The sequence below is a fragment of the Arvicanthis niloticus genome, chromosome 3 (assembly GCF_011762505.2).
Source record: "Arvicanthis niloticus isolate mArvNil1 chromosome 3, mArvNil1.pat.X, whole genome shotgun sequence".
In the NCBI taxonomy this organism is placed as follows: Eukaryota; Metazoa; Chordata; class Mammalia; order Rodentia; family Muridae; genus Arvicanthis; species Arvicanthis niloticus.
Window position 1 is genome coordinate 52,634,661 of NC_047660.1, and position 288,358 is coordinate 52,923,018.

The 288,358-nt window shown below is 43.0% G+C and overlaps 1 protein-coding gene and 1 long non-coding RNA gene across 7 annotated transcripts; one reads left to right on the forward strand and one right to left on the reverse strand.

Annotated features, from left to right (window-relative positions):
* Positions 1-10,631: 10,631 nt before the first annotated feature.
* On the forward strand, positions 10,632-226,456 carry LOC143441583 (uncharacterized). Its single transcript, XR_013109144.1, has 3 exons — positions 10,632-11,193; positions 225,263-225,375; positions 226,194-226,456. It is a non-coding gene; the product is annotated as an uncharacterized LOC143441583 (long non-coding RNA).
* On the reverse strand, positions 76,097-161,118 carry Adra1a (adrenoceptor alpha 1A). Of its 6 annotated transcripts, none has more exons than XM_076930817.1 (5): positions 160,801-161,118; positions 157,966-159,437; positions 80,156-80,394; positions 80,009-80,062; positions 76,097-76,322 (listed from the first exon to the last, which is right to left on the reverse strand). In XM_076930817.1, exons 2-5 carry the CDS (start codon positions 158,846-158,848, stop codon positions 76,308-76,310), a joined length of 1,191 nt encoding a protein of 396 aa, XP_076786932.1. In that variant the 5' UTR covers positions 158,849-159,437; positions 160,801-161,118; the 3' UTR covers positions 76,097-76,307. The 6 variants fall into 6 exon arrangements, with proteins under 6 accessions (XP_076786932.1, XP_076786930.1, XP_076786929.1 ...); XM_076930815.1 differs by having other exon boundaries at positions 79,840-80,062; XM_076930814.1 differs by having other exon boundaries at positions 79,840-80,394; positions 160,937-161,118.
* Positions 226,457-288,358: the final 61,902 nt, after the last annotated feature.

Below are 288,358 nucleotides of genomic sequence, written 5' to 3' on the forward strand. Positions count from 1 at the left end.
TCCCAGAGTGCCAAGCCAAATTTGAACCTGGGGTTCGAGTAGGGCCCGCAGAAGGCGAGGTGGGGTTTACATGGACATGCTGGGCTTGCTTCTCACATGTTTACCCTGGGAAATCTCACTACATGGGTGCAGGAGAGAAAAGAGATTGCTTAGCATGTCCTGACACCTCAGTGGAGGTGCTGCCAAAATCAGGACCAAGCCCTAGGCTTCCACCCGTAGCTCAGGATGAAGGATAATGGGGGTAAGTCATGCTGGGTTTCTGGCTATTGGTTTGCAGTTCCTTGCTTTGAGTGGCATTGGTTCTGAATGAAGAAGGTGTGTGCTTTGGGTGCCCTGTGTCTATCATATGTTAGGGCCGGTTTACCCCCCCCCCACACACACATCTTATCATTACCATCACTATTTATTATTGTCCAAACTGTATATGAGGTAACATGCAGAATTACGCAGGCCCAGCCTGGTGGTTCACAGGGGCAAATGCCAAGCACTCAGGAGGCTGAAGTAAGACTGGGTGACATAATGAGATCATTCAAAAAAAAAAAAAAAAAAAAAAACCCAGTGAAAAGAAAAAGATGATGTCATCATTAAAGCAAAGAGAGGGAAAGGAAGAGCAGGAGGCTGCAAGGCTTAGACCAAGAGATAGCCGCTTAGTTCCTTCACACACTCAACTCAGCATGACCTTCTATGGCCAGTTACGACATTCACCCTGGTTAAGGATGAAATAAAATAGACTCTGGATCCAGATGGGAAAGCCTGGCTTCTTCTGGGAGCCGTAATGTAGAGTGTAGGGATGGCTTTGTGGTCAGAGTCAAACGTATGTGGGGAAGGGGAACACTCAGTCTTCAACCTTGAGGAACCTGTGTGAGAACAACGAAGACCTCAGATTCATCCCATCATCCCCCGGACTCCCTCCACACCAAGAAGGGCCTGTGCACCCTGTAGCTTACGACTCCACATCCACTGGACCCCTTGGAGGTTGTTTTTGTTGCAGGCTATCCCAGAGAGGCCCACGCAAGGCACTGGGAGGTGGATCTACTTGAGCAGGCACTTAAAGTGATCCAGGTATCCTAGCTTGAAGTCCATGCTCTGGCTGGTAGTGTCTCGTCAGCTGTCAGCTACTCCTCTTAAATGGCAAGAGGAAAGCTGGAGGAGGCAGAGGAGGTATGGTCTACCATACCTGAAGGTGGACCAGGTAGCTGGTGGCATGGTTAAGGCCAGCCAGCTGTGTCACTGTTGGTATGTTTTAGTCTACACACATGCATACAAGCCCAAGGAGGCCAGAAGGGAAAAGCTAGGAAATGTCTGAGGCATGCCTTGCTTGGAGGATGTGCATAAGCCTCACACTGTTCTGAGCAGAAGGCTCCATCCTCAGGCAAGGCTCTGTAGCATGCATTCTGTTAGCAGAGCAAAGCTGTCTTTTCTCCCATCAGCTGGATGGGGGTCTGCTCCAAGGTGCTACTAAGCAGGAGTGTATTGAGAAAACCTAGCTCTCAGGGTGGGACCAGGCAGTGTCTCCTGGTTTACTCCTCAGCTTTCTTGTCCTTTGGTGAATGACAAGCCAGGAAAGAAGTATGGATGGGGCAGAGAAAGTGCAAAGGGACACCAGGAAGCTGCCAGCAACAGTGTCCCCCATGTCTCTCCTAAGAACTAAGCATCAAGAAATGATTGGTAATCACCCAAGGTCTTTGGTAGATTGCAGAGACTGTTGGTGATGTAGGAGATTGCTGGAGATGGCATCCATTGTTTCCAAACAATCTGTTGGTTAAAGTCACATGACTGACAGCTAACATTCACTATGACACACCAGGCACTGTGCTATGTAAGACCTTTGTGCCCATTAACTGAGCTAAACTTTGCAAAAAGTTGTGAAGAAGGTGCCATTGTGCTGGCTAGTAGATAGGGAGGAACAGCTCAGAGTCAAGTCTGTGTGTGTATGTATTGTAGCTATTACTCATAATATATTTATAGGATATATTATCACATATAATTATTATTAATAATATAATATATTATGCATTTATGATTTAATATTGCAAAAATGCCCAAGAAGGCCAGAAGGAGGTATCAGATCCCCTGGAACTGTAGTTACAGTTGACTGTGAGCCACCGTGCAGGAGGTGATGGAAGTGAACCTGGGTCCTCTGCAAGAGCAGCAAATTCTCCTCACCACTTAACCACTGATCCCTTGCTCCATTCTTCAAATATATTTGCTTTTTGGAAGCACTGTTTCCCTAGGTATCTCAGCCTAGCCTTGAACTCATGATTCTTCTTCCTCAGTTTCCTGAATGCTGAAATTACAGGCATATGCCATCCCACCCAATCCAGAAAGTCTGTGGAGAAAAGAAAAATGAAAAAGGCAAACTGGATTTTCCACACATAAAGCCTGATACACGACCAATTAAGAGAGATAGCAATATAAGTAAAGTAGTCAGTGGAAAGGAAAGAAGAATCTAGAATGGATCCGTAATAGATGCAGAAGATGCCCTCTTCCCTGGCTAACTGGCTGAGAAGCACTTGAGGGAAAGGCTGCATTACTTAATGCATAGAGCAAGCAGTAGGTGAACCTCCAATTGCCATTATCCACAGTCTCTTATGAGAACGTTCCTGTTTGGAAGGGTGGGGGTGAGAGGATGGGGAGCACCAGGGAAACAGACCGTGCAGCTCATCCAGCATGAAGAAAATGTAGGCAAGCAGAGAGTGTGTAGGATGACCATGTCATACATATCACACGTATGTAAATGCTAGTCAGGAGACCAGACAGTATGTACTACACACAAAAATCCAGGGAAATGGTGGTCTAGGAGATGATGACAGTTGTCAGGAAAATAGTATTTTGAAGATGCTCAGTTTTCCAAAGAAGGTTTGGGAAATACATGTTGGGATGGTAGAAAAGGACCATGTGTGTATATACCCAAGTTACACGTAATTAATTCTTACAAGGATGTAGGTAAAATAATGTCCATGAGAATCATTTGCAAAAATAATCTTTTGAAAACGGGGAAAGTGACCTAGATATTAAATGCATTGCTAGTTGATTACCCTTTAGTACCAGGATAGGGCAGACAAGGAGAGCCCTGAGCACCGGGAGAGGGCTAGTGCCCACTTAGTGACCGACAAGTGGAGCCCTGAGCTCCGGGGTTTTGCTAAAGCTGGAGGAAGCGCAGCTTTGGCTCAAGGCTACACTTAGTCTGAGGGCTCATGAGAGGAACACTACAAGGACTGGAGAAGACCAAGCACCAGGGTTTATCAAGTCTTATGTTTAAATAATACATGACAGCTTCATGTGGTGAGCTTTGCTAAGCTTCATCGCTGTTACATATACAGAAACTAGCTTTGTCCTAACAAACCCATCATCCCATGCAGGACCTTCAGCCATCTTGGCTTGTTCAATAGGAAGAGATGGAGGGCAGAGAAGACAGCTATCTAGTCCACCAGCCTTGACCTTGCCCATGGCTTGTTAGGGTTTGGTTTATTGCTATGTATTCAAATGCTAAATTCTGTATCCCAAGCTCTGGTGGCCTCCAGATGAGCAGATTCTCAAGTGCACAGCCTTTGTTTTGTAAAGCTTACCCCCAACTATCCCTAATTGGTTAATAAAAGTTGCTGACAGCCTGTAGCTGGGCAGACCAGGCAGAGGTTCCCAGGCTTGCAGTCTCATGTAGGGACCACAAGGGAAGGGGGGAGGAAGAAGAAAGTTGCCATGGGGTAGTGTGGACCATGAGCATCTGGCCATGAGGGCTGGCCTGACAAAGCAGGAACAGCACAAGGGGAACAGATGCAAGTATTTATGGGGATTTTGTCAGGGAAGCAGACGAGATAGCTTAGAGGGTTAATGTCTGCTGGCTGTGATGTTGTAAGGCTTGTCATGAATCTAAAGGTCTCTGTCTTTTATTTGGAAAATAGCCAGTCAAGGAATAACTGCTACCATAATGATCTCCTGTATTAATTAATATATACAGAATATTAGTCAACATTTTACAAGGATCATACCACACACACACACACACACACACACACACACACACATGTATATATAATTGAATGTGCTCTGGATGCACTCAAAATCTTTGTTTCCTGTTACACTTTTTCTAAGTGCGGACTCCAGATGTAGTGTCTCTGTGTCTCTGTCTGTCTTTCTGTCTGTGTCTCTGTCTGTGTCTCTGTCTGTGTCTGTGTCTCTGTCTGTGTCTCTGTCTGTCTCTCTCTCTCTCTCTCTCTCTCTCTCTCTCTCTCTGTCTCTCTCTCTCTCGTGTGTGTGTGTGAGTGTGTGCAAAAGCCAACCTTGGGTATCATTCCTCAGGATGGCCTCTTCCTTTTTTTCTCCCCCTTTGAGAGAGGGTCTTCCATTGGCTGGGAGCCCGCTGATCAGGCTCTGTTTTCTGGTTGGCCATCCAGCCCCGAGGAGCCTCCTGTCTTTGTCTCCTCAACAGCAGAATCAGAAGGCTTTTTACACAGGTTCTGGGTACTGAACTCAACAGACGCTTAGACAACAAACACGTTTGTGACTGAGCCATTTCCTAAGCTTTCCCACTCTAAGGGTCGTCTTGCTTAGGTTTCCCTGTCACTCCATAGATGCCTTTATTGCCCGTCTGGAGATGTCTAGGGGAGAAAGGGCTGCTCTTCCTCACCACTCTGTGATGCTGTGCACCCTCTGCTGGGAGAAGATGCATCTTTCCTCTCATGTACTGAAAGCAGTGGTGAGGAGGCTGGGAATGAAGTCTCGGTGGCTTCGTCAAAAGTCCGAACAGGAAGAGGAGGTCAAGCCTTGACGGAGCCAAGTGCTCCATCTCACGGGAGGAAAGGAAGACAGATGCACAGCCTTATCTTCCCAACTGCTTTCTCCCTTCTTCCATCCTTCCCTCCCTCCCTCCCTCCCTCCCTCCCTCCCTCCCTCCCTCCCTCCCTCCCTCCCTCCTACTCACACCTTCCATCCTGTGCTCTCCAGCTGTATTAGCCACCCCATAGCTTTCCCTGTACCCACAGGATCAAGTGATAGGCACTTTAACTTTCTGAACAGGTCTCATAATTTTCTCCAACACAAGCCTTCCCCTTGAACCTGAAGAACTGCCCTGACTATGGCATCTGTGCTGGTTGAATAGGTTTGGACCCCATAGACTCATGTGTTTGAATGCTTGGCCCATAGGGAATGGCATTATTAGGAGGTGTGGCCTTGTTGGAGTAGATGTGGTCTTGTTGGAAGAAGTGTTGTCACTGTGGGGCCAGGATTTGAGGTTTCCTATGCTCAAGCTCCACCTAGTGTGGAATGCAGTCTCTTCATAGCACCCTTCAGATCAAGGTGTAGAACTCTTGGCTCCTCCAGCACCATGCTTGACTGCATGCTGCCATGCTTCCTACCATGATGATAATGGACTAAAGCTCTGAATCTGTAAGCCAACCCCGATGGAATGTTTGCCTTTATAAGAGTTGCCTCGGTCATGGTGTCTCTTCACAGCAATAAAACCCTAAGACCGAATCCCTGCTAACCAGCAGCCCTGCTCCACAGTCTGAACCCAGAGGTCAATTCCACAGGGGGCAGTTGACCTGTCTTGTCTTGATGGTTAACTAGTAATCCATGCTAGTGTAAGACCCTAACTACTGAGTGGAAATCATGGCCCAGTCATAGCTTCCTAGCTTCTCTCGAGGCAATGCTGAATTCGTTGCCACCCGCGTGCTACTGTGCAAAGTTGCCATGGCAACCCAGTGGGCCACACTTATCTTCCTCTCCTGTCCATTTGAATCCACACTGCCCTGTGCTTTTTTTCGAGTGGACCTCTCAGACCCACGCTCTGTAGATGTGCTTATGATCCACCCACTATTCAATATGCTCCTGTCTCCACTGCGTAGTATCTACCTTCTCCAGGGAGGTCCTGCCTCATCTCAGCCTGCACGGTCTTTATGATGACAGAGGGTTGATTGTCCCCAAGTCCCAGTACTGATTTTGTATTTGTCAGCATTGCAGGACGGCAACCAAACACTAGAGGCAGACACCTCATAACGAGAAAAGGTCTATTTAAATGATAGGTTTGAAGGTTTAAATTCACAGTCCAGCAGCTATGTTTGTTTAATTTCTGACGAGGCTGGCTGGCAGCAGGGATCTATAGCAAGAGTGTTTACACTCACATCTAGTATGAAAGAGGTGCGCGCGTGCGTGCGTGCGTGAGTGCGCGCGTGCGTGTGCGTGTGTGTGTGCGCGCGTGTGTGCGTGTGCGTGTGCGTGTGCATGTGCGTGTGTTTTCTAGGTCTTGCCTTCAGTGAGCTATCGGCCTTCTAACAGGTCGTGTGATAGTTAATCCTCATTGTCAACTTGACTGGATTTGGACTCACATAGAAGACATACCCCAGGGCTCTCTTTGCAGGCATTTATTTCCCTGGAGAGCCCTCTGAAATGAGATTACCCGTGCTCAGTATGAATGACATGATCCCGTGAACTAGGAGCTCAGACTGGAGGGAAAAGGGGGAGAAAAAGAGGAAGGCAACTGGGTACCAGGGTTCATTGCTCTCTGCTTCCCTGTTGCAAGCACCACATGACCAGCTGCCTCCTGCTCTGTCATCATGCCCTCCTTTGTCACCATAGACTGAGCCCTCAAACCATAAGCCCCAACAACCTGCTTTTTCCCTTAAATTGATTTTTCAGGTGTTCTATTACAGAAACATTACTAATAAAGGCCCCTCCCAGTACCACCATCTTTGTACAATGACTGCTGGGGACAGTCACCACGCCTTTCAAGCCACAACATCATGGTTACACAGAATGATCACCTGCTACAAAATCCAAGGGCTGTTTCCATCTGTCTCTTGACTGACTTCCCTCTGTGCAGGGTTGTCATGCCCCTGCCTCATCAACACGCCCTGGCAGCCACCTTCTCCAGATTTTGGTATTTAGAACCCATAGAAGATCTGTCACTCGGGCCTCTTATGTCACTGCCCTGCACCTGTGCTCCTAGGCAAGCTCCTCCACATTTAGTTCTTATGTGCTACATACTGTCAAGAGGCCACGATCTCAAAACACAAAACAAAACGAAACACCAGAAGAAAACCCCAAATGAAAAACAAACAAAATCCTCTTCAAGGCCAAAGTTGTATATCTAACCTTTCCTTCAACTTCACTTCGTAGTTTGTGATCACAAATATTACTCTTCTCCCGTTCACACATATGTCTCAGTGTTCAGTGTTTGATAACCTAGAACCCAAAGGGCCTTTAGTCACTGCAAGCCAACAATCAAGTGATGAACAACCCGCAGCTGCTCCTCACCCACTCTGCATAAACACCTCCCTGTTAGCTCGGCTGCATCAGTGTCTCCCAACCTGCCAGCGTCTCTCCATCCATGCTATTCTCGTCTCTCTTGCTTTTTGTCCTAAGTGCCATCATCACCCTCCTTATGGGCTCACAGTGAATCACTTCCTCCAGGGAGGCTCTACTTCCTCTATGGAGGTTCCACTTCCTAATGGTTCCCTTCTTCCTGGCTGGGAACACATGCTGTCTCACACTCCTGTTGCCATGCCTCTGATGATGGACTGTAAACTCCACCTGGGAACAATATAACCTTCCTCCTGTACGTTACTTATTGTCCAGCAAAGGGAATAGTTACCAAAATGAGCTATCCCCCTCCTCATTGCCTTTTGACTATAACAAAACAGTACCTCTTAGGTCTACCCAAATACTAACCTCAGAATTCTGTCCATACCTAAAAAAAAAAAAAAAAAAAAAAAAAAAAAAAAAAAAAACAACAACAAAAAAAAAAAACAAAAACAACCAAAAACCACCACCACCACCAAACCTAACTGTGGTAGCTGGCTACAAGGTTTCATCCAAACATTCTTCCATAGAACCGAAACCAGTCAAAATAGAAATTAAGTTCTGCGAAAGGAGTATGAAAGAGGACACAGAAGCAACTGGACTAGAGTGGATTCTCCCTGTTTGCTGTCTCTAGTCCCTGAGCCTGCATCTCACTGATTCTTGAAAGCGTTACCTGCAAGAATATATTTATCTTGGATAAGATGAGGTTTACCTCAGTTGAGTCCAGAAAGTTTTTGAGGCAGCTCTTGTTACTAGATGGAGACTATAAGGAAGACGATAGAGTCTCCAAGGGCTCAGGAAAAAGTGGACAAAGATTTGGATATCAACATTTCACAGTGGTTTCACATAACCCCGAGATGTATCAGGCCTATTTTTCTCATTGCCTGACTACTGTATTATCTCCCTCCCAGAATCCAATGAGAACCATTAGGGTTGCTTACAGCAGCATGGGGTGGCTAGGCCACTGGAGAAAACATCTTCTGGTTGGCTCAGCAGTTACAGGCACTTGTACAAGCCTGGCAGCCTGAGTTTCATCACCTGAACCCACAGAGAGATAAAAAGAGAGAACTGACTCCACAAAGTGCCCCGATGTCCTACACACTCGCATCTTGCAACCATTACCCCTCCACACCAAATAAATAAATAAGTAAATAAAAAAAAAAAAACAAAAGACAGCATCTCTCCTTCTCCAAGGAAACCGCTGCCAGTAGATGCTCAGGGAAGTGTGGGGCTTTATGAGCCCCTTCCCCTTTCACACTGGAATGCTGACTGACTCCATACTGTATGGGTTTTGTGCAGATAATCACAGCTGCTGGTTGTTCAAGACTGTAAAATCTGTTATGCTCTGAGGACAGAATCTCCCAACTCCACCACGACTCCCAGCTCTTAAGACTTTTTCTGCCTTTTTTCCTCACAGTTTTGCTGAGCCACAGAGCAGGGGACCTTGATGCTCTGTTTATTGTTGGACATTGAACAATCTGTTGACTTTTAGCACTTTGACCAGTTATGGGTCTCTGCAGGAGCCACCTCCTGCTGCCAAAGCAGACAGCGGAACTAATCTATGGGCTTGAAATACGTATTTAGAAGGTAATTTGGACAGGTACATCCTGTCCAGTTAGCAAATCACAGCAGTAGCATCCGTATTAAAGTCAGAGGTTTGCAGTACCACATGACTTTCTGTGCAATGAACCACAAATACCATTATAATGTAGTTGGCTACTCTCAAAAAGCCATGCTTTGCACTCCCCTTGCATTAGTGGGCACATCTTGCCTGGCAGGCCAACAGTATAGCACCCCAAATCCATAGTTTAGAAAAACTGTTTACGACAATTCTATTCCAGTGGCCTCCATAGACCCTCTCGGCACCTTTGAAAAGTAGTTACCTCAGTTCCAGTTTAGCTTCTCTTAGCTTAGTGTCTTGCAAGCTAAGAGTGACCTTCATTTGCTTTGTCCCACCCTATCTCTGATATTTAGTGTTGGGTATCAACCGCACTGAATCTAGAATTATCCTGTAGATTATGATGGCCTCTGGCCATGTCTACAAAGACTTATCTTTATCATGTTAGTTGATCTAGGAAGACCCAAGCTAAAAGTAGTCTACACCAATCCACCTTTTTCTCCAGTTGCTGTCAGTCTAAATGTTTCCACTTTTCCCCAGTTGCTGTCAATCTAAATGTATCCACTTTTTCTCAGTGGCTTTTGTCAGGTTATTTTATCACAGACAAAGAAACCAACACACTCTCTTCCTCCCAGGTAAAAGGTATCTTTTGGCAACTTAAGGCGTTGGTTTATGCCTTAGGAAGTGGCCCACCCAGGAGATGATATATGTATCCTTTCCCTATTTTGTAGGTGTTTTGCTCTGATGAAGAGATAGATCCATCTTAAATGATGGGCGAAGGCCATGGTCAGTGTTGTTTGCTAGATAACTGAAGCACAGCGAGCTTGGCAGGGTGAAGGCAACGCCCTGAAGTTAGAGGAGATGGGAGAGGGTTGGGTTAGGAACTTCAGGAGGAAGACAAGAAAGTCTCCACTGAGAGAAAGATCAAGGGTGTTATCATTTGCTGACTCGGTGAGGTGAGTTATTCCTCGTAGCTCCGAGGCCCCGAAGCCAGTTACACATCTCAGGATTTCTACCCCATAGTGTCTGTTTGAAATGCCCTCCTCTATCCCTGTTTGTCTTAGTGGCAAATGATCATTTTCTCTTATACACTACATCCCGAAAAAAGTTCCCCTCCTTCCTCCCCTCCCCTCCCCTCCCAACCTCACCTCCCCTCCCTTCTCCCCTAGATTCACTCCTCCTCTGTTTCTTTTCAGAAAGTAAAAGGGCAGGCCGCCTAGAGATATCAACTAAACATGGCATAACAAGTCACAGTAAGACCAGACACAAACCCTCATATCAGGGCTGGGCGAGGTAAACCAATAGGAGGAAAAGTGTCCCAGGACCAGGCAATAGTCAGAGGCAGCCTGCTTCCACTCTTAGGAGTCCTCCGAGAACACCAAACTACACATGTATGCACAGGGCCTAGCTCAGAGTCAGGCAGGCTCTGTGATTGTCGTTTCGGTCTCTGTGAGCCCCTGTGAGTCCTGCTTAGTTGACTCTGTGGACCTTGTTCTCCTAGTGTGCTTGACCCCTCTGGCTCCTATAACCCTTCCTCCCATTCCCTTCTAGGGGGTTCCTTTGACTCTGCCTAGTGTTTGCCTGTGGGTCTCTGCATCTGCTGCCATCCGTTGTAGCTAATGAGTACATGAGTACTAATAATATCATCACTGTGAAGAAAGGCAGGTAGTGTGATCTCTAATTATGGAGAAACAGCCTAAGTAAGAGTCAAGTCTTTTAAAAATTATTTTTATTTTATGTGTATGTGTGAGGGCCCGCATGTATGTTTGAACAGTCCATGTGTGCTGGTGTCCAGAGAGGTCCGAAGATGATGTCAGAATTGTAATTATAAGTGGTTATAAGCCACTCAGTGTGGGTGCTGGGAGCTGAATCCAGGTTCTCTGTATAGCAAGGAAGGCTATGAACTGCCGAGCCATCTCTCCAACTCAAGTCTTATATTCCCAGTAAATGACAAAGTTTGAAATGCATGGGTCCTCTCTTGGACTTTTTTTTTTTTGCTAGTCACAAGACAATAAAGAAGTCAGTGTATGTGGTGGTTTCAGTGGTTCTAATTAGGAGGTGTGGCCTTGTTGGAGGAAGTGTGGCCTTATTGGAGGAAGTGTGGCCTTGTTGGAGGAAGTGTGTCACTGTGGGGGTTGTCTCTTAGACCCTCCTCCTAGCTGCTAGTCTTCCACTAGCAGCCTTCAGATCAAGATGTAGAACTCTTAGCTCCTTCGGCACCATGCCTGCCTGGATGCTGCCATGCTCCTGCCTTGATAATGGACTGAACCTCTGAATCTGTAAGCCAGCCCCAACTAAATGTTGTCCTTTATAGGAGTTGCCTTGGTAATGGTGTCTGGTCACAGCAATGGAAACCCTAAGACAGTGCGGATGAGCGTGGGCTCTGTGGCCATGCACAGATGTGTATTTGTTACTGGAATTTTTGGACAAAGGCTGGTCTTCAGCAACCCCAAGAGGCTAGAGTGGGCCACTTGCTATAACACACCAATTGAAGAGATGTGTAATGGTAGAAACCAGGGTGGGAGATCTTTTCCTGTGCTCACTGTGGGAAGAGGAACACATCTAGGAGTTCAGTGTTGCCCCAAGTCTTCTCATCGAGGTTCTGACATAAGGTTTAAACTTATAGAAGAAGAATCGGGGCAGGCGGTGAGAGGTGTTCATGGTTGAGCAGCCGCCGTCATGGGATTGTCTGGCGGGCCACTGTTGCAGGTCATGCAGAATGGCTGGAAGGAGTCCTGGTATTTATCATCACTTAGGGAGACCAGTCTGGCTCTTAGGAGATACTTACTTCAGGATGCAGCCTTGCTATACTGGATGGCTGTTCTCTGGGAAGTTGTAAAGGGCAGTCTGTCTTGAGAGGTTCAAGGTGTCTGAAGGTTTACGTTGATAACTGATTTGTGTTTCCAGCCTTGAAGGAGGGATGAAGTGGGGTCACACAGACATTCCTGAAGTGACTGACATATCCATGTGTAGAGTTAGGTAGGTAGCCCCAAAGTAAAGGAGACAGACAATGGTTCCAACCCTGCATTTGGTTACCTGGTGAGGAATCAATGCTTTGTATTAATAACTGGTCTATGTCCCTGCTCACCGCTAGCCTATCTCTGAGCTGAGTGTGCAGGCTGTTTGTGGAAACTCTCAGCTTTTCCCTCTGAAGGGTAGTCATGTGAGGTCCAGATGAGTTGGCTTATAGAGTGTACCAGGATCCACACCCGCATAGGAACTTTCCAGGGGGTACCATTAGCCTTTGCTCTCCATGTCTAGTGGGCGTTAGTAGTAGCGTGATCTCATTTTATATGTGACTATCAGATCCTTGAGGACAGAAACGTGTTTTATTCCTTGCCCATAGCACTTAACAGTTTCTTCCACTAACAAGTGTTAAGTGTCCATGGGTCTGCCTTATAAAACATAGTGTGGCATCGAAGAACAGAAATAATGGCACTTCTCACATTTCCAGAATGAGCATCCTAGCCCCTAGGGTCATCCTGAGAACAACAGCCCTTTGCCTGGTGTCCTTAACTTCACTTTCACAAAGACCTGGTGGACAGAAGTGAGAGCTGTCCTTTAGGGAATTCAGAACGAATGGCCCTTGGCTGTGCAGTGTGCGCAGTTTGCCGGTAGATGGCGGCATTGCACGAGCCTGAGAAGAAGACAGCCAGCGTGCTGGAGGCACGCTGGAGCATAAGGTTTCTGCTGATCTGGAGCCAGTAGCACCTAGCTGTGGGTTCAAAAACAAACAAACAAACAAACAAACAACAAAAACAAAACAAAAGAACCAACCAAAACCCCTGGAAGTTCAGGGACATTGTGTGATCCAGAAGTAGGTTGTTCAGCTAAGAAGTCACCGAGTACATCAAGCCGTTTGGCCCAGAGTCTTAGCTTGTTCTCCAACAGGATGCATACAGTGTTACTAAGGCGGGTGGGGAGGATTGGGAGGAGAAAACATGATCAAAATATATGGATAAAAACATTCTTAAATGCCAAAAAGGTTAGGAACTGGTGATGTCCTGTGGTCAGATAGTCTCTCTCCCCCCTCCTTCCCTTTCCTTCCATCCGGTCCTCTCCTGCCTTTCCCCTTAGTTTTCTCCTCCCCCTCTCCCTCCCCAAGTTCCCTTCCCTCCCCTCCTTTCTCAGTCTTCCTAGTATCCCCCCACTCTTCCTCCTTCTCCCTTCCTGCTCTCCCTCCTTAGTCTTTCCCACCACCCCTCCCCTTCCTCTTCTTCCCTCCCAGTATTTTTTCGGTTCTGTTGATCGGGACTGGGTCCTCACGCTTGTGTGGCTAATGATTAACCACGAACCATCTCTGTGGTCTAATGTGCGTCACTTGTTTATCTTGGTCACTTAGCTGAGGAAGTGGTTATCAGATTTTTTTTAAAAAATAAAATTACTGTGTCTCATTTCTTTGAACAGTATGCTTTTGAAATGAGGGTAGGTAGGGTTTTTTGTCTTAACAGAGTGGAGCATATACATTTTAATGTGCTGGTAGTAAATGTCCTTTCAGATTTATTTGTAGCTCTTATTTTAATGCTATTCTAAGTTTCATTGCATACATAATCATATGACTTAATGTTTAGAGCATACTGCTATTTAATTTTTAATTTTGTTTATATATTATGTTTTGAAGAGTTATTTTATGCACATAAATGTTTTTTTGCCTGCATTTTTGTATGTGCGGTACATGCATGTTATGCCTATGGTGGCCAGAAGAGGGAGTCGGCTCCCCTGAGCTGAAGTAAAGGTGATTATGAGCTGCCATTTTGATGCTGGGAACCAAACCCAGATCCTCTGTGGAAGAAGCAGATGTTCTTTTTGGGTTGTTTGCTTTTTATGAGACAGGATTTCTCTGTGTTGCCTTGCTTTTTATGAGACAGGATTTCTCTGTGTTGCCCTGGCTGGCTTGGAATTCTCTCTGTAGACCAGGCTGGGCTTGAACTTACATGATCCACTGAAGCAAGTGCTCTCAACCACTGAGCTAGCTCCTCAGAACCCTTATTTATTTGTGGTGTGTGTGTGTGTCTGTCTGTATGTGTGTCTGTATGTGTGTGTGTCTGTGTGTAGGTCAGAGGACAACCCTCAAAGCTGGTTCTCTCCTTCCACCATGTAGGTTCTGGGAGTGGAATTCAGGTCATCAGGCCTGACGGTAGCACCTTCACCTGCTGAGCCATCCCTATACCTCTACACATTATTTCTATATACTGATTTTGTAGCCCTGCTAATCTTCCACTACTTTTTCCCAAGCCCTCCTGGAATTACATGTAGACAATCAGGTTGTCTGCAAATGAAGACATTTTTATTTCCTTCTTTTTGGCAACTATGCTATTCTAGCCTTATCACATTGACTGCTTTGCTAGAGCAGTTCAGAAGTGGAACGAGAGTTTATGCGCAAAGCATCCAGGCTGTGTGGATTCCCAGTATCTTTGGTAGACTATGTTTTACAGCGTGCAGATTCATTATAGCTTTTGTAGACTACATGTTACAGTGTGGATTCACTGTATCCTTTTTATTCTTTTAATTTATTTTATTTATATGAGTACACTATAGCCATCTTCAGACATACCAGAAGAGGGCATCAGACAACCACCATGTGGTTGCTGGGAATTGAACTCAGGACCTTTGGAAGATCAGTCAGTGCTGTTAACTGCTGAGCCACTTCTCCAGCCCCTTGTTGTGTCTTTTGTAGACTACGCGTTACCATGTGAATTCACTGTATCTTTTGTAGAGTGCACCATGTTTTACAAAGTTGAGGGGTTCCCTCCACTCATTGCTTTCTGAGAATTTAAAAAAATGGTAAAAGACTTTGGATTTTATTCAATACACTTTCTTTGCCTATCGAGATGAATTTTTAAAAATTTAAAAAAATGTGTTAATATAGTCAAATGCTAACCCAACTTTGCATTGCTGGGTGAACCAATCTTGGTCGTGGCATAGTATCCTTCTCTCATGTTATTTGGTTCAATCCGCTAAACCTTTTAGAATTTCCTTTTTTACATCTATTTATGAAGACCATAGAGTTCAGCGCTAATGTCTTTAGCAATGAATCAATGTAGTATTGAGTTCATAGCATATCTGGTTATCAGATTTTCTTTCCCATATTTTGAAAGAGTGCGTGCAGACTTGGTGTGACTTTTTCTTTACCTGTGGTTAATTCACCACTGCGGCAGTTGAGTCCTGGAGTTCAGTTTGTGGGAAGGCCTTTTAGGAAGTATCGTCTTTCAAAAAACTAATTTTTTTTTACAAATAAAACTTGTATTTACAAATGAAACTCTTGTTCACTTCACCCCAAGGCTGTAGGAAGAATGCGTCTTAGTTTCCAGTGAGGGGGTCCGCAGATCTTGCCAGTGTGATTTCTGTATGGTTAGAGAACACGTTTCCAGTGAGGGGTCCGCAGATCTTGCCAGTGTGATTTCTGTATGGTTAGAGAACACGTTTACTGTAACTTAACCTCCATTTATTGACACTTGTTTGATGGCCCTAAAGACGGTCCATCTTGGACTGTGTCCCCAGCACTCCGGAGAAGAGATGTCATTGTTGGTGGACAGAATGTTGTATGAGTGACGGTAGGTGAAGCTGTCAGCAATTCAAACCTCCTAAGGTCCACTCTTCCCCTGTGTTAGGTGAGGAGTTTTAAGTCTGGACTGGTAGGGCAATGTCATAAAGGAGCCAGCAGCAATTTCTCCTTCTCTCCCATTGTTAGGAGCCGATCGCTACTACACTCCCTAAAGCAGATTTCAATAAAGTGCTTTCTGGTGGGCCACCTTATGGAAGCATTGTCCTGTATGTCACATGGGCAGGGGACATGGGGGTGTTACAGTGTGTGATCGTGCATACAGTTATTTCATTTGTTTGATTAATCATGTCTCACATTTATTCAAAACTTAAGAGTTTGAACCTTACATGGTTCTTACTAATAATATCGTACTAATAAAAATCAGAAAGACACTATTTGGAATATGTTTCCAGAAATACAAAGTAGATATAATACTGACTCTAGGGTTATCACTTTAGGACAGTATAATTTTGGCGGGGGAGATATCCCAGTGTGTAACGTCACTTGTGGCTAAGCCTGACAACCTGAGTTTGATCCCTACAATCCATGTGGTAGAAGGAGAGAAACAACTCATATAAGTTGCCCTCTGACCTCCATACCTGCTGTGGCATGCATGCCCACCCCCAAATAAATGTAAAAATTAAATGTAAAAATTTTTAGTAAACATAAAAATGCTAGTTTTTTCTTTTTAAAGAAGAGATACTTAATTTCAACAAATCTTATTGGAACAACTATCTAGCTTTTTTACCCATGAAAGAGACAAACTCTAGCTGCATGCACTGCCTGGTTGTGTGAATTTGACACAAATGTCACCTGGGAAGAGAGACTCTCAGTTGAGGAATTGGCTCTATCAGATTGGCCTATAAGCAAATCTGGGGGTGCACTTTCTTAATTGATGATTGGTGTGGGAGGGTTCAGCTCACCGTGGGTAATGCCACCCCAGGAATGTGGTCCAGGATTGAATAAGAAAAGCAAACTGAGGGTCTCTAACAACTGGAGTGGGAGGGGGCTGTCTCAGAATTTGTTGCCTGCCTGAGGTATCTTGTCTGGCCTCAGTGGGAGAAGATGTGCCTAGTTCTGCAGAGACTTCATGTGCCAGGATGGGGTGATACCCAGGAAGGGTCTTTCCCCTTTCAGAGAAGAAGGGGATGCGGGATGGGAGAGGGACTGTGTGAGGTGGGGCAGGGAGGATGTGAGGCAGTGATTGGGATGTAAAGTGAATCAATCAATAAATTAATCAAAACAAAAAGAAAAGAAAAGTAAATGGAGTAAGCTATGAGCAGCAAGCCCGTAACCAGCATTCCTCCACAATCTTCTTATGCTCTGGCCTTGGCTTTCCTGGATGATGTAATGTATGTAACCTATAGGCCAAATAACTTTTCCCTCCCCCATGTTGGTTTTTGTCCCTGTTGGTTACAGTAGCAGAAAAGCAAGCTAGATCACAGCATCAGTATTATTTGTAAGACAAAATTGATACCTTGTTTTGATTTTGTTTTTTATTTTGAGCAGTGTTTACACCTGGTCTAGCTCTAAGTATCTTCTGATGTATATGTTAGTTTTGTATCTATAAAGTGGCCTGTTAAATCAGTTGGGGCCTGTGTCCATATGCTCTGGGCTGCAGAGTGATTTACTTACATAGCAGAAGAACTGTCTATTTGAAAATCTAAATGGACTCACCCATAAAACTGTCCGAGCCTGGAGCCGTTACTGGTTATAAATATGTCCAATTAAAGGAATTTGATTTATTTCATATATGAAGAGTGAAAAAAAAAAGAGTTAAAAGTTGGGCATGTTGACGAAGTCTCCTTAAGATGCTAAAGCCCCCTAACAATTATAAGAAAACATGGATGTCCTTCGTTCGGGGTTGTCACATGCCCCTCAGCTCAGCTTCTATTTGGGGAATGGAGAGTGGATTTCGTTGCACAAAATTGTGAATGCACATAGTGCCACTGAAATGTACACTTAGAAATGTGTAAAATGGAAACTCTTAGACTGTGTGGATTCTCCTGCAGTGAGTGAGGAGCAGCCAGGGAAACCACGTCTACACAGTGAAGAGCAGCTGCGGAACCATGTCTACACAGCCAATAGAAGGGGCAGTGATGGGTGACTCAAGGGGAAGTGGGGAGGAAAGAAGAAGCAGGACAAAGGGACTCTAAGGAGGTGTCCTAGTCAGGGTTTCTGTTGCTTCGATGAAACACCATGGCCAAAAAGCAAGTTGGGGAGAAAAGGGTCTCTTTGGCTTACATTTCCATATTGCTTTTCATTATTGAAGGAACTCAAGCAGGGCAGGACCCTGGAGGCAGGAGCTGATGCAGAGGTCATGGAGGGGTAGGGTCTGCTTACTGGCTTGCTCCCATGGCTTGCTCAGACTGCCTTCTTATAGAACCCCTGACCACAGTTCAGGGTTGAGAAAATGCCTTACAGCTGGATCTCATGGAGGTATTTCCTCAACTGAAGCTTTTTTCTCTGTGATGATTCCTGCCTGTGTCAAGTTGACACAAAACCAGCCAGTACAGGCTGTAAAATGATTCTGTCATGGGGGCTAAATGACATCCAATGTTTGGAGAAATCTCAGAACTATACAGTTTGGACTGAGGTGTGCCTTATATGGACTTTAGTGACAATAATACATTAATACGAATTCATCCACTGCAACAAACACACCACACCACTGCAAGATGTGAAGCATAGGAAACAGAGGAGGGAGAAGACACCTCTACATGCCTTGCTTATTTTTTTTCTGCAAACTTAAAATTTCTTGAAAACAAAGTCTATTAATTTTTGTTTAAAAAGCCACCAGAAGAAGACATGTGAGCAAAAAACAAATGTAAGAATGTTGGCACAAGAAGACCGTGGAGGGAGACCCAGAGGGAAAAATTCTAGGTAAAGATTTAACAACAACAACAACAACAACAATAGATGTTTTTGAAAATAAAAAATCAAAATACATATGCAGAATTCTTCAGACATGAAATGCTGAGAGAATGTATTGATAGTATTCTCATTCTGCAGAAGTGTCAAAGCAAATCCCTTTGCTGGGAAGAAAATGATACCAGATGGAACTATGAATGCAGAGGGATAGAGATAAAGATAGTTTCGAGGGGCACCTCAAAATAAAAAAAAACTAAGTGGGGTGTTTCAAAGGCTCATACTAGGCCAGATTCAGTTCTGCATGGGGTAGACCAAGCAGAACTGAGTTGGTTATATCAGTGGTTTTTGACCTTCCTAATGCTGCAACCCTTTAACACAGCTCTTCATGCTGTAGTGACCCCCAAACATAAAATTATTTTCACTGCCACTTCACAACTACAATTTTGCTACTGTTACAAACCATAATGTAAATAGTTTGGGAGATAGAGGTTTGCCAAAGGGGTTGTGACCCACAGATTGAGAACTGCTTGTTTAGATGCTAGCTTCTTACTTAATCAGCTAAGGTAAGGCATTGCTATGGGTGTGCTGGTCAGCCTGGGTTCGCATAACAATGTTCTGGATTGGTTCTAATGTTATCTGTGTTAATTCAGCTCCCCAGATTATAGTGGAACCAGCATGTCTGCCTGTAAGACAATGAGGGTCCCTGCTCCCAGTTGGCTTTGGTTGATGAAATAAAGTTGTCTGCAGCCAATGGCTGGGCAGGGAGACAGAGGCGGGACTTTCAATTTCCTGGGCAAGGGAGGAGAAGAAAGAAGCAGTTTTTAGAATGGCCATAATGGTGAAGCACAGAGATTAGACTTGAGGGAGTAGGAAAAAAAGCATCCATCCATCCATCCATCATCCATCCATCCATCCATCCATCTGTCCATCCATCCATCCATCCATCTGTCCATCCATCATCCATCCATCCATCATCCATCTGTCCATCCATCCATCCATCCATCCATCCATCTGTCCATCCATCATCCATCCATCCATCCATCATCCATCCATCATCCATCCATCCATCCATCCATCTGTCCATCCATCCATCCATCATCCATCTGTTCATCCCAATTTGATCTGGGGTAGCAGAGATGAAATATAGATTTTAGAAAGTAGTATTTCAGGGATGTCAGAAGGGAGAGCGTGCTAGCTATGGGGAGGTTTGGAAGTGCCCAGCAATTGAGCTGTTTAAGGTATTTAAAACATAAGGCTGAGTATATGTGTCTGTCTTTTGGAAATCCAGAGCATTTGGCGAGCGGTAACGAGAAGCACATGCCACCTTTGGGGAGTTCAGAATGGATTAGCAACTTACCATTTCATAACAACATCATGACTCCAGCCTCACACTCAGTTATTTTCTCAGTGGCTGCAGGCTAAATATTCAAGGTCAATATCCCACTTCTGGTGAGGACTTTCTAGCTGGTATGAATATGGCTGCTTCCTATGTACTCCTATAGACTTTCTGGGCACATATCTTTGGTGTCTTTTCTTCAAAAAACTTGACTTTTTTTTTTTTGCTTTTTATATATTATTAATTAGTTTATACGTGTGCATGCATGTGTCTGTATATATGTGTGTGTGTACAGTGCACATGTGGAAGTCAGAGGACAACTTGTTCAAGCCAGTGTTTCCTTTCATCACTGGGACCAGGATTTAAATTCAGGTCATCAGGCTTGGTATCAGGCATCTTACCCACTCAGCCATTTTCCTGGCCCAGTTTTTTTTTTTTCCTAAGAATAAATTTTAGAGCAGAGATTTCCATGATGACCTCATGAATCATAACTATTTCTTTAGATAGACAATCTCAAAATACAACCACTCGGGAGTTAGAATGTCAATACAACAATTTTGAAGAAGTGAGTCTAAGGTAGGAGGATTGCTGTGAATTCCAGGCCAGCCTGGGCTACATACTGAGTCACAGTCTAATCTGAACTACCTCGTGAATGGTATGCTTCAGAAGAACATTTTTGGAGCATGGCTTTGTGTGTGGGGGAGTACTGGCTATATTTTATCAAGAAGGAAACCATAAGGATCTTGTGTCTGCTGTTTCATGCAGGGAGTGGTGTGGTTAGCATTTAGAACTATGGGATCCAGGCTAGGCTGTCTCCACTAAGGCACACCGCCACATGCTCCTTACAGGGAATTCTTTGTCTATCTCAGTTCATTCAGCACAGAAGACCTGGTAAGAACTTGGGTCCCAGTTCTGTCTAGAAAAAGTATTCTTCTCAAGTGGGATCTTAGCATGAGGGACTGTAACCAAAGAACTCAAACTATTAGTTTGATGAGGTCTCCATAGTAAAACACCACAGACTAGGTTAAGGACCAGAAACTGAGGCCAACAAAGAGGCTCAATGGGTAAAAACACCTGTTCCTAAGCCGGATGACCTGAGTTTGATCTCTGGGATCCACATGGTGGAGTGAGAGGACCAGCTTCAGAAATGTGTTCCCTGACCTCCACATGTGCTGTGGTACACAACCCTTCCTGCATAAATAAATAAAAATGCAATGAAAATCCACAGGAAATTATCTTATCATATCTCTGGATAGTCAACTCTGAAACTGAGTCCCTGGCTCGGTGGGATCCTTTTGAGTCTCCATAATGGTGCATGGTTTGTCTCCCATGTTTTTCTTCTGTCTGTGCCCGTTTGCTTCATCGTCAAAGGACACTAGACATATTAGATTAGAGCCCATCCTAAAGATCTCATTTTAGCATAAAGCAGTCACAGTCAGAGGGGCTGGGAGTTGGGTCTTCAAAACACACTTTGGGTGGGTCAGTTTAAAGCTATTCCGGCAGTCTGCAGTGTGCTCTGCATTCTGACCAGCAGAGGGCGCTGAAAGCTTCTGGGAGCCCAGCTTGCTTTTCTTATGTACACCCAAGTTTCCTTGTCTTGTGTACACTACTTTTTTACACATGGTAAGAAATAAACGGTCATAATATTTGTGTGTGTGTGTGTGTGTGTGTGTGTGTGTGTGTGAGAGAGAGAGAGAGAGAGAGAGAGAGAGAGAGAGAGAGAGAGAGAGAGAGAGAGAGAGAGAGAGAGAACATTCGGATACACATGCATACAGGCCAGAGGTTTATGCTGTGTCCACTTGTGGCTCTCTGTCTTAGCTCCCCACTGAGCCTCTACTTCACAGATTAGGTAGGTTAGACTGGCTGGCTAGAGATTGCTGGGGGTCCACCTGTGTCTCCTCCACTCTAGCACAGGGGTTACAGGTAAGTGGTCATTACTCACCCTTTACACAGGTGTTGGGGATCCAGACCCAGGTTCTCATGTTTGTTCGGCAAGCACTTGACCTACTGAGTCATCACTTCACTTTCTATATGTGGGCGCTTCTAATGTAGTCAAATGTGTCTGCTGTCTTTGAACCCTGCAATAGCCTTTGCTGTTTCCAGAAAACATTTCTCCCTAGATACTATCTCTCTCAGGATTCTGTTTACTCTCTCTTCCAGCAATTCGCACACTGTCTCCGCCCACCTGGCAATTACCAATAAGTTACATAAATTGGTCTCCTTACCTATCATTGCCTGTGGGAGGCAGTTTGCCCTGGGTACATACTGTCCTCCGCAAAGGACAGAGGCTTATGAAATCCTGTCATGGCAGGACTTCAGGAGTCCTGGAAGACAGAAAAGAAAGCCCCTGTGAGCATGCCCCACCAAAGCAACTGCTTTCAGTTTGCAGATGGCTTCTCATTTCTTAGTTGCATGCTTATGTTTTACTTCTGTATCTGTGAGGAATCCAAGCAAGAAAGCACAGGCAATGCGTGTGGACAATGGTGTCATGTAGAGATCAGGCTGCACATGACACTGTAAAAGCATGTAATGTAATGTAATGTAATGTAATGTAATGTAATGTAATGTAATGCTGGCTCTGGAAGTTTGGAAAGAGTCTAGAAGCTGAAGTAACTGCAGCCACTATGGTGAAGGGTCATTGTTATACGTGGCTGGCAGGAAGGAGGGGCCAGACTCCTCCATCCAGCTGATCTCCCTCTACTGCCTCCTACTGGCAGAAGCTAGCAGCAAGTTCACTGACAAAGGAGAAATTGCATTTTCAGGAGTCGAGTTCTTACACTGTAGATAGAGCCCAGGATGGAAAGGGAGGTTTTGGAGATGACAGATAATAGCTTAATAAGTTACCATTTACTCAGCGTCCACATTTCATGTGTGAGCATCCAAATATCCACAGTATTAACTGTTAGTTTTTGGCCTCATCAGATGACACCATCTTCATATAAATAAGCTCCAGACTCTCCCCATGAAAGACAAAGAAGCTGCAGTAGCTCCCCATGGACAAAAAGGGGACAATGGGAAGTACAAAATGAGTAAGCACAACTTGAACTAGCCGATATATATATTTTCTTTTTGAGGTTATGTTCAACTATGTAGCCTGGGCTAACCTGAACAGACTATGTAATCTAGGCTGTCCTGGAACTTGCAGAGCTCCACTCGTCTCTGCCTTTGAGTGCTGGGACAAAAGGTTTGCAGTGCTATGTCGTTGTGTGACTATTCCTGGGGAGAGATGGACATATGTGCACACTCACCCTGGATGATGACCATTGTCATTAGTAAAGACACCGCCGAAGTTCACTTTGGTGAACTAATGAGATCATTGGTCTCACTTACAGGAATATAAGCAAGAGGTTACTTACAGGAGCAGTAATGACTCAAGGACAGCTATGTCACCAAAAGCCCACCCCAGCATGGATGACAGCTCACAAAGCTGGGAACCTGCAGCATGCTACACAGCCTGCAGGCAGTTCAATAGGTTGGAGAGTGTCTCTTCCAGGCACTTAGTAGGTCTGAGATTTGTCTGGGCAGCCTGAGTGGTCTCTGCCACTTTTGGGCAGCTCAGCTTCTCTCAGAGTGTTTCGCTTCTATTCACCTGGGGAGGGAGGGATCTAGAATATTTAGTCATTTTCAGGGACTTCCTGAAGTCATTGAATTGTTTACTTTGAGATCGGTGAGCTTCCTTGAAGGATGGAATGTTTACTTCCCTTTAGAACATCCCATGTCTTAGTGAGCTTCCCTCCAATATGGGAGATTCTATCTGGGAGGAAATTTCTGTCCAATACACAATTGACTACTTTTTAATTACAACTCAAAACACAGATGAAGCCCCACTGAAGGACAGGTGATTAATAGATGTGAACACAGCTCTTTTTAGTCCGTTTCCATTTCCATGCATATGCATGCACATTCATATTCCTGTGTGTGTGCACATTCATGGATGCCCAAGGTCGATGTTAGGAATTCTCCTCCATTACTCTTCCACCTTGTCAGCTGAGGCTGGATCTCGCCATTAAACCCACAGCTTGCTAATATGTCTAGTCTCCCTAGTCAACTTGCTCTGGAATCTCCTTGTCTCCTCCTTCCTGAGGCAGGAGTTACAGGAGAGCTCCTCTGATTACACACTCTGCTGCCATCTATTTGGGTCCTTAGGCTTTGACCATGTGGCAATCACTTTAATGGATGAGCTATCCTCCAGCTGATGATGGCTCTTCTTACAGAGCAATTCCTGATGGCATATGTGGACCCTAGCCACCTCTTGAGAGGAAGCACACCATTCGACACTATCCTTTAAGGTGGATCTGGACTTTGGGACTCAATTCAAATGAACACACAGCGAAAAGAAAACAGTAGCAGCTTGGCAGTGGTGAAACTGGTTGCACATGACCTTAACCAGGAGATGAAGGGTAACATCCATCACTAGTGATACCACGTGGTGGCTCTGTCCCCTGTGATAATGCTATGACAAGAAGGACACTTGGTAGCATTCTTTCTTAAACCCACAACTCCAGGAGAGAACATCCAAGTTTAAACATGAAGACACTGGTGAAGTACTTGCATACAGAGAGTGTAATTCATTTCTATATTGTGAGGTTAAATTCATGACTCCTTTTTTTTTGTGGGAGAGGTCAAGACTAATGAACGACAACCAGATAGTTGCTAATATCCCCAGGGAGAAGTCCCATGATTCATGTCCAATGTTGGTCTTTGTGTTGAGAGATTAAATAGGGATGGTAGCTAGACCCATTAATGGATGCATGTAGCACCTCCACCCCCAGTATTCAAGCTTCTTTTGCTTGATAGGCAACACCTACCTAACCACCCAGAGCCTCTGTGGTGGAGGAAACCCAGTCACATGCATACATGTCTCCACACCTATCAGTATTCGCAGATCTACCCTCATATCTGCTTGCTAATCTCCCAATCCTTTTCTCTCCAAGTACCTGACCATCTGCTGTGACATTATCACCTCTACGAAAATCAGTTGAAGTCTCTGCCTCTGACTACCTCTTCCCAGAAGACAGACAGTGTGTTGATTGAAGTTCTCTTCTGTCTTTCAGAGCACCACTGAGTGGGCTATTAACCCATTTCCTGTTCCTGTTTTGCTTGGAACCACCCACCCACAGGGTCAGAGTCCATTTCTCTCTTTATCAGTGGCTGACAAGGAATCCCCACTAGGTAGCTGTGGTCATTGCTATTTGTCAACTTGACACAAACTAAAGACATCCAGCGAGAGAAAGCCTCAACTCGCCTCCATCAGATTGGCCTGTAAGCAAGTCTATGGGGACTGGGTAGTGCTTTCTTGATTAATAATTGATGGGGGAGCCCAGACCACTGTATTCAGTGCTACCCTCGAGCAGGTGGTTATGGATTGCATAAGAGAATAAAATCCGAGTCAAGCACGAAGAGCAAAGAACAAGCCAGTAAGCAGTCCTTCTCCGTGGCCTTTGCATTAGTTCCTGTCTCCAGGTTACTGTCTTGAGTTTCAGCCCTGACTTCCCTCAGTGATGAACTGTAAGCCAAACCAAATCCATGGTGTGCCTCAGGAAGACAGAAAATAGACTAGGTTAGTTTTAAAGGTTGGCTTGAGGCCGGGAATGCAAAGATGAAGAGGGTTGGGTGTTGGCGAGCCTGAGGCATCTGCATGGGTGTGTTGTGTCTTTGAAGCTGCTCAGCTTGGATTCAGTATACCGTTAGTACATATAAACATACATCTCAGACCTTGCAGTTCCAAACCCTGGGAGGTACTGTCTCCTACCACATCCCCTTCAAAATGGCAGCTCAGGCCACAGGCAGCTATGGCCCCAGGATGTGCCATGGTCAGGTGCTCGGTCTTCAGCAGGCCCAGCTGTAAGCTGGGAGCCATTTCTGCAGTGGAGAAATGTTTGGCTGACAGCAAGGACAGTGCTCTGTTCTGAAGCTTCCCAGCCCTGCAGGATGCTGCCTCCACTGAAGCATGTCAGAGTCTTCACACAATCCTGCTGGTTTCCATGGAGATTTCATGCATCATGGATATTCTGGGTCAGAAGGCCCAAGTGACAGAGCAGTTTGCTTTGGGGTCTTAGCTTGCCACAGTCACTTCCTTATCCCCAGTCTTCATTTAGATAAGCAAATTGGTCAGAACTGCACATTTTATTTTATTTTGGTTATTTGAGGCAGAATATCATGCAGTGCAAGCTAGCCCTGAACGTGCTATGAAGCTGCAGATGACATCTGCATTCTGCCACTTGGGACATAGTATAGTTTGACGTTCACTGTCTGAGCAGAGTAAAGATGTTGGGCTCAATCTTTCTTAAAACAGTAGCTCTGTGTGCCAGAGAGCCAGTGTGGAATTCTGTCATTGAGTGGCAACATTCTATTGTTTATTCAGGGCGCGGGGAAGAAATGGGTAGTCATTTTCCTTGTACCGTTTGGGCTCACTGTAATCTGGACTTGAGCTGCTTTGCTAGTTGATTGACACAACCCCCTTCCCCTGTGATGACTATTAGACCACAAAGAGGATTTGAATCCTTAGAAATCAGATGAATTCTGAGGTGGCGTTGATAATCCCCCAAAGGTCCAGGCATTCTCCTAGTAGTGATGGTTGGTCTCATTCCCAAGTTGATTGGATTTGAAATCAATTAAGAGACACAGCTCTGGGTGGGTCTGTGATGTCATTTTCAAAGTGGAATGACTGTGGGGAGCCCCACCTCCAGAGCAGGTGGCACTTTCTGACAGCAGTCAGACATAAAAGAATCCAAGCATTGCTTCTTTGCCTGCTTAAGTTCCCTCTTGCCATTGCCTCATCTACCCTGTTGTTATTGCTGCTGCCACTGCTGCCACTGCCATCCTTTGCTGATACTGAGATGAAGATTCCTGGATCTTCCAAAGGTGTCTATGTATGTATACCACAAGTATGCAGTCAGCCATGCAGTGCCTGAAGAGGCCAGAAGAGGGTTCTGGATCCCCTGAAACTGGAGTTCCAGTTGCAGTGTCTGCAGTCAGACTCTTGACGGTTGTTACTCTCCGTGCTTCCCATCATTCCCCAGTAATTCTCACACCACACCAACCATTGCCTCCCAAGAATAGAGCACACATAGCTCCATACCGAGCTGCAGTAATTCTGCTTGTCTACAGGATAAATCAGTAGGGGCTTATTAGTATTTGGATGTTCTGGGGTGGAAAGCATTTGAGTATGTAATCTATCCTTTAGTGGAGAGAGCAGTGCTGAGTGCCTTAGCACGCACATGCACACATACCATGATTTGCATGTGGAGGTCAGGAGACAATCTTGGATGTTGACCCTTGATTTCTACCCTATTTAAGACAGGGTCTCTTGTTCACTGTGTATGCTGAGATGATTGGCCTGTGAGCTTCTAGGTGTGCTCCTGATTCTACCTTCCAAACCTTGCTCCAGGAGCCCTGAGGTTATAGATATGTGCTACCAGGCCCGTGTTTATGTAATTCTGGGAATCAGAACTTGAGTCCTCATGCTTCTGTAGCCAGTGCTTTACCTTCTGAGCCATCATCCCAGTCCTGGAAGGTCTGATACTTTAAAGGAAATTTGAATGAAGTTGCTGAAGGGTACTTTCCAAGGCTTGAATGATAACCCAGAGCTTTGAAGCTAGCTCTGTGCAGTGCACGACAACATCTTTGGATGCTGATTGTCCAGCACTGTGACTGGCCTCTTTATATCTGCCATGGGGATCAAAACAAGAGCAGAAAATGCCCCTTGGTCAAGGGAAGCATAATAACGGCAATTGGTTCAAGTAACATTGGAGTCACCAATGTTAATGCTTTGAGTAAAGTCCTTGGACAGTGATGGTATGACAGTTGCAAAATCCTGTCTATGTAACCTAACTATGTGTCTATGTAGCCTAACTATGTAAGTGCATTGTTCTTGTTATAGGGTCACACACAGTGCTGCTTCCTGTCTATTAGTGGAGATAGACCCTCTGAGGGTAAAGGTCAGGCAGGCCCTCTACAGCATTGAGGTGAATGGAGACAGCCCCCCTCTTGCAATACTGTTGCATGAAAGCCCTGAGCTCCTTTTGCAAACTCCAGATGGTTTATGAGATCCAGAGTTGCATCGGTGTCTGGGCTGAGTTCTCTGAACCTGAGAGAATCAAACTGTTTAACATCTAGTTAAATAAAGGGTTTACGCTTTGGTCCTGCTCCCGGGTGATGCAAGTTTTTATCTGAATGCCTCTGTGAAGCCTTGTCATCCCAGCTCTGAGTGTAGGCAGTTCACCTACCTATGGGCTATGGTTGGGGAACTGGAGAGGCCAAAAAGCTTCAGGTCAGTTGTTTGCTTTTGTGAATTCTCAGGTGGGACTTAATGTCCAGTTCTAGGAAACAGCTTTCTCCATAAGCTCTTGTAAGTACTTGAGCAAACCAGGATGTGTGTTCAAGTCAGAGTGCCTCCAGTTTGAATGAACAACTACCTCCCCTCTCTTAATGGTAAGCCTCTGCCTTACTCATCCTCACAATTGAAGGAGCATCAGTGATATCAACATTTGCAAGCTAAGGTGCTCTGTTATACAGGGTTAAAGGGTGCATGCACCCTACCTCATGGACACACGTGCTTCTGATAAGAATAGGAACCATGCCCATCAATGAGTGAATGGATGAAGGAGATGCGGTGTTAGTTCCCCTATGGGGTTTTACGTAGCTGTGAATTAGAGCAAAATGTTGTCATTTCCAAGAAGACAGAAGACATTGGGGAACATCCTGCCATGTGAATAAAGCAAAGTCAGAAAGACAAACAGTACAACTTTTCTTTTGTGTGCATCAGAATCTAGACTTGTGTACACACAGAGACACACACAGACACACACAGACACATACACACACAGACACACTCACATATGTGACATAAAAGCAGACAAAGCACTATAGGAAGGAAAAAGGAGATTAGGAGGAGAGAAAGAATGAGTGGATAATGGAGGAAAGAAGTCCAGATTTTACATTTGTTTTCATATGTGGAATCTATCTATCTATCATCTATCTATCTATCTATCTATCTATCTATCTATCTATCTATCTCTTTATCTATCATCTATCTATCTATCTATCTATCTATCTATCTATCTATCTATCTATCATCTATCTACCTATCTATCTATTGAAGAGGTCAGCTCAGGAACTTTGAAACACTTGTCCCTACAGAAGGGAGAGACTAATTAACATTTCTGGTCAGCTCAGGAATGGCTCCAGAAGAGAGAGGCTAACCATTATTCCTCAGACAACAGGGGAGAAAACCAACCTGCAGGGTTGAGGCACATTCCACAGGACTACCTTCGGCCACCCATAGACAAGGGAAGTCCTTGCCACCTCATTCCCTAAAGACCAATCAGTTTAAAAGTCACACTGTTCTGCCAATTATATCATGCCTAGTTGTTGTTTCTCTATTATACCCCTGAAAACTGTATAAAAACTGACCAAATGGGTCTCCTCTCCTTTGGGTGCAGGATGACCTCAATGCATTGGAACAATAAATTCCTCTTGCTTTTTGCATCTATTCTTGGCTCCTTGTGGTTCACTCAGGGGGTCCCCAGTAAGCTAAGGCTCACCAGAGTCTCTATCTATCTATCTATCTATCTATCTATCTATCTATCTATCCATCCATAAGTGTAAAGGGAGTTGTTTAGAGACAAGAAGGGAACCAACAGGTAGGGGAGGAGAGTCAAGAAGAGGTAGTGTGGGGTGAATAAGCACTGTACATGATGATGTCATGGTGGAACCCATCTATTATCTTGTATACTAACAAAAATTAATACACAAGAAAAAACTGAATCTTGTCTTAGTGCCTCTCACCAAAATTAAAGTTGATTATAGTCAAGTGCACAGATTGACCTATATTTGCTCTTGGGCCCTATCGTATGAGGTTTTCAAAGATGTATAAAGAGATCAGCTATTCAGCCCAGTCACAGAGGGCCCCAACAAAGCAAAGGATTCCATTCCAGTTCAGCATGGTGAACCAATGAGTCTGTTGAGGTTACTCACAGAAGCATGGGTGACTAACAGGGAGATATACCACTAGAAGTCCCCTGTGTGACTTGTGGGCAGATACACCATGAGGGGTCCCACTACAGACTGCTGTTCACCTCTTATGTATTGGGGATTGGACTCTTGGGGAGGAGAGGGTCCAAGAGGCTCTTATGAAGGCCTCATGTAAGACTCATCACCCTCCCTCTTCCCTCTGTGGAAGCATTACTACTCAATGGGTCCAATGCTGTGACGTCCTGACCTGGGTCTTCACAGCTATTTGGTTCTAGATGGTGATGGTCATGTCCAGCCTGGACGAAGTGGCTGCATTACAGACTGCTCCTTTGGAGTGTCTAAGAAGGGGCTGGTGTGAATCCTGTGATATTTACATTAAAACAAACCCCACAGACAGGGTATATCTAGATATTCTCAGAAATATCTATGACTTTCTCTGTCATAGATGCACAGACACAAGAGGCATTTAGTTTTATTTATTTTTATGTTTTTAAAAGATTTACTTATTTTATTTATATGGGCATACCATCCCTATCTTCTGACACAACAGAAGAGGGCATTGGATCCTATTACAGATGGTTGTGAGCCACCATGTAGTTGCTGGAAATTGAACTCAAGACCTCTAGAAGTATAGACAGTGCTCTTAACCACTGAGCCATCTCGCCAGCCCTATTTTTACATTTTGAAATTAATCATTTTATGATGTATGTATTTGTGTATGGAATATGTGCATGTTCCAGTGGGTGTATGAATGTGTAGGTGGGTGCGTTTATATATCTGCATGTACCTATGGAGTTTAGAGGTCAATGTTCAGTGTCTTCTTTAATTAAGCTTTACCTTTGAAATTTAATTCAATTGTTTTTAAAAGACAGGGTCTCATGGATCTCAGGCTAGCTTGGAAGTAACTATGTAGCCAGTGATGAACTTGAACTCCTGATCCTCCTGTCTCCCGCACCTCCTGGAGTGTTGGGATTATAGCTGGGCCACACTATGTCTGCTTTTCCAACTTCTTGGAGGTAGGTCTCTTGTGGATCATCACCTCAGCTGTGCTGGCTGGGCAGTGAACTCCATGGGTCTGTCTTCCCACTCCCATCACCCCTGCTGTGTCTCACCACACTTGGCTTTTTTCTTCTTCTTTGTGCTGGGCATCTGAACTCAACTCATGATTGCACAGTAGGCATCCCACCGACTGACTGGGTCACCATTGCAGTCCTTAGCCAAGTTTTATACTTATTTCATCAACCCCCTTGCTACACACTACAATCTCATATCCAGAAGCAAAAGGCAGTAGCTCTTAACTGCACTTTTCTCTGATTGCGGTGGAGTGCAGCATGCAAATAGCAATTCTGCTTCCTCAGATTCGAGCTGAGGTCCCGAGGACTGTTTTGGTCTGTCTTCTTTCTAAGAACTCATTTAAATCGATTCAGATCTACTTCCTGTAAACAAATTATATCTTGATGATGAGATCTGCAGACACCCCAACAAAGTATCCATTATTGAATGGCAAGCAATTTAGTAGCAGCTGTCCCAAGCGCAGCAGAGACCTCTGAAGTGTCCAGTACTACAGTCTAAGAGTTTGCTAAGTGGTTTCCTGGAAAATGTCAAGGAATCAAACCAGCTACATGCTCCTATATTCTATTTTCAAGAAGACAGTAGAGCGGTGCTATTTCTCTGAGCTGGGGGAAGAAAAAGAAACCCAAAGAGTCAGTAGGAAGATACTCCTGGTTTTGCTCAAGCACAGGGTTTTGATAGCCTGGCCCAGCCCTTGCTGTCACTGCCTACTATGTGCATTTAGTCCTGTGGATGTGGACTTGGTTATCCCGAGAACTCAGAGGAATCGTCACTCACATCTCCTCCTGTCCTTTCAGGAGACTAAAGCTTTGCAGCCAGAGAGCCGAGGGTGAGGGAAAGAAAGAGTTTGCCCTGGGTATCAGTTCTTTTTCTCACCTTTGGGGAAAATACTCAATGGAATGACTTAGGTAGGGGGAGATATATTTCCTTCATAGTGTCATGTCAGGGATGCCGTGGCAGCTGGGGCCTCACTAGCTGTTTGTGTGACCTGCAACATCCCCAAAGCGAAGAACCTTCTTCTTTTTCACATGGTGGCTCACAACCATCTGTAATGAGAACTGATGCCCTCTTATGGGGTGTCTGAAGACAGCTACAGTGTACTTACATTAAATAAATAAACTTTAAAAAAAGAAGAAACTAGGGATGCTATATATTGCCCTCTGAGACCAGAAGAGGGTGTCAGAACCCCTGGGGCCAGAGTTACAAGCAGTTGTGAGGCTAACTGGGATCTAAACTCAGGCCCTCTGCAAGAGCAGTACACTCTCTTCACCTCAGCCATCTGCCCAGTCCACTATTTTCTTCTTTTATCTCCTTGAAGGAGGAATCTGTCCCATTAGATGCTAATATAATAAAACGTTGTTAAATTTTTTCCTGGTTGGTCTTGAACACATCACAAGTGTGATGTCTTTTTCAGTCAGCAGGGAGGCAAGCAGAGAATTAGAGATTTTACTTTTAAAGTTATTTAAAGAAAGTTAATGACTGTCATTGATATTTTTACATTTAAAATCAACCTTTGCACTTAAAACCATATCACAATTAATATGAATGCCTAGACAGTGATTTAGAGTTTTTTTTCAACAAAAATAGGTGGCCAACATTTTCTGGCTCTCTGTTGGCTCATGGTTTGAGGGACTACAGTTCATCATGGCAGGGAGGGGCTGGAGGTTTAAATGTAAAACTGTTCACCTTACCCACACTTCTAGCCAGGCAACATCAGCAGTGGGTCTGGGTTGTAACCGCAAGGTGTCCCCTTGCTTCTAGTGACCTACTTCCTCCAGCAACACCACAACTGTAAAAGCTCCATGACCTCTCAAAACAGAGCCACCAGCTGGAGACCAAGTATTCAAACCCATGAGCCTGCAGTGCACACGCTGCATTCAGACTAGAACTGCAGTCTCTTCCTCAAACGAGGTCACTAACTCCATGCTGAGGGCCCCAGCTTCGTCTAAGCCTAATAGTTCCCAATACCATCTTACTGACTGTGCAGCTTCAAAGTGCTGATGCGGGGACACACAGACATGCGCTTCTTTGCAATTCTTTCACATACAAGGTGTTGGGAGAATGTAGGGAAACAAATTGCAGATGATTATTAATTCGAGGTAAGGACAGAAGGTATATTTTCTTTGGCCCACTTGCATTTTGTTTTCAAAGGAAAATGTTCTTTGATGTTAGAGAACACATGGCACTAAACAAAGGCAGCTCATAAGGCTGGGTAATTGCTTCCAAATGTGTGAGGTATGAGACCTTCTCTGTGAATTCCAGGACAAAGAGTTTACCAAACACAGCATCCTTTAAAGCAGAAGAAACACTGGCATTTCAACCGCTCGGAGTGCTGCCTCTGGCCTTTGTGGGAATTGCGAATCAACCAAGCCTAGCTTTCAGTGCAGGCAAGAGAAGTTTCTTTTACACACACAGAATGTAATTATCAAATGGCCAGGCCATCCATCACCCCAAGTTCATTCTAGGTCAAAGCATTGATCATCTTCTCTCCCATTAAAGGACAAGCAGAAGAGGCCACTGGGAATTAACAATTAAGACAGGCATGAATCAAATCTTTGCTCCAACAGTTTCTCTGTTTCTCTTCTCTCTGCCTTTTCTTAAGTCCATCATTTTTAAAAATTAAATTCAGTGCTGGCACGATGCTCTATATTTCCTTTATAAATGTAATAAACTTAAAGAAATAAAAGCTATAGAGTATCTGGATGTGCTACAAAGCATCCAGAATCCTAGCACTTGGGAGGCTGAGGCATGCTGTGAGTTTAAGGTCAGTTTGAGCATTCAGATACAGCCTGGGTATTAGTATGAGTCTGTCTAAAAAAAAAAAAAAAAAAGCAGAAGTTTAAAAGAAACTCTATAGAGTTAGGGAAGTTGCACTGAAGTCTATAGGAGCCTAAAGAAAGAGAAGCAACTTGGAAATTTGCATGGAGAGCAGTTAAGAACAATGAGCTAGGGGGTCAACATATTGCCCATGGGGGGACCATCTATGGTGTGATTGGCATTGCCAAGCATAACAGAGGTTGCACATTTTCCTAGACAAAAAAAGCACATCAACTCAGCACAGAAAGTGACAGTCTAACTTATTAATGGTCAAAAATAAAGATATAAATCCCTGGATGATGTAACCCAGCTCTGTGGACCACATTGAATCTAATCACTGCTGGAGTCTCAGCCTCTTATATCTTGTGGTAAGGAATTCTGTATCAGAACTTGGCTCCCACACACTCTGGATGGGAATCAAAGGCCTTTTCCTAAGAGGATTATCTACACTTTATGGCAGATACTGAAGGCCCCGATGACAACCCAGTTCTTTCTGGAACACCAAAGACAGTGGAAGGCCATGCCCACTCCTCAGTCAGCATCTTGGGAACAGATTTGTGTGAAACTTGATTTCCTGACACGAAGAGTCCTACGGAAGAAGAGCTGGAGTCCACAGACTCTGCCTTTGTGGAAGTGGGTAGATCTCCTCATGGGTTCCTGTGTGTTGCAGAAGCTGGGGCCGTTCACCTTTTTTTTTTTTTTTTTCTTTCTTTATTCGGATGCTTGGCTGTTTTACAGCTCGGGTTTCCTCTGCTCTGGAGCTGTGCCCATGGTTCTATGGGCCCTTTCTCTCCACACCCTTCAAATTCTCTAAGCTATGTAGAGAATGCTTGTCCACAGGCCTCCCTACCAACGTTCTCCTCATCTTCAGAGTCCAAGATGTGTATCATCTTTCTCTCAACACTATTTGCTCTGTCACTGTGATCTAATCTCTACCTTGCCCATTTTATTTCTAACTGTGACTTGTGACAGGTAACAACAGGAGGATCATTCCTTGGAAAACCATTCTTTTGCACTTCACTGGCTTATTGCTAAGGAATCCTCCCTACGCTCCACTTGTATGTTGTGTGCTCAAAGGTGGATGCACAGATGAAGGAGATAAATGCTTCCCTGGGGGGGGGGGGAGCCTAACCTCTAACTGAGAAGCACGGAAGAGCAAAAACAAGCCATCGATAGGGTGATGAAGATGGCCACAAGGAGACATGACAGAATGACATTTTGACATTTGGATATTATGTCAAGACTTCCCAGGGGTTCAGTTCAAGACATCCCATTTGAATTTTATTTGTGAATGTTCTAGTTCTAGAAAGAAAGTAGTCATTTTGTGAAGAACATAACACACATAGAGATTAACACAAGAGTGTCCATGTAACTACCACTGAGGACAAGCACTTGACTAGTGACCCAAATGTCCTTCTAGACTGTACTAGAGAATTTCATAGAAAGACAGTTTATGGGACATCCCTTCCCTTCACATCTGAGAGTAAAGGAGGAAGGGTGGAAAAAAGGAAGAGAGAGGGAGGGAGAGAGGAGATATATATATATATATATATATATATAGATAGATAGATAGATAGATAGATAGAGAGAGAGAGAGAGAGCCCACTTTCTCTTTGCACAATGATGCAATGGTACCCAAACCATCACAGTCCCTTGTAATAGCTCATTTTTAGTATGGCTTACTGTCTTTGAACTTTGACCTACACTAATGAATCTGACGAGCAACTTGTGTTACCGTAGTTTAACTGCTTTGTTGGAGTCAGAAGAGTCTTTAGCTACCATGGCTTAAGGGGAAATGGGTACAAATAGGCATTCATGTCTCTGTAGGAGTGAGCCCCGACTCCCAGGGTGTATATTAAGGGCCTTGTTGCTTTCCAGTCTAGCTTCTCACGTGTATCTGTGAGCAACCTGCAAGACGGTCAATGTTCCCCAGCACTCAATGTCACCTGACTTTCTAGACCTTCTTCCTGCCTGGTACAAAGTAACAGTTTGTGGAATTCTGGCTCTGCATTTCCCTGAACATGAACATCTCCCTATGTTCACCAGTTCTGGGTATGCTCGTCTCTCCACAGGAGAGGACTCATACTCAGAGAGATCACTTCCCTTGTCTGAGGTTATATGAGCATCTTGAGTTATCCAGGGCTTCAGTCTCAAGTCTTTGTGAACAAAACCAATTTTTTCTTTCTATTATAGGCTCCTTCTTCCTGGGGATTTGGGCATTAAAGAAAATTAAACACACCAGGAATCACCGACCCAAACATGCCATGTGTGTTTTTGCAGGGCTTCATCTAGATAGCTCTTTATTCCAAAGCTGAAGTTGCTTTTGACCGCTTGGCAGTTAACCCTCGCAGTTACTACTCTTTACGAGTCTCATTCTTATGACAAAAAATAGTCATATTCAATTTTCTTGTTTTTGGGGGTTCTAAATGCAAATTCCAGATTGTTTATTCATGTTAGAAATCAGACCTACTCCAAGAGATAGCAGCATGTTTCCAGAAACTAAACCTACTCTCAAAATCTGAACACTTCCTGCCACCAAAATGTTGAAGGCAGTATGAGCCACGGGCTCCTATGAGCTGTTTCCCACCTGTGTTCTGCACAGCTCTAGGCTCTGTGATGAGATGCAAGGGTCCCCAGGGAGGAGCAGAGTGCCCTATTAAAACTACACATTCTGTTTCATACATTGGTCTTGCATGCCATATTTATCTTGTAGGAAACAGTTACTAAAACTCAATTTGTAAGATGCCTTCCCGGGATCACTCAGCTTTCTGGGCACTTCCAATCTTCTGATTGCTCTATGCCTCTTAGTCTTAGACATTAACACTTCATTTTCACAGATACTTATGAACTCTCTACCTCTTAGCATGGAAGTTCCTCAAAGGGCACTTTATTACAGACTCACCTGGAGAAGACTTGTACAAAGCAGATGTTTTAGAAACCCTCAATGAAAGACCGAGCAGCCAAATGGTCTGTGCTGTGGCAAGGGCAGATTGGGTCCCTCCTGAACCTGGGTTCCATCTCTGTCCATTGGTTAATAATGAAGACAGAAGGAGTTGGCCAGGGCATATTTCATGGGGAGCTGTTTAACTCATCTCTGCCATTGACCCCCTAAATTATGCACTTTGTGGAAGGTCAGAGACTAAACCCAGTGGGAGTACATTTTGTGGACTGGATTTTGTGTGTGCTTCATCTATTCCAAGTAGCAGAGAGCCATGTCCTGGACACAAAAATTGATTTTACTTTAGCTTCACAGAATCACACCAGACAAAAGCTTTCTAGACATGGAAGTCGATCCTGTTGCTGAATCCAGCAGCTCCTCTCCAGCTGCAAGTTAGGGACAGAAATCCAGCCAGCACTGTAGCAGAGAACATTCAGGGCCAAAGGCAGCCAGCACACCTTGAATTGTAGTAAACCCTAGAGCTGTGCAGAACACAGGTGGGAAACAGCTCATAGGAGCCCGTGGCTCATACTGCCTTCAACATTTTGGTGGCGGGAAGTGTTCAGATTTTGAGAGTAGGTTTAGTTTCTGGAAACATGCTGCTATCTCTTGGAGTAGGTCTGATTTCTAACATGGAAACAATGTTAATCTAAACAAGGAGTCTAGATAGGTATCTTCTCTTTATTGAATCAGTCAACAGAAGATGTTTCACTCTGGGGCTTGTGCGGTCCCACCCCAGCAACAGTGACAGGTAACTCCTGTAGGTTCATCTAGAGGACACACCAGCTCCAATGGAGGCAGAAGGGCATTGAAGAGGTCATTTGCCTGTTTCAGTGACAGAGGGTTAGAAGATTACAAGAAGAGAATGTGCTGCCATAAAGGAAGAGCGTGGGACTCAAAGTTAGAGTGTATAACACAGCAGTTACAGATGCAGCAGCTTCAACTTAAAAAAGGGACAATGGCGGGGGAGGGAGGGAGGGAGGGAGGGAGGGAGGAAGGGAAAGAGGGAGGGACCCTAAGAGGAAGAGTAAACATGAAGGCAGAAAGGAGGATACTGGGGCCTGGGGATGAAGGGGACCAGCAAGAGGTGTCAGAAGAATGGGGGAAGATCAAGACAGAGGAGAAAGAATGAAGTATATTGTTACATAGGAACAGAACAGACTCTTTGTTTCATTGTTGAAGTTAAAAAGTAATTAAAGCAATGCAGTGGGCCCTGCAGGCAGTGACCTGCTGGGTGGGCACACTGGGGTGAGGAAGAAGGAGCCCAATGCAGGAGAGGGAGGACAGCCTGGCACACTTTCCCATCTACTCAGGCAGGGCTGGAGCAACTGAAATTGAGCAGTGGTGAAGCTCTGATTGAACAGGGCTTCAAAGTTTGTTCTATGGCAGATGTGACCACTGAGTTCTAGGAAAATGCCAGGGACGGTTGCCCTCTGTCTCCTGACTGCTTTTATGGTCTCTCTCTCTCTCTCTCTCTTTCTCTCTCTCTCTCTCTCTCTGATGGCTGCTATAAAGAAAGGTGTGTCTCAGAGTGGAAGCATGTTAGGAAGGGCCATGAGCCCCATCACAATCTTTCTAGTCTTAGAAATGTCCAGGAAAAGGGATTTTTGTTATTTTTAAAGCAGTATAACTTAGTGGTAAGAAGTAGCCTCTTGTGTGACATAATTTATGCAATTTTTGAAATGACAAAAATGGAAAAAAAAAACGTAGCTAGGAGTTAAGGAAGAGGCAGAGGAGAGAGGGAAGAGATGATGCTGGCGTTTCCTGTAACATTGTATCAGTTTCTCAAAACTTTACGGAAATTGCTGGAGGACATAGAAAAGCGAATGGCTCAGCAGGCAAAGGCACCTGTAACCAAGCTTGATGATCTGAACCAGTTCCTGTGAGCTGTTACACATATATCATGGCACAGATATACCCATACCCACCCACCCACATACACGTATACAGACATACACTATACAAACATACACACACATAAACACACACACATACACACACATAAACACACACACATACACACATACATACACACATATGCACACATATACACACTCACACTTACATACACATACACAATACACAGATATACACATACACACTCCTACACAGATATACACATACACAGTCAAACACACACTCATATACACACATACACACATGTACACATATACACACTCACATTTATATACACATTCACACCCATGTACACACTCCATAGAAAGTTTTTTTTTCCAAAAAAAAATGAAAGAAAGATTCATTATTTCAGAACTCACCAGAGAAACAGAAAGAGAGAAGAGAGAAGAGAGAAAGAGAGAGGGTGTGTGTAGTTATTTTCTTCAGGAAATTAGTTCAACCAACTCTCTGAAGGCTGAGGATCTCAAGACCGGCCTTGGCAGGTCTGTTCTCACAAGTTCTAGCTGGAGGCTGCAGGCTCTAGACCCGTAGACAGGAAGACGCTGAGGTTTCAGCCTGAGGTCACACAGGAAAGAGAAGCTTCTGTCAGTGAGTGTTTTGTCTGTTTAGGTCTTCAGCTGGTGGGGTGACCTCTTGGGCACTCTGTGGACAAGTCAAATTGACACATAATGCTGACCCTTGAATGTTCTGATCATCTGTGCCTTTTCTTCTCTCTTTTTAAGGATAGGTTTGTTGAACAGTCCATTCAGCTTATCTCCAAATGCATGAGAGTTGTCTTGCTTCCAACTCCCAAGTACTGTGACTAAAACCATGAGCCATGAGACCAGGAAGTCCTCCTATGCCTTTAAAACAATGGGTGTTTGTTAGCTTGTAATCATCTATAGTGGTGGTGGTCCCACAGTGAATTTGAAAACATAGGGTCCTGGTCTACTCTGTGCCTCTTGGGACTACTTCTAGGTTCCTGACTGGGATGCAGTGACAGAAACCACAGTCTCTAAGGAAGTCATTTGGTGAAGACAGTCACAAAACTAGTCCTTTGCCCAAGCTGTGGCAGGTGTGTCCTGACTGACAGAAGTTGCCTCTGGGAACTGAACAGTGAGCTGCTGACAAAACAGCTTTTGATGTAGAACAAACATTACTCACACTCTTGCTCTTGACCTTGACTGCACTCTGGAAACCTTGGGGGAACTTGGGGAAAATACAGATACCTTGTATCTACCCAGAAACTATGAATTGATTAGTTTGGATATGAGTTAGGGTCAGGGATTTAAAGTAAAATATATCATCATACATCCTTCCTCCTCTTCTTTTTCCTCCTCCTCTCCCTCCTCCTCTTCTTCTTCTTCCTCCTCTCCCTCCTCTTCCTTCCCCCTTTCTTGTTCTTCTTTACATGTATGCCGCTGTACTTTGCTCGTCTTTGCCCTCCTCGTGTTACTCTTCCTGTTCCCTTTTCTTGCTGGTCTTTTTCTCTCCCACAATTAATCTCCCTTCTACTTTTGTCACCTCCCGTGCCATCTGGTGCTATTCCACTCCATACCACCATCCATCATTACCACACCATATCAACAATGTTACACACACACACACACACACACACACACACACACACACACACACTCAGGATTCTACATAAGAGAACCCACACAAGATCTGTCTTTCTCCCTTGACATTGCTATCTCTCATTCCCTCCGCCTCTAGATTCTCACGATACCCATCACAGACAGGATACAGAAGAATTCCAATACCCCAGACACTTCTTTGGTGTTGACCATTGGAGTCATTATGGTCAATACCTCAGCAGATATGAGCACTGCTGTCTTCTCAAGTGAACGAGGAGGGACATTGGATAGCAATACAAGAACATTTCAAAAGGAGATCCAGAGAGGCCCAGTGTGGAAACTCAAGGATAAGTCATCTTTTAAGAAAGCACGTGCTGAGAACTGTTGAGAAGCCGTCCAGATAGAAGATATCCTAAAATGGGATTGTTCTAAGAGCTTCAAATCAGGGAACAAGACTTTCTTGGCAAAACAGAACATCCGATGACACATGAGAGCTTCTAATGGCCATACTTGAGGCTTTGCGCACAGGGAGGAAATAAGACACCATTCATCCAGTGCAAATGAGTGAAATGATTATTGCCAGATGTCCCCAGGCAGAAGCAAGGCTGCAGGCAGAGGAGAAGCCTCTCTATTGGGTAGTCATTGCTGAACTAGGACTGCCCTGATGCTGAGGTGCTGAGTAAGGTAGCCAGGAGCCAGACCACTGTAGGGGAACCTCAGAAAGCCCCAAGGACAAACCCTGAGGGTCTTTACAGCATTCCTTTGTGTTGGAGGATTTGGGGAGATTTTTCTGGAAAGTGCCAGCCTTAGCCTTATCTTCTTTATGAGCTGCCTTCTAAGGCAGGATTGTTCTCCTCATGTGTCCCCTCTTCATCTTCTTAATGGACATTTCCCTCTTGCTGTCCCACCCCTCCCACCAGGGAGAACACTGAGACCTGGTGGAGAGTAACTGTGCTGCAGGCCTCAGAATGAGTCTATATCCACAGGCTGTGAACGCTGCTCTGGGGATAGAAGTCCCAGATTACATCCCTGTCCACAGGGCCATGAATGAGCTGTGGGGATGGAGGCCCCAGAACACATCCACATGCCATGGGCACAGATGGGGGCTCCAGAATACATCCACATCTACAAGCCATGAATGTAACTGTGGGGTTGATGGTCCCAGAGTGCATCCACACCCACAGGCTATGAACAGAGCGCTGGGGTTGAGCTTTACAGTAGTGCTCTCTGATGAAAGCAGGAGCTGCCTTCACGGGTGATTCCAGGGGGCCGGGAATGGGAAAGTTAAACTCCAGTATATAATTTAAATGCCTCTTTCCAGTTTGTTGAATACATCTGGAAATTTAGTTATGCTACAGTCCTGGGCTCACTTAAAAATAGCCCAGCTGCAGACCTGAGGATGCAGAAGTGTCTCTCATGTCCTAGGGATGCTAGCTTATGGATGGGAGTGAACATTGTCCCACTAAAAATTGGGAGTAATATCTTGGTTTCCAGGACTCTAGAATGGTCTAACTTCCCGTCTTGAGGGTCTTTATTTGGGATCAAAGTGGGTTGCTTCACTAAGAAACCAAATTTCTTTTTCCTTCCTTCCTTCCTTCCTTCCTTCCTTCCTTCCTTCCTTCCTTCCTTCCTTCCTTCCTTTCCCTTTCTTTTCTTTCCTTTCTTTCCCTCTCTTTATTTCTCTCTTTCCCCTTTTTCTTTTTTCCTTCCTTCCTTCCTCCCTTTCTTTCTTCCTCCCTTTCTTTCTTTCTTTCTTTCTTTCTTTCTTTCTTTCTTTCTTTCTTTCGTTCTTTCATTCTTTCATTCTTTCATTCTTTCTTTCCCTTTCTTTGTGTGTCTCTTCTGGACAGAAGCTGAGACTTTCCACTTTTCATCATAGACAAGCAGTGGACACTGGATTGATAATTAGAAGCTGGAATCAACTGGATTGTTTTTGCAGGGGCCAGGAACATGTTCTAGCCAAGTCAGAAGCCTTCTCTGTGGCTCAGCTTCCAACTATTCTAGCACGGTACCTGGTTAGTTGCAGGCTCAGTTCAGCAGCCTGCCCATTGGTGTTTCTGATGTTCATTCGAGTCTGAGCTCAAGCATCTGAAGAAGCAGGAGCTGTTACAGCCTTGTATGCCTGTGGGTGGCAGTGGCTTAGGACCCAGAAAACACCAGAGCAGGAAAGAAGAGATCTGATGTCTGATGTTCTGGACAAGATTTGGAACTAAATTAGTTTATGATCATCTCTCTCTCTCTCTCTCTCTCTCTCTCTCTCTCTCTCTCTCTCTCTCTCTTGCTCTCTCTCTCCTCTCATGCTTGCAGGCTAATGTGCACCCATGTGTGTGCATTTGTGTGGAGTCCTGAGGCTAAACTCAGGTGTCATTCCTTTGAAGTTGGCTGTGTTGTCTAGTCTGGCTGACTAGGGAGCTCCAGTGATCCTGCTGTCTCTCTGTCCCCAGTGTTAGAATTACAAACAGGTACCACCATGCTTTTTTTCTCCCTAAGTGGGTGGTGGGGATTGAACTCTGGTCCTCATACTTGGTCATGTGGGAATGAATACATTCTCGCGCACTCACGCACACACGCTCAGTTTAGAATCGTAGAGCACATGTTTGAAACATTAACGTGATGGACAGGAAGACCTTTGAGCATGTTCAGCCTACACCATGAAGTTTTAGTTGAAGATAAGGGAAAAGAAACTTTGAAGGATGAATTTTTTCCTGAAGTTGCCTGCTTTGCTTAGTGGCTAGTAAGACCTCCTTCTTAATGTCCATCTCAGACTAATGGTTCCTTATTTTGTAATTTAATATTTTTACCTAATTCTATAAGGACAAGGTTGTAATTCTTTCTTTTAAAAAGATTTATTTTATTTTTAAAAGTTGTGCATGTGCAGTGCCCATGGAGGCTAGAAGAGAGCATAGGAACCCCCTCCCAGCTGGAGTTACAGGCAGTTATGTATTGCCCAGTGTGAGTGCAAAGAGTGGAACTCAGGTCCTCTGGATGAGTAGCAGGTGTTCGTAAGTATGTATGTATGTATGTATGTATGTATGTATTTACTTTATATCCCAATTGCAGCTCCCCCACCAGTCCCCTCCTCACACAATCCCTTCTCTCACTACCTCTCTCTCCTCTGAGAGGGTGGAGATCCCCCTGGGCATCTTCCCACACTAGCATATGAAGTCTCTGCAGGGCTAGGCACATCCTCTTCCACTGAGGCCAGGCAAGGCAGCCCAGTTAGGGGAATGTATTAAGGCAATGTATTAGGGCAAGAGTTTTAGGGATAACCCTCTTCTCCAGTTGTCTGGGGACCCACATGAAAACCAAGCTGCATATCTGCTACATATGTGTTTACAGAGGTGCTAAGTCCATCCCTTGTATATTCTTTGGTTGGTGGTTTAGTCTCTGAGAGCCCCCAAAGGTCCAGGTTAGTTGACCTATTGGCCTTCCTGTGGAGTTCCTGGCCCCTTCAAGATCAGTCCTTCCTCCAACTCTTCTATACGAGTCCCTGAGCTCTGTCCAGTGTTTGGCTGTGGGTATCTGCATCTGTTTCTGTCAGCTGCTGGGTGGAGCCTCTCGGTTACAGCAAGTGCTCTTAACGACTGATTCATCATTTCAGCCTGGTAATTCTTTTGGTTGTTATGTGTACTTGAGCTAAATTGCTTTAGAGAAAGATTCATATCATACTTTTAAAAAATTCCTCTTTACAGGGAATATTTGTTGTATTTTACTATCCAGTAACTGGATCAATTCCCTTCTTACTTTGGGGAAAACTCCATTATATAAGTGTTGGAAGAGGACATGGCCTCCCTAAAGGAAAAGAAAACCTTAGGACCCAGCTTTCTTGTCTTCAAGCCTTACAGATACAGTCATAATCTAAGTTTAGTCATTCTGGAACACTGAATTTGCAGAGTGAGCCCACACACTGCTCAGGGGGATGGTTGTTCAGTTGCTGTGATGGTAATAGAGGAATGAGATGTAGAGGAATTTTAACCCAACAACATGGCTGCTCTGGCAAGGGATTGCATCAAAAGACCTGTATGGCTGTCTAGAATGCAGACATGCCCTGGGTTACAATAGATGTGGCTGGAGTACAGACATACCCTCAGTACACACCTTTAATCCCAAACAATGTAGGCAAAGTCAGTTTGTAGAAGAAGGCAGCCATGTTTAAAAGTGATTGAGGGACAGACCATGTGACAAATGAGAGAAAGACCTGACAGACTGAGTCAGAGGTAGGGTACATCCAACCTTCACAAGGCAGGAATGAGAGGCTACTTAGGAGCAGCACAGGGAGAGTCAGTTCAGTTAAGTGGAGTTTGGTGCAGTTCTGTTGAGTGACTTCTGTGTGGTCGAGTTGAGTCAGTTGGAGTCAGTGCAGTGAGTGCAGTGAGGGCAGTGGAGCTGAGTTCATTCATGAGTTCACACATTTCAGTGCAGGTCAGCAGAGGCAGTTGAAGCCAGGGAGTAAGAAGGAGACAGAAGTTTAGAACAAATTGCCAGAGTTAGTTGAAGCTAAGCAGAGCAATTCAGTAAGAAGCCAAGAGAAGCTGGGTTGAATCAGTCAGTTTGAAGAGGCATTTGAGCCAGAGCACCTGAGTTGAACCAGCCAGCCAGAATTGAGAAACAGCTAGAAAGGTTATTCAACAGTAAGCCTCTGAGAAAACCATTATATCTGGCGAATAAAAGTTTCTTTACAATCAAATCTGGAAATGGTGCTCTCATTTGATAGATGTAAAGTGACTTCAGCTGTGTTCCTTCTGGGGGTCTATTTGACAGACCCTTCTACCATCTTTCACATTCTTGGCAGTTTTGGAAGCTTGCTGATATACTCTTAATACATTTCTAGTTAGCAAGGTGTGGCTTCTGTTGCCTCAAAAAAAAAAAAAAAAAAAAACCAACCCTCAGTTGCATATCACTCTGTCTAGCACATGCTCAGCTCAGTTAAGACTTATTGACTGTCCTTGGATCCACAATAAATGATCATCTCACTACTGTGACCTTGAGCGAAGAGCCAGACTAATGGTCTGAACCAGTACACAGCAACTATATTAACAGTGAAGACCAAACCAATGAATGTGCTTAAAGTTTCTATACAGTTGAGGTGCTGTTCTTTTGAAGTTGACAGCAGTCTAGACCTGTTCAGGTGTATGCTGTGTGTGAGCTTCCCTGCCAGACTCTTCATTATAAGAGAAGTGGGTGATGGGCAATCAGCAGGGAGTTGACTGCTTAACTTCAGAAGTTTTCATTGCATGTTTATCTGTCACAAACAGATTTGGAGGGCTGGCATGGTTTGGAGCTTCTAGTTGTCCAAGGTCAAGTGTAGGATTTCAGTTATGACCTTCTCTGTAAGCTAAGAGGCTGGTCTGTTATTATTTCATGGAACCTAGCCTGGGATGTTTTGTAGCATGTGTGTCTCATGGAATTTGTAGGAAGAGAGAAGAATACTGAGTTAGAGACTGTCCTGATTGTGTCTGTTAACTCCACACAGCCTCAAATCATCTGAGAGGAAAGCCTCAGTTGAGAAATTGTTCAGATCAAATTGGCCTGTGGGCATCTGTTACGGCCCAAGCTACCCCATGCTTGGGGGGCCAGAAATGTTGAGAACTGCACTACCTCATGTTGGGTGTCAAAAATGTTGAGAGCCGCTCTAGCCCACGTTTGGGGGCCAAAATGTCTTGGACTGTTCTGTCAGTGTTGGAACCCACACTACCAAAACCTTGGGGGCTAAACTGTTAGAGCCTGCACTGCCCCAAGCTGTTCCAGTCCGAGGGTCGGGGTTCAGCAAGAAAGAGAGAGTGAGGATGGACTCGAGGAATGGAGACCAGACAGAGTGTGATTCAATCCCGTTTATTCTTCAGTCTTTCTTCCTAGTCCAAGTCCCAAGTCTTGAGTTCCTAGTCCCTAGTTCCTAGTCCCTAGTGCCTCCAAGTTCCAAGTTCCTTCTTCCAAGTGCTAAGTGCCTAATGTCTAATTCCAAGCTCTTCCTCCAAGTGCCAAGACTCAAGTGCCTAATTCCTACTCCAAGTTGTACTCTTTGAAGTGTCTGATTCTCTGTCCTCCAAATTGTTCTGTTCTCTCCTGTCTGCCTCTTGCCTTTTATATGTCTCACTTCTAAACCACGCCTCTAAGTCACGCCTTTAATCATGCCCTTAGGTCTTGTCTCTAAATCTGATCTCTAAGTCACACCCTTAAGTCACACACCTTTAAGTCTCACACACCCAAGGGGAAATCCTGGTTATCTAAAGCAAGATGTTATCCGAGTGTGCTCAGCTGTTGTAGGCTAATGTAATCAAGTCTCTTGTCAGGGTATATGGCTCAAGATGGCTGCAAGGATGATAGCCGCCTTCTGTTGGCTCCCCACAGGCATCCATGTCTATGAGAGATTCTGTTGATTGGTGGTTGATGTAGGCGAGTCCAGCCTACCATGGGCAGTGGTATCCCTAGGCAGGTAGGTGGTCCTGAAGTACATGAGAAAGATAGCTGAGTACCAGAGAGCCTACAAGCCGGCCAGAGGGCAGCATCCTCTATGGTTCCTGCTGTGAAGTGAGCTCCTTGGATGTAATAATGTGTAATACAGCAAGTGGGCTGCCTTCAATCCCTGCTTCAAGTGTCCTGTCCCGATGTCCCTCAGTAGGGACTATCACCTGGAATGCTAAGCTGAACAAACTCTTTTCTTCCATTTGATGCTTTTGATCAGTGATTTAGTTTTTTAATCCCAGGCACAGAAGTGAAGAAGTGAAATTAGAACAGAAACAGAGGGTGCTATGGCACTTTGTATATACTTCAATGATGAGCTATTTTTCTTATGAGGCTGTGCATTTTTGTAAGTGAATTTGGTAACACTGGAAAATTTCTGCACTGCATTCTTCAGGAACTTTAAGATATTTGTGTTAGTTTTTAATCAGGGCCTAGTGTGAAGTAACCTTGATGAGATTTAGAGTCGGCTGCAGAAACAAACCTCTGGGCACATCCAAGTGAAAGGTTTTAGATTGTGTTGAGGTAGAAAGATGTACACCAGATTTGTGTGTCACCGTGCCATAAACTGGGGTCTTGGAGTAAATAATAAATAGGAAAAGTGCAACTTAGGTAAAAGATACAAGGTGTTTATTCTTCATCCAAATATTACCAAGGAAGCACTTTTGCAGAAGCTGGGATTTAATTGGTATCACAAAAGATGAAGAAACTGCAGAGAAAATATTCTAAGGGAAGACATGGGAGATCGCACTGCAGTGGCAGGCTGTTGAACATTCTAGAAGGGGTATTGACTCAATGTAGGGGGAAAAAGAAGGAAGGCTTAAAGATTCAAGTGTGGCTGAGGTCAGATTGATGGTGGGGGACACACACACACACACACAACCAGGCTAAAGAGCCTGCAATGATTCTTAGAGGCTGCATGTTGGTTCTGGAGCATTGCTTTCCAAATACTTGGGAAAAATTAACTCCGTGTGTTTTAGGGTTTGCCTGTGAAGTGTCACTCATGGGATCATGTGTTTGAACAGCTGATCCCAACTGGTAGTGTTGCTTAGAGGAGATTATGGGACCTCACAGGCAAAGGGAGATCATTGGAGGTGGGGCTTTCAGTGTACAGCCTCTCCCCATTTTTAGTCTTGTCTCCACTTCCTGATTCACTGAGATGCAAGGAGTCTCATGTTCCTGTCACCCAGGCACCCAACATCTCCACAGTGTGGTGGATTGAAGCTGTGCCTAAAGTAAGCTGTGCCTCAAGTGGCTTTTCTAAGGCATTTCATCACAGGGAAAGATGAATTAAACACAGAGGAGAGTAGGCTCATGGGTATTTCTCCTTCAGAGATGCACTCAGCACTTCAGAATATGACCACATTTAGAAGAAAAGACTGTGGTTGTTAAGGTTTTAAATGGAGCTTATCTTAAATTAGGTTGGGCCTTGAGTCTAATATCATGTGTAAGTAAACATGTAAGTAAAATAAGACACAAATAGAAACAGAGTCAAGCCATATAGACAGAAACAACACTGGCATGGTACAGCTAAAAGCCAAGGAATACAAGGATTGCTGGTAGCTGGCAGAATATAGCAGGGGTCCCAGAAGGGACTTCCCCTCAGGGAACCTCTCCTATCCACCATGAACAGCTGACAGCTCAATTTTGCACAGGTGGTATTCAGGCCATTACATCTGCCGGGAGTTCACAAGTGCTACTCTGGTCACACCTTAATCTCAGACATCAGGTCTTCAAAATCATGACAGCATATATGTCCATTGCTTTAAGCTGTCACATTTGTTGTATTTTCTCACCGAAGTCTCAGGAAGCTAGCATATTGGGGCATATAGTTAGATTATTTAGTGCAAGGAGTCTGGAGATGGGGCAGCTGGCTCCTTATGGGAGGTTTTGATAACCCAAGTTATTTCTTTCCCTGCCATTACTTCTTTGAGTTCTCCTTTATCAAACGAGGTCTGTAGCATTTCCCTGTGCTGATTTTGCAAGAGCTCCATCTACAAGATATGGATGTTTGTTAGTGTTTCAATGTCCATCAAGGCTTATGCTGAAGTTTAATTCCCATTGTGAGACATTCAGAAGAGAAACTTAACCTTCGATGGGATAGATGTATCACCCCCTCTTCCATGTTCAAGTTGCAGGAGAGGGGGTGACACTAATGTAAGAGTGAGGGGCTAGGAGGGGTGCTGTGAGACACTGCCTTTGAGCCATGACATGACCACTGCACTCACAAACTCACAGTGGGTGTGGTTACCTGCACAAGACCTAGCCCATCAATATGCCAGCCTGGATGGGGAGCTGCCCTACCCACATGCTTGCAAAAAACCCTAATTAAACTACATGTGTCATTAAAAAAGATATGAAAACTGGGAAGGGGAGCATGTGTTGGGACAAAGGAGGGGTTCAGAGGGAGTGAGATAGGGAATCAGGGGAGACTATGGTCCAAGTACACTATATTCCTGTGTATACTAGGTACCTATGTGAAATTCTCAAAGAATAAATAAAACATTACTTAAGAAGTAAGACCTTTAGAAGTAATTAGGTCATGAGACAGAGCCCTTATTAATAAGTTAATCCCTTCAGAGTCTGATGGATTAATGATTATTTCACTGTCTGGATAGTGCATGATACAAAAAACGATTTGATTTTATCATTCTCTTTTATCCCTCTCAGCACTTCATTCCTCATGTCACCAACAAAAAAGCTACCATTAGGTACAGGCTCTTGACCTTGTATCTCCCAATCCATTGAACCGTGAGTTGACTAAACCTTTATTCTTTATAAGGCATCCAGACTCTGGTAAATGGATACAGCAATGAAAATGGACTATGATGAACATTACTGGTTGAAAAAATGTTTTTTCAATAGGTGAGAATTTTAAACATCATGACTTCTGAATCCCAGTGGAAAGTTTAAACATTAAAAGAATAAATAAATTTAGTGAGGTTAAATTCATCCTTCTCAGATGAGTCCCTAAGGACCTGCCCTATACACTAGGTATTCTGTTCCCTCCTTATTTTTGGTGTGGCCTAACCTCTTGATCATTCTTGAAGAATTGACTAGGCTCCCAGGAGCTGAGAAGGATACTTTGTGGAGTGAGCTAGGGAATCTGACCCTACAACAGAAGGTGACCCAGGCCAGTGTTGATGATAGCTACAACTTTTTACAACAACGTTTTAGAGGTCTAGGGATTTTAAACATTCATAAACATCATTGTTCTTTTTTATCCCCAATGACCTTGTGGGGTATATTGTCACCCATGTATCCATAGTACAAAGAGAAACACCTAAGCTTTGGGAGGTTAAGAAACTGAGTGTGGTCTCACAGTTGTTAAAGAGATTTTCAGAATAGGAATCCAAGTTTGAATCTAAATCTTTAGCTAAATCTTGACACCTCATCCTCTTTCCCTACCACGAATAACAACGTAGTCAAAATTGTGGTGTTTAATGTCAGAAATGCTACCACCAGTTTGGGTCAGTTTTGACTGCACACAAGTCCACGCAGTGTGGTCATAGCTGAGACCGAGATCCAGGGTATGTCAGTAAAGATTTTTTTCTAACACATTAGTTTTTTTGCAAAAGAAAAGATGGGTCAGTACAGGGAGTGTCTAATAGCTTTCATTTTTCTCTTAAGAGCAAAGAGTTTTCTAGGAAAAATAGCATTTCAAAGGTTGAGGCTGATTGCTCTGAGAAGAGACAGGAGAGCTTGATTTATAGGGAGAGGCACAGAACATGTGGTACCTGAATGATGGATATGAAGCTAGGAGGCTTGCCGGACTGTGCTCAGTGCTGATTTATGTGAGCCTTGGCCAGGGATGACTGAAGGGAATTGAGTCACCCAGGAACAGTGAGATTGACATTTGAAAGCAGACTAGACAAACACAGAACCAGGAAGGGCAGGAAATTGTGAGCTCTTCCTTAGCATCAGAGCCCACTCAACTTGTTTACATAATCAATGGATATTTTTGCTCTCTTGCTGTGCACTAGGCTTTGTATTAGATGAGAAGACAAACAAATTTTAACAGACATGGTTCCCGCTGCACCAAATGGAGCTCATGTTCTTTTGAGGCAAGCTAACTAAATTTAGCCAGCCCTCAAAATCCATGAGTTCTATACATGTAGTTCTAACCAACCATGGATCAGGCATATTCTGGGAAGGTCTGGGGAGATGGTTCAGAAGATAAAGCACTCGCTCCACAAGCATAAGGACCTGAGTTCAGAACCCCAGGAGCTGTGTAAAATCCCGATGCTGTGGGACACCCCTGTAACCTCAGTGCAGATAGGGCAAAGGCAGGCAAATCCCAGAGGCTTGACGGCAGGCTCATCTAGCCAACATGGTGAACTCCAGGCTGAGTGGGGGACCTCGCCTAACAGATAAGGCAGAGAGTGACAGGGGAAAGATATTTGACATGTACTTCTGATCTCTACAGGCACACACATGCGTAAGCGATCTCCCTCCCAACATGAACACATCCCATGTATATATATATACATATGCACACACACATACTAAAAATGGGGAAACATTTATCAGTACTATACATGTATAGTACTGTCTTTTCTTGTCACTAGGCTTTATACAATAGAGCAGTTGTTCTCAGCCTGTGGGGTGCTATGTCTTTGGGAGTTGAGTAACCCTAGTATCATTTTCATAGGGTTAGTCAAGCCTGTGAAATTAGATATACTGCATATCAGATATTTACATTATGATTCATAATAGAAGTAAAATTACGGTTATGAAGTAGCAATGTAATTTTATGGTTGGGGGTCACTACAACACAAAGAACTGTAATAAATGGTTGAAGCTTTAGGAAGTGTTGGGTTTCAGCCTGGGAGGTGTCTATTTAACATATCAAAGCAGACCTGGCCTCCAGGTTCTCCCAGCATCCCTCAGTCCCTACCTGTTACAAGGTATGGCTGGCATACCCTGAATTTTCCAGGTCTGGGCTTCACCTCTCCCAGAGGCCCCTATACAATCTAGATATTTTGTTCTCATTTGTTCTCTCTCTCTCTCTTACTCTCTCTCCTCTCTCTTTTATTCTCTCTCAGTGTCTCTCCATTTCTCTTTCCCTGTGTGTACTGTGTACATGCGTCCCTTCCCCCTCCCCCATCTCCCTGTCTATTTCCCTGGCCCTGTTCACTGGGACCAGTGAACCTTCCTGAGAGCTGCCCCCAAATAAACCTGATTTTGACTCTCAATTCAGCTTGAATTGGTTTATTTCATCTGCGGTTGAGAACCATTGCAATAGGACATAACAATGACTTACGTTACATTGCATTGTGCTCTGTCTTTTAAGTAATGCAGAGATGATTTGGTGTATACAAGAAGATGTGCAGAGCTAATACACACATGGCATGCTCTTGTAGAGAAGGGACTTGAGCACATCTGGGTTTTGGTATATCCAAGATGGTCCATCCTGGAGCCAGGACCTCCCAGACACAGATATATATATTTACAAATCACACTTTTACTTAACAATCTTGTAAGCACTGCAAGCAATTGGGGGCTGCTATTAGACTATGTACCCAGAAGATCTGACGAAGCCTTGGCATCTGGGAGGGGCAGATGTGGTTCACACGAGGCCTAAGGAAGAGTAGAAAGAGGTTAGAGAGATGGAAAAGCTTTCCCAGCAAGCAGGCAGGAGGATAGTTGGAGGAGCAGAGTCAGCCGTTGAAGATGGCAGAGGGAGTCCAGGTGAGGGCTTGGTGAAGAGGGGATTATAGAGAAAATGGAGATGTCAGTTTTAAGCAGAGAGGAACATGAGTGACTCCACAGAAAAGCAGGGAGCATTTTAGCCCAATCCTCATTTGTCAGGATAATTTATCACTTTCTCAGTTTTGTCCTTTTTGATTAAATGCTTTAGAGACCCTCTCAGAAGCATCTGTGGACAAAATAGAGAGCACGAAGTTTCTAGATGTTGGCCAATCCCCTTCTCCTGAAGCACAGTTGACACCCACACTGCTGGATGTAGAAAAGACGGAGCCAGGGTCTGTGCCAGGTGCTCCAGAGTTTATTTAGTTCTCACCAACCCCACCAGTCACTGAATGCTTTAGTGTTTGGCAAATTCCCATCAGAAGAGACTAGGTGCTTGTGGTAGAAGACGTTTTTAAAGGACAATCAGGTGCCACTAGAGGTGAGCCATCAATTTGAGGACCTGATTGGTATCAGTCAGCCAAATGGCTTGTCTGAATGTACGGTCCCCAGAGAAGCAGGCAGAGCTGGTTCCAAATGGAAGAAAAAGCCAGTTCAAGGGCCCCACCAGATGTGACTCAGATAAAGAGCCTGGTAGCATTTATCACTGTCTCTTTATTCTCCTTTAATTTGGCTCCTTAACCTAGCTGACAGATGGCACTCCAGAAGAATAGAGTTAAGTGGCCTGAGGGTTTATCTCGAATGTCAACTTGATTGGATTGAGAGATGCCTTCGGAGATTTGTAAAGCACACTCCCAGTCTGCCTGTGAGGGCTTGCTAAATATGATTAGATCATGGGGTGCTCACATAACTTGTGTTTTTTTGGACTACTGGTAGCTAGTAAAATGTGAAAAGTAGGATTTAGTTGTTAGAAGAGCATGGTTGTTAGTGTGTGTGTGAGTGTGAGTATGTGTGAGTGCGAGTATGTGTGTGAGTGCGTGAGAGTGTGAGTGTGTGTATGTGTGTGTGCATGGGTGAGTGTGAGTATGTGTATGTGAGTGTGTATGGGTGAGTGTGAGTGTGAGTGTGTGTATGTGTGTGTGAGTGTGTGCATGGGTGAGTGTGAGTATGTGTATGTGTGAGTGTGTGTGTGCATGGGTGAGTGTGTGTATGTGTGTGTGAGTGTGTGTGCATGGGTGAGTGTGAGTATGTATATGTGAGTGTGAGTGAGTGTGTGTGTGTATGTTAAAAGGGTGGATCTTGGTCCTAACTCTTTCCTGCTATTTCTTTCTGCTTCTTGGCTGCCACGAAGCAAGCAGTCTCTGCCGCATACTCCTACCACCGTGATGTTCAGCCTCACCTCAGGCTGAGCAACAGATCCAGATGACAGTGAACTGAAACCATGAGCCCAGGCAAGTCTTTCTTTTCTGTAATTTACATTCTCAGGTATTTATCACAATGGTGATGAGTCTAGCACATGTGGGTATTGCTTTGATAAGGAAATTAAAAACCACCCTAGAGATGCTCCCTGCTTCCACTATGCATATGGAGGTACTGGACAAATGTCAGGAGTGGTTCCTATCCATTCACTGTGACTCAGCAATAGAACTCAGATTATCTCACACACCATTACCCACTGAGCTATCTCACCAGCCCTGGAGAATGCTTCTTAGGACTGACACATGGAGTTTGTGTTATTAAAATGTATTCTGGAGTGACTTTGAGGTACTAGTCACATGAGGGTCAAGAGGAAGGTGAAGATTGAAATTGGTGTTTACAAGTCTTTTGTTATTTAGAAGACATGGAACAAAGCATCATCACAAATGGCCCACAAACTAGGAGAACTACAGTTTACATCACTGCAAGTCATAGGTACTTGTGACTTTTTTGTTTTACAATGTCTCTTTATGAGAGACTCATTAGTTTCTCTAGCTGGTAGATCCCTGTAGGGAGAGAGTGAAGTTCAGAATGGATGTGTATTGTTTGATATGAGCTGGCCATGTCAAAGACTAAGGCTTTAGATGCATCGGACATACTCACACGTCCTTCAGATCAGGCTTGTAAAGGCAAAGCCTCCCTTTGGTCCAAGTGTGAGTGTTTATAAATGATTGGCCAGTGTGCATGCAAACTAGCAATGGCAGCTTCCTCCTCAGGATGTACACATCCTGACACTGCTCACCCACAGATACCTCTTAGTCCTCTGAGCAGGACTAACCACAGCCCCTCCCCCAGCCCCGTATTTAATAAATGCTCTAGTGTTCCATGCTGTTACACCGTTGGTACCACACCATCAAGGTGTGCATAGCCCACCTCACCCCAGCTATTCTGTATGTGTGTCTGTCCTTTCTTTATTTCTGAAATTTCCTTTACAAACTCTGAGGCCAGAGGGAGCATGGAAGTTTGGATAAGTGTGACCTGTGCGAGCTAGAGCTAGTGGGATCTTATTTTACAGGTTCGGTCTTAGTGTATAGTAGCCTGGCTCTGGAGAATGCAGGCTTCAGAGCCAGGCACCTGGAGTGTCTTCTGGATGGAGGAATCTTGGCACATCAAGGAACTTGGAGACATTGGGACCCATGAATTAGTTTTCTATTGCTGTGATAAAACACCATGACCAAGGCAACTTACACAAAGAGAAAGGTTTATTTTGGGCTTATGGTACTAGAAGGATAAGAGGCCATCACCACTAGAGTAGGAAAGGTCCTTGTGCACACAAGTAAGCTCTGGGAATCTGGAATGTTAAAAACACAGAGTTCAAATGAGGAGATGCCTAACCTGTAATCTGCCCAGAAGGCTGGGAGGAGATGTGGTTAATAGCCTGACCTTTACTTAGCTTACATTGCTCCTCAACAAGATTGATGTGTGCTTTCTTGTGCACAGGGAATTGAGTTATCCTTAGGAAAGTTTTCACCAAATTGTGCTATGCTTAAATATGCCTAAAATAAGATAATCAGAGTCAGATCTGAAAGTTTGAACTAATACTGGCTACTTAGGCATATTGAGTTGAAGTATCTTCTTGACTTCCATGGATCCTGGCTCTGCTGACCATGGTAGCTGTGGGGAGCCTGGCAGCATACAGGTATGGCATCAGGGATAGTAGAGAGGTCTCAGTCTCAAACCATATGCAGCAAGGAGAGAGAGAGAAAGAGAGAGAGAGAGAGAGAGAGAGAGAGAGAGAGAGAGAGAGAGAGAGAGAGAGAGAGAGAGAGAGACAGAGAGAAAGAGAGACAGAGAGACAGAGACAGAGAGAGAGACAGAGAGACAAAAAGAAACAGAGAGAGACAGAGAGAGACACACAGAGAGAGACAGAGACAGACTTGGGAATGACACATGGGTTTGGAAACATCAAAGCCTGACCCAGTTATACACCAGTTATACAGTTCCTCTAGCAGGTCCCAACTCTTCACTTTTAAGCCTCACCAGACAGCACCACCAATTGGAGACCAGGTGTTCAAAATCCTGCGAATCAGGATGGGTGTGTGGGGTGTACGACATCTCATCCAAACCACCACACAGTATGGTGTGTATTAGGCTGTCTGGAGACTGGTTTTGTAGACCTCATTTCCTTTATGAGATGAGGAGAGCCTTGCACTGTTGGAAAGGTGAGCTTCAGATATGAAATCTGGGGACACAGCAGCAATAGCTAGTGGATAAAGGGCCTGCTATGCAGTCATGCATACCTGAGTTAGGATGCTCAGCCTTCCTGTAGATGCTGGCATGGTGATGCACACCCACCATCCCAGAACTAGGGGATGGAGATAGGCAGGACCTAGAGGCTCACCCAGTGTGGCTCAGATGGGGAGCTCCAGGATCACCAAGGGACTCTGTCTTGAAAATTAAATGAAAACGGATAGAGGAAGACACCCAGTGTCCACTCTAGCCTTGCCTTGTGCGCAGACTGGGAATATCCTTACACACACACATAGCCATTGGCCCCCCTCCCCAACTAAACAAACTCATGAAATTTCACATGACAAGGAGCTATTTTATATTTGGAATGCACTGAGTTCATTTATCTGTTGCATGTAGATGGATGAGTCAACTGAGTGTAATCAGAAATGGGAAATAAATGAAGTGTCTTCACTTGGTATTTATGGTGACATTGAGATAGATTTAATTTAAGGATCTCTGTAGGGAATGGAAAAGGCATTTGCAAGAGTTATGTAGACGGAATGCCTATGTCATTTACTCCGTGTGGATTTATAGAAGTGGGGCAAGGATGTTGCTGGCTGGATTTGCTGGAATTATCAGATGTTTACTGTGGAAAGAAACAGGGCTTTAATCTTGCAACATATCCGAAACTGAACTCCAGGTTGAAAGCAAAGAGCACACATCCAGCCCGAGTTGAGCATTAGCCACTGGTCTTGTAGCTTCTGTATCAGTCACTTGTCTGATGCTCTGATAAAAGTTTCTTGATGGAAGCAACTTAATGGAGAAGGGGTTTATTTTGGCTCACAGTTCAAAGATACAGTCCATCATGGTGGAGAAGTAATGGTGACAAGAGCGTGAGGTTGGCTGGTCATATTGTATCCACAGTTAAAAGCCATGAAAGTTGATGTTCAGGTAATTTTTTCCTTCAAAATACTAAATCATCATCATCATCAAATGTGTATTCGTAGATGCTAGTGTGTGTGTGTGTGTGTGTGTGTGTGTGTGTGTGTGTGTGTGTAGGCCAGAGGACAACCTTCGGTGTCATTCTCATAAAGGCTGCAGTGCTACAGATCTCCTTTGAGGCAGGGTCTCTCACTGGCCCTGACCACACTGAGTTGGCTAGACAGGCCAGCAAACAAACCCCAGGAATCTTCCTTTCCCTGCCTCCCCAGTGCTGGGATTACAGGCTTGTAATGCCACCACCGGCATTTTTGTAGGAGTGCTGGGAATCAAACTCAGTTCCTCATGCTTGTAAGGAACTGAGTCTTGTCCCCAGCAAGCTTAACCTCAAGCCAACCATAAAGCATGGCTTGTCCAGCAGGGTAATTTTTATCCCTCAAGAACTGAGTATCTCTCAGAACATTTCAGTCCAGAGGCATGCATAGGAACCTTGCTCGTGAGACACGAGGCCCTTGCTTGCTTGCTCTGTCCTAATGCCCTCTCCTGTGCCTCATAACCATAGGGACACTGTGAAGATATGACGACCTGTGTGCTAAGTACAGATGGGAGTCTTTCTCACACCTCCATACCCCTAACTGTCCACAGAATATGGAGCCTGGTAAGAACAGTCCCTCTCTTCTTGTATTAAATATTTATTATAGCCTGACGGGATCCCAAGTACGCTTTGTATGGGGTGCAAGAGAGGATTAAAGAGGTCTCCAGCCAGCGGTCTGGAGTAGCATCAGAGGTATTAACTCTGGTGCTCATTTTGTAGTAATTAAAGAGTATTACTGAACTGAGTTCTGGGAAGAGAGAGTTTTTTTTTTTTTTTCTTCCTGGAAGCAATATTTACTAAGTGTAGTTCCAATGCTGAGTCCCCAAACAGTCTTCTGGCTGGAATTCTGGGGGTAGCTGCAAAAGCCTGGACACTGGGCTGAGTGTCTCCTTGGCTTCTCCTGAGATAGTGAGAAAGTCAGCTGGAATCCGCTCACTCCTGGGACCACGGCATTCATTTGGAAGCTTCTTAATATAGCTGGATGTAGGAGAGCATTTTGCTGATGTTGCTTTCTTGGGAACTGGGGACTAGCACAGTGATGGCAGCCATGTGTCCAGGAATACCCCAGTTCTAAACATCCTCTCTGTTCTAAAACTGTGCACCCCAAGTTTGGATATTGTCCCATGTGGGAAATGGCAGCACTTCAGAGAGAAATCACATTGAACGTTTCACTAAGAACTTTGTTATACACCATGGAGAATTCAAGACGTTGTGGGGCTTCATCATTGTTATCTCAGCAAGTTTCTTTTCCTCTTTGTTAAAAAGTTAGGTTACATGACAGGGAGAGGAGAGATACAACTCTGGGAAGTGATGATGCTTGCTGGGAACACATTTCAGTCTCTGCATCTGTGAAAGGAACATAACGTAGATTTTAAAAGCTGGCTGAGAAGAGATTAGACAGAGGCTAGTTTGGGTGTGAAATGTTCTCCCAAGGCACATCTGATAAAGGTAGGCCTTAGGCCATAACCCTGAGTGGAAAAGGTGAGGAGGGGAGAGTGAGATAGCTTAGCGGGGAGATAGCTGTCTCTGAGTCTCAGGACTTAAGTTTGAGCCCTGAGACTCACATGGTGAAAGCAGAAACTGACTCCCACAACTTTTCCTCTGACCCCCACCCACATGCCATGGCTTATGTGATCCTCTCTCTAACAGATGTCAAAAAGTCAATAAGTAAAACTATAATAATGATAATAATATTAGTAATAAGAGAAATGGGACTAGTTGGAGAGTTGGAGGAAATGAGGCCAGTGAGGACTGGCTTTTGAATTGGACAGAAGGAGCTCAGTCCCTGGTTTCTCTTTGATTTCTCATTTCCACACAGTGAGCAGTGTCTCAAAAGCTTTCACTGTGGTGTTTGCACCATGGCAAGCCCAAAACAACCTGGATGAATGCCCAGGTACTTGAGCCCAAATAAACCTTTCTCTTTTCTTGTTGATCAATTCAGGTCTTTTGTCACAGTAACAGAAGGCTGACTCACACAGGTAGTGTGGGCCAAGGGTCAAGGGGCCTGGTGCATAAAAGTGGTTACAACCGCTTCCCAATTGTTTGGTTTGGGGTTAAGCTTGCCAAAAGAATTGACTCAGTTCCTTACAAGCACGAGGAACTGAATTTGTATCCCCAACACTTATATAAAAATGCCAAACCTGCCAGCCTTGCCTTTTTCCTTTTTTGGCCACTGTCTCCATCTCAGCTATCATTTGGCTCTAGACTGTGGCAATTCAGCCTCTCCATTGTGCTATCATTGGTCTTGGGTACCATGTTGGATTTTTGTTGGCTCTCTCTTGGCTTGTCCTCACCTCCTGTGTATCCATGTTAGAAGGCATGGTGCTTCTTACCCTTTATCTTTTCCTCCATCTCTTTCATGTAGGAATACTTGGATCTGATTGGTGAATCTGGAAAAACAATAATCTGGCAAACTCAGCTCCAAGACTTCAGCTTTCCTCCTCTGGAGCAGACTTCCCCGAGTAGCTGTCAGCTCTGTCACTCCTTGGCAGATGCCCTCTCCCACTTCCTATGCCCTAGATCTGCAGTGTTTGTAGGGAAGAACCTCACAAAGCTCATTTGCCCACAGATGTAAGTCACGTTCCTCAACCTGAGTATTGAGATAACACTAAGTCTAATTCCCAGCAGTTATAGATAAAAATTTTCTTTCCTCACATGTTGAGTAGGTGGGTTAGTGGGAAAAGTACTTACTGCACAAACTCAAGGACCAGAGTTCAGATGAATCCAAGTAAAAATGAGTAAGAGAGTATGTGCTTGTCTAACTCCAGGGAGATGGGGACAGGACTGTCTATCCTGGGGCCATGCTGGCCAGCCAGTCTAGCCAAAACAGAGTTCTAGGTGCAGGGAGAGACCCTGTCTCAAAACATAAGGTAAAGGAATGGTTGAAGAGGACACATGGACTTTAGTCTCTGTCTTTCCATGTATGGCCACATGGATCATCATTCTTGTATATGCATGTGCATGTGCACACACACACACACACACACACACACACACACACACACGATCCTTGAAATAAAAATGACTGGACTCAGATCCCAGACAGGCCATGTGTTAGCGTGTCAATTTTCTAAACTACCAATCCTCACTTAGCTGCAGTTTCTCTTCTTTAAAAAGGGGGAAACAGCAGAGCCCGCTTCACATTCCTGTTGAGAGAATTCTATGAACTAACACATTGAAAGCATTTTAAGTAACACCTGCTCCCACCTAACTATTTGCAGCCACCTAACTCTTCTTTTTTTTTTTTTAAATTTTGTTTTTGTTGTTGTTGTTTTGTTTTGTTTTCGAGGCAGGGTTTCTCTGTGTAGCCCTGGCTATCCTGGAACTCACTATGTAGACTAGGCTGGCCTCGAACTCAGAAATCCTCCTGCCTCTGCCTCCCCAGTGCTGGGATTAAAGGCATGCGCCACCACTGCCCGACTCCACCTAACTCTTCTTACCATTCCTTCAGCCAGTGCCATGGGAAGGTGGATGACGGAGCCCAGCCTTTCACAACCCATTCTGGGCTCTGTTTCTCTGCATCACTTTGTTCATGGAACTCCTTGAACTATTCTACCTGCCTTGTGTGTACTTCCCATGAACACGTGTTCAGGACATATGTGTTACTTGGCTAGTTTTAAAGTTTTGTTTTGTTTTGTTTTGTTTTGTTTTTCAAGACAAGGTTTCTCTGTGTAGTCCTGGCTGTCCTGGGACACGTTTGTTAATTACATATATGTATTTGTATGTGTACATATGTGCAGGTACTTTAGGAAGCCAGAACTGAATTCCCTTATGTGCTCGTAACCACTGAGTTATTGGTTCAGCCCATTACTCCAGCCCCTTTCAAAATACAGTGATTTCTTTGCTGAGGAAGAAGAGAGCAGAAGAAATCCTGAGTGCTGTCACCTTCTTTGTCATCTGTTATTAACCCCTCATGTCCTGGGACTGTGAGCAGTCAGTCAGTCCCTCTGCTTCTTTCAAGTCTTCCTAACAGTCTCCAAGGAAGAATTCTTGCTGATGCTGGCTGTGTTTGGTAAGCAACTTTGGTCTTTGTTTATCCTTTTATCTCTAATAAACTTCAATAAAGCCAAATCGTTCAGTGGTCAACACCAGTAGTCAGGCAGTCCCTCCCTCCTTTGGGAAACTCTCTGTGATTGCCAGCCATGGGTAATGAGCCTATGGCACAGCAAGATGGCTGCCACTCCAGAAGAGGATGAGCCTGGTACAGTGACTCTTAGGAAGGAAGCAGAGACAGGATATGTGCATGGGTAACTGAGTAGCTGGGGTTTGCTCTCTTTCTCACAGCAGGCAATGCCTCCTCCATTTTTCTTTGTTTTGCATATCAGGCATCAGAGTGAAATTTTTATCCAGTAAAACAATGGCACTGATTAAAAATACTTGGGGGCTAGAGAAATGGCTCAGTTTGTAATCCCAGTGCAGGGGAGGTGGAGCCTGCAGATTCCTGGGGCTCTCTCCCTAATCTGCCTAGTATAATTGGAGGGTACCAGGGCAATAAGAGACATTGTCTCAAACATACAAAGAAAAATGGTGCCTGAAGAATGACACTTTAAGCTAACTTATGGTTTACACACACACACACACACACACACGAAAAAGGGAAAAAGCTAAGAAAGAAAAACAAGATGAAGGGGGAAAATAGAGAAAAATCTGTGTAAAGCATTGACCCAATTTTTCCCAGTGAGTTTATTCAGAACAGCTTTTTATAGTGATTTGACCTCTGTGACTTGCATCTGGTTAACAGGATGACAGAGTCATCTGGCCAATACATTGGCAATGGCTACTTGTGGACTCCAACAGCAAAGGCCCTGGAAGCTTCCCCTTGCCCAGAATACTCACACTTCTCATTTGAGAAAGAACGTTTGTGGTCAAGGCTAGTATTATCTGTGGTCAAAAGTAAATAACTGACTTTCAGCGGGGAGCACCACAAATGAATTGGCTCCAAAGGCAATCTCAGAAGAGTTCCAGAAATATTTTGGGCAGTGGCAACACTGTTGAAACAAGTTTATGGCCCTTCAAAACTCTAGAAACTCTAAAATAAGCTCTCAGAGTATGTTTTGTAGGACTCTCAATATTAAACTGTTGTTTTCCAAAGGGCAGGAGACTGGACTTGGCTTTAACTCGGTGGTGTGTTTGTGAAGGCAGAAACACAAGATCTAAGATAACCAGGAATCTCCATTTATTCAGTTGCTGGCCTAGAAGACACATTGAGGACAACCAATCAGGAGATCCAACTTACTCTGCTTTCATAAGGTGATTAAAAAGAGCTGTGGATTTGAATGTGTGTAGACCATTTCTGAAGATGTCTAGCATGGAAGTACCATGGTCCACATCTTTCCCCCACTACACTATTCCTTAATGAATGTCTCGATGATGTCAGTCTGGTATACAGGGGAAATGTGTTGAATGAGTCAGTTAATAAGAACAATGGTTGACTCCTGAGGGTCAGAAGGCTGATAGAATGGGGCCTTCTCAATTTAAATCCTCAGACAGATTTGACATGGAGAGAGTGGGAAGGATGGAATCTTAGTCAGGGTTTCTATTCCTGCAGAAAACATCATGACCAAGAAGCAAGTTGGGGAGGAAAGGGTTTATTCAGCTTACACTTGCTGTTCATCATAAAAGGAAGTCAGGACTGGAACTCAAGCAGGTCAGGAAGCAGGAGCTGATGCAGAGGCCATGGAGGGATGATACTTACTGGCTTGGTCAGCTTGCTTTCTTATAGAACCCAAGACTACCAATCCAGGGAAGGCACCACCCACAATGGGCTGGGCCCTTCTCCCTTGATCACTAATTGAGAAAATGCCTTACAGCTGTAGCTCATGGAGGTATTTTCTCAAGGGAGGCTCTTTTCTCTGTGATAACTCCAGCTTGTGCCAAGTTGACACACAAAACCAACTAGTGCAGATGCTTCCTCCCTCCATGTATCTGAACCTTCATGCATAGAGAGTAAGGACCTTAGATCCTTGTCTTTCCTTCCACTCTTGGCCCTTTTGACTTTCCCATGCCCCTATACCAAGAAGGAAGGTATGGTCTGGCTTGTCTTTAAACCACAAATTCTTAGCATATGAATGCCACCCTTCCTTGTTCACATGCCCTCTCAGTTACTCCGTGGTCAGGGCCAGGCTTGTAGAGTAGGCATGACTATGACTTGCTTCTCATTGTCTTGCATGTGGACTGGATGGATGAGGACATTGGGGTGTTCTTTTGTCAGTCTGGGTTGTTAAATTTTAAAAAGTATAAATTGGTGGCTTCTACTTAATAAAAAATTGTAGGTGTTGAGTTACCCAGAAGCACATTGTCAGGGGCCTGCTCTCTGTGTAGTAGATGGTCTTCTGGATGTACTTCCATAAGGCAGAAGGGGTGAGACAGTTTCCTGAGGTCATTGATTGTGTGTGTGTGGTTACTCTTACCACTTTCTTTATTCTTTATTATGATTATTCGGACATTTTAACTGTACTAGTTACCTTATATGTGGATGGGACAAAATACTTGATGCACAAAACTTAAGGAAAGGAAGGTTTATTCTGCCTCATGGCTCAAGGGTACAGTCCATGAAGGTGAGAATGTCATGACAGAGGCAGGGGACAGCTGGTCACACTGCAATCATAGTGAGGGAGTAGAGAGAGATGGCCTCCAGCCCATGGAATGGTACCACCACATTCAGTGTAACTCTTCACATCTCAATCCACCCAACCAATACTGGTATAGGTAAGCCCAGAGGTTTGTGCTTGTGGTGGTCCTAAATCTCATCAAGTCGGCCATCAAAATAATGTTGTATAAGTTAATAAACATCTCTGGGGCATTTCCACCCATGCACACCATGCTTTGATGGCGTTTACCCACCCTTCAATGCCCTCTAACTATCCTGTATCTTTGGTTTTCCCCAGGCCATAGTTCCCATGAAAGAGGGCTCTCCCTTCATGACTTAATTACCTTCCAAATGCTTCATTCATCCTCAAACACATTCATACTGGAAATTAGATTTCTGCACAGGGATTTTGGAAGGATCTAAACACTCAGTCTACAGTATTCTGCAACCCTGGAAATTTCAGATTCAAGCAAGTCAGATGAGGAAAACTCGAAAGAGTCTGAGGGGCTCAGTAGTGACACCCAGGACGTGGGACACAGTTCTCCTGGGGAATCAATAATAACTGAATGTCACTGACTCGAGTCTGTCTGCATTTGATTCTTGCAGAAGGAAGCAGTTCAGACCCCAGTGTGCATCTCAACCCTAACATGATAATGCATTTAATTGGTTAGCTTTCCGTGTGCATGAATTCTGCTTTAAGTAAGTGTTGGCATCAGAGTAGAATAATGAGGGAGGAGTGAGTACAGAGAGTGGTACTCCCCCGCCCCCATCTACACAATAGTGATTCTTTGTCTGTAAATTCTGTTAGAGGCAATTTACATGTACAAACAGGAGTGATGATAATTGGATGACAGAGTGACATAGCATTTGTTCTCTGTCTGGGAAAACTGGTTCATAGAGTCATTCAATGTTTTGGCTAACATCAGAATGGAAAGGGATAGAATTATCACTCGACCTTTATAACAAATTCAGTGTGGGTGGGAGTAAGGAACCTGTGTTGTGTAATGCCTGAGACATATATCTCTGAGGAAGTATTCCTCAAGAGTTGAGTGTAAAAAAAAAAAAAGACTTGTTCTTTAGATTTTTTTTTATTGGTGAGTGTAATTCATAAAGAATCCTTTCAAGTACAATATATGCTTTGACCATATTTAACTCAATAGCTTTCACTTCCCTTTCTTCCCCTTTCTCCCTGCCCTGACAGTCTCTTCTTCCCTGCTCCCAGCCTCCCTCTGCTTTTGTGTCCTACATATGTAAGTGGACTTACGTATCTCTATAGAATCTAGGATCTATAACCGAGAGAAAGCATGTGATATTTGTTTCCCTGAATGCAGCTTATTTTGCTTAATGTGATGATCTCAGGTTAACCCATTCCCTGGCAAATAACATAATTCCTTTCTTCATGATTCAATAGCACTCCATTATATATGCATGTGCATATGTATATCTCTGGTGCTTCCTTTGTCCATTGTTGATGGATACTTCGGCTGACTCCCAACTTGGCTGCCAGTGTTGCAGTGAGCAAGGCTGCTCAAGTGTGTCTGTGATAGGATGATTCAACATCCTTCCTACTCCGAAGTGGTACAGCAGAGCCAAATGGTAGTTCCACCTTTTGTTTTTTTGACGAACCTCCATGTTGTTTCCCACCATGGCTTGACTAACTTGCACTGCCATCAGCAGTATATAAAGTGTCCCCTCTCCTTACGTCTGGGCCAGTGCTTGCGGTTCTAGTGGCAGCTGTTCTGACCAGGGAGGGAACCTCAATGTGGCTTTCAGTTTCCATAATCGCTAAGGATGTTGAACATTTTTTTTCATATTTTTAAAATAGATTTATTTTATAAGTATAGGTGTTTTACTTGCATGCATGTCTGTGCACCTCATGTGTGCAGTATCCACAGAAACCAAAGGAGGACTTTGAATCCCTTGGAACTGGAGCTACAGTCAGTTGTGGGCTGCTGTGTAGGTGCTGGAAACAGAAGCCGGGTCTGTTAGAAGAACAGTCAGTGCTCTTACCTGCTGAACCGCCTGTCCAGCATCCACCACAGCAAGCTTCTTGGTTATTTGTATGTCATCTTCTGAGGTCTGTTCCTTAGCTCATGTGTTGATTCGCTTTTTTGTTTTTCTTGGTACTCAGCCTTTTGAGTTCTTTAAACACTAGATGGTAATGTTGTGTTTGTGGTATTGTTAATAAAGATTTTCTCTCATTCTGTAGTTTGCCTCTTTACTTAATAATATTTCCCCTGTTGGAAAGTCTTGAATTTCATGTAATCCCACACAATTTCATGTTCTTCCCTACATCTATTTGTGGAAATGTTTCCTAACAGTTTGGGAAGTCTAGGTCTTAGATACATCTGGAATCTATGTTGTGCAGGATAATGGATAGAAATCTAGCTTGTTTTTTTTCACATGTAGACATTCAGTTTATCAGAACTACTGGTTGGAGAGACTGTCTTTCAATAAATGTATGTTTTAGCATCTTTGTAAAGAGCCGGGTGGCTATACTTGGGTGGGTTTAGTGCTGGATCCTCTATTTTGCTGATTTATGTGTCTGCTTTTGTCCTAGCACCATGTTGGTTCTGTAAACATGGTGCTGAAAGTATGACTGTGAAAATCTGGGTCTGGCTTTGTTTCTTTTCAAGACTGCATGTTTCTTAAGGGTGTGTGTGTGTTAGAATATGTGTGACTATATTTTGAATATTGTTACAAATGTAATATTTTGAAGTTATATAGGAAAGCTGCTGGGTTCAGTATGCTGAATTTATATCCTGATATTTTACTGACTTTCTCATACCTAAGAGTTTTCTGGTGGGATCTTTAGGTCTCTCTATATGGGATCATATCATCTGCCTATAGTAGTATTTGGCTTCTTTATTTCCTATTTGTGGTCCTTTTATTTGTTTCTCTTATGTTATTTCTCTAGTAAGACTTCAGATATGCTACAGAATGAGAACAGAGAAGATGGACACCCTGCCCTTGTTTCTAACTTAGTAGTTTTCCCCACTTACTATTCTGCTGGCTGTAGGTCTGGCATATAAAGCCTTTGTCATATTGAGGTAAATCCCTTCCACTCATTGCTTTTTGTTTTTCTAAGTTCTTTGAGGTTTTTAATCATGAAGGGATTTTAAACTTCCTCAAAGACCTTTCTGCATCTGTTGAGATGACCGTGTGATTTCTGCCCTTGCGTGCCTTACTCTGATGTAGCTCATGTATTGATTTGTGCATGTTGAACCATCTCTGTATCACTGGACCAAGCTCACTTGGTCATGGTGAATGATCCTTAGAGGGAACAGGGCTCAAGTGTAACCCTAGGCTTCCGAAGTTCTTACGTTGTGGTCAGAAAATAATCTCTATTGGAGACTTCTCCTTAGACTGGATTGCACGTATCTTTTTCTGATCCCTGTCCCCTCAATCTGCCCAGAACACATTTAATAACCTCCAGATATGATTTCTATGACTTCCTTCTCTTGATACCTTCCTCTAAGCCTGATGACCTGGACATATGGTCTGTGCCTTGAATGTGTCATCATGCACACTGCATGTCCATTCTCCTGTATGCTTCCCTTGCCTCAGTTTCCACTCCATTTATCACCAGCCATGTTAACAACACAGCACAACTGAATAATGAGGGCATTGTGTATTTAGAGAAAGAGGTTTAAAATATTTTATTAAGGGAACACTCATCAATATTGAACAAAGCTTAAATACATGGCGTCAATATGTCTAAGGGCCATATAAATTTTCATCATTGTGACAGACACATTATGAGACAAATAAAATAAATTTATTTTCAACAGTGGGCAAGATTCATAAAGTCTATATTTTAATAATTTATTCATTTTTCTTAGTAGTATGTACATTTATTTTCTTGATAAACAAGAACAACATAAACCCAACACAATTATCTACCATGTCACATCATAAACAAATGGACCTGTAAAAATGCAGTGTAAAAAATTCATACACACTTACATAGCACATGCCAAGGGCATGGAGTCCATTTAAATGGAATCATATGCTTCAAAGCCATTGTAGAAGTCTAGGTGTGGCCTATATGAATTAATACACAACGGTGCACACAATTCAAGTACAACAATGCACACACATGGATACATCATTTTCACATGGGAGAGAATTCTCCCTTATAGAGCATAGAGCACATACCGGACTCTTAGCATGATTTACACGAATTTAAGGAAACATGATCATCAACTTCACCGACCAAAGACCCAACCTGGAGCTGGTGGGCATAGCTCTTAATCGCTGGGCAGTTAGGAACTGTACCTCCTGGGGATGTTACATTTCACATTCGCCAAAGTTATGGGAGAATAATGGCAGCTAAACCCAGCCAGGCAGCCCACATCTACATCTCTGGCAGCATGGAAGTCTTGTGTTTGTATATTCAGCAGCTCTGAGGAAGAGACAGGCAGAAAAGCTGCATCAGGCCAGCGAATGTCAGGGTTCACGCCGGAATAGCAGCAGCTTTAATTTATTTACTGAGACGCACTTTTCCCCAGACTAAGTAAGTGAAGTTGGTAAGCGCCAGCAGGCTGTAAAAGTGTAGTCCAAGTCCTTCGATTTATCTGCTCTTTCCTCTGCTTCCTGGGCTGTGTTTAGTTTGTAATAATCACCAAACACCATTGGCTGAACACTTGTCCTGGCAGAACTGGATACTGTAGGGCATTATAGTGATGCATGCAGTTCACTGCTGTGTTTTTGTTTTTCAAGATAAAACTCCCCCTTTCCTAAACATATTGCACAATATTTCCTTGCTAAAACAGTCTCCCTACTTTAACAGTACAGAACTGCCTTCCCTACAGTTTCCTTACTGAGCCGTCTCAAGCCTTTGGCTATTCTTTTGGATCAAACACCTCATGTTTGAGAAAATGTACAATAAGAAAGAAATAAGATTTTTTTTTTTCTGTACAGACATCTCAGTATAATTTTGTAGAAAGATTTGAGAACAAATACAGCCTACTAGATAACTAATGCTTTTTGATTTTCAATGCTTTTCGATTTTCAGCCAGGGCAAACCTGGTGGTCCTAACTGGAAAAGAGGCCCTATATTCTCTATGAACTGGTTTGTCCAGTGAGTTTTCCACTCAGAAAAGAGAGAGAGATGAGAGAGAGAGAGAGAGAGAGCGAGCGAGAGAGAGAGAGAGAGAGCAGTCCTTTAGGAATCTGGACCCGGGGATGAGGTTTTCTGAGTCAAGGGGCTGCCATAGTTATTTGCCTGACACTCTAAAGGAGGGACAGCCCCGTCCATACTTGGGATGAACTAGCCATAGGTCCTTTTCATGGGTGTTCTCCTTCCTTTCTGGGAGCAACTTCCTTCATTACCTACTATCTTTTTTTCTCAGGATCCAGAAAGGTTAATATTTTTAAGAAGGCTGACTTTGTGATTCATGGGCACTTCCCTCCATACTCCCACACTGGATCCTTCATAACTATTTGACTCACAGATTTATTGATCTGCTCCTGCCCTCCATGGACCACAGATGCTCTGAAGGTGAAGACTGTCTCTGTCACTGTGGTTTTCTACACCTCAGGTCCTAGACAGCCCATACCACATCCTAGATCAGTGATGGTGCCCACAGCTTGATGCAGAGGGAGCTTCCTCAGGAAGAAGGTGGGGATCTGTTTTGTGTGCTGGCTTGCTTCCCTCTACTTCTATGGATATGCTAGGGTTTGAGAGACACTAAAGGAACTTCAGTGTTTAGCTGGGTTTTGTGTGTGTGTGTGTGTGTGTGTGTGTGTGTATGTGTGTGGTGCTGGAGATCAACTCTAGACCATATTCATGTCAGGCCACTGAGCCACACCTTCTACCTTGGGTGTTTAACTTGTAAGAATCCACTGGGAGAAGTTATTTAAGTTTGCTTTATAGATATTGAACTGCTTTTGTCCCACTGTTGAAGGCAATGACATGACTGGGAGATTTGTGTCCCTGTGGGATGATGCTTAGACAAGGGACATGTCCACATATTAGGCAAGACTTAGCATCTCCTGGGGCGATCCCAGAAGGACAGAGGATAATTTGGGGAGCTTAGATCTCAGTCACAGATAGGTATCTGGCTTCCTGTAATAGGCATATGTTTCAATAAAAAGCAGGATAGGTGGACCTTTAGGGAACCATATTATAATTTTTTTAAATGAGCTTTCTTTGTTTGTTTTACATTTATTTATTTATTTATTTTACATATGTGATGCAGCACATGTGTGGAGGTCAGAGAACAACTGGAGGAGTTGGTTCTCTCCTACCATGTGGATCCCAGGGACTGAACTTAGATCTTCAGGCTTGGTGGCAAGTGTTTAGCCTTCTTGCTGCCCCCCACCCCCTGCATTCTGCTTTTAGACTACCAGTACCAGGTATCGATGCAAAAAAAAAAAATGCTGTCTTTTCACAGAGTAGTAATTTTTACTCCAAACCCCAACATCCATTTTTAGAGAGTCAGAACTTGGCAAAGAGGGTTCCCAGAATTGAGACGTATGTCCCCCGTCTGTGGGACAGCCCCGTGATGTCCTCCTGACCTCCGAGGGGTCATGCTCCAGCTTTCTCTCTCCCAGCACCCAGAGAAACAGCCACTTGGGTCAAGGCTCTTCCCTTGGCTCTTTCCATAACCTCACAGCTGCTCCCTAAAATCCAGAACTGAAATAGCCATGGGCGGTGTTTATCTGAAGCACAGTTGGACCAAGAACTTCAGCTCAGAAACTGACTTTTCCCTTCTGCTTAGAGCAAATTTGAGATTTGGAGTCATGAGAGACTGTTGGCAGAGAGATGGTGGCCAATCTCTGCCAGAGCCAGCCTCTCAAATGTGCCAGTCATGCTCAGCCATGCTTGTGGTGTGAACCTTCCCATTAAGTCACCTGTCCACTGGTTCCCAGAGGTCCTTTGAAGGGCTCAGGGTAGTATCTAAGGAGAACATGTGACCTACAGCTCACATGAGAGGCACTCAATTCCATGCCAACTCCAACTGCCCCTGCTAGTAATTGGGAATGGCTGTTTGTCTTGTAAACATTTACTTCTGACAGTTGCCAGGCATTGCTTAGCCCTGATTCCTCAGACAAATTTAAACCGAAGCTCTGTGTTGAGTCCTGTCCCTTGTCCCGCAGTCAGAATGCCTTTTCTTTCTTGTGGCATCTGTTTTACAAACCCATGTGCACCATGCGTGTAGTGACTTTCACAGGACAGCTGTGGCAATATAAAACACTTCCAAGTACCCTGTTGGTAGCTGGGAAAAGCAAAAGCACCACCCTGCCTAGACAGTCCTGGCCTGGTGGAAATCTTCAAAGTAGGTTAGGGAGTTTGACTTAAAAATTGTTAAAGTGCAATTTCCAGGTAAAGGCATCTCTAATCCAAAGAAAATAGCACAGTGGGGGAAGGCTACAGATAACTGAGTCCGAGTCTGAGTTTCGGAGTTCAGTGCCTGGCATGGCACAGCTGATTTCCTTTCTAATCATACAGAAGTCATCTGTGGATGCTGGTGACCCTGCAGTTAGCCTGAGGAGGGATGAAGTGTAAAGGAAAAACTTCCTCTCTCAGTTGTTGTATGTGGAGTGTTCGGGCCTTGCAGGTCCTTAATAACACTCGTCACATGTATGGAAGAGCTGGGAGGGAAAATGGTACAAACAGGGAGTGGCCCGGTGTGTCGCGGAAGCCCACTATGATTGGGTTGGTTTGATCATCTCATGAGGTATCATACCTCCACCCTCATTTCAGATGAAGACATGGGACCAGAGAGGTCAAAGAGCTTGCTCAGAGTCACCGTGAGACAGGAGACACACGGAAGCTCAGGACTGATGGCCCTGTCTATAGCTCTTTTCATACCAGTCTTGACATCTGTGCTGGGGTCTGGGTAGAGCAGAGTAGGTCAGGGTTCAGCATGCCGAGTCTGATTCAGGTTCACACAAGAGAGTTTCAGAGCAATACGTGGGTCAAGTCTAAGGTTTCTATTTCTCGAACTCTTTCCCTGCAGACCTCCTCTCTCCAGATGCCCAAATCTTTGTGCCAGCTTTCTGTGAAAATCTTTCATTTACAATGTGACTATAAAATCTCTCCCCTTAGTACGCCATCGTTTCAAAGTGTGTTAAAGGGCTTAGCTTGGAGCATGTGTTCTAAAAATGTGGCTATGCATGTGTATGTGTGTAGACAAGAGAACAACCTCAGGAAATGTCTCTCAGGAGCTGACCACCTGTCTTTCAGGTACAGTCTTTCACATTTACCTGGAACGCAGTGATTTGACTAGACCCGACAGCCAGCAAGCTCCCAGGGGTCCACCTGTCTGCTCCCCAGTGCTGTGAGCTGCGATCTCTTCCTTTCCTTCCTGTCAGTTTTTCCTTCATTTTTTCTTTCATGGCTTCTGGCAATTTCTTGATGCTTGCAAGGCAAACACATTACCAGTTGGTCTATCCCCACAGACCTAAAAATCTACTTTTTATGACTTAAGCCTTGCTTCTGCACCATCCATCATTCACAGGAAGGAGTGGGATGATCTTGGTGTCTGTAAGCTTGGGTTAAGTCACTATAGTTGTGACTGAAAAGATGCTGTTTGTAACTTATCAGATCCAGAGAATACATTTTTCCCCTTCACGTCTGATGACGAAAGCTTGCATTTTGACTTGGGCTTTCGAAGCTGAGACATGATGACTGTAGCAGACTACCTGCTCTCACTAGTTAGGGATGAGGATTGGGTGCAATACTCAGCCTAGGTTGGCAGGAGCCAGGCTGCCTGCCAGAAACGGAGGTGAGAGCAAGCAAGGGCTTTACATCTTAATTCAATTACTCCCCAATTACTCCCTAGTTCGAGTTTCACTCTTAAAAAAAGTTTGTAGAAAACTGGCAATAAATGGTTACTAAGTATCTAATGTACTTGCAGGTGACCCTTTTTAATAGTCTTTTTTTTATCACTGGATTTTGAGCACCTCTTCTGTAATAGAAAGTTGCTGCTCATGGACTTACTGTTTGCTATTGTGGCCCATGCCTCTGCTTTTTATAACCACTGTCACTTCTGGTATAACACAGGGACCAAGAAGGGGAGACATTACATGGGGAGAAGTCATTATCCCATACTCAAATTTTGATCAGAGAGGAGAAAATCACAGCAGCAGCAGCAGCAGCAGCAACAACAACAACAACAGAAACCTTTAGTGGATCCATCAAGACAGAGACCCACACATTCAGACCTGTTTTGGGGTGACTTCTGGCTCTGAATGCTTCTGTAGGTTTCGATTCCACAATAAATTTTCTTTTCCTCATTTCTAGATTGGACTAATGCTAAATATGTCATGACACTCTAGACAAGGCAATGCACGGTGATGGCACTAGTGACCAGAGACATTTCCCACCTGAGAGGCTCTGGCGTCGGGATAAGGGCAGGAAACTAAAGCATGGATCAGTGCAAGGAAAGCAGAGCAGACTAGAGGAAAGGACTGTGGAAAAGCAGAGGCTTCCTAATGAGGATGGATGGTTTTCCGCTTGACAGGAGGCAGGGCAGAGGAGAAGACATCGCTCTATGCTTGTCACAGTGAGACTGTGAGGACAGTAAATCTGTCTACCATAAGGGCTGGGGTGGATGATGAAGCAGAAGTAGAATTTCCTGGGAAGTAATATAGACAGGATGAGGTGCTCCATGGCCCTGAGGAAGGGCAAAACACATGCCCTTCACTATGGTCCTGGGAGGTGTGGGAAGTAGTGAAGAGACAGGATCCTCAGAGTTCTTCATTGAGATTTCTTTCATCAGGAGTGGCCCTCACGACCTTTGGTCTGATATTTTGATAGATGGGACCTGGGGTGATTACATTGTTCCCACAGGGTCCTACTGATCCAGTTCTCAGGACCGAGGCTGCCATTGTTCCTTTATCCTACCTTCTGCCTCACTCCAAATGTATAATCAAGGGTCTATCCCACTCGGTGCATAAATTTATTAAATTTCTAGAAACTCCAGGTCTCCTAGTCCTTCCAAGTTCTTGTTGTTTTGTTCTCCCAGCCATTTCTTCTCCTCTCCCTCCCTGCCTGGCTGGGGATGGAGGGGCTTTCCTCCCTCAGGGGTGAAGTGTTGCTGTGGGTGTACTGAGTGACTGTCCTTGTCCTTCAGAGATTCTGTTAAAACCCACATAAGATCAATGTTTATGAGGTACCTCTCAAAATATTCTTAAGTATTAAGAGTTTTAAGAGGCACCAGGAAGGATACAAGCAAGTGCATAATTACTTGCTAAATACATTTTCAGACAATTGGCATAAAATTTGCCGGAGTGGAGGATAAACAGAAAGGGCTGAGTTTGAACTTCCTATCCTGGTAAAGAATTATGGATTTTTTAAAAAAATTTTTTTTGGCATGAGAACAAAAGAGAGAGTGTATGGGATCTTTTGAGTTGTGGATGCCTCCTAAATTCCCACTTCAGTGTGAACTCACATTTCCTCACAATGTGACTGTATTTGGAGATAGTCTTTAAAGAGGCAATTTAAGTGCAGTGAGGTTATGGGGGACAGATGTTAATGCAATGTGACCAGTGTCCTTGTAAGAAGTAGACATTCCCACAGGGACTCGTATACACATAGAGAAAAGACCACATGAAAACTCAGGGGGAAGCCAAGGTACACGGAAGAAGAAACAACCAACCAATGCCTTGATTTTGGACTTCTAGCATCCAGGATGTTAAGGAGACCAGTGAATGCTGTGGAAGCCAGGCAAGCCTGCAGATGTGTGTTGGGAGGAACAAGGAACAGAGCCTTGGGGATAACAGCATCCCTATGGATCATTAGCCTGGGATTTGCCTTCTGATGGATTAGTCATCACTCAAGGTAAAGGGGGAACTGAGTTTGATTTACCAAGGCCTTGACAGGTTTCAAGGAACTCTTAAAAGGGAGTCTATACAGGAAAAAAAAAAAAAGGACAAAAGCAAGAGTCACAAGATGATGATGGAGAATCAAAGTTGACTTAGAGAACATGGGAAAGATGTCCAGAGCATGAGAGGTTGAGCAGAACTTCTTCAGAAACCATTCCAAGCAGCAGCTCAAGGGTAAGGGTAGGATTAGGGTCAGGATCAGGGTTGGGGTCCGGGCTTGGATTGGAGTTAGGTTTACAGGTTAGGGCTGGGGTTGAGGTTGGGGTTAGTGTTAGGTTTGGATAGATGTCATGGGGGCAGTTACCTACTAAGCCTGGAAGATTCCTGGCCTCACTGTGCCTTCTGCTCATCTGCCTGTGCCACAGGCTCAGTGGGGAAGTGGCAAGTGCTTCCCTCTGCTATCACTACATGCTGGGCAATCATGACGATATGAACTCGATGTTTCTGAAACAACTCACACAGGTTGGGAACGTTGATTTAGTCCAGTGGATATGCTTGTGGATATGCTATGGATAAAAGCATGCTGATCACCTACAGCCATAGTTCAGTAGTATTGGCTCTATGACATAAACTGGTGGTGGTTTGGATTAGGGATGAAAAATTGTGGCCCATGGAATAAACCTGGAACACACCTTGCTGTCTTTTGAGCTAATGATGGGTCTATATTTTTTAAAGGATTGTCCATGGCCTCCTGCTAAAGAGTCAAAACAGAGACCACACAGTTCATGATGCCTAAAATGTGTATCACCTGGGCATTTACCGAAACAGTTGGCCACCTCCTGGTATACATAGAACAGGTGTTTATTTATTTACTTTTGGTTTCTCTAAGGTCTACCCCCATCCCCATTTGTAACAATGCCTCTCGGGAAAACACATTCTTGACTTCTGAACAGATGAACTCAGAACCCTGCCAGCTCATACACTGGGGACTCTTGTCACCTCTTTGGTTTCATGCCAGGGTGCTGCAGTGAAGAGGGCCCATTTGGGGCTGCTGGTCAGAGTGTGCCCAATGGCCCACAAGTTCCCTTTGAAGCCTTTGTGTTCCTAAGGACCTTAGCGTGATAGTCACAGCTGGCTTTGTCTTTACGTGTCACCCTACTGAGCAAATCAACTAGTGCCCTGACTATTTCCCTGGTTTTGTAGCAGCTTATCTATGGAGAAAGAACAAAATGGCACGTGTCTGTCTGTTAGCCAAGAAAACCAGAACGGGTGGCCATGGACTACAAGTTCGTCCCCATTGTTGGACACTGGTGGGGACATGGAAGCATCACTGATACAGATTAAATATGAGGGTGTTCAAAGAAGTCCTTGACTCATAACTTCTACTTCTTCACATGCCAAAGGTAGATAAAAACAAACAAACAAACAAACAACCCTTCCTTTGCCTTCTCCCACACAGGAGTGAGCTGAAAAAAGATTTGCTAAGTATGTGGCAGTACCCATTAAATGAAATTCATACTGGGATTTCGGTCTGAGCTGCTTCCCCATGACTTCCACACTCACTTATTTTATTCAGCCTGCAGAGATCAGGATGCTCATTGTATTCTTTTCTCTAAATCCAGTGCTGAGTTGCGCTAAGATTTTTTTCCACCTAAGTCTGTATTTTCATGGCTTAACAAATCATCACCTCCAGCTTATAGTGAGATGGCTCTGAGTGTGCTGCAGGGACAGTATGGTAAGGACTCCTAAGCCACATGAAAGAAAGGCCATTATTTTGCTCTTTGAAATGAATAAACCTCCACAGTTTCAGGGCAGTTCCTTGCTTATCAATCTCCGGAAAGCGTGACTAAACCTCCCTGCTTTGAGCCACAGCTTCGGCCGATCTTCCCCTCAATGCTCCCTGCTGCTCCCATGGCCTTTGTAGGTTCAGCAGTGGTGGTTGGAACCATGACATTCTCTTGCAGAGAGCAGGTAAGCCTCTTTCTCAGCTCACTCGGATGACATAGGGGCTGGGAAACATGAAGGAGATCCTGCCAATGGCACTTTTGCCCAAGAGGCTGGCATTGTATGCTGAAATCCTAGCTTGCTTCCCAGCCCAGGGCCCCAACAGTCATGTTCACTCCTTCATCCTGCAGGGACCTTGGAAGGCAAGAAGTCACTGTTGCCATGGCTTTTGGAAGATGCGGCCTCAGCCCAGCTCTTCTGCATTAGTTTGGAGGCCCAGAGTAGGTGAGGTGTTCCAATAGGGCTCTGTCTGTCGCACAGGTGGTTTCATGGATAAAAGCCCTGGGAGTGTAAAAAAGAGACCATAGTGGTAGTGAGTATATCTGATGCCTGCGTGTCTGCTACCCCTGTCTTCTCTTGTCTCCCTGGTTTTCGCTTGCCTTTCATCTGCTTGCTTGAACATTCCTTTGCTGATGAGCCAGTCTCTAATTAACTCAGTAGGCATTCGTTGTAGAGGCAGCATCATATTTTGGCAAGAGGACGGGGACAGAGCTCTCCCCAGAAGCAATTAGGAATGTTTGTTAGCGGTGATTATGGAATGGTGATTAACACATGAACAATTACTTGATCAAGAAAATAGTTCTTAAAATAGTTTCACTCCCAGGCTTTCATCTCAAAACCTGCTGGTCTAGGAGGTCTTCATGATGGCTCATATAAAAAAGGAAGCAAGCTAAGATGTACAGCTACCTATCAATGATCTGTCTTAAAAAATGGTCATGGTCTCTGGTTACCTGGAGACCAGTATTCTGAACCTTCCTCTCTGAGTGGCATCCATGAAAATTAATGTGCCCAGAACATGCCTTGCAATCCCTGGTGGGATGCCTTCACCCTCTTCTGTTCTTGCTAAGTTGTAAATAAAAGTTCGAATGTAGGTGAGTGAGAATGAATGTTGTATTTGTTTGTATATGTTTTTGAAGAGGCATTCTTCCTAAGTGTTCATATAAACCATGACTGGCAATCCAGGAGGAGAGTCAGAAGCCTTGGTGCTCTCCAAAGTGTGTCAAACGCAGAGGGATTTCATACAGAAGCATTTGTAGATGAGGCTATGACAAGGAAAGTGCGTTTCTCACAGTGGATAGCCTGTGGTGTCTTTGTTCCTGTTTTTTTTTTTTTTTTTGTGTGTGTGTGTATTGTTCTGTTTTGTTTTATTTTGTTTCTGAAACAGAGGCTCCAATAGTCTAGGCTGGCTCACACTTACTAAGTATTCAAAGATGACCTTGAATTCTTGATCCTCTTGTTTGCACTTCCCGAAAGCTGAGTTTACAGTCGTGAGCCACCACTCAGGTTTTAAGTGCTACTGGGCAAGTGTGTGACAGGGAAGCACTCCACCAACTGAGCAATGTCTCTGATGCCCTGGAGAAAGTTTTTGAGCAAAGAGATCCGAGGTTCCTCTTCATACAAATGGTCTGAATCTAAGGTGAGATTCGAAATTTGCTACCGTAATGTCGGACTGACTTTGTGACAGAGACAATCCGAAAGCAATAGTTTTGTAGGACACACAAGAGGACATTTTAACTGGGGTTACTCTGGGTAAATTCCTCAAACTCCAAATAGAAGCAGTAAACACGTGAATATAAATATGACAATCATTTGTTTGGCTGCAACCACTTTGGTTTTTGGCACACTCAAACGGTACAGACATTTCTGGTGGATGATTAAAGCACAAGTTCACTTTTAAGTTGTTTACTCCATGTTTGACACTGTGTTTTGGTGACATATTATCAATTTCATATAAAGTTGCTTTGTTTCTATTCAGTGTCCTGCTGTGGGAGTGGAAAAAGCTGCTGGACACTGGGCTCCTTAGAGGGAGGGGTGCCAGCAGAGTGTGTAGGCAACTGTTTATGGAGAACTTTACAAGGTATGACTGTCAAAGTTTTATCTGATGACTCATTTTCTAGTTGGTTTTTTTCTGATTAGAAATGGCACCAATGGTGACTTTTTCGTGTGCCCAAGCTTTCTCACTTTAAATATTTACATTTTATTATCAAGGGTTTTAAAGATGATGAATAACATGGTACCTGCTGAAGAAAAGCTAAGATCCCTCTTCCCTAAGGATGCCCTTCCGTGAGGGGATGACATGGTCACGGGTGGGTTTTAGAATTCAGATTTAGAAGGATGATATTCTGAACAATGAAGCCTATAGAGAAGATGAGCCAGGTTTGCCTTCTGGAGTTCTCTCCAGATGTCAACACACCCACATCTGTTAGAGCTGTTAGGAGCTATGCAGAGAGTCCAAGAGCCTAGAATCCCAGCCAACTTCTCAGTGGCAGAAGCCAAGTTCAGAACACAAGGCTGAGTAATGGCCTATCTGGCCAATAAGAAGGCAGGATCCAGGAAAAGGTAGAGGAAGCAGGTCATGGTCAAAATTCCAAGACAACCAAGCACAACACCCAGCGCTACATGCATACAGCGCCTCCACTGCAAAGTGGGTAGAGATTTGCCCTTAGAAAGGCCAATAGAAAAGAGTTCTGTTTGACGTAACGGAAGAAAGGAAAGGTGCACAGGCCAGGATCCTCACTGTGAAGTTTTCATGGCACCCTGCTCTGAAGCTCTTAGGAGAAATTATGTGAGTGGGGGAAGAAGTTATAAAAAGCATTGGTAGTTGTGATTCTTGTTAGGGTTGGTGCCACAGACATAAACCTTATCTTACAATCTTATGGTGGGATGGTAGGCATGTTTTACTTTTTACATATGATTACCATAGGGACCACTTGTAATAATCTGGATTACTAAGAATGCATGGACTTGGTATATATGAAGCAAAAATAAAATAAAATAAAATAAAATAAAATAAATAGCACATCTTTCTAGGTTTTGCAAAAAGTAGGAATCAATTTGGATAGCTGTTTGGCAATAAAAAGCATTTTAGGGTATGCAACAATATGTTTGAAAGCTCAGGCGGAGGTGCACCTGGACCCTAAGACTGCATACCACAAGTGAACTCCATTCACTATGCATCGGCAAAGCAAGTGGAAGAAAACAGAAGCCAGCATTCTGCCATGCCTGGATTTCCATTATGGAGCTCTGGAAAAGGCAAGTAGCTTGTCACATCAAAGAGGCTTCAGAATAAGCAGGGCATTATTCTGGTGTTAGTACCCACCCTGTTCCAGCCTCTTGCTTTTTAAGGAGATTAAAGAAGGAGCCTTCCTTCACCAGGTCTGGGAGCTGCTGCCCTAGGCACACCTTATTCTCTTGATAAAAGCATGCTGTCCTTGGTTAGTTCTGGCCACACTCTTCAGAGCCAAGAGTGGAAAGTGCACCCCAATTTCAAAAGGGACCCATCAGAGAGAAACCACTGGGAAGCCCCCTTTCCAGGTTCACCCAAGATGAGAACACGGTAGTGTTTCCAAACTTGCTCTAAAAGCATGTCGGCCATTACTTTACACCCCTTTCTGTCTAGGTCCCCTCTCCATAAATGTCAAATGTAGTCGCCAGTAGGTTCAGCCTGAAAATAAAATCCCCTCCCTTCCATCAAGAAATAGCTCCAAACTTAGAGTGTGTGCTCAAAATATTCACAATGAAATCATCATCCTGTATTTATAGTCTTTTGGATTGTGTATGAGATTTTCTTTCCCATGGTATTTCTTGTTGAAAGGGTCAGTCGTGGAAAGCAGGATCAGAGAACGACTGTGGGTTTGCACTGAAGGGAAATGGGCCTCCCATCATTTAGAAGCAGTTAGTTACCCTACATCCTGCCTCTTCCCCTGTGCCCTACCCACTCGCCTGATAAACTGGTACCCCCCCTCCCCTTTCCCTTGTCGAATGGTCCTGGCCTTCCCAGTAGGAAAATCAGCAGTACCTAGTGTCATCCCTTTTCCTGTGACCTTTCCCATCCTCTAGACTTCCTCCCCGTTTTCACCGAGGGAGATGGTGTGGATCTTAATGGTTGGAACTTGGTGATTTTCTTCAGGGCGGGGGGTTGAGGACCCCACACAACAGCAGACCTGCAAAAAGCTTTTACTTCTCACCCGGGCTGTGGTACAGGCAGATTGGTCCTTCGGCACGGTAATCCTGGCCGATCCCTGGGGCATGGAAGAGAAAAACTTCCATTCACAGACTCCATCTGTCTTGGAGATCTTATAGAAAGTCTCTCCCGAGCCCACCGGGATACGCACCATGTCTCTTTGCTGTCCTTCTAGAGCCTGGCTGGGCGGGTGCAGGGTGTAGCCCAGGGCATGCTTGGAAGACTGCCTTCTGCGAAGACACTGGATTCGCAGGACATTCTGAAAAGCTTTCTTGAACTCCTGGCTGGAGCATGGGTATATGATAGGGTTGATGCAACTATTTAGGTACCCGAGCCAAAATACTATTTTGAAAATGGTGTCTGGAGGCTTGAAATTCGGGAAGAAGGACCCTGAAAGAGAACGCAGAGTTACACATATGATTGGCAAGTCAAGAGGCCAATTGGTTAGAATCACAAACCAACACATATCTTTTTTATATTTTTAAAAAGTTTCAAAAATGTCCAGATGCAAATGAATGTCTCACATAGGATGGTGACTCCTTTGCTAGGTTTTCAAAGACCATTTCACACAGATAGGTTTGTACCAGCTCCCTCTCTCAGTGGCAAGGAATCATCTATAGGTTTCTTTGGAGTGTCACAGAGTGAGGCATCACGTTTTGGTAGAGTCTAAACACTCAGTTTTGCCTGAGTGATAAATAAGGTGGGGGTACACTCAAACCCACATACATTAAAATCTGATGACCCTAGCCGAGTGTGGTAGTGCATGCCTTTAATCCTAGCACTCTGAAGGCGGAGTTTGAGGCCAGCCTGGTCTACAGAAGGAATCCCAAGACTTTCTTCCCATATTCTCACCACTTTCCCCTCCCATCCTCATGTATTCTTCCTATAACTCATGGAACACACTTGGTACTGAATGTACACTGGAGCAGGGGCAGCCTATCAGGGGCTGCATTCCTGAAGAAGGCCAATACTCTTGTCTCTTCCAGCAGCTGTCAGTTGCTGATGTGTCCTCAGCTAAGAGGGAGATTTCATGGGCCACCTTCCCTGTCCATGCTGGGAAGACTATGATCTTTATTTTCTTACTTTCTCTTCCATTCTAAGTTGTAGACTCATCAGAGTCAGGATTCTTAACATGCATGCTGGATGCTCTTACACATGACTCCAGTTAACATTATCTGAGTTCAATCAGAGGTAAAACTTACATGCCATGGAAGTCAAAACACACAGCATGGTGGGGCAGTTGGTGGGAACATTTATCACTGAAGCACAATTCTTGTCAAGTTCAATGTGTCTCAAAAAAATCACATACACACATACACATGCACACACAAACACATGATCACTCATGTACATAGACACACACTCATACACATCGGAATTGACAGATGTTTACTCTGAAAAACCATGCAGCTGAGGAAGTTTTATACTTTCGGTTCAAAGTTTTTGGTGCTGTCTAATGATTAAAACAAAGGTAAGAGACACCAATTCTGTCTTGAGTTATTAGGCAGTGTAATTAACTTTTTGCATATAACTATCATTAAGAATAGTGTGAGTTATATGACTTGTGGGCTGGGGAGATAGCTCAATCAGTAAAATGCTTGCCTGGTAGGCCTGAAGACCTGACTTTGGTCACCAGAACTCAGATGAAAAAAATTACAGATATAGTGGCACATGCTCACCTCAGCACTGAGGAGGTAGAGACAGGTAGATTCTTGAAGCTTTCTGGTCAACCAACTGTGCCTACTTAGTGTGTTCTATGTCAGTGAGAGAACTTGTTTCCCATCCCTCCACAAAGTGGGTAGTGCCTCGGGAACAAGACCTGAAATTGTCCTCTGATCTTCACATTCATATGCATCTACACATACATGTGCACCTTTACATAAGCACATGCCCACATAACTAATTACAGGCGTAATACGAACATTTCTATTGTAGCAAAAAAAACCACAAAAAAACAAAAAAACAAAAAAAACCCACAAACCAAACCAAATAGCAAACCCAAACACCCTGTCACTTAATTAGATTGAGTAACTCAACCAAGGTCATTTCCCAAAGTGTCTTGTGTTTGATATACAATCTATTATTCAAGCTAAACTATGTCTATAAATGTAAATAAAAAGAAGGGATAATGGTTCAGTGGTACAGAATGTCTGTCTGTCTGTCTGCCTGTCTGTCTATGTCAGGTAGTCTCTGGCAGGGCTGGGACTTGACATTTCAAATCTAATTTCATGGACTCTTGGGATCTCCTAGACTAACATGTTTCTTGGAAAGAGAATCCATACATGATCAGTGAGATGAGTGGTCAGGGAAAAGCTGAATTAAATTCAAGCTTTTCAGGCTTCATCTGAGAGCAGAAAAAGTGGTCTATGCTAACATGATGAGTGGCTTTGTGCAAATATGGTCAATTCTTGGGGAAAATTCACTTTGCATTCCAATGCCTATATATTGGCCAATATTTCTCTCTCATGGTGACAGCAATGCAATTAAGGCAACTCATTTTTACAAAGCTCTGCCTTTTCCTGGGCTTAATGACTGAGGGAGGCAGAGATGAACTGGGTATGGCAAAATCCACCTCATCTGGAGACTTCATTACAAATAAATCAGCTGGACAGGGGGAGGTATTTTCCTTATTTGAAGAATTTTCAGCTAACAGCAGCAACAACACAGCCCATATGCCCTCTGAACATGAAGCTATGAAAGTGATTTGAGAAATTCCTTCAAGGATCCTGTTTCTGCTGAGAGGTCAGGTTGGCATTCGTGAATCTCACCCTTCCCTTCCACTCCTCAATTTCTGAGCCCGTGTCTTCTCCCCAACCTTACTTCCTTAATCTTGTGTCTAGCTGATCCATGGCTAATTTCATGTGCTCTCTTCCTGTGGTCTCCATGCTGTGTCCACCCTGTCAGCAGGAGAGATGCAGGTATTCTGTTTTGACACCTACCATTCAAAACGTCCTATTTGTTTTTCCTGTAGCTGAAGTATAGGGTAAGAAAAGGAGCTAGTTTTAAAAAGAAACATATTAAGATTTGAATGTAAGATAGTCTCCAGCCTCAATTCTTTAGGGAGATTTTTTTTTTTAAATCCAAGAACATCTCTGAATACTGGCTGTTCAAACAGTGAGTGGGGGATACTTCCAGACCAAAGACTTTTCCATAAACAGCCCCATTTGTAGCCAGTTCAGATATGGAAGGAGATGGGGGAGAAGTTAGGAATTTGAAAGAACGAGAGTAGCAGTGGAGGAGGGGGAACTGAGGGTAGCCACTAGAAAGTCCCATATGCCAGGGACCCAAGCGGTTCCCAGGACCCAACAGGGAGGGCATTAGCCGAAATACTCAACAAAGTGGAGATAGAACCTGTAGAGACCATATCCAGTGGATAGGCACGGCTCCCAGTTGAGGGATGGGGCCACCCACCCACCTCAAGAAAATATTAATCCGGAATTCCTTCTGTCAAAAAGAAGTATAGGGACAAAGAGTGGAGCAAAGACTGAAGGGAAGGCCATCCAGAGACTGCCTCACCTAGGGATCCATGCCATCTACAGACACCAAACCCAGACACTATTGCTGAGGCCAAGAAGTGTTTGTTGACAGGAGCCTGGTATAGCTGTCTCCCAAGAGGCTCTGCCAGAGCCTGACCAATACAGATGCAGATGCTTGCAGCCAATCATCAGACTGAGCACAGAGACCCCAATGGGGGAGTTAGGGGAAGGACTAAAGGAGCTGAAGGGGTTTGCAGCTCCATAGGAAGAACAACAATATCAACCAACCAGACCCCCATAAAGCTCTCAGGGACTAAACCACCAACCAAAGAGTACACAGGGGGTACCCACGGCTCTAGCTGCATATGTAGCAGAGAATTGCTTTATTGGGCATCACTGGGAGGGGAGCCCCTTGGTCCTGTGGAGGCTTGATGCCCCAGAGTAGGGGAATGCTAAGGTGCTGAGGCAGGAGTGGGTGGGCAGGTCAGGGAGCTCCCTCATAGAGACAGGGGGTGGGGAGAGGATAGGGGTTTTGTGGAGGGGGGAAACTGGGAAGGGGATAACATTTGAAATGTCAATAAATAAAAGAGCCAATAAAAAAGAAAGAAACAGCCCCATTTGGTTTATTCCAGTAAGTGTGTGACAGTACTTGGTTGTGTCTCAGCCTAGTGTGGACTTGCCCACTCCCATCCGATGATTTCCCTAGAGGCAGGTGGCTGGATCTCCTCCCTAGCATAGAGCATAGTTCTCACTTTAGAGGGGACACATGTAATTCTATCTGGGAAGCTTCTGAGGGGCTGTGCTTAGGGGAGGATTCAGAATAGATTTCAACCAGTGACTTTTCAGTGGGTGGGGAAAAATAGCGAGGGGTTGTGCTCTCCTTTGAATATTAGCTGTGTCCTCAGCTCTCTTTCTTCACTTCCTTTTTCTGTCTTAGAAAGAGTTCTTGGAGTGGGCAGTAGGCCAATTCCCATCAAAGCTCCTCAGTCCACTGTCTCCTTCCTTGCCCAAATCTTCCCACACGGACTCAGTCTTGTTTGGACTCCCCAAACATATTCTTCCACAAACTCAGTTTTAGCATCAGATCCGTCTCTTCCAGGTTACTGGTGATGCTTTTGAAAGTGTGAGCACAGCTGAAAAAGGTTATCCTTGGGCTTCCATCAATCAGAAGCACCAGGGTGGAACCAGTCATGCTAAGGATGTGTGATGGTTGATTTGATTGTCAACCTGACAGGTCCTAGAATCCCTTAAAAGAGAAATCTCTGGTCACATCTGTGAGAGATTTATAACACGGGTGGCATCATTTCATGGGTTGGGGTTTTGGGCTGGATCAAAAGGATGAGGGGAACAGAGCACCAATCTCCATCCTTCTCTGCCTCCTGGCTGTGGATGCACTGTAACTCGGGGCCTCACACTCCTGCCATCCTGATTTACTCACCAGGACAGACTGTACCTTCTAAAACCATGAGCTAAAGTAAATGCTTTCTTCTTTAAATTGCTACTGTCTCTTATTCTGTCACAGTGACAGAAAAGTAACGAATACAAACTGCAGTTCCCTGACCCGGACAGTAGGGTGTGAGCTCCGCTCAGTCAGGACCTTGCTTTTGTTCATCTCAGAGTTCCAGAGCCCAGCCCAGTGACCTGGGAGGTCAACCGCTATTCCCACTGAGTGGCTGACCTGGTTGAGGATAGCTGTAATTGGCTGATGGCTAAGCCTTTGCTTTCCCTGTGCTTGTGGCTACCCTGTGCCATGCAGTCTTCTTTTCCAACCTCTGTAGCCCCTTTCTTCTCTCCCTGAGCTTTCTCTCTACTGTCTTCCCTCGTCTGTGCACTTTCTTTCTGGTCTTTGGTTGTCATCTGTGTTGGCATTTCTCTCTTGTGCCTCTCCCATTCTGTAGCATTTGCCGTCAAACACCCCAACATTTCTTGTCATGCTTCACAGGAAGAGTAAGGTTTCTGAAACCCCTATGTGTGAGGCGTGGGCCTCTTTTGTCACCATAGTTGGGATTCATCCCCCAGTGACCTCTGTCCTGACTTTGCCTCCAGGGATCCAACAGCAATCAATCAACTTAGTTCCTGGGACATCTTTAGGTCGGGGCGCCTTTTACATGTAAATTTGTCTATTTTAATTCTTGGGCTTTGGAAATTTTTCAATGCTTTGAAGCTTCTTCTTTTAAAAAATATTTATTTATTTATCCTTTCATTCTCAGAGTGGGTTCTCTCTCTCTCTCTCTCTCTCTCTCTCTCTCTCTCTCTCTCTCTTCCTCTGTGTGTATGTGTTTTATGTGTGTTCAACATATTTGTGATGGTCGGAGGAAATGTTTTCCATGGTAGATTCTTTTCTTTTTCCTTGTTGAGGCAGGATGATGATGATGGTGGTGGTGATGATGATGAGTTGTTTGTTCTGCCCTGTTCTATGTATTCTAAGCCAGCTAACCTGTTGATTTTGGATTTTGTCTCTGTCTCCCATCTCACTGTAGGAGTGCCAGGATTATAGATGAATACTACTGCATGCATCTGGCTAAAGGTGAGATTCAGTGACTGAACTTGTTTGCCAGGGTCCGATATAAGGGCTTTTACCTACTGTGCCATCTCCTTGGTCTGGGACAATTTCCATACACTATTAGTTGCTGCAGGTTTTTGGACTCTTTTCTAACCTAAACCCTGTGACCACTTTAAAAACAGCTGGCTAGAGGCAGGTGGAGCAGGTGCTCATGGCCGAAGGCCAACACAAACAATCTTCTTACCTTTGGGGAGTCAGAATCCTCGCTTCCACTGTAGAAGCTTCTAGATTCCAAGAACGCTTCCTCCCAAAGTCAGTGAGAGCAGAAATGGAGTGCTTCAGTTCCAACCCAACGCTGGTATTTAGAGGGCTCCCTTTTCTAGTTCAATGGTTCCTTCCTGAATCAGGGGGACTGAGTATTGAAAGTATGGAATCAGAAAGCTTTCAGCCTCCCAGTTTGTGTGCTTTGCATTAGCTGTCTGAAAGCTTGAAGTCCTGATGACAACCTTAAGAGACCCTAGGTTGTGGTGAGTTCCAGATAAGTGCAGCTATAGAATTTCTAGGCTTTGATGATTGGCAGAACTCCCTCTGCTCTGTAGAGATCAAGACAATTAAACTGAACAGGGCAGTGTTTTCCCCCCGAATTGCATGTCTCTCTTCTGTGAATGTCTCTTCTGTGAATGGGTCAAGACCAGACCCAGATCCTATTTCTCTTTACCCTTGCCCATCCTCAATCTTCATGCCATTTAGCAATCCAATGATAGATAGCACGGGCAGTGTTAGTGACTGTGCAAGCAGCTTCCATTGTATGGCACATTTGAGAAGGAAGAGGGAACTGGTATAGTTAGTACCTGTATTATTTAAAGTTAAAATGTACCGTTCAGAAAGCTTTTCAGAATATTCTTATTATCATGTTTTGAAAAATTAGAGTTTAAATGACTCTAGATTTTTTAAAAAATAAGACTGACTCTAAGGGAGAATCAGATGTTATGTGACCATGGGAGAAAATTACCTTTAATCGTTGATTATTGTTCAACCAGTGGTCTCAGTAGTAGGCCGGGTACATATCCAATGAACATAGAGGAGAAACAATTGGCCAGTTTGCCATGCCAAGGAGCTCTAGTGCCAAGTAACATTCAGGCCAAAGCAGTTGGCTCCTTAATACCAGGAAGAAAAATTGCCTCATCCAATCAAACCCTAGAGAAATGCCATAGGAATGACAGCGTAAGAACAGACTCAAGCTTCTTAGTCTACCAGATGGCCTGTGTTGGGTTCCTAGTTTGGTTGTGTCATAGTGACCTGACTGAGTACCTCATGGGGTCCATCCAGGTCACATTTGGACAGTTCTCATTACCAGAATTCTTCAGAATATTCACATGTAGTGGTGGCCAGGAATCACTAAGAATGCTGCCTGGATTAACCTATACAGGAACTCAAGCTCATAACTCAAGACCCATATAGAGATTCCCTGTGAACTTCAATTCAAGCCTTTGTATATACAGTCTACATTTTCTTGGGGAGAGGCCATCAGTTTCTATTAGGATCTTACAGTGCTCTGTGCTGATGGGGAACATGGCTAAGCCTGGGCAGCCTAGTGAGGAGGACAAGCTGAGCCTTTGCCTGATGCACTTCATTCAGCCCGTGTCTCATGACAGTGCCCAACTTTGGAGTAGGAGTAGCAGATGTGACTTGAGGGCCTTTCTGGAAGGATTTTTCTATTTCCTCCCCTGTCTACCTGTAACTGGAAACTGTATAGTTCTCATTGTATGCTTAAGACAAATGGCCTCTTCTTTGAGAGAGTCAGCATGTTGGGTCTTTTAAGAAATGGCAGGCAGATGAGAAAGGGTTTATTCAAGGGAGGACATGGTGAGTGAAAACAATGTGTGAATTGAATAGAAGGGCGAACTTGGGGTTCCTGGGGGCCTGCCCAGTGTGGAATGGAATGACAGAGTTACTCTCAGATTAGAAAAGGCAAGAAAACAACAAATGGAAGATGAAGTACACTTCACAGCCTTCTCTGCTTGTCCCAGGTTAGCCCTACAGATCCAGAACATTTCCTCCAAATGCATCCAAGTTGCCCAAACCAGAGCTTTTCAAAAGTCCTGTCTCCTCAGCCAACAATGCCAAGAGCATCAATTTTCTCCTTCAAAATGAGAAGCATTTGCCTGATGACATGGGTCACACAGGGTCTTTTTGTTGCTCACAAGACCAGGTCCAAGCTCATCAAATAACATCTGGTCATTTGACACCCTTCATCAAGACCCTGCAGTCATTTCTATACAATCTTCTTTTCCATTTTATTGTTTAATGAATATTTCTTGGAGTCAGGCAGTGTGGTGGGAACTGGAGAGGAGGTGGTCAGAGGCAGGCACATAGGTCCTGCCTGTGGAGCTCAGAGTCTATAACATGCCCAGTCAATGCCTGTGCACATGTGTTATGAGTTTCCAACACACAGGCTTTCTCCTTGACATGGCAGACTTTTACTGTCTCTTCATTGATACACTGAGACCACTACAGCCTCTGAGTTGTGGGTGTGGTTCTTCACTCCATTCTCTTCTCAGTGACCTGCCTCCTACAGATATTTAAAAATAAGTCTATTCGAATTTCCTTTTGTATATTTTCAAAGTTCAACTCAACTATAAGCCCCTCTATGCCTGCAGTCTAACCTGCTTTCTCACACTTTCCACCATTTTAAAGTAGTTATTAGTTTCTTCTCTAGCATCCACTTCTACTTTCATCTAGCTGTCATCTATATGTTTATCCCTCTACCCATCTATCCATCCATCCATCCATCCATCCATTATCCATCCATCATTCATCCACCCACCCACCCACTTATCTATCTATCTATCTATCTATCTATCTATCTATCTATCTATTATTTATTTAGTCCCTAAGAGGACAGAACATTTCAGTTTTGACTCTGCTGCTATATCCCCAACACTAGCAACAGTTTTTTTTAGCATATGTAAGCTCTTGCCAATATTGTGGAATGGTGTCTTTTATCTTTATGACTCTAGTATTCTTGAAGATGCATGCTACTTTGTATCTGTCTTGGTAATGGGCACAGTGCTTAGTGAATGTTTATGGGTCCATGGATGGTCTTTGTTGATGGAAGAAAATGGTATTTTGAATAAAATTCCTCCTTCATCGACTCACAACTATAAATACACTGAGAGAGAGAGAGAGAGAGAGAGAGAGAGAGAGAGAATCTTAACTCATATTCCAAAACTGTTTCTTCCTGATCCCCAAGATTCTCATGTTTACATGAGACTGAGAGCATTCTCCAAGCAATTTTATATAGTTAAGTTGCAGGCACTTCATAAAATTATTACTTCCAGTACTTATAAAAGCATTTTACAGGGTCCTGAAGGAAGAGCTAAAGCCTGTACTTCAGTTGTGATAGCCATCATCCCCACCCATATTTGTGGACATGAGCCTGGAGCCAAATATCATCAATCCAAAGCAGTGACATAAATAACCAAAATCGGTCCTGCCTAGGAGGAAGTGTGGGACTTTTTCAGGACCGTGTGCCTTTGCATTGAGCAGAAAGGCAGAGTGAAGTCTAAGTTCTGGTTTTTGCCAGCAAGGTCATGGGTGAGCTGGCTGATGTTGGGGTAGTGAAAAGTGAACAGGAGAGCCCACAAAAGGGTGTTGGTTCTTGATTCTGTTTAATGCTTTCTGGACGATTTCCCTATTTGGAAACTATGTACCATTTACTTTTTGATGGCTACCAGGTTACCAATAGGCATGTCCTCTGATTCAAGAGCCACCCTTTAGCAGTATGTAAGAATCTGAATAACTGTTTTTCATTCATGGCTCCTGCATGCCAACCTCACCCTCCTGCCCACAAGATCCCAGGATGAGACAGGGCTGGGATTGTCTGTGGCTCCACACACCTTCTTTCCAGCCATAGAGAGAACCAACCTGGGCTTAGGTTATACTGTAGTCCCTGACTTCTACCTGATATGGATATTTTAACTGTCAGAGTAGATACAGCCAAGAGTTTTAATAGCTCATTTAAAAAATGTAGGACATCTTTTGGAATCTATAATATAATTTCTAAGTACAGTGATGCTAGCCAGTTTTAAAATACTATAAGGGATTGGAGCAATGAAATTTTAAAATAGCAATAGTGTATGGTACTGTCTTGATAATGGGCATTGTAAATGAGAATTGTCCATCATAAATGAAATATTTAAGGAGTTCAGCTTTGCTTGATGGAGGCATTTTTAAAAACTCTTCAAACTTAATGAAGTTTTCAGCAGTGTCTCCTGTGAACAGCGTGATACTTACTTTCAGGGAGAAGACTACATTTGGGGCAGGTCATTGATTTAGACTCCTTGACTTTCTTTGACCCATTACTCTCTCACATCCCTAGGCTCGATCTGAAGCTCAAGCTCCTGTTTCCAGTGCATGAATAATGTCAGACCTTTCTTCCTATGGTCACAAACTGTTTCACCCTTAACGAACTAAATCCAACTCATTGTTTCCCATGGAGCCCATGGCTCCTTCTTTTCTATGTACCATCAATGACACCCTTTCCCCTCAGTGACTCAAGCTAGAACCTGCTGGCTGCTACAACTACTCATTCTTGCAACACCTTTGTGACAGCTCACGGGTCCTGACCACTTTCAATCTCCTGTCACTGTCTGTTTCTACTCAGGCCACCATTTCCTTTGGCTGTGACCCTGTGCAGCCCTCTAACTGGTTCCCTGTTGTTGGTTTTACCCCTTCTGTGGTAGCTGTTCTCAGTTGTCAACTTGGCTACATCTGGAATTAACTAAAGCCTCAAAATGGAGGGGCACACCTGTAAGGGATTTTCACTTAATTTGAAATGGGAAGATCGACTAATTTGGATTGTTGAGGTGGGAAGACACACCTTTAATGCTGATCTTTTGATCTGGGAAAACCAACCTCTAATCTGGGCCATGCCTTCCATGGAAGAAGGAAGCTTTGCTCGTTTCCTGCTTGTTATCTCTTTGTTAGCAAGTCTATTCCTTCACTGGTGCTCGAGCCTACTACTTCTGGGATTCCAGTCTATACTGAAGACCAGCTGAGACATCCAGCCGTGTGGACTGAATGAACAGGCACTAAATTCTTGGACCTTCTGTTCACAGGCAGCCATATGTGAATCATACATACATACATTTCTTCTATAAACTCTGTTACTCCAAAGAAACCTGACTTATACACCTTCCAACCTATTTTTCACACCATATCCAGGGAAATTGAGAGAAAGCAAGAAAAACCAATTCTGATTATCTCTCTCTCTGCTTATTAATTAAGCTCAGTGATTCCTCCCTGATGAAGTGCAAATTCGAGGAAACCAAACAGCCTCTTTGTTTGATAACAAGTTAGTTACAGTTTTTTTTTCTCCCAGTGTTCCACCAAAGTCTCTCACAAGTATCAAAGAATAGGAAATTCAATCTGGATTTGAACACAAGTGTGCTTTAAGTCAATGGAGTGGTGGTGCTTTTTCTTCATTGTGATTCATTTAAGGGTAGAATGAATGGTCTATACAGTTGTTGATATGTTTTATTATGGACTAAAAATGTGTTTTCTAGGCAGAAACACATGCACTAAAAGTTTTCTTAAGGCCAAAGAATAGAAATTACTCGGAATGCCCAGCAGCTCCAGTGGAAGTTTTGGCAATGGCTCAGAAAGTTTGGTAAAACCCTAAAGATAGGAAAAGGGAAGATAGAAGGGAAGACAGAAGAAGATATAAGGAAAGATTCATAGGGAGAGTGGTAAGGAAAAATCTAAGACAGCAGCCATGGCATTCAAGGCTCCTTGAAAGATCTAACCTCAGAGCTGGAGAGATGGTCCAGTGGTTAAGAGCATGTGCTGCTCTGGGAGAGGACCTGGGTTCTAGTCCCTTCACCCACATCAGGCAGCTCACGAACATCTCTAACTCCAGTTTAAAGGGATCCAATACCTCCTCTGACCTTCATGTGTACACCTGCGTATGTTTGGTGTACACAGACAATCAGGCGCACACATACAAAGAAATAAAAATAAGTAAAAATTTAAGGAGAAAGATCCAATCCTGAGTTCAGGGTGTCATTTTTCTGTTATTAAGGGCAATCATGTTTGTCAGAAAAGATTGTTCTCCAATGTTGTGATTCCTGCCTGACATGTCAACTGATACCTATTCCCATTAGGACATTGTTTGAAATCACATGACCGGAATCTTACTCATTGTAGAGCATCTTACTGGGGGAAAAAAGGACTATATGAAATTGGCGGGGGGTGGGTTGGGGTACCAGGGAGAGATGGAGTCTGGAGGGCAGTAATGGTCGATGGGTATGATAAAAATACATTGTATAAATGCATGAAATTTTCAAAGAAAAATTACAAATATTAAAATATTAAGTAACAAGCCATGTGAGTGTAGTCCTTGGAAAGTTGATCATTCTACAGTGGAAGACCACATATCCAAGAATATTTTGGCAGCACAAATTGATTTTGAAGGATTAAAAAGGGGGTGGATCTGAGAAGAGTTAGGAGAGGGTGTTAAATATCATCAAAACATGTTTTATGAAAGTCTCAAAGACGTAATAAAATAAGTTAGTAAAACAGTACTCTTTATGAAGCCTCTTAACCCCGAGGCCTTAGAACTTCTTGAGACACAAACAGCGCTGAGGGAGAGCAATTGGTTGTTTTGGCATTTCTGAGACAGGGTTTCTCTGTGTAGCCCTGGCTGTCTTGGAACTTCTCTTCGTAGACCAGGCTGGCCTTGAAGTCAGAGATCCTCCTGTCTCTGCCTCCTGAGTCCTGGGGTTAAATGCATGCACTGCCACACCTGGCTCCAAGTTGGATATTTTCAATGTTTTGCTTTCTTTTTTATATTCTAACAAAGAAATTGTCCACTGGAGGAATTTGAAACGAATGTATAAAATGATATGGGCATATTGTTTGCTATGACAAGTTATTTAGTTTGGCTCATTTGCTTAAATATTTAATTTTAATATTTTGCTTAATATTTTAAGGAATTTACAAATCTTCACAAATTATGATTTGCTCTAAATGATATTGAAGTTATTCACTATCCGTATCACTATTCACTATCCATATCACTATTCATTAACCATATCACTATTCACTATCCATATCACTATTCACTATCTATATCACTATTCACTATCCATATCACTACTCACTATCCATATCACTATTCACTATCCATATCACTATTCACTATCCATATCACTATTCACTATCCATATCACTATTCACTATCCATATCACTACTCACTAACCATATCACTTTCTATAAACCTGTAATGCACAAAGAACCAAGTTGACTGGGCTACAAATAGGTGAGGATGTGACCATCCAGGGAAGTAAGGACCAGACAAGATGCTCTGATTTTCAGATTCCTGGCTCATAAAGCTTCCTGTTAATTAACGTGCTGAAACTTTCATTTGCAATGGTAGAAATTCCCTGGAAGTATTTGGGATCTTTCAGGAAACCTACTCGAGAAAAATGGACACTTTTGAGATGAGCATCTGTAGGTGGCATTTAGCTATCGAGTGTGTGGCCGGGTCCTCAGTGTTTGAACACAGAACTTCATACACATTTCCCCTTCGATGTCACGAGGAGCTTGTACGGTAGGAAAGTCCAAAGCGGCTCCTGTGGCTCTGCTTTCACAGAAAGTACCTTACTGACTGAGGCATCTTCCTAGCCCTTCACTGGGACTTTTAATATGTGACAACATATAAAATATTTTGTAACTCTTATCCCATTTAATTCTACTGACAACCCCATGTAAACACACGGGCAAATCTACTTTACAGGTGAGAAAATGGAGGCACAGGGAGTTTAACTCCTAACTGGAATATCTGGTTGGGTTAAGATGCAAATCCAATTTAGAGTTTGACTATGTTTTACTTTCTAGATTATGTAATCTATGCAGTCTGCCTCTGCTTTTCTGACTCTCTGGTGAACGGGTACACAGTGTTACAGCAGTGTGAGCTCAGAAGTAAGATAGTTATCCGAGAGGACAAGAAAATTAATCACATACCCCTTTGTACTATTTCTTTTCGGAAAGCAGAATTTTATACAATTCTGATCATTAAGAGTGAATAATAAGCATTGACTGTGGATAATTATGTGTTCAGGACAGACATGTTTGGACATTGGGTCAACTGTGCACATTAGGTTCTGTAGAAAACCTCTTATAAAATTTTATTCGTAAAATGTACTTAAAAAGAAGCAGGAGTGAGTCAGAAAGGATGTTCTATCATTTTAAATAAAGCATTGGATGAAGTTCAAGAAGATATTATACAAAGAAGTATATATTGTTTATTTGTCTATATCATCTATCTATCACCTATCTATCTATCTATCTATCTATCATCTATCTTCCAACTACCTCTATATAATCATCTATTTATCACCTATCTCTCTATCATCTATCTTTCCATGCATCTACTAGTATATCATCTACTTAGCTCTCTTTATCAATATATCATTTTTTATGTCTGCCTATCCATATGCCTATCATCTACTTCTTTCTCTCTATCAGCCTATTGTCTGTCCATCAGTATTTAGCTCCATCAAGCCATCATATGTGTGCTCATTTCCATCTGTATATCTGTCTCCTTTGAGGGTCACACTAGGTAGCTCAGCCTGGACTTGACCTTGCAGTCTTTCTGCTTCAGTCTCCACAATGCTGGGATTACAGACATTCCTTTGTGACACATAGCATATTTATCATTTTCCTCTTCCTCTTCTTCTTCCAGTTCCTCCTCCTCCTCCTTCTCTTCTTTTTCTTCTCTTTTTTTAGATGAAAAGGCTTTTAAGAGTTAGAAATAAATTATTTTAAGTTTTTCAAAGTTTTCAAACACCTGTAGGAGTTCTTCAGCATTTTGGGTCATGGTGGTGTCTGCTGACAGCAACTGTGACAGTGTGATTCTTCGGGTGTTTTAACACATTTGTGCTGGCTTCTTACTCTGTGTTACTTAATAAGCTGTCTCATCTCAACCCTAGAAGCTGCATATGGTTTATCCCCATTTTACAGATGAGGAAAATAAGACAGAGGTATTCTGTAATCTTCCAAAGAACAAATAACCAGTAAGAATGAACTGAGTTTAGGTGTATGCTGCTTTGCTTTGGCCCTGCTGTGTAGCCTCAACAGCACACTTGCACTTGCTGAGGGTCTCTGTGTGTAGCCCACGCTCTCCTTGCTATGTGGTATGAATGCAAAACTCAGGTCTTGACTTAGACCGCAAAAACAAAGCAAGTTGAGTCAATGATTAAGACACTTCTAGAAACTCCTCATATAGTAATGCACAGTGACTTTCCTTTAAGAATAAGGGTGCCTGTATCCAGGCACCAAAACCATCTGAAAGCACTTTTATTGTAGCTGGGCTTAAAAATGGCTGTGTTTGAGTTGCAAATGCCAAATATGTACAAGCCGTTAAATCAATTCATCATTGGTGTGTCCCCCCGGTGTGCCTATTTTATGCAATGGATTCTCACACACTCACATGTGTGAGTGTGTATGTGCAGACAGGCACATCACCAACTAAAGTCAATCATGATACTTTAGTCTAGAAATGCAGATGGAATGACCAAGACCTGTCCTTCACTTTCCTTCCTTTGGTCCTCCCCATCCCCTCTCCCCATCCCCTCTCCCCATCCCCTCTCCCCATCCCCTTGGCTAAGACTTTAAAATGCTAAGGAGGAGTCCCACCCTAGAGGGTTAAGGTGTCACAGTTAAATCTTTATTTACTTTTGCCCAGGACATCTGAAGACTTTTGAAATAGCCTGGGCTTTGGGTCTGTTAATGGACATAAGGTTTAACTTACAAAAAACTGCAGTTTTTCAAAGAAGTAATAAAACAACCATGCCCCTTCCTTAAGGAGGAAGACCCCCGAATGCCACAGTACTGCCTGCTTCCCCTTTCCTCCTGTGCCTCTGAGGTCTTGGGGTGGAGCTTTAAGGTGACAGAGCATCTATCTTCTCAAGACATCACACCAGTCTTTGCTCTCCACACGCATCCCCAGAACACTGGCCTTGTTGTGACACCCTGACTTTAATTCTGGTAACAAGAACATGTCATAAACACTGGGATAGTATTTCTAGCACATACTTTTGTGACAAGCCCTTCTTCATTTAAAAACCACAAACATTCTATTTTATTTTTGTTTCAGAAAACATTTTTTATGACAGTATAGTGTTTCTCAAATGAGTAAACAGAAATTTATTTACTCTTGTTAATATGTTTGCTTCTTTGCAAATTCTGTACATTATAAACAACTAAGAAATAATTTTTTTCATTGCTGTTGTTTTTTGGTTTTTATTTTTGTGGCTGGATTTGGAAGGGCATTTTTTTAATATTTTCACAAGATACATTCTTAGAAAAGAACTTATGAATCATATGACATACATTTTTCTAAATGTTTGAGCACACATTTTCACATTTTTATTTGGAGGAAGCATACCTATATCTACTTGTTCCAGGAATGAGAAATAATTGCAGTCCCAGTGAGGGACAATGAGCAGGCACTCAGTGCAAGGCTCCTAAGTTTTCACACCAACAAATGGGTTTTCCAAACTGAGAAATGGTACACTTACTAAATAAGGAGCTATAGTTGTCAAATTTTACACGCTAAACAATAGCAAGTAATGTATATATAGCAAAAATGTATTAGAAACAGTGAAATCTTTCCTCAAAAGTCACTGTCTAAAATATACATCAAATGAAATAGCTACTAATTTTTTTTTTTTTTTTTTTTTTTTTTTTTTTTTTTTTTTTTTTTTTTTTTTTGCAGCTGAAAAATAGCAGTTGTAATGATGTGGGCCAGACAAGATGGCTCAGTGGTACAGGGGCTTGCCACCAAGCCTGACGACCTGAGTTCAATCTCAGGACCCACAGGGTGGAAGGCGAGAACTAACCCATGAAGGTTGTGCTTTCGCCTTTATAGCCATACTGTGGCATGTGCACACCAACACACACATGCACACATAACATACTCGCATGTACACACACACATTCATACACTATACGTACACATTTGGACTCACAAAAAGATCCTTTCAGTGAATCATTTAAAAATAAAACTGCAATGGCAGGCAACTTATAGACACCAACAATGATGGCCTTGTGTAAGAAGCCACAATTGAATCCCACAGAACGTTAGACGCTCCGGGTATAGCCAGGGAAGGCGCAATAGAGGCAACTGATCACTAGACTAAGCAGCCTTGAAAAGACCAAAAACTTAAAATACAGAAAGTAAAAAAAAAAAAAAAAAAATCTGCAATTAGAAAGCAGAAAATTATTAGGCTTAATTGGTAAGTTTACTTTGATTCACTGTCATGACCCCCAGATTGGAAAGTTCTGTGAGAAGCCTAGCTGAACACAGAAGGAGAGCCCAGTTGCCTACCAATAGTGAGAAAAAAATGTAGTTTTAAATGCTTAGAGGATTCAAGGCAACCTTGAGAGAAAACTGTAGCTAGTCTTAAGATCTGGGATAATTTTGTAGATAGTTGTACAGTTGTATTCAAGGAGAGGTAGAACATTTGAAGAACCGAAACGATCAGAATTTATCCTAGCAAGCACTGGGTCCACACTGTTTCTTTGTACTGATGCTATATAAATATTTCTAAAGACCCCAAGTGTGTTCAAAGCTTCCCTGCTTACTCTCTTATTTTTTAAAATTAAAAACCTTTGTTATTAAATATGTTTCAACAAACAAAACAAGAACATAAAACAGTCCACATGAAAATTAACAAGACTCACAGGTGACACTACTCAGTGAGCCTTTGTAGAGGTAGAACAGTCTGCAGGGGAAGCTGTGGAGCTCCCGTTGAGCCTTACACTTTGACTGTTGCATGTATCTTGACATACTTAGCCAGCACGTGATGGAGTAAGAACTAGAGACCAGTGAACTCGATGTCCTCTCCCACAGTTCCTGCTCACTGCTTACACTCAGTCTTTCCCCATCTCCTAGTATTCAGCCTTTCCTGGCCTCTTTTTAACATGCTATTCTGTACCTATATGCGTATCATTAGCTAGATTCTGCATATGATGCATATATATGCAGGATGTTTTCCTTTCTGAGATTGTATAATATCATTTAATGCACATTCTAAGTCCATTTCCTTGTAAATTTTGTGATTACATATTTCTTTAAAGCTGGAATGCATTCATATACATATATGAATTTTGTCTGTTTTTCTCTCTTTATATATATACATACATATATATATATACACACACAAAGTTATGTACACACACACACACACACACACACACACACACACACACAAAGATTCATTGTCCACTCACCAGCTGATGGACAACTAGGTTGATACCAATTCTTTGCAATAGTGAATAAAGCAAATTAAGAGCAATCACTTTTAAAGCCAGCAGGATTCTGATGCCCAAAGTAAGAAAGATTCCCAAGTCAAGGCAAAGGAAATGAGAAATATCAATTATCCTTAACCACCAAAAGAAAAATACCCTAAAACCTTGTAGAATGGCACCAAGTAGAAGACAAGGTTATATAATATTATATTATAATTATATAATAACATTTAATTCATTGAATGTATTTTTTTTAACTGAAGCACAATAGGACCGAGTGTGGCCAAATCTGGCAAATGTGTTTGCATGAAGAGCCAGACAGTGACTATTTCCAGTTTTGCAGGCCCCGGATCTCTGACTGTTCAGCTCTGCCATTGCATGTGAAAGCAACTGTAGGGATGCAAAAGAATGTGTGCGGCTGTGATCCAATAAAACTTTATCTGTAGACACTAACTTTGAACTATAGACAAGATGCCATGAAATACATTATGTTGATTCTTTTCCCTACCCATTTAAAAATTCAAAAATTCTTCCCAACTCATGAGTCATGCACAAAGGGGCAGTGAACTAGTCCAGAACTGACCTAGAGGTCAACAATTCAACAGAAATTACTGTCAGGGAAATTCTTTCTGTTTCCATCATTGCAAACAGAAGACATCTTTTAAATTGCAACCAATTAATAATAACCTAAAAGATTAAGTCAATGCAGTGAAAGAAGAAAAAATGGGAACATGAATAAAGACTATTCTTTCTGAACTATGCACTGATGTGTTGCATGGAGGCATGGTGTATTTAAATCTAATAATATTGTATTTGTGTGTTGGGGGGCTGGTCTCAGAGGACAAGTCTTGTGTGCCATGTCTTTTCTGACACATTGTAGGATCCAGGATTGAACTTAGGTCATCAAATCAGCATGAGAGTGCCTTCATCTTTTGAACAATCCTGCTGTCACTATACTCATGATATATATATATATATATATATATATATATATATATATATATATATATATTACTATATATCACTATACTCATGATATATATATATATATATATATATATATATATATATATATATATATATCTTCTCATTTCCTAAGTTTGGCTTCTAAAAATTCCTTGAAACAACTCTCAGTGCAGTTGTGATGGACATGTCCTAAGATGACGCCTCACTTTCTGAGAGGAACCAACACACTTTTGGAGAAACTGCAGGGCTGTGTAGGAAACCTGAGGTCAGACTTCTTGCCATTGGCAAGGCAGCCATGAGAGACTGCAGGGGCCATGTCACAAGGCCTTAAAACTCACCTGTACAGTCCATTGTCATTGGGCAAAGGTGAGGCAGCGCAAGAGTCAATGGGACTTACAGAGCATGAACAACATAATAAAGATTACCAATGTGCTTAGCTCCTTAAGTTCCTAATGGTCCTCAGGGAAAAGAAACGTTTACTGATTGTCTTTGAAGGCAGATAAATACGCGCCTGATCACTGAGGGATCAGATCAACAGGTAAAGCATCAGCATTAATCCTGCATCATCTACACCTCAAACAGCCCACAGGCAACACCACTTCTTAGAGACTCTTCCAGCTATACAATGAAGACAGAACACAGAGCTAGAATGCTTTGTAACCATCACTAATACATTTTTAATTTAAAAAATTAAAAAGATGTGTGTGTGTGTATGTGTGTGTGTGTGTGTGTGTGTGTGTGTGTGTGTGTGTGATGTGTGTATCTGGAGGTTGTGGGCGTCCAGATGTGTGTGCTGGGAGCTAAACTGTGTCCTCAGGAAGAGCAGTAGTGGATGCTCTTAGCCTCTGAGCTACTTCTCCAGCCCTGTTTCTTCTTTTCTTTTTTTCTTTTCTTGTTTTGTTTTCATTTGGAAAAACACAGTTTCTTTTCACAAAAATATATTCTTTATCTTATCTATATAGGCCTATCATTAGTGTTATTATTACTGATGTTGGATTTGTTTTGTTACTTTAAATGATTTGTACCTAAATATTTTCTTGGTTGAATTACAAATACGGTACATATTGTAAGGTCTAATCTACACAGACAAAGCCTCCTTGGGGTCCTGTGTGATCCTAGCAATGCGGTGGGGACCTGTTAATGGACAACAGGTCTGAAAACCCATTTGGCGAGAAGAACTTCATAAGAAAAGAAGTCAAGACAGAAATAAATAAATAAATCTATTGGTTTTCCTTAAGCACTCCCTGGGCCTGGGGTCTTGGGGTTGAAGCAAGCGAGATAAAGATGTCTTCAAGTTATCAAGTTTGCTTTTTGATTCGACATAACTTCTTTTTAAAATTAAAAATTTCTAATCAGTGTACAAAATAGGGGTTTCATCATGATTTTTTCATGGATGTACTTTACTCATATTCACTCTCACTATGCTCTTCTGTCTGCCCTCCGTCACTGAACCCCCGACATCCATCTAGACAGTGGAAAAATGCCCCCAGTGTCCAGCCAGCCAGACGAGAAAGCTTTATTTTTAAATGATTTATATTTGTGTGTGTGTGTGTGTGTGTGTGTGTGTGTGTGTGTGTGTGTGTGTGTGACAGCTCAAGTATGGAGTTCAAATAACACCTAGAGGAAACTGTTTCTATCTGGCTTCTAATCCGAGGGTCCCAGGGATCAAACTCACGTCATTAGGTTTGGTGGCAAGTACTGTTGTCTACTGAGCCATGTCCTAGGGTCATTTGGGGAGATGATTGAACTTCTTACATTCAGAAAAAGCAGTTTTCTTCACCCAGGTGAAAAGAACTCAGTGTGAAAGGGGCAGAGAACACAGTCAGCAGATTCGTCAAGAATACACTCAGCAGATTCGCCGACAACGTGGTCAGCAGATGCGCATGTGTGTTTCCCTTTGCTCACTGAAGTCAAGAATATCCATGGCTCTTGCCTGCCTCCTGCTCACTTTCATTTACTTTTTATTCCTAGGGCAGTTTTCGTTTCCAAATTATTTTCCCAGGCATAGATAACAATTTTGTTATCTTGACATGCCATTTAATGTCTGTGCGGTGAAAGCAGACTTGCTCGAGTTTCCGGAACCTAATGAAAAATGGAGCTGCGATGATATCCAGAGAAAATACAATTTGTAAGATATATTAAAGTTTACAAAAAGGATATTTGGGGGATTATGTATGTCACATTCTTCATGTGGGGAAAAACCCACATCAACCCATGTTGATAAAAACTGCACCGTCTGTCTGTGCCCTCAGAGGCATTTTGAGCTCCCAATGTCATGTGTATCAGCACTTGCCAGTGTACTGAGCCCCTTTCTGTGACCCCTCCACATCCAGAGAGAGCTTTCCAAAAGACACTGTGACTATTGCCTCTCAACTGTTTCGTGCAGAGGATGTTTCTTTCCATGTACAAACTTCAATACTTGAGTTCTAAGTTACTTAGCCAGAGGTTTCTAAGAGTTCTCTTCATCACATACGCATTTGCTCAAAAGCTTAGTGCTGGGATCCAGACATGGTACAGTGATGGGTTGTGACATACCTTCCTGGTATTAAAAAATAACGATAAAATTAGGCAGTGCACAGTCTTGCTGTTTTCTGCTTTTGGAGTTTCGGGCTCCAAAGGAGAAAACACACAACTTGAGAGAAGCTCAAAGCTTGTGATCTCTCTCCATCAGCATTTTGCATCTGACACCCAGGAAGGGAGGAGCTTGTGCAGAAAGCATACCTTGGGTGGAAGAAGCAGAGATTGTTATTCAGGGATGGAGAGGCAGATGAAATGAAAGGCAAGGTCTGGGGAGGGGACTGTGCAGTCCTCAGACGGGCACTCCTGAACTGGGCTACACATTGGGCTATACAAGCAAGAGGCAAGAACTACAAGAGAACCAAGGAATTTGCTGAGATTCGATGTGAGGTTTCCCACTTCTCCTGAGTTCCTAAGAGGTATTTTCTGGGGTCTCAACTAAGTCTAGGTTATGGGATGAATTTTCCACTCTGCTTTGTTTCACTGTTAATGTGTCCACATGTGTCCTCTTGAATCATTCTTTAAGGCACAGACAGTAAGAGAATATGTTTAATAATTTTCTAATAAATTCGATAATGTAGATGAGCACATTCTTTGAAATAGGTAAGACTTCAAAGCTGACTTAAGAATAAAAACAGTCATCAATTGATTGATTTATATGGATATGCAAATGACCTAGGATTGCTAATGCAAAAGGAAAAACACTGACAAAATTAGACCAACTTCTTGACCTATGAAGAAGATGTAGTGACCAAAGCTGTACTGTTAGCAAGAGAATAAGGAAATGCATGGTTGGAAGAGAAAAGACTCAAGAAGCAGACTGCACAAATGCAGTTAAATTGGATTTTCAACCAAGGTATGAAAGCAATTTAGTGGGGAGAAAAAGAGTGTGTTCAATGAGAGGGAAAGAGAAACTGGCCATCATAACAAAAAGATGACCATAAATTTGTTCTTTATATTATATAGTAAACATTAAATTAATATGGACTTAGGAATGTAAAGGATTAGGCTTTATAGCTTTTTCTTTGTAAACATTTATTTTTTAGGATAGGTATATGAGTGTGTGTCTTTATGTGTGTATGTGTACCATGTGCACATCTGGTGTCCCCAGAGCCAGAGAAGATATTAGATTTCCTGGAATCTGAATTACAGATGGTTGTGAACTACCAAGTACATGGTAGAAATATGACTTGGGTCCTCTGCAAGAGCAGCAAGTACTCATAACTGCTGGGCCACCTCTCCAGCCCCCTGACTACACATTTGTTTATGAGAAGATAGGAAAATATTTTTGTGGTTTTAGGTTAGGAGAATTTTTCATAGGACATAGAAACTGATAAGCACAGAAGTAGATCAACCATCTTGATAAAAGACCCTTAAAAAGGAACAAATAAAATAAAACATAGTAGAGAAGGCAGGCATTATGAATATCTACAGGTGCTTGTGTTTAAAATGCACACGGGGAGGTGACTCCTCAGGAATAAAAGTGCCAAACAGAAGAATAGAAAAGCAATGTGATTAGACACTTTGAATGGAAAGATACACAACTGACTTATAGGTACATGAAAATATACTTAGCATCTGTTAGTCAGCTTTCAATCACTATAACAGAATATTGTACTACAACAGAATATCTGAGGCACTATGCCATCAACTTAAAAAGAAAATAAATGTATTTTGGCTCACGGTTTTGGAAGTTTTGATATGTGAAATGGTTTGAATAAAAATGTTTCCCCATAGATTTAGGTGTACCACCAACTTGGTCCTATTGGTGGTGCTATTTGGGAAGGTTTAGGAGGTGTGGCCTAGTTGAAGGGAGTATTTCACAGGAAGTGGGCTTTGAAAGTTGAAAGAATCCAGCTCCTTCTAGTTGGCTGTCTCTGCTTCATGCTTATGATTCAAGATGTGATCTCTCACCTTTCTGTTCATGTCATAAGATGCTCTTACTCACTAGAACTGTAAACCAAACAAACTCCTTTTTCCTTCAGTTACCTTGGCCATGGTATTTTATCACATCAACAGAAAAGTAGATAATAACACTATGTAATAAACAGGCCTCATGGCTCCTGCTTCATAGTAACAGAGCATGTCACAGAGGGAGTGTGTATAGAAGGAGGCCTGTTTACAACACAGTAAATGCTAGACAAGGGAAAAGAGGAAGAGGCCAGTGTCCCACAATTCCCTTAAAGAGCCTGACCCCTGGTGACCTAAAATCTCATATTAGGCTCCAACTCTTAAAAATTTCTGCCAGATTCCTATAGTATCCTGACCTGGGCACCTTTAGTACACAGGCCTCAGGAGACTCCTTCAGTTCCACACAACAGTGGCATCCGTAATCATCAGGGACATGGAAATTACAACCCAGTGATACTGCTACATACTGCCATCACTTTGCAAGAAAATAAAAATTTGATTTCATAGAAAGTTAAACACATGCCACACGCCTCTCACCTGATGCAGCTGTTTTTCTCCTTGACACTTAAGGGACATACAAATATATAGCCCTATAAAGGCTTGTACGTGCATATCCAAACGTTTTTGTAAAAGTGCCAAATTGGAAACACACACACACACACACACACACACACACACAACTATTCTCTACACACACACAAAGATTTCCAGAATAAAGAAAGGACAAACTTCATGCCTCACGTGGACGCATCTCAATAACACTGTGGTAAGTGAATAAAAGAACAGAGGCATTTGCTGTGCGGCTCTTCTCATGTCCAACGCTAGAAATGTGATTACAGATGTGCTATGGTATCTGCCCACAGACTGAAATCCACATCGCTCTGGATTGCGTGGGCATCTGGTTTTGTTTGGAATCATCTCGACACATATTCTTGTTTAATGAACAAGTGACCATATAAAGTAGAAATCTTTACATGAAAATTTGGGTCTAGGTCCAGAATGACACAGAGCACCTTTATGTGTCACCTTTATGTGTCTACTTGGCAGAACAGAGGATGGCTGTGGTAGAGTCCAAATGAAATGAGTTATGGAAATAATTACAACGCTAAGGTCTGATAGAAATTTAATTTATTCTTATTGTTTGATATTAACAGCTTGAAAGAAGCCACAAAATTGGAATTTCATAGCTCATCAGCAAGCACAGCCGTGGCTTTGTGTTAAAATTGGCTTTGAACACACACACACACACACACACACACACACACACACACACACACACACACACCGATTCTGATTCTAACATCTGAGACAAGGCTGGATTTTTTTCCTAATGCCACTGGCGATTCCAGTGAGCATTGCAGGTTACAAATCAGATCCTAAAAGATCAGGTAGGTGATCTTTTAGTATTTTAGTTCAGTATGTTCATTATGGTCACCAACAAGGAGATCTCAGGCATGTCTAAACCAGTTTGTCCCCTCATTCTCTCTTCCTAGTTTTCCTTAGGCAGTCTCAATATATTCCCATCACCTTAGCATAATAACTAATTGTCATGGTTGGCTTTGTCAACTTGACATATCCTAGAAGCACCTAGGAAGAAAGTCTCAATGAGGGATTATCTCCATCAGGTTAGCCTCTGGTCATGTCTTGGAAGATTGTCTTAATTAAGTTAGTTGGTGTAGGAAGGAAGATCTAGCCCACTGTGAGCGACACCATTCCCTAGGCAGGGGTCCCTGAACTCAATAAGAATGCCTAAGTCAAGTTGAGCACAGCAGGCAAGCAAGTTAACAAGACTGCATTAATTTCTGTCTGTTCTTGATTGTGGATGTGCTGTGACTAGTTGTTTGAAGTTCTTGGCTTACCTTCCTTCCAATGACCGACTGTAACTTAGAATTGTGAGCTGAAACAAACTCTTTCCTAAGTGGCTTTTTGTCAGGATATTTCATCCCAGCAACAGAACACTAAGGGTGGTTTATTTCATTCTCTGTCTATGGTATCACAGCTGGATAATAAATTAACATGAGTAATGGATCTACAAGGTATATTCTGTATCTTCTTTAAAGCAGATCAGCTATGTACTGAACTATCACATTGTTATAATGGAGACCATGACTCAAAGTGAAACAGGATCTAGTAATGACTGTGTGTTCACTCTGTGCTCAGAACTTCTCAAATGCTGTTACTATATCATCTCAGTTAACTCTTTTGAAGAAGTACATCAATAGCTTAGAATTTCAGAGTAGAAAAAGGCATGTGAGGCTAAATTGTCTGCCCCAAACCATATAGGCAGGAGTGGGTATGTCCTCTGGCATCCTGACCTTTTCTCCTATGTTCTGTTCATACAACAAAGTGCTAGGTCCATCTCTGGTTTTCTTCCTTTGAAGAAATAAAGAAAGCCCCTTCCATGGTCCCCTTTCTCCCCATCTCTGCCCTCTCCTCTCTCTAAGCAATACCCTTGCAATGGGGAATTACCACTTCCCTACTTCTAATTTGATCAACATTCATTTAGCCTCCTGTGTATGAATCAAACTCTTTCTCTACAGCCTTCCTGATACAGTTGCTAAGATTTCACCTCTAAGGTGGCCCTCTGTTTTTGCTCTTCCTTGTAGGATAATGAACACCAAGCAGGTGGCAAACCCTTTATCTAGTTCATGGTGACTCTAGGTGGGAGAAAGAGTATAAGTCAAACCTTCTGTGACTTCTGCCCGGGTTTTAGTGGAATGCCAGTGTAACAGCAGAGCCTGACAGAAATGAAAACTCTCCAATGTGCAGGCTCCTGTCTAGGAGGTAAATCACTGCTAAGATGGTTGCCACACACTAGGTGAAAGATGTCAGGCTTGATGCATGGAAACAGAACAGGAGTGCAGGAAGAGCCACAGTTTAAGCCCTAGCTAGATAACTTAAAGAAGGAAGAAGAGGAGGAGGAAGAGAGAAAGAGATCGAGAGCGAGAGAGCGAGAGAGCGAGAGAGCGAGAGAGCGAGAGAGGGAGAGGGAGAGGGAGAGGGAGAGGGAGAGGGAGAGGGAGAGGGAGAGGGAGAGGGAGAGGGAGAGGGAGAGGGAGAGGGAGAGGGAGAGGGAGAGTGAGTGTGTCTATCATGGGAAGGAGGCTCATTTTGGTAGGGTAGTAGCATGGCCCACAGTAGAAATGGCTCAGAAGGTTGGGGGAAGGGCAGAAGAAGGACTGTGGGGGACTGAAGAAGCTAGGGATGTGGCAAAGAGAGAAAGGAAAGCCACCTTCACCCCTCACCTGTGAACTCTGACCCCACCTCTTCCTTTTTAAGCTCTGTATCTTACAGGAAAGAGCTTTCTCTGCCCTCACCTGTTCCTTCCTGGAGACACTCGCTTCCCAAGTCCCTCACAGCAGACTCATGGCTGTGCGTTTAGCACTGACTTGTTTTCCTAAATTCATACTCTGAGTACTTTTTCCTTGGTTAAAAATTAGAATAACATCCACAACACACACTGAGCTGTTTTAGCCTTGACCTCATCTCTCCCTCCCGTTTCCTTCCAGTCCTGTAGGTGACAATTTTTTATTAGTTTTTTTGTTTATTCTTTTACTATTTTATTTCATGGGACTATAAGACATGCATTTATATATTCCTACTTCTGACATCATTTTCTATCAGAAGGTAGCATACTAAATGAATATATATTATATATATATATATATACATATATATATATAATATATATATATATATTTATTATATATATATATATTATATATATATATGTATATATATATATCTGGCCCTCTCATCTCTAACCATGCGTTGTTTTCAACCTTATAGGCATAGGCAGTTGTGTGTGTGTGTGTGTGTGTGTGTTTAATCCATTCCTACTGTTGAGTACCTAGGTTGTTTATTTTTCTTTGTTAAGTATAGCCATGGAGAGTTTGACATTGTGGGCCTTTGCATATTTGTTTTCTTTCCTTTTTGTGGTGACTTGGCTTTTCTTGGACTCCACGGGTCACATCTATGGCAACGGTGAAGCTCTCTTGCTCATGTTTGTCTCTCAGGCTGCTTCTGGATGGCCTTCTGATTTCACAGGGTTGGGAGCTCACAAACATGTCTCTCAGCTACCTCCAAATGCATGTTGGTTGTTCCTTTCATGTCTCTCTGCTATTGTCTCCTCCCAGTAAAATGGCCACACCAGGATGCCACACTGGCTCTTCTCACTGGGCTGAGAAACTTTGCTTGTCTACATCAAATAGAGCAGTAAACTCAGTTTTGTTCCTTCCATAGGTCTTTTCATTCTTGTTTGCTAATACCAACAAACTACTTGGTCTCACTGTGTATCCCTTGGAACTCACTATGGAGACCTGGCTGACTTACAGACTTGTAACTATCCCCCTGCCTCTTTGTCTGAGTGCTGGGACTGTAAGGTATACTACTATGCCTGGCTATACCTAGATATTCATCTAACAATGAAGTTGCTGAGAAAGAAATCATGAAGAGAATTGCAACCGTAAGCATCTCATAAAGAAAAAAAAAAATTGCTTTGTCATAAGCTTAACCAAAGTGACAAAAACTTGTACACTGAAGATCATAAATCACCGAAGAGAGGACAGGATGAAAGGAAAGCTGATGTCCATGGATCAATACTATCAAAATGGGACTGCCACTGAAGACAGTCCACAGACCCAGTACAGTCCCCATCAAAACAGTTACCTTTCTCACAGACCTAAAAAGAAAAAAGTCTTAAAATTCCGTAGTAGCCAAAACAACTGTGAGCAGAGCCAACAACTGATTCAAACCATCACCACAAGACACAAAGCAAACACTAGAGAACCACTGGAGAACAGCTTAGTACTCAAAGACAGCCATCCACAGAAGGGTGCAGGGGGAGTGAGCCTCCAGAAGCAAAGCAGCACAAACACAGCCTCCTGGTTCTCAGCAAGGTGCCGCACATCCCCAGGGGAAAAGCCAGCCTGTGAAGGGTGGTGCATCTGCATTAGAGCTCCATCTCTCACCATGTGCAGAAATCAACTCACAATGGATCAAGAGTTTAGCTAACGGCTTAAAACTCCTGGGAGAGACAGGGACATAGGCATGATTTTCTGAAAAAAGACTCCAATATTGATCTCAGAAACCACATCCAAACCCAAACCTGGCAAATGTGATTGTGTGAAGTAAGAAAACTTTACAGCAAAGAAAACGACTGACCAAGAGAAGAGACAAGTTTACAGAATCAGAAAAATATCTTTGCTAGAAGAATATTCAACAGGACTAATACCTAGAACCTCCAGAGAATTAAAAACACCAACTACCAAGAGATTGAGTTATTCAGTAAATGGACAAATAAATGGAGCTGACAAATCTCAAAAGAAGCCGTGCAAATGGACAGCAAGTGCAGGAGACAAAGCAAGCACGCAACATCCTGAGACACGATTGAAATGCATATCAAAAGCACACTGAGCTTCCATCTCAGCTTAGTCAGAATGGCTGTCACCCAGAAACCACAAAACCACACATGCTGGGAGGAGGGGTTGGGTTAGGGAAAATGAATTCTTCTACATCCATGGTAGGAGAGTAAATTAGTCCAACCACTGTGGAAATCAGTATAGAAAAACATTCTTCAAAGGACAGCAGCACTGTATGATCAAGCCATCCCACTCTTGAGATTCTTAAGGAGTCTAATCAGCCTAGTAAAACAAAGGCGTCTGCTCACCATGTTTCTTGAGGCATCACTTCTGTAAGATCCAGAACCAGACTACGTCCCAGTCAATAGGTGAATGGGTAGTGAAGATGTATAAATATATGTTGTGAGCATAGGAAGATGAGGTGGAGATGCATAATAGAGTATTATTTAGTTACAAGAGAGTATTATTTTTAGGACGATGGCTGGAGCTGCAGGTCCCTGGGACATCTGAACTAAGACAAATACAAGAAGACAGATATTACACATTTTCTCTCTGTGTGGAACTCAAGACAGAAATCGATGGGAAAGTAGACAAGGTGCCAGCAGAGATGAGGGGGCAGGGCGAGAAAGGCGGGCGACCATAAGAAGGGTAAATGTTTCTCAAAGTATGCCATATGGTGTTTCAAAGTGTCATGAGGAAACTGTGTATTTTGTACAATGAATGCATAGTGTCCACAGAAAGCCAGAGAGCGTCCTCAGAAGACAACACAGGAAGTCTCTTAAAGTAAAGGAAGAAAACAATATGCAGCAACCCCAAACCAATAATGAGTGACAACTGATTGTTTTTAAGCCTTTCCCTATGCCTCTACTTCAATTGTGTAAAAAGGTTTCTGGAAGAAAGTTCCCACCCTCTTAGTGGACCATCGTCCCCCTTATTGGGAATGAAGCTCTTGCTGGTAATGAAGACAGGTGTGCTGCTGTTTATAGTGAGAGCCCAAGGGTTCTCCTTGAGAATGATGAGCTCTGACAGACAGGGACCTGGCCCATTCACCATTGTCCCCTTAGAATCTTCCATGATGCAGAACTAGATATGCACCTGCCCAGTATACATTTGCAGAGCTTGCCTCTACAGGGCAACTTTCCAGTCTCACTGTCTGCCACACCCAGACTGAATTTTAATCACGGTCCATTTGAACTACTACCAAAAGGTACATCCTAGCTTTCATGGCTTGGACTATGTAATTTTCTCTGTTTAGAAGACTTTTCTTCTTGACTCTGATCTAAAACCTATCAGTTTCTAAGGTCCAGCATCTCTGAAAGTAATACCTAAGCATCCTAAACTCACCAAAGCCCACAATAAAGCTTCTTTCTCAGCAGATGAACTTGAACCAGAGTCCTGCCATCTCAGCTTCCATGAGCCTGGGCTCAGACAGGGCACCACCATACTGCTTCCCAACAAGCCTGTCAGCTTGCCCTTGGAGGCTGAAATATGAGTGCTTTGTAACTTTATTGGGGAATGGGGAGGCCATGGAACAATCAATATAGTAACAGTTTATAAAATCACAAAGTCTTATATACTTCCGCCAAGCATATAGGGGATGTGCATTCAATTAAAAGAAAGTATAGTAACTTTCATCTTTATATTGAGAAATGTTCTATAAGTGGAAAGTTCTGTTGAAGAGAGAAATGGGGTGGGGAAGGGAGGGAGGGAGAATATGAGAGAGTGAGAGGGGAAGAAGGAGGGAGAGAAAAACAGGGAGATGGGGAAAGAGGGGAGAGAGGGTGGGAGAGAGGGAAGGAGAATAGATTATGGCTACTGATTTAGTCTCAATGCGTGCAGACTAATACCACCTATCCACAGGGCAACAGCAAGGTGTCAGTCCTAGATGCAGCTTATGGCTGCAATCTAGATGCTATAGATGGTTAATGGACGTTCTCTTAGATCACTGCTCCATCTTCAGTACTGACCTCCTGACTTGTCACAGCTGTGGAAGTTCTAAGGAGGTGCTCCTGTGACAAAAGCTGGCTGTTCTCTTACTTCCTGCCTTTCCCTGGACAGAGTTCCATGGGCTCCTACAAGTCTTTTTGTACAGCCAACTACTAGTACTTGAATATGTTCAGAGGTCGTATCCATAATACCAGGCTGTTGATCCAACGTGGTCGCCACCAAAGCAACTTTACAAAGGGGCCGCCGTGCGTGTTCTATTAATCCAGACAAACTTCACTTCGGACTAATTTCATGCTGCATGTCTGAATTCCCACTGAGCCAATCAAGCTTGCAGGAATTTTGTTTTCCTTGCTCCATCTGAAGACTTGGTGACAGGAAACAAGGCTGAAGCAGCTGCTCTGCCTCACTAGGGAGAAAGGCTGCACGTGTTTCCTGAATGGAGTCATCTGCTGGAATCTTCCGACCATGGGCAAAAGGATGAAATAGTGGAGAGTGCTTTCAAGAAGCTCAATTAAAGGCAACAAATTACTCACATAATGTTCCAAAACACTCAAAGAAGAGGGAACGCTTTGGGGCAGCTAAGTGGCACAGAGGGTAAAGGCACTTGCTGCCAAGACTCATGACCCATGTTGTTCCCTGAGACTCAAAAGGTGGAGGGAGAGGACCAGCTTCCACAGGTTGTCCTCTGATCACCACTTATATACCATGGCATGCCTCCTCTCCTTCCAATAAATAAGGTGAACATAAAAAAAAATAAGAAACGTCTTCATACTATTCTATGGTATTCCAATATTCTATGGTACGGTGATGGTGTTCCAGAATGTGCCAGTTTATAGCATGCACTATGGTTTTATACGTAGAAAACCAACTACCCATACATGAAATGGCACAGAAATTCTAGAGCAGTGGTTCTCAACATGTGACCCCTTTGTGGAGGTCAAACGACCCTTTCACAACGGTTGCCTAAGATCATCAGGAAATACAGATATTTGCATTATAATTCATAACAGTAGCAAACATGCATTTATAACATAGAAATGAAAATAACTTTAAGGTTGGGGGTCACCATAACATGAGGCACTGCATTAAAGGGTCACAGCATTAGGAAGGCTCTACAGGACATCCAGAGTCACCTTTTGACATTCATCCTCCTACCCTCGCATGCCCACCTCCATATAATCACATATGCTCTCAGGACTTTGTTCCTTGATTGGCAGGTTCAGCAGCGGATTTATAACAAGCATGTGTCCTATTCTAGTGAGATGAAAACCCCCTAAGTCCCCCACCCCTAAAGAAAACTCAAGATTTGCTTGGTGTGACATTTTAATGTTTCATCCTTTCTCATCAATGTATTCAGCCAGTGTTTAGGGCTAATTAATACACAATCATGGATTTAAAGGAATGCTTTCCATGGCAGATACTGAACTGATTGACAGGCTGGCTGTATCTATCATTATTTTATGGAGTCCTAGGAGAGAAACAATCACACTGAAGGCTGGATCCTGCCTAGGTGAGCTCACTCTCTGGCCGTGTAAAGACACATTCCTGACACTAGTTTTCCCTCATTTACGGGTACTAAGTACCATCCTTTTGGAGCCTACTCCTAAAACACTTCTCAGCCCTTGGGCGACTGTAACTGGTGCTTGGAAATCGACATGGAAGAAGTTCTTTAAAAAGTTAGAAATAGAGCTATAAATACAATCTAGCTATGCCATCCCCAGTTATTTGTCCAAAGGACTCTTTATCCTACCATAGAGACACGTGTGTGTGTTTGTGTGTGTGTGTGTGTGTGCTCATGGCTGCTTCATTGACAATAACTAGGAAATGCAAACAGTCTAGATGCCCTAGAACCGGCTGACAGATAATGAAAATGTGGTCCATAGACACAGTGAGATTTTGTTCGACTGTAAAGAGGAAAAAAATGAAAGGATGAACTAGATGGAACTGGAAAGTCACCAGAAGTGAAACAACCTGGACCTGGAAACACAAACGCTGTGCATTCTCCCTAACATGTGGAGAAAAGCTTTAGTCCTTTAGGTTTGTGGTTTTTGATCATCTCATTTGGGGATGGAGAAAGATGCAAAGTGGATTGGTCTTAAAAGGCTGACGTGGTAATCTTCAGGTGCCACAGATGTGTTTTGTTTGACTAACACAAACATTTTGTGAATTTAATGTATTACCTTCCTTTTCTTCTATTTATTTATTTATTTATTTATTTATTTATTTATTTATTTATTTTGAGATAAGATTTCTCTGTGTAGCCCTGGATGTCCTAAAACTCAATCTATAGACCAGGCTGGCCTTGAACTCAGAGATCCTCCTGAGTCCTGGGATTAAAGGTGTGTACCACCATGCCCTGTACTTGTTGAATTTTAGAGGTAGGCCACTTCCCATACAATTTGAAACAGGCTTATCCTAACAAAAAGAGGGAGTTGAATTTCTTAATTTATTTTTTATTACAATACTCATAATGGGTGTGATTAGATGAGAGCTGAATAACTGGTGGACTTTATTCTTCAGATTTTAAGAAGAGTTTTAAAATCTGAATATCATGATTTGGCAGTGTCATTCCTGAGTGTAAGTTCTTCTGCAGTCAGATCATTTGATATTTCAGTATGGCTCATTCTCCCCCTTTTCATTGGTCAAAATCACTTAGACACATGAGCCAAAATGACAAAAATAATTCCATTATAAAATTTTCACCAAGACATACTGGATTGAGTCACATGGGAGAAGACAAGGAAGAGGAAGTCTTCTAAGACACTTCAGGATCATATTTTAGGCTTCCAGTTTTGGAGAAAGAACAGTCTAGACATTTTAAAATTCTCCTGTGGCAGAGAAGTAGATTGAGCTCTAGGTTTGATTGAGAGACTCTGTTTCCATGAGTAACGTGCCAAAGCAATCTAGGACAGTTCCTGAGAGCAACATTGGGCCTCCACAGGCTAGTGCACACATGTGTGCACACCAGCACATACATGTACAACTACACATGTACTTACATGCACATTCATATTCATGCACATACAACTCCTGCCCTTAATTTAAAGAAAATTAAAAAAAACCCTATTGCTTTTTTAGTCTCTACTAGAAGACTACAGACTGGGAGAAACACACTTTCAAGTTATATGTCTAAAAAATGACTTGCATTCAGAATACACAAAACCCTTCAAATTTTCCAGTAAAGTAATGATTCAATAAAAAGAGTAGTAAAGGATTTTTTTAAAAAAAACTCTGTGTTCACCAATAAATGACAATAGCAAATAAATAGCTGGCTCCATCAGTAGCTATTTGGAAAATGGAGATCAAAACAATGAAATACCATCATACATGCTGTAAAATGGTTAAAAACAACAAAACAGCTTCTCCTCCTTGCCACGGTTTGAATATATGTATCAGGTGTTGAGGGCTTGGTCTGCAGCTAGGTGATGCTATTTGAGAGGTTCTGGAGACTTTATTTACATGGGCATAGCTGGAGGAAGTGTCACTATGGGTGTGTCCTTGGTCACACTCTTATCCTAGTCTTCTCTCTGTGTGTCTCTCTGCTTTCCAGCTGTGGAATGAACAGCCATTGCCACATGTGCTGCCATGATGTGTTGGCTCACTGAGAGCCCACTAAGGACCAAAGACTGACATATCCAAGCTGTGACAAAATACCAGTCCCCTTCTTTCCTGTGTAATGCACCAGACATTACAGTGTCTGGCTAACACATCCCTCCCACCAAAAACCTCCAGACAACTCTATCTGAGTTGTTTATAATAATATAAGACGGCACAGTCACTTTGCAAAGCAGTTTGACAGTGTTTTATGATGTTAAATCTACAACAATCAAAACAACCAGGCAATTAATTCGTAGGTGTTAACTCAAATGAAATAAGATTTCGTGTTCATCCAAAGAACAGCAGCAGAACAAGTAAGAAACGAAAGCTGGGGCTATCACAAATGCCCCTAGGTGGGAATGAAGAGCTGTGGCCTATCCACACAGTGGAATATGCCTCAGCTTTATGTGAAGACTCCTCCACACCACACTGATGGATTTCAAATGTGGATGCTAAGCAAGAGAAGGAAAATGTGGAACTCGGATGCCTCCATGACTGCTTTCCTGTGGCATTCTTAGAAATATAGCATCACAGAGACAGGAAAGTCAGTGATTGCTGGGATGGGGTGGGATGGGGTAGTTATCGGGAGAGGGGGAGGGGAGGATGGATGGAGGTCGAGTGGGCCTAGGGGGAGAGATAGCAAGGTGTGTGGGGTAAGATGGATGGAGGGAGGAAGGGAAGGAGAGAGGGAGAGAACACAAAATCTCTGTGGCTGTCTAAAAAGGAATGTGAAGAAAGGTTTGTGGGTGACAAAACATTTCTACTTCCTACTGTTTTGTTAAGGACTTTTGCATCATATTCATAAGGAATGATTAGATTGTTATTCTTGCTTTTGAAAAAATGGCCACTGGATTTCATACCAGAGAAATATAAACATCATGAAAAATTGTAATGGATTCTACCCTCTAATTCCTGGAAGAAAATGTCTACGATTGTTCTTAACTCTTCCTTTTCTTCGAGTTCTTTAGCGGAGCCATCTGATGCTGGCTATTTCTTTTCTGGCAGTCTTAAAATTCAGTTTTAAACTTGAGTTCAAGCTCTCATAGTTAATTGCAGGTCTGCCAGGCTGTCTATTTGAGGGAGTTATGATACTTTCAGACACCCGTCCACTTTGTCTACGACCTCAAGCTGGCATTAGCTCTTTACCTTTTGATATTTGCATGGCTTGAGGGAATATCTCACCTCACTTCTGATATTTGAACAGTATGTCTTCATTCTTAGTTTCTTTCTCAGACTTGTTGAATATCAATTTTATCGATCTTTCCAAAGAACTAGAACTTTCTGTCAATGATTTTTTTCTCTTTTCAATTTTAATGATTTCTGCTCTCACTTCTTTTTAAAGTTAGTTCTAGTTTGTTCTTCATTTCCTACTCTCTCTTTTTAAATTATTTACTTTTATTTTGTTTGTGTATGAATGTTTGCACCATGTGTATGCAATACCTGTAGATGTCAGAAGAGGGCATGAGAGCCCCTGGGACTGGAACAAGGAACAGAAGTGATAAACTCAGGAGAGATACAGAGGAGCTGGGAAAGACTCAGTGAACTGAAGGACAGACCAATACCAATGATTCAACTGAAATGGAGGAAACAATCACTTTCTTTTTAGGAGCAGAACTTAGCTTCAGGGACCAATATACAGACCAATAAAGGTCTGACATTGTGTCACTAGAGCCCTGGAATGAGAAGAGAACTAAGCTAAACAAAACAAAACCAACCCAGGGAAACAATGGCAGAAGTCTCTCCAAATTTAGCAAAAAGATAAAAAAAAAAAAAAAATACAGACTCTAGAAATTTGGTAAGGGGTTGGAGTGATGGCTCTATGGTTAAAGCACAATGTTTAAGTGTGAAGGCCTGGAAATGGAGACAGAGGTGGCCATGTGGGTGCTGGGAACTGAGCCTGTAAGAGCAGCCAAGCCAGAGGTCTCGGTGAGCCATTTCTTTAGCCACCTAGTCTAGTTGTGGTTGTTGTTTTGAGACAGTCTTATGGTTTTGGTAGAGGATTGGTTTTCAGACTCAAATCCATTGGTTAGGAGGATACTAAAGTCTGGGAATGCTGGAATTCCTTATATAAAAAGGTTCAGTGTCTGTATATCTCCTGTGCACACTTTCTCATTTCTTTCACAGCATGTTTAGAGGATTTTCTAGTACATGATGTAAATGCTGTTATTCCAGGGCTGGAGAGATAGTTTAGCAGTTAAGAGCACTTGCTGCTTTTTCAGAGGACCCGGGTTCAGTTCCCAGCACCCATGTGACAGCCCACAATCACCTGTAACTCCAGTGTCAGGGCCTTTCTGGCCTCTGAGGCACGAGACATTCATGGGGTGCACATACATACAGGCAGGCAAACACTCATATACATAACATGAAAAAATAGGAGTGATTATATCATATTGCTTAACGAATAATCATGGGGCTAGAGAGATAGATGGCATAGTGGTTAAGAGCTCTTACTGCTTTTATAGAGAACCCCTGAGTTCAATTCTTAGCATCTATGCTGGGCAGCTGGCAACCACTTGTAATATGAGCTCCCAAAGACCGGATGCCTCTGGTCTCCGAGGGCACCTATGCTCACATGTGTGTACATCTCCCCTTCCCTCATACACACTTAAAAATTAAAATAAATCTTAAAAAGTAGCCATAAGAAAACATAGTAAGATATAACTCCGTACATGTCCATTAAGATGCAAACACAACACCCTAGTCTAAAAACCCAGTACACATCAGCAGCAACTCACCCTCCCTGACTGGGAGTGGAGAGGGCCCCCTGATAGAAATGGGGTCTGATTTTCTCAGGTGTCTCCATTACGATCATGATGCACACGGTTGCCAGTCAATAGAGGTGAAAATCCCACTCCCTAGACCAGGATCAAGTACCTTACCCAAGCCTGCCAAGGCTGGGAGTCTTGACTCCATACTTCACCTTTGTTGACTTGGGTGGGGCTACATTTTTTTCCTTTACTATTTCCTTTAAGCAGAGGAATCTTTGTGCAAAACTCTGTCCTACTTCATTTGCTCCATCAAGGACATCTGGCTGCAGAAAGCAGCCTTGGCTCACAGTATTTTTTACTGAACCTCAGTTTCTTCATTGCTGGTTTCTTTGGCTCCAACGAAGTGATTGATGTACAAGAAAAAAGGAAATCTCAGGGATGTGACACCAGATCGCTTCTCCGGTCTCTAGGTCTCTAGGTTGGTAGCCAGTCTACTTTTTGTACAGCTTTCAGAATCTTCTCATGTTTATAGTATGAATAATGCCTTGGGGTTTTCTGCTGCGCTTTCAGTGAGAGGAGCAGGTAAAAGGCTGTATACACACCTCCCAGAAGCAGAATTTGCCCAAAGCATTCAGTAAGCATCCTCGTGGCTATCTCTCCGTCCTGAGGACAGTGTGATATGATTCTTCAGAAAGGGGACTCAGGAGCCTGAGTAGTCCAAGTGTTTTTTGTTTACTCTAAATCTCAGAAGCCTCATCTATAAAGCTGTACTTGCTTCTTGGACCATGTTGCTAAGTCTCGTGAAGGCTCAACATAATTACACACATGCACTTACTATTTTATGCTGTTACTGAGAGCTTGAAATACGGCTGGTATGTGAAGAGATGACGCTTTTCAATTACTAGGCTTTGGAGTCATTTTAAGTTAAATAGCCATATCTGGCTGGTGGCTCTTCTATTGGGCAGACACACTTACCTTGCTATAAAATAAGACTCCCATAATCTCTACAGGGCTGATGCAAAGCAAATACAAAGATGTAAATGGGCTTTGGAAAGATTGCTACCTACAAACTAAAGTGAGTTTACAGCCCATATAATAAATAAGGATATTTTGAGAACAGGATGACCTTACCCCTAACTTTAAACTGAGATTCTTTGTTACAGGTGTTGATAGAAAAACCAGAAGTGAACAAGAGGGAAGGGTTGGGGAGATAAACAGTATGGCTGGTCTGTCTTCGAAGTGTGCAGTGTGCCTTTGCCTGTGATACACACTCATGGGACCACATACTGCAGAGCCTGCCTCCCACATTGTCAACTGTTGAGTTTTGCCTAATGTGGTAGCAGGGCTAGGCACTGGTGGTGGGATCTACTCACTCTAAGTCCATTGCAGACAATCAATTTTGGAGGCAGGTGACTAATAAGAATATATTTGGGCATGATTCCCACAGTGAGCCCTGTCTCTAGAACCTTTAAAGGAGCCAAGCAAAGTTAAGTTGGGGACAGGAACTCAAGGCAGGAACCTGGAGGCAGGAACTAATCAGAAGCCATGGAGGGGTGCTGCTTACTGGTCTATTCTTCTTGGCTTGCTTAGGTAGATTTTTACATAACTCAGGATCACCTGCCCAGGGGTGGCACTGCCCACAGTGGTCTTGACCCTCCCACATCATTAGTCAAGAGAACACATCTCAGACTTGCTTATGGCAATCTGATAGAGGCACTTTGTCAATTGAAGACGCTTCCCTCTAGGTGACTTGTGTCAAGTGGACAAAAGACATCTAAGCAGGATAATACCTCCTGCAGATCATAATTGCAGCTGGAGAGGTGACAAGGAGCTAGAGGTATGATAACGTGTCCAGTGAATGCTCCTCACAACAAAACAAACAAACAAACAAAACAAAAAGATGGCAAAGACACAGAAACAGAAAATTTACCTCTTCTTCCCATATCACTCTGAGCTCATTTAGAAGCAAGTGTTGCCCATCTCTAGAAAACACTGTAATGAACAGAACTGCCTCTCTCTCTCTCTCTCTCTCTCTCTCTCTCTGTCACCCTCCCTCCATCTCTCCCCTCTTCACCCTCTGTACCTATCACACCAGCTCTGGTTTGTATGTGAAAGGAAAGAGAAGAGTAACACAAAAGGGAGGAAGCAAGGAAGGGGAGATGCTTAATATCGTCCTCAGACAGAAAAGCACTCAGATGCTCAGCAGAGCCAGCATCAGCAGGACCACGAACAAAGCAAGCAACGCTGAGGAGGCAGAGTGGCAGGGTCCAGGAACCCCAGGTGCATTCAATAGGTTAAACAAGGATGGATGGACACAGCAAGGAGTCAAGGCTGGCTAGAACTCTGGCCAATCTCTCGTTGCTTCCCAGCTAGGAAACCTTGCTCAAGGCAGCCTCTCTGAACTTGCTTTGCTCACCAGTGCGAAGGAGGGCATGATGCCAGTGTTGCAGGGTGTGGGCTAAGGGAGATGAGTGGGCAATGCGGCCATCCAAGGGAAGAGAGTAATAGGAGAGGAAGCTTATTAGTTTGGATGAGAACTCAGTCCGTTTCAAGCAATTCTTTTGACATTATAGCATGTTGTCTCTCCTCTTGCCTCCCACGCCCCCTCCCATGCCAACTGCTCCCTTAAGCCCTCTAATTAGCTAAATAAAGAGTGCAGACAGGACCTGTGTTAAAAAATGATTTCTGAGCCCAGTGAAATCCCCAGGGAAGCAAAGAAAACCACATGGCCAATTACCGTGGCATCTTTTCATTTCCTCGGAGTGACTAATACCCAGAGACAGTCACTTAAACACTAATCACAGGAGAACAGGTAGAAATTATGTTAAATGAGCCCATCTTTATTCCTGAAAGAAAAATCAGCGATGCTCTCTGATCCATGAGCATGCTTACTTCTTAATCGTGGACAGGAAAAGAAGAAGGCGGCTCCCATTTCTGATCAGATGCTGGGGCACAGCTGAATCAGGAGGTTCTCTTAAGAACAGATTTAAATATCTACTCTTTGGGACCCAATCACTATTGTAACAATGAGGCAGCTCTATACTGTCTGCTCTTGTTTTTTTTTTTTTTTAAATCGAGAACTTTATAAAACTAGGGTGCATACATGTTGCAAGGATGCCGCCAAAACCCACACATCCCACACCCACTTGGCTGTAATTTCAAGGCCTTGGTCCATGCATCTGTGTTGAGAGAGAGGTAGGGGAGAGTGCCATTTTCCTGGGATTCTCATCTGCATGCATGCATGCATGCACACACATGTGTGTATATGTGTGTGTGTGTGCACATGCATGTGTGTGTGTCCATGTGACCACACACACCTGTGAGTACAAGTGCACAAATGCCTGTGTATGTGTGTGTGAAGTGGCCACCAGAGGTCAACCTTAGATGTCATGCCTCAATTACTGTCTATCCTGGTTTTTAGAGACAAAGTCTCTTACTGGGACCTGGGGCTCATTGGTTGGCTATGCTGTCTCTGCCTTACTGACATTATAAAATATGTACAACATACCTGGCTTTTAACTTAAGTTCTGGGTGCTCAACTCAGGAAACACTCCCCCACCCCAAACCCCAAGCTATTTCTGGGCCCTGTATGGAATGTTTTGAAATGGATGACTTCTTTACTAATGGCTTCTGTGGGTCATCAATCCCTGACCTGCTTTCTTCTTTCTAGCCCCCTGCAATTTTCTTCTCATTCCTGTTCATTATGCTTCGAAATTTCAAACTCCTTCAGAAGCCATGGCCCCAAAGGTTGGTTTCTCCAGAGAGATGGTGGAAAGTCTGCAAGGTGTGGCTTAACTAAAATTAGAGATCTCTGGAGTCATGTCCTTGAAAGGTGTGTTGAAGCTATGGTTCTTTCTCTCCTCATTGCTTTCTGAAAGTCATGAGGTGAGCAGTTTCTCCTACCATATGATCCATGTCACCCATGATGCATTGCTTTGCTCCAGCCCCAAAGGCAACCAGACCATGTTGCCAGTGGACTGACACCTCTGATACTGAAGGACAAAACAGCCTTTTCCTCATTTTTAAGTTGCCTGGGATGGATAATCCATGATGGAAAGGTACCTGTAGCTCTTCTCCCCTCAAATACTGAGGGTTGGGTTGTTTTAAGAAATGGGAAGGGTGTGGAGAGAAGATGCACTTCATTTTCTCACCTCAGAAGTGGTCATGGCCATTGTGTGTTGGTCATCCTGGGGGCTCTCGATCCCCAAGGCCATATTGACCTGTCAAACTGTTAATCTAATTCTTCTGCCTAAGTCCATCTTCCTCCCATCACCTCTTAGATCTGAAATTAGCTCATCACTTCATCCAAATTGCATCCATCATGCATGCCAGTCCTGACGTGACCATCTTGTGAGAACAGTTCAGCCTTCTGTGGTAGTTACTTGTCTTCTTGCTATAATCAACTAGCTAACAAGACCATCTTAAGGAAGGGAGGGTTTATTTTGGCTCACAGTTCATGCCATCCATCATGGTGGGGAAGGTGTGACTGGAGGAGCTCAGGCAGCTCGTCACATTGTATCTGCAGAAGCAGGGAGACAGAGGAAGGCTCATCTTTCTCCTTTTCAGATAGCCTGGGACCCCAGCCCATGGGGTGGTGTTGTCCACAATCAGGATGGGCCTTCCAATCTCATTTAGCCCAATCTAGAGAACTTCTCTCAGAGATTGGTTTCCTAGCTGGTTCTAGGGCCTGTGGAGTTGACAAACAATGTTAGGCGCCATACCTTCTAACCCTTCAGTGTTCTGCAAAGGCTGTGTAAGCATAGTGCTGGGCAATGTGGATTACCTATGGAACAGCTATTACAGAAAGCTGGCTTCTAAGTGTGCCCACTGTATTTGCATGAGGGAGTAGACTCCATTTCTCGAATTCCTCCAGTGTTCCAGAAACGGAGCTAGGCTCTGGCCATGCCAGAAGCACATTCTTCCCTGTGAACACTGCCTTCCTCTTCCTGTGGTTGAGGTCACCACCCCCACAAGTTGACCTCATTCTCCTTGTGGAGACAGTGACCATGGGCTGGGCTCCAGCTGAGTTACCACTTTCTGCCTGTCATGGTTCAGAGCAGATCGGATTTCTTTCTGTGGCTTCCCTCAGAACTCGTAGCTCTAACACTCTCATTTTGTCAAGGAAAATAGCATGAGAAATGCTAAAGCAATTGGTGAAGGTCACGGATAATCTCTTGAATCTATGTTTGCGATTGACAGTTACGTATACCATAGGAGGGACCTAGACTCCTTCCACCTGTAGTTAGATCACTCCCTAACTGGCTTCAACAGATCAGCATGAAGGAGACCACAGGAGGATAGCATGTGACTTTGTGACTGTTCTAGTTCCTACTACTTTTGCCTTTATGGGACCCTTCTGCTATGTAGAATACTAACAATTATATTTTACAGCTCTTATTGGTACAAAGATGACTTTATTGTGCATCAGTATGCTTTATTTGATATAAGGTTTATTTTTATTCTGATTTTAAAGAAATGGAGCATTTCTATAAGGCCTTCAAAGTGTGGTATAGAGTTGGGGAGATAGCTCAGTGGGTAAGAGCACAAGTGGGAGGATCTGAATTTGGATCTTGTCACCCCAATTGGCTAAATATGCATCTGTAATGTCAACACTGAGGGATGGAGACAGGAGGATTGCCAGAGCTTACTGGCTGCCAGTTCAGCGCTAGGTTCGGTGACTCTGTCTTAGGTGTTCAAGTGTACAGGGTATAGAGGATAAAACAGGGTAGAGAAGATAGAGAAGAACACCTTATAACATCTCCTGTACACACACACACACACACACACACACACACACACACACACACGAGAGAGAGAGAGAGAGAGAGAGAGAGAGAGAGAGAGAGAGAGAGAGAGAAACCTTGCTTCACTGTCACCTTCATGGACATTACCTGCCCCATACACACAGCAACCAGAACACTGTGCTGTTTCTTGTCTAGAGCCAAGGTGCTGTTTGTATGAATGACACGGTCATGCATGATTGAACAAGTTTGTGACTCAGCATCTCCATCTATAAAATGGACTACAAGAACATAATCCTTTTTTTCATGGTAGCACTAGCTGTGACCATGGGTACCCATGTGATTCAGCATAGTGACAACTTGTAATTATGGAGTACCTAGCCTTTCTAAGAACTGTCACAGGACAACAGACAGCAGGCTATAGATTCTGGGGTTCACTGTAGCTGATAGTTTTGGATAGAGGGTGTGGAGGTTTTGTAGAAGTGTTTTGGAGTAAGACTGACATGGATTGAGATGTCAGCTCTGTCACCCACCAGCAAGGTGGTGGGTGGGGCCCATATCATTTCTGTCTTGGTTCATTCAGGCATCTATTAAAGAATAGCTTACTTTACATGGATTATAAGCAATAAAGATTCATGGTTCTAGAGGCTGGGAAGTCCAAGATCAAGGTGCTGGCAGACTCAATGTCTAATGAGTGTCAGTTTCCTGATTCTTGTAGTTGTGTCCCCACAGGTTCGGGCAGTGATCTTGACCATCAGGGCTAGGTTCTCATGACCTCATCACCATCTAAAGTTCTCAGCCCTTGATGCCACCACATTGGTGACAAGGTTTCTTCATAGAGATTTGGGGGTTCAAATATTCAGAGCAAAGCACTGAGATACCTTACCTTCTTATCTGTGAAACTGTGTGAAACTAACATAGGACTTCACACAAGGATCAAAAACCTGCCCCAAGTGTCCCAGACATTCATTCATTCATTCATTCATTCATTCTCTTTCTCATATTAAGGAATATTGCTATCTAAACAAACCCTCCCTACTTATCTGTGAAACTTAATTTCCAAGTCCCTCCCTGGGGACCAGATCTGTTGCTAAGCTCAGATATGCTAGCTCTCTTTCCTTGTTCTCATCTCTTCCTGGAAGAGGTCATGTCCATGTCCTTTGTCAGGCAGTAACACTTTAACCCATAGGTGCTTCTCATTTCCAGAACAATCTGGAGACTGATGGGTGATTTGAGGACGTAGGCAGGGAAAAGGTCGGGGAGGGCAGGTGGGGATGTAAGCTTGGGACAGATGAGGAATTTGGTATGGGTATAAAAATAGGCTGGAGACAAGTAGGGATGTACAGATGTAGGCTTGGTACAAAAGAATTGAGAAAGAGATCTGACTTGGTTTCCTTCTTTCTTTTCTTTCTTTCTCTTTCTTTCTTTCTTTCTTTCTTTCTTTCTTTCTTTCTTTCTTTCTTTCTTCCTTTCTCTCTTCAGTAACACTGACATTTCCATAGCATGACAGAATTGACTTGTTTTCAGAGGCCTTCCTGACCCAAAGAACCTTTTTCTATGAAGCCATGGCTTGGTGCTCCAGTTCTTTCAAGCCCTTGTATTTCCTGAGCTGGTACCTAGTGGAGCTGAACAATAAAAGCAACATAACAAAGCAATGCCTATGGCCTTGTCAGGGACATGTCATAATCAAACACAGAGCATTGCGGGTAGAAGGCCAGGACCTGGCTCAAATTCTGCCTTTCTCGGATGCCAGCTCACACTGCCTTAGGATTTCTGTGCCTCTTCCTTTACAGTGGGAACAATGGAGTGCCTACCTTAGGGGTTGTATGCTCAAGGTTGTGCTTGACAGGTATCCTATGTCTGATATATATAACTTTGCAACAGTAACTTCAGAGCCACGCTAGATTTTGATTTCTGGGATCCCAGACACACTAGTAACAGTAATGGCTTCAACCTGTCACTTGAGTTGGCATTGGGCCATTATCCACAATGACTAATACAGCATAGGCAGCCTGCTTGTCTTAGCCACTGCTAACCCCAGAGTCTGGATAAATCCTGCTCCACACAAGATAGTGTGGAGAGAGGGTTGATGAAAATATGGCCACAGCCAAGGCAAATTCAACTGTGAGCTCGCATTCTCTATCACACAGAACTGCCCCAGCTCACTGACAGTCTTTCTGAAAAGCAAGATAATAGAGATCTATGTACTCCTTAAACAGTATAGAAAAGTGCAGGGGAATGGTGCCGTGGGTCAAGCCATTGCTGCACAAGCACAGGAACCTGAGCTTGGACCCCCCCCCCCCCCCAGTACTCATGTAAAGGACGATTGTGGCCTATGTGTAACTGCAGTGCTGGGCATGGGTCGGGGTGGGAGTGGAGAAGGAGCCAGGGACAGAAACATCACTGATATTTCCTGGCCAGTCAGCCCAGCTATCTGAATCAGTGAGCTCTGGATTCATCGAGAAACCGTGTCTAAAAAAATCATGGTTGAGACTGATACAGACATTCAGTGTGGGCCATTGTCCCCCACTTGCACACAGACAGACAGACAGACAGACAGACAGACACACACACACACACACACACACACACACACACACACACAGACACATGTACACCCCCACACATGAGTAGCAGCAACTGCACACAATACTGCAACAGTTTCTGTGAGGCAATGGGCTGTGAGAGGCAGCTGGGTACCTGGTTGAGTGCAGGCCTCGAACCCCAAAGACCCTAAAGGGATGGTAGGTGTTTGGCCTTGATCCTGGGCCCTGGTTCCTTTCACTTAGGACAGCCCTCTACAGCTCCTCCCAAAGAGAGGGTCGTGTCAGGTAGAACAGGTAGAGGGCGTGACTACAGGCTGCAGAGCCTCAAGAGATCTCCATATTAATGAGATACCTAAAGGCCAGAGGGCATAGCCAATTAAGCATTCCTTCCCAGACCTTCCTCCTACTTGCAAAAGGTATTTAAACTCAGGCCTGTCCTGAGAACACGGGGTACAGCTTCATCCATTTTCTGTCATGACAATAGATGTTTTAAGATCATGGACTTCCTCTTGTCTTTGGGGCCCACCATGGGGGACCGTGGAGAAGGTCTTCAACTAACGAGCCACCACCTAATCTCCCATGGAGGACTTTTCTACGTTCCAGCCGTTCCAGCCATGGAAACCCAGCCAAGTGAGTCACCATGACCAAGAGTCTCATTTCCCTGCAGGGTGCCACTGGAGCTCATCTTCTCCCCCTCCGCCCTTTCGGCTGCGGGTTGCTCTAGCCTGTACACTCCATTTCAACTCTTCCATGCCCTCTCAGTGGCGTCTGGGAGCTCAAGGGTCTGAGACCAGTTTACCCTCGCCCACCTTCTTGCCAGGGTTCCCCAACCCAAGAGCTCTGGCCCACGTGGGACCTCAGACTGGGATCTCCCCATGCCTGAAGTGAAGCTCTGTGGCTTCCCATAGCCAGGCATCCACCCGACGCCCATGAAGTAAATTCAGTCAAATTCCTGTGCTTCTGCCCACTGAGCCATGGTTCCAGCCACCTGGGGCGGCAGACACGAGGGACCCACAATTCAACTCAACAGAACCCACACCTGAGCATGAGCCACAGCCCCACAAGTTTCCACTAATGTCTTCTCATTAACAAACATGTAATTCTAGGGAAATATTCCTAGGTACAAATCAGAAAAGGAGAGAGCCATCAACAAACGAAAACCCAGCAATGTGATAAGATGCTCAATAAGACATTAAAGAGAGACATCTAGATCACATGATTCCACTTCTGACACCATGGTGTTCTTCTTATACTTGTGCTTATTACATAGATAAGTAAAGATAGATTGATGGGATTCAGAGCAGCCTCACAGAAGAGAAAGAACTGAGAGAAGATGAAGACATGCCAAGCAGAAACTTACCCATTTGGGGGGATTATGGATCCTTATTTATAAATGCTGTGTGTGTGTGTGTGTGTGTGTGTGTGTGTGTGTGTGTGTGTGTGTTAGAGGTATACTGGGTTATTTTAGAGTGCAGGAATGTCAAATGCTGAAATGGTATGTGAGGGTGGACAAGACCTTGAGTTTCTATTATATTTAAGTGTGTGACATGTGGCAGATCCAGTGAGGACATCTTCAGGCCGAGAGTCAGGCTTCTGGGGGTATGAACAGGGAATATGTGCATGCAATTCACTTCCTGGGTAATTCTTATTTGTGCTCATCACAGTTTGAGAATTGTCATGTTCTACCCTGAATGTCCCATGTCAACTACTATCAGCACATTTCAAGAAAGCATAAGACTGTAGATACTAGACCAACACTAGAAGAAAACCTGGAGGGCATATTCCTCTTTCAACTGTCATTGAACTTGAACACTGACCTGGACATCCTTGTTTCCAAGAAAAGAGAGAACATGGCTGTGAATGACGGTGTTCCCTAAACTCCTCCTAACAACTGGCTTAAAACGCTGTTCTCTTCTGCCATCTCTAGAACCCCAAACTGAACCTTTTCCTGTGTTAGGATACCACACTTTTGGACCCTTGAGGAAAGACCATAAAAGATGGTATCATAGGAGCTGGGGGAGATGGCTTAGTTAAAAACATGGTTGTTTCAAAAGCATGAAGAACTGAGTTTGAATCCCAGACCCCTGGAACAATGTTAGAAAACAAACAAACAAACAAAAAACTGAATGTGGTAGTGTGTGACTGTGATTACAGCACAAGAGAGGCAGAGATGATGGGTGGTTGATACTTGCTACCCATCCCAACTAGCCTCATGCCTCAAAAAAATGAGACTGGTACCTGAGGAGAAACACATGTGCAAGCACATACACACACACACACACACACACACACACTACACCACAAACACTCACACAGACACTCATGCATATACAAACACATACACATACATGCACACACATGCAGGTGCACATACACATGTGCATGCATGCACACAGATGCACACACACACAGAGATGCACATGCACACATGCACACACGATCACAGATGATACCCTGGAGTCAGTTGACATTCCTTTAATACAGAAAAGGAAGCATTAATGCAAAAGAAGCTCAAAGGAATTTAGTTGGAGTGACAGCACAGTGAACCTTTTCGCTGGTTGTGGATGCAGCAAGAGTCAAATGTGTACATGGGTATCCAGAGGTATGATGGTTTACTTAAGGCATTGGCTAAGAAATGAGCCATATCATTCCATAGTCATTTCTGATGCCAACACCTAGATGATTTTCCTGCTTAGATGATTCTAGAATAACCATCTAAGTTCACAGAGCCATCTCCACCCTTGAATGATGTGGAAACTCCTTCAGGACCTATCAGAGCAGGCCTGCATTGCCACAGCAGGGCCTGAGAGGGGAATAAGGCTGGTGTGTGTGGGTCTCTCTCTTACTTTTTGTTGTTTATCTACTGATTTACACAAGACTGAATGGGTTGTTGAAAGCACAGGCGTCGTTCCATATAAGTGTCTTTGTTCTCCCTTATATGTGGACAATTTCATAGTTTCTCATGGTTAAAGAAATATGCTGGAGAGATGAATCTGGGGTGCAGATGGTGGGGAAGAGGGAAGTTCAGGAGCCTCATATTGTGGAGTTATAACCTAATCACATTTCCTTGGCAGCCACACAGACAGCCCCTGCAGATCTGTCAAACTCACATGGACCTTATGAAGATTAAGATAACAGCATGCCCAACAAAGCTAATGAGGGAGAGCCAAAACAACTGGTAAAAATAGATGGAGTTATGAAATGCTTGTTATGGATAATGACTCTGCCACAAATCAGCCTATAGGGGCAGTTTCATTTCACACACTGATGAGGGGAGAGGAGATGCCAACAATGTCAAGACAGGAACACAGTGGTGATGTTGTGCCCAAGGCTTAAGCAGATAGGCTGGCACTGAGCCCTTCTGAGCCTGCTTGGGAGCCAGCCCCTGACAGTACCTCTTCACTGAGGATGACCAGGTTATGAAAGGTCTATCTGGGGCTCAGGTTATCCCAGCCAAAGTAATATGTAACGGTAAACATGAGGACCTGAGCTTGAACTCATGTAGAAACCCAGCTGTGAGCCTGTACATTTGTAACTCTACCACTGGGGTATGAGCAGTGTCAGAGGCTGAGCACTGGGACTTGTTGGCTTCCAACCCAGCTCTAGCTTTAGTAGAGACCTTGTCTTAAGGGGATAAGACAGAGTGTAATTGTCCAGGATACTTGACATCTTTCTCTGGCCTCTGCATGTACACATTACGTGAACACACACACACGTGCACACACACACACACACACACACACACACACACACACACACACAGTTTAGAGGTCATGGAAATTCCAGGTGACAGTTGGTATCTTAGACATTGGAGGAGGTACATCATACTTAAATAGGCCAAGTGGGTTTCCTTAAATTTAAGACTAGTCATTCTGAGAGGAGAGACATAAATGTCCTTTTCCTGTTCTCTGCTCCCCTCGGATGAGAAGAACATAGTGTCATACTCACAGGGAACTGAGGATCCTTTGGATGCTGCTGCATGATGATTTCTACCTATTTTTTTCTCCATCTTCAATTTCCACCCTCCAGTGCTCCCCACTCCTTTCTGGGGGCTGTCAGCAGTAGTAGCAGCCCATGTACTCTCTGCCTTGGATAGCCCCACACTGCAGGATGGCTCACCTCTGTCTCTGATTTGCAGGCTGAGGAGGGAAGGATGCCTTGCCAGTTCCTCATTTGCTTAGAGGAAGAAGCCATAGGAGCCCAGGTCCTTTCCTTTCTTTGAGATCACCAGCCTTCCCTTTCTCCCGCTAAATTCCTCCTTCCATCTATACAGGAGCAGTGAGAGGTGATGCAGCTGTGAGCCAAGTGGCCTAGCTTGCCCTTTGATTTGCAGGCGGGATGCTTACAGGGCCAAGAAACAGCAGGCTGTTCTCCTTCAGGGCCAGAGAGACATGCTCTAGCCTCCTGAGAAAGGGAGCTGATGGCATCTGTTTTACAATGGAAAACGTGCATGCCCCTTCGTTTGGCACCCTCCAGTTAGAAAGAAGTCTATTTCCCAGTAGTAAAAACACCTTTGCCCAATGAGACACTGTTAGTGGGGTCTAGAACAAGGTATGTGGTGGTTACAGAGGAAGCAAAGCCTTTTTGATGCACTCCGGATAGCTTTCACTGAAAACACAAAGACGAAAAATGCAGGTATAAATCAGGTTGTATGTGGGACAAAAGACTGAGAGAAAGGAAAGCCGGGTAGCTGGAAAGATGGTCCAGTTGGTAGATCCTTGTTTTGCAATTTCAAGGACCTAAGTTTGATCCACAGAACTAATGTGAGAAAAGCCAGGTGTAGTGGCAAGAGCTTGTAAACCCCATACTGGGGAGGCAGAGAAATGCACATCCCTGGGCTCCATGGCAGGGCAGGATAGCCTACTTGGCCAGTTCCAGACCAGTGACACTGCCTTTAAAGACAGCAAGATGGGTGGCATTCGAAGAAAGACAATGAAAGGTGACTTCTAGCTTCCATACGAATGCGCGCGCACACATACACACACACACACACACACACACACACCAAAATATGCATGAATGTATGCATGTACAAACAGTGATGTCAAACAGACTCTCTAGGTTAGGGAAGGAAGCTGAGTTGAAGATTCACCTTTAATCAGTTTATTGGACCTTTCCAATATTATGGCTGTGGGGAGCAAGGCAAGCAGAATGGGGTAAAAGAAAAAGCTGGGCTAAAACAAAGCCAGGACAAAGGCCTAAACCTATCTGTGAATAGCGGGCATCTGTGCTGGCTAGTTTTCTATCAACTTGATGCAAGCTATAGTTATCTGAAAGGAGGGAACCTCAATTGAGAAAATGGCTCCATAACATTCGGCAGTAGGGCATTTTCTTAATTAGTGATTGATGGGAGAGGGCCCAGCCCATTGTGGGAGTTGCTATTCCTACACTAGTGGTCCTGGGTTTTATAAGAAAGGCTGAGCAAGCCATGGTGAGCAAGGGAATAAGAAGTACCCCTCCGTGGCTTCTGTATCAGCTACTGCCTCCCTCCAGGTTCCCGTCTTGCTTGAATCCTGGCCCTCACTGCTTTTGATAATAAACTATATATGGAACTGTGAATAAAGTAAACCATTTCCTCTCCAAGTTGCTTTTGGTCATGGTGTTTCATCACAGCAATAGAAATTGTAGCAAAGAAAGCATTGCTGTGGATATAGGTATCTAATAAGGACATGGATTAACCATTGGGATTTCTGCTCTGATGAAGGAGGTATCTTCCATCTGTAGAGAACAGCCATCAGGGCAGACATTCAGTTACCTGCTGCCAACCATCCACACACTCTGGAGTGGACGTGGGTAGGCAGATGGCTCATTGTAGCACTCAGGGCATGAGTACAGGTTGTGTGTGTCTGTGAAGTGATGGCCATGTGTGCACAATTATACTAGGAAAAGTAAGCTTCTTTGGATCTTGAATTATACAATGCATCAATAACAATAACTCTAAGCTTGGCAGGACTTCTTTTCAATGGAAGACAGACAAGCCCCTGGCTCCTGCTGCTTAGGTGCTGTCTCAGGACCAACGGTTTCCTCTGACCTTGTCCCAAGTGGCAGCAGGTGTGCAGCCTCCTGTCTGAGTGCCTACCAGTTCCTGAGAACAATCTGCTTTCTATTTTTGAATGAGATGAAAATAGAACCAAAGGATAAATTTTATCTCCCTCTGACTTGTCTGGAGTACCTTGAATATGGATTCATAGTTGGCACCAGAATAAAATACAAAGACTCCAGGCAGACACCCCACTGTCTGCCTTCGGCAGAGAGTGACTCAGAGTGCTGAGAAATGAAGGTACATGCTCTGCCTCTGCCCTAAACAAGCATCCCAGTGTGACTCAGGCTCTTCTCTTGAGACTAATTAAGATGCTATAAAAATGGAAGGACCTCATCACTAGATACTTTCTCCCCCAACTGTATCTTCAAAGCAAGTAGAAAGGATGTGTTCAGCCTGTTAGTTCCTCCCAACATCACCACTCAGTGTGAGATTCTGCTTTTATTAATAAGTGTTGGAGGAAGAAGGAAGACTCTCACACAACCTCAAAGTAACCTGATGCTTTTGATATGGAAAGAACAGTTCAGAAGATTGCAGTATGCCAACTGGGTATTTTCAGCAAATATACTATTTTATTTAAATAGAAATATTTAAATATTTCCTCTATACTATTCTATACTATTGCTATGGTGCTTGTGATATTATCACCTGCATAGAGTTTAGAATCACCCAGGAGATAAGCTTTAGGGAGTATCTGTGGGAGATTATTTTTGATTAGTTGGGAAGACCTGCCCACTGTGGGTGGCACCATTCTCTAAGTAACAGATCCTGGAGAGCATAACATAGAGAAAGAAAGCTAAACACTAACAAACATTTATTGTTCTCCAGTCTCCTGGTTATGGATAGAACATGACCAGCAAGCTTTAAGCTCCTGATTCCTTGATTTCCTCACCTGGACTGTCCCCTGAACCATGAGCCAGAATAAGTCCTTTCTCCCTTAAGTTACTTCTGTCAGGGTATTTTATTGTAGCACCAGAGAAAGAAACGAAGACTGGACTGTTGTAGAAATAACAGCCAATTCAGACAGCCAAGAGAAATTCCAGCTATGAGAACTGGAAAGGAGAGACACTAGTAAATTAGGATAGTGTTTATATACTTGAATAATAAACAAGGATTAGCTGGAAGTACTTAGCAGTATAGTAAGAAAGCAGAGACATATCTGGTTAAGCAATAAATCCCTAAAACCTGTGGCTTTATTTAGTAATGACACAACCAGCATTTGACACAACAGAGGACAGAATTCCATTCACTTTAGTAAGAAAAGCATGAAATACCTAGGAATGCAAAAAGGTGTAGATGAGTAACAAGGAAAGCTGCACAAATGGGCTGGCTTATAGCAAACTTACTTTCTTCAAAGGGACATGCCTATACTGTGAATATATCAGGTTTATCCATTTGAGTATATTAGTGAACAGAACTCCAAACCATAGTTTATTAACACTGGCCAAAAACATTCTTATTTTCATCTGGAGGAATCAATATGAATGAAAAGACAGAATGAGGCGGAGCAGGGAATGAATGTTGGCTGGTTAGATTTTAAAAGGTATCTTATAGTTGCATACAGGCGGGCAAGAGGGCTCAGTGGGTAAAAGTGCCGATTGTGAAGGCTGGTCACAAGCATTTGATCCCAGAGCACTCGGAAAGGTGAGAGGAAACAAGGAGATCCACAACCTGTCCCCACCTCTACATATGCACCATGGCATGCACACATCCACACACACTGTACACACACACACACAAAGAATGAAGTTGTGTCCATTTATAAACATTGGTGATAAAATACAGATGGGGCTTTCTTTCAATAACCAGCTAACATTTCTGGACACAGAAATCAGCTCTTGCTCCTCAGGCAACTGTGGGTTCTCATGGACATGCTTTTTGCACAGGGGCTTCCTCTACCCCAGTCCACCAGCCCAGGAGAGCCCCTGTCCTAGAACTACCCGGGCATTGTCTTAGATAAAGCAATGCAGGCGTACAATTTGGACCTGTGTCTATTGACAGCACTGAGAGAATCTGGAGCTCAGTGCACATCCTGTGGCTGGGTCTCCATGACAACAAACATCTGGCAGAGGAGTGACCATCCAGCTGGAACACTGAATGCCTCCCACTTCCTGTGGGCTTCGTGCTATATAGGTGAAAGGCATAGACCCCAACTGTAATGTTTAATGTGTCTACCAGACTTCTGAGGCCTCACATGATGGTGATGGGTGCATCCTTTGTGTGGAGAGCTGCCATTTTCAAATCTGTCAAGTGCTGATTATAAATGTAAGAGAGATCATTGTAAAAATGAAGTAAAGAAGAGAAAGGAGAACAGCAGCTGTTGGTTTTACTATGTTCAACAGCAGACAGGAAGTTGGTCTCCTGTTGCTATCAGTCTCTCCAAACACTTTGCTTTTTTAGGCGGCCCTTGTTGACTGTCGCATAGCTCATCCAAGTCTGCCTTCCTTTGGAGAAGATCCTCCATGGTCTATGCAACACTGTCTTACTTCCATAATGGCTCACTGCTTATGGCATGCAAATCACTTCTCTAATAACTCAACTCTGAGCTCCATGAGGAACTTGTTACAAACCCCATTTTGTGGGTCCATGGCATAGCCTGAGTGAGTGTGTGTGTGTGTGGGTAGTGTCAAAGCTGGAATGTGTTTGGTTGTGTTCTCCTTGGTGATCTTGTGTTCTTCAGACACCTTAATAGAGTCAAGTATGAGTCAATACTAGACTCTGTTACTAGAGTCAAGTAAGAGTCAAGCCTAGTCAATGGACTAGGGCCTCTAATCTACAGCTCAGTAAGCAGAACTGGCTGCTCTGCTGGACACATGCTCACAAATGCCAGGATTCCAATGCCCCTTTCTTGGAGCCAATGCTGAGGCTCCCATACTGTATCAGTATGTGAGAGGGAGTGGCAAGTGACCTGTCAGTCAGAAAGCATGTGTGTTTCAGAAACAAAGAATGTAACGCATTGCTACTAAGTCATTAAAGACTTATTAAATGCTAAGAACACAGAGGTGGCTGGGTATGGTGGTGCATACCTACAATCCTACAGACTGGAAGGCTGAGACAGGAGGATCAAGAGTTTGAGGGTAGCCTGGGCTATAGTAAGACCCATTCACGGTAAAAGCAGAATGAGGGGGGAGGGAAGGGAGGGGAGAGAGAGAGAGAGAGAGAGACAGACAGACAGACAGACAGACAGAACCAAAGCAACTTTTGTAGGTTTAGGAAATGCATGAGTGCATGAAGCCAGCCAGTAGCTCTCCTATTCCAAGTTGCAAACCACAAACAACAGGTCTCAGAACTTTCAAGCAAAACTTCAATGGCTGTTCAAAAGGAGTGTTCCTCCTGTGTTCTGTGCCAGGACCCAGCAGTAGTGTTTGGGTGTGTGGTGAGTCAAGGTTATGTTAAAGTCACACTAGGCAGTGCACAGTTAAATGAGGTTCCAATGGGTGGAGTAGACTACAGAGGTTCATAGCAGATGGGATGAGCCACGCGGTTGGGAACGGCTCTGATGCTAGACTCTGGAGGTCCAGCTTAGAATACAAGCCTAGCCATTCCCTAACTCATGATCCTGTACCTACTGGATGCAAGAAGTATTAGTACAAAATGAGGAAAGGAATTTGACCAACACAGAGGCACTGTGAAACAGTTGACCATGTGAGTTGTAGTAAAACTGATAATACTCACCGACTTCATCTTTCTCTGCTTACATGCTTTTAGCCCCATCTAAAGAGATGGCCATGTCATTTTTGCCCCTATGATTTTCATCCCATGTAGGATAAAAACAGCTTCAGGAGGATAATCTATCTATATCTATGTTAAAAAAGGATATCTATGTTAAAAAAAATTCACCCACAAAGTGATAAAAGGAGAAGCAAGAAGATTCCATTAAAGGCTCTAATATGCATTGGAGAAGACTGCCTGATGCTTCCTGGAGATGTGGTTCCACCCAACTCCAGTTCGGGTGGATGGAGAAGTCTACTTTTAGAGGCTATTCAGATGCCCGCACTGGTGAGCTAGCTTGTTTGCAAAGGGTTCTGTGATTGGACATGTGATTCAGAATGGTCCCAACTTCAATAGTCTCTCTCTCTCTCTCTCTCTCTCTCTCTCTCTCTCTCTCTCTCTCTCACACCCTCCCCCTTCACACAGTCTTTCTTCTCTGTGTCTCTGTGTCTGTCTCTCAGTGTGTGTGTGTGTGTGTGTGTGTGTGTGTGAACATGTAGAAACCAGAAAACAACCTTAGATGCCATTTCTCAGTACTGTCCGTTTCTGGGGTTGGAGGCAGTCCTTTCCCTGGCCTGGAACTTGCCAAGTAGTGTATGCTGTCTGGCCAGAAAGCCTCAGGATAATCTGTCTCTGCTTCCTCAGTGGTGGGATTTTTAACATTTAACATAGCTAAGTGAAGCCTTCAGAGTTGTAAGGCAGACATTTTGCCAATGGAGCCACCTTCCTTTAAAGGAGACCCACTAAAGTGACCTTTAGTGACTTTGACATCTGCCTCTCTGTATTACTTTACTCTTTACAGAAGTACTACGGAAGGCAAGAAAAGAGAATTCAGCAACTTGTTGTAAGCAGGATACACAATCAGAACAATTCAGATTTTTTTTTCCGCTTGGCTTAAGTTGTTCCAGTTGGCTGTCTACACCCAATCACAAGACTCTTGCTTCTCCAAGCTGTATAAAATTAAGCCAAGTAATTGAGTAGAAATCAGGACAAGCAGTTAATCATACAGATGTTTCACCCCATAATTTTTTCCTCCTAGGCATCAAAAGGCTGCTAGGATACATTCTTAAGTTTATATTTAAGCACCTTGGAAAACCAAATTGTTTTTCCAGTGTGTATTCACATATTCAACAACACATGGCCCAAATCCAGCACTTGTCTGAATCTACAGCCTAAGACACCAACATGGACCTACTTAAAGATCAACTCACTACTGTTGGAGTCTAGGTGACAGGCTGAAAATCCAACCTGCTCAGATTAAATAAACCACAGCTGGCCCTGTACTCTCTGATGAAATACAAAGAGACTTTGATTCTTTTTAATTTAATTCAATAAATATTTATTCAGCACTTACTTCTGATGCCTGGGAATTCAAATATGAGTAAGACAGATCCAGGTTAAGACCATAGAATATCCTCTGGGGCTTAAGTGCTGATGGCCTAAGCCATCTCAGTGGTTCTGTTGACAGGGCACCAAGGCCTGGAGACAAGGAAGGGTCTTAGTTAAAGGTATAGAGCAGGGAAGAATTCAGGCAAGTTAAATGTTTGAACTCATGACTGCCATGGGTTATGTAACTACAAAACAAACAAACAAACAAACAAAAATAATGGCAGATAAAATACTAGCCCAAGGTGCTCCTCTGTAGCCCTGTGGCTCAGGGAGCCACCCAGCCCTCTAGACACACATCTTCACTCTGCACAGGGCCACATCCTCTCTGACCTATGTAGCCTATGTGTCCCCAACTATGTCCTCAGAGTATTATCCTAACTGTGTTCTTAGCTCTATTCAGGGAAGTTTGATATTAAACTCAAACTAATAAAGGCCAGGTTTTCACCCTGAGGATCTGCCATTAAAGGATAGATCAAGTTCACCTACATAGAGACATGGGGATCTAAAGTATGTATACAGGGCTGGAGAGCTGGCTCAGTCAATAAAGTGCTTGACATGTAAGTACAAAGACCTGTGTTTAAACCTCAGAATCTACGCTTTTAAAAAAGCCAGATGTGTGGAAAAGCACTCATAATATAAGCACCGGGAAGGCAGAGCCAAACACATCCCAAGAACTCAATGGCCAGCTAGCTTACCCTGATGGTGAGCTTCAGGCTAGAGGAAGACCCTGTCTCAAAACACAAGGTGAAGAGTACTGGAGGAACAGCTCCTGAGACTGACTTCTAACTTCTATAGGCCCACACAGCTACACCCATACCTCCTCTGATGCACACAAAATAAAGATATGGGCCTGGAAGATGGCTCGGTTGACAAAGTGTTTACCACCCAAGCAATAAGACCTGAGTCGAGATGCCTAATACCGTCATAGAAAAGCTGAATATGGTGGCATGTGCTTGTAATCTATGTGCTAGAAGGCAAAGACAAGAGGATCTCTGGGACTTGTTGGCCAGCTAGTCTAGCTGAATCAGTGAGCTCCAGGTCCAGTGAGGGATCCTGTCTCAAAACATAAGGTAGTAAGACGCACAACATTGATGTCTTGTCTCTAAGAGCATGCTCATCCACATGAACACAGAGCACGTGCGCACACACACACACACACACACACTGCTAATTGTCCCGCAAAGTGATAGGCTGTGAGCCTACAGTGATCTCTGACCTTCTTTGCCTCTACCTGTGTGACTGTGAGCCTCATGTTGAACTTGGTCACAGACCAACTGTGAAGGCAGAGTCTTTTAGAATCTGGAACTCACTAAGGTTTCAATATGTTTCTTAGAGATATTCTGAGACTTTGGTCCAGTCTGAGATGGCTTCCTAGAAGAGGTGCACTGGGGTTCATTTTAAGGGATGGGACTGATTTGGTGAAAGGGGCATGTTCTTTTCTCAGTCTTTCCCAGAGACTAGGAATCAGAAGCAGGGAGGGCCTGGGGATGGAGAGAAGGGTATGGGGTTGGGGAGAAAACACAGAAACAGGTCTCATGACTCTCCTAGAACTGGAGGGTCAGGCATGATAAGTTGGCCAAGGTCAAGAGAGAGAACAGGCCTCTTGACACTACCCCATACTATTTGTTCTCCATATGAGACACCTTTGCATGGAACTGCCCACAGACCTTGGACCTGACTTGTATCTTCGAGCCTTGGTGAATCACAGGAGGGCAATATGTAGTTTCTCAAGTTTGTGTTTGGCTCGTGCTGTCAAATCTCCATCTTGACCCTTGCGAAACACTCTTACCCAAGAACACTCAGAGTCAACATTAGTAAGCTAAGAGCTCGTGGCTATGATTCCCTTCCAAGGGACACAGTGGGATGCAGGCATTGGAGTGACTTCGAGAAGAAGGTGATTCTGGGTAGCACTGAGAGGCACCGTTTCCCACGCTGTTACAGAGTGTGGGTAGGTGATGACTGGGATAGTACTGTGCACAGGAGTTTTCTCTCTGGTATTTGTCCCAGGAGATCTATTTGATATTAACACCTGACCTTCAACACACATCCAATTCTTGCCAATGGCTTCCACACAAACATCACGATTCAAATCAGCTGGAATAAAGGTGGTTACCATGGAAACCCCAGATGGCCTTAGAAAGTATATTTACGATGAGCACAGTGAAGGTTTAAAATAATGTACTTTGGGGATATATGTCTCTCTCTCTCTCTCTCTCTCTCTCTCTCTCTCTCTCTCTCTCTCTTTTGGTTTTTGGAGACAGGGTTTCTCTGTGTAGCTCTGGCTGTCCTGGAACTCACTCTGTAGACCAGGCTGGCCTCGAACTCAGAAATTCGCCTGCCTCTCTGCCTCCTAAGTGCTGGGATTAAAGGCATGCATTTGTTCTGATGGTTGGCATTCTCTCTCTCCTCTCTCTCTCTCTCTCTCTCTCTCTCTCTCTCTCTCTCTCTCTCTCTCATTGCCCCATGGAATTTGGCAAAAGAAAAATCTTAAATCAGATTAGAAATATCACCTTCCCAGTTACATAGCTGAAACAGGAGGTCTTGATTTACTCAAACTATATTTGTTTGAAGACAAATTTAACTCCAAATGGAGAAACTGCTCGAAGGTCAAGCTTTTCCTTGGTTACTTTGGAAGAGTTGCTAAAGCACTTTTGTCCCCATGGAGGCTGGGTTGACACCGGGAGGTGTTATTTGTGTTACTTCCCACGCCCATTTTCCACCTCTTAGTAACAAGGGAGAATTATGGTTGAAGAGAGCAAATGAATCCTTATGTGGGCATGGGTACGGCTGAGGACCAGCCAGCCACTCACCACAGCAGAAGTAGACTGGTGCTCTAGCGTGCTGGTCTGGAGGGCATAGAGGACATTGAGGGCATGAGATTTGGCACCGGGGAAATCCAGACTCCAGTTCTTGCTCCACCACATGTCTGTTGCATGACCCTGGGAGAGTTACTTCACCACACTCTGCCACACTATCTTTAAATGAGAATCAAAATGCCCGTTGCTCTAAATGTCTTCATGGAATACATTAGTGACTAGACATAAAGCATCTTGTATCAGACTGCAGCTAATTAAGGTTTAAGAGCAAACCGATCAAAAAGAAGAATCCAAGGGAAGACGGGGAACCAAAGGTGATCAGATGTGCTGGGATGTTTTTGTATTCCTGTCCACTTGTGGCTCCTTTCACCTGAGGTACCAGACTCCATTCTCTCCTCCTGTCATTTCTCATCCATCCAAATGTGAAGGCCATCACTTCTGCGGCTACTGTCATGGGCAATATTGTATAATCTTGACACCATGTAGGGGACGAACATCTGTGTGAGAGTGTTTTTAGAGCTGGATAACCTAGCCCAGAAGACCCAGAGTAAGTGTGTGTGTGTGTGTGTGTGTTGACACTATTCCAAAGGGTGGGGTCTTGGACTGAATGAAAAGGAGAAACCAAATATAAAAATCCATCTCTTTTTGCTTCCTGACAGCAGTTACGATGTTACTAGCTGCCCTGTGTTCTTGCCACCATAGTGGGGCTTCCCCACTATGATGGACAGCAACTTCAAACCGTGAGATGAAGTAAATCCCTTTCTCCCTTCAGTTGCTGCCTAGTTGGTTTCTATTGCTGTGAGAAAAACACCATGACCAAAAGCAGCCTGGGGGGAAAAAGGGAGTTTGTTTCTTATAAATCTGAAGTCACAGTCTATCGTTGAGGAGAGTCAGGGCAGCAATGTGGAGGCAGGGACAGAAGCAGAAGCCATGGAGGAGTTCTCCACCAGCTTGGTCCTCATTGCTTGCTCTACCTGCTTTCTTATACAATCGAGGACCTTTCCATGGGTGGCACTGCCCATGGTGAGCTAGGCCTGCCCCCATCAATTATTAATCAAGACAATACCCAATTGTCTATAGGCCAATCTTATGGAGACCCTTTTCCCAATTGAGAAACCCTTTACAGGTCCTGAATGCTACACAGCCTGAGAACTGGGGCCTTCCTGCCAGCGAGAACTTTTTCCATTCTAAATAGAGATACAAATGACCTCAGCTTACTGACACCATGCTTCTATGGTTTTCTTTCCTTCTAGGCTTAGTTGCTGTGTTTGACTATTGTCTCTTCTTTTCTTATCAGAGTTGTATGCTATCCTAAATGCTCCAGTTGCCTCCAACCTCAGGGGGCTTACATTTGTTGTTCTGTCTCTTCCTTCCAGTTTCCTCCATGTCCTAAAGTTCGTCTTTCAGCCTTTCTTGAGAAATACCCAGTGTCTTATACTCATGGTTTCCTCATCTGCATCCAAAACAGGGAAATGGATTCCTTGTTCTCTCTCTCTTTCAAAGCACCAGTACTGGCTCTTGCTCTCCAAACCATTCTTATTCAAGAGGACTCTTTCAGGAGATGGACTATTTTCTCTCTGTGCTGTCCAATATGTGAGCTACCAGCTCCGTGTAGAGACACAACCCTCAAGATGCGGAGACTCTGACGTTTAGCTTCATCTAATTCAAATTTAATTTGCATGACTCTTGGGAAGTTACCTAATCAGATCCCATGTTTTCAGGGACCATCTTATAGGGCAGCACAATTGCAAAGAATTTCATTTCTACGCCACAGTATCGGGTGGAATATCATCAAACCTCAAGGCTTCTGGGGCCACCTGCCTGTCATCTTTACTATCCTGCCCTCCATGCTTGAATGCTTATGAATTTCACTCTGATTCTCCCACATGTGCATGGCCTCTGACTCCCACTGACCTCTTTGAAATGTTTCTACATCTCCCCTGACTGCTGCATCTCCCTATTGTACACCCATCATCATTGAAATCTAGCAATCCAGCCTGGACCTCTCATCTCTGTACCTGTCTCTGAACTCATGCTAACCTGGTTTCACTGATACTTAGCTGTTCCCCCAAACTCCGAGGGGTTCCTTACTTCTTAGTTCAAGACTCAAATCTTTATCTGGTTTTCAAAAGGACGTTAAGGATAATGTCCCATTAAATATGATCATTGTTTAATTCATAAATTTTTAAGTCTATGCAATACCTCTCCTACATACACATGCACACGCACAGATATGCGCAAGCACACACACAAACATACACACAAACCACTGATTATCTCACTAGGCCATGATCATGCATTTCTTGCTCCCGCCTTGGTGTTTCAGACAAGTTTTCCAATCCTACCTTTCAAGACCCCATTGGAAACTCCTTGCTTCCATGGAGTAGCCTGTGACTACCCAAGCTCTCCCTCCCTGCTACATCTTATCTCTGAACCTCTACCCCATTCCTAACAAACATGACTCCATCCCGATGACTGTTGCTTAGTTTGCAGAACCCAGTCTCTCAAAGTGGCCAGTGATTCTTGTTCCAAGTGCCTCACAAGATGAGCTCAGCTCAGGACTGAGGGCACAGTAAATGCCCAGTGCTTCATACACGCTTTGTGATTGATTAATCAGCAAGTTCAGGGTTAGCACTGGACATGAAAACCCTGGAAAACGCAGTGGACATTAGACCCCAGAGTTAATAAGTTGCTCTCTGCTCCCCCACTTCTCTGCTCTTCATGGCTTTCTCCAGCTTCAAGTCATTTCTCTTCTTCCCTTCATACAGGGGGCAATACGAGCTCTTCATGACAAAGTTAGAACAGAAAATGCAGGATTATCAGTTTTCCTCCTGAAGTCACAGTTAATGCCTGATTTGCCAAAGAAAGTGAACAGGATAGAGAAGAAAAACACGGAGAAAGTTTCTGTCATGTAATAGCTTGGTAATATCTGGTGACTTATTTATCCTCTACGAGCCTCATTTATAGGGGCAGAAAACATGGTGAAAATACTGTCTTAAAGTCTTACTGGTAAGTTATAGAGTGAGTAAAGTAAGCTATGGTATTGGACTGGCTGTACCTGAAGCAGAACATGGCACACCTCAGGGATGGCCTGCACATTTTGGTCTGAAGGGATAATCCAGAAAGGCAAAGCTCGATCAAAGAAACTCATTAAGGTACAAATTTGTTCTTTTGTTTTGTTTATTTTGTTTGGTCAAGTGAGGGTTTGTCTGTGTAGCCTTGGCTGACCTGGAACTAACTCTATAGACCAGGCTGGCCTCAAAACTCACAGATATCCACCTGCCCCTGCCTCCTGAGTGCTGGGATTAATGTCATGTGCCACCACTTCCTGGCCCAAATTTGGAAACTATAGGCTAAGCAGAAGGAGGAGAATTGTCTGGAATCACAGTGGACCCAGGAGGAGCACGACACTCTGGCCAGCAGAGCTCATTGGTGCTGTCAATGTTAGCTGCAGAAAACAAATCTATTCATTATCTTGGTGTGTTTCTAGTTGGAGACTGGAAACCATCAGAGCACCATGAGGAAGCTACCTATAACTCCTTTCCCAAAATCTTGGGAGTTAAATGTATTTGGGAATTTAAATTTTTATAAAGGTAAGAAGTTATATGCTATGTATCGTGTGATATTTCTAGTGCATATGTGCTCAAATAAAATATGAACACTTGTGAAACAACGTTGGATAAGTTTAAAATATACAAATAGGTTCATGAGTTCAAACTGGATTCTCTGCCAAGTGATTTCTCATCAGGTCAGGCTATGGCCCCCGTTATTATTTTAATTATACTTATATATGATGTGCCTCTCAATAACTTACTATGTATAGACACTGAATAATCTTAGCATTTTCATCTCTTGGAACATTTAAAAATAATTTATCAGCACTACAACTTGTTAATAATGTCGAACTTTCTGTTTTGGTAGGTTTTAAAACTGTATATTCCAAAGAAAATAGATTTCCATACTACATTACACAATTTTCTATGAGAAGTAATCATTTTGAAAGCATCCATTTAGCATCCAGAGATGGAAAAAAAATGGCAGGTTGCAATTTCAAAAGGTATTACAAAACTGCAATAGTTCAAACAGTGTGTTTTTAGTGTAGAGATAACAAAACTATGGAATACACAATGGATTCCACGTAGTGGAGTGGAGCCCAGGAGACAGCCGAGGCTGTACAGTACCTGGCAAACAAGTGGGAGGACCTGAGTTCTGATCTCAGGCACTGAGGTTAACAACAAAGGAAAGAAAGCTGAGAGTAGTGCCTCATGTCAGTAAACAGCGCTAGCCCGGCAGAGGCAGACGCAGCCCTGAGGCTGGTTGCCAGCTGGCATAAGCAAAGCGTTGAGCTGTGAATTTAGTGAGAATGTGACTGTACTGTAGACAGCAATGGAGAACACAGCTGAAGTCACCTTTAGGCTTCTGCATGTGCAAATTAACATTGTGTTCGTGTGCCACAGTCGTTCAGTGGGGGAGAGAGAAGTTGCTTCAATAACAGTGCTGAAATAACTGGATTTCCCCATACTGAAAAGTGAGGTGGAACCTTACGTCACCCCAAATACAAAAATTAATTTACAGCCTATCAATAAATTAACTGTAAGAACTGAGGCCACAGAAATCTTAGACATGAACATAGGAATAAATCTTCCTAATCTTGGGTTAGGTAGTGGTTCTGATATATGGCAAGCCAATACAAACAACAAAAGAAAAGATAGACAAGCTTCGCAGTATAAAAATTAAAAGCAGGATGGTGGTGTGTGCCTTTAATGCCAAAAACTCTAAGGAGGCAGAAGTAGGCAAGTCTCTGAGTTTGAGGCCAGCCGGGTCTACAGAGTGAGTACCAGTATAGTCACAGCTACACAGAGAAACCTTATCTCAAATAATAATAATAATAATAATAATAATAATAATAATAATAATAATAATAAATAATAAATAATAATAATAATAATAATAATAATAGATGTTCATCAAAGGACATTATAAAGAAAATGGCGCCTTGTGATAATGTGCCTGACATTCCAGCATTAGGTCTGCTGAGGGGAAACAATGGTGAATTTGAGGTTGAAGGAGGTTATATATAGAAACTACAGAAAGAGGAAGAAGAAATAACAAGAAGAAGAAGGCAAAGGGAGGAAGGAAGGAAAGAACAACCTAAAGAGTAAAAACATCTGCGAATTCATGAAACTGATAAAGATCTAGTATTGGACACAAATAACTCTGAAGACTCAGCAATAAGAGGCAAACAACCCAATTCAAAGTGGGCAAGTGACTCAAGCAGGTAGACACTACTCCAGAGCAGATAAACAAAGGCACCATGAGCACAGAGAAAGGCTCAGGACACCATGAGTCAGGGGGAAATGCCGAGCATCTGAGTACTGCCGCACACTCAGTGTCCACGGCTGGAACCAGCACAGGCAAGAAAAGAAGAAGTGGTGGCTGGGTTGGAAAGAGTGGGTCCTTGTGTGTTGTGCATTGCGTCGGGTGGCTGTAGAAACTGGGGCAGCTGCTGTGGGAAAGTGTTTGGCAGACCCTCTGCAAACTAAACATAGAAGTCTCAGATGATTCAGCAATTCCACTTCTGATTATGGATCCAAATGGACTACGGCAGACATTCAAAGACTGGTACATGAATATTCATCTTGGCAAATATTCAAAACTGGCTCAGAGGTAGAAACCATTCAACTGCCCAGCGGTGGATGGGCAGCTCAGTCAGATATTGTATATCCACACTATGAAATATTAGCCTGTCATGAATGATACGTGTCACAACATGGGTGACTTTCAGAGGAGCAGGACATATGGAAGGACACACGTTGTGTGATTCCTTATGGACGCAGTGTTAAGGACGGGGCAATCATACAGATGAAGGAGGATGGATGGCTGCCAGGGCCAAGAGAGGAATCACTGCTAATGGATACAGTTTCATGTGGAGGAGATGGAGAAGAGCTAATTAGTGGTGGTGGCTGCATAGCACTGTCAAGAGCTGCTGAACTGACACTTTCCAGTGGTTAAAATAGCAAATCATATGTCATGTGAAGGGTCACAATTAAACACACACACACACACACACACACACACAATAGAAAAACTTTTTAAGAACCTTCAGGAATCTGGGAATTTAAAAATTATTATTTAAGATGTGGGAAGCCCAGTAGGTTATGGTGACACATGCCTATCATCCTAGCATTTGGGAGATGGAAGCAGGAGGATCAGACGTACAAGGCTATCCCTCACTCCATAAGGAGGTTGAAGCCAGCGTGGGATGCATGGAATATGGCTCAGGTTTTTCTTTTTTTTCCTCTTTCTCAGATTGCCTATTACTAATTGGCCAGTGTTAGTGAAATCACGAGAAAAGACAAGCCAACACCATTATAGACTGCAGGGGTACTGCTCAAACATTTCTCATAATGAGGGACAGATCTACATGGTCGGTTTGTGAACAGCGGGTTTCTAACTTGCAACCAGAGGGCTGGCAATAAGCTAAATGTGAACAGCACATTAAAAAATAAAAGTGAGCGTGCAAACTGTTCCCTTCTCAAACCCTTTTTGGGCAAAGGCTACTGCTCGGCAGGCATTCCAGAAGAACGACAGCCTGTGAGCTCAGGTCAGCTTCGCCTCCTTCCCTCTGGAAAAGGCAGGCTGCTCTCCTTGCAACAGTCCTCTCAGGGCCATGTACTGAGTCTGGAATTTGATACCCTTGGCGGAAGAGCAACCAGTGTTCTGATCTTGCAGGGCTGCCAACAGGAAGGGGGTGGGTGTGGGTATTGCTTAGTGCTCAGGACTCAGGGTTTCCAGTTGGCTGTCACCAGCAAGGCACCACTCACATCCAGTTTATATCTTGGATATAGTTTGCATAGATTTCTGAAACTTGGTTTGAAAGCTACTATTCTAATGCAAGCCCCTCTTTGGGCAGAATCCAGAAGATGGGCGGCAATCCTGTGGGCTTGGGCTGGGGAATGAAGTCCTTTGCATTTTCTCTCAGATGGCAGTCACACAGGGCCAGTAAAAAAAAAAAATCACTGATTCCCAGTTGGGCCTCAGTTTTCCCGGTTTCCATCAGTGTTGTAGCTTCTACCCTGAAGTCCAAGAATTGAACTAATTCCATAAGTGGCGCCCACACACCAGTGGCTCGGAAGGACATGTGTTCCCCACCGGTATACTGAAGCTCCAGTCTTCAGTGTGGAAGAGTTTGGGTAGGCAGGAAGTAGAATTCAGAGAGGTCATGAGGGTGGAGACTCACGATGGCACTGGTGTCCTTATAAAAAGAAGGGGGTCTAAGTCTCCTTTTACCACATGAAGACCCAGGGAAGGTGACTGTGAGTCTGGAAACTGGTCATACCTCCTCCTGACCAGGAGTCATCAGTCTCAGAGCTGTGAGGAGGACATGATGCCATTTAAGCCACTAATGTGTGCTGCTCTGTGATAGCAGCCTCAGGCTGACAATGACAGCTCTCCATCTCACTACACAGAAGTATCCACAAGCAATTCAGGAGCAGTGGGAGTTCACCAGCCCTCAGAACATTTGACAGACTGGATAATGGATAAGGGCAAAACTGAGAGAAATGAATCATCAGCATAAATCTATTAAACATGAACTCTATCAAGCCTCTGAATTATTGATCATTTATTAATTCTAAAAGCCTCAATTATTTCCATAGCTAAAAATTACTGAGTTTACATTTTTCGATTAGAATGGAGTAAATTAGAATTAATTTTAAGAAACTAGGCAATAAACTAGTAATTATTTTCAAATTAACCACTATCACAAAGACTCTTTGATGTCTATACGGGACAAAAGAAAGAAAAAAAAAAGCAAAATTAGAAATACAGACCAAGCAGATGAAAAAACCGGGGAGTAAAACCTTAGGAGAAGAAATGAGAATCTGCTGAGAGGGAGATGAAAAGCTTTGGTTGTTTCCAATCTTCAACAAGAGAGAACCAAAGCACACAGACACTGTGGTCAAGCTGATACTGAAAAACAAAACTGTAACCAGGAAATGAGAGACAGGAACTTCTAGAGACTAAATCAATTAATCGGAAAACAAATGAGAATAATAAACCCAGATTGTGAATTTTTTGGAAGAAAAAACAAACAAACAAACAAACAAAAGCCAATGAACTCATAAAATGGAGAGTCTTCTAGTTTGTCTCAGTAAACACAGGAAAGGTTTGCGGTATCTAAGGAGGAAGATGAGGAAGACATCCAAGAGAAGAAAAATTATACAATGTGATGCAGAAATCCAAACTGAAATACTCAACTGCAAGGAGAGGGGGAAATAGCAAATAAAATCAAAATTATCAAACCTGACAATCAGAATAGATGAGTATCCATGGAAGGAATAGAAATGAGTCTCAAGGCTTACATCCATAAAAGGAACGGAGCCCAAGTGTTTTATGGGGCAAATTTTTCAAAGCTTCAGGGCACACATAATTCTTATGCTAGTTCAACTGTTACTGATGGTCAAAAAAAAGAAATTCAATGTGTTACAATTTGCTTTATAAAGCTGGTACCCAAAAGGGGTAAAGGTGACAGACTGACTCCGTGTGGAAGCAGAAATACAAACGAGAAGTAAATGTTTAGTGGGGCAGCCTTCTACTCACACAGCACCTAATCCAAGGATGTAAGCTAGAAATAAAATTGATTACATCAATGTCACTAAAAACGATTTTTTTAAAAAAAATCAATGTTTGATGAAATTGTAAATCCAGTTTTGATGAAACTGCATGCCAAAATGGAAATGAATTGAAATGCATTTTAAAACTGGGCCTGAACTATAAACTATAGAAAGATCCTGCCTCAATTTGATGATTTGATGAGGTGTATTGACCCAGAACTGATAGCCACTGGTGTATGTGTGTGTTTTAATGTCACTGTCACAAATGTTTTCTGGGACACCTGTAATCGAATTAGAGCAACAGCAACAGTTTCAAGGTGGGTCTAGAGGCACATTCCGGAGCCTCCCGGGAAGACTGGACATCCGAAAGTGCAAGGCATAATTTTGAAAGGGAGTAATCACTCCTGAGTCATAAGCCAGAAGGTCTTAATGTGACTGGTGTCCTTTACAGTGTGTAGGGAAAACGAAGGGTTAAAGGAAACTGCAGTGTTACAAGGGCACAGTTATTCAATTAATGCGACATCAGTGCTAAAGCAGGGAGACAGATGAATGTGACAGAAATAAAACAGATTCAAAATCCCCTTTACTGTGACAAAAGGCATTTTCAAAGCACCATAGCATCTGATGGATTACTCAATAAATTTATGGAAACATATCTAAAACCATTTCAAAATTAATACAGTTATGTGTCATTTACCAAAATACGAACAAACAACTTTCAGATAGACTATATATGATGCTTTGAAGGAAATAGGCTCTCCGAGTCCCGCTGGGGAAGCGCCTTCAAGTATCCCCAGAAGACACATTCCATGAAAAAACGGATTGAAATATTTGACTGCATAGCTATTTTCTATGTCTACATGACTGAAAACAAACCCCATAAAGATGCAAATAAAAAATGGTCACCAAGTATAAAGATTATATAAATATATGTCCATTCTTCTTTTAAAACCTGGTTTTGTCTCTCAGCAGCCCACCAGCTATGGCTATTTCACAGAATCTGGGTGCCACGCTGGGAAGTGGCAACAAGATTCTCAGCAGAGTCCTATTTATTTGTCAGAGGAAGAGACCTTGTCCCTGTCTACTCAGAGGGACTGTGAAGAGAAGGGACAGAGATGGTGGGAAAAGGCAGGTAGTCACTTGTTCTAAGCTCCTCAGCACAGATGGAGGAGCCATTAAAATTGTCTGAAGACAAGAGAGGGCTGAGGAAGTTTCTCAAACGTTCCATTTCCAGCGTGTGGGGAAGGTGGTCTAGATCTGAGGGCTGTGGAGGTGATCAGGGACAGAAAGCACGTCTTAGGCAGCACACATGTGCATGGAGCCTGCAGACCTCTTTGTGCTGAGCCCAGAATGAAAACACTACTGCAAATTTGGCTCAGGAAGTTACCAAAGGTGGGCAAGGGGACTCTTGATACTGAGTGACGCCCCTGCCCTATGGCAATAGAGCAAGTGGACCTTAGCCATGGGCTAGTGGAATCACAGTCAGACCTTTAGGGTCTGTAGTCGTAGTGAGGATAGGATGTGGCAGGGTCATCAGGGGAGCAGTGGTCTGTGGAAGAGCAGCCTGAGGTTCCTCAGGTGTGAGAGTCAGAGATCATAGATAGCTGAGGACCAACCACTGGGCTAACTGACCTCACCTTGCAGAACACTAGAAACGCACAAACTAATAAGACAGATTTAGGGCCATAGTCTGTGTGCCAAAACATCCTATAGTGGGTTCCATAAAAGCTTGCTACCTAGACCAGCATGCTGGGGACCTTCAGGAGGTGGGGATTTACAGAAGGTCCTAAAGTCACTGAGGGTGAGCTCCAAAGGGGTTAGGGGATTCTTGTTCTCTCATCTCTTGGTTGATTTTCTGGCTCCTGGAGTTAAGTACTTGCTTTGCCACACTCTCCCATCATGGTGCATTGTCTTTATCTGAGGCCCAAAGCAATGAGGCCACCAGACTTTAGACTGCAACCTGCTGAGCCATGCACCAAAACAACCCTTTTTAAATTTATAAGTTAATTACCTCAGACATTTCGTTATAGTATGGAAAGCTGACCAACACAATCTCTTATTTCCTGCCCCTGACAACCCTGGAGTTCTACAAGATCTGGCATAGTCAGTGTGTTTGAGAATTCTGGAAGGCCAAGTCCTCTGCTCTGAGAGTTCATGTCCTCCAAAGTGTGTATGTTGACATCTCAGCCTTCAATAGAATGGTATTAGGAGGGAGGGGCTTTGGGATGGGAGGAGGAAAAGGCCCCCAAAGCTCCATTCTTCCACCTTGAGAGCTAGAACAATGTATGAACCAGAACATAGGGTCTCACTACATGAGTCTGCTGGTGCCTTGATCTTAGACCTACCAGCTTCAGAGCCGTGGGAAGTAAGTTTCTGTTGTTTAGAAATGACCTGGTGTGGAATGGCATCAAAGTGGATCAAGGCACCAAGTCGCGTGAAGGAGACAGGGCAGGTAGGATGATACGAAATGATCAGATCTGAAGGAGCTAATTTGGGATGTTATTAAGTGTGGGAGTGGCTGTGTGTGTGTGTGTGTGTGTGTGTGTGTGTTGCTGTGGAGATCTGAAAGAAAGAGCAGATGTTTCTTTGGAATATAAAGCAGCTGCATCTTCTCAGTCCATCTGAGTTCCGCAGAAGGCAGACAAGCCAGTATTTATGAGTGATTACTGAAGACAATGAAGGAGAAAAGTGCCCTCAAAGCACAGACAAGCAATTTTGTCAAAGGAAAAAAATATATATAAATGACTAACACAAATGTGGGAAGAAATGTTCGAATAGCAGAGAAATCCGCTATTAAAAATGAAAGGCCACTATGTAAGTGTCAGACTGGCAAGCTAAATAGTAGGGTGGGAAGAGAAGAAACTCATTAGACAAAGAAAATGCCTCAGAAGATATTCTCTTCCTCACCTCAAAGTGCTGAGGGAAGGCCACAGCAGCGTGTTCTTAGGTGGTGCCTACAGAGCCAGGCTTTCTCAGCCTAGGAACTTGCCAGACTACATAGGCTTTTAAAGACTCAGCTATCGCTCACAGCACTGCAGGGGTCACAGCCAATAGCTCCCCAGCCTGCAGCATAGTCCTTTGAATATGATGGTATATCTTCAAGACAAATTTGTCTCGTGGAGGGAGCTGAAGTTCATTTAAAGCCAACTGCGGATAGACTATTTGTGATGATGAGGCGTGTTTTCTTGTAAATCAGAGCTCAGAAGGTGCTGACCAAGAAGGAACCCCAGAGGCCTGCAGAACCCTGGAAAGAACACGTGGTACAGATTGTACCTGGCAGGAGAGAGATAGCTTAGCCTGTCCAACGGAAAGGTCTCCCAACTGGTCTAGCCACAATCTTACGTTGATCTTTGAGATGTCGAAATATGAACTTGTCATCTCTGTGCCCTGGCTGTCATTGGATTAAAATATGGCTCTCAAACCTTGCCTGATCCGGCACTTCTCTTTGCAGCTTCATAAGACATGGATTAACTCTGACTGCAGGGACCATCTGGAAAATCCCTGTGGGCATCTGGTTGGCCCTGCCAGGTTCTTTGCACATTCTGTTTCCTCCATCCCCTCCCCGCTTTAGACAAGGTTGGCCCTTGAACGAACTATATAGTGGGTAATGATCTTGAACTGCTGAACCTCCTGCCTCTACCTCAGAGGTTGGGGACTCCAGGTGTTCACCGCCATGTCTGGTTTATTCAGTGCTGGGTATAGAACCTAGGGCTTCAGGCATGCTAGCTAAACACTCTACAACAGAGCTATATACCCAGATCTCCCACTCACTTTTAACCACTAGTGATCAACCAGTTATATAGATATTGGCTCAAAAGTTAGGTCATTCTGGGAGAGAATGCCAGCCCTTAGTGCCTAGGACTACCCTAGACCACTGTATGGGTTTTAAGGTACCATCCAGAGCCACTATCTAGCATTGCATACAATTCAGGGTTGTTTGTGTGGGTCTCACTCGGGAAACTGGAAACCAGCAGGAAGGAAAATAAAGGACTTTGACTGTTGTGGAAAGTCCAGCTTATGGCAAATTCTCGTTGTAGCTGATAGATAGAAGAGAGAGGCTGTTTCACACACTCGGGTCCAGTACTTGGCAGGATCATAATAATCCCTCACCCCTCTATGTATTCATTACTTCTGTATCAAGAGACCGGTCTGCTTCTCCTTCTTTTTGGATTACGTGGGTCTCCTGACCTGCTGTGATCCACAAAGAGAGAGCAGTGATGTTGGGCCAGAGGTGAGTGCAGTCTGCTCCACAGAGGCCTGGTAGCTAAGGCTCTATGACAGAAGACATATGGTCCCCCAATAAGAAATTCGGTTTAGAGTATTGGAAGAAGAGAGGCCACCATGAAGGTCAGCCAGCTCCGACCACCATCCAGGCTGAGTTCTCACTTATGTCCACAGACCCACACACAGTTAAGATGGGCGCTGCCTTTTGCCAGTGTTTCGGGGTGGTTTGTGATGTGGCAGGAATACCTGAAATCCTATCTTTTTATTATCTTAAACCCTAATCACGACTAGATTGCCTTCACACCATGTCTGTAAGACTTCATCCTTTTCTATAGTATCCGTGGGCCTGGTCCCATGTTACCTACAGGAAAGCAATGATTGGCACCTGTTATGCACACATTGAGGAACCAGTCATTAAGTGACATTTAAAAGGCATTCTACGAGTCAGCACTTTGAATTTTCTGTGTTCTCATATATCACTGTCTGAAGCTCTTCTGTGTCTTTAATTGTTCTGACTTGCAGGGATTCATTGCTATTGCCAGTGATTCTCTAGTTGCCTAAAACATAATAGGTAGACTATGAAATTTTATTGAATAAGTAAATTGTTTTTTTCTGCTTCCATTTAGTAAACACCTCGACAGCTCTTCCTTCACCAGAGCATCTCAGCTCAGAACACATTCTCCCTTGCTGCCCTGTCTCCTGCCTTCCTGGAAGCACGATTCTCAAATGTTCTCTGCCCTTATAAGTCAAATTCCAACCCAATTTATTGGTTCCTTTGATGCTGAAGCAATGGTGTAGGTCCAATGGCAATGCCAGGCATTGTATCAAAACAGCGTACTGTACACAGATTTCGGACATGTAATCATATGTTTAATAAATGTCCCCCTTCACTTCTTGTTTTCCGATGCTCTCTCCCTCTCAGGCTTCCAGGGACATCTTCCCTCCATGGCAACAGCCACATACCCATGGCAACAGCCATATGTCAACACATCCGTAATGACCCGTATGAATTCTAATAGGATCAGTAATTGTTGTCATTTGCTCTGAACTAGGCACTACAAGGAAACCTATATGGTGTCCCTTGTTTTATGAAAAAATAGAGCTGAGGTCTAAATCTCAGGCCTCAGGAAGTAATAGGCGACAGACAGACAAGGGGTCAAGTTTCAAAGATGAAATCATGCAGCTGCTGGCCCTTCCTTAGGGCTCAGTCCCCACCCTTCCTTTCCTCAGTGGAAGGCTAACACGTTCCTAGTCTCTCAGCCATCAACACTCACTTTTTACAAGCTGTCACTGCAAAGTCAGAATGGCTGATAGCAGTCACCAGTGTCACCTCCGGCGGCTGAATGACCAAACGTTTGGCTTACAAAAAGGGAACAGGACAAGCAAGACTTAGCTTAGAAAGCAGTCCAGTTAGACTCTCACCCGCAGACACACTGGCCAATCCTGCATGTTCCCTAGGCTCAGTGAAGAAGCTTAGAGGAAAGGGGTGTGTCATACAAAAGGCAGAATACAAAGAAAAATAAAAGCCTCCCCCTGGTCTCCAGTTGGGGACTTCTGAAAGACAGTGTTTCTCAAAGCTCAGACCATTCTCAAACTCATTGTAGTTTGAGTGTAGTACAGCAGAGGGTGACCTTGAACTCTTGATCTCTCTGACACCACCTGTCAAGTGCTGAGGTTATAGGTATGAGCCATCACACCTCAGTGGTCAGGAACTTTTGGTGATGAAATGGAACTCACTCATTTGATTTTCCATAGATAGCCTGCATGTGGGTGTTTCATGTCCCAGCTTGGCATATCCGATTCCCTCTGGACTCTGCTTTATCTCTAATCTTCAATCCTGGGTCACCTAGTGCGGATTGATACCTCTTCTCTTGGGGATTGATAACATAATGGCCTATTTATTTTTCTGCTTATATCCTGTGTGAAAAGAACACTTAAGGCTGCTAATGAAAACAAGTTACATCTCACTGATGGCCCAGCCAAAGTCCTGCTCTCTGAACCTGCTCCATCAGCAATGCTCCTTCTAGAAGCTTCTACAGTGACTTCCAGATGAACTTAACTGCTATATTCCTCAGCACCTGGGACTGATGCTGTTTGAGCATCTCTCTTTCAGGCCTATGTCTTTTTAATTAACTTGCCAGGCCCTGGAAAGCAAGGGTGTGCTGTACGCATCTTTCCATTCTTTCTGCTTTGCTGTGTGGGACTTATCACCTGTCCATACCTCCTGGGAGAAATACCTTCATATTTCTTTGGTATTAAGAGGAAATTGCCAGTCACACATTGGTGAGTTTAGGGGTCTCCTGGTCCACTGAGCAGCCTACTGACACAGTGTGAACTATAGGTTTTCAAGTTTCTTCTGTGTCCATTTACTTACTTACTTACTTTATTAATTTATTTTTAAAATCACAAGTCCCTCTGTCACATCTTTACTCCAGCATTATTAACTTCTTGAGAGTGCGGCACTTAGGAGAAGACTCTAAGTTCCAATCATTCACCTACTCTCAGGACACCAGGATCTGGGTAGTCACACCCCATCTCCTTTGGAGCTCAACCTAAAGTCCCAGGTATCCATCACCTCTGCCTCTTTCCAGCATCTGCTCTGTGTGGGTCCTGATCTGACTCCCTGATGGGTGTCCATCCCTCTGAGATGTCCCCTCCTTATCCTGTTCCCTAGAGTGCCTATCCATCCTCAGCCACACCCTATGTCCCTCAGCTTAGCTCTGGGAGAACATGGTGTAGCCTTCTTCCCTGTTCTGTTTCAGATTCATGACCATAAACTCCAATTAGGCCCTTGGGACACCGGTGTGTCTTGACTAAATTTTTATAATATACAGACTCTCATTCCTAAGGTAGCTCATGTCTTTTTCCTTGCCATCCAATGGACACATTCCTTGTTCCTTCTCTTTGCTTCTTAGTTCACTGGGTATATTGAAGTGCTCTGAGAGCTCTCCAATGCTCTCCTTCTCCTTCTTGCTGTGGTGCTCACATCCCTTGACTGCTTCATCATTTCTTTCTTTTGGGCACTTCTCTTGGCTCCTGCCTATGCCATTGGTGTCCCACTCTATCTGACCTTTCCCATCAGGATATAAACACTTTTGAGAATTGCCCCTGAATCTTTCTCAAGCAACACCCTTTCCTAGTGTCTCTGGCAAAACTCTTCCTAAGAGTTGTCTGCCTTCTCCCATCCCATTTGATCTTCCATTCTCCCTGGAGGATGCACAGTAGGGCTTCTGTTCCCAGCACTCTATAGGAGCTATCAGCCTCACCTGACTGCTGTCCAGCATTAAGGACCATCTCATCACCAAGGCGACTTCCACTTGCTCTTCCTGGGAGCTGTGTGTCACACAATTGACTATTCTTGTTTTTCCCAATTTTCCTCCCACCTCCTGGGTTGCACACACTCTTCCTTTCTTTTGTTGCCTGCTTCCCTCCTTGAGTGACACCTCTGAAGTTTGGTTCTTCTCTGTCTTTTCTCTAGATGCCTCTTGTGCCTCTTGCTGTACACATTGGTGTGCCCATGGTTTTACCCTCAGCCCATGTACCCTCAAAGCTCCAAGTTCACATACCTTCTGCCTACCTGGCAGACACTCAGATGTCTAAGAGACATTCCCAGCATAGTGGGAGAGCTATGCTCGGATGTCCCACTTTCCACAGCACCCCCCACCCTTCTCATTCTCCATTCTTTTCAGTCTCTGTCAAATATATCACCATTTATGTAAATTTTACTTTGACCAAAAAAAAAAAAAAAAAAAAAAAAAAGACTCCACATGACATGATCACGTGATCTTGTCTACTCTTGGCTTATCTACTCTTGCCCTTGCTTGGGCAGGTGAGGCTTTCTCATCTTTGCAGCCACTGTTCTCTCTGTCAACCTGGGATTTTACAAGCTTAGTTCAGTCAAGGCTCTGCTGGAATATCCCCTACACTCTGCAGTACTTCTCAGAACACCTGTTCCATTGTCCTTATGCTACCTGGCCTCTCATTCTGGGGACTTTCTGGCAGTGCTTATTGGTCCTTCACAGTTTTAGGTCATATGTGCACATGTCTATTTCATAAGTAAGGACTTTCTGCCTTGTTCACCCTCAGTGGCTGAAACGAGGGCACAGCAAGCATTTGTGGGGTGAGCAGGTGTAGCTATACTAGTATACTCTCCGGGAGGCAGAAAGAGACAGAGTGTGGGAAGGAAAGGAAGCAGAGTGGCTAGAGTAAACAGTGTTGCTCCAGTAACCTCAAAGCTCCAACATCCTTCCAGAAGAGATAGGAACAGGGACAGGCAGGCACAAGGAAGGCCATGTAGGGTCATCCTCTCCCTGATCCACAGAAATCCTGCAACTGTAGAAATCATCTGTGCCTCTCCTGTCTCAAAATGTAGCTACTGGCCACCGCTGGTCACTGAGTACTTGGAAAGTGGCTAGTGGGATTGAGAGATGGAATTCCGGGATAATTTAGTTTTAGTTTACATTTAAACAGCTACGTGTGGCTGATGGCTATATTGTTGAAAAGTACCTTTCGTCCATGCGTGGTAGCAATGAAAGTTGTTGAAAAGACTGGTCAACATCTGGGGAACAGTTGGTACTCAAAACCTAGACCTGCTATTCTGACACAGAATGGCACTGTAGGACACAGCATGGTACTGTAATTGACACTAGGATCAAAGGAAATTTAGTGGGAACATTAGCTATGATTTTCTGTTTGTTACAGTTGGTGTTAACCAGCATGTGAGTCTGCATTTTAGTTTACAAACTAAAAAAGCAAAGAAGTGCTTCGAAATGGCATGGAAGGCCTTTCCGAGATGGGGGACTGTTCCCAGCGGATTGGCTTGTTGACACTTATAATGAGCTAATTAATTTTGACAACAGCTAATTTTGCATCTGCAAAAATTGGATTTACAACATTGTTGTACTGTTTTCAAGCTGTCATCTGAAACTTCCAGGATGGCTTTGGATAAGAGTGGTGTCTGTTTTCAAACTCACTGCTAAAATGAACGCGTATTTGCTTACTGGAATTTTTAACGGTGGATTCTTTACGGGTTTTTAATGAGTTTGAGCATGAAAAAAAAAAATCTCTTCCACACTGAATTCGGAGAACAAAATGAGCACGGACAAAGCCTAAGCAGACACTATAACACCACAGCGGGGCGAACCAGCTAACCCAATCGGACAGCCACACGTTTGCCCAGAACAAGCATGGTGTGTATTTTTTTCAAGCCAAGAGGACTTTCTTCCCCACCCATAGCAGAACAGGACAAGTATTCAGTAGTCTGCTTCGCGAACTCTAAAGAGACTGACTGGATTTAAGTTAACCAAGCTTAAGGACTTTAAGAAACGGTGACATTCTCCTTAAAGAGACCAACAAATCTGTAGCAGTCAGGCACCTTCTTTACTTCAGCTGATGAAGTAGTTCCTTAGGACCCAACGCAAAGATGGCTGGGATAAAAGAGAAGAAACTCCAGTTCCCACCAGGAGTCCTTCCTGTGCCTTTGAAATGCAGACCCCTCTTCCATCTTAGCGATGGGTCTCCAACGGAGACTCCCCCATTCCCCTCCCTAACAGTTAAACAGTGGGCCAAGAACACTCACCAATGGGCATCACGAGGAAGAATGGTAGCCAGCAGAGGACGAAGCAACCCACCACTATGCCCAGCGTCTTGGCGGCTTTCTTCTCTCGGGAAAACTTGAGTAGCCTCACGGAGAAGTGAGTCTTATTCTTGGCACTGCTTACTCCGCTGCCTTCTGCAGGGACATTTTTACGGTGGATACGGAGCGTCACTTGTTCCGAGTCTGACTTGTCGGTCTTGAGGCCAGACTTGAGGCCCCGGCTTTCTCTCTTGGCTACTACGTAGACTCGACAGTACATAACCAGGATGATGGCCAGTGGCACATAGAAAGAGCCCAGTGCTGAGAACAGCACGTAGCCTGGCTCCTCATTGATCTGGCAGATGGTCTCATCCTCCGGAGCCGGCTGCCTCCAGCCGAACAGGGGTCCGATGGAGATGACCAAGGAAAGCGCCCAGACGCAGAGCAGAGCTCTGACGCCCCTCCTCTGGGTGACAATGGTGGGGTAGCGTAGCGGGTAGCTCACACCAATGTATCGGTCGATGGAGATGATGCAGAGGCCCATGATGGACGCTGTGCAGCATAAGACGTCCACCGCCGCCCAGATGTTGCAGAACACCCTGCCAAAGGCCCAGTAGCCCAGGATCTCAAAGATGGCAGAGAAGGGCAGCACGGTGGAGGTGAGAAGGAGGTCTGCCACAGCCAGGTTGACAATGTAGTAGTGAGTCACCGAGTGCAGATGCCGATGACAGGCCACCGAGAGGATCACTAAAATGTTCCCCAGGACTCCGAAAATGATGAGGCCCCCCAAGATCACCCCAAGCAGAATGGCCTTAGAAATGTTCACTGGTGCTGGCGGATGGGTGCTGTTGGAGCCTTCGGAAGCATTTTCAGAGAGAAGCACCATGGTCCCAGGGAGGGGGCAAGGTCCGGCTTTGGACGGCCACCCTCTGGTGGGGGGCGGAAGCGGGTGTGAGGAAGCCAAGTCAAAAAATCTCAGCTTGGGGGAATCCTGCTAGCTGGGTTGGGCTGGGAGAGGGAGAGAATGCACCTGTTGCAAACCACCAGGGGCAGCCCTGGGAACCCTCAGAGGGCCACGTTAAGGCACAGAGCATTAAAAGTGACATGGCCAGGGGCGCTCTGGGCTTCTGAGAACACCTTCCCCAGGTTTAAAAGGACATGCTGCGAAAGCAACCAGAAATTACAGAACTTCGTTTTTCTGTGCAGTCTGATCCATCCTATGCATCCATACAATTAGAAATTCACAAGTCTTTGCTGAAATGGTAGCTAAGTGTGGCTCAGCCTTCGAAGCTCAAGGCAGGGACGCTGGGCATTTGGGCGCTGCAGTTGACCCGCAGTTACTCTCAACTTGGCCACCCATCTGAGGGATACGGCTAGCGCTAGCTCCAGCTTCTAGGAGTTCTGGCTAGGTGACATAGGTCTAAAATATTTGCTGAGACCGAAGTGACCCTGGAGCTTCGTTTATCCGAATCCAGCTGAAAATAAAAAAACACAAAGAAAAAGGCAGACCGTAAGCCAGGCGCCCTGGACAGCCAGGCCCTGGGGAGCTCGCCCAGTAACCAGAGTCCTGCTGTGAGCCCGCAGTCCATGAGTGGCTTTGTGCGGCCCTGACGTAGGCAACACGGGACAAGGGAGGGGACTGCGTGCTCAGTTCCCCTCTGCAGTCCTCCCCAGCCCTCCCCTCTGGGAAGCTGCCTTCGAATGCTTCACCTCGCCTTGACTGACCAAGTTCAAAATCCGAAACAAAAGCAAGCAAAATAATCAGAACAATCTCCCCACCTCAAATAATGACAACAAAACCACAAGCTGCAGTAGCTGGAAGCTGAATTTCGAGAGATAGGTTGGAGAAAATAAACCCCCCGAAACGCCCCCTTCCTGCACCGCCACCTCAGTTCCACATGAGACTGCAGCTGCAGTTGTCGCACAGAGGCTAGCCAGTGGAATCTGGAGGATCCTCCGTGTCTCACCCTTTGAACAGGTTGCAGCGTAATCACCTGGAGAGGGCGGCCTGGGAGTGCGAACCTCAGAGAGCACGGAACCGCAGGGCCACGCGCACGCTCACTCCCGCGGAATTTGCGCTCGTGGGAGCAGAGCGCGCGGATCTGCCTATCAGCCTAGCCACCCTCGAGAAAGAGCCAGGTTCCCAGCAAAGCCAATACCCAGGGCTAAACAGGGCCCGGATGGATTCAGGCAAGATCTCCAAGGGGCGCCTGCTCTAGGGATTCCAGGCTAGAGCCACACCCGGGCTTTCTGGGAGACCTGGGTGGGAGCTCATTATTCCTCGGACCAGGCTTTGCTAGTAGCAGTCACTGCGGATTCCCTAAGGGACTTAAAAAAAAAAAAAAAGAAAAGAAAAGAAAAGCAAGTCCCCGTGCCAGCAGTCGGGGATGCCTGGGATTTTCTGGGCTAGGGGTCATTATCTACCTAAATAAACCTATTTCTACACCGCAAAAGGACCAGACTAGGAGATACAATACAGAGGTTTGGGAACGTGCATATTTTGTCTTTTGGGGTTGAGCCCTAAGGCAGAGATCTTAGGAGCAGGCTGCTGTAAAAAAAATCACAAGTTCAAGCCCTCACAGGTGATAACCAAACCATGCCACTATTGCGGAACCCGCTTTCTCCCACCCGGGGTTTATATATGGGTTAAAATGACACTTGTTAACGAGAAGGTAACTTCCCATGGCAAATCAGAGAAACCTGGTGGTTTGGGGTGCTGGTATCAAAGCCGGTCCCAAAGCGGAGAGGCGGAGCTAAGTGGAGGTCTTGGGGCACACCGGCCCACCCCACAACCCGGCCCTGCGGGATGCCCGCGCTCCGCACCGCTGCGCTACTCACCTGCTGCGCGGCTGCGGAGGCCCTGGCTCCAGGAGAAGTGGACCTTCAGTCCTTGCAGCGGCGGCTGCTTCTCTGCAGGAGGACAGGGGACAGTTTCCAAAGATCAAGACCCAGTCCTTAACACCCGCTGACTCACCCCACCACGGCCGAGTACTTCAAACTCCGGGCTCGCTTCTGCTTCTCCTGGATCTTTAAAAATAAAGACTGAAAACAGAGAAAAGAAATGACAAATACAGCGAGCCAATAACTCCACGATCACCAGTTTGATATTCAGTTCCTGTACACCAGAAAAGAGAGGCTCGTAACTTTGCTGCTCGGGTTGACGTAGTACAGGCAGGCGGTAGCCTAGCGAGTACCGTAATCTCCAGCTGTTACCGTATTCCTCTGCAGCAACCCGCACAATCTCGTAAAAACGTGTCCTCCTTCTTACTCAGGTTATTGTCCTCCTTCTTACTCAGAAAGTGGATTGTCTCTCCTCCTCTCCGTTTCTCTGTCCCTTTTCGATCTCTCCTCCGCGTCTTCTCTTCCCGTTTACCCCTTCCTCTTTTCTACCCTCCCCCCTTCACTCTTGATTCTGATCCCCCTCCCTCTCCTTCCCTTCTCTGGGTCTCCACCTATCAAAGGCTGATATATACATTAACAAACAAACAAACAAACACAACAACAACAAAAACAGAAACCAACCAATCAAAACCAGACTCCCAAGTTCTTACTGAATAGATAACGTGCTCACAGAAATTCCCCCAAAGGTTACTTTGAAAGTTTAGTCCAACTCCTGTCTTGGGTTTGTTTTAGTCAGGAAGGGTGTGGTTGGTGGTGGCAAATGTGCAGGTGCTTGACATTATTTGCAAATGTTTAAAAAGTACACAAGCCTAGAGAAGATTCCTTAGATTTGATTGCAATAGTTCAAGGAAAATAAAGTCTTTTAAGATATGACCCACCTTTAATTAGGTTACACAGAGTTTTAAAAATTATATGTTCTCAAGGCAGTCTCTCCCACAACTAGTGTCTTTAAGTGCATTTGTTTCCAGTTCTCAAAAGAAAATATAATCTTGGAGGAGAGTTTCTTATCTTTCTTTCTCCCCGCCCCCCCCTTTTTTAAACCTGTTTGAGTGGAGAGTTCACACAACCAATTTTATCTCTTCTGGACAAATTCCATGCTCTGCTTAATTTAGAATTATGTGAATTTCAGAATTTCAGAGAATTAAGAACAAACAAGAATTTTCCCCAGTATGATTCCCATTTCCTATGTCTTTAATTGGTATTGACTCTGACAGTATGATTTTTACAAATGCTTGCTAGGATCCCTTAAATCTGGTGAGACAGATGTAACCTAGGAGCTTGGGGCTGCAGCTGCATGTAGTAGGTACAGTCTTCTCTTGCATGTATGTATGAAACAATGACTTGGATCACTGGAGCCTTATATTTCTGCTCCCTCTCCTCCACAAACATGTGCTAACATTAGTCATTTTCCAAAAACAATGTTTAAAGACTTTTAATAGCAGTATGCCACAGAGTGCAGAGACAGCCATATGAGACCAGAGGTTCTAGTACACTGAAGACTTAGTACTTAGATTTCTTTCTCCATTGTGTATAAAATCTTACCACCCCTGAGCCTAGAGACGTAATACCCATACCTACTACATTTGATTTGTTTTGACTTTAGCAGCATTTAAAGACTATATACATAGATGGCTTGCTTTTTCACGAACTTGGAGTATAGAGGAAGCCTAGTGAACACACAGACAAGGAATTCAGTTCTTTCAACCTGGAGACTAAGATCCCTCCCCATTTGGAGGAGACTGCTCTAGAAGCCCTAGGACTCTTGCCCCTTGTCAAATAATGTGGAGGAGTTGTTGTTTGGGAATCTTGTCACCTAGAGGGAGAGCCATTGTTTAGTTCTATATTCTCTTACCCTTCATCACGAACATTCCTTCTTGTTGATACCTGTTCCATAGTAGATAACACAAGTGGTTTTGTCTGCAAGAAAACAGGCTATGGAGGGAAACATGAGCTAAGATCTTTGGAATTCCTCAATCTCTAACACAGGAGACGATGTTCAAACCAACCACTAACCAGCTATTGCACAGACCTCAATGGCCACTCACTTCAACCAGGTAGTTTTCCAAACCTCCTCAGCTTTAGAATTTTAATCCTTGCAGCTCGAATCCTCAGCACAAGCCTTCTGGTTGCTAACCCCCAATTGACGAGTGGGAAACTAGTCTTCTGCTACTTATTCTTACTTTTCTTATCAGCTTATATTTATTATCCAAAATAATAGCTTATAAACATGACATTTTAATTTAAATGTCATGTGCTTTGATATTTACCCCATTACCCTCTCTCTAGTTCCTACATTTTTCCAAAGAGTTTTAGATCCCACATTCATGTCATATGTAATTTTTATGTTTGTTATACACATAGATTAAGTTGCACGTGTGCAATGTCTGACTTCCTGAGTCCGGCTTATTTCACTTAGCACAATGATTGGCAGTTCCATCTATTTCTTGCAAATGACATCATTTTGTTCCTATGGCTGGATAAACTCCATTGTGTGCATACTACACACGTTCTTTAGTCACTCTAGTCACCCTTTAAAGCATGCTGACACCAATGACTCAGACTCCTGGAAGGTGCAGTGAAGACTCTATGGCCATTGGAGACCTGAGAAGAAAGCCCCACCTCCTGTGAGGCTTTTCCAGGTCTTGGCTTCCTAAGTTTTAAAGGGAACAATGAAACCTAGCAAGTCTGTTAGTGACACTTCATAAAATCAACTCTCTGAAGAGTGTAGCTTGTGGTCCTGACTGAGGCTCACTATTAATCTTATGAACAAATTAATCTTGTGAGTTCCTTTTTTCCTGAACAATTTTGGTTTACTTTTAGTAGAAATATGCCTATATCTAGCATAGGCCATGGATGCTGAACTTGAAATTTTACTTGGGAAAAATCATGATGTCAGAAGGCTCCAACATTGCACACTTGGAGAAGCTGACTAAGGACACCTGCTTTTAAGAATTTGAGCCTCTTAGCCCAGGCCTTCTGGGAGCCACCTGTTGGCCATAGCAAGTACAAATCTGTGATGTCTTTCCAGAGAGGATGGAGACAGGAGAAATTCAGAGTTCAGGCTCCAATTAGGCACCAGACTTTAGTCCCATGGGTCCCTTTATATCAAGGAGAAGTCTGTGGCTAAAGAGAGTCAGAGCTGTACTCTCTAAAACTCAGAAACCCAAGGAGAGGTTTCTCTTGCTTCATTCTGAAGTATTGTGTGACCAGCTGTGGTGGGGTCAAGAAATGCAGGTGATGGCGAGGGTCTGGGAAAGCTTGTGGGTAACACCACTTGATTGAAGGATTGCAAGATAAGTCAGATTCAGGTTGATAGATGGAAATGGGAAAGGCAACTGGACAGATGGAAGTCATAAGGCATGTGCTTGTGTGCGCGCGCAAGCATTCAGTAACATTGGGAGAAGCAGTCTGGTTGGAGAAGAACTGGCCAATCAGCACATACTTGGCCTCTTTGGCTGGTAGAATTGAGTTAATGATTAGTGAGAAAAAAAAAACAAGTGCAAGATTTGGAGGATTAAGAAAAAAAGGTGACCTGTCAATCAGCTTCTTAAAACATTGCACAATGGAATCAGGACCATTTTCTGGGATTTATGATTTGAAGCGGAAGAGTAGATGACTTAACGTTAGCATCTGTCACTGAGACCTGCGTTATCCATTAATTCTCTTAAGACTTAGAAAGTTGAAACAAGAGGAAAATGAAAAGCATCTCTCAGAAGGCTGTGGTTAAGGTAACAAATCACAATTCCCCAAATGAGCATTGCAATCCAGTCCTCTGACAACCCACAGAAACCAGACAGTGCACAGACACCATGGGAGGATACTTTCTAAGATCATAATTATGTCTTTGCCATCAATTTCCCCCAAACTACAGCATCCCGGGAAAATGACCCCCTGCAAACAGGATGAGTTCACATGCCATCCTCAATTTACTGTATAGCACAGTAGGGTTTACCTTAGCTCTTAGCTGCTCAGGCAATTTTGTTCTTGTAGAGCATAAATGACTAGGGGCACATCAATGAAGAGTACTTGGTCCCTTGATCAAATAGTATCTCAAGTCTAGGACAGCTAACACGCCACCAAACACCCTTGCTTGCTTCCCCCTTTTATTTCATGGTTCAGATTTGGCTCTTCCCGTCACAGATATTTCTTCAATAAGTTACTTTTATGCCTAATTATGCCCTCATGTCTGCTTTTTGGGAAGAGTGAAATTAATACCTTAAATGAGCACTTTTGAGATTTCTTATTTCTTCTCCTTACAGACAGTTAAAGGAACATGTTATAAACTTGTTTGCAGGGACAGACTCTCCTTGTTTGCTATCCCATGACCAAATATGACTTGGGCCATGTCAATCAAGCGTTCTTCGTTCCTTGATCAAATAGCGTCTCAAGCTGGCTAAGACAGCATGTCTGACACCCCACCGACCACCCTTGCTTCCTTTCCCTGTCAAATGTATGCCTAGGTTACTGAAGAACTGCATCTGCCTGTGTTTCATGTGCACATTCCACGAGTTCGTAAGATTTTCCCTCTGTGATGAGGAAGGGTGACCTCATGGAAGAATCTACCCTCACCCTCTTGACTCATTGAATTTCCCTTCCATGTTTAGGATTTATTTTAGGGCTGAAATTATGTCATGTGAACCAGATGAGAATCAAAACTTGTTTCAAAGGCTTTCTGAAGGACAGGAGAGATTGCTATTGCAAGCATGAAGATCTGAGTTCAAATCTCAGAACCTACATGAAGAAACAAAGCATTGTGGCACATACTTGTAATCCCAGCATTGGGGAGGTAGAGACAGGAGGTTCCCTAGAGATAGATGGTCAGCCAGTCTAGCAGAAGCAGTGAGCTTCAGGCCAGTGAAAGACTCCTCAACAAACAAGGTAGACTGAGGGACATGTGAGGTACATTGACCTCTGACTTCCACAAACACACATTCACACAAAAACCATGCATACATATTTATATAAGAACACACATAATTCTTTAAAATGTTTTTGGAAGTCTTTTTGAAGTGAAGACTCTGTAGAGCATCAGGACAAAGAGGCTCCTGAATTTCTCCCAGTCTCAGTGCAGCAAAAAGTATGACATCATTTGAAGACTTGAAACAGGGGAGGCTTTTATTCTTTTTATTGAAGGCTAAGCTTGTCCTCTGGATCAATACCCAGACTTCTAGCCAGTCTTGTTAATTTAACTGCCAATGATGTATCATATTTACCTTCTAGAAGTCATGAGACATAAATTGGTAAGACAGTCTTGTTCCTCATATCAGCAAAAATCAAGACAGCAAATTCTACTGCTTAAAAAAAAAGTCCTGAAAGCACCCTATCATCACTGCACTCAGTGGGAACAATCAATGACCCCAACAGAGAAAACTTTAATAAGCTTAAGAGGGAAGAAAAAGAGAAAAGATACGTTTAAAAGTCCATTTTTTTTTTTTTTTGCACCAACAGCAAATAGGAAGCATCTGGGAAACCCTCCTGGAACTGTACACCACAAATGTACTCTTTCTTCTATAGTTGCCTCGGTCATCATGTCTTACTTCAGCAATAGAAAAGTAACTAAGGCATAGGGTTACATAATCAGCCAAGAAAAACAAGGAAAAAGAACTCTTGATAAAACAGATGATCCTCAGTGTGTACTTCCTATTTTCAGTGACAAATGTGTTCCTAAACTATGAAAAATAATCGTCAATTTCTAACCAAGTAAGAAACAGTATTTCAGACTAACATGTTTGGGGTTGACATTCGTCAACTTTCTAGAGATGACCACACCAAACACACAAAGTTTAAGATAAAATATCCTGTTTGCTTTTTAAAACCAACTTCAAGGTTAGAGTCCAATCTTTTCTCCCATAAAATTTGTTTCTTACTTCTGTCGCCAAAAATTCTGCAGCAACAGTGAGCATAGCAGGATGGGTGGATAATCAGGTCTGTATGTGAGATTCTAACATGTCCGAAAGGACTGTCGACCTTGAGTCTATGCAACAGTGAGTTAAGGCAGCCTAGTATTCCAGTGTGGGTCCAGATACCAGCAGGAATAGAATGAACAAGAAGGGTTTCACCAGAGAAGGTTGGTGAAAGGCCTAGTGGTCACCCTTGAGATTTTGGATAATTAGAATTAGGAAACCATATATATATATGTATATATATATATATATATATATATATATATATATATATACATACACATATATACATATATATGTATATATACACACATATATGTATATATACACACATATGTATACATATATATATGTATATATGTATATATATGTATGTATATATAATGGCTCACGCCATTATTCATCCAGTGGGCACATCTTTCCTCTCAGGTTGGTACTGAAGCTCTGGTCTCCAGACTGCAGTTTGTGTGTGTGTGTGTGTGTGTGTGTGTGTGTGTGTGTGTGTGTCTGTGTGTGTGTGTCCGTGTGTGTGTGTGTGTCTGTGGTCTCCAGACTTCGGTGTGTGTCTGTGTGTCTGTGTGTCTGTGTGTGTGTCTGTGTCTGTGTGTGTCCGTGTGTGTCTGTGTGTGTGTCTGTGTGTGTGTCCGAGTGTGTCCGTGTGTGTCCATGTGTGTGTGTGTGTGTGTGTGTCTGTGTGTGTGTGGTTTTTCAGTTAATGAGGAGAACATCTGGGGACAATAGAAGAGCTTGGAGACTTGTCATGTCTTTGTGACATACAGAGGACCCAGGGAGTGAAGAAACTGGAAAAATCAGGTTTCAAAATGTCAAGTTTTGTTCCCCCTAAAGCTATAAATGTTAAATGCTACATATCAATAATGATAAAGTCTATTAAAGATAAGAAGACAAAGGGTAGAATTAAATATGACTTCTCATACATATTTTATAAATGGTCTTACTTTGTCATCAGTATACCCTTAAAGGGTTGGAGGAAGACTATAAAGTCAGCTTTTGTCAGTGGCTACAGTTCAGTGATATTCAATGCTGTTTAATTCCTAAGTGTATTACACAGGCAAGCATCATGGTTATAACGATTATTCATTCACATGTAACTGTTTCTCTAGTGAGACATATTACGCTAACTACCAGCAAAATCTAAAGTTTTTTTCTCTAGAAATGACTCCAGTCATTTTAATGTCAGGAAGACAAAATCCTTGGCATTTATAATTGACTTCTCAAAATATTCTTTACAAAAATGATTTTTTTCTTTTGTGGTTTTTAATCCACTGAATGTGGAAAGTCAAGAAACCACAACTTTCTCCCCCAAAAGTAGTTTCCCATGTAAACAAAACAACAGTTTCTAAGAAAAGCTCATAGCTTGCTAATAATTTATGATCCAAACCAATATTTCTTTAGGGTTTTCCCACACTCTATCATTAGAACCTTGTTCACACAAAGTAATCCATGATGTCCTGTGAGAATTAATATCTTCTTAGAGTTCAATGACATTCACAGTCCCCTCAGCAAGGGCTTGAGTACAGTTATAGTTTGTAAAGAATTTTCACATTTCTTTTCTCAGGCAATGGAACAGAGTTTTAAGACAATCCTAACTGTAGAGAAATTCCCTGAGTCTATAGACTTCGGGTCTGGTTAAATTTGGTGTGCGATATTATATTTGTATCTTTAAAAATATTGAAGTTTCTAATTTTTTAAAAAGGCAAGGTAACTGGGAGCTGGAAAGATGGCTCAGTGGTTAAGAATACTGCATGCTTTTGTAGGGGACCAGATTTCTGTTCCCAGCACCTGCATAGCAGCTCACAACCACCTGTAACTCCAGCTCTGAAGGAGCCAGTGCCTTCTCTTCACCCCTAAGGCTCTGTTCAGGTGTTATATGTGCATATCTGCAGGCAAAGTGCTCAAACATGCAAGTAAAAATACGCTTTAAAATGATTAAGACAAGGTGACTGAAGCTCAGAGAAAGCAAGTGAGCTGAGGGCTGAATCACACAGTGACTCAGGGACAGACAGGTTTTTGGAGATTGAACCAGTAGCTCTTCTCAATACAAAATGCCCCAAAGACGGTAAACTGCATGTTGTGTTGCATGCATCATCAAGTGGAAAGAATGATGCCATCTTCCAGCAGCTAGTCAACATTTCCCAGGAGCTAAGAAGCTATGCTATCATGGGTAAAATGACCCTCTAACTTATTTTTATTAATTTTCTTCAAATGTTTATATTTATTTGTTTGTTTATTAATGGTGTGTGTTTCTCTGTGTGTGTGAGTGTCTGTATGTGTGTGCTGTACATATGTAGAGTCAGGAGACAATTTGTTTTGAAGTTGGTTCTTTCCTTCTACCATGAGTTCCAGAGATCAAGCTCTGATAGTCAGGTCTGGTGGCCAGCACCTTTATTCACTGAGCCTTCTTGCCAGCCCAGTGGATTTTTTTATATGTAAAGTGACAAGTTTCATCATAGTATTTTCAGAGATATGTGACATTCTACTCTATTGGAATGTGTTCCCCTCCCCCACTGCAATCATCCATGCTCTCTGCATGTGCCCCAGCTTTCTTCTCTCCATCCCATAACCTTTTCTTTGTATTCATTTATGCTGTGTTCCGTTAGCCTCTCCACCCATAGTTCAAAGATCTTCCTCCCTCTCAGGCTCCCCTTTCTAGTGTCATGACCCCTATCCATGCATATAAACAAACACATGTATGCATACACACACCATACATATATAATTTAAACTCTATGTCCCACAATGAGAGAGAATATGCTATTTGTCATTTTGTCTGCTTTATTTCACTTAATATAATGATTCTAGTTCCATCTATTTTCCTGCAAATACCATGGCTCCATACTTCTTCCCAGCAATTTAAAATCCACTGATTCTAGATTAATACAGTTTCTTATCCATGTATTTGTTGGTGGCCTCCTAGGCTGGTTCCCTCCCTGGCTACTGTTACTAGTACAACAATGATTATTGGTGGGCTATGGAGTGTCATCCTGGGGCCCTGTATGGAGGTCATCAGGACCTGTCTGATGCTTTATGGTTCTCCAACTAAGAATGATATATATATATATATATATATATATATATATATATATATATATATATATATCAGCAGACAACAATCCCCCGACAAGAATATGCACATGAGATGTTTGAAAGCCATGAAGCCTGAAATAATTATGTTTTAGTTCTTTTATAGCTTAATTTTGCAGAATTCCTTTCTATAGGGTTCTGTAGGTGCCAGGCACAGCAGGTATGGAACACCTGTTTCCTGGTAAATGTTCTTGTAGGCTGACATCGGCGGGGGGAGGATTATCTGGTGTGTTTTCAATGCAACACTGAAGGCAATGTACACAGACATAGCTCATTGAAAATCTCTAGGAACCAACATGCCATGCAGTTATGGATTGAGATTTCTGAACCCAGTAGGAAAGTAACATTTGTTGGGAGTCTAGCTCCCCCTGGGCTTCTTTGGGAGGCTCGGGCTGGCTGTGTGTTTATTTCCATGAGTCCTTTGGTTCTGTGTGTGAGAGAGCAGCCATGGAGTTATTGTATACGTTACACTTCCCTAGCAGGGTCCTGGAATACCTGGTACAGTGCTCTGTATCAGGATACCAGAGAGCAGAGTTCTTAATAGTGAGTACAAAGGAAACCTCACTCACTGTGGTGTGAGAGACGATGATGTAAGAGAGACAGGATGTGAATAGATTTCCTTTCATTTGACATGTTTTTCTGAGTTTGTTGCTTGTATTATTTAACATGAGAAAAAGCTTGCTAAGGATGTCTTTTTCAGCAGACTTTTATTTAACACCTGTTTTGAAAAGCACTGTGCCAAATGTCAAGAATGAGATGGTGAGACAGACGTCTGAGGACTTCAGAGACACACGTGTAATGACACTAATATGTTATAGTAACACGGAAGGAGATTTAACGCTGATGTGATCATATTTCAGGCCTCAAATGTAGCAGGATTGTGACATTTATTGCTCTTGTATCTTTCTGATTAAAGAGTTTCCCTGCTATCAAAGTCTGGTCAGTGAAAGGGCACTAAATTCTATCATCACTTACCAAGTACCTGCTGTCACTAGGCAAGGTCCAACTGGTTGACCTAAGATGACAATCAACCCTTCAGTCTGCAATAGAGTATTGAACCAGAGGTCTCACCACAGGCTAAAACCACCAGATATTAAACTGATGTGCCATGTTGCGGAGGGCACAAGATCCTTGTGCTCACAGAGAAACACTGGGGAAAGCAGGAATGTTAAACACACAAAGCTGACTCTTCAAAGGAGAAAATGTATAACCTGTTTTCCATCCAGAAGGCTGGAATGAATGTGATTAATGGCCTGGTGAACTCCATTATCTGTATGACCGAGGCCACATCTGGATCCTCGAGACTCTTAGAAACAGGACTGGAAATGTTTACTTAGCCTAGGTGATCTCTGTACTATCTGTGAGACCGAGACCATACCAGATTGTCCCCAAACCCCTTAGGATGATAGGTGTCTACCTATAGAACCCATCTTTATGGAAGAGATGACATATATTTTGAAAAGTGTTTCAATGTAATTATGCCTTAAGTTTTATTGTGCACAAAGAATAGTGTTAAACCTTTTTTTCAATACTGCTTGGGGTCCTATTCTAGAAGTTTGAGCCAACACCATCTACTGAGTGTGTTGAATCACACTTCCTTCTTACCACACATGGATTGACAGGCTACTGGCCGTGATATTTACAGACTACCCCATGACATACCATGTATGCTTGGTCTGTATACAGTGTATAGCTGGCAATCAGAGCATGATTGGTACACAGAAGTCTCCATTACAGGAGTTTACATCGCTAAATGACAGATTTATGGTGTGGTTCTGTCCTCAGTATTTTGAGTCACATGCGAATGTGATCCTCATCTGCTGTCATCATAGATGAGCTCTGCCTTCCACAGTTTGCTCATCACCGCTCAGACATCTCAGCTTCTACTTTGCAAAGGAACGAAGTCCTTTTCCCTGCTACCTTCTACACATCTGTTCCTTGTAGTTCATCTTCCCCTATATCAGAGACTCCAAAAGGAGATTTTACTGTAGTGTGAACAGATCTTCTGACGCCCATTCACAAAATTTCTCTCATAATCTGGCATTAAATTTGCCCTTTAAGGCATTTTAGCCATTCCAGGCTTCCGGAGGAGCTGTGTGTATCTACAGTGAGAGAAGGATTAATGCTAGGCCAAATTCAGATAGAATGATGTCAGCCATTTTCCTTTGCGACCCTTGCAAACTCGGGATGTGCGAAGCACACACGGGATGCCCTCCTGCTCTGTATCACACAAGCTGCTGCTCCCAGGCCATTGCATCCAGAATCCAGAGGGACCAGAATATTCTCTTCTGTAGCAAGCAAGGTCACCTGGAGCAAAGTCAGCTGGAACAATAAGAGGATTCGATGGCAAAAAAGAAAAGCAAAATGCACAGAAGAGATTTCAGTTTTCGTGTCTGTGGGAAGGGTTGCATGTGTATGTAAGAAAGCACTTCCCACATCCACGTTGAGCCACAGACAGGGTGTGCGGTGGTGAATGGGGCAACAGCTGCTACAGGTGGAGCAGAATTTCAGGTGGGAGGGCATGAGAGTAAGAATGCACTCATAACACTAATGAATTCAGCATGGCCAAGTGAAGGACTTCCTGTCTTAAAGTTGCAGCTGACTCAAGACCACTCACTCAGGCTCACTTTCAAAGCAGTTGAGTAAGGGATGGCTCAGCTGTCGAGAGCAGGAAGCTGCTCTTCCAGACCAGAATCCAGTTCCCAGCATCTACATCGGGTGACTCACAATTGCCTATAACTCCAGTGGCAAGAGATGCAATGTCCTCTTCTGGCTTCCTTAAGCGTCTACACATATGCACACACACACACACACACACACACACACACACACACACACACACACACACACATTTAAAATCTATATATCCAGAGCCAAGTGTCAGACAATGGAGTGAAGCAGTACAGCAGGAGGATGCAGTTAGAAAGCATCACTCTAGAAACCAGGAGAGCAAGGTAATGTGCTTTGCTGATGGATTCTTCCTGGGATGATGAATGTTTTCTGTGTTCCATATTTACCTGTTCACCATTAACCCTCAGAGGATAGGTACCACATGTAGCTGGAGAGAAGCAAGAATCTAACAGCAGAAAATAATTCGCCACTGAGGCAAGGAAACTAAAGTTTTTTTTTTTTTCTTTTTAAACAAAATATGAGACAGGCCGGTGAAAGTGACAGCGACATCATTTTCAAGAACGTGAGATGTTAATGCTTCTCTCTCTTTCCCTCCACTTCCATCTTCTCAGAGTGCAGCATTTGCTTCATCTTTAGCCTCATTTACCTTCAGCAACTCTCCTCACAGATGTGTAAGGGGGAGGCAAAGGTCACAGAGGAGGTGGTTTTCATAGCACGGGCTGGAAAAGCTGAGGTCGAAGACCAAGAAGAGATGGGTCATCCACAGTTTTACATCACGTGCTGAAAATCTGCAGTGACAAAAACAGGAGAAGGAGGTGAATCCATGAGATGATAAATGTGCTGACTTCCCTGACTGGAACAATCATCTCACTGCTAGGCTGTATGCTGGGACACAATGGCATACACTTCGAAGATGTGCAATAAAGTAGAAAGTTAAATTATAAGAGAGAGAGAGAGAGAGAGAGAGAGAGAGAGGGAGGGAGAGAGAGACAGGGAGACAGAGACAGAGATAAAGAGAGACAGAGAGACAGAGACAGAGAGACAGAGACAAAGGGATACAGAGAGAGACAGAGAGAGAGAGAGAGAGAGAGAGAGAGAGAGAGAGAGAGACAGACAGACACAGACACAGACACAGACAGGGAGACAGAAATACAGAGAGACAGAGAGACAGAGACAAAGGAATACAGAGAGAGACAGAGAGAGAGAGAGAGAGAGAGAGAGAGAGAGAGAGGAAGAAGAAAGAATGGCAGCAGGGATCAAGATGTAAATGTAAAGATGATAAATACAGAGTAGTATATGAGAATTTACAACTTTGAGTTTTTTTTACCAGGACAGTGAGATGCCTCAGCAGGAAGGACCACTTGCTGCCAAGCCTGACTACTTGAGTTTCATCCCCCAACCCCAGAACACCCATGATGAAAGGGGAGAACTGACTCCCAAAGGTTGTTCTCCAACCTCCGTGTGTGCTGGCCAAACAACGCCCCTTCCCCAATCAATCAATCAATCAATCAATAAATGTATGTAAAATTTAAATTTTTTCATCAGTACAACCTGTGTGACCACTTTGGGCTTTGTTTTTGTAATTTTTTCCAGACCCATCTTAGCAGGGTCTTCTTGCAGAGGGAACAATATATTTAATCTCTGGAAACTTCCTCGTGCTCACTGCTAATGCATTTTGAAGATGCATAACCCTAACCCCCAAAGCAGAGTCACTTATTAAAGAAATGCAAAGTTAGCTCAATCCGTGTATCTCATGGGAATAAAGCAATTTTGGAGGAATTTTGCCTTGCTAAAAATGACAAAAAGGCCTCCCTTGACTCTGGTAGAATTTTGGTGATCCATGACAGAAGCAGTCCAAATGGGACTAGCTGTCCCACTGTAGAGTTGCTGCTGGGGACAACAGCTAAGGTGACACTGGGTACAGAGGTGGTGGGACCAGGGCTTCTGTCACTCTACAGTGGCAGCAAAAGTAACCCTGGTGAAGATGCCTGAGGCTGGCAAGAAAGAGGTGGAGTTGATGGCTCTGCAGCCTCGGGTTGAGTTAGTCTCAAACCTGAGGTGCTCAGGGCTGATTCTAAGAAGCAGGACGTAGCTGCAGCGCTGACCTGGGATTCAGGAGAGGAGGCCTCCGAGTTCTTCCAAGTTCTTCTGTCAACCAATCACGTAGCCTTGGAGAATGTACCTATCACTGGGAAGAGTGATGTCAACACCTTTGAGGGTACTTGAGTATGTGGTCTTTAGGTGCCGGGGAAGGAAAGGGCTCAGTGGGCAAAGTACTTGCTTTGCAAGCATAGGGAGCTGGGTTTGCATCTCAGAAGCTATGCAGAAGCTCCTAGGTGTGTTTTATAGTCTCGGCACTCAGGGTAGTGGGACAGAGACAGGGAGATTTTGGAGAAGGAGGAGGAGGAAGCAGAGGAGGAGAAGAGGAGAGAAGAAATGATTAAAAGGGACATTCAGGCATCAGCCTTCTGGCTTCACAGGTACCTGTATAAGCAAGTATAACACACACACACACACACACACACAAACACACACACACACACAATGTTCCCCAAGTCCCCTTGGAGCTCTAAAAGTCTCTGATGTATTCTACCCTACCACTGAAACCTAACAAAACTTAACAAAACAAAACAGATACTGCTATAATAAGCACCCCGAATCTGTTCGCTATACTCACTAGCAATTTACATCTTGCCACATCTGCTAATTTTTGACTAATTAAAAGAAACACATGTCTCACCATCTACCATTGCTAAGTGCTTCAGAATGCTCTTCTTAAAAGTGGCTACTTTTGCTGAAATGTACACAATATTTTCACAGAATTTTTCCTAGTTCTATGCGAAGTATTTCCAACCTGTAACTTTAAACAGTCACATGGCATCTGATTGCTGTGCTTTAAAATTCCCTTTTAATAACAACCAGTTCTGGGGCTGGAGAGATGGCTCAGTGGTTAAGAGCATCTGGTGCTCTTCCAGGCAACCTGGGTTTGGTTCCCAGCATTCACATGGCTCACAGCCATCTGCAACTCTAGCTCCAGGAGGTCCAATGCCCTCTTCTGGCCTCTGAAATCACCATATGTGCACACAATACACCGACATATAAGCAGACAAAACACCTGTTCACATAAAATAAATAATAAATAATAAATAAAAATAACAAGTCTTTTGGATTCAAGAGGTATCTGAGCCCATGTGTTTGCTGTGTGAGCTTGAGACCTGATGCCAGATCTGAGTGTGGATTATAAGTTCATGCTTTTAATCTTAATGCTGAGGAGGAGGCAGCAATTAGATCCCCAGGGCTCAGTGGCCAGTTGGTATTGCCCATTTGGCCAGTTCCAGACCAGTCAGAGACCTGTCTCAAAAATACAAGGTAAATGGCTCCTCAGAAACAAGTTCCAAGGTTGACTTCAGGCTTCTACATGCATATACGTGTGCTTATCACACATACACCTGCACATACATGCATGCATGCATACATACACATCTTTTCCTCCCTCTTTTAAAAAAAGCATTAACTTATACAGAAAGAAGAAAATGTAACTTGGTGACACATAGGTAGCTGGCCTTCATTCTTCTCCTCAGCACAGGTATAATGTTGGGATATATCCAGTTGTTTTATAAACTCCATTGAACGCAAAGTCCTGTTTCCAGGAACTTTGTTCGAAGTAAGGAACAGACAGAACAAAACTGACATCTTCGGCTCAGACAACTGTGACTCAAAGCAACAAGCTCTTGTCCCCATCCTCTGGAGTCATGATTCGTCAGAGAGCCAGACTGGGGTGCAGAGGGTCATGGCTGGTAAATGCACACGGAGACAGAAAGAAAATGTTTTCCTTGCAGAATGGGGAGAAATTTAATGGGAACATTAAACCTGCAATATCATTTTAAGGAGTCTCTATTTTATTAAATATAAGCCTCTAGTTCCTTCAGTCCCAGAGGAATTCTTAAAAACATCCAGCTATGCTTTTTTTCCATTACAAAAGCTATAACTTTTAATTTACTTCTTGAGGATAATTCAGAGAATGATTATGTTATTTTTTTAAATGTTACTGGAGAACATGAACAAGCTGAGATTTTGGGGAGGGGGACTTTATCTAAACATTGATCAAACCATTTGGAACCAGACTGCTCCTTCTGAAGACGTCTTCTTAGAGCGCCCTGTGCTGATGCTCTTTGCAGTAGCGTGTGGATGTCAGTATTTTGGCATGTACTAACACATGAGCACTTGAATCTGTAATACTAGCTATCCATATGCCGCTTAAATATAGAGCTGTCCACCGGAGAGTGGAGAACCTGGCATTGGCCATACCTCCCAAAGGAAAGTGACTCTTTTTCTCTCAACTGCCGATGCAACTCGATGCAGGAACTGTTTTTTAAAATCGTTATTTTTTTTTTAAATTGTATACATGTGTGGGTGCATATATGTCTCTGTGTATAGATCTATGTATATTTGTATGTACATGTTTCTGTATGTGTGTCTTCATATGTGTGATTTATATAGGTATGCATCTGTGTGTGCATGGGTATATGGTGTATGTATCTGTGTGTGTGTGTGTGTGTGTGTGTGTCTGTGTGCTTGTGTGGGTCTGTGTGTGCATGTGTTTCAGAAGATTATGTTGGTCCCTCAAGAGCTGGAGTTATAGGTAGATGTGAGGCTTCCTCTTGTGGGAAATGTGCTGGGAAATGAGCCCATGTCCTCTGTAAGAGCAGCAAGTGCTCTTGGCCACTGAACCATCACTGTAGCCCTGGTGCTGGACTTTTTAAGTAGCTGGATCTCATAGGGGTGACCACAACTGCTGTGGGTTGGCATGTACACAGTCACTGAAGAGCCGAATGCCCATTTTCATTGATGGAGAGGCAGGCTATTTTCATCGATTATGTCTTTAAAAGCTTGCTAGAAGCAGCAGTGTGAGACAGCCACAAGTGGAATCTTCATTCTCTTGTCTCTGTCAGAAGGCGTTGTTGGTTTGAATGAGAGGTTGCCGATATTCTCAGGTTTTGAACACTTGGTCCTCAGTTGGTGGTCCTGTTTGGGTAGGTTTAGGGGGTGTGGCCTTGCTGGAGGAAATACGTCACTGGGGGCAGACTTTGAGATGTCAAAAGCCAAGTGCCATTCAGAGTTAGCTATCCTGACTTCCTGTCGTTGCTGTGACAAGGCACCAGGGGAAAACAAGGTGGGACAGATTTATATAAGCTCACACTTTCAGAGGTTTCCACTCAAGTAAGCAATCAGTTGTTTTCGGGTGACATATAGTTATCATGATGGGTGACATATAGTTATCATGATGGGTGACATATAGTTATCACAATGGGTGACATATAGTTATCATGATGGGTGACATATAGTTATCATGATGGGTGACATATAGTTATCACAATGGGTGACATATAGTTATCATGATGGGTAACATATAGTTATCACAATGGGTGACATATAGTTATCATGATGGGTGACATATAGTTACCACGATGGGAGGGTGTGGCAGAGAGAAGCTGCTTACCCTCTAGCACTGGAATGCATAGAGGACTGACAGGAAGGAAACAGGTAAAAGATATAGCCTTCAAAGTACCTAGAAACCACCTTCCCAACTAGGCCACACCTTCCTGGTTTTCATACCTCCACATGGTATTCAGATTTTGAATCTGGGACGGATTCATCTCTTGATAAAGCTCTAAAGCAATGGTATGATTGGGAGTGGTTAGAACTTAGAGGTGGTGTCAGGCTAGAGAACAAGGGGAACAGAGAATGCCTCAGGAGGGTTTGCCTTATCTGTGCCACTTCCTGTCAGAGCTTCTCTGCTTTCCAGTAGCCATGGGGTGAGCACTTGCTCCACCAGGATGCTCTGCCATAATCAGGGAGTCAGCAAACTTTGGACTGATACCTTTCAAACCATGAGAATAAAGAATAAATCTATTTCTTAAGTTGCTTTGTTAGGTACTTGGCCACTGCAAAGTAGACACAGACTAACACCATCACTGGAATCAAAATGTGTGTTTGCTAAAATTTTGTGGGTCAGCACTGACATCTTCTATGTATGAGGGGCAATCTTCCATGCTATAGAGAAACTAGGGCTTCAAACATTTCATGATCACAGTGACACTAAATCTAACCCTGAGATCTGTGATTCAGCTAGACCAGCTTGCTAGAGGACCTCAGGGATCCCGCTGTCTCTGCTTTCTCCTGCTAAGAATACAGGTATGTGCTACCATGCCTAGATTATTTTACATGAGTGCTGGTGATTGAACTCAGGTCTTATGCTTGATAGGACTGACTAAGTTGTCTTCCCAGTTCATGGATACATCATTCTTAATCAATGTCTGAAGTTATCATCAGAGGTAACCCTGGTGCTATACATGCTATTGGTTTGAGTGGCAGTGCTATGACAAGTATCCACTATGACAGGGTCACGGAAAACTTTACCAGAGCTAAACATCTCCAGAGCTCCCCTTGTCTTTTTTTCTCTCCAGCCCCTGTCAACTACTGGTCTTTTGTCTCCATAGCTTTGCCTTTTACAGAATAGCATATAGTGATGCCCTACATTCTATACATACATATGTTATATACATAATAGATATCACATGTATAGATAGTGCACATAAAATACCATTCTATACATTGCATTGCACCAAGCATCTGTTTTTAAATCATAAGCACACACTCTTAGCACCCATTGTTCCAGCTGGCTCATTTTTTTTCTTTCTGAGTTGAATAACTCACCATTCTTAACCTTTTATATTCTGTACATGGATTTTGTGCCCACTAGATGTGTAATTTAACTCCTGCCCTGGATCAGCACAGGAAACTAGAATGATAGCTATTAATGTTCATCGGTACGGCCCTTGACTGTCTAGTGAATGCTGACTTCTCTAACAGCGGGGTTGAAGGATAGACAATGGTGTGATGATCTTAGACCCCAAGTCACCAACTTAGTGTGTTATTTACCCATCTAGTCTGTTCCGGACATTATGCCAACTGAGAGAGGCAGTGAGACTGAGTCTCATTTAATATTTTTTTTTGTCATAGTCACCTCTAGTAATACTATTTAGCTACTTGTTAAAATGAAAACATTAAGCAATTTAAGGCTGTCTTAGTCAGTGTTCTATGGCTATGAAGACCCCACCCCTGACAATGGTAACTCTTATAAAGGGAAGCATTTATTTGGGACTTACAGTTTTAGAGGTTTGGTGGCGAGCATGGAAGCACACAGGCAGATATAGTAGCTGAGAGTTCTACATCTAGATCCACCAGCATCAGAAAAAAGCAACCACTGGGCCTGGCTTGGGCATTTGAAACCTCAAAGCCTACCCCCCAGTGACATGTTTCCTCCACCAAGGTCACACCTCCTAACCCTTTCAAATAGTGCCACTCCCTGCTGACTAAGCATTCAAACATATGAACCTATAAGGGCAGTTCTTACTCAAACCACCACAAAGGGTATACACTTCCTCTGAAGGACGAACTGGTTATGCTCCCCTTTCTGAAACTGTTTGGTTAGGAGTTTCTGATGTGCTCTGTGAGAACACAGAGGCTGCTCCTACCCTGAGTTAAACATGATGGAAAAGTGTCTGAGGCATCTCTGAAAGAAGATGTGGGGATCACTGAGAGGAAACAAAACCCAAGGTGCTAAGGTTTGGGTGTGGCTTGAATCTGTTCTCTCTGCCTATGTACCACGACCTTGTGGAGGCAGCTCTCTATAGAGTGTTGGCTCTGCCGCTTTTGGGAGGATTAAAGTAATTGTCAGAGGGCAGTTAAGCCTCTGTGAATGGCACACTGGCCACCCCCGCAGGTGCCACTGGGAGGAGACAATGCGTGAAGGAGAGAAGAGAGTGAAGGAGCAGAGTGGTGCCAGCATGCACTGTGGAGAGGTGAATGGTGAAACATGTCTTTGCCCAGTGGATTTGATGGGCTGGTGTGCAACAGTGTAAGCAGAAACACTCAGTCCTCTAACAAGCTGCCTGGACACGGAATTGCTCTAGATCTGGGCAATGACAGAGGCCAGAGATGAGAAAACATCTCTCTAGATTAGACATCCTTGAAGGACCATCATGTCCCACAGTGCTGCTGAGGGCCATATATGGATCAGTGACCCTGCTTAGCCAAGGTTGAAGTTGATATCAGAGAACCGTGTTGTCACCTGATGACATGCGGATATTCATGGCCCTAGTCTGTGTTCATGTCCGTGGTCATGAAGTCCATGGGCCATAAAGTCCCCAGTGACTATACTGATGTGAGTGGTCTGTGCTTTTACCTGAAGCCATAGTGAGGACCAGGTCTCCAGGATTTATTTTGATGGTCATGGTCAGCTACCACTGAAGACCACATGGATGTTTGTGGTCTGTGCTTCAGCCTGCTGATGCCTGGGTCTATGGGTTCAGGCCTGTTCTGCCACTGAAGGCCATATCTGGGTCTGTGGTTCTACTGTGGCTGGATCTATGTTGATGTCTGTGGCCACGTTGCCACCCAGTAATGGGTGTCCATGGCTTATGCTGTTGCTGGAAGCTGTGTTGATGTCTGTAACTCCAGCTGCATCAGAAGGCCTTATCTGTGTCCGTGATCCTACTACAACAAGGAGCTCTGTTCTTGGCCTGTACTGACACCAGAAACAAGGTATAAGTCTATAATCCATGCTCTTGGGATCCGTAAAGAGCGAATAAATTACTTTTATAGTGATATTGATGTCTGCAGACACACAATTGGGAAAGAGTGGACAGGGGAGACTTCAGTGACACCCTCCCCTGACAAATAGTATCAGACTAGATAGGAACCCATCCGGGAGAGAGAGGATGCTGGGGTATTACCTTCCACTGTAGATGACTTCCAGCAGGGATGCAGGAGGGGAAAGACTTAGCTCCATTTAGGGGGCAGGCCTCTGAGTTTGACCAGGCCCTAGTGAATATATAGAAAAGACAAATTGGACTTGTTTTGTTTTGTTGCTGGCAGGGGCAGGGAAGGACTGGGAGGCAAATGTGATAGGGGTGTATGATATGAACTAAATCAATGAAGATATTTGAATCAATAAAAATATTATGGGGTGGGGGAGAAGCAGTTGTCATCAAGCCCTGAGTTAGTTCTTGTGACAGTGAGTTGTTAGAAACTCTGATGCCGACTCTAAACCCATCTCTGGTTTCCTGTCTTGCTGCATGTATACTGGCTTCCCCTCCACTCTATCCTCCCATTGTGGTTCCATCCATCATGATGTGGTGCAGCCTTGGGGGCTCTAGCTAGAGCCAGTGCCACAGTGACAGCATTTTCAGTCTACGGGAGTGTGAGCTAAACAAATCTCTCTCCTTTGTAAGTTGCCAACCTCAGCTACTTCACTATGGTGACAGAATGTAGACCTCCGCAAGGATTACCTGTAATGAGGAAGGGTCAGCGAGTTCACTGGTCAAACGCACAGGACAAAACACAACACAGGCAACATTAAATCCTGAGAGTTCTGTGAAGGGTGTACAGGACAAGCACGCACAGTTTGAAGTCTTTAAGCCTGTGTAGTAATGTAAGGATACAGTGATGTAATATATTGTTGCTGTGTAAAGTAAGGTGCAGAAAGGCGGAAAGAGAGCTCATACTAGTATAATTTCATCACATAAATCGTTTTTACTACCTAAAAATGCCAAGAGTTTTGTAATACAGGAATGGCACTGGATATTAGTTTTTTTTTTAGGTAAGGAATATTACATAATTAATATTAATAAGAATACTTCTCTGACTATTTAAATATTGACATAGATACTTTTAGACTTCTAATGGGACGACCGTATGTACTTTCTCTTTGCTTTGATGGTGTGAATAGATTTCCAAATACAAAGTCCAATCTCTTATTTTCAGATAGGGTTTTCTTGGTCATTGTCATTTATTCTTTAAGAACCTCATGTCTCCTGTAGTCTTCAGGATTGGATGCCAAAGTATGTTAGCTTCATAAAACAGATTGGGAAAGGTCATGGAGCGGGCTTCCCCTTGCTATGCTCTCTAGCTGTTTATGTCACACAAGAGTAGTTTGTGCTGTGACTTTTTGGATACTCATTTGTATGCAATTTTAGTAGCATCTTGAAAATGTTTATAAACTTGTATCCTTTATAACCCTAACAGTCTTTGATGTTGCATTTGTCCCTTTCTTAGTTTTTTTTAAGATTTGTTTTTGTTTTTAATTGTATTTATGTGTGTGTGTGTGTTTGTATATAGCTATGTGCACAACAGTGCACTGTCTATGGAGGCTGGAAGAGAGCGTCAGATCTGCAGGAATTTGACTGACAGGTGGTTGTGAGCCATCCAGTGTGGGTGCTCAGAACTGAACGCTGACCCTGTTCAAGAGCAGTCTAAGCTCTTAATCACCGAGCCACCTCTTTTGATCCTAGTGTTGACCCCGGAGTCATTTAGAACCTTTTCCAGGGGCTTGAAGATACACACACACACACACACACACACACACACACACACACACTTCTCTCTCTTGTTTTTGCTACTAAGTTAAATTTTATTTGTCTTGGCCAGAGGACTTGGATCTGAACCATTTCTACTGTGGTCTTTTTGAGTTCTGTTACCACCTACTAAAATGGTGGTGGGAAGTATGCAAATAACTTTTGTATGCCTGGAAAAAAAAAAGGTGGTTTTATAATTAAATGGCACTGTGTCACAGGTGACCATTAAGTTATTCATATTCTGTAGATTTGTTTGTCATGGACCAGGAACATTTCGTATCTGAGGACTTCCCAGTGTTACTTCCTTTCTGTTGTTTTCCTTTCATCTTTGCAGCAGATTTTGCTGTGTATATTGTGGTACAAGGTTCTAGTGCAGAGAAGTATATGATAATGGCACTTAAATTTTAGTCATACATTTGGGCATGTGTGTGTGTGTGTGTGTGTGTGTGTGTGTGTGTGTGTGTCTGTGTGTGTATATTTTTTTCCTCTGGCTCTACTCCCTAAGTGCTAAAATACAGGCCTGCTCACCACTGCCCAGTTTTAACCTTCTTTTGTGTCAATCATTTCTTCTGGCTTCTAGGTTAGTTCTGGGTTTCTCGTCTGTATAATGAGATTGTATGTGGCTTCAGTGTCAGTATCCCACTTCAGCTCTCCATACAGAGTTTTCTACAGTCCATGTCTTAAGATTACCAACCTGCCCTGGTCTTATATGATAACAAAGATGACACATTTCTCTACAATGCCCCTGTTTTGGGTAACTCTGTATTGGAGCATGATATCTTCTCTTGATATAAAACAAGGTGGCTTTAATGGCTTTCTGCTTGTCCTCCCAAAGGAGGATTTATCCAGTGTTGGCTTTTAGGCTCGTATGTGATGGCATATGTGTTTTGTGAGTAGATGAACAGAAGCTGGAAAGGTGGCTAGCTGGTTAATCACAACTGCACAAATATATATGAACATGTGTGAATGAATACATGTACATGGATGTGGCACTGGTTTTCCTTCCTCTCAAACATTTACTGGCATTTTGGTAGGGGCAGAGAATGTTTCAGTGTGTGTACTTAGGTCATCTGTGCCTCTTAGGAGTCATATTGCCTCTGAATGTTTTTCGGGGGGTCCCATGTGCCTCACCCAGCAGCTAGCAAAGGACTGAGCACATATTTCCTTATGTTTCCCATGCCCTATGCAGTGCATTATAAACAGTTAGATTTTACTAACATGGGATACACTGAATTCTAATAAAAATTCCCTCCCCTCCAAATCCAGGTTTTCAATATCAATATTTTTGCTGGTAGGGATTCTTAGAGTGGCAGATAAAAGAAATTTTCTATAATCCATTTAATAAAATAATTGGGTTAATATGCCTGGGTGTGCGGCATTATGGATAAAGCTCACGCTTCGCTGCTCCTGCACTGGGTGAATTGCCCAGGGAAGCTGATAGAGTCTGGGAGAGAATAACAGCCTGTCTCCCTGGTCGCCCCTCCCCCACCACCATATTCAGCTTGTGCCCAAAGAATAAGACAACAATTGAGAGCTGTTTAAATCTCTTCTGAGATGTTTACAAGGCTTGGATGCAGAGCTGCTATGAAAGTCAAGGCTAAGCCGATGAATTACTTGAGCATGTCATCTGTGAAGGCTGTGTCTGAGAATGTGAGCCCACTAACTGAGACTAGCCTCAGGAAGGACGTTTACTCTGAGAATGACAGACTTTCTGGCCTTTTCTTTAAAAACATATGTGGTATGTTTATATGTGTTGTGTTGTGTTTGTGTGTGTAGTGTGTGTGTGTGTGTGTGTGTGTGTGTGTAGTGTGCTTGTTGTAGTTAGAGAGAAGCTTGCAGGAGCTGGTGTACTCTTTCCACCATGTAGGTCCTTGGGGGATTGAACTCAGGTCTTTAGGTTTGACCTCAGTCTCCTGTACCCATGGAGTCCCCTCACTGATTCTGGTTTTTTTTGACAAAGTCTCTAATCCCACTATTTTGTCAGATCCCTTTAACTACCTTCTCACAGGCCCTGCAAGGGGTTAGTGCTTTAAATACCTGAATTTTAGGGGCATTATTTACCCTATAGCAGGTAGACTGATGGATGTGGTATATGTGGAAAGAGTAGAATTGGGATCCAGACATCCCTTGCTTCCCTGGGTGCTGTGTGCATTCCACAAGTTGTTTCACAAGTGTGTCTTCAGACTCCCAAGTGAAGGACATACAAGCTTCTACCCTTCCCACTCTACCCAGCACAGTCCACCTCATGGCCTTCCTTTACTTTTCTTCATAACACAGCTCACTCTCTGGGGGTGTTTGGATTTGTTTTGTTTACTATCCCTTCCATTCATGTACTCCAGCTAAAAACCAAGCATCAGTGGGGGAGGGGAAGCTCCCAAACTCAGATTATCACCTGGAATAAAACAGTAGAGAACAGTGAAAAAGAGGCTGAACAAGTGTGGGGTTTCTGAAGGATGAGGGCACTCTCCTTTATCGCATAATGGAAGGCTCTTCTGTGTAGAAAAATTTTAATCCAGTCATATGGCTGCTCTAGCAAGGGATCACATCCAAAAATCTAGGTTTGTGTAATCAGGCTGGACACATCTTTAATCCCTTTGGCTGGAATACAAACACACCCTTAGTATACACCTTTAATCCCAAATACTATAGGTAATGTGAGTTTGTAGAAGAAAACAGCAACGTTTGAAAGTGATGTCTAATTGAGAGACAGGCAAAGTAGAGAATCAGAGAAATATTTGACAGAATGAGTCAGATGTGCCCAACTCTCATGAGAACAGAGAGCAAAGAGGCTACTGAAGAACAGTGAAGAGTGAGTCAAGGTGGAGTGCAGTTCAGCTGAGTTCAGGCAATGCGGTGCAGTTCAGCTGAGTTGAGTTGAGTACAGTTTAACTGGATGCAGTTGAGTTCAGTTGAGTTCCTGCAGTTTTGTTCAGTTCCATTCAGCTCATGCAGTCAGTGCAGTTCAGTTTGTGGAAGTCAGAGGCAGTTTTTCCAAGCAAAATACTTCAGTGAGAAGCCAAGAGAAGCCAGTTTGAATCAGTCACTTTGGAGAGGAGTTCTGAGGCAGGACAGCTGAGTAGAACCAGCCAGCCAGAGTTCAGAAAGACTAGAAAGAGTGAGCTTATTCAGAACTAAGCCTCTGAGATGACAATTACATCTGTTAAGGCCTAGGTAAGATGTTAAGATTTATGTACCTGTTAACTCCTGGCTAGCCTGCCATTGTAAGGAAACTTTCTCATATGTTTCTATTGTTACTAGGAAACTTTCTAAGGCCAAGTTGATTGCATACTCTGTGCCCATGGAAACCAATCATGATAAAAATCAGTAGAAATGCTTTGTATAGTTAGCCACAGTAAGGTTGGACTGGAACTGATCACCCAGCAGCATTTCCTGCACCTATTTATAAACTTTTATGGTACTTGCTTCTATAAACTGCCCCTGGGATGGATCCCAACATAAGAGATATAAGAAACTGAAATAAGATTTCCATTTTGAGTAGTGGTTGAATAAGTTTAAGTTTTCAAGATCTCCCTGGGAACTGACCTTTTAGCTGCCAGAAAGCGACATGTAAGTGGCAACTGACACCCTAGTTGACAAATTAGGCATGAATGTTAGACAAGGCAAGTCTCCTGCCACAGTTGAATACCCCAACCAATGGGAGCAGAATAAGTGTACAACAAAGACATGTTCCTAAGGAAATCCTCTATCCCTAAATCCTGATTGGTGGAATAATTTGGCCCAGATGTTTGTAGATCTCAGGCTTAAAGACCCTAGGCCTTAACTCAGGGATTCATGGCTCAGTTCCCAAGTCTGGGCTGTGGCCCTGGTCAATTAGTCCTGGGCGTATGCTCAATAAACTATCTCAGTCTGACTGAGATCAGTGTTCATGTGGTTTGTGAGGAGACTCCTGGACCATAGCACATCTGGTGAATAAAAGTTACATTTACTCTTCTAGACATAGTGACTTCTATGTAAAAACAAGGACTGGCTCAGCAAGAGCCATCACTGTGGATGTGTGAGGAGGTACAACCCTCAGGAGAGGGAAGCTACTTAAGAGAGCACAGCACAGAGAGAGAGAGAGAGAGAAAGAAGAGGAACAAGTTTTATCAAGACATCCAAGACAGGTGTTGGCATTTATTCTAGACTCCACCTCACAGTTACCTGGCAACAGCCAGGTATGCCCGATTTACTATAAAAGGGGCTGCTTGCCCCTCCCCCATCTGTGTATATATATGTGTGTGTTTCTCTGTCTCTACTACACTTGTATGCCCTGAATAAACTCTATTCTATACTATACCGTTGTGTAGCTGGTACCTCAGAGGAAGAAGGGATGCCTCAGCATGGGCCTTACAGTGGTGCCACTACCAAACATACCCCTGGCCTCTCTTATCTTTTTATAAAATACAACAACAGGTTGCAGAGAACAAGCTAGACACAGGTTGAGTGAGCCAGAAAAAGAGAAGGAGCCAGAAGATTAGAACAGATTGCTAGAGTTGGTTTGAGGCCAAGCAGAGCAATTCAGAAGTCCAGAGAAGCCAGATTGAATCAGTCAGCTTGGAGAGAAGTTTGAGCCAGAACAGATGAGTTGAACCACCCAGCCAAAGATTGTAAAGAAATAGGAAGGGTGAGCTTATTCAGCAGTAAGTCTCAGAGGCTGAAAACATTCTAGACCTAGATGGGCTTGTGTGGAGTCTAGAAGCTCCCAGGACTAGGCCTAGGTTAGCAGACAGAGGCAGTATGGCTGCAAGCAACACTTACGTCAGGTGAATAAAAGTTACTTTTATAAGAATGTCTTCAAATAATCTGATAGGGGACATGTAAGTGAAATATGCAATTCAATTAGGAAGAGAAGTAACCTGGCCTGGCATTGTCATGCACACCTATAATATCAATACTTGAGAGGCTAAAGAGGTCACATAGCTAGACCCTGTCTCAAAAAGAAAAAAAGAAGACTTCCTAATTAAAATGTGAGGAATTACCTAAATACTTAGATAAATGAACAGCCAAAACAGACATGAAAACAAACCAAACCCCCACTCCCCAGCATCATTATTCATTTGGAAAATGTGGATCGAACCCAGAATGAGAAAGGTTTTAGCTTCCAGGGTGGCCGGAAGTCCCAGTTTATCATGAAGTTCAAACAGTTTTGCACTTCAAGCAATCTGTGTCCAAAGCCTGCAACTGAGCATCTGGTGCACAAATCATGAACTGGAGGTTTAAGATACAGCACATCTCAAGTGATAGTGAACTCCTGGCTCATCAACTCATGCCCCTTTCCATACCTTTGCAGCTTCCAGTCAGCCAGCAGAAAGCTCAGCAGGTGAATTCCCAGGCACTGAGCTAGCTTCTGCACCAAAAAACCAAACAAACAAGCAAACAAACAAAAAAACAAAAAAAAAACAATACAAAACAAAAAAACTTTGCTGAGTTTTGATCTTCAGCATTGCATGAAAACAGATGACAGATGTGGTGGCTCTCAGCTGTAATCCCAGCACTTGGGAAGTAGAGACAGAACTTCAGATATTCAAGGTCATCCTCAGGTGTATGGTAAGTTATGTGCCAGCCTGGTCTACATGAGATTATCTCAAAATACAACTCACCACACCACCAACAACAACAAGAAGCAACAACAAACACCTAGCAATTGCTAAGGAAAGCATACATAGAGTTATTTACTCCATTAAGTTTACTCCAAAAAGTAGACAACAGGAGGAATGAAAAGCAGATGTCTACCTAAAAGGTAAAAGTTGAGAAAGAATGTTACAAAAAAGCATTGGCTATAATAGCAAAAAGAATATGCAAACCCAAACGGGCATCAACTGATGGGTTAATGCAACAGGGTCTCTCCACACACTGAATATTACTCAGCTATAGGAACAGAGTATTGCCAGGCAGTGGTGGCACATGCTTTTAATCCCAGTACTTGGAAGGCAGCAGCAGGCAGATCTGAGTTCGAGGCCAGCCTGGTCTACAGAGTGAGTTCCAGGATAGCAAGGATTATACAGAGAAACCCTGTCTTGGAAAAAAAAAAAGTTCTGTTGCATGGATGGACTTAGGAAAATTATGCTACATCCAAGAATTCAGTTATACAAGGCCCCTCATTATACTAGACAGTGTGTAGGAAATGTGCAGAACAGATAATGGATGTGTAGAGTCAAGGAGCTGATTGATGATGGTCCAGGGCTGGAGGATGTGAGCAGGATGAGGCTGATGGATCTGTGTATGTGTGGATGCGTATGTGACTACAATCATGTTCTCCACTGGGGCGATAGCTTTGTGACTCTGAAAATACTACAAACACTGAGTAAGGACGCTTTATGTGATGGATAACATACTGTGTGACTGATAGTTCAACAAGCTGTTTTAAAAGAGGCCCGGAGGGGATTTTAATGTTCAGCTAGAATTAAAAAATTCTCTCTGGGGCTGGAGAGATGAGTAACAGGTAATCATTTTTACTGTTCTCACACAGGATCTAGGAGCTGTTTCCAGCACCTATGTTGTTTGGCCCACAACCACCTTTATTTCTAGCTCCAAGGGCTAGAATCCCATGTCTTTGGCCTCTTTGGGCACCTGTACTCCACATATACACACATATAAACACAGTTTAAAATAATAAAAGTAAAATCTTTTGTTTCTTTAGAAAAAAATTCTCTCTCCTTCCATGCTAAGCTGGCTCTGGTGGCACAGAGTCCAGGATGGCAGAGTGCAGACAGAGGTACTCTGAATCCTTAGGCTGTAACCTGGAGAGACCAGATCACTTTGGCCATGATATTGTTGGGTTGTAGTGTGCGTGGGTCCGTTGTTGGGTTGAATTATGGGTCCCGCATCTGCCCCCACAAGGGACTAGGGCCATGGCTCAGAGAGGCACAGGCACCGGAATTTGACTGTGGTCATGCCACACTGGTTCTGAGCGGACGTAGGGCTATGCGAAGCCGCAGGACTCCCTTGGGGTTGAAGAACACAGTCCGAGGTCCCGAGTAGAGCCAGAGCTCTTGGGTTGGGGGTCCCTGGGCCAAGAAGTGGCCCAGACCGGTTGGTTCTCAGGCTCCTGGGCTTTCAGGCACCTCTGAGAGGCCAGGGAAGGGGCAACCAAACTGGGGGCATATGGGCTAGATTGGCCAGCAGCTGAAGGGAGAGGGGAAGGATGAGCTCCAGCTGTGTCCTGCTGGGATGAGGGGATGAGAATCTTTGTCGTAGTAACTCGCTTGGCTGTGTCACAGCTGGCATGGCTTGCTTGCTTGGGTGGCTGGGCCTCCATGGCTGGAAACGTAGACAGGTCATCTGCAGGAGATTAGACAACGGATTGGTAGTTGAAAACCTCTACTGTTCCCCACGCTGGGTAACAAAGAAGAGAAATAGGCTATGATCTTAAGATATTTATTGTCATGGCAGAAAATGGATGAAGCTATACCCCCAGTATTTTCAGGGCAAGCATGAGGTTAAATATCTTTTGCAAGGAGGAGGGTCTGGGAAGGAATGCTTAATTGGCTACGCCCTCTGACTTTTAGGTATCTCATTAATATGGAGATCTGTCTTGAGGCTCTATGACCTGTAGTCATGCCCTTTACCTGTGGAGGGGCTAGTAAGGTGTATTGTCTTACTTGTCTGAAAGGCACAGATGATGGAGATCTTTGGCCACGTGTCAGGAGCCTAGAGTCTGGGGGAGTGGTGAAATGCATGCTAATCTGTGGGGTCTTCAACCTGTGGGATCTCTGGCAATTTCCAGAGAAAATTCTGGTGCTCGACCAGAAACCATGCTATCCTTTCACAGTCTTACATGATATAGTCATAACTGAGGGTTATGCAGGTGTGGGGGATCCAGTCCTCCCAACCTCATGACACCATGACAGTCTTGACAGGTTGATATACCAGCAGGAGAAGGCTTTGTCTGTCCAGGGCCACATACAATCCAGGGAAGAAAAGGGCAAGGGTGGTTCCTCATACAAACTGCACACTGGACCCTACAGACTCAGCACTGGCAGGCATGGAAATAGCTTGGTCTGCTTGCTACAGTCCAAAGTGGACCATGCTTCAAGGAAACCCTGAAGCCATTTGTGGACAGATAACAGAACTCAGGGATGGGCCTGTGAGAAGAAAGGGAGCCAGAACACGAGCTAACCTGTGGGTTTTATTAAATTTAATGGTGTTGACATGGTGTTAAATCAACAGGCAAAAGTCTATCTAGTGAGTAATGAGAAAATCAGTCACAGAATTTTAAATACAGATTAGTCTTCAAGGAGCAGTAAATCCAAGTTATATGTCTCTGATGGCCGAGCAGGGGCACACAAAGTCTAGCTGACCACCCCAGCATATCTCAGGCATTTACAAAGCTGCTTAAAGCCTCTTTCCATCTTGGAATAATACCTGAAGCCCCTATAAGCTATGTGAAGCTGGACTTTTCAGGAAAACAGCACCAATAATTTGAAAAATGTGTGTTTTGTATAAGGTCACCTCAAGGTGCCCACACAGGATTGATTCTAAGATTCCCCAAAGGATATAAACAAATCTATAGATGTTCATCTCTTGCATTTAAAAAATACCTTAAAACTCTATCTCCTATGCACACCAATTCGTGTACCTTAAATAATCTCTAGATTCCTAATGCAGTGTAAGTACTATATTATATAAGTAGCTGTTATGTTTGGAGAATGAACAACTATTAATTCAATAAAAAATGTATTATGATTTAGGGAATGATGGCAACAGAAGCGATCAGGACTTGCTTGGTCCCTGGACACCTTTACCCTGTGATTGTGGACAGCCATTGGTGTAGAAGGCAGTGAAGAGCTGAATGTACATGAGTGAGTGCTTATAAGAAACTGGCTCCCAGCCGGGCAGTGGTGGCACACGCCTTTAATCCCAGCACTTGGGAGGCAGAGGCAGGCGGATTTCTGAATCTGAGGCCAGCATGGTCTACAGAGTGAGTTCCAGGACAGCCAGGCCTATATATACACAGAGAAACCCTGTCTCAAAAAAACCAACAACAACAACAACAAAAAAAAAAAAAAAACAAGAAAGAAAGAAAGAAAGAAAGAAAGAAAGAAAGAAAGTGGCTCCTTTGGCCTAAAGCTCTGCCATAGGCAAGCTGGAGACTGAACATTGCTCAGTGTTGCTTAAGTGAAAATTCAAAGTCCTAAGAATCAAGAGGCTTGGTTATGTGAGTTTAAGCTTGGGGCCAAAGGTAAGAGAAAAACCAGCATCCCCAAGACAGATAGGCAGTAGGAGCCTTGGTTTTCATCTCTGTGTGTGTGTGTGTGTGTGTGTGTGTGTTTAGTGTATGTGAGTGATGAGAGTGTATAGTGTATATGAATGGGCTGTGTGTATGTGCACATGGTTTGTGTGATGTATATATGTGTGTGTTTTATGTGAGTATATATAATATATATATATACAGATATATATATATATGTATGTGTGTGTGTCTGTGGGTATGTATATATGTATATATATATGCAGATATGTGATGAATGTGTATGGTATGTGATGTATATGTGTGTGATGAGTGTGGTATATGTATGTGTGTGTGTCTGTGGGTATGTATATATGTATATATATATGCAGATATGTGATGAATGTGTATGGTATGTGATGTATATGTGTGTGATGAGTGTGGTATATGTATGTGTGTGTGTCTGTGGGTATGTATATATGTATCTATGTATGTGTGTGTGTCTGTGGGTATGTATATATGTATCTATGTATGTGTGCGGTGTGTGTGTATGTATATATGTATGTATGTGTGAGTGTATGCGTGTGTGGTACATGTGTATATATGTATGTATGTGAGTGTGGTGTGTATGTATATGTATGTATATATGTGGTATGTGTATATATATGTATGCATGTATGTATGTGCATGTGTATGTGGGGTGTATATATATGTATATATGTGTATATGAGTGTGTGTGTGAGCGTGGGGTGTATATTTATGTATATATGTGTAGGTGTGTGTGTATACATATGCATGTATGTGTGTGTATGTGAATGAATGTGTGTGTGAGTGTGGGGTGTATGTATATATATATATATATATGTGTGTGTATGTATGTGTATGTGTGAGTATGTGTGGTATGGTGAATATGTGCATGCATGGAAATAAGAGATTGCTTTCAAGTATCTTCTTCATTTGCTGTCATATCATATTTTATTGCTTCAGGGTCCCTCACAGAACCTGAGGCTTGCTGTTTCAGTAGACTGGCTGGCCAGTGAGTCTCTGGGACCCACCTGTCTCTTGCCCCTCAGTGTTGGGATGCAGGCATATGCTACCATGCTTCGTTTTTATATGGGCGCCAATGCTCTGAACTTCTGTCTTCACACTCATAGAACTTTACCCTGAAGGCCCCATCCCATTGTCATGTTTTGCTCCATTTATATTTTCAACAGTTTGGATGGGGCCCGTGAACTTTGAGGGGGGCAACCTCTTTACCCTGTCTACTATTTGAACCCAATATTCACTTCCTCCAGAAGCAGCCTCTCAGACACACTTGGAACACTGTTTGACCAAATGGGTGTCCTGTGGTTTTTGACAAATGAATTCACGAAATTACCCATCACAGCTCTCTATGTTCTGACCAAATCTCCCCTTACACTGTAATGCTTACACTTTACAGACTGTGGGTTTGGGGTCTTAACAATGGTATCTCTGTACACTCACGATGGTGTGTTTGAGCAAGAATTTTCCATGGGGCTGAAAAATGGACAAAGGCTGGGAACATGTGAGGCCCCTGTGGCACTGCAAGTAGAGGGGATCTCACGGTGATAAGACTACTGTGGTCCAGGGCACTTGGAGGTTTCATGAACCTAAAGAAGTTTTAAAAAAAGGATCCCTCTCCTTCCAGGGAGGGGAGGGAGGGGTGATCCCATTGAGAAAGCAGATCAGTCACAGATCAGGGCACTGCTGTGAAGGAACGGATGGCGCAACAGGCAGGAAACAGCGCAAAGCACAGCATGCTGGAATCAGAGAGAGCCAGACAGATAGATGGGGCATCTGAGAAACTCTGAGGAAGAATTGAGACTTCCTGTAAATAATAGCAGGAAGCCACACCACTGAGCCAGGGAGTCTCTTGACAAAGACCTTCTAGAAAGAGGTGTCTGCTTTTTCAACTCAGTTCTTAGCTATGAATGGCTCCCACCGTTAGCCACTATGAAATCATAATTAAGTGTATCTCACTAAATAGGAATGAGATAGCTAAGTAACAAAAATTCTATTTTTATTCTGTTCTTCATATACTGAGAGAATTCAGAATAAACTCTCCAGGTTTTGTGTGAACTTAAGAAACATATGCCATTTTTACATATGGGAAACTGAGGCAAAGCACAGAGCATGGAATAACTGTTTAGACTTTCTCCTCATAAGCCTGAGATAGGGACAATCATTTTAAAATTCACCTTGAATAGTCTGTGATAAAATTGCCATCATTCCTGGAACAACAATGACTCGAGATATTTCATTTACTTTTTTTAATTTGTAGCCCAACATTTCGGGGAAATGTTTTTTAATCATTGAACAACTGCAACATGCTCCTGGCTTACATTTTACTGGTGTATCTTCTCCCCAGCGCCTGCTCAGAAAGCAGAGCTTAATAACTGCCATCTTCTCATTCAGTGCCGGGAGCCAAGCAGAGAAACACAAGAATAATTTTACAGCCGGCAGTTCTCAGATCATCCGTATGGGAGGAACATTCATTCCTACGTCTTGAGTTCTGAGAGCTCCTCAAACCGAGTCCAGCACCATCCCCAGCTATGTAAACAACAAACAGAGAAACAAACCCGGAGAAGCTGTATCATTGGTACAGTATTTATAATTTCTGTAGGATCACATAATTGCCTTGTGGTATGTGAAGAACAATTTGAATGGGAATATTCATGTGTTTTTCCCTTACAAGGTGGATACCTATTATCTGTAAGAAACTTCATCCAGGATGTTCATCTTCCCCTGTAAATGTCAGAACAGACCCTTTTAAAGACATGAGGGGGGCAGGGAAGGTGGGATGGGCAGATTCTGAAAGGCAGCCATGTTCCAGTGAGGATAGTTCATCTACTGGCATTCAGTTAGCTGCTCACTGAAATGACCTATAGATTTTCTTAGTCCCTCCCTTCTTGTTTCTTCCCACCCTTTCTTTTATTTCCCCCTTTCCTCCTCCTTTGAAATCCTTATTTCTTTTTAATTGATGTTTACTAATTATGTCTATTTATGGAATACAAAATAATGTTTTGATTTGTGTATACGTTGTTACAACCTGGAGTTCAAAGGTTATACCACTCTGAATGTGCCTGAGAAGCGGGACAGGTTATTGGTTGGTGATTGCTGCTGCTGGTTGTTGTTGATCACAGTTTGTCATGTTGTTCTACACAAAGAAGAAACAACAACAAGAAATTAGAAATTCTGATTGAGAAGATCAAAGTTGCCCCAAGGAGCTTGATGCCCCTAATCAACAGGAAGTAGTCTCATGGTAGTGGTCCCCTTTCTTTCCTATACCTTTTTCTCTCCTACCTAGTATTAGGAGGTTGAAAGGGTGGGAAAAGGGTGGAGAAGAGGGGGAAGAAAGAAGGACCCACAAAGCAGCAAACACCAGCTGCAACTGTGCAGGCTTCCTGGGCTTGCTGGGCTTGCTGGGCTTGCTGGGCTTGCTGGTGCACACCCTTAATGCTAGCCCTTGGAAGGCAGAGGCAGGAGGATCTCTAAATTTAAAGCTAGCCTAATTTACAGAAGAAATTCCAGGACAGGTAGGTTTACACAGAGAAACCCTGTCTCAACAAAGTAGAAAAGAAAATTCAGTTCAGTGGATTAATATATCAGTTACCCCAGCAATTTTATGTTGAGGCTGAAAAGCTATTCTTTGAGGGTTGGAGAGATGGCTCAGCTGTTAAGACAACTGGCTGCTCTTGCAGAGGACTAAGGTTTGGTTTCCAGCACCTATATGTGCTTCCCACATACCAGTAATCCCAGTTTCGGGAATCCAAGCATCCTTTCTGGACTTAGCCGCACTAGGCATTCATGCCGTACATATCCACAGAGGGAAGCATGCATCATGTGGTCTGGTTGAAACTTTTTCTCCTCCTGTGTGAGACATGACAAACAGCCTTCTCCTCCAGGGTCATGGCAAGCATCAAATGAGATAATGGGTGTGAAATTTCACTGAACTATAAAGGACTCATCAACAGATAAGTGGATGATGAAAACGTGGTCCATGTTCACAGTGAAATTTTATTCAGCCATAAAGAAAAGTGAAACTGGAAGGGAAATGGATAGAGCTGAAATGTGGTATATTAAGTGATATAAATGCACCAGGGAGAGGCAAATGCCTCCCTCTCATATGCAGAACCTGGATTCCAGTCATAGATGAACATCTGTGTGTGAAGCCAAGACACCAGAAAGGAGACCATGAGATGGGAAGAAAAAAGGTTTTGAGAGAAGAGAGTGAGAGGGTAATAAGACCTGTGTGTTGTGAAAAGCTGAGGGTGGAGGGGTCCAGGATGGGTTGGGGGCCAGAGAGTTTGAGAGAAGCTCACAATGTGTGAAATACAAACTAGGTATGCAGATGTCATAAGGAAACTTACACTCTGTGTGCTAACTGAAAACTAAATAAACTGGGCTGACAAGATGGCGCAGTTGGTAAAGGTGCTTCCTATCAAGCCTGACAACCTGAGTTTAATCCCTAGAACTTACATGGTGGAAGAAAAGAACTGATTCCCTTGAGTTGTCCTCTGATTCGTGTACACACACACACACACACACACACACACACACCACATTTATAGTCACATGCACACTCACATTCACAAATGTAATACAAAGAAAAAACAAATATATATATATATGATTCTATGATTTAACATCCCTAGAGATATACTGGGACTCCTTTTCCCTAAAGAAACATTTTAACAATCTAATTTTTAAAACAAAACAAAAACTATGCTGCAGTCACCTTATTATTGGTAGAAAACAATTTCCTACCAATATTTAAGACTCATCTCTTTAGTAGATTTTATACCAACAGGGGAATATTTAAATACTATCAATGAAGCAGATACAGATGTGATTTATAATTCTCCTAAATTTCCTTTTCAAAAAATAATTTCCCTTAGTGGGTAAAAGAAGTAAGAACACTGGCTGCAGGATTTTTATCTTGACATAAATTGAATGAAGATTTTTTTTTTTAAGTCACAGATAGACTAGAGAAAATGAACCCTTGAGTATGAAGAATTCTCCAGGGGTCAGGGGGCTTCAGCAAATAAAAATTCGTGAAGATGAAGAAAGAGAGGTGGGCCATGCAGCTGGCAGCATGGAAGGAGATTGAGACACATGTGTGAATGAAGTCTACAAAGAACTGGTCAATGGAATCTGTGGTGGTTTGAATGAAAATGGCCCCATAGACCCATAAAGAGTGACACTATCAGGAGGCATTGACTTATTGGAGCTGAGGTAGCCTTGCTGGAGGAAGTATGTCACTGTGGTAGAAGACTTGGAGGTCTCAATGCTCAAGCTCTACTCAGAGTAGATACAGTTCCCTTCTACTGCCTGTGGATCAAGATATAAAACTTTCAGCTCTTTGTTCAGCACTAGAGTTGTCATTGTCACAGTGTCTCGTCACTGCAATAGAAACCCTAACTAAGACAGAGCCCAAGAGAAGTGAAGAATTGCCAAAGAGGAAGATGGGGGCGGGGAGGACCACATGAAGGGAATTTGAGGCCAAAAGAGGCTTTTCCATAAGATCCTGGAGTTGCTTGAACACCAGCAGATGTGATGTCTGGAATGAGGGCAGAGGCTGAAGAAAAAGGCTCGCTGTGGATGAGATCTTCCAGAAGGGGTGATGAAAGGCAGCCTCAAAGGAGAGGTTCTTGATGGGAAGAGGGTCCACACATCTGTAATAAGAGGGGAGCAGAGACTTGTGACCCTGGTGAGTAAGGTGTGCTACTGGACTGCCATGTGAGGGCCTGGAGAAGGATGCTTCAGCATAGAGGGGAGGCAGGAGACCAGAGTGCTAGAACAGTGGTTCTCAACCTGTGGGTGGAGACCCTTTTGAGGGTCACGGATCAGATAACTTGCATATCAGATATTTACATTACAGTTCATAATAGTAGGAAAATTACTTATGAAGTAACAACTAAAATAATTTTATGGTGTGTGTGTGGGGGGGGGGTCACCACAACACGAGGAACTGTATTAAATGGTCGCAGCATTAAGAAGATTGAGAATCACTGTGCTGGCATATGGAAAGCAGACACATTGTAAAGCAAGAGAGGTTGCTTGTGTGTATTCAGTGTCAGCTCCTTCATGGTGGTCAGAGTGTATGAGGTCAGCCAGTCCTTGAATGGATCCATCAGAACAGGTGTGAGGAATGTGGGTAGTTAGGTTCAACAAAATGAGGATTTTGACTAGGCAGGGTCATGAAAAACTTATCATATCAAAGGATTTGCCTTCAGGCAACATTTAATGATCTTTTTCTAGTGAGAGAGGGTACAGAATGATTCCCAATAGCGTTTACATGGTGAACATATCCCGAAGGTCTGTGTGCTAAAGGCTTGGTTCTCAGGGTGGTGCTACTGGGAGATGGTAGAATCTTTAGAAGGTGGGCGTTAATGAAAGGTCCTTAGATCATGTGGGTCCTGCCACTTAGGAAGAATTGTAGCACTCCTATAAACTCTCACTTCCTCTAACTCTCTCCTACTACAGTCTTACCAGAGGCCAAAACTAATGATGCCACATATCATGGACTTGAACTCCCACCACGGACCCCAAATATAAGCTCCTTTTATTTCCTAAGTAGTTTGTAGCAGGTCTTTTTTTATAATGCTGGAAAGCTGACTAGTATGGTAGAAACCCCCTCTTTCAAGTGTCTCTTCCTTAAATCAGCACACGATGTTTGTCTTTTCTATAGAAATAGCTAGATTTGGGGGTGGAACCAATTAGATAGGCTCAAAACAGGCAGTGGTGTCCAATCATGTTCTAGTCATGAACACACATCAGAAATACAGCAGCAGTCAGCTCTGGTTTCCACACTGTATCCTTGCTGGTATTTAGTGGAATGGTGGCTGCCTGAAAAACACTCCAGCAGAACCTGCACCTATGACCTTGTTTGGAAAAACCATGTTCGAAGATGGAATTAAGGACTTTGAGATGAGATCATCCTTAAATCCAATGACAGTGACCTTATAAAACAAAGCAAGGAGAGAACACACGGAGGAGGAGGTCAGTGAACACGGAGGGAAGGTGAGAATTATACTGCCATAAACCGAGGGGTACCTGGAGCTGCCAGCAGCTGGCGAAGGTGGAGAAGAAATCTTCCTCAGAGCTTCTGAAGGGTGCACGACCCCACTGACACTCTGACCTCATGCTCCTGGCTTCCATAATGGACGGGAAATGGGTTTCAGTTGTTTTAAGCCACCAAATTCACAGTAATTTGTTAGAGCCTCCACACTGGCCACGAATAAAACTGTCAATGTAACCAATTAAGTAAGAAAGTAATAAAAATAGTAAATCTTGCCTGTTCTCGTGTAGGTGGGTGGAGTTGCCTCATGGAATGTGTTCAGCAGCTTGTAAGACCACACACCAACCCTTATCCAGTCGGCTGCTGGTGTCTGATGACATCAACAGAGCCATCAAATTCTGACATGACATGCTACATGGTCTATTCTCTAGAAAGAAGGTTAACTCATTTTTAATGTTTAAAAAAAGTAATAAAATTCCATCTGAAAACTTTGTTTTTCAGAAAAGTGAAGGGGAAAATACCAACAACCCAACCCTCTCAAAGAAGAGGAGAATGATGGTTTGTCTTAGGATTTTTCATTTTTTTAGTAAAAGAAATTAGCCAGTACTTGTGCTCTTGCTCCTCCCCCGACCCCAGCACCACCATCATGAGTGGGCACTCCTGGCACAGAAGTCAATTCTCACCTCAGTCTCAAGGAGAAGCTAAAGTGGAGCAACATTTGACCCTCTGTTGTTTCAGGTTGTGATGCCAAGATGCCAGCTGAAGAGAGACTGACTACAGCAGTGCTCTCACCCGTGCCAAAGAAAGAAGCTGTGGTTCCCCTGGCCCTGCCATCAGCGTGAGCATCTATCCTGCTGCATGGTCTGGAGCCTGAGAGCCTGTGCATTGTGTAAAAGGCACCAGAGTAAGAGTCCCAGTTCATCTCCACCATCCTGTTACACCTTCCAGGATGGGGGAAGAGACACAGTCTAAGATCTGGAAACTGAGGTGTCAGGTGTGATGTACTTGTGTGTGTGTGTGTGTGTGTGTGTGTATCTGTCTGTCTCTCTGTCTGTCTGTGTCTATGTGTGTGTGTATGTAAATATGTTTTTGATATGTGTGTAAGGGTGCATGTGTGCTTGTGTGTGGAGGCTTCCTTAATCAATCTTCTCCAGTAATGTTGCAAGGTTTCTCACTGAACCTGGTGCTCACAGATTCAGCTCGACTGACTGGCCAACGATTCCCCAGAAATCCTCCTATTTCTGCCTGTGCTGTGCTGGGACTATGTGGGTGTAGAGATCTAAATTTGGGTCTTTGTGTTTGCATGACAAGTCCTTCATGGACTGATTTATGCTTCTGGCCTCCAAGTTACCTATAGTTTTGATATTGACCCTACAGTGGAGAATGGCTTGACCTAACGTGCAAAGGGGGTGGGTTGAACTTCTTGTAAGGAATCCTATTGAGGAGCTGAGGGTTGGCTGGAACTATCCACCAAGAAGTAGGAATCGAAGGACCCAAGGCCTTGTGGAGGTACTTAAGGCCATGGAAGATGGAAACATCTGAGTGGATGACCACAAGTAAATGTGATGGACTCCTTTAGCAGCCCAAGAACTGAATGTGGACAGCCAGAAAACAGAGCTGGGAGGCTTTATAAATTGCATACCTTTGGGCTGGCGAGATGGATCAGTGGGTGGAGCACCTGCCATGTAAGCTGGCCTAAATTTGAATTCCTGGAAACCATATAAAAGCCAGGCATGATAGCCAGTCTGTAACCATAACACATCTACAGGAAGATAGAAGGTGAAGACAAGAAAATCCCCCAAATTTCACTGGACAGCCAGATTGGTGTACTGAGCTGGGGACCTTACCTCAAACAAGGTAGAAGTATGGTTCAGCACCTGAAGTCGTCCTCTGATCCCCCGGACTCATTAACACGTACAAGCAATACACACAAATGAATAAAGTAGTTGTGGTTATAGCATAAACAAATAAATCTGAATTTTATGCAACCATTATACCATATTGCTTAAGAATTAATAACAAGGAAAATACATATTAATAACAAGAAAAATATATATTGGAAACCCCAAGATCTGTAGAACTGACTGTGTATTGTCCTCCACTCCCATCTCCAATCTCTTTCACCTAACTTACTGGTGGAGGCCAGGGCAGGGGCCCGATGCGTCCCCATCATGAAGTCTAGGTGAGGGAAACATCATGTCTATTTTCAAGTATCCTATAACTGCTCATGGGAAAAATGACACGTTTGTCTTATGGTTTAATAGACTTGAATGGCTAACCCATACTTATGATCATTGATATCAGGCTGGCATTGAGTTCTCTGTTGGAACTTGTCAGCTGACAACACTCCTGCATTAATAGTGAATGTGTCAGAAAATCAAAATATTTTCCTTCCCAGCAAAACACAAGGCAGCAGGCTTATTTCATCCTTAGGTGAATAGTGAATACTGTCTACAGAGGGTAAGTGGGTCTAGGAAAGTGAATGTTCTACTTGGCACAAGTAGCAAGTACCTCCATGTAACCAATGGAAACAGCCGGATTCCATCTATTGCTGGAGCAGTTTCTGGGCACTGTGTACTGGCTTGGCCCTGCTTGCTCTTGGTGGGCAGAGTGGATAAGCCATTTTAGAGCCTGTGAGCAAGGGACATGGCAAAAAAGGAAGAGAGGAAAATAAGGATTAGTGTTTATTAACCAGTGCGACAATACTGAATTAAAACACACCCAGATTTCTGTGTATTTAAGGAGCGAGGTTGAAAATGAAGAGATCCATTAAGACTGGCCCATGAGGTAGCGCCTTCTTTCCTCTCATTTTTTCATATATTATGTGATACATTTATCACTTATTCACCTATGATAATATCAAAAATATTATTATTATATTATTAAAAATAGTTCCAAGTGAGTGCCTTATAAGTATGAAGATGTGAGAGCATCTTCATCCATCTATGTAAAGAGAAAGAAACCAAACAAAAAAGCAAAAATCAAAATAAAATAAAGGCACAGTGACTAGTACTTACAACACTAGCACTGAGAAAGTAGAGACAGGCAGATCCCTGGGCTCAAAGACCAACCAGACCATCCCTCAGGGTGAGCTCCAAGTCTATGAGAGAGCCTGTCTCAAAAGCACATCCTAAAACAAAGTCACACACACACACACACACACACACACACACACACACACACACACCCCACACACACCTCTACATATATGAACACACAGATTCCTCAACTATACTGCCATCTTGGTGAGTCTTTCCACACACCCATCTTCCTTTGACCCTTTACCATCATAGAAGGAACCTTTGATTTCAGTTGACAAGACTAGCTTATACTCTTTCTCCAAGGAAATTATCACTTGTGGAGGAATCATGGAGGAGGCCACGCAAGCCCACACATATATATTCCCATATAATCAGTCACTGGGTTTAATAAAACTACTTCCATACACTGGAAAACATTAGCAGCAACTCTTCCTGGGCTAAGAACAGACCACAGGCAATGCATTTTCAGGAACCAAATATGCTAGACTCAGCAGGGTCCCTGAGAAGATACTGTCATCTGGTCTTCTCCTTATCTTCCTTTATGTTACCTGCTAGTACACTTAGGGCCATGTGCTGTGGATGAGCTTTCTTCAGAAGTGTGTGAATAAGAAATAGTCTCCGCCATGCTCCTTAAAAAATGGCATCCCAGCTGGGTGTGGCCTTTAATCCCAGTACTCCAGAGGCAGAGGCAGGTGAATCCCTGTGAAAGCAAGTTCCAGGACAGCCAGGGCTACACAGAGAAATCTTGTCTCAAAACAAACAAACAAACAAACAAACAAAAAACAAACAAACAAACAAAACCAAAAAAGGCACCCCGCCTCCTTTTTTTGTTGTTGTTTGTTTATTCCTGCTTTGTGGATACAAACCCTGGTATTAGTGTTCTGCGTATTAGTGTTAATTTATTTAACTTTCGAGATACACCATACAAATTTTATATCATTCTGATCTGATTTCACAGAGAAACAAGTGACAACTGATCAGCTCTTCTGGCTGACACTCTTAGCCACCAGGCTGTCCTTATGCCGTCCTGCCTCTTCGAGAGCCTTGTTCATGAGGCTCTCTTGAGAGCACTCTCTTCCTTTGAGCCTCTCTTCCCATAAAATTTTTCTGGACACTTCTCAGAAAGTTGAATGATTTTTCTAAGCCCTGTATAGTGAGTGCAACTGAACTCAGAATCTGGTCCCAAATCTTATTATCTTTAATGACATCACACAACTGAATATAGCTAAAGTTTTCAACTTAGGAAAAATTGGCTCTGAAGCAAAATAGCTGGCACTATTTCACTTTTTTTTTCAGAAATACATTCCAGATGGATTTAAGAATTAAATCTTATGAAGGAAACCATAAAAGTACTGAAGGAAGTTTGGGTGAATATTTATGTAATCTTGGGGTAACAAAGGCCATTCTAAAAATGGCCATAAAGTCAGAAAGATGGATACATTAGATTTCATAAATATAAAAAAGCCAGTCTAGAAAAACACTATAAGTAAAAAAGGAAAGTTGTCCAACTCAGTGTAGGCAAGCAATTCTCTTTTTGTTGACTAATTCATTTATTCATTCCCCCAAAGTGGTCATGGGTTAAGAACAGATAATATCCCAGCCTTTCTACTTGTGCGTGTGTGTCTTGTACATGACCAAATGTGCCGGGTGCACACAAGCACATGTATGTACATGTGGAGGCCACTTGTTGATAACCAGCATCTCCTGTTGTTTTCTGCTTTTTAGGTCAGGCTTGATCTCTCTCTTGAACCCAGAGCTCTGGCTATAAGCTACCCAGTCATTTTGTTTCAAGGATTCCCTGTCTCTGTCTCCCTTTTTGTTTTGTTTTGTTTTGTTTTGTTTTGTTTTTTGAGACAGGGTTTCTCTGTGTAGCCCTGGCTGTCCTGGAACTCACCCTGTAGACCATGCTGGCCTCGAACTCAGAAATCCGCCTGCCTCAGCCTCCCAAGTGCTGGGATTAAAGGCGTGCGCCACCACTGCCTGGCTGTCTCTGCCTCCCTTGTGCTGAGATTACCCTCCAGCCTCCACAATCAGCCGCCTTGCATACTGGGGATCTAAACTCTGGTCTTTAAATGTGTGCAGAAAGTACTTTATTCATGGAGCCATCTCCTAAGTGCCCCTTCATGGAGACTTATCAGCACCTATTGAGAAATGCACAACAATTACACAAAGCAATGGAAGATGGTTTCGTGACAGCAGAGCTCAGCTGAGCTTAACAGTGCTAGGAAAACCTAGAAAGAAATGTTCAAGAAGTTAGCTTAACAAGATGCATCCCAGGGGAGAATATCAACCCTTTTGGAGAAGAAGAGCAGAGTCCATCTGATCCATGTGGAAAAGGCAAGTATAGGCTAGGAATATAACTCAGTTGACTGAATGCTTGCCTCTACCTATGAACCCTGGGCTGGATTCCAGAACTGCATAAAACCAGTATATAGTTCATACCTGTAATGTTTGGCTACAGAGAAAAGCTGAGGACAGAGTGTGCTACATGGAACTTTCTCTCAGAAAGACAAAGGGGGAGGGAAGAAGGAGGGAGGAAGACAGAGAAAGACAGAGAGAAAGAGAGAGAGAGAGAGAGAGAGAGAGAGAGAGAGAGAGAGAGAGAGAGAGAGGTGTTTGACCCAAAGCAAAGTAAATGTTACTGGATGAGTGAGAGGTATGTGCCTGCTAGTTAAGATTTTTATTACTGAGATAAAACGTCATGCCCAAAAGCAACTCAGAAGGAAAAGGTTTATTTCAACTTACAGTTTGTAGCTCATCAGCCACGGATGCCAGGACAGGGACTCCACAGGAACCTGGAGGCAGGAACAGAAATGATGTAAAGGCCACAGAGGAACACTACTTACTGGCATACTCCCCGTGGTTTGTGTGGTTTGCTCAGCCTGCTTTCTTGTGTCACCCAAGATCACCTGCCCACAGGTTGCACCACCTGTTGTCAGCTAAAATCTCTTATATCAATCATCAATCAAGAAAATGCCCCACAGGCTTGCCTATGGCCTGTCAGGTGGAGACATTTTCTCAGTTTGAGCTTCTTTCCAGTTGACAAAAAATACTAGGGACTATGGTGCCTTTCAGTACAGGGACTCTACAAGATGAGCAGCTGAGAACACACAGAAGACTAGACTTCGACCTTGGACATATTGGAGGTATCCTTCTGCAGATAGATATTCATTCACATCCAAGTGGAAATGATAAAATAGCATTTGTTCACCAAAGTCCAAAGTAAGAAGGTCCAGAATGAGTGAGCCATGGTTCATGGGTGTCATGAGACCACTATCATGGATGAAAGCATGCAGGGAGGAATGGAAAGAATGTTGAGCTTGGAGTCCTGAAGGGCACTGGTACTTAATGGACAAGTGAAAGACGAGCCTACAAAGGCAATTGTGAAGGCTGAGTCACAGGGAATGCCTGTGATACCTTGGAAGCAGATGGCTTAGTCCTCTTTTCTGCTTTTGTTGGAAGTGTGCCCACATCTAGGTGATTTATAAACAAACATTTATTCAGCCCCTGGTTCCAGAGGCTGAAGGACTGCATCTGGTGAGGGTCTATTGTGTCATCCCATATCAGGGAGGTAAAAGAACAGGCTGGGGGGCCTTGCCATGGGGAACCCACTTCACCACTATCTAACCTGTATCACAACAGTGGCGTTTCCTCATCTCTTGGAGGTTCCTCCTCTCAATATAGTTGCATTGAAGATTAAGTTGCCAGCACATGAACTTTGAGAGGCACATTAAAACCATAGCACAAAGAAAGCGTGTGTTTAGAAAGGAAGACAGCAGGATGCCATGCGCTTACAGATCAAAGACAGACTGACAATGCCCCAAATACCCACTGTATTTAGCAGCCAGTGGGGAGCTGTGTCGAAGTGGGATTGGGTGTTGAGTGGGAGGAAAGAAAAATAGCAAGGTAAGGGTAGAAATTTGTCCACAAAGGGAGAGGAAAAGGAGAGAGAGCAGAGGGAAGAAATTTAAGAATTATTTTCTTATTTTAGCTGGAGGAAATTTGTGGTTATAGTGGTGTGGACCTAAGTCTACAAATTCGGTAGACAGGATAGAAGATCGTGGGCTTAATTTTTAGTTAGCTACCTCATCACTAGAGGGTAGGCATTTGAAGTGCAGCTGTTTATAGGAACATATCCATTCTGCAGGGTCACTGCTAGGTTCTGAGTAGAGTCTAAATATCAGTGGTGTCTCCATAGTTCTGGGCTAAGGGAGGCTATCAACCATTATGCCTGAGACATAGACCCTCTTCCCCTCTTCTTGCACCAAGTCCAGCTGTTTTCTGGGCTCTTCAAGAAGTATAGAGTTCTTTGTTCTGAAGCCCAATAAACTCACCCCTGTACTATCTTCTTACTCTGGTCTTCTCTCATGTCAGCACCTCTTGCTTTAGTGTGAGGAACAGCTCTGTCTCCTTGACTTCTCTAACACTTCTTGTTCCAATAGGATCCAGTAGTTCCCTGACTACGAAGAATTAAAGACGTTCTGTTCTTTGCCTTTCTTTGTTTACTGCTGTGATCCTTGTGGCAGTTCTGCTGTTTATTAATAGCAAGAGGATTGCCAGCCTCTGGAAAGAAGTGGATGGGCTGTCTATGGGCTCTTCTGCCTCCAGTGCTGAGAAGGGGCATCTGGAAGTAGCATACTCTCAATGACTGTTTGCAAGTGAAGGAGAAGGGGAGGAGGAGGTGAGTGAGAGAAGGAAGGATGAGGGAATGAAGATCAGGGAGGGAGGGGAAAGAAGGACAGGGAGGATGGGAAAAGAAAAGAGAAAGAAAGAGGAAGAAAAAGAAAATGAATGCTGGAAGGAAATGAGGAAGAAGGGGAGGAAGGGAAAGAGGGAGGGAGGAACAGGAGAAAGTAAGGAAGAACTAGTCACTGATGACAAGAAGTAGCTTAAAACCTTGGTACTCCAACAAATGTCTAGAAAATCTTGGTTCTGCAGCCCCTGTGATCTGATGCTTTCCATTGTTCTCTACGTATAATTCTGAGAGACTTCCACTAAGGACCTTCCCATGTGTTCTCTCTCCTTTTCTTTCTCTTTCTCCCTCTCCCCTTCCCCCTCCCCTCCCCTCCCTCTCCCTCTCTCTCTCTCTCCTTCTCCCTTTCCCTTCTCAGTCTCCCTGTCCCTCTTTCCCTCCCTCCTTTCCCCCCTCTGTGTGTGTGTGTGTGTGTGTAGTCTTCCTACAATGTTTCTCAAGTGTTGGCCCTTTCTTCAGTACAGCCTCTTAGAAATCTACAAGTGTTTTTCACCACTGAGAAGTCCCCCAGCACTGTTTCCAACCCAATACTGTCCTTTATGCATGCTATAATCCTTGAACTACCCTGGCTGGGAATGTGGAAAAAGAGGTGAATAGGCATAAAGTTTCTGTCTTTGTAATGGTAGCATCTATGCCTTGGGAACATGCAACAACATTATAAAGGGAGCTGCCTGCTCCTTGGTAGTCAGTGGCCTCCTTGGAAAAGCCCAGTCCCTCTGTTCTAGCTCCAGATTATGTCAATGGTACCAAGCACACTTAGGTTCCACAAAGACTGAGAGTGTCTCCACTAAGGGATATTTGGAGCTTCTCTCCTGCCCAACCAGAAAGTGGCCTCAGCGTAGACGGTAGAAGGAATAGTGGGTTAAAAAACTGTTACCAGCAGGGAAAAGTTTGCCCCTGCTATGACTCTGTCCAAAGGGCATGACCATTAGAAATGCCATTTCTCAGCAGGGTGCTCTTATTCTTCGCCAGCTTCACGCTGGGCTGGCACTCGTGCCAACTGAGCGGCACCCCAGCCTTGCAGAAAAGATAAATGGGCTGGACTGATCAGTTTCCTTTCTGTTTCTTGAGGAAAGGAGGACTTTGATTTTCTTTCTCACATATTTTATTCAGAATTTTCATATACTTCACAAACAAGAAGGTAATGACAAGCCTTAGCAGGTGTGGTTCCCAAGAGATAGCTTACACTAAGATGTGGAGTCAAGAACCTTAATCAGACTTCTCGTCTCCGGTGCCTTCCTTCTCTCTCCTTTCTGTCTACCTTTATCTCATCTCTATCTCTGTCTTAGTTTCTGTTAGAAATCAATAGTTTCTATTAAATTATTAAATTAAACTATCAGTTTCCAATAGAAATTGTTTTTTTTTCTCTGCTTAATAAGAATGAATAAAAAATAGTTTCTAATGCTGTGCTGAACCGCCATGAGCAAGTTGGGGAAGAAAGTGTTTCTTCGGCTTAAACTTTCAGATCACAAACTTCCAGATCAACAACAACTTCCTATTTGTCCATCGTTGAAGGAAATCAGGTCAGGAAGTCAGGACAGGAAGAAAAACAGGGTAGGACCCTGGAAACAAGAGACCATAGAGGGGCGCTGCTTACTGGCTTTCTCTCCTGTCTTGCTCAGCCTACTTTCTCATAGAACCCAGGAATGGCACCACCTACAATGAGCTGGGCCCTCCCGCATTAATCACTAAGTAAGAAAATCCCCTACAGGCTTGCCTACAACCCAGTTTTATGGAGGCTTTTCTTAACTGAGGCTCCTTTCTCATTCTGTCTCTAGCTCTTCCATAATTTTTACTCTAAAACCAAGGTCATGTGCTTGACAACAACAACAACAACACTCCACACTTTGGAGTCCACACTAATGCAGAATCTGGAGACTTTTAGCTCTACAGCATTCTGTATTTCCCCGCTATGTTTTAACTTCCACTTTGTTCTAAGGTTTTGTTCAAGAATCAAACCACGATGATCTAATATAATAGTATAATTTTTTTTATTATTGGCTGTATTTCAATTTATGTGCTTTTTATTTTCATGGGTATGCTCACTTCTGAGAATAAATTTCTATGGCTTTGCCTAACTTTGCAGATGCACATAAGGGCTCTCTGCACCTGCTGTAAAGGGGACTCTTGAGTTACCAGTATGTGTTTTCCTGCACATTTCCCAGATTTTTTTTTTTTAACTAAGGACATCCAGGTGGCTTGGAAGATTCTCAATCCGGGGTCCATAAAGGAATAGTTGTAAGCATAAATTTTTCTCAACCTACTTTAATGAATCTTCAACCTTTCCTCTAGCCCACCACCCACCAGAGGTAGTGGAAAAGAAATGTTATTAGGACACAGGGGAAGTAGACCTGTTTAGAAATGGTTATTTGGGGGGCAAGTCCAGTCTTTGTTGTCAGGATATCAGCAGTCCAGTCCAGTAGCAAACACCAGATATAAATCAGCAGCTGCAGTCCAGTCCACTCAGCAGACATCACACACGAGCCAGCAGCTGTAGTCTGTGGCAGAAATTTCCCTGCCCAAACGATTTTAAATACTAGTGCAGCAGGAGGCCTGTGATTGGATAGAGCAAAGGGAGGCAGAGCAAAGAGTAGGAAAGAGGAAGACTCAAGGGGAGAAAGGAGGAGAGGAAAATGGAGGCAGACGTGGACCCATGTGGCTTTAAGAATCGATAGGTAGATATGAAATCTAAAGGTTAGGACAATTGGGATAACTTGTCTAAATTGCGTGGGCACCTTGTGTATTGAGATTTTATTGATATATAAATCTGACTGATAAACTGTAAGCTTTAAGAGTTTTGATCTACCGGGTGATGGGTGTGGTGGCTGATCTCAGGGTGAACGGTTGTGGCATGGGGCTAGTGTGGCTGAGAGGGGAGCTCTGGAGCTCCCACCCACCAGAGAGCCTGCCCAGATGAGAAGACCCGGCTGGGGCCAGGCAGCACCATGGTGCCAGCATTAGTGCGGGAACTTAAGAGTCAAGAAAGCTGGTCATTCTCTTTTAATACCTCCCACTACAGTAGTCCAGTCCACTTAGCTGTCACCACAACAAATGAACCAGCAAGGGCATTTCAATCCAGAAGAAAGCTCAAGGTTCACCAACTGGCCTGAGGCTGAAACCACACAAACCTCACGAGAAGTTCTCTGGTGAGTTTCTCTCTAAGGCATCATCACAAGCAGAGCTCAGCAACACAAAGTAAGGTGAACCAATACATGCGTGCCGTGTAGTTGACGAATAGCGAGGCAAAGCAAAGCAAAGCAAATCCTACTGTCTAGGGGGTCATATTTATATTCCTTCATCACGTGTCCTTTCACATGTCTCCTCTAGCCAAAACATTCTTTCATCTGTGTCTGTTTCAGGAAAACATTCTTTCACGTGTCTGCTTTAGCAAAATATTCTTTCAGCTGTGTGCCCCAGCAAAACAACATTTGACATAACTGACTTTCCAAAGAAGCCAGAAGTTTCCACTTCAAATAGTGTTTACATACATGTCCAACCCCTTTGCAGTGAGATAAGCATTTTTTAAGTGTCCTGTTTCTTTAAGAGATAAATGTGTCTTATTGCTAAGAATTGCATTTAGCCCTGATTGATAGGAATGAGCATGGGCTTAAGATAGAGTTTTGTTTTATTTGCTTAAGATAGAGTTTTGTTTTATTTTTCCTCTTGTAAAGCAGGTTTAGAGATGGGCACACGAGGACTGATCATGCCGAGACTTTATGGTCATCATGTTTCTTGATTTGAGTTGCTTTGTCTTCAACACATGACTTGTGTATTCAGGGTTTACTGGAGTGCAAGTGGAGGCTGGACCTGCAGCTACTACCTGCACATTCTAAGTGAGAGTCGGGCAGGGAAGGTGATCTTGCTTTTAATTTTTTGAAAAGGTATTTATTTCTTAAATTTTATTCTTTAGTGTACAAAGAGACAGGCTTACTTCAGACATGCTCACTCATACGTTACTTGACTAGTGTCTTATGGTTTCATTGCTGTGAAGAGACACCATGACCAAGGCAACTTGTATAAAGGACATTTAACTGAGGCTGGCTCACAGTTTTAGAAGTTTAGGCTATTATCATCATGGGAGGAAGCATGGCAACATCCAGGCAGATGTGGTGCTAAAGATGGACCTAAATGTTCTACATCTTGATGTGAAAGCAACCAGGACTTGTATCCTCAGGCAGCTAGGAAGACGCTCTCTAAACCATCCCCACAGTGAAAAACCTTCCTCCAGCAAGGCTACACCTACTCTAACAAGGCCAGACCTCCTAATAGTGCCACTCCCTGGGCCAAGCATATTCAAACCACCAGTTATCCTCCCCCATCTCCTTGCCTCCTGGCCTCTCGTTTCAGCTGTACCTCCTGCCACCTGCTATTGCCTTTCCACGTTCTTATCACATGTGGACATTACCCTTCCCACTCTTTCCATCAAACACCCTCCATGGACCCTTCCTGGTTTCCTCCTCTTTACACACGCTTACTCTCACATATATACATATATACAATTGGAAGCTAGGACCTGCAAATGAAGAGCACGCAGCATTTGTCTCTCTGAGCCTGGCTCACCAAAACAATGCTTTCTAGTGCCATCTATTTTTGTTCAAATTTCACAACTTCATTTTTCTTTTTGGCTAAATTATGTTGTATATGGGCACCACATTTTAGTATCCATTTACTTGTTATGGATACCTAGGCTGTTTCTTTGCTAATTTGAAAAGAACAGCAATACACATGGGTACATGGATAGCTCTAGGATAGATACTGAGTCCGTTCAGTAGATGCACCTGGAGTTTGTGTGTCTCTGTCTAAAGAATGTCCAAGTTTAGTTTTTGAGAAACTTCCAAGCTGACTCCCTTAGTGGTTATGAGAGTTTATATCCAGTATTTCATGTCTTGGCTATCATTTTCTGTCCTTGGTTCCTTTGATGACAGCCATTCTAATCAGGATGAAAGTAGTTCTAATTTTTAATTTCCTGATCAACCTTACGTCTGAAGGGTTCACTAGGAAAATCTCACATAACATTTTTAGTGACATGGCACAGAATAGAACCATGAGGAGGATTAGGCCATGCCCTCTTTTAGCTACATCCATGATTGTATCAAAACACTGGGAATCTCTTACTATTGCTAAATAAATAAATAAATAAATAAATGGATATACAGTTAGCTATCTCTGTCACAGAGATATTCAAACTGTGTAAGGTCAAGCAATCTTTTTTTTTTCAACCAAAACCAAAAACAAACAAACAAACAAAAACCCCTTACTTGTGAACCCACGCATTTCCAAAGCTTTTTGCCAATACCCTCCTACTCAGTCATCCCAACTCTACCTTCCTCCCCCATCCAAAGATGCTAGGGAATGTGATTAGATTACTAGAAGTTCCCAGAGTTTGAAAACCATTGGCTCAGATAATCCCCATTTTAAAAGGTGATTATTTTTTTCTGAGTTGCCTTAACGGCTATAAGATCATATTTCTGAGTGATTGTAGTATGGTGCTTTTTAAAATTGTGAGCCAAAAATCGGTGTCAAGAAGTGATGTCCCCACTGAATCATCTCAATCTGAGATTCCACTTATGAACAGTACAGGAGTTTCTATCCCAGACTCACCAAGGTCCAAACCGATAAAGACAGCCTAAACTGGGGCTGAATCTATAGTTGGAGAAGTTGATTTGTTTTTTGGTTTCCTCTCCAAATGTATGACATGAGTAGTACTGGGGAAAGCTAATTGTTCTAAATTTATTTGGTTGTTTTGATTCTGTTGTGTTTTCTGAGTGACTTGTAAGTACGTATTGTTCCTCACACAGCTCAGCTCAAAGAAAAAAAATCCCACATCCTCATTCTAACTTTAGAATGTAGAGAAAGAATGTGGGTGTTGGGACCGCAATCCTTGTCTTTAGATATCATTTCTAATGCTTAGCTGTGAAAATAGAAGAAAATCTGGTTTTTTTTCCTTTTAAAAGGTCTTTATCGAAACCAACAAGACTATCTATTGTGTTGATTTTTGGAGTGGAAAGAGATAATGAAGTAGAGAAGTTCCACAGATGATATTTTCCTTGGAGGAAGATATACAAGCTAGGCTTGTCAACTGGAAGTCAGGCTCCTTCTATGGTGGTGAGGGGTCAGAGGTAGACAGGTGTGTGCAAGGATGAGTGTCTGGTTGAATCAGAGAGGCAGCCATTATGGGATACAGGATAGAATTTTCGGTCTCACTTCTACCTACCTACCATCTGTGTGTGTTCATGGGTGTGACACACACAAACATCAACAGAGGTATAAGAGTAAAAGAGAATTTGTGTTTTCCAGAATTGTACTGAGGTTGTGAGTCTAAAATTTTTGGCTTTAGAAAGTGGGATTTGACTAATTCAGGATTATTCTTAGCTCTTACATGAAAACATAGGCCTAGCCAAAGGCTAAATTATGAAGCTTTCAAGTTTGACTCTGGCAAGCCTCGCCCTTTCAACGCCTTCCTGACTCCAGAATGGTGAGGGGAAGGAGAGAAACATGAGGTAATGTCCAAAACATTGTATTGCAAAGCTCCTGCCTTGAGAAACACCTTCTTGAGGAGACGTGGCTGCCTACACTCTCCTCAGGAGCCTGCAGCTGATGGAAGCACTTTGCCCAGACTCAAGCCAGTCAGAGCCCACAAATAGTGCAGGGAATGTCGAGAGCACTCTGCTGAGGGAGTCAGCAGGTACAGTTTCTGTTGGGGACAGTGCATGCCTGCACCCACCAGCCTTGTCAACTGTAGGTAGTTAGAGCACCACCTGATTGAGCAAGCTCCAGTCTCCAGCTCAGTGTCAGAGACTGGAAGCCCCAGTTCTTGTTTCCTGGTGTTCAGTGCCTGATTTGATAACTCTGGGCTCCTATAACTGTCTTGGTCTCATGATTTGTCTTGCAGATTCTCTCAAGCGTTGTTTTGAATTTCAGAGAGCTGTGCTGGGGCCTTGTCACTCCGGACACGGGGTATAACTTTTTTCCAGGGACATTTCTGTCTTTCCCTCTCCTGGGTAGTTTACATGGTTGGTTTATTCTTTTACTTTGTCCGTGTGGGGTGTGCATGTGTTACTGGATACATGTAGAATTCAGAAAGGGAAATGAGCTCTCTCCATCCATGGGTTCTGGGGATTAAACTTGGGCTAGGTGGCAAGTGCCTTTACCCCTTGAGTCATCTCCTTGGCTTATTTTCTAGGGATTGTAGCTGAATTTTATCTCAGATGCTTTCTTTACCAGAGTCTTGTGGTTTTTAAGCACCTAAGACATCATTTATATAGAGTTCTTTTGCATATTATGGTTGCTGTAGTCAGAAATGATTTGGGCTAGCCCTCTGAGATCAGCCATGTGCATGCGGCTGTATTTTGGATGCACATGTTTTGCTAAAATTCATTGTGGTGGTTTGAATATACTTGGGCCATGGGAGATGATGTGGCCTTGTTGGATTAAGTGGAGCTTTGTTGAAGAAAATGTGTCACTCTGTAGATATACTTTGAGGGTTCTTAGGGCTCAAGCTCTGGTCAGTGCAGAAGAAAGTCTCCTTCTGGCTGCCTTTAGATCAAAATGTAGAACTCTCAGCTCCTTCTCCAGCACCATGTCTGCCTGGACACTTCCCGCCATGATGATAATGGACTGAAACTCTGAACCTGTAAGCCAGCCCTAATTAAATGTTGTTTTTTATAAGAGTTGCCTTGGTCATGGTGTCTCTTTACAGCAATAAAAACCTAACTAAAACACTCATATATTGGAACTTAACTGCAAAGTGAGGATACTAAATGAGGAAAGCTTTTGTCGTGTTATGCTCCTTGATGGCCAGAGAAGAGCTCTTACCAAAGACAGAACCTGTGCTTTCTGCTAGGACATAGGTTTGTCCCTTCTGGAGGAGGCAAAGATCAGGTGTTATTTTAGAAGCAGGGATGAAACCTTCATAAGACACCAAGGTGATGCCTCTATTGGATTGTCTCAGTCTGATATTCCACTCAAGGAATAAAGCAGTCACTTGTATCCCACAGTCTCCAAGGTCCAAACCAATAAGGATGGCTTAAATCGGGGCTGGACTATGTACTCTCTATTTGGTACAGTGCCAATTGTGGCTTGATTTTGGAAAAACAAATTTCTATTATTTACAATACCCAGATTAGATTTTGTTATATTTAGTAGTAGCGGGTCGGCCCTTTGAGAACCAGGTATGCAGAGGAATCTAGACTTTCTCATATCAGCCAAGTCCAGCAGCACTGCCAATGGCAGCCTGTTCCAGGATGTAGCCCCTGAAGTTCAGTATTCTGCAGTGTTGAGGGCATCTGAACCACATGACTGTGTGTTGTGAGACTGGCAGGTGAATATCAGAGGGCACTTGTATTTTATTATAGTTTGTAGAAACCTGTTATGTAACTTCTTACCTCCGCTCCTGAGTTCTGAAATCATAGACATGTGCCCACTATACCTACCTCAGGGTGCTAATTTAAATCCTATCTCATGCTCACAGTGTACCACTTCCATTATTCTCAGAATTTTCTTTTATTTAATTGACCTTAAATTAATTAATTAATTAATTAATTAATTTTGCTTTACAAAGTCTCACTTCATATTCCTGGCTGGCTTACAGCTTTCTGTTTAGATCAGGCTGGCCTCAGATGGTTAGGTGAACCTTCTGCCTCTGCCTCCAGACTGCTGGGATTATAGGTCCACACTTCTATTCATGAATCCCTGAATCCTTTTCACACTATTACAGTTATTGGAATTTTAAATGTGTGTTTGTGTAAATGCTAGAGAAACTTTCTGTTACTTTTTTTGATTGATGAAGTGGATTTTGTCTTGGTTTAATTAATTAACAAGATAATTTTAATAGTAATTTTATGCTTGTGATATTTTTTTCTGCATGCAGACTATATTGTTTATTCTACAGAGTTGATCATGCCATGCTGAGGGTCTAACCCTATTTGAAAAGGAAACATCCAGGATGTGAGAATTGAGATAATGGATTTAAGAAAGATGGAAAGCAGCCTATCTCTGCCATAAATAGTTCAAAAGTCTCGGTGAGGGAGGGAGGGGTTGGTGGTGTGCATTAGGTCCCCATGAAAGAGGGGAGTTTATGGGATTGTGATTGAGATGAACAGTGTTTAAAGACTGCATGTGTTGGTAAAATTGCTTAATGTGAAAGTCCAGATGGTGAACTCTTGTCCACTGTACACACTGGAAATGAATAGTTATGTACACAGCATATGGTGGTAGCTGTGTTTCCTGTGTTGGGGTAGAAGCTTGTAGACAAGGAAAAGAAGGTTTTTCAAATAATCTGTGCGATAAGCGATTAGTTTTGTAACACAGTGTTGCCTGTGACTTCTAGGGAGACATAGGCACACGGCTATTCATCCCACAGAAACCACCTATGAAAGACCAAAGCCATGATCCTATCCGAGTCTCGCTTTGTCAATGAGTTTAGTAGGGCTACTTTCAGGAGAATGGGTAAGGGGTCACTTAGAGGATCACAGGTGACTCAAAGGCAGCTATACTGCCAAATAGCTCACTCCAGCAGAGATGACAATGCACATCATGGGAGCTCCAGACAGAGTTGGCAGGCAGCAGCACAAGAGATCCACTGGCCCCCAATATCTGTTTACTGCTTACTTCACCTTGAGGAGGAGTCTTGGGAAGCTTGTAAGTTTCCTGAGCTTCCTGAGTTTAATGAGTTCCCTTCCTTCCTTCCTCTCTCCCTTCCTTCTTTGAAGAAGTGTTTCACTATCAAGGAATCATCTATAGCACAAGTATTGACTCATGTTTAGCTTGATGCAGACACAGTTGAGCAGATATAGGTTATAGATGTGTATGTAACTTGACTTAGTGTACACATACGTTTTCTTACAGGGTCAGCTTCACAGGATAAGAAACAATGGTACTACATACAGTAAGCGTGAGCTCATCTTGCACCTAGGTCTTAGTCTCAAATTTCAACAAGAGGAGTACAGGCTTTCTGGAGAAGCAGCCAATTTGGGAACGGAGGTAGGAAATATATAAGAAGAGCCAGACAAAAGGAAGTGGTAGTTATTTGTTTAAGCTCTACAGAAATGGAGACATGCCAAAAGAATGGAAGAATCTAGAACAATTTTAGAAATAGAACAAAATAAAATATAAAAGAAGTAAGGCTAAGCAATAACCCAAAGATCAAAATAATGAGTCCATGCTGAGTTAAATAGAAAATTCAAGTAAGCAATTGACTATGAGGAAGAATATTCAAATTGTTTATGTAGAAATCCAAATAATTTGTAACAAGTGGAGCACCCACAAAGGCCTTTGTTCAGTAGTGAAAACTTGGTTATCACTAGACAAGATGCTGCTTCTCCAGTCACACTTGGCAAGGCAACATTGGAAAAGACCAAACCATTAGCTGGGGACTTGGCTGCATTCCAGAATAAAGCTCAAAAATCTTCACATGAATGAATTCATCATACTACAAGAGTCACAGTGCCTGTCATCTACCCAAACATGGTGAGATGCACAAAGATGCAGGAAAATGCAACAACCACTAAGGAGAAGGCAAATAGATACTCAAAGCCAACTCAGAATGAACAGAAGGAAAATCAGGAGGAACATCAGAACAGGCATTATAATTGAAAGGTATGTGGCTAAAACATCGGAGGCTAACATTTATTTTAAAAACTGTGTCAGAATTTTCACAGCTCAAGTATGGTCATCTTTGGGATCCATTTAACCTATTACATCCATTTTAAATGTATTCACTTGTGTGTTGGGGGGTTAGTGTGGAGTGCATGTGCCAGGGCATGTGTGTGAAGGTCAGAGGACAACTTTCCGGACTCCGGTCCCTCTTTCAACCTTGTGGAGACAGAGTTTCCTTTTGTTAATGCTATGCTACTACCAGACTAGCCAGTCCCAAAACTTCTGGGCAATTCTCCAGAATCTGCCTCCCATTTCCAGTGGGGATTCTGGGTAATCTAAACCTGCAGGAATAAGGATCCCGAATGGCAAGTTGTTGGGGAGGAAGAATGAGGATGAGAAATAAAGAGGTCAGGTAGTTGGGACAGGGAAGTCTTGCATGCTGATGACTTATGTTAGGCATGCATATTAGGAACTGCAGTATCATATATACTATTTGCAGAGGGAAATGGGCCAAGGTCAGTAGAGAGCTAAGCCAGACAAAATTGGCAAAGAGAGCAGAGGATATCCCAGACACAGTTGCCTTAGGAATGATTAACCACAATCCTTCAGGGGAAAAAGCTGGGTTCCCAGAAACAGGAGCCGTAACTTTCTTCAAGGCCCTAGACCAGATCTTGCCAATTCTCATAGATTTTTTTTTTCCAGAATAGCTAGTAATTACTTTCTCTAAGGACTTATGGGTAATATTTTCCTTAAAAGGACACTGAAAGATGACACAGGTTATAGGAAGTAAAATAACTACCCTGAGGTTGCCTTGAACTCCAAGTCTCTAAGTAATAAGTCAAAGTCTAATTTAAGAATATGAGCATATATGTATAATATAAATATTTGTATGTTGGCCCAGTGGTTAAGATTATTTGCAGCTCTTGCCAAGAATGTCATCTCAGTTACCAGCATCCATGTCTGGCAGCTCACAATCATATGTAATTCAGTTCTAGGGGATATGATATTCTCTTCTGGCCTTCCTTAGGTACTTATATGAACATGAGCATTGATACACACACACACACACACACACACACACACACACACACACACAAACACACACACACTAGTTATTGAAGAATATGTAACAAATTGTTGGATTCCAGCCAATCACCAATAGCAACACATCTGTCAATCACAGACAGTATTGACTTAACTATAAGGCAGATGCCCGAATGCAGCCAATCAGATGACCTTTGCTTCATTTCTCTGACCAGCCTATGGAGGTTCACTGCTTCTGCTGCAGGCCTGGGCCCTCACGTTTACTCTTGACCTCAGTCTGCCTGACTCATACGTTATTTTTTGTTGTTGTTGTTCAAATAAGCACAACTCAATTTAATTTGTCTGAAACAGTTTTCTTTGATCAAGCTGTCTTAGACCATGTCTTAGTCAGTTTTCCATCACCCTGACTAACACTTGAGGGAAACAAGTTAAAAGGGAGAAAAGACTTATTTTGTCATAGTCTCAAGGAGTTCAGCCTGTGGGTGGTGGACTCGATTGTTTCTGGCCTAGACTGAGGCAGGGCATCCCAGTGTGGAGTGCATAGCAGACTCACCCTGTTCACTTCATGGCAGCCAGGAGGTAAGGGGAGACCACAGCATCTCCCCAATATCTGATTCAAAGGCATATTCCCAATAAGCTACCTTTCTTCTATGAGTCCCCACCTTATAGAGGTTCTGCCACCTCCCAACAATGCTATGAGCTGTGGCCAAGCACATAAGCAGTAGGAGGCATTTAAAGTCCAACCCATACCAGTCTGTGCTGTGTCGTTAATCTTGGGTAACTTATAAGGAACAGAGAGTACTGGCTTGTGGTTCTTGAAGCTGAAGTCTAAGATGGAGGATTGGCATCTGATAAAGACCTTGTGGCTACATCATCCTGTGATGGAAGGGGGAGGGTGAAGGAGAAGAGAAGTTGAGAGGGACAAAGGATCAAACTCTCTTGCCCCTTTGTAGAAAACATTGTCACAATGAACCCACATTCAGTATTGTGGCATTCAACTGGTCAGAAGGGCAGAGCCCTCAGGGCTATGTGTTTCCCATGAGCCCCCATTTCCAACACTGTTGAAGTGGGGTCTATGTTCCCAGTATGTTTTGTGGGGGACACATTCATACCACAGCACAGCTAGATATGAAGATCTGACTCCTCTCTTTGGGGTGGGGGAAGTTCTTGAAAATGCTGCTTACTGTTACTGTGTTGCATATGTTATTCTGGAAAACTTGCATGCCAACCCACTTTTCTTTTATTGCTTGTTTGTTCTTTTTGTTCTAGCTAGAGGCTAGAATGTTGTTGTTGTTGTTGTTGAGATCAAGTGCTTTTCCAGAATATGTTCCAGAATTACCATGTGAAATAAAATTTCTGAAACACACACACACACACGCACGCATGCACGCACACGCACATACACATGCATGAGGGATTTCTTAGTTATGTTAACTGAGTTGAGTAGATATGCAGCAGTCCACATGCAGGGCCTTGGTCTGTAAGAGCAGAGAAAGTGAGGTGAGGGGACACACATTGAACACGGCCTGTTCTTGACTGTGACTCTCTGATTCAGGCTCCTCCCTTGACTACCCAAGTGGACTGTAACCAGCAATTGTAAGTTAAATAAGCCCTTTCTTCCCTAAGTAGCTTTAGATCAGGGTATTATTGATCAGGTATCATAGCAACAAAAACAGAATTAGAAAGGTTTGTGCACACATATATGGTATATGTATCTATTATGGGACTGGCTCACTTCTGGACAATTTTAAAAATTACAGTCTTAAGTGTTAATTCTATCTTGTAAGCTTTTTTTTCTTCAAAAATTCCAATTATAAAGCTTGTTCCATCATATAGAATCCATACTTGGCACTGTTAAAGGGACCAAGAACCTGTGACCAGATAGGTTCAAGGCTGCAGGGGAGAAGCAGAGATAGTATTAAAATGACTCCTAATGACTTGCTCTCAGCCTTCATCAGAGAGGCTGCTTCTCTCTGTACGTGCCAGTTAACACTGAGAACAGCAACTGGTCAACATTCAGAGCATAAGGCTTCAGAGCCATCAGGTCAGCCCTAAGTGGAGAATACACATCACACTTCTTCCCACAAGGCTTAGAGAGATTCATGGGAAAGAGAGCAGAATAATTCTAAGAGCCAGGATGGTGGAAACTGGGTTTGCTGGATTCAACAGGTCATGTTGCACACAGCGACTGTGATGGCATGTCCAAGACTTATACAAACTCTGTCCAGAAAAAAAAAAAAAACAATCCCAGAATAAAGGTGGGGGAAGGTAGGCAGGTCCCGCCACTAGCTGAAGAGCCATTCGAGAGGGAGAGACAGTTGTCTTCAATGATGTAGCCCCTGGTAGGCTGGCCACACACTGATGCAGGTCCCACTCACAATACCCACTGGGCAGCACAAACTGGCCTCAGTTGAGTAAAAAGGAGAAAACTCAAAGTTGGGTAGGGAGGGAGGGTGGGAAGGTGGGTCACAGAAGGAGCTGGAGGTGGAGGTGAATATGCTCAAACTACATTATATGAAGCTCTCAAAGAATAAGTAAAAATGTTAAAAACTCCAAATATATACGTTGAGCCTTCTTCTCAGGCTTTTCAACCGCTTTCTGTTTCCTCCTCTCCCCCTTGGTTTATTTTTGCCTTTGTGTTTTTAACCTGCATTCTCTATTACGTTTTTATAATTTTCATTTGACTTTATTTCATTGACAACTGGGATTTATTTTACTTCTGACTCCAAGTTTTGCTTCTCCCTTTCATCTGCATCTTGATCTCAATTAGATTTTGCTCTGTTTATTTCTGCATTTTGTACATCTGTGCTCTTAATTTTTTGATTATAATTGTAAAGACTTAAAAGTAATCTCTCTCAGTTGTTGGATACAGGATATTCATTCATTTGGGGGTAGTGCTCACCCTCGATTTCCTGTCTCTCCTGTAATCCGTTGGTGAGTTTCACCCTCTACTTTCTCCTCTTACTCTCTCTACACAGTAGGTCTGACCGCTCCTATTTCAGATACGCAACGGTCAGTGTGATGAGTGTGTCCATTTATGTATGATGCTGTTGAAGAAAAGCCATGGGCCTCTGTCTCTGTGGGACTGTCAATCCCCTGCCCCTCCCCCTCCAACCTTGTCTTTTTTGCCTTTCATTACCACATCTCTTCAAAGAGCCTTCGCTGTGTCCTCCTTTCCTAGGAGCAATGCTTCTCTGCCGCTCCCCCCACCTTTAGATTTGGGTTATCTGGGCATTTCTGTGTTGGGTCGCAGAAGGAGATTTTGACTGTACTCTTCTCCATCCTCCTGGCATGCTCTAAGGCTCCAGCCCCTACCCCTGCTCTGCTTGGGGCAGCTGCTGCAGCTCTAGCTCTCTGGAAGTTTCAGGTCTCGTAAATGGTCCTTGATAACATTGTCAGTCTCTGTAATGCCAAAGGCATGGGTTGTTTGTGGAGTTATTTTCAGGCTCTAGAGATTTTAGGTAGTTGAGGAAATTTAAGGTTCACAGATGCGTTTGCATCTGCTCTAGACAACCATGTTGCTAAGTACATGATTTTCTTCTCCCTACGATTCCCTCAAGCCCCACTTCCTCCTGCTTTCACTTGGGCAGCTGTGAGACGACTCTGCCGGGGCTGGACTCCATTTGTGGTCCCATCAGGTCATTTCCTCTAGAGGCACATCTGCAGATCCGTTTTTTTTAGTTTCTCCCTTCATCTCATCCCCTACACACTATACCTGAAACTAGTTCCTCAGATCTGAGGACCCAGCCTCCAGTCAGCTTCTGCTAGGCACCTGATAAAGTGTAAGGGAAAATCGGAAGGAAGGCCACACTGCCTCAGGCAGTCTTTTTCCAGCCCCTAATCCAGTCGTTTTGTGTTGGGGTGGTGGGGGTAGAGAAAATTGTCTACAGGCTGCCAAGCATTTCCGTAGACACTTTGAATGTCAGCTCATTTAATCCCCAAACCACTTTGATATCACCCAGGAGTGCACTGCTGCCAGACGGACACCAAGCCTGGCTTCCTGTCTTGATTTTACGATTAATGATCATTTCAACACAGTGAAGGGTGTTTACTCTGAGTCTGAAAACTGACTGATCCTTTTTATATAGTATGGGCAAATACGTGATAATCATAATGCACGTTTATGTTGAGCGTGTGGCACAGAGTCATATTTTAGCTAGCAATAGACCATGTGTCCATTTCCCAACCATACTGCAGCCATTTCAATGTGTCATGACATTCTGTTATGTTTGCACAATGGTAAGAGTTCTCAGGGCATATCCTTATCAAACAATATGTGTCTGCCTCTGCCTCTTTCTGCCTGTGCCTCTCTCTCTCTCTCTCTCTCTCTCTCTCTCTCTCTCTCTGTCTTGTCTTTATCTGAGTGTCTCTGTCTGTCTCTGTCTGTCTCTCTGTCTCTCTGTCTCTCTGTCTCTCTCTCTCTGTCTCTCTCTCTCTCTCTCTCTGTGTGTGTGTGTGTGTGTGTGTGTGTATTGTTTGACTTAAATGAACTATATTTTCCAGTAATCCTTACATCTCTCTTTTCTGGTCTATATGAGATAAAGAATTCATTTATATGATTTTTCTCAAACAAACAAGAAACACACCAAACTTCCCATAAATCCAAAGGACATAATTCTTTGATTTCTGCAATGTGCTTGTAGTCAGTTGAATTAGGAAAAAGTTGACTTTGTTGGGGAACAGACAGCCTATATATTCTGAGTGAGCCAAGTGCTTCTGGAAGGACACTAAGTACCAGCTCACTTAATCAATGTTCGGGTGTTAGATTGGCCTAGATTTCTCTTATCTCTAACATCCACCAATCCCTGTTGCCCCAGGGCCGTCTACATCACGAACAGCATCACCCATATACACATCCTTGTTTGTTACCATATTCAGCTTTGTGCTTATGAGTGTGAGTTTGTGGTTTGGATATATATATATATATATATATATATATATATATATATATATATAATGGGATACTTGGATTGGAAGATGAATCTAAACCTTTATGAATCCGGATGATGCTGGGGTTTCCTTGATAAGTAAGGCAATGCTAATTATTTATTGGCACAACTTGTCACCTAATGAGATGACAGTGCCCTGACAGTGCAGAAGGCGCATGAGAACTTGCTAACCTCGGGTTCTTGTGACTTAGATTTGCCTCCTGCTGAGTCATGTTCTCCTAATGGCTTGAATCAGCTTTCATTTGAACTCCTCCGCACTCTTTCCCACCTAATATCCTTGCTGATCACTTCCTTCCTGCAACTTAAAGACTAAGACTGGAGATTCTTAACTGGAGAACTGCTGAATGACTTGGCAATTACTTCTCGAAGGATGTGCCAAGAGTCATTGGAAATATAATTTCCCCCACACTTGCAGGACAGGACTCAGTGACACAGAGTGTCCTTTGCAATGACGATAGAGCTTATGCTAGCTAGATCTTTAAATAGGCACCCGATCTTCAAAACCTTGACTCAAAACCCAGGAGTCTGAACATTATTATATTAAGCCTGCCTTGTAATCCAGTTTCAGTTCGGTTGATTTATTGCTCAATTAAGAATATTGAAAAATGGCCACTTTTCCTTTCCTATTTTATAGGAATTGTGTTAGTGATGGCTGTAGACAGATAATATGCACTAAATATTATTGCACTTTTGTATTTTAGAATCATTGGCCATCTATCCTCTTCAGAGAATAGATATTAGAGTTGTCAGAAAAGAAAGCCAATATTCCCTTCCAAAGCAAATAATGTTAGAGATAATAAAGCCTTAGAAATGTTAGCATCCCATTGTGCTGATAAGAAAATGACAGTTGACTGTATCAGTATTCAGGTCACAGATATTTTCACATATTTTTCTTGGTGTATCTTAGATTGAAAATCAGACAATCTATAAGCAGTGATAATTTTTCTCCCCCATCTTTACTTTAGTTGGTCCACACGGAGTTGATATTTCAGGATGATAATAAGTGTTATTGTGAGCCATGTTTTAATCTTTATTTTCACTAGACAGGAGATTGGCCAGTGTTATGGTTTGAAAACTTCCCTCTCACATGTGTATACCAAAAAATGTAATCCCAAATCCAACAGGCTTGACAGGTTCCAGTAAGAGGGAGATGTTCCATGAGAACAGAGACCTTAGTTGGCGTCATGGGAGTGGGCTTGTCGTAAAAGCAGTTCCTTCTGTGTGCCTCTCCTCCTTCCACTGACCATGACACAGCAAGTAGACACTTGGCAAACACCATGATCTCTTTTTGATGCCTCAACCTCCAGAGCCAGGAGCCAAACAAATTCTAGTGTATAAATTCCCCAGGCTTGAGTATTCTTTTACAGCAATGCAAGACAGAAGATGACAGCCATCAAAGTAAACCATTCTTCATTGTGTTAAAAAGTAAATTTTATTCTAGTCTTATGAATAAGTTAGAAATGAGACTAGATACTGAATATGTTCAGTGAGATTTTCTATAGCAATAGATGCTATGGTTGGTATGGCTTGTCTTCCAAAGGTTTGTGCTCAGATTGCTTGGTCCCCAGTGTTGAGACAGTGAGATTGTTAGAGGTTGGATCTGGTGGAAGGTAACTGGGTCATAGGGGATTTACTTTACTGGTGAGGTTAAAGCTAGCATGTAAGATCTAAAAGTGGATTAGGACCCATGAAAATGGGTTGTTTTGAAAGAAAGAGTCTGGCTCCCTTCTCACTCTTTGCCTGCTTTGCAGATGTTTCCCTTCTGTACAGACTGTTTCTGCTTCACAGCTGTGCTGTCATGAAACCCAAGGCCCTCACCAGGACACCAACACTTTGTTCTTTTTAACCTTCTGACTACAGAGAGGTGAGTCACATAAACCTGTTTTGTTTATACTTTATTCAGTGTTTCAGAATTTTGCTATAACCACACAAGACAATAGAGAAAACCTACGTTTTATGCTCTATTCCTTGATCAATGGCCAATAATTTGGCCAAGAGTTTGCTCCTAAAAGGCCTAATTACAGCCTCCCTCAAAACCCATCTACAAGAAATTAACCACTGAACCTTTGAATACCAAATATGAAATACCAACAAGTGTTTAATCAGTATTACCTCTCTCATGCATCCTCAGTGAATGTTATAAATGACAGTGGGTGCTAGCAGGTCTTGTTGGGCAGACACAAGGACTGATCCCACAAACCTCTCTACTTCCCTGTTTCTAACTCATAGCATGTATAATAAAGAAATGGCAGTAACTAAAGTGAGCTTCTGAATTCTGTGAACCATTTTTGCAAGTTACTAAATTCTCCTCCTAGCTTTATAACCAGTCACAGGGACGCTCCAGATGAAGATGACACCTAAACTGTGGGAGTCTGTGTGTGTGTGGGGGGGGGGGATAGAAGTTAATCTATGGGCAACTGTTTGTACTAACGCTCGCTAGCTAGTGTCAGAATTGAACAATGACAATGGATATTCAGTTGGTGGTCAGAGAGTTAAACGGTTGTTGGTATTTCATATTTGGCATTTAGAGGTTCAGTGGCTAATTTCATGTAGGTGGATTTTGGGGGAGGCTGTGACAAGCCTTTCTAGGGGCCGACTATACTTTGTCTCCTTCTGTCAGTTTGTCCTGGGGGTGGAGTTTCCTGACTTACCATGCCCAAGCCTGACTGCATCTCTCTGCAGCCACAGGAAAGGGATGTAATTTGACCAGAAAGAAGAGAAAGGAGTCTGCAAAGGTGCAACCATCTGAAACGGAGGGAACCCTGAGCCTATCTCCAGTGGACTCCATGGCCTTGGCCTATTGCTCACATTCTAGTGTTTGTAGTTTTGCTCCCCCTCCCCCACTTCCTGTCTTTTGTTTTCTAGGGTAAACTAAATTTTAACATTTTTTCCTTTATAGTTTAGAAATAAAATGTTTCAATTCTATTTCACCATAGATGACATTTAGCTTTTTACTTGTTTGACTCCTCCCCATCCGCTTACCAATGTGATGATTGATACATAGCTGTCATTTGTGTCTTCCTACCAGGATGTCAGGATTTTAACTTCTTACATTTTCTGTTGTGTTGAGAGAAAGACGTGGTCTTAGATTTTAAATCTGACTTTGGATCATTACCATAAGAACATATAAAAATGTATTATTTTTAAAAATAGTATGCTCGACAACAATAAAAATCTAATTCACATTCAAAATGGGCAAAGGCATTGAATAAATGTTCTCTGAAGACATTATATAACTTGACAATAAACGCGAGAAGACGTTTGCAACATTACCCAGTAGCAAAATGCGGAACAAAACTGCAATGAGGTGTTTTTCCACAAACATTAAGATGGCTCTTACAAAAAAGAAATAAATAAAATAACAGACCAAGAGGAGACTAACAAGTGCTGGGAAGCGTGTGGTGGCGATCTAAAGTCATGAGGCATTGCTGAAGACGACTGGGCAGCTCCCCAAAAATGTTAAACATAGAATCAAATGACTCAGAAACTCTTCTCCAGGCATACTATCAAAAGAACCAAAAGTGAGGACTCATAGACATGTAGACTATGTCTGCAAAAGAAGTATCCCTAAGGGACCAAAGAGAGACAGCCCAAGTGTCCATCGCAGGGATGCAGACAGAGCAAGGAAAGATTCCTTTCTTCCATGAAGAAGAGAGACTTTGGAAGAAAGCAGCATCGCAGAATCTTGGCCTCAGGCCCATAGAATGACAAGATGAATTTTTGTTGTTTTAGCAACACCATGATCACTTGGGTAGCACAGCCTTTGGTGACTGATTCTGTTATCCTAATCAGTCAGTGCATCAGATGGTCATATTCTCCTGCACAAATGACCTCGTGTCTCCATTACCCTTCAAGTTAAGATGGGACCCCCATAACCAGATAGAGTTGGAAAACTAGGAACACGAAAACACCCTTGAACTCCACATTCTGTCATAATTTGTAAAGATGAAGTCCTCCCATCCATCCATCCATCCATCCATCCATCCATCCATCCATCCATCCACTCATTTATCTATCTATATGTAGCCACATATAGGAAGACCTAGAATCAGAAGTTGAGAAGCTCTGTTCAGCTGTGCCTGTGCCAAGCAGTGGGCAGGGCTGTGAGAACCCTCTCTAGACAGCAATGGTGACTTCATGCTCAGGGTGTAGCTTCTCCACAAAGTGCTGAAAGAACCACATCCCAAGAGTCTTGTTTTGCAGCCTCTGTCAGAAGCCACAGCTGTCCAAGCAGTTAGCAGATGTTTTGGATTTTGGTTTGAATGTCTTAGTTCAGATAAAGACTCAGGCTCCAGGTGTAATTTTGTGGAAGAGCATGCTCCTGGATGTGCAAAGCCCCCAGGCTGTCTCATGTGGCCACAAAATTAAATCAAAATAAAGAGAGCTGCATGTCATGTTGCACGAAGTCTGATCCAAACAAGACAAAGAATATATATATTCTCTCTTTTTACATCTCCCATCAACCTTCCCATCACACTCTGGGATGCTTTTGTATCAGCCATGTTGACAGTGGAAGCCATGTTAACTGTGGATTGGGTAGGGTCGGAGAGGGAAGAGGGACCAGAATGCTCACTCAGAGAGGAAAATGGTTATGGGATGAAGCTCCTAGGAGCCCAGAGAACCCAATGTGATAGAGTGGCCCTGCACTGGAGCACTCTTGCATGAGAGCACCCCTACACTAGAGCACCCCTATGCTGGAACACCCCTCTGCTTTAGAGTACCCCTCTGGGCCAAGCATGGCCTGAAAATGTTTCCTTTGTTAGTTTGTCTATTGCATCCCACAGTGAAATATTCTTAATTGAAAATGATTTTTAGGAAGGAAAACCAAGACTGAGGACAGGGTTGGTGTCCCAGGGGTGGTCCCAAGGCTACAGGAGTAGGTTTTGGACCTGTCACTGGGCTGGTCACTGACCCCTGGCCTGTCTAGTCATTTATGTCTTTTGCATTGTTCCTGACAACTTTAGACACTTTCTCTAATAAGATGCCATTTTCTTCCTGCCATGAACTTACTCTTTCCATCTGCAAAGCCTCTGCTGGTGCCTGGCTTCCTCCCTGCAAGGGGTTCTCCCAGGGAGGATGCTCCACTGAAATCCTGCTTCTCTTACAAGGAAAGCTCACCTTTCAGGGCAAGTCAGCAATTGTGGTCAGCGCCACCCTTACAACTGCTATGACTCTGGCTGTTTTAGATCCAGGAGGAATCTGAGGTCCTGACATCGGCTACAGAAAGCCTGAGACCTGGATTGTCCTTTTAGACTCTACAACAAAAGTACAGGAGGGGTCTCCAGTCATCTCCAGGACACATGGGGACTGCGGCCCAGGCTGAATCACTCAGCAATGACCCTCAGACTCAAAACAGTTTCTTTCTTGTCCTTGTGTGGGGAGGAGGGAAAAGTGGAACATTTCAACTAAAGTGAACCATGGCATCATTCAACTGATTTCTGAATAGATTGGGGCATCTGTGGCAAGAAAACAGGGAAGAATTTTGAAAGAAAATAAAACAATTGCATCATTATCTAACAGTATTGATAGTTCTTCCTCGCTGTCCTATCTTCGTTCCTTGGATATTTTCATGTCTGGGTAAGTCACTTATGTAAATGGTGGATTTAATATTAAAATTTATAGATGTGCTGTGGTCTTGTTAATTCAAAATTGTCACATATGCAGTTTCCAGTATTGGGGGTATTATAAACAACACTGCTATTAATATTCTTGTAATTAGCACATTTTATGAGCCTTCTTTTTATAATAAATTCCTAGAAGGATTGTAGTTCAGTTCAGTGGGAGACCACTTGCCCTGCCCAACATGCACGAGGCTCACCCCCTTGCCCAAGACTGTTTTCCCACTGGCTATAAGAGACAGCCAAAGGACAGAGGTGGCACCCATCTGGATGCCCTTGACTTTGTCAGAGGACTTATTGGTCTGTATTGGACTGGTTATGTTTAGCCTTTCCTTCTCTCCATGAAGAACAGATAAATGTAGACACGCAGCTGTTTAACAATCTCAGGAAAATGATGGATGTTTGATTCTGAATGGGGATTTTATGCGCCGTATCTAGAACTAAAGCTTTGGCAGCTCCACAGCCTGAAGCCGCACTACATCTACAGAAAGTGCTTTCTCATGCTAATTTTAAATTCAGGAATCATACTTCTAAAATGCAGCAAAGAAAGACCCATTTCAGGTTATGTTAATGTAATGAATGCTACAAGAGCCTTCAAGCACACAGGGTACCGCCCTTGGAGAAAACAAACAAAAAACAAATGAACAAACAAACAAACAAACAAAAACCTGTTTCTTTCTTCCGTTCCGTCACCTTGATGCTGAGTGTCCTTAAACTGATAAAAAAAAAAAAAAAAAAAAAAAAAAAAACAATTGATTTTATTTGAAACCAGAAGATTCACTGCTATTTCAATTCCCAGGCTGGGCTTTTCAGCATGGTGGAAAACTGTTCTGTCCATTTTATTCTTCATGGCGGTGTTTAAATCATATTGCACCTGCTTATAACTGAGAGAGATGGGAACTGCATATTACAAGTGGAGAGTATCCTGCCTTGATGAAAAATAGTGAGAGAATCCCCCATTGGCTACTTGGAACCCAAGATAGAGACCAGGGGCACAGCCTCGGGAGAAAGGAGCTGGGTTGTTCACTCAGGAGGCAAGACGGTCGGTTCTTCTCCCGTGGGCAAATAGCTTCTCTCTTTACATTTTCTCCAGTCCCCTGCACAGAGACTCCTAAATGTGCATTTTTGAATCACAAATGGACAGATTGGGGGGCGGGGAGGGGTGGAGAGAGTTGAGGGAAGCAACATTACTTCTCACAGATGGGCATGAAGGGACGTTAGAAGCCTGAGACACTGGGTGGATTGTCCTTTCTAAGCCCAGATAGAATAATGATTCCATGTACTTCACGTGCACATGTTTCGCTTGGGAGCCCTGGGAAGCCGTTCACTGTGGATGGTACCTGGTGGGCCGCTGAGTTCGCTGGGTTAGGCATGGCAGGGCACCCTGCTTTTGGAGAGATTGCTGCTCCACTCTGCTCTGTTTGCCTTAGAATGCTCCATCCTCAGCAAGTTCTATGGTTGTTTTGAGGATCACAAGCAAGGAAAGGGGAATGAGAAAGAGTCGCCAAGGCCACTTGAGGACAGTGCTAATGGGCGTGGCTTATAGAAGTCAATAGCCTGTCTATCTTCTTTTGCCCTATTCTTGTGCTCATGGGCATACTGGAAGGTGGTACCTTTGAGGAATGGAGTCTGGGATGTGGGACTTACTTAAGTCAAGGGAGCAATTGGCAGGATTTGTGGCTTCTGTTTGAAGATGTGATCACTTCCTCCTTGCACAAGTTCCCATCATCCACCATGGGCCCTTGACAGTGGGCCCTGCTGATTGGTCTTCCAGTCTCCAGAACTATGAAGCAAATGGACTTCTTTTAAAAAATGAAGCTAGCTTGCCTCGACTGTTCTGTTATGATCACATCAAATGAACTAACACCGTTCATCCAACGTGCTCTCTTCCTCCTGCAGAGACCCCTGCTGCTGTGGGAAAGCAGGGGCCCTTCTCTCAGTTTCCTAGCTGGCTCTGCTGAGGTTATGTGCCAGCTTACTGTCATATTAGCATCCCTGTCCCCTCAGCAACTACAGCGCTTGCACATTTCCGATCATTGCAAATGGCTTTGAATGAACTTGAATGATCTGAGATTGTCTTGCATTTAGGAAGAAGCTGCAGAATAAAGAAGTCACTAAAATTAAAGATAGATGACCAGAAATCTAATTCTGACATCACGGCTAGCTGACTTCTCTGATAAAAAGAAAAAAAAAAAAAGCATTCCCTTAAGCCTTGTGCTAAATGAGAACGCTGAAGATCCCTTTGTCAGATCTGTGGAGGAGAGATGAGCTAACTAGTGCTGAAAACTGTGACTACTCTGTGTATGGAAAATTATCTTCTCAGCATTACTTCCATCCTCTGTGCCTTTGCCTCTTATATGAACCATAAGCTGCCATGACATCAAAATCTAAAGCCAGTGAGAGGATGGTGGCCACCATGTGGGAACTACAGATGAGTTCCTGGTGAAATTCTGAAGAAAAAAATCCCCCTCACCTCCACCAACTTTTATCATTAGCTTTCCTTGTTCAGTTCGCTTTCCCATCAAACTAGTTAGATTCCAGTCTCTCTGAAGGAGGTCCTGTGAAAGTTTTATTTAAAGCAAGTTCCAAGGGACCTGATATGCTTACTTTATGAGGAGAGCCAAAGTTAACTGGAACATCACAGGGGACATTTCAGCTGTTAGTCAGCTTTTGAGGCGAACTGGGGAAGCCTAGTAGTTCTGATACCCAGATATCTCTTTTTACACACAGATACATGGAGGTTTGGGTTGGCACCTACACTTTACAGGTGTGGGAATCAATTCATTGATGTGGATCCGTGGACTTAAAGACTGTAAATCCAAAGACTTCTGCTTTGACACCTGTGTGACTCAGAATTCATTCTCTTTCCTCTGTCCCATCTGTCCCACATCAACACACTTCAGACAATCAGAGAAGTAAATGAACTTGGAATTCTTCCTTTTCTCTTGGGATTTGAGTCATCTCGAAGTCAGGCCATACTAGAGTCATAGGAAGTTCAAGTAAAGCCTATTGGAGACACTGAGATTGAGCAGAGAGTGAGTAGGTGGCTATGAGCCAGGACTGGAAAGGTATTGCTTGGGTTCTAAGTTAGACTTTTTGACACTAACCTGTGTCTGTAGGGAGTTCTCTCAACTCTCCATGAGTTTTTTTCCTCATGTATAAAATGGAGATCAACACATCACTGACCTTTCAACTTTGTGTCAGAGTGAATTGTGAAATCTAAGCTTTACAATAGTTAATTAGTTATCATAATTGTTTTGAAACTGGGTATCTGACTCAACATTATTGATACATTGGGAAATGATTTGAGCATTCATTGAATTCTGCATTGACTTTTATATAATTAGATCTATGGAGAAATGTGAGATGAATTGATCTGGGTGGGCTAGATGTAAAACAAAAATGCATACGAGTGGGCATGCAGGCACACACATACACACACACACACACACACACACACACACACACACACACACACACAGTGAAACAGCTCCTGTCTCCTGCAGTCCATTATGTGTTAAAGTACATCTTTAACGTTGGAATTCACCTTCTTATTTCAGCTAACTCTCTCTCCGTCTCTTCATAAACTGCTGCCTTCTGAAACCTGATTCCACAAGAAAGCTTCAGGGCAGTTAAAAGTGAAAGACCAGATCCTTTTATTACCTATTTAATGTGTGTTACTGGGCTTATTAATTTCCTATTTGTTGTTGATGTCCCACTGATGAAGCTTTTGAATATTGTGTCCTAATACTGTTCTCCATGAGGGTTTTAATTTTGTGATTTTGCATAGTGAAAGATGTTTACTATACAAATATCATGAGCTAACAGAACTGGGTGTACTTAGGACTGTGCTGTGTAAGCAATAAACCTCTCAATGAATTATGGCTATTATTATGCTTACCAGAATCCTTTGGGGCAGGTTTTTCAACTGTTGCCTTTCATGTGGGAGTATGAAGAATGTCAGTATAATGTAGAAGACAGAGATTTGATTATTTAATAGTCATTTAACCTTAAATACTAGATGCCTTTGTTCATTTTTATTGTCAGCTTGACATAGCCTTGAGTTACCTAAGAACAGGGAACTTTAATTGTAAAATTGCCCCAATCTGATAGACTTGTTGACATATCTGTGAGAAAGAATCTTGATTGATGCTGGATATGAAAAGTCCTAGTCTACTGTGGGAGGCATCATCCCTAGCAGGTAGGCCTGGTCTGTATAAGAAAGATAGCTGGGCATGCCCCATTAAGTCAGACAGTAAGCAGCATTTTTCCAGAATGTGCTTCCTTCCCCAACTTCCTTCAATGACGAATCATGAATTAGAAATATAAGTTAAATAAATCTTTCCTCCCCACGTTGCCTTTTTACTATGATTTTTATCACAATAACAGAAAGCAAACTAGGACATGAGGTATCTGGCATGGGCTTGGTTGGACACGAATTTAGGTGAAAGGTCACAGCCGGTGTCCTCACAGAACAGAAGGTCTACCGAAGAAGAGAAGATTAAAGAAGAAAGCTGAGTCAGGGTGGAGCTTGACTTTTTGGCTACTTTATTGGGTTCTTTAACCTACTACCCTTCTCCACCCCATCCCTTCCAACCTCCCAACACCAGACAGGAGAGAAAGAAGGTTAGAGGGGAAAGGGACATAGGTCTCTTGAGACTACTTCCTGCTGGTTAGGAATGTTGAGTTCATAGGGGCAAATCCAATCTTTGCCATCAAGCAATCCAGCAAAACAGCAAACAGCAAAAGGAGCATCAGGGAGGAGCAGTAGCCATCACTTCTCTGGGGCTCTGGCATTTTTATACCCCCCAAGTGTCCCCAGAGTTCCCAAAGTAAACTATCTTCAGCTGGCAGAATCACACCCTTGCCAGAGCATGAGACAAATCATTGTTAGCTGCTGTGGACAATCTGAAGCAGCCCCATAATCCCACACCTGGGATGAAAAACATTCACATAACTGGGTTTTTAAAGAAACCAAAATTCTTGCTACAAGGGTTTGCTGGTATGCTCCTCAGCCAGGGCATAGCAGTGGTGACCCAGCAGGAGGAAGTTTCCTGGAGCACATGGCCTCAAGTCCATATTCTAAAGGGTGAGTGAGGGGTTTTTCCAAAGAGGCTCTGGAGTTGAGAGACTTTACAAATAGTGGGAGCTGCTAACTCGAAGGCTGAGGGCAGAACTCTCATACTGTATGAAGCTCCTGGCCTCACTTAGGGTGAGACAGAACACTGAAGCAAGTTAGGAAGCACTGGGCCACATCTGCTCAGCACTTGCTCTTTGTTCTGAAGACATTTGGGGGCAATGGGGTGGGAGGGAGGTGCTTCTGAGACAGAGATTCAAGTAGCCACTGTTCCTTTAAAAGCTCCCTCTGACTTGAAGTAAATGGGGGAGGAAGAGGTCAACAGCTTTCAGGAAGTCCTGTACTAGTGAGGACAAGAAATAACATTGTTCAGGCAGAGGGAAGTGTAGTATGATATGGATGTCTGGAAGTTGGGTGAGCAGGATGCTGGCTGTGGGGTAGGATGAGAAGGATCAAAGATGGTTCCCAGGTATAGCCTGGGGCAATGAGAAAAAGTGAATTGGAAAGAGAAAACCATGCTGAGAGAGAAAAACAAGGTGTGTTGTTCACATGATGATAACCATAGACTGAAATCCATGAGCAATGTGGAGCCATGGCCTCAGTGTATCCCTGGTGCTCAGCTGGCTCAGCCAACGTCAGATGGCAGGGACACTTTTTGAGCTTTTGTACTCAATTACAGTATGGGAATTATGCATGACTTTGAGGCGTCCAATAAAATATCTACTAGAATCAAAACCAAGATTCTGGAATCCAGGATTATTTGTGAGCAGAGGTGCCTGGTTTTGCCTAGCCCATCCAAAGTCATGCTGAGAAAATCCCCAGTGAGTGTAGATAACTGTAAAACAAGGTAAATGTTTACATAACCACTTAAAAAATAAAAAGAATGTTCAGGCCAAGGGGCATTCTAGGTCTCTCTGAGCCACAGATATTTTTACAGAGGGTATACACTAGATAAAAACAGCCAGAGTGAGGTCTACCCAACCTTAATTATAACCAGGATAACTTTAAAAGGAACCAGAGCTAGGGTCCCGCTGGCTTCCTTGAATGGAAATAAAACCCACTGGGATGGAGAAAAAACCTCCATTTTTCTACGTTCTATCTTAGTGAGCATCAAAGTCTAAGGGGCTGAGGAACACCATTCTGTCAGTCCTTAAAGGCGTTATTGTTCTTTAATGTTAGTCCTAACTGAGATTAATCTATGAAAGAGCTGGGTTCTGAATACAGTTCTGGTTTTCTGTCAGGCTTTGTAAGAAAGAGTAGATTACAGCATTCCTGTGCGGTGGCCTCCCAGTGCCTGGTTTTGGATACACTGTGTGCATGAACCTGAAACCAACACTGGATTTCTAGGCAGGGGTTCACCAAGCAGCTACTTGCTGTTTACTGGTTTTTAGTGGTGGGCCATGTGTTGGCACCTATGCCAACAGGCTGCTGTTCTATCTAAAGACCCTTCAGAAATAAGATTTTCTTTAAAAAAGAAAAGAAAAGAAAAATTACAATGGCCAAATAAAAGTATATTCTAGCTTATTTGTTTTGAAAGACTGTGGCCTAAGAGTAGTTTTCTGTTTACTGTTGTTGTCTGGTGAGTGGATAGAGTTGACACTGGCATCCATGCCCGACATGAGGATGTTTTAGTAAGCAACAGGTCTAGTACAGCCCAAGTGTGCAATAGGAGAAACCACGTGGGTTTGTCTATGTACATGCTAGAAGGTTTGTATCTCAATAAAATTGCCAACAACCCGTTTCCCACAGACACCCCTATTGTTAACAAATGTGTAGGAGTATAAAAAAAAAAGTATTGTCATAGGGGGTTGTTTTTAATTTTTTGTGGGTTTCAAATGTGAGAAATGCATCTATTTCTTTTGCTTATTTGTAAGCAAATGAGGCAAGGGCTGAACATTTCAAATGACAGGAAGGTGGGGCAAGAGGCAGGGAACCAGGCTGTAGAGGAACAGCGAACGGGGCTCCTCGGGGCTCCACTGAACTCCTGAGCAGGAAAGAGCAAACAGGGCCACAGGCAAAATGAACAGAAGGAGGGCTGGGCTGTGGACTTCCCAGAATTTGAATGTTTAGAGACCCTGGGGATTCGTCTATCATCAGAAGTCCAGCAAAGGAGAAAAAAAAAATCACAGTTCCCTGCTCTGTGCTCTTCTCTAATAAGGGAAGCTCAAACAGGTATGACTGTCTGTGAACACAAGTATGAACAGGTATGGGTGTAGGTGTGCAGTGTGCATGGGTTGTAAGGTGTGCAAGCAGTAGGAGGGTACAAGAGTGAGCGGGAGTTAAGATATGACTAAATTGAAATGTCAACATATATACTGATAGGAATTATATATCGGGGTAGTGAGGTATTCCCTAGAATATGACCTATTATCTTCTGGATGGAAAGGACTGTGTAGTGTACAGTGACCTCCTTTCAGATGACGACAGCTTGTGTCAAGTTGGCATAAAACTAGGCAGCACATGTTCTCAGTCAGTGGTGGTGGCAGAAACAGCATCTGCTCTAGAAAGATGGAGCTGCATCCACAGCAGGCTTCTTCTCTCTTCCTCTGATTGCTCCATCCCTGCTCCTGGCTCATTCAGTGATCCTCTCCTCATCAATGGCAGGCTTCTCCCTGGTGCACTAACTCACATCACTCCTCATTTTTAGCTTCCAGCTTCTGAAACTGGCTAGCTACTATTTTCTTTGGTTATTCAACTTCAAGATGGCTACTGTGGCACCATTCAACCTCTGGAGGTGTAAAACAACCCCCCCCCTTAATTACATATTCATTCTTTTAATTCTGTACTAGTGGGGGAATATATATTAAAATACAGTGACGATGGTATATTAAAATAGAATACAGTGCAAACAAAAGCCACACAAGATTAAACGGCAGTCTCTAGGAACAGTCTGTAATGTAAGGGCTGTATTCACTTTAGAGAAAGAGAGTCGATTGGGGTGGGGACGGCCCTTGTCTCTTTACCTAGCTGTTCTTAATTTTTTAACCCATATATTTGTTTGTGCAAGCTTTCCATATTCATGTTTGTCTTACAATAAAAATGTTTTTAAAAGTCAGCTGAGACAGATGCAGACACACCCAACCGCTGGACTGAAGTTGGGGACCCCTATTTAGGGGAAGGATTAAAGAAGCTGAAGGGGAGGGCGACCCCATAGGAAGACCAGCAGTCTCAACTAACCCATATCCCAGGGAGCTCACAGAGACTGATTCATCACCTGAGTGCTCTAGCCGAACCCCACATATATAGCAGAGGTCTGCCTGGTCTGGCCTCAGTGGGAGGAGATGAGCTTAATCCTCTGAGAGACTTGAGGCCCCAGGGAAGGGGAAAGCCTGGGGAAAGAGGAAAGCACCCTCTTGGAGGCAAGGAGGAGGAGGAATGGGATGAGGAACTGTGGGAGGGAGGACCTGGAGGAGGGTAATAGCTGGCTGTAAATTAATAATAATAATAATAATAATAATAATAATAATAATAATAATAAATATATCTTTAAAATTGACACTATTTGTTAAAACATGTGAGATCTTACTGTTCTTTGAATAACATCTCTGAATGTCTGGCCAAATTTTCCCTTTTGTGTGTTATTTGCATTCATACAATGTGTTCTTGCTGGTTTCAAAGGCAATTTTTAAAAATTACCCCATGGGTAATAAGAAAGCTGTGTAGAGAAATAGTGTACTAGACCTAAGGAATGTCTGTGCATCACTTGCCTTCTCAGCAGGATTTGGAGACTGACTTGTTAGTGTTTATCACCAATCACACTGAAAACGCTCAGATATGGAATTATTCAGCTTCTATAGCTAGGAGGCAGTTAATCAAAGCCAGCCCAGGAGTTTCAGAAGTGCCTCTGACAATTTGAGCTCTGTGTCTGCGACAGAAGGCATCCCACGGCCCTCCCATTAGACTTCTACAGAATTCTCTGAATATGCAATAAATCTGCTCTTACCAAAACAAATACAAATGATGTGTTCTCTTTCCCAAGTACATCTGCATTCTCTCTCTTATGTCTTTAGCAGTTTGTCATAACAACCCTGAAAGAGCTCACCTGCACACAAGCACAGAAAACAAATCCAGGAAGCTTCTATGCAGAAAAAGTAGATCATTTACAAAGAGACAAAGGTCTTCCTCGTCTCTGATTTCTCCCGATGCAGAAAAGACACCAAGGAAGAACAAAATAATTGCAGGGGATTTTTAGGGGACAAAGGTGTGACCCAATAAATTCATAGCAATCACAGTTCTCATGCCTGGGATAAGCAGAGGATCCTCAGACATGTAAGAGCTTAGGAAATGCAGCCGTAAAGCTAACTCTTAGATTTTATGGCATTTATACCAACTATATACGGTAGCGATCTCTGGGTGAAGAATTTGCTATATGCCAGGAATAGATAAGGAACAACGGGGCCCTTTGAAAATTGGGTTGAATCCAAATATGATGACTCTGACCATCTCACTCAGCACAAATGTCAAAGACATTTTCAGGGAATGTCATCAAAGTGCTGCGATGTAGGAGCAGCGACACACCTCGTAGTTTCATCCTCTATCACAGTACATGCACACCTACACTCATTCTCCATCTTCTCTGCTGTCAGCATAAATTCCATGGATGCAGATCCTTTGTTCTTTCTTCTGCATTGAGAAAGTCACAGTACATGAATCTCACACCAGGGTGTCCAGCACAGTCCAGATCAGGGCTGACTAGTGGCAGTTTATGTCATGAAAGACTAAAAGGAGGACATAGGGATTTGGGGGTCAAATTTTGAAAGCAACTCTTATTTATTTATTTATTTATTTATTTATTTATTTATTTATAGATTGTGTCCATTGGTGTTTGTCCTGCATGTATGTTTGTGTGAGGGAGTTGGATCCACTGGAATATGAGTTACAGACACGTGTGAGCCATCGTGTGGGTGCTAGGAATCAAACCCAGGTTCTTTGAAAGAATACCCAATGTTCTTAAGCACTGAGCCATCTCTCCAGCCCTGTGCACTCCTACTTTAAACTCTCATAATTAGAGAAGATAGGTTAAAGAATATTTTTTTAAAAATGGAAGCATTAAATGATATAAAAATAATATAGTTTTATAAGCACTGGAGAAAACCAAGACAGCAGAGTCCTCCCACGATCAGAAATAAAGGTCCAGTTTTAAGTAGGATAAATACCAATGACAAATGTTAGAAGAAATAAATTGTTTTGAGTCAGGGTTTCTGTGTGTAGACCTGGTGATGTGTTTATAAAAAGATAAAGAGATATTCTGTGAATGTGTGGTGAGGTATGGGGGAAGGGGATGTCTCAGCGGGCCCATGCTGAGGCATCTCTTCCCCCTGAGGGACCAGCCACACGTGGATATAGTAAAGAATAAAATTTATTCAGGACATGGGGAGAGGACTTAAGAGGGTAGTAGAGGCAGAAAGAGACAGAGAGTAGAGAAGTAGAGAAGTAGAGGCCGGCCATGAGCACGGGGAGAGAGGGGGAAGGGAGAAGAGGGCAAGAGCAAGAGAGAGGAGGGGGCAAGCAGCCCCTTTTTATAGTGGGCCAGGCCTACCTGGCTGTTGCCATGTAACTGTGGGGGTGGAGTTTAGACAGAATGCTAACACCTGGCTGTCCTGGAACTCAATCTGCAGACCAAGCTGGCCTTGAAATGACGGAGATCTGCCTGCCTCTGCCTCCTAAGGGCTGAGATTGAAGGCTTCCATAATTTAAAATACTGCTGAAGCATAATAAAATTAAATCAAAAGGAAACTCAAATATTGTTTCATGTTTGTGTGTGCATTTTTTTCCTTTAGGAATTTACCTAAAACAAACTGATAAAAAGAGGCTTTGGTGAGGTTGTTTGTTTTTGTTTTTGTTGTTTGTTTTTGATAGAGTCCTCATTCTAACAGGTAGGTGTTGTGGGGTGTCCTGGTGCTGTTTGTATTCTGATGTTAATTCTGCTTCCTCATGAGGGGCTGCCCCTGACAAGGAGTGGATCACATACTCAGGTGCTTTCATATGAATCTTCTCCCCATTCTAACTGGTCAGTTAAAGGCTAGAGCCTGTGATTGAGCAGAGGAAGAAAAAGGTGGGGCTGGATGTTTTAGAGAGTTGAAGACAAAGGACAGAGGAAGAGTTGTGGAAGGAAGATGGAGCTGAACCACATGGCCTGGAGAAGCCATAAGTAGCAAGGGATCTCAGAGCTGGGGAACAGATTGGTATAGTAATAGATCTGCTCCATCTAGGCGTACAGATTATAAATATAATAACTGGGTTATGTGTTTTTTATATGGGCTTATTGGGGTTGGAGTTAGCCTGCAACAGGCCATTTGCTTCAACTTCTCAAGTAATGGGATTAAACACACATGTGGTGGTAGCTGGTTCCTGGTGAGTTCTTTCCAGTTACATCATAACAAGTGGATGTGGTGTCATCATGGCAGAGCCACACAGAACAGACATACCTTATGGGGGAGAGGAAGCTGGAGGACTCATGGGCCAGGATTGCTTTTTATAATGATTAAGGCATGGTAACTAACTGAGAACACCCCATATGACCTTCCATTAAGTGTCCCCATTTTTACAGGTTTCCTTCTTAACAGTACCACACTGGGGACCAAGCTTTAAAAAGTAAAGGAAGCATTTTGTTGCACATTGAACCATGCTTTGCATGTACAGTCAAGGGTGGGCACAAGAGTGATTTAATATGTGCAGCAAGGAGGGGGGAGCACTAGGGAAACAAGGAGAAAAATTTTCTGATCTTGTTTACTTGTTTGAAAAAATGGGGGTTTGTTGACAGGAGATTGCAAAGTGGGTGACTCCATGGTGGTCAGCAAGTTGTTCTGAGCCCATAGAAAACTCGGGACTTTGCTCAGTCAGACAAATAAGCCAATCGGTTTTCAACAGATGGAAGCCAGGAATAAGGTGGAGTCTGTTTTAGCTTTAGCAACTTCTTTAGCATAGAAATGTGGGGTTTTTGTTATGTTTTGGTGTGTGTGTGTGTGTGTGTGTGTGTGTGTGTGTGCCACATTTACATATTTCTGAAGGAACTAATGTCTTTGTTCATTTGTTTAACCACAGTTTAAAGGTCCAATATCTAAGATTTTGTGTGCGCATATGTGTATGTATGTGTACGTGTGTGAATGTGTGTGTGTGTGTGTGTGTGTGTGTGTGTCTGTGTGTCTGTGTGTGTGTGTAATTGAACTTCCACAGGTAGAATGTGCTCCTTCTTTTCCTTTACTGAACTGTCTTTTCAGGACAAGACGGAAGGACTTAAAAGAACATAATGTTAAGTGAAATAAGCCAGCGGTCACATCCCACATGGTGGCACTTAATATAAATACAAACTCACAGAAATGGAACAGAATGGGGATTACCACTGGATGAGAGATGTGGACGGACAGTTTTGTTCCGTGTGAAGAGTTTTGTGTATATCAGCTGAATGGCACAGAGGGCCACTGGACAAGGTGTTACCCTTACTCAACAGTCTGATAACATTGTCTTTAAAATATGTCAATGAGATAGATCTTGGAGAAAATTTTCCTACCACAAGACAAAATAAAACAAACAGAAACTCCCCCAGAACAGAAACAAAACCTACCCCATCCAAAAAAGGATAAAGTCTGCAGACAGAGCATATGTTGTGGCTTCTAAATGTATATGTTAAATATGTGCAATTGAGAAAAAAAATGGAGTTCTGCAATGATTCTTCTCCTTACACCAATTTTCATTAAAATGGGAAATCATAAAAGAGAGATTGAAGTAAATAGAGATAGGTCTTGGGGACACAGGTACTACTAAAATAGAAAGCATAAATTAAAAACAGATGCCAATAACAAACAAGAAGCAGAAAATAAATATAGCTTCAAATTTGAAGGAAATTTTAAAGACATGTGTGGTTTTAAAAAGCATTAAAGAAACAGCCTCATTGGGAGCAGGCTAAAAGCAAAGGTACAGCCAATCCACAGAGACATCATAAGCCCACCAAGATAATGGAAAACTGAGCCGGCGGCAGAGTTAAGAAAAGAAACACAGGAGAGAGAGAAAAAATATATAAAAAAATATAAAAAAGAAAATATATATATATGAATCTGGTGGGAAAGGGTAATTCCTGCTTAAGGAAGGGAAGAAATCAAGGCTGAGTGACAGAGGGTACTAGGGCAGGTGATCCTGGGACAGCTGAAGGACCCAGGGAAAGCATTACTCTGAGAGTCACACTGAGCTAAGTAGTCCTTCAAGAGACTGACATCGTCTGAAAAAGACTTTAGGAAGTTGAGCACTTATAAATCCAACAGAAGTGAAGATCACAGGAAGACACTAACAGTCAATATGTGGCTCAAAATTAAGCACTCGGAAATAGAAATGTTGGGAAGAAATATAAATCCTAAGGAAGGATGCGCATGTGAATTTAATGTATTACATTTAGAATTACAGCTGAACTTCTGTGGTATAATTATGATTACCAAGCAGAGTTATAAATGTCATCTACAAAAATAATGAGAATTTTGGTAATGAGAAGGGAAATAGCTCAACAAGGATGCCTTTGCTCTTGACTTCTTCCAGAGGACCATGTGCTACCATTTCCACACTTGGCATCTGTCATACCTTGTATATTTTCTTGACTTCGTTAGCTAGAATTTGCCTGATTGTTTGCATCTTGAACCCCCTCTCCCAACACTACCATTTAACTGTTAAGTCCTGTGATACAGAGAATCCTTCTGACTTTGGCATTACTGTTTCTACAAAGTTCAGGCTGATCTGACATATGAACTACTTTGCTTATATGAACTACTTTGCTTTTAGATGTGGCCTGTACATATTTTTGAACTTTGAAATCTTCTCTATAAAATATAGAGCTACGTAAGACTTTCTATCAAATGGGTTTGAAATAAAGATACTGACTTAAAGCTGTAATCATTGTCATATTTGTGTCAAAAGAAATAATATTCACATAGGTGGCCCTGGTTAAAATCATCTGTCTCAAATCAAAACAAAAATACCTGGATATGGGAAGAAGGGGAGGAGGTTTGCAAGAAAGAGAGGGGGTTAATAGATGTGAGAAGAAGACAGGATGGGAGGAGCAAGAGGGATCAGAAAGCATTCATACACGAATGGGAATGGGAATGTCACAAATCAAATTTGATTTTGAAAAGGACATAACCCCTGCACTCCTACCCACAGTTCATGTCATGTCTTCCTAATCCAACCAATATTATATACAACCACAGTTTTTTCTTTCTGTTAATTTGACTAATGGAAACTGTTAGAGTAATTTCATTTATTAGTGAGGCTGGCATCTTTTTATACCACCTGGAGTTATTTGGATTTTCTTGTCTGTACATTGACTTCTTGTGCTCTGCCTGTGGCTTTGACTGCTCCAATTTGTCACACAATCTGTAGTCAACCTTGTTATGATTTATCTCCATTGTAAATTGACTGTGTTTGGGATCACATAGGAGACACACTTCTGAATAGGGTTGTTTCCAGAAAAGCTTAACTAACAAGGGAAGAATCCACTCCAGAGAGCATGAGCCCATAGGATGGTGTTTTAGACTGAACAAAAAAGAAAAAAATAAAGGAGGAAGCCGGGGGAGCACCAGCATACATCTATATCTCTGTGCTTCCTGACTATGAATGTAATGTGATCAGTGGCTCATACTGCCATGCCTTCCCCACCATGATGGACTGTCCTAAATTAGACTCAGCCTTTCTTCCCTTCAGTTGCTTCTTATCAAGCATTTGACCACAGTAAAAGTAATTTAGTGTAGTATGTCTTGAAACAGCAAAGACTAAAAATAAGTAAATGCTGTGGATAGAATAATTAGTCTTAATAATCAGCACTGGAAAGAAGATGAAGGAAGACACTTTTAGTCCTAACGTAAACATACATTAACAAGAGTTAAAACCATCAAATGCTGGGGAGTGTGAGCTCTTGAATACAGCTATTTTATTTAAAGGGATGTGTTTTATGAACACTTTCAGAAGACTGTGTGACTAACTACCCATCATGTAGATGCAATGGCAAAAACTTACAAGACGAATTATATTCATTATGCTTTGAAGCTTTTATTCTAATTCTAAAGTAATCAACTATATTAATATTTTTCATTGTAATTTGCTTTTTGTGCCTTAGTGAAGAAATCCTGCACTTTGACTTCATAAAAAATAATTTGTTTTACTAGACTATTTAAAATTTGTCTTTAAATGATAGGTTTTTAAACCACTTGTAGTTTACTCTGAGGCATCAAGTGAGGTGCAATCCTAGTTACATTTTTTTCTTCATGGAAGGGGGTGGTCCTCACCACTTCCTCCCTGGCAGTTTCTTTGAGTTTATAGCCCACGTGGAGCCACCAACCATTGAACTTTGTGCTTGGGTCAGCATTTTAATTTTCTATTTTTCACACTGCCTTTCAATGTGACATTCTTAAAAAAGAACGAGTGTCTCAGAAGATGAGTTTTCAATGCATCCTCAAGGAGAAGCACTCCACAAAGATCCCGATACTGCCAGTAACATGAAATGTGAAGCTTAATATTCCTTTGAATTTGAATATTCATTTGAAGATTGGGTCAATGGATGGGAGCTGTTCCATTAGCCAGAAACACTCAAAAGAATTCTTTCTCTTTATAAAATAGCCATGCATTTCAGCTGTGTCCCAAGGATCTGTGTGCTGGAGCACAGGACTCCCAAGGCCTCTGAGCTTTGAAAGGGTCTGTCTTGAGGAGTTGTTCCCCTGTTCATCATCGGATTTGCAGCAATAATAATATTTCACAAAAAATAAAATGTGGATAGTTCTGAAAAAAGGAAACAACTGTGCTGGTTTGGCAGTTAAAGAAAAATTTGGTAAACTTTATGATTTTTAAAATGATAGATAAAATATTGAGCTGTGAAACAATGCATAAAAATACCAAGGAAGAAGTGAAAAATGCTTTTTTTTGATAAAGTTTTGTCATACTCAGAAAAACAGATGCAACTAGGGATCATCCTAAGTGAATTAAGCAGTCCCAGGAAGAGGAATATCAGGTATTCTCTCATATGTGTGACCTAGACATCACAAAATCATAAAATCTCATATGAACGGATGACATGAAAATAGAAGCCAATGGTATAAGGGGAAAGAGGGAACTAATGAGAGGGGAGGAATGAGAAGGGGAGGAAGGTGGGGAGGGGAAGGAATGAGAGAGCAAGGTAGAAGGGGAGGAGGGATTAGAGGAGAGAGTGGAGGGGAGGGGTACATATACTCAAGGTACGTTATACACTTTTGTGAAGACCGCCTTATATAACCCAATACAGTACAATAACATTCAGATACAGCTTCTTTCCATTTTATCTTTTGAGTCGATCACATCCTCAGGTGAATTAGAGTAAAAGGTCTCATTGATTGATAGGTCTTCCATTCACAGAGGTCTGAACACCAGCTCAACTCTTTGCATTCTTGTTACCACATTTGGAAACCACTTACAATGTTGGTGTTTTAATCCTAATGGACCTTAACTCTCTCAAATAGGAAAATATACGCATAGAGTTAGGATCACCTTTAAATCATCTGTAGTCTTTGAAATCACACAGCATGGCATAATGATGTCTGAGTCTGTCCAATTTTTGAACGTGCATACTTGAACTGAGACAGCAAGATCTTAAAAATCCCAGAAAATGCCTTAAAAGAATCAACAAAACTTTTAAACCAAAAGAAACATCCTTAGCTAATTTGGCATAATTTCAAAAAAAAAAATCCTCTCTCCTGCAGCATTGTAAAAAGTCTTTATTTGGTTGAGAGAAATAAAGCAAGACAATTCTATCTTTAGAGTTGATTGGGGATACTGGCTAAAGATCGCAGAATTGAACTAGAATCTTTATTTGTGTACCCTTCAGAAATAGAAAATGGCAAGATTTTATTTGTGATGAACGGAACGAGCCTACACAATGAGTGAGGGTAGATGAGGAGACCATTAGGACAGCAGTTTAGAAGCTGGAAGGCAGCAAAAGGAACGATGATTGACTAATTAGACCTGACAACACTGAATGCCAAGTTAACAAGAGAAGTGGGGAACCAATCCAGTGTGCACTGTGAAAGCCTGTACTCTCGGGACACCATGTCCTCTGGAGTGTGAGCAGTATTCCAAATTAGGAGAAATGTTTGAAAATCTATTTAAGGATCATTTAAAATCTTCTACACTCCATCAGAAAATTGGAGATTTATTCTCCCAAAAAGAGCATTCTGGGAGCTAGTACAATAGGCAGCAGGAGGTAGGAAGGCAGAGCACATCTGGGTGTTAACGGAGTCGAAATCTAGATTTCTTCTTAAACTCGGTTCTCAGGACACTGAGAGTTAAGGCTGTGCCACCAGATGGGATTGTTTTCTTGGAAATCTGACCCAGGGACTGGCAAACCAAACTAACTACCAATCAAATTAAACTTAATGAGAGCAACAGTAAGAATCCCACAGTGAAAGTCTGAGCCAGGTTGTTCCACACAGAAACACTCACATCTTCTTCATGTAATAAAGTTTTGACATTTTTTTAAATAAATATCTACATTTTATTATTAGACCTTTGGAGAAAGACCCTGATAAGGACGTTAGAAATAAAAAGATATCAGAAAACAATCAACTTAGAATTAATAAGTATGTGAGTAGATAAAACTTCAAAGTAGTTATTAATATAGCCTAAGGCAGGAGACATGACACCAAATCCATTAAATAAATATTAGAAACTGTAAGTGGATGATTAGTGGGTAGATAGATAAACATATGAGATAAATGGTAGATGATTTATTGATTCTATATAAATAATAGACAGATGACAGATAATTTATAGATAGATGATAAATGATAGATGATAGTTGATTGATAAATAATAGGTATATTAGTAAATAATAGATTAATGTTAGATAATTTATAGATATAGACAATGGATAGATAGATAAGGTAAATGATAGATGATTGATAGATAGCAGGCAGATGATAGATATGGATGACAGATACACAGATTGATAGATGATAGACATCCAGAAAGACTTTCCACAGTGGTAGCAACAACACAACACCAGAAAAGAAACCCCTAAAAAGAGGATTTGGAAGCAGATTTGAAGAGACACATATATACACAGAAGAAAAATCAGAGGTGGAAAAAACACAGAAATAGCAAAATGTAAGACGCTGGGATAGGAGGTTCAAATGTCTGAATAGTGGATGTTTTAGAGTGAAAGAAGAGATTAAAATAATTTGGAAGATGTGAAGAGAGCAATATTCCCTGGGGAAACGACATGAACTTACAAATTGTAATACAGTGAGTATTAGAACAATCATCAAAACTCAAAAGCCAGATTCCCAAGGAATATCAAGATGAGATCCAAAAGCTCAGAAGACAATGGGAACGTAAATAAACTGACTGGTTCTGAAGATCTCAGACCCTCTATAGATTTTTCATTCAGGTTTTCTGTGCCTCAGCCAGGTCCCAGCAGGAGCAGAGTTCCTTCCCTGCTTCACAAACCACAGATGGGTGAGAGTTCCAGAAGATTCTGCTTCTCAGAAGGAGATTGAGTAGCTTTAACAGCTGCCGTGAAAGAATTCAGGCAAAACTGTTGTCAGAAAGGAGACTGGGGCAGGCAAAGAGAGGGTTAAGCAAAATGTAGGAGATATGAAAATGCCACACGGAAACCTACTACTTTGTAAACCAATTAATGACATACTTTTATTAGAGAATCATAGAACCTAAGACAATCTTAGTAGGCAATCTTAGTTTTGGTGTCCAGAGTGGCACTGACCTTGAATGAAGCTTGTCAAATGATCTAAGCGTGACAAATGGATATGACCCTTCACCGTGTGTGTATGTGTGTGTGTGTGTGTGTGTGTGTGTGTGAGAGAGAGAGAGAGAGAGAGAGAGAGAGAGAGAGAGAGACCTTTAGTATTGTACATCAAGTTCCATTCACCTTTTAAATTTATTTTATTTTAATTAATATATAATTGTATTATTTCTCCTCCCTCTAACTCTTCACATACCCTTCTCATATCTATGAGCTCATTTTTAGTTTAGTGCTAAGTCCATTTAGTGCTGCTTTATGTATATGATTTGGGGAACTGCCCACTTGGAATTGGGTAACCAATTAGAGAGCTCATCCCTGAGGAAAACCGATTCTCCCTCTTTCAGCCATCAACTTTTTTTTTTTTTAAGTTAGGATCTCTCACTGAACTTGAAGCTCACGGAGACCCAGGAATCTCCTGTCTATGTCTCTCTCTCCACACTAGGATTACAAGCATGTGCCACCTACACACGTCTAGGGATCGACTCAGTCCCTCATGCCTGTACACCATGTACAAATGAGTTAGCTCCCCAGCCCCACAAACTGTACTCTTGAAGGAACAAGCAAAGTCAGAGGACCAGCTAGGGGTTAATTCTAGTAGCTCAGTTGACTCAAGAGCCTGACGACACTGTCACTACTAGACAGTCCCACCCTTTCATCCCAACCAATGTTGCTGTCCAGCTCTCTGTGGCCAGTCTCTCCCACCACATCATTTTCCCACTAATGTTTCAAGTTCACTGTTAGCTGTTGATAGCTAAAGAACCATGGTCTGTTCTGACAATGTTCATGACTTCTTGGCTGCTGTAAAGTTTCCATCGGTGATACTGGAAGTGTTGACATCTCTGTGCTTGGCCAAGATGTGCTGATAGCCTTCCTTCCTCCCTCCCTACCTCCCTCCCTCCCTCCCTCCCTCCCTCCCTCCCTCCTTCCTTCCCTCCCTCTGTTCATTTGTTCTTCCTTCCTTCCTTCCTTCCTTCCTTCCTTCCTTCCTTCCTTCCTTCCTTCCTTCCTTTCCTTCCTTCCTTCCTTCCTTCCTTCCTTCCTTCCTTCCTTCTTTCTTTCTTCTGTTTTTCTTTGTTTTGGCTTCGGTTTTGTGAAAGGGTTTGTCTCTATAGCCCTGGCTATCCTGGAACCTACTGTACAGACCAGGCTGGCCTTGAATTCAAAGATCTACTTACCTGTGCCTTCTGAGTGCTGGGATTAAAACTGTGTGCCACAATGCCAGGCCTTTTCTAACTTTTCAAAGAAGCAAAACTGCTATCTGATTCTCAGAGCATTGCTCATCTTTGTCATTTCAAAAGGAGCTCACAAAATAAGAGGTTTTACTCTGATGGCATTAGCATGTAATGTGTGGTTGTTATGAACAGGATATGATTACATGAAAAGTTATTTGCATTTCTCAACCAGTCACAGGTTGAAAGGAATTCAAGAGGCTGTTGACTCTTTGATGACTTGCTTCAGAAGAGTCATCTTGACTCTTCCAGAACATGTCATTAGATGAAAAATAGTTTCTAGGTCTTTCTTAATTGTATGCCACAAACCAGCTCAACTCTACAACACACAGCTCTGCTTACATCACTTCAACAGCATAAGGTTTGTAGTGTTCTGCAGCTTTGAAGAATGTGTCAAGAATGCCAGGAGACTCAAGGTTTGGGCAGATTCCAACCCAACTCTTCAGAATTGAGATTTGCTCCCACCACCATTTCTCTATCCCAAATGTCTCCTTTAGACGCATCTGGAGCATGGGAAATGGAAAGTGCTCCACCAGCTTGCTGGATCCATGCTTCCGTTGATGAAACTGAGACTGGGAAAATGGTGTAGCTCTTGTGCTCCTTCATTCTGTCAGATCAACAATACAAGTGGTAGGCTCAGAAAACATCTTGGAAAAGGGGGCGGAAGGAATGCAGGAGCTGGAGGATGGGAACTGTGGGATGTGCTTCTGGACACGACACTGCCATTATAATCACGAGCTCACCACAGCGCTGGGTACCACATGAGACCTGCACAAACTCCAGCCAATATGATCAGCTAACATCCAACATAGAAACTGGACTAAGGCCAGGCAGTGGTAGTGCACGCCTTTAATCCCAGCACTTGGGAGGCAGAGGCAGGCGGATTTCTGAGTTCGAGGCCAGCCTGCCCTACAGAGTGAGTTCCAGGACAGTCAGGACTACATAGAGAAACCCTGTCTCAAAAAACAAAACAACAACAACACCCAAAAAAAAAAAAACAAAAACAAAAAAAAAAAACAAAAAAAAAAAAAAAAAGAAATTAAACTAAGGCAATACAAACTGAACATGGTGTGTTTCACCCCCAAAGGAGAAGTCATTAAAGGGGAAGTAGGACACATTGGGATTGTCTATTGGGAGGCAAAGGGGAAATCTGAGGCGAATAGAGTAAAGACACATTCTGTACAAATATAAAATTGTCAAGAAATACATAAAGCTATTACAAAAAGATACTACAAATGCAAACGCGCCTACAAGACTCATGAGCCTTTCTCATTGTTAGTGTTTCAACTTAAATGAAGTCTAAAATATAAATAATAAGCTAAGTCATAATGATTCAGTTATCAGTTTGAAAGTTTAGAGTTTTAAGTTGCTTAATTGCACAGAAACAAATATTGATGTGTGGGTTGATGATGGATAGCACGATGGTCCTTTAGAGTATACTGCAGCTGAAAAGTCCCCATCAGCTTGAGATGTCTGAGTGGTTTTTCTTTGTGACATAGCACATCACTCATGTTTGTGGTGATGGTAGCACCAACAAGCTCAAACATAATAAACATAAAGAGATGTGGTCGTGGACAGCATGACAGAGGAAGCATGACAATAAATGACCTGTTATTGCTTCATGTCTTTGCTGGGTTACATGTCTTATGGTTAGTGTTCTATGTTGTTTACTGTGAGAGAGTGTGTCTCTGTGGCAGCTGCATCTCTGTCTCCCATTTGCTAGGTCAGTTGACTATATCCAAAGGCCATTCCCTATTTTTGCACCAGGTTCTCTAAGTCCCCCATCCCCAGCATTCTGTGATATTTCCGTAATGATGAAATTGCTTGACAATGGATTTCTTAGAGCATCTCCCCAGCGTTCAACAGCAGTATTATCATAAATTTTTATGTTAACTGGATGTAGGATATTAAAGACATTTATATAACAAAAAAACAAAATATCAAAGCGTTTACGTATATCCAAAATTGTAATTGAGAACACGTGCAGACTACTGGAGTAGTTGTGAATCTAAGTCATTGCTAATATTCAACTGCCATCACATAGAGTTGCTTTGCTGCATTTTAGTTATCTTTCATGACTTCTTTAAAAGATTTTAAGAAAATATTTTAAATAAAAAAAGTGTGTGTGTGTGTGTGTTTATCCGTATGTACACCATGTGTGGGCAGGTTACTACAGAGGCCAGGAAACAGTGTCAGAAGCCCAGAATTGGAGTTACAGGTGGCTCTGAACCACACAGTGTGAGCTCTGGGAAATGATTCCAGTTTTCTGCAAGAGCATCAGTGTTCTTAACCACTGAGCCATCCCTCCAGCCCTTGAAAAAAGCCATATTTTCACGGAACAGCAACACACAGATAACATTTTTGTCATACATTGCATATGCATGCCACTGCTTCATAACCCAGAGAGCATCTAAGAAGGCCTGTAAGAAGGCAAATGTGAAAGCACTCTGTTTCACTTGCACTGTAGCACACTGGGCATGCTCTGTCCTCCTGCAGCAATCTGTCAGCAATCATACATTACTTCCAGGAGAGCACTTCAACAATTATCTCAGCCATGAGATATTTAACTTTGTTTGGTCTGTACTTTTGTGGTTCTAGTGACACATCTGTCAACAAATAATTATAATTAGGAAAAAAATCAAAGACAGCATAAGTGGATGAGACTCCAATCAGAAAACTAGGCACCTTCCTACTTCTTGGCCAGATGGCTAGTAGAGATAAAGTCTCCAGGGAACTGGCCAACTGGTCGCACAGGCATGCCTGGAGAAGTGGAACCATGTGTTCAGTCAGCAAGTGTAGATTCTCATCTAATTGTTGGAACAGTGATGTGCATAACTGGGTTTGGCAATACGTGATAGTGAATGTTTACTGGTCCACAAGAATTAGACTTACAAGGTGTGGGTGAGCTGAATGTAGAGGTTTTGTGTTTGTGAAAGTATAGAAACCATACTCCCCAAGTATTTCAAATTAAAGGGTTATAGTGGTACACTATGCTATCTGATGAAGGAACCGAAGTGAGGTTAGTTTTGGGGTGTTTGTTTGTTTGTTTCTTGAGACAGGGTTTCTCTGTGTAGCCTTGGCTGTCCTGGAACTTGTTCTGTAGACCCTGTTGATCCCGAATTTATAGAGATTCTCCTGCCTCTGCCTCCTGAGTTCTAGGATTAAAGGCATGTGATACTACTGCCTGGCATGAAGTTCATTTTTAAGCAGGGTTCTAAAATTTCTCTGATGGATGCATCTGAGAAAAATGCCAAACTCTCTTGGTTATTAGCAAATATTAAAGAAGTCGAATGTCCATGCACACTGTCCTGTATAGAAGTATTAGCTTTTCCAACTTGAAATTGAAATGGAAACTTCTCTTTTCAAATATCTGAGTAGAGAAATACCAAATATGGGAAAACACTATGGAGCCTTTCAAAGCCCACCCTGCATCTTAATGACATCAGACCTAATCATAGAGCTACATATTTTATTCCCATTGGAACTGTTTTTCTATATTAGTTTTTTATTTTATTTTATGGTTATGATCATTTTGAGTGCATGTATGTCTGAGCAGTGTGTGTGTGTGTGTGTGTGTGTGTGTGTGTGTGTGTGTGTGCAGGGTCCACAGAGGCTTAAAGAGGGTGCAGGATACCCTGAAGCAGGAACTATGGACAGCTATGAACCATCATGTGGGTTCTGGGAAACAAACCGGCTGGGTCCTCCATAGGAACGTTACATTCTCCTAACTGTTTTGCCGTTTCTCTAGCTCCTGCTGTTACCATTTTAAAATGTATTGACCTTGTTGATCTGCAGACAGAAGTAACCTCCCACAACAGTAGATATGACCACTTCAGCCTTTGGCCAGGATCCTCTCCTGGCCTCCCCAAACAGCAAGTACTGAAATACACTTTCCTCTGCAATAAGGACTCTTTGGAAAATTGCTGTTTTCATTTTTTTCATCAAGAATTTCGTAAATGCACATAATGTGTATTGATAAAATCTTCCCCAACTCCCATCCCTTCAATTCATCCTTGACCCCTATCCCCAACGCTCCCTCCCATTTTATGGGCTATCTTTTTAATCCACCATGCACTTCACGAGTGGGTGGGAGGACCATCTGCAGGAGGATGGGCAGCCTTTCAAGGACCACATCCCTGAAGAAACCAGACTCTGCTTCTTCCAGCAGCCATCAGTTGCCAATAACCACTCAGGTAGAGGTGGGACTTCATGAAATTGGGATTTTTAAAGTGAGAATAAACAAGGTCAAAATGAGATGAATGTCACGGACATTCTGCTTTCTTACCGAAGGCTGCTAAATAGTGACTTTCTTATCTAAAGTTACCAATAAAGCCTTTCCTCTAATGCATCTTTTAAGAGATAAAAATAACTTTAATTGGCCCCTATTTCAAATATATATTTGCTTTAATGCATCAGTAAGGAGTACATATCACTGTAATATACATTTGTGTTTAATATTTTAATACCTATCTCCATATTCTTAGTTTCCTATATAGTCCTTGGGTTTATTTTTACTCATTTAAAAAGTGCTCCGAACCTTAAAAATTAAAATTTAAAATTTAAGATTACCGTACGATTTGGAAATTCCACTTATAAAAATAATATAATAGAATATTCAAAAGAAATGAAAGCAGTTTCTCAAATGGACATCTGTGCCCGTCTCCACTTAGTAGCCCTGTTCACACTTGCCAAAAGGTGCAGAAACCAAGTTGTTATTGTAAGGTGCCCGGACAAAATATACCGTAAGGATATGCTGGAGTACCATTTGCTCTTAGAAAAAAATGAATTTTGACCTGTGTTGCAATGTGAGTAAACCTTGAGAACTCTGTGAACTGAAATAACGACCCAGTCAGAGAAAGATGACACTCATGGGATTCCCCTGACATCATCAAATTCCTAAAAGTGCCATAGTTTAAAATTAGTATTTGTCCACTTAAAATAAAATTACGTTAAAAAATTAAGTAGAGTGGTGACTTACAGGACAAGAGTTATGGTGGGGAGGGGCATGGTGTGCTTGCTGCTATGGCCTTCTATTTCAGATTAAAAGAGCGTCGTGAATGCCAGGAGGGTGTGTGTGCAAGGCCTGGAGGGGTGGGCATGCAATCATCAAGTGAGTGAACTGCCATGTAAGTGTGAAAATACTTTAAGTTTAATTTTAAAAAAATATTCCAGGATTTTATACATGAGTACTGTATTTATATCATTTCCACCTCTCCTCTCTCTCTCTTTAACTCCTCCCCTGTCTTATCCCACTTCCTCTCAAGTTCATAAGCTCCTTTAAAAATTATTATTGTTTTACAAACCCACCAATAAATATATGTATATACGTGTATATGCATATATGTGTCTATGTGCGTATTGTATATGTGTAATATATATATATTCCTACTGAGTGCATTTAATGTTACTTCTACACACATGCGTTCAGGGCTGACCACTTGAGACTGGATACTCTATCAGGGAGCTTCTCCCTCAAGAAAACGCATTCTCCCTCTTAGCAGCCCTCAATTGCCAACAATTGTCTCTTCATCCAGGGGTGGGACCTTGTAAGACTTCCCCATCCACCTTGGCACGTCAGCTGGTGTTTGCATTGTGGCTCTTATTTAGACAGCCACATTGCTGTGCTTTCATGAGAGTAGCACCCATGCTTGCTACTTTTGTGGCTATCAACAACTTCTTCCTGTCTAAGTTAGGGAGGCTCCCACTCTGTCCACTAGTGATCCAGACCTTTGGGCAGAGGGAGTTTGCCTGACCTTCTATGGACTCCTCCACCATCGCCAGGTCTTAGTTTTGTGGTTTCTCTTGCTTGATTGATCAGGATTGACCAGAGGTTATAGTCTGGAAGGAGTCTTGCCTTTTCTGTGCACATGAGCAGACTGGGCTGAGTCCTAAGCTGCAGCCCTCAGACGTACTCAAGCTGCTTGCTCTCACCCCTCCTCCCACTGTCTTCTCCCTGTTGTATGCTCTTCACTCTGGTTTACTCTCCAGGAACGCCAGGAAAGCAGCTAAAGTCTTAGTTTATTCTGAGCATTTAATCCACTTACTTGGAAGGAGAAGTTTCAGACGGGCACACCAGATTCAGGACAGACACTGATCAAATGCCTGCCTGCTGCACTCAGGGGAGACTGCAGATGGGGACTGACAGTCTTTCCTTTTACAAACATGTGGTTTGTAGACAGGGAGTTTTCAAAGCATCACAGCATGGCAACAGTTTGCTCCTCCTCATGCCAACAATCTGTGCGTGAGTTAATCTAAGCAACTTGGTTATTCAGACATAGTGGCCAAGAAGATAGGATCCACACTGAGCTCACCTTCAGGTCTCAGGAATGATGAACAATGCAAACAGAGTCTTGCTTGTCTTGTGTGTCTCACTATATTGAAGGGACGGGGAAAACAAACCTGCCTTGGGTTTTATCTCCTGGGTGCAGTTTGGCTGGTTGAGCCCGAGCACTTCAGTGCACCCTGCTGTGTGACAAAGAAAGGCACACCCTATGAGTGCTGGAAGTTTCCTTGTTGTCAGGGTGCTTTGTCCTTGAGAAATCTGCTTGAGAACTGTAAGCACAATGGAGATAAAACAGAGTAGTTTGGGCTACTGGTGAACCTGTCTTCTTGCAATCGATCCTAAAGTTTGGAGTTGTATAGACTAAAGAAACATTTTATTGTTATTTTCTTTTTAGGTGCTTTACTGCGTCTTAAAACCACATGGGAAACATTTTTCAGTTCCTTTTAATATACGTGAGTGCTTTTTATAAATTGTTGGTTTATAAACCGACTTTTCTTAGGTGTGAGTGATGGCATTGGTACCCAGGGTCTACTTGTAGTTTGGAGACAACGATGATGGAAGCTCAAAGAGACCTTTGTGGAAGCAGATGCACTGGGTGGAGACAGCTTTCAGCAAGAAATGGGGCGGGCCTGGGGGTGGGAGCAGGAGCCGGAGAAGGGTGCTGTCCATGGTTTTTAGGATTCCTCAGACCAGACCTTTGGAGGACTGGAGCATAAAACTTCCAAATCTTCCTGTTTTCTCCTCTTCCCACACCAAAGATTCTGCCTGTTAGTTATCTACAGATAAAACCAGGCACCCCTGTGCACTCAGCTGACTGAATTCTGGCAAGTCTGTGGATGAAGCCTTGACTTTCATTGTTGGCTCCCTCAGCTGTGCGTCTGCAGAAAAGATAAATGGCTCTTTCACGGCAGCCACCAAAGTCAAAAAAGTCTCGTGTTCTGAATACATCCTGGGCTGACAAATTAAAACTTCGAATTTATTTTTTAACACTCTCATGTCAGGAGCAGCCAGCATACTCCAAAGTCCTCATATGCTGTGGTCCTGAAGGCATGCTGACTGTAGACAACCCCCAAATCTTTAGTCCATCCATTGGCTACAAAAAATGGAGCATCTCCAAATTATGTCAAGGAGGATGGTAAGTTATTCCGTGGTACCATGGGCTCCTGGGATCTGAACATGCATCAGAGAGCAGTTTGAATGCTGTTACAAATGGACCTCTCTACTAGAGATCTGGGAGAGCCACGATGGAGCACAGCACCTTGGCCTTCATATCGATATTGAGTTAAGGGTGCTCCTACTCTTTCCTGTCGTTTCTCAAGCAAGAGCCACCACACTTTCAGGAATGCTTGCCTTTGGAGCTTAAGTGTGAATAAAGAGATGAAAATAGCTAAGAACAGAAGGAAGAAAGATGGGGAAGAAAGGAGAGGAAGAAAAAAAAGGAGGCCTGTTAATTTCTCCTTCGTACAGACCCCTTTCCCACATCAAGACCACAGCCCTAGGCTGGGTGTTCTCTCCTTAACTGTATCTTGCCTGGTGGCTTTCAAACACTGTCATTCTCAGCACAGGGGTCCTGACTCTGCTTCTGGATCCACAGCAGGAAGCTGATGAGGAACTTCAGGGTGGATTCCAGCAGGAGAGGAGGGCTGGGCAAGAGGAGGGATAGAGGGGGTGGACAAGCGGGCGAGGGAGGGAACAGCTACTTGGTTCTGACAGGATTATTCATGTAATCACACCCTGTGGAGAATTAAAACTTGGGCAAAGTATTTTTAAGCACATTAACTATTCCCCACTCAAGGGGAGGGAGGCAAACAGCGATCTGAAGACGGGCACGTCTGACTTGTGACCACAGTCATTGAACCTGAAACTTTTTGTTATTTTGGCTTTTGTAAACAACCAGCAATTAACGATTCTTAGCGGAAGGTGTACTTACTTTGAAAAAGGCAGAAGTGAATCATCGTTGAGCCTTGCATTTGTAAATTTTGTTGAGGCTGGTTGTGCAAGGACATTGACCTGATTGGTGCCGCTCACTTGGTTTGTCTCATCACCTGTGGATGTTGGTCCTTTTCCTCGTCTCGCCCCACCATGTCTTCACTGGGCTTTGTGCTCACCTATTTTCCCTTCACTGATCACACAAAAGCAGATAGGACCTGTCCCAGGAAAACCCAGAAGTGCTCAGACTTGGGAGACACTAGCAGCTTTCTTCATTTGTGGCAGGCAGCCTGTTGTCCACTTCAAGTCCTTGGAAGATCTGCAGAGAGAGACTCTACACTTACTTCAGATATCTAGAATCCACAAAAGGCTGACTTCTCTACTGAGTTTGTCCAAAGGACTCAGCCTTGGCTTTACCATTAATAATCATCCCCAGCCACCTATTCACTGTAATCATTTCTATAGACTTAATACACACAAAAGAATAGAAAGGGGAGTGAGCAAAGACCAGGTCTGTGATTTTCAGTGTCTCAGTCAGATGGGAATACCATATCGAAATATCACAGACATGTGCTCTCACATCCTGGAGTTCAGAATTACAAGTTGAGGTATCAACAAGTTCAGAGTCTGTGAAAGGCTCTCTTCTGGGGCTGCAAATGGCTGCACTCTTGCTGTATCCTCCAGAAGTCCCATTGGAGGTTTTGACTTTAGCTTAAAATTAGAGGAGACACAAGCATTTACTCTATATCATTCAATAAAGACACTCACCCCATCATGAACTGTGTAAGAAATTGTAGTTTTCGTTGTCATGGAGATCGGGATAACACTGACATTTAGTAAAGATGTTAGACATTCTATAATACACAACCCAATGACATTTCCCCCACATGCTCTCTCTCCCCTTCCCGCTCTCTGTGTAAGTTAGCTTTCCATGCTGTAATTAAATATCTGAGACATTTACATTATAAAGAGAAAATGTTGGCTTTGGCTCCCATGTTCAGAAGCTTCAGTCTAATACTGGACTGCTCCATTGCTTTAGGCCTCAAGTATACATGACAGCTAGAAAGGAAAGGGAGCATGCATTAGAACAAAATCAGCTTCACTGTGAGCCAGTAAGAAAAACAAAGAGATGAGGTCATGGCCCATTCTCAGTGTCCTGAGACCTCACATCTAAAAGACCCCAGGAGACCAAGTCTTGAACATATAGACTCTTGGGGCATGTTCAAGGCCCAAGGATAACATCAGAGCTCTGTGCAGATTTTCCTAATATGCCATTGGATAGTCACAGGACTGTGCATAATCATCCAAGCCCGTGACGTGATACTGCTATGCTTGGAAAAGAAATATGTTTATTGTGAGTGCATTTTTCAGATTATGGAAATGAAAATGTGTGATTTTTTTCACAGATAATTGAATCTAACATGTTCCATCTGCATTTCTGCCTATGGCATTCATGGAGTTTCTATGGGCCTGTGAGTCACATTATCTAGAGTGCCGGGTCTCAACAACTACACTTTGAAATACATGCTTTATAATGAATTGTAAATTATACTACTTTCATTTTAGAGTTTAAATTTTTACTTCCATTTTAAAATTATGTCCTGACATCAATTATCTTTTCTATGAATTTCATGGTTACTTGTCATTATAAAATATATGTTAATAAAGGCTTTTGATTTATGGACAGTCCATTATTTATCTGACCCACCTTGACAAATACCTGATTGATGAATACTGGATTATTTCCAATGTTTAATAAATAATTTATAATTTAGATTTATGTTATAAATAATATCAAGATGAATCTGTCTATCTATATACATATAGATACATCTTATATCTTCATAGTGCTTGTATATTTATAAATTACATTAAAACCCAGGGAATATTTTTTGTGTAAAAATCTATTTTCTAACAATAGTGGAATGTGTAGTGATCCTGAGCTCACACTGCTGGTTGATAATAACCTAGGTTCAGAAGTGGTTTTCTACTCTGGAAAGCGCCAGTGACTTTCTAGAGATGCCCATAGAAGGGTTAGACAACACAATTATTGTAATTCAAGACATTGAAAGTCCTAAGTGTCAACACAGAGGGTTTTGTCTGAAGACTTTTCTCTTGGCCTGTAAGTGCTGCTCGTTCTCCATGTGCTCAAGGCCTCTTGTGCATAGCTGTGGTGCTGGTGCCCGGGGTGGGGGCAAGTGAGAAACTAAGGCTGAGTTCCTTAGGGTCTCAGCCATACAGCCCCTAATGCTGTTCTATCAGAGCTCTACCCTTAGAAACCCAGTCAACCTTAAATACCTCCTAAAAGCCCTACCACCAAATGCAATCACATAGAGCGATAGTGCTTTAGTATTTAGATTCTAGGATAGATACAGTTCACTCCATAGCACAAGGTGTGTCTTTTATGGTCGGCTATGGTCATTGTCACCCATTGTCTGCTCAATGTTGTCTGACCAGTGTCCCTTATAAGTTCATTATTACTAAGGGCTTTCTGTATTTCTTATACCCACAATAAAAAGAGGCTGAGAGTCTAGCTCTGTCCATAGAGTGATTGCTTAGCATGCTCAAGGCTGTAGGCTCAATTCCCAGGACTCACAGACTGGACATGGTAGAAGCACATCTGTAATCCAGTCTTCAGAGAGTGGATGAAGATCAGAAGTTCAAAGTCATCTACAGCTGTTTAGGGAATTCGAAACCAGTATGGAATATAGGAAACCTTGTCTCAAAAATAAATAAGCAAAGGAATTTTAATTGTTATTCTGTTCATGTGTAGTTTGGATCTACAGTGTTCCCTGAAGGCTTCTGTGTTTGGAACTTTGTCTTCAGCATGGCACTGCTGGAAAGATGACAAAGTCTTTAAGAGGTGAAGCCTAGTGAAAAAGGTCTGGTCATGGGGACCTGCCCTTAGAAGGGATGTGGGACCTCAGACTCTTCTTTTTGTTTCCAGGCATGAGGTGCCAGGGTTTGCTCCACCACACTTCCCAGCCATGAAAGCAGTGAGTTCAAGTGGACTAAACCCATAAAACAATGGGCCAAAATAAACCTTTCTTCTTCATAATGTTTCTGCCATAGCTGTTAGCTATAATATTGGAAAAGAGACCAATAAAAGATTTTTTATTGTTGTTTACAAGAATGTGTATGTGTGTCTATGTGCGTGAACACATGTGTGCATGTGCTTACAGAGGTCAAAAGAGGGTGTCAGATTGCCTGAAATTACAAAACCCCCAAAAATGTATAGGGAAGTAAATTCATCCCTCTGAAAGAGCAACCAGTGTTCAGAACTGCTCATCTCTCCAGCTCCATAGCACATTATCTCAATAAAATGGGAAAGCAAAATTAGGAGACACTGGGAGGGCCATGAGTTCCCAGGACAGTGGGAGATCATACATATGTTTATGAAAGCAGAGAATATTCTTAGCTGTTTACATGCAAACAGAATGTGACCTTGCTGAAGGATGAAACTAGAGATCTAGGACCAAACAAGCTATGAGAATTGTCCCCAGTGTGAGTTGCATAACTGAGTCACCCACTTGGCCCTGAGTGTAAGTCTCGGACCCCCCACATCCATTTTCCTTTGGTTCCTGGTGTGTATGCCTCTACTGAGGTGACATTATCTTTTCTTGCATAAACATAAGGGGAGGAGACCTACAGATCCCACCAGCCACAGGACATGCTTTAGGTTTTCTCCTGCTCCTAAGAGTGTCTTCAGGGCTGTGGAGCTGCCACCGTCTCAGGAAATAGATATCTACACTCTCTTTCCTTGTGCATTGCAGACACCACTTAATCTGTTTTCCAGTCACATAAATGCACTGCAGTGGAAGGGATGGAGGCCAAGTCCATGCTGCCGAGAGCTGAACCCAGCCAGCTCAACTGGCCATTCTGTCCAGCTCTTCAGCTCAGAAGGGAGCCAGGATGTTTGTGTGTGCCCATTTCCCTTCCTAAGCTCTGGCTTGCTGCTTGCTGCTTGCTGGAGAAACAGGCTATGAATTCACAATGTTCTGAGGGCTCCTGCCTTGAACAGCGGCCACAGGTTCTATAAAGACACTGAATACACAGAGGAAGAGAGTGGTATGGAGCAATCAGCTTCCTATGGAACTTCCAGATCTTTTTTGTGCCCAATTCAGTTGGAAATTTCCAGTGATTGTCACCCTTGTTTCCAGGGGAATCAAAATGGTTGCAGACTGTGTCAACTCAGTTTAAAGAACAGGGACAAATCCACTGCCTATTTTCCAAGTCCTAGATTTCTTTTTTTATTCTTGACACGCAGCACATAACAAATAACCTGTCTTGCTTTGAACTGATTAATAGTGAATATGGAATTCTAGTGGTCCCTAGGCCAGTCTTTGTTCTGAGGGATACATTTTTCTTTGCTGGTGTCATTTAGCTTTGATAACTGTCTCCAGACCACGCCCCTCGTGTGGAAGAACATTTGCCACAACTCTAACAGAGAAAAGCACCATCCAGGGACAGTGTGGTGGCCTCCTGACTGCAGAGCCCCTGCTCTTTCTCACAGTATTGGTAAAGCCTCTGGGATATCGGAACATCATCTCTATTGGAAGCAGTTGTTGAGCACTTATAGCGTAGTTGGTAAGGTACTTCAGCTTATTTTACAATCCAATGAAAATAGAAGCTGTGGGAGCTAAGACTATGTCGTGATCTCTGCGCAGGGCAAGAGGCATTTACCCCAGTGTGTTCTCTCTTTGTTGGTTACCTTTAATGGCCACTGAAGAGACAATGACCAGCTGCCACGCCCAACCTATGCTCTGGCATTTCATCCCAATACTACGTTAGAGAGCTGAATTGTGTCAAATAGCATTTTACATTGACACAGTTGGTTGTCACAGTCACTGGGGCAAAGGTCAGCCCCTGTGAAGCAATCTTAACAGGTCAGGCAAGGAAAGCCCTTTAACCCAGACCTTTGGCCCATTTGTTGAGAACAGAAGACCTGTTGTATATATACAAACCACATGGAAATTCTGCCTTTGTATTTGTACTCTTTGTTAGTTGGTGGGAATCATGTAGCACCATAGGTTTTACAGCGGCATTTTTGTATCTGTGCACAAGTTACTTTGATCTTATTTATCACCCATTCCTCACAAGCTTTTCTCCCTTTCCTCTTCCTGCCCTTATTTCCTAATAACATCCTTCCTACTTTCATGTCTTAAAGGGTTTTATTTCTAGATTTCCATAAAATAAAAAAAAATATGATATACTTGTCTGACTCTGGCTTCTTCACTCAACAGTGATTTCCAGATCCTCTCGTTTTCCTGCAGTTTTCATAATATTGATATTCTTAATGGCTGAATAATGCTCAGAGAGGTGGTGTGTGTGTGTGTGTGTGTGTGTGTGTGTGTGTGTGTGTGTGTCCTAATAAGCTTCAATTGTCAACTTGACCCTGACAGCCTAGAGTCATCTGAGATGAAAACCTCAATGGCGGGACTGCTTAGATTAGATTTGCCTGTAGGCAAGTTTTTGGAGATCATTTTGATTATTGATGCCTGGCTGTAAAAAACATCTGTTCTAAGTAAGTGGTCCTGGGCTCTGTAAGGAAAGCTAGCTAAGCAACGGCAGGAAGCAAGCCAGTAAACATCATTCCTCCATAGCTTCTGCTCCAAGTTTCTGCTCAGATATCTTTCAATGGTGGACTGTGACCTAGAAGTGTAAGCCAAACAAACCCTTCACTCCCGTTAGCAGCTTTTAGTCAGAATATCATCATAGCAATAAAAAAAGAAAGCTAGATGTATGTGTGCATGTGTGTATGTGTGTGTGAATGTGCATATGCATGTGATGCATGTATATGTGTGTACGTGCATGCATGCTTACATGCATATGTGTGCATGTGTGCATATGTGTATGTGCATGTCTGTGTACATATGTATACGTGTGTGTATGTGTGTACATGCATGTGTGCATATGAATGTGTGTATATGTTACACATGTATGTGTGTGCCTCTGTTTGTGTGTGTTTACTTTATCCATGTTTCTCTTAAGCACCTGGGGTGAGTGCATGACCTGATGTCATAAACAATGCTTCTGTTGATGTTAAATTTTTTGGCTCCATACCTAGAAACAGTGTACCTGATTGCTATGGTAGTTATAATTTTAGCATTGGGGAACCTGAATTCTAATTTCTATCATAAAAATACAATCACCCATGCCACTCTTCAAAAGGCAGAAGAATATACATTTTTAAAACATGCAAGAGGACAGGTTTCTTATCTTCCGTAGAGGGCAATGGTATGGACAACAAGGAAAGAGGTTACTGGTACTTCCCAGCTCTTTTCTCTGTGGCCACCTCGCTTTAGTTTCTATGCTACTGTCATTCTCTTCTGTCCTCTGTGATAAGAACCCGGCAACCAAGGGATGCAGCTCATGGACAGAGCCAACTGTAAATATTCTGGGCTTCCCTGATCATCAGGACTGAGTGTCTGTTATCTTTGGATATATAGTCTTGGGATGAAGGATGTTCTATGGGCTGCAATAATCCCCACTGGGAAGTAACCACAGAATACATCACTTTCCACCCTATAATTTGCCAATTTACTTCTCATATATAACTACATGTAACCCCTTGTTCCTTGAGAATTCTCATATATTACTTTTCTGATAGACAGACCTCATCACTCCCACTGTCCCAGGCCCATTTCCCCAACATGATCTGTCTAGCTTGGTGATGCAGTCTTTCATTTGTAGTTGCCCTGTGTCTCCAGGCTGCACTCCCTGAACATGCTTGACCCTTTCTAACAGTTCCTGGAGATGAGATGATATGGAGTCCTCCTAGTGCTGCAGACTCAGCCAGGAGACTCACAGAACGACTTCCTGACACTACACTGCAACCAACAACTGAAGAGATAATTTTCCCTGAAACCTCATGTCAGGTGGTTCTAGGATTCCTGGTTGCAAATACGGCTCCTTCTGCTCTCTAAAATCTATCCTTTCTATATTTATGTCTATCATCAATTATCTATCTATCTATCTATCTATCTCTGTTCGGTGTTCACTACCATCATGTCAGAGCCTTCCTGTAGTCACCCACCTCAAAGAGTAACTGCTCTCCAGCTGTTTTGGTTTTGTCCCTTGTGGAAGCTAGTGATTGGTAGCTGTCACTATTCTACAGTCTTCTCTCTCATTCACTCTTAAGTTCTTATACAAACTACTGAGTAAGGCCTACATATCCTTTGGTCACGTGGTCCATTCTGCAGCTTATCCAGAGGGAGGACTAGACTAGAATAAAAGACATGAGAAGGTTCTGGTTTCCACATGGGTTATAAAGGGATCTTGTTTTAGATCAACTTTGGCTTTCTCTTGGCAGGCTTTCCTATTCAGCCGGCAAAAAAATGAAGAGAAATTCAACTTAAGACAAACAGTGGGTGAAAATTTGTGGTTCTTACATACTAATAACCAAAAAAAAATGTTTTTTAAACACATTGGACTTACATTGGCCTCCTTTTTAAGGAACAAGAAAAATGGGAGAATCAGAGTACACTAAACTCTTTCTTTATTTGTACATTGCAATCTTAATACTAAATGCATGGAGACAATTACTTTTCTTGGTGAATAACTTTCATTATTTGCTTCAAGAAATGCAAGTTAAACTATAATCCTCTGCAATAATAAGTGAGAGCAGGTCATCTCCTAGAGCAGGTCATCTCCTAGAGCAGGTCATGTCATCTTCTAGAGCAGGTCTTCTTACAGAGCAGATCATGTTACAGAGCAGGTCACCTTACAGAGAGGGACACCTTACAAGTCAGGCCATCTTCTAGAGCAGGTCACCTTACAGAAGGAAAGCTATCTGATGAGATCCATGTCAAGTTAATGCTCATGCTTTTCCTTGACAGTGACAACCACACAGTGTGTGGACATCTCTGAATTCTACTCACATTGCCAGATGATGAGAAATGAGGAAAAGGAGAATCACTTTTCTATTGGGATAAAACAATACTCTTAGATTCTAATATCAGGAGTATATGTCCTGGAGGACACTTCTGAGATCATTTTCCCCCTACCATGTTATATTTAAATATTCACTTAGTCCCATGACCACATTGTGTTTCAGTCAATGTCATCTATGGCAAATCCAAGTTCAGGATTGTGTTTGTTTTATTTTATTTTATTTTATTTTATTTTATTTTATTTGTGTGTGTGTGTGCGTGTGTGTGCGTGTGTGTGTGTGTGTGTGTGTGTGTGTGTGTGTGTGTTTGCGCACATGAGAGAGTGTTCATGTGTTATATGCACATGTACAGGCGCACAGGACCAAGCATGCACATGGAAGGACTAGAGGAGGGCACCAGGTGTCCTGCTCCATCATTTTCCACTTTATTTCCTTGATACAAGCCTCTCACTGAACTTAGAACTATGCTGGCAGGGAGTAAGGCCCACATTCCCCCTTCTCAGCCCTTTACAGCACACACAGCCATGCCTGGCTTTATACTTGGCACTAGGGATCTGCATGCCTCTATGTATTTTTACTCATAGAGCCATCTCTACAGATTCTGAAGTTTTGATTGTCAAGAAAAGCGGTCTACAGTCATCACGAATGTTATTACAGATGGGAAAGAAGGCAAATAGAATCCGTTAGCCAAAATCCTTAACCTCATCATGCCACATTCGGAAGAGGAGCAGGTGGTAGAGAAAATATCAAAATGGGATGAGAAGATGAAATATTTTGAAAATGGATGGGAACATAAAGATAAAAAGGTTACCAAGAATTCATGTCACAATGACAACTACGATGTCCCTAAGGCTGCTTCCTTGCTTCTGGGTGTTCAGGGTTTAGCTTTACAAAATTCTTTGTGTTTTTAATAGATTTCTATAAAATCACTTTTGTTTTGTGTTTGTTTCAAAAGCAATATGTAAGTCATGGGGGGAAAAACACCTTAATGAAAAACAATCCATTTTCGAAAAACACAAAGAAATACCCATGTTTAACATTTGACATTTATATTGATTTTCCATCCGATGTATTAAGTGACATTTGGAGCAAAAAGAAAATAAAGTTCAAGAAGCTCAGACTGGGAAATGAGCACAGTCGATGTAGGAGATTGGGGAAATGATTTTTCTTTTCAGCTCTCAACACTTGTCCCAGGACATTTTTGTGATGAGGGTTTGCTGGTGCTCCTCACAGGGTGGTGCTCCTTGTAGATAGTTGGGTCCCACAATTAATAGCTCAACCACACAAGACTATCTCCAGACTCAGATGCCAATTTCAAGCTGTAAGTTATTGGCAATGGGTCTGACTTGGCAGTATACTGGAGGCAGCTATAACCTTTTCCCTCAAGCTCAATTCATTTGCTAGGGAAGCTCACAAAATGCAGGGAAGCACTTTGCCACAGTTTTATCAGTCTACCTACAAGATTAACAAGGCTTGTTATAGAGAACACAGAAAAATAACTAAATGAAAAGTCCAGGGAGTGAGGTCCAGAAGGATCCCAAGTGCAGGTGTTCCTATACCGTGGGTTTGGGGTACACAATCCTCCTATTGAAGTCCCACAAACCCCGTTCTTCAGAGATTGTCCCAGAGAGTTCTTCATGATTGATTATGAATTCGTTCTCTACTCTTCTCCTTCCCAAAGTGGATCTGAAGTTTCCAAGCTTCTAATCACATAATCCTTTTTGTGAGTATTCCTTATCTACAGGCCCCTGGGGGTTTTTAGAACAAAAATTACTTCTAGAACTCCTGTAGCTAAGCAGCTGGCAGGTTTCAGGCATTCCATCGGGAAGCACATGCATCTTACACACTATAGTACCATAGTTGTTTATAGACAAAGCCTTGTCCTTTTCTGACAATATGGTATTGGTATATATTTTTTTATGAGTATGGGTGTTTTGCTTGAATGTATGTGCAGCATGTGAGCTCAGTACCCGTAGAGGTCAGAAGAGGGCATCAGAGCCCCTGAAATTGGAGTTACAGATGTTTGTGACCTGCCATGTGGGTGCTAGGAATCAAACCTAGATCTTTTGCAAGAGCAGCCAGTGCTGCGGAACCACCTCTCCAGCCACTCAACTTTTTTTTTTTAATCATGGAAAAATACATTATCTAAAGAAATAAAACTGTTTTGTATTGTTACCATTTGTAATTTTCATTTTAATTTAAAATGACATGGTGACTACTTTGTGTTATTAAATATTCTCTTAAAATTTACTTTTTAATTGCATACTTTGATCTATTTAGTAATTTCCTATCACTGGGCATCAATTTGTGTTCTCTAACAAAGAATGTGGATAGTAGAGAAAACTATTTGCAATCACTGTGTGGCAATTATTTCCATCTATAGTTTACAGATGTGTAACTCACAGAGGTGAAGTGTTGGTAGGAATGTATACATTATATTATATAATCTACCCATGTGTGGGATTATTTTACTGATGATGAAAACTCCAAGGTTGGAGGGTATAGCTTAGAGGTAGAGTTATGTGTTAAATACATGGAACACTAAAAATATATAAAGCAAAAACAAAGCTAATATAAAATATAAATCATTTGGCATTGGCAGATTTGTTGTCTTTGATTTAAAATACATTATATAGGAGACATTATTCTCATAGTTTTATGCATGCCTCAGTCTCCCAATGAGTGCAATTGATTGATTGATTTGTCCGTGTGTGTGTGTGTGTGTGTGTGTGTGTATGTGTGTGTGTGTACTCACGCCTCTATGCTGTTCACATGTGGAGTCAAAGGACAACTTGCTAAAGTGAGTTTTCTCTTTCCACCATGTGGGTTCCAATGACCAAACTCAAACTGTCAGACTTGACAGCAAGTACCTTTTCCCAAGAGTATCTTGCTTACCCTCCTCTGGGCTTTCTAGATGGCCAACCCTATTCGGATGTATTGGAAAGGAGCTAGCTCCTGTTATCTGCTTCTACTTACGTAGATTTTGCCTCAAGAAACACGATGATTGCTTCTGTATTTTTTTCCACCCAAAGCTTCCCAGTCCCAATGTAGAAGTCTCTCTGCTATAGTAATTCCCATGGTCATGTCAAACCAGGCAATCAGAGTGGTGATGATTTTTGAGGTATCTAAATATTCAGTGTATTCAAAGACTGCTTTCATTCCTAAATTAGTTCTTTTTGAGGGTCCAAATTTTTCCGAGAACAGAACAAATGATGGGCTGTTCGTGTTATTGAATTCCCTGTGTCTTAGATAATCAGTGTTTATAGGAGAGAGTTCTCGGAGCTGATGAAAATACATCAGAAAGTGCTGGATTTTTCTCATTTTATCTTTATAGTTTCATTTAATGCTGCTGTGTACTTGGCTTGCAGTTTATTATCTTGAAAGGTCTTTTTTGCTGGAATCACATCTTGCTTTGATATGGTACCATAGCAAGAACAGCTAGCTGCATTTAAACCTTTAAGAATTAGTCTACCCTCTCCAAGGGAAGATGACTGATAAGGGTCAGAGTTTGCAATGCAAAATGAAAATACAGAACTCAGAAATTAGGGGTTGGGAAGTGGCTCAGTTGGTGAAGTGCTTGTCTTGTATGCACCTGTTATCCCAGCTCTGGTGTGGCAGGGACAAGAAGATCCCAGGAGCTTATTGGCCAGGCAGTAGCTGACTATATATGCTCCAGGCCCAGGAAGAGATTGTATCTCAAAAAATAAGGAGAAAGATACTGAAGAAGACAACCAACATCGACCTCTGGCCTTTATATGCACATATACATATATGTCTGGATGCACATGAACACATACACACGAGAGAGAGAGAGAGAGAGAGAGAGAGAGAGAGAGAGAATCCCAGACACATCATTGTATGGTTTCTGCATTTCTAATCACTTATTTTAATTCTGAGGTTCTATGTTATTGGATACAATCTCTTCTGAACCTTGAAATATATTCTGTGGTGGAAAATAAGATTTTATGTTGCATGTGTGATGTAGAAAATCAGTTTCTATCCCTTCACCCTGCTAAGGTTAGCTGTGGTAGTGAAATTAGCACCTGTGGCTGGTCAGCTGTATTAGATTGAAAAAACTCCCATGCAAATGTCTGGCACCATGTTCTCATCTATTCATCTTAATCTTGACAGCGATGTTACTAGATGAACATTTCTACAGTTATTTGAAGTTAAGAACATTGGGATTTGCAAAGGTTTGTCAAACAGTCAGGCTGAGTTATATCCAATCGGTACAAAGCTGCAAACCTAGTTCGAGTCTTTCAGATGAAAAGCTTTTCCTTGACTTCTCCTTCCCCTGCTTGATAACATTTGAATAATTGAGAGCATCATGGATGTTAGCTACAGCAATGGGCATGAATCTCAAAGACATATGTTAAGCAAAAGAAGCCAGGCACAAAAGCATATGCTCTGTCAGAGTCCATGCAAATGAAATCCAAATGCTACAGGCAAAAGTAGTTCATAAGAACGGAAGCAGGCTGCAGCTGACACCTGCAAGAAGATATGTCTGACAGCATAGGAAATTTCTGGAAGGCCTATGAAGGGATTTCCTGTGGGGGCTGAGGATGCTCTACATCTTGTTACGTGGTCGTCCTCAACAGACAAAACTCCTAGTACTGACAGCTTAAACTGTGTTCTTTGCCTTGTGTTGACATGTCTCGACTTAAAGACAGGAGAGCATTATATTTAAATGACTCAAAGTGTAAGGTCTATCAAATGCTTTCCTGATGTGCTGTGAAATGAATCCACAGGAATTTTCTACTTTGGAATAAATAGCAGAAAATGACATGTTCAATGCCAACACTGTCTTCAACTACAGCTTGGCCTCTGGTTTAGGTGGAGTGGAGAGAGGCAAGAGAAATTTGCGACAGTAAATGCCATGCCCCAAGTCCCCTCATCTCATCAAGAGAGCGTACTATTTATTTATTTTTATTTTATTATTTTATTTTGTTTTTGAGACAAGGCTTTGTTACATAGCCCTGACTGGCCTAGAACTTGCTATGAGGCCAGATTGGCCTTGAACTCAAGAGATCCTCCTGCCTCTGCTAGGATTAAAGGAGGGCACCACTGTGCCTGGCTTCAGTGATGATTATATTAACAATAGCAAACATTTGCCGAATACTTTCTAGGCACCAGTCACAGGGTTAAATGCTTCGCTCTCTTTTCTGTTCATGCTCACAGTAGTGCCACGAGATGAGAACTGTAATCACACCATCTGACAGATAATCCCCCTGTGGTGGTGAATCTCCATTGGATCTGGAACCAATTAAGAGGCAAGCTTTCTAGGCATGTCTGTGCCAATCCATCTCAGAAGGATTAAGTGAGGGGGAACACTTCCCCCATTGGTGGCACCTTTTGGCAGTGATCCAGATACAAAGAGATCTAATGAACAGCTTTCTATCTGTTTACCTCTGCCTCTTACATGAGTGTGTCTCTGTTGGTCCCTTGCCTCTGCAATCAAAGACCAGCTTCTCAGCCCCACCACCTGGACTTAAGAGGCTCTCCAAGAAACCTCTAGACCTTCAGCTGCAGATTGGGACTACTGCAGCACCTTGCCTTGGACTGACTGCTTCCTGGGTTCTCAACCTCTCCAGTGTGCAGACAGCCATTTCTGGACTATCTAGCCTGTATCATGTAGGCCAGTGTGTGTGTGTGTGTGTGTGTGTGTGTGTGTGTGTGATATTTATGTGTGTATATATATAATATATATGAATATATGTATGTATATATGTATGTATGCATGCATATAGTTATAAGTATATTAATTCTATCAGTTCTATTCTTCTACAGATGCCAGACTATACAGACTGCACTCCAAGTTATAGAAGAGAAGTCAAGTGGCATGTTCCAGGTCCAGGTCTATGTGTAGGGATGGAAACAAGAACTAGTTGTAAACTGCGTACTAGTGAATATTGCTTTAAGTAACAGGATTAATAAAACCACTGAAGTCACACTAAACAGCCACATGGATAGCAGAAACTTTTGCTTCTTTCCAGCTTCGCATTTTCAAAGTTTTCTGTCTTGAACCTGACTCTCTCTCTCTCTCTCTCTCTCTCTCTCTCTCTCTCTCTCTCTCTCTCTTAAGTAGCAAAATGTTCTAAAATGTCAGGTAACAAAATATAAGTTTTGATTGAATGTCAAAATATTTTGAAAGTTAAAAATGTCTGCACTGCATAATGTCAACATCCTGCCTTGGGTAGTGCACTGGGGGTACCCTCTGCACTTCTGTATGGCCTCAGAAAACTCATTATAATTATATAACATAAATGTGCTAAATTTTGGGCATCCCTGTCTTATAAATGTGTAGGTTGGTGATAAAATTATGTTTTTAGGCACTTATCTGTTTAGGTTTTTTTCCCATTTGCTACAAGCCCTGATGTTCTGTGTTGGGAACCTCAATAAAACTACTAGCAGTGTCATAGTTTGATCTCTGTGGCTGTGAAAAAAACATTGTGGCTGGAAGCAACTTGTAGAGCAAAGTTTATTTCAGCTTACACTTCCAGGTCACCCTCCATTGCTGGGGCAAGTGAGGACAGGGAATCAAGGCAGGAACCTCCCGTAATGATGTTGCTACTAAACATTGCCTCTAACCAAGGAACTCATTTGTAACTAAGAAAGTACAACATGCTGCTTGTTAGTTGGTTTGCTCACTGGCTCATGCTCAGCTAGCTTTCTTACACAGCCCCAGACTATCTGCCTAGGGAATGGTGCCACCAATGGTGGGATGGGTCCTCCTACGTCAATTAAAAATCAAGACAATCCCACCCAGACATGCTCACAGGCCATTATGATTTAGACAATTCTCTAATGAAAGCCTTCCTCTCAGATGACTCTGGATTGTGTCCTGTTAACAATTAAAGATACCCAGGAAAAGCAACAAATCTGAACAACAACCATGGTGACATCTTACACTCTTCACCAATGACTGTCAAGAAAAAGATGGGAAATTCTTTAGTAGCAGACCTTTAGTTTATACTAATGGTTAATATTAAATATGGTGAGAGTTCCTTTAGCACATACTATGCTCAGAATTCAGACACAGAAGAAAATCAGTCAGACATTCTCAGTAGAACTGTCTGTCTTTACACAGTTTGTGTCAGTATGGGGTTATTTCCAAAATTTGAAAACTTACAAATTGTGTTAGTCATCTTTGGGCTACTATAACAGAATGCCTGTGATAATGAACTTTAAGGGAGGAAAATATTATGTTTGTGCTCAGTTTCTGAGGCATCAGACCACATCCATTGCTTTGAGTCTGTGGTAACACAGTGCACCATGGGAAAGGGCAGAATGGAGGAGCCCTCTTTATGCCACAAAGACTGGGAAAGACAGAAGAAGCATAAATCTCAATGAACCCTTCAAGGGCACCCCCCATGATCTAACTTCCTCCCATGAAGTCTCACCTCTAAAAGGTCCCACCACTTTCCAAATATCCAGTATATTAATAATCAAGCTTTTAATCTATGAGCTTTCAGAGACACTTCCCTAAACCTTAACACAAATTGTGAAAGTGTTACCAATTTTAAAACTGAATAACAACTGTCTGCTTAGCTCCCCTGGTGTTTAGTGACCAGGAGTCTGGCTAGTTCCAGTTCAGAGAGTATAACTTTAGAATCTGGAAATTCAGTATTTCTGAGTCCCATCACTCAAGTTAGGATCAACCTCATGTAATTTACTCCACTTTGCTCTGCATTGGCCTTTCAGGGTCCACCTGGGAAACTGCAGTCTTCAGTTCTTGTTTCACCTTTATGCCTGTTTTCTTTGTGTTTCCTGTGCATAGTCTATTCATAAAGCCACGTCCTCCAAGAGCACTGCCAATGGGAGTCTGTCAGCTACTCCACTGAGGCAGCTGTGAGCTTAAATGATGTCATGACCCTTGACAAGAGCTCAGCTTTCACGTTTATAAAAATGTTGTAAGCTCAACTTCTTTTCTTACTACAGCAAAAGAAAAGAGGAGGCGGCAGAGAGGAGGAGGAAAGAAAGAAAGAAAGAAAGAAAGAAAGAAAGAAAGAAAGAAAGAAAGAAAGAAAGGAATGAATTCTAGTATCACCTAGAGATTGATGCTAAAACCTCTAGCAAAAAAATTATCAACTTGATGTTACCTTTTTGTCTTCAGAACCTTTTTTTCAATTGTGATGTCCTTGAATTTTCTTATTATTTAGAAGCGTATGCCTTTTCTCATCTTTTCTGTTCACCCTTCACCTTGTAGTTTTTCTTCTTTCTTTAATTGTAGGAGGTTCATGATCAAAAGTTCTCTTAATAGTTTCTTCCAACCACTTATTGTCTTTTTCTAAAGCTTCCCCTATCCTTCCTTGCCCTAACATTTCTTTCATATTTTCATTTTTTACTGTAGCTTTGATATATTTTTGGAGAATTCTTTGAAAGGTTTCCAGTTCTTCAGCTCATCTCTGCTTGCATATATTCTGCTGTTCTACAGAATTTCTCTTTCCAGTGATAATTTATAATTGCTGCTTCTTCATAGTTCTGTGCTCCTGCTCTGAATAACCAATATTCTCTGGTAGAGTATTTCCCTTTAAGCTAATTAGTATTGATTTAGTAATAGTTAATGAAGGCAGGTTTCACCTTGTGTTGGATCTCCAGCTAAGTTTTGTACATCCATCTTATTTCTCTTCTGCTGCCTGTTCCCCCCAAGACGTGAGCTCTTTCAGGCAGCGGCTTTTGCTGTATTCAGTTCACCAGCACCGCTAAGGAATTTTGCCTCTCCCTCATCTCCTTTGATGTAGCTCCTGCCTTCATGTGTTCTCCAATTCCCACACCTCTGCCCTTTCCCTGAGCTTCTAGGAGCATCTGATCACCTGTCTTAATCCACTTAACTTTCACCTTTGGAAATTTTCCAAGTTGAAATCTGTTGAGGGGGTTACTCCCTATCTTTGATTTCAATGTAGCCAATCTTATTTTTCTACAACATTCGAATGTTGTAATTTTAAAAGATAAATCACAACCGCCAGACTATCCATTCTTTCCTTCTTTTTAAAATTTAATTTAATTGAATATGTGTGTGCCTGAGTGTGTGTCCATGCATCACTTGAGTGCAGTTACCTGTAGAGATTTTTAAAAAGGCATAGATCCCCTGGAGTTACAGACAGTTGTGAGGTGCCATGTAGGTGTTAGGAATTGAACCTAGGTCCTCTGAAAGAGCAGTTAGTGCTCTTAACCACTGAACCATCTCTCCAGCTGACCTCATTCTTTCTTCTCTTTCCAGGCTGTCCACTATGTTGAAACTGGAGCAATGTTTCTAGCCACCTTTGTGCAGATATCCTTGTCATATACGCAGATGTATAGAAGCATTATATATTTGTATTTAAAATTTTTCATTTACAGTATTATACCATATAGCCATAAAAAGATGTTTTGCAAATTTATTATATTTAAATCCTTTCAAAAATAAAACAGAAAACAGAACAAAGTAAGGCATTTTTTTAAGTCAAAAGAAACATTTAATAAAAGAAAATTACAGAATAAAACTTAAAGAAATCAGAGCATGCAGACAGGTTAGAACAAAGGTTCTGTTGTAGCAAATTAATCATCATGATGGCTACAAGGTCATTAAACCTGTTTATTTTTGGAAGAAGATCAGAGTCTTCAGAAGAATCACACTGGACTCATGGGTCACTGGAGGCATTATCTACTTAGATGCAAAGAAAACCAATCAGCTGTCCTTGTGTTCCAGTTGGCATGAGGAACTTGCCTGCATTTTGACCACAGCGTTGTGTAATATGCAAGCGTGTGGACTAGGGCCTTTTAAGGCTTGGAATAGGAGCCAGGGGCAAAACAAAGCAAAAGCTATTCAGGAGCTGATTTAATGTGCTTTGTTTTGATGATTAGATTACGCGCCCCGCATTGCGACAGGCATACATCTGCGGTGAAACTTGGCTGTCCGCACACCGGGAAATGATTTTAAAAGGCACAGACATGATTTTAAACAAGAAGAGGCAAGGCTCGCCTGTGTGCTGAGTATAGCAGCTGCTGTTCAGGCTGACCTGAATACTTAAAGGACTGCTAGAGTAACTGCTAATGTCTGGAGGACCGTAGAAGTAACTAATGTCTGGTTGGGATGTACTGTGTAAGATCACTCTGCAAGGAAACATTGCTTTCTAGAAGTGTTTACAGCTCTGCTGTCTTTTTGTTGCCTGGAGAATTCTGCATGCAGGTAATCCTCTGTCCCCAGGGATTCCACATCATTGGAGTCAATCAACCTCAGGTGAAAAACATTGTTTAACATATATATATATTTCATTATATAAATTATATAAATTTCTCTCTATATATTTCATTATATAAATTATATAAATTCCTCTCCATATATTTTATTATATAAATTATATAAATCTTTATTTTTACATATATATATATAATGAAAGACGAGTGTTTTATTTGCATATATGTCTGTGTTTCGTGTGCATGATGATAACACTTGGTGTCCTCAGGTGCCAGAGGGACTATCATATCATTTGGAACTGGTGTTACTAATGGTTGTGAGCCACCATGTGAGTTCTGAGAAAAGAACTCAGGTCCTCTCCAAGATTAGCAAGAGCTGTTTCTACAGCCCCAGTACAGATATTTTTCTTCTCTTTATTCCTGAATCAGTATTTCCTGACACCTATTACACAGCATTGAAATGGTTCAGCAATGAACTGTGGCATTGAACATTGTCACAGTTATCCCAAAATGATTTTTAAAACCTCCAGGTGCATATGAAAAGCTACATATAGATATTATGGACTTCTGTACAAGGGCGTTTTGAAAGTCTGGTCTTTGGGGGGGATGGGGCACAGGGTACCCAGTGGATACCAAAGAACAATGCTACCTGTAAGAAGATTACATTGTAAAATATCCTTTATATTTCTGCAGAAGAAAATGTGCTGAAGAAAACTCAACTTGAAATATAGTATAAAAAATTTAAAATCATCAAAATCATTTTCTAGTTTTAGAGAAAGCTTTGTCTGTCCTTGTACATCATGGGTACATTCAGAATGAGCAGGGATTTTTGGTTTTGTTCTTGTTTTAAGAATGAGCAGTTTTGTTCTTCCATTCTTCCAGCTACATGTTCTCAGCTGGTTGATATGCTGGCTAATATGTATTTACTGACCATGTACTATGTGCCAGGCATAAGTGGAGATGGGCTGGAGAAATTCTGGAGTATGGGGTGTTTACAGCTCAGTATCATACATTGAAAGTACAAGATGCCAAGAATCCATCTAAGAGGTGGTGGTTGGAGATCTACTGTTCAGGGTAGGGGGAAAAGTCAGCAGAAGGAAGCAGACAGAAGTATATGTAAAGCAAACAATACCTATAGATGGTCTCTGAAGTGGGCAGTAAGTCGGGATACTTGAGAGCTAAAACCAACCAATCAATCAACATTAGAAGAAAAAAAAGACCATCCAAATGATTAGAACTTAGAAAACAAGACAGAAATGTGAGTTCCATGAGGCTATGAAGGTAGATGAAGATTAGCACAGGGTGGGCCACAGGATGACCATTGAATTCTCTGACAAGGGATGCAGATGAGTGACATAGGATGCAGAAGCCCTCCCAGCCATGGACTAGGCAGGACAACTGGAGGCCACATGAGTAATGGGCAACCAGGCTCCTGAAAGGGAAACTGGACAGCTCTACCTTGACACATAAGAAAGAGCCAGTGCTGTCTGGTGAGCCAGTGAGGGCTCCTCTAACACATGTCAGAAGAATAGCTGTGAACACCTTCTATAAAGAAAGCTGTTAAGAGCCATGCAATCAATAAGACAGGTTGGTAGAGGAAGCTTGGGAAGGGAAACAACATGCAGGAAGTGGGCAGTGGGCCTCCCTGGGATTCTACTCCATCTAGAAATGAAGCCAAGTGTGGCTGATGCTAATTTTCTCTTTGACTATGGTCATCAGGTGTTAAGAACCGCACTAGCCCCACGTTGGGCACCAAAAAATTCTGTGGCCCGAGCAAAATGTTGAGGCCCTCTCCACTCCGCGTTTGGCGGCCACTGTATCCTGCGGTCCAAGCTGCTGCTCCGGTCCGCGGGGTCGGGGTTCAGCAAGAGAGAGAACGGACTCGAAGAATGGAGACCAGAGTGTGTTTCAATCCCATTTATTCTTCAGTCTCTCTTCTTCTCTCCAAGTCCCAAGTCCTAAGTTCCTAGTCCCTAGTTCCTAGTCCCTAGTGCCTAGGTCTTTCTTCCTCTAAGTGTCTTAAGTCCTAAGTTCTTAGTCCCTAGTTCCTAGTCGTACTCAATTTGTTCTCTCTTCCAAATGTCTAATGTCTACTCCTACTCCTAGTGTCTGAATCTCTGTTACTCCAAATTGTTCTCTCTAAAATGTCTGATTCTCTGATCTCTGTCTCTGCCTTTTATATGTCTCACTTCTAAGCCATGCCTTTTGGTCACACCTTTAATCATGCCCTTAGGTCTTGTCTCTAAATCTGATCTCTACACTTCTAAGTCATGCTTTTAAGTTACACACCTTTAATCTCACACACCTTTAATCTCACACACCCAAGGTATCTAAACCAAGATTATCAGAGTGTGCTCAGCTGTTGTAGGCTATTGTAATCCAAATCTCATGTCAGGGTATATGACTCAAGATGGCTGAAAAGCTGATAGCTGCTTTCTGCTAAAAGTCGGCCCCCAACAATCAGGTATGGGCACCATCAGCAACCACAAAACATCATCCACTGAGCCCCTCTCAGGATGGCAGGGACAGGGACCTGATCTGAGCCATACATGGAACCAGTGACTAGCTCAGTGTCAGGGTCTCTTCTTTGATATCTTAGGAATGGACCAAAGGCTGGTGCTTCTCTCTCCCAGCATGTTATAATGTATTGGTTGACATGGAAATGCCTAAAATAAGCATCCTTGCATTGAGAGTGTGAAGGTTTATATCTCAGGCCATGTGTGGAGAAGGTAGACAGCTAGAGTGACCAGAAGGACTGATAGAAAGGAAGACAAGAGGAAAGATTGAAATCTTGACAGGAAACCACTGTAGTACCTTTGCTTCCTCCAGTTATTTGAGGGACATAATGTAGCTATCTGTAATGTAGCTATCTGTTCACTGAGGACAACAAAAATCTGCTAAAATCCTTGGCTTTTATTTCTGTTTCTGGGTGTCTGACTGTAGCCCCTGTCACCTCTCCATCCTTCTGGTCACTCTGTCTCATCCACAGGCATTTCAAGCACACTCTTGTCATGGGACTTTCAGATGCTGCCTCTCCTCTGCCTCTCAGACTTCCATCCATGTTCTCACCTCCTTTGGGTCCCAGCCTGCCATCTTCCTGTGAAGGAGACCTTTCTCCACCTTCACTGAAATGCACGCTGTCCCTCTCTGGAAGCTGCAACTTCTCTCTCTTCATTTCTCCTCATAGATCCTACAGGCATCTCCTACACTGATATTTTACTATTTATCTATTTGCCTTTCCCCATCAAAATTCAAACTCTCAAGACATGAATTTTAGTTTTCCATGCTGCCCACCCTTATAACAGGACCATACATGAGGTGAGGCCTCAACAAATACTGGGAATAAATGAAATGGATGGATGGATGGATAGATGGATGGATGGATGATTTTAAAGGCACAATGGGTCAACACACCAAACCTGGCTGGTGCTAAAGTTCACAAAGGCCTGGAATCTGTGTGGAGTTGAAAAACACAAATTCAACATCAATGGACCCTATCAGTGGGTGACTGGGAGTCATCTCACATTGCTCTGAAGCATGCTGAACCTCTGAACACACAACCACATACAATAAAAGGTGCAATATAAGTGTCTCCTCTATTTCTTGAGTATTTCCACTATTGAAAAGGACTAGGAGATCTTCCAAAGGAGTAGTTGTTCAAACCATTCCTCTCTCCCCATAGTAGGGAAGACACAACATGCACAGGCTCTCTTAGTGAATTTTGTGTTACCATAACAAAATGCTGGACAGTTGGTCATGGGTAAGGAGAGGAAGTTGATTTAGTTTACAGTTCTGGAGTGCTAAGAGGATGATACACTGGTGATAAACTTACTATGATAAGCTCAGTGTGGGGTGCATCACAAAACTGAAGTGAATGTCTTGGAGTTGAGTGTGTGTGAGAGCAATGTCTTTTATAACAACTTACTATCATCAACCTTTTCCCAGGGTGGTGCCTCCATGATGAGGTCATCTCTTAATGCAATAGTTCCTAACCTCCCTAATGCTGTGGCCCTTTAATATAGCTCCTCATGTTGTGGTGACCCTCAACCAAAAAATCATCTAGTTGCTACTTCATAACAGTAACTTTGCTACTGTTATAAATCATAATGTAAATATTTTATATGCAGGATATCTCATACATGACACCCAAAGATATCATGACCTACAGACTGAGAGCCACTGCCTTAAAGGCTTAGTACCAATAAGTATATCAGGGACCAGTTTTTCCACATAAGAATCTTTCATAGCAGTAACAGAATCATTGTGCATTCCAGTAAATGAGAGTAAAACTGTGCTGGCCAATATATGTCAGACTGACATTGCAAATCTGGCTCTTCTGGCATTGCTATTAAAATGAGTTTGTCTCTCCAGCACAGCTCTGCGTGTTGCTTGCTGCGTGCACTACACCCCACTGAAATATTCACCCTTGTCCTGAGGGATAAAAAGGCACCTCTCCAAATGACCTTGTTAGTGAGTGTCCTGCTTGAGCCTTAGGTCTGCTCTCCTGTTCTGCTGAACCAGACAAATCATTATAAAAATCACAGTTGTTAACAGTCTCTTGAGGCAATGAAAGTCAAGACAAGTGTCTGGGCTCAGCATACTCTCTGCATATTTTCACTAGAGATGGTAGCCCTTGAGAAAAGCCAGTGAGAGAGCCCTTGAACAGAACACGGGAGGGATAGTCCTCAAAAGATGCTACTTTGTGATGGTTAATCTCAATTTCCAACTTGAGTGGAGTTAGAATGTAGGACACCACACTAGATTAAGGTTAGATAAGGACATATGACTGACTGTGTGTCTTGTTGGCAAAGGGTGGATTGTGAGAACTATTCTCAGTTGTCAATTTGACTCTAACTGGAATGAACTACAATCCAGAAATGGCAGGCACGCCTGTTCTGGAACTTGAAGTAGAAAGACATCTGGATCTTCAGGCTGGAAGACAGAAGCTTTTAATCTGGATCTTGAGGTGGGATGACACATGGTTTTGATCTGGATCAACACATGCCTTCAATCTAGATCTTGAGACACAGTGGGCCATGCTTATGAAGATCTATAATAAAAAGGAATTTAAAAAAGACTTAGGTATAGACATGGCAGTATATGCCTTGAATCCCATCACTCAGGAAACAGGGGCACTCAGATCTCTGAGTTCAAGGTCATCCTGGTCTACAGAATAAGTTCCAGAACAGCCAAGCTAAGGGAAACAGAAAGCTGGTGAAGATGTAATTGAACAAGTGGGCCATGTTCCAGACCCAGCAAACAGCAGAGCTTGGCAGCTTTGGCCATGCAGTTCTGGCTTTAGAGTCAAGGATGGAATTTCCCTCTGTCACTAAGGAAACCTCTGAGGCTGGGAATAATGGCAGGGGTATCCCTACACGGAGGCCCAGAGAGGCCATTATGTGAGGCTGTGAAGATGAAGCCTGGATTGCCTTGGAAACCCGGAGATGTTGGAGATGCCATAGTCTTGGGATACCTGTCAAAGAGAGCTGCAAACTGGAAGTAAACCCAGCCCAAGAGAAAGAAGTGTGTTGCAGTCAACAAAGCTAAAAAGGATTGGAGATTTGAAGAGCATTTTGACATCAGACATGAAGATACAGAATTTAGAGTTTGCCCAGCTGGTTTTCGGTCTTGCTTTGCTCCAGTATTTTCTCACCATGGTCCCTTCCCTTTGTTTTATAATGGTAATGTACATCCTGTGCCATGATATATTGGAAGTATGTGACCTACTTTTTGATTTTGATTTTATAGGGTATTGCAGTTAAGAAATTGAATGAATCTCAGAAGAGTCTTCGAACCTTAAACTTTTGAACATTGTTGAGACTGTGATAGACTACAGGGACTTCTAAAGTTGGACTAAATGCATTTTGCATTATGCTATGGCTACAGGAATATAGGGGTCAGAACATGGAATGTGGTAATTTGAATAAGTATGACCCCTTTAGACTCATGTGTTCAAATACTTGGCCATAAGAAAGTAGTTCCATAAGAAGTATAGATTTGTTGGAGCAGCTGTGGGCTTGTTGGAGCAAGTATGTTACTGTGTAGGAGGACTTTAAGGTCTCCTAAGATTAAGCTCTGCCCAGTGTGGAATCCAGTCCCCTTCTTCTGCCTAAGGATTGAGATGAAGAACCCAAAGCTCCTTCTCCACCACCATATCTGGCTGGATGCTATCATGCTTCCCACCATGATGATACTGGGCTGAACCTCTGAAACTGTAAGCCAGCCCCCATTAAATGTTTTCCTTTATAAGAGTTGCCATGGTCATGATGTCTCTTTATAGCAATAAAGCACTAACTAAGACAGAAGTTGGCACCAGGGACTGGGGTATTGCTGAGATAGGCCTGATCATGCTTTTGTTTGATCTGGAGATTTTGAGCTATAAAGCAGTGAAATGGTTTAAGTGGTGTTAATGGCCATCCTAATAGAAACATGGAAGACACTGGTGCTGGGGATGATTTGAACTGTGGGGGCCTGGCTCAAGAGGTTTCAGAGGAAAGGAGTTTTAGTATGTTGCTTAGAGATCATTCTTGGGATATTTTGGTGAAGAATATGGCTGCTTTTTTGCTCTTGTCCAAAATGTCTACCTGATAGGATCATGTCTTACAGATATACCCACAAGCACAGCCTACTCTAGACAATTCCTCATTAAGACTCTTTCCAGGTGACTCTAGGTGTGTCACATTGACAATTAAAGCTAACCAACACAAGTATTTAATACTGATTGTCAACTTACATGATCAAGAATTCACTAGCAGACAAATCTCTAGCATGTCTTGGAGGGAATTTCTAAATGTAGTCAGATGAGGTAGGAAGACCAACCCCAAGTGTGAGTGGCACCATTCCATGGGCAGGGGTTCCTGGATGGTACTAGAATAATCAAGCAATATAAGGATCACCATTCACCCCTCTGCTTCCAGACTGCAGTTGCAATGTGGCCAGTTGCCTCAGGCTATGCCCTCCTGCCGTGCTTACAGTTGAGCTATAAGCCAAAATAAGCCCTCTTTTAAGTGTCCTCTTGTCAAGTACCTGTTCCCAACAATGAGAAATGTAACACAGGCTCAGAGCTGCTGGCCGGGATATAGGAGGAGGGTAAATGGACAATTTGGGAAGAGGCTGAGAGAAGGTGCGTACCATAGTCTGAGAAAGTCAGATAATGTCAGTCAAAAAGCAGGGAAAACAAGGCTGAGCTATCTTGACCTTTGTCCTTGCAGTTACAGGGGGAAGGAGATCAAAAGCCACATGATTTTTTAATTTGTCGAAAGGTTCCAAGAAGGGTTGGTCCTGGTGACCTTACCACATGACAGTGTACTAGCCACCATCCCCTCAGCAGCTGGCTTTTCTCCTTTCCACTAGGTGATCATCTGTGAGCAGCTGGCTGAGATAGATTAGGCTAGGGAGTGAGACACACCCCACCCCACCAGAGTGTCCTGGGAAGACACCCAGAGCCACATTTGTTACCCCAAATCCCATTATGTGCAGGGCATCTTTTATTTGCTGGCTGTTCACATTTTAAAGGAGGCATTTGACATATCTGGAGATCCTTTTCCTCCAATACAGACCCACAGTTCTTAACATCTTTGGGTCCCAAAGAAACCTGGGACAAAAGGCAACTGGGGTGGGATTAGCATAACAAAGCAGATGCTGGCTGCCAAGCTTATACAGCATCTGAGGCTTCTCTTTGCTCTTCCATATTCTAAACCTCTCTGGTTCAGGAGCTTCCCTTTCCCTGGCTTCTGATTCCTATATAACCCAGGCATTTTGGCCACAGCTATCTTAGTTCTTGATTCTCTTTGCCCTCTTGTCCTTTCTCTCTGTGTCATCTTTGCTCCCTCTCTCTTCCTCTCTTCCTCTCTTCCTCTCTTCCTCTCTTCCTCTCTCACTGCCCCCATGGTCTGGTTCAGTCTGGACCCCTCCGCTGTTCATTAAACCTTCTCCCCAACCATTCATTTCATTCACAAAACACCTTACTCACCTCAGTGTTTCCGACAAGATGGAGATTTGTGCTTTCATCATTATTTGACATAGGAAAAGAAGTGTGCCAGCCTGCCCCAGCTATCTGAGGAAGCCTGATGGGCTCACTCTGGAAGGAGGGGACTGGCCTTGGCAAGTCAGAAAAGACTGAAAATGTGAATTCCCACATGCAGGGACTGTGAGTGAGTAGAGCCCACGTGAACTGGCCAGTCAGGTAGCCTCTCCTTAAGAAAGATAATGAAGGAACAAAGGATGGGAAGTGGGTTATAAACGAGAATTCACAGAAGTACAAATTGGACAGGCAAAAACCACCAGCTGCAAAGACACCACTGGTTGGGGCGTGGCTCAGTGGTGTGATACTTGCCTGGCATGTAGAGAGCCCTAACCTCTTCAGCTTACCCATGAAACTGGCAATACCAACACTTAAAGGAGCCACTGAGGAGACATAGCTGTCAGAAGTAATTTTCTCCAAACTACTCCGTACATGCTGCTTCAGTGTTTTCGGAACGGACATTGGCTTCTTCCTATAATCCTTATAATAGCACATATCCTATGACTCATCCGTTGCTTAAGAGTTTATCTCAAAGGACCAAATGCACATAAGAATACCAGTTGCTTTGTAGTAGGAACTTCACGCCCAACATGATTAATCTCTCAGCAAGCCAGTCTGCTGGATAACCGGCCTGCCCTGTCTCCAGCAATGAAAACCTCAGCTTTTGGTCCACTTTTAGTACTTATCCCTTAGGTGGGCAGTGTGAAAATGGTGAAAGAGAGGAGGGCCCGGGACACACCAAGACCAATCTCCACAAAGGAGATTTATTTGTCCCAGAGGGACAGAGGACTGCCTCTGGAGAGAGAGGTGACAGATATGGAGAGCCCTTCGGGTAGCATTTCAGCTCTTTGTGCTGCTACTAGAAGTTTCTCTACCACCACCGCCTAGAGGACAAGGATATCATTCTGAGCACAAGAGCTCATACAGGCTTTTTAGATGGATGTCTAACTAGCAGAACACACAGCACTAAAGCATCATGATCGGATTTTCTTTAAAATGTGAATAAGTAAACTATAAAAATGTTGTATAGAGATTTCTTCCATATTGAAACATTTCCTCCAGGAAAGGGGTAGCTCATGAGACTCTGGAATTAAATATATTCCACCTGTCTGGGGAAGCTAAGATTTGAAAGGTTCATTAGGAACCCCTTCCCCATCGTGGTTAAAGGAACAGTGAACAGGAGACTCTGACCAGTTGAGTTGTTGAGAGCAGGTTCTCAGGCCTGTGAAGCTTTGGACAAGTCACACAGAGAGCTCTGAGGGCTGACAGTTGCAGCTTTCATGAGTTGCCACTCATGCAGATGTGAGCTTTTCAGTGATGCAGCTGAATGTGAGTCTTCCCTGCTCCTGTATGTTACCCCAGTTAAAACTCTTAGGCTCACCAAGTTTGGGCTTTGATGTAATCATTACTTTGGTTTATCGTTCCCTATCTGGGATGAATAGAGTATAACATCTCACGATACAGAAAGTAGATCCATATGCACACACACAAATATTATGGGAAGATGATATCTTTACTCCTATACTAGTCTGTGGTTTTCTCTTTCTAGGCTGCTAGTAACTTCCATTTTTCTTTCAATAGATAAACATTCAATTCATTAAGAATGACAACGTTGCTCTTAGCCCTCCAAGTGGAAGGACACAGAAACATACTCATCTCTCTTTTTCTCTGCTTCTTTCCTTTTCCCCCCAGAGAACTGTCTATCGCAATCCTTTTATTCAATAAATCATCATTCTGGTTGCTCCTTTTGCAGAGTAATTTCTGGCACCTCCCTCGCCTCGTCACTGCCAAAGCCACAGCTGTGTCCTGCCTTCTCACACACTCCACCTACCTCCCACCCTGAGAAGCCGGGCGGAGTGATTTTGCTAAAACAAATCAAAACTGAATCGCTCCCGGAAAGTTTGTAGTGGTTTCTCTCAGCACTTGGTTTTGCTCCTGAGGAATTTAATGTGGCAGAATTTGCAAGCACCTTTGTACATCTCAGATTCTCCTCGGGATGTTTAAATGCCCAACTTCACTTAACTATCCCTATAAAACACAGTGGGGGTGCTTACACAGTTTCATTTACAGGCACGATAACGGAAGCTCAGCTTCTATTTCCTGCCTAGGCTGCTGTAGCTGTCTGCCCCTACTGATGTGGCTTAAAACAACAGATGCTGTTGGGAAGTTGGGGCAAGAACATTGGCAGAGTAAGGGTCTACTGAGGGCTCTCATCCTGGCTTGACAGCAGCCCCCTTCCTACTGTGTTCTCACAAAGAGCCAGCCCCGTGCTTCTTGCAATCCTTCCATCAGGTCTTCACCCTTGTGACCTTACTTAACCTTAACTACACCTCAAAGGCTGCATCTCCAAATACTATTACATGAAGAGTTGCGGTTTAAACGTGAGAAGTTTGGAAAGATAATCATGCAGGCCGTAAGAAATAGTAAGAGATCGGTGAATTCACAGACTGTGTCGTCTCACTCCATCCTTCTCCTCTCTGGACTTTAGGCAGGGCAGCTTTTATTCTGTTTCTCAAATATATTCAATGTGCCTTGCCCTAAAATGCTTTGCGGCTACTGTTTAGAAGTCTTTGGTTTCAGACGTTGACACCCCTCATGACTTGTGCCATTGGATTCAGCTCAGACACCACCCCTGAGCCCACCCTTCACTGCTAGCCTGAAGGGTGCTCCTTTCTGCTGACTCACTGTATAAAATTCCCTGTTTCTTTCTCCCTTTCTGTGAGGCTCTTCAGCTTTGTCTTGTGCAGTTATGAAATGGCTTGCCTCCTGTCGGTCACTCTCTGGAGCGTAGGTTTCATGGAAGCAGAACTAGTTCTTTCTGGCTTGCATCCATCCCTGCATGCCCTTGAAGGGTACAGCCAAGTAATGGAGCATTCATGAGTGATGTCTACCCCAAAGCCACACCTCATTGATGTCAGTCTATTCCATGGACAGTGGCCCCGAGCTGAGCTGAAGAGCACCTGAGAGGCAGAGGTGACATGCAAAAACATGCCGTCACATGTCATCTGACACTGGAAGCTCCTCCCAGGCAAAAATCAAGAGGAACTGAAGATACACTATGTAACTAAGAGTACTCCCGTCTCTGCCCCTCACTTAGGGAAGTTCTAATTCTTTTCTTTAATCCTACTATGGGTTGAATGTCTGTTAACCCTTTTCCTACACATAGCTATTCATATGTTGAAGGCCTAAGTCCCAATAAGATGGTATTAGTCGGTGGGGGTTTGGGAGGTAATTAGGTTATGAGGTCATAGTATGAGCCCCTGATGAAATCTGGTGGCCATGGGGAGAAGTTGGTCATCTGCCACCTGGGAAATGAGCTCCTGGAAGGAAGCAAATCTCATCTTGACCCTGCAGGGGACAGAAAGGTCCAAAACAAGTGTCAGCCACTTTGGGCCACCTGCGCTGGGATATATGCTGTGCGGCCCCAGCTGACTAAGATACTTCTCCAACCACTCCACCAGGTTCCAATCAGAGTCTTCCCAGTGGCTCCCTCCCTGTCAACACAGCTCTTTTCCTACTGGCCTGTCGCTCTTGGCTGAGGTTGTCCCTCCTCCACCCTACCCTTCTTGGCTGCCTTTTTCCTCTCCCAATGTGCCTGGCCCATATCCCCATGCCAGATCAATACCAATGACTTCACATATAATACATTTTAATTATATATTATATAATATGTAATTTCATATTATATATGTGTATGAAGAGGTATATACATGTGAATTATACATGTGAATTATATATAATAAAATAATATAAATTACTTTACAGAGGACACAAAGGATCTCTACCCTACTTTCTGTTCTCCCCAGACCTGCTGGCCTCTGGCTGATCTGGTACCAATGGTGACTGGAAGAGGTTGGTGTTACCTCTATTCTGAGAAGGACAAATCCTCCATCAGCAAAACCTTCCATCATCAACTTCTGCTCCCTTGCTAACTGTGCGAACAATTACCCCATTTCACAGCCAAAATGTTGCAGCGCTCACGTCTTTATATAGCATTTGTCGTTTACCTTCCAAATATTGTTTGCAACAGCTAAAGGGATCAAACCACATTCTCTATGTCCCCAGTACATTTCCTGCCGCGTCTAAGGCTTTGGAGAGTTATATTCAGCATTTGTTTAAGCAATGCTTACATCGTGGTACAGGCTGTGATCCTCATACTTGAGAGGTTAAGGCAAAGATGAGCCTGAGCCATAGAGCAGGGTCTAAGCCAGCCTGAGATCCTGAATGAAGATCTACCTCAAAATGACAGTTGGTCAAAATCCTGCTGTTTAGTGGATCAAGTCCTAAGCACATTTCAGGGTAGGTTCTAGAGACAGCTCACTCTCTGCCCTGGAATATTAAATATTTAGCAAAGCTCTGGAGTAATACAGATCTGCTTATTGGCATTCATAGACGCTTGCTCCTCAAAGGCCAGCTCTGTTCAGATTTTTAATTAACGTAAATGCTTATTGCCTGGGGAGTGCTCAAGTGGGTGCAGTCTTCCGAATGCCAGGGGAGCCTCTCAGAGTTTAAAAACAGTGACTTAAAAAGAAAAAAAATCCAAATCAGATGTAACCAGCATTCATCATAGCTGTACATCATCCGTGACAAGTTTCAGAATAAAGATGAGGAATAGACCTGGAACCACATCCTCTCCTGGTGCCATCAGAAAACCCAACCAAGGGACCAGTAAAATTGGGAATAAATGTTCCCAATTTTTGATAGATGTCAGCTCATATTATGATGAGAGTATTATGAGGACACAGACTTTTAAATCATGTGTCAGGTAAACGTGGCTGCTCCTTATTCTGGCAAATCTCAGGTTCCAGCCCTTGGAACAGTCAGTCACCAGTCTCAGGTATAGTCTGCGAATCAAG

What these genes read in the sequence shown, in the direction of transcription:
- Adra1a (XM_076930814.1), bottom strand. Translation starts at nt 158,848, where the DNA reads ATGGTGCTTCTCTCTGAAAATGCTTCCGAAGGCTCCAACAGCACCCAT. An exon ending in CTTCCTCGTGATGCCCATTG is followed by an intron (nt 80,395 to 157,965) that starts GTGAGTGTTCTT and finishes GTTCTCTTTCAG; the next exon opens with GGTCCTTCTTCCCGAATTTC.